The sequence below is a fragment of the Aedes albopictus genome, chromosome 2 (assembly GCF_035046485.1).
Source record: "Aedes albopictus strain Foshan chromosome 2, AalbF5, whole genome shotgun sequence".
NCBI lineage: Eukaryota > Metazoa > Arthropoda > Insecta > Diptera > Culicidae > Aedes > Aedes albopictus.
In genome coordinates this window covers 219,653,198-219,867,565 of record NC_085137.1, presented here as the reverse complement: position 1 = coordinate 219,867,565, position 214,368 = coordinate 219,653,198, and the positions used below count along the sequence as shown (strand labels likewise).

At 40.3% G+C, this 214,368-nt stretch overlaps 5 protein-coding genes and 1 long non-coding RNA gene across 10 annotated transcripts; 3 read left to right on the top strand and 3 right to left on the bottom strand.

The window, feature by feature from the left end:
- Positions 1-26,377: 26,377 nt before the first annotated feature.
- LOC115255510 (uncharacterized) lies at positions 26,378-27,280 on the top strand. The gene is made up of 3 exons (XR_003892206.2): positions 26,378-26,588; positions 26,659-26,865; positions 26,935-27,280. It is a non-coding gene; the product is annotated as an uncharacterized LOC115255510 (long non-coding RNA).
- Positions 27,281-27,720: 440 nt separating this feature from the next.
- Positions 27,721-35,933, top strand: LOC134286363 (uncharacterized protein K02A2.6-like). Its single transcript, XM_062847975.1, has 3 exons — positions 27,721-28,669; positions 28,789-30,202; positions 35,840-35,933. Exons 1-3 carry the CDS (start codon positions 27,721-27,723, stop codon positions 35,931-35,933), a joined length of 2,457 nt encoding a protein of 818 aa, XP_062703959.1.
- A 29,961-nt stretch (positions 35,934-65,894) lies between these two features.
- LOC109411282 (hepatocyte growth factor-regulated tyrosine kinase substrate) lies at positions 65,895-70,260 on the bottom strand. 2 transcript variants are annotated; one of them, XM_019684808.3, is made up of 4 exons: positions 69,785-70,260; positions 69,608-69,692; positions 69,259-69,523; positions 65,895-68,491 (listed from the first exon to the last, which is right to left on the bottom strand). In XM_019684808.3, the coding sequence occupies exons 1-4, from the start codon at positions 69,816-69,818 to the stop codon at positions 66,617-66,619; spliced, it is 2,259 nt and encodes a 752-aa protein (XP_019540353.3). In that variant the 5' UTR covers positions 69,819-70,260; the 3' UTR covers positions 65,895-66,616. The 2 variants fall into 2 exon arrangements, with proteins under 2 accessions (XP_019540353.3, XP_029711576.2); XM_029855716.2 differs by lacking the exons at positions 69,259-69,523; positions 69,608-69,692; positions 69,785-70,260 and adding an exon at positions 69,005-69,193.
- Positions 70,261-76,517: 6,257 nt separating this feature from the next.
- On the bottom strand, positions 76,518-168,658 carry LOC109433032 (guanylate cyclase 32E). 3 transcript variants are annotated; one of them, XM_029855507.2, is made up of 19 exons: positions 163,009-168,658; positions 130,973-131,392; positions 121,659-121,789; positions 121,157-121,268; positions 108,863-109,045; positions 108,680-108,797; positions 108,474-108,620; positions 108,119-108,275; positions 107,905-107,995; positions 94,636-94,788; positions 94,237-94,562; positions 94,054-94,168; positions 93,905-93,974; positions 86,540-86,948; positions 86,299-86,468; positions 86,063-86,240; positions 85,864-86,004; positions 77,064-77,716; positions 76,518-77,004 (listed from the first exon to the last, which is right to left on the bottom strand). In XM_029855507.2, the coding sequence occupies exons 2-19, from the start codon at positions 131,252-131,254 to the stop codon at positions 76,649-76,651; spliced, it is 3,792 nt and encodes a 1,263-aa protein (XP_029711367.2). In that variant the 5' UTR covers positions 131,255-131,392; positions 163,009-168,658; the 3' UTR covers positions 76,518-76,648. The 3 variants fall into 3 exon arrangements, with proteins under 3 accessions (XP_029711367.2, XP_062707144.1, XP_062707143.1); XM_062851160.1 differs by lacking the exons at positions 130,973-131,392; positions 163,009-168,658 and adding an exon at positions 121,375-121,423 and having other exon boundaries at positions 121,659-121,856; XM_062851159.1 differs by lacking the exons at positions 130,973-131,392; positions 163,009-168,658 and having other exon boundaries at positions 121,157-121,423; positions 121,659-121,856.
- On the top strand, positions 133,551-137,052 carry LOC134287025 (uncharacterized). Of its 2 annotated transcripts, none has more exons than XM_062848732.1 (2): positions 133,551-133,987; positions 134,743-137,052. In XM_062848732.1, the coding sequence occupies exon 2, from the start codon at positions 134,752-134,754 to the stop codon at positions 136,834-136,836; it is 2,085 nt and encodes a 694-aa protein (XP_062704716.1). In that variant the 5' UTR covers positions 133,551-133,987; positions 134,743-134,751; the 3' UTR covers positions 136,837-137,052. The 2 variants fall into 2 exon arrangements, with proteins under 2 accessions (XP_062704716.1, XP_062704715.1); XM_062848731.1 differs by having other exon boundaries at positions 133,551-134,127; positions 134,189-137,052.
- A 5,472-nt stretch (positions 168,659-174,130) lies between the features above and the next one.
- Positions 174,131-199,975, bottom strand: LOC109411286 (D-3-phosphoglycerate dehydrogenase). Its single transcript, XM_029855493.2, has 6 exons — positions 199,272-199,975; positions 199,163-199,213; positions 187,627-187,781; positions 174,887-175,239; positions 174,589-174,807; positions 174,131-174,474 (listed from the first exon to the last, which is right to left on the bottom strand). The coding sequence occupies exons 1-6, from the start codon at positions 199,353-199,355 to the stop codon at positions 174,338-174,340; spliced, it is 999 nt and encodes a 332-aa protein (XP_029711353.1). The 5' UTR covers positions 199,356-199,975; the 3' UTR covers positions 174,131-174,337.
- Between the last annotated feature and the right edge of the window lie 14,393 nt (positions 199,976-214,368).

The following is a 214,368-nucleotide window of genomic DNA, read 5'->3' as shown; positions in this document are numbered from 1 at the left end:
ACGATTGATATTATTCAATATCATCAGCGAAACCAACCAGCTGAACGGACTTCGTGAAAATCGTTCCACTCGTGTTTATCCCCGCTCTCCTAATTACACCCTCTAAAGCAATGTTGAACAGCAAGCACGAAAGACCATCACTTTGCCGTAACCCTCTGCAAGATTCGAAGGGACACGAGAGTGTCTCTGATACTCGAACTACGTACATCACTCGATCCATCTTCGCCTTGATCATCAATCGTATCAGTTTATCCGGGAATCCGTATACGTGCATAATCTGCCATAGCTGTTCTCCATCGATTATATCATACGCCGATTTGAAATCGATGAACAAGTGATGTGTGGGCACGTTGTATTCGCGGCATTTCTGCAACACCTGGCGGATGGTGAACATCTGGTCCGTTGTAGCGCGTTCACCCATAAATCCAGCCTGATATTGCCCCACGAACTCTCTTGCAATCGGTGATAAACGGCGGCATAAAATTTGAGAAAGTATCTTGTAGGCAGCGCTCAGTAGTGTGATCGCGCGGTAGTTCCTGTAATCCAACTTGTCGCCCTTTTTGTAGATAGGACACACGATACCTTCCATCCATTCCTCATCCAAAATGTTGGTAATGACCCAGTGAAGAGCTCTCACCAGTGCTTCTCCACCGTATTTTAGATGCTCGCTTGGTAGTTGATCTGCTCCAGCGGCTTTGTTGTTTTTCAATCGGCCAGCCTCCTCCTCAATCTCTTGGAGTTTGGGGGCCGGAAATCTTTCGTCCGGCGCACGTACTCCTGAATCTGTTACCACGCCACCTTCGGTGCTTGCATCGTCACCAATGAGATGCTCATCGTAATGCTGCCGCCACCTCTCAACTACATCACGCTCGCTCGTCAAGATTCCCGTGATTGACTCTGCACATGTCGGCTTGTGGCACAAAGCCTCTGCGCGTGCGGTTCAGCTTCTCGTAGAACTTCCGTGTGTCCTTAGGGCGGTGCAGCTCTTCCATCTTCCTGCTGGCACTTCTTCCTCCGGAAGACTGAGTACTGCCTGTTCCACGTCTGTATAAAGCGTGCCTCATTCGTCCTCGTACGGTGTTGCAGCATTCTCGCCCATGCTGAATTATTCTCGTTTTTCAACTGTTCACATTCGTCGTCATACCAGTCGTTTCTGTGATTCGGAGTCGCGAAGCCTAGTGCTGCAGCCGAAATACTATCTATGGCGGATCGGATGTATCTATCCAGCCATCTTCAAGTTACGCCAAGCTGCTCTTCCATTGGTAGGGCCACTGCTAGCTGCTGCGCGTAGTCTTTAGCCAATTCTTCGTTATGCAGCTGCTGCCACTTCTACGTTATGTTGAGCTGCGGCGTTCGACTTCGACGCGTGATGCTAACTGTCGAAAGTTTTGAGCGCATGCATACAGCGACTAAGTAGTGATCCGAATCTATATTCGCACTACGGTATGTGCGAACACTGGTTATATCCGAGAAAAAATTACCGTCGATTAGAACGTGGTCGATTTGTTTTTTTTTTTTGTATGATGGTCGGGTGATCTCCAGGTGGCTGCCACCCGATCACACGTTGTCGCATCTTGCCCAACACTATAAATGCTGTTCCCAATTCATTGGTGGTGCCACAGCTTTGGTAGAAGGTAGCCGCTCGATGCCCGCTTTTCCACACTTTCTGTCCAGTCCAACAAAGATCCTGCAACGCCACGATGTCGAAGTGGCGAGGAGGTAATTCGTCGTAGATTATCCTGTCACATCCTGCGAAACCAGGTGACTTGTTATTTCATGTTCCAAGTTTTCCAAGTCTTTGGTAATGGTTTCGTAGTCCTTATTACGTCACGTGAGTCTTTGCCGATTGTATCGAGTCGTATTTTCTCCCTATGTTATTCGTAATGGAGATTTTTACGGGTGGCTTATTGGGCCTACGCCAACACTCGTGTCTCGCCGGAGGGCCATCGTGCCAGTTCTGTTTAGCGTCCTAACCAACACTGGGACGACCACGGTGATGGGTCTACCACCTTGGATCTAGCTGGACGTGATGCAGCTGTTTGAGCCACACCTCCTTGGTGAACAGACGCCTGGAACGTAGCTCCTCAATCTAGCTGACGTCAGAAGGACAACAGTGTCCAGGCTGCACTAACAGCTAAGCACACAAGTCTTAGCTGATGGCATGTTGGACGCTCTCTGAATCGACTCACCGTGTTGCAGCAAGTGTTTGCTGTGAATGTAGTCATCATCTACCCCACTTGTTAAGCCAGGACTACAAAAAGTGACGTCGATAAACGACTCCACTCCGTTCCGACTAAAGCAAGGACTAAAGGTACTTTTAGTATTGGCATTAACCAAATCGACACCTAACATGGCCAGTGGCTCAGGCAGGATCTAACCCCGCTGGTTAATAAAGCGGCTTTCCCCATTCTAGGCCCAGGCATTGAAGTCATTTGCTATCACCACCTGCCTTCGTCCTGTCAGCACGGTCTTCATATAGTTTTACCTACACAGCTTGCTGCTGTTGTTAGGGCCTTTACAGCCCATGACTTGTGTTCTGGTTCCAGACAGCTGAAGCAAGCTTCCAGTTTCTCATGCTAGGTCAGTCAGTATACTGCCCAGCCCAGCCTACCTTGAGCTTTCCTACTTCAAAGGACTTGTACAGGTACACTGTACCTGGTACAGGTAGTTGCACCAAGGCTACCTGTGTTCCTACCGGGCCCTTTCCGTAGCTAAACGGAAGCTGCGGAAGCCACCTGAACCCCGCACTGTTGCCCCAGTGTCGTGACGGACTCTTCAGTGTCAGTCATCTCGTCTAAGCTTTACACCTTCTGAGTCGCCTGCGATGTAAGAGCTCTCACCTCGACCTCTTAGCCAAAGACCTCTTCCGACAGACTTGAAGGCGGCGCCTTTGCGAACTTTGTCGCGCTGGAGCTCGAGTATCATTTCATCTGATCTTCAGTCTTGATGACGAGCGCGTCAGCATTCGCGCGATTGGCACCTGCCCTCCTACGTTTGCTAGGCCTGGTGTCCCTACGCTCCTGCGCCTCATGTGGATTCTTCTTTTTCTTCTTCCTCTCAACGATGGTCCAAGAGGCGTCCTCTCCCTGGCGTATCCTAGCTTGTGGTTGCTGAGAACCAACCCCTGTTACGTTCGATCCGAGATAAGCCGACCTTTTAAGGCCTACTTTTCCCCCGGATGCCTACCTAGGGTCCGACTTGTCGGCTTTACTGCCGACCTTCGGAGATAACAGCTGACAAGCCTTGCGGGCGACAACCGCTTCTTACTTGATGATTGCCTCACATGCTTCTGCGAATTCTTATCATATAATTGTATCCACGAGAAAACCATTGCCTCCGTCTGGGTAAACTTCGGAACCTTTGACTTCACGGGTTCTGCCGCAGCCGCAGTTTCCATGAGTTTCTCATGGTCTTGCTTGGCTGCCGCCATCGACTTTCGAAGTCTCAGCAGGGCTTAGGCTAATGGTAGACTTTGAGGACGTAAAGTCAATGAGGGCCTGTCCATAAACTACATAGATTGTTAGGGGGGGCTGGTTCTGGCCAAAGTCTACGCTCCATACAAATTTCGATAATTTTGTATGAACAAAAGTCTACGAGGGGGGAGGGGGGGGGGTTGGTTCTGAGATGGTCGAAAAAAGTCTACGTAATTTATGGACAGTGCCTGATGAAGTCACCTCTATTGCAGAAAGTCCATCTCTATTTTTGTTGATGACCCTCATCAACCACGCCTTCATATACAGTGGGCAGCGCATGTTAGAACAATGTCGGACAACAACCATACAAAACTGGTGTTCGATAATGATCCGGTTGGCACAAGAAGGCATAGAGCGCAGAAAGCACCATGGGCGGAAAAGGACGAGCATTGGGCGTGACTGAGGATGGAGAGCAGAGCGGCAGCCACGAACTGAGTATTGTGGCGTATGATACTATTTTTGATTGTCTAGTCTGAAATATAATCACATTTATGTGATGAGTATAGATAAATGTATGTAGTCGTGGAGGAGTAGACAAAAGCATTCAAATTTAACAGAAGAGTGATCGACACTGATAGGGTTGAAACCACTAAATATTTGCACACGCAAGTCTAGCACCAAATAGAAAAGTAATTAATGATCATAGAAACATTCCCCTCCAGATGTGTAGGCATATGCAGCAATTTCCTCGTTCGATATTGCTGTAAACCTGAAACCAGTTTCTGTCCAAGATCGAGGCTACAGTCTTTCTAATGTCACTCTAATCATATACAGTAGAATCGATCCGCGCAATCCGGTACTGACTTGCGAAATTCTTAGCTGTTACCTGACATAGCAGTTTGCCCTGGTCACAGTTATCGTCAGTGCACGTAATCCGGTCTGGAGTTGAATCAAGTTGTAAATCGCAGTCACCGACAAACACGCGGTCAACGGATTCAATTGAACATTTGATTTTCTTGCATGGTGTGCTGTTTCACGCACGTATCGTATCTACCTGGCAAAGCGATTGATCAAGCCAGTCTCGTGCTCGGAATAATAATGAAACCTGAATGTATCGACCTAAAGCAGCAACAGGACCGGCCTACGGATGCACTCGCTCAATCCTCACAGGTGAACGAACCCATCTGATACAGTTTTGTTGTTTTGTTTTGATTCAGTTTCGTTGCATCCATCGATCGAGCGGTGCCGGGGATAATTATTATCGCATTTACGTGCGATCCATCGTACCTCATGGTATTTATGCTGCAAGATCATCAACCGAAGAAGAAGCGAAAGGAAAGGTAAAGAACCCGACCGGTCGGATCAACGTGTGGAATAGCTGAGGTCGGAAAAAGGAGTAGCAAAAGTGTCAAGGATGCGATGATTATGCAGGCTGGGTTTATGTACCTAGAAGAAACCACTTTCACTTACAAACATTTGACCTTCTTACTTCACATCCGGTCAAGTTCATTGCCAGTTCTTGGGAAATAGAGGGAGATCCCCCAGCGCCGGACATTTATGTGTCGTTTATTTTATTTATACAGACTAGTTTTGCTGAGGGTTTTCAACTAGTGCTAGCAGTGGATAACTGACACTGAGGAAGATTACAAGTGGTAGTCGAAATACGCGTATCTGTCAAAGAATAAGCGTTAGGCAAGGGACGGAATTTTGAAATGTACAAAACTGATTACACTCATTCAAAGAGGGTATTCTGTTTAGTGGGTTCAAAAAGTCGGTGCAATATAGTACTTGAGGTAAGATGCCACAAAAGTTCAGCCTATTGGACGCAGTGGCTTAATTTCCCCAACAGGGGAGGAAAAAAAAAAAAAAAAAAAACATGGCGTTTCAGTACATTTTGAATAACATACCCCTGTTACTTGTTGAGTAACAATTGTTCCGGTGAACCTGCGCCGAAGGAAGAATTTTTCACTACACAAGAAGCCAATCGCATTCAGTCTCAATAAAAGTTAAGTGCTTTTAGGCTCTCCTCAACTTCAAACATCAGCGATCGATTTCGGGGCCTGATTCCATAGTCTCTTGTTTATAACATTTAATGTATTTATTACACTTATTATCCTTTTTCAGCACAGGTGAATTGGCTTGTGAGGTTTTTTCAATTTTTTGCCATTTCCAGAACGGCTTTCTTTCTCAATTCTGTGAAACGTTTTTAAATTTCCTTCTGAAGATCCTGCCAAATAACTTTCAACGCAGGATCTCAAGTTGGGCAGCAAAACGGTGAGTCGATAAGGAGAGCGTTCAACATGCATAGCTCTGGTCCTCACAAGTTCCTACCTCATGCTCCCACGGGTCAAGCGATGACAAAGACCGCAAGCTAAAAGTTGTGTGCTTAGCTAGTAGTGTAGCCTTAGCACTATTGTCCTTCTGACTTCAGCTAGACTGAGGAGGTACGTCTCGAGCGTCTGTTCACCAAGAAGGAGCGGCTCAAACAGCGTCTGTTCTGGCACCCAGCGGCTGAGTAAGAAACGCTGCACCACGTCCAGCTAGATCCAAGATGGTAGCCCCATTAACGTGGTCGTCCCAGTGTTGGTTGGCTTAGCAGAACTGGTTGGCAGAACTGGCACGATGGCCCTCCGGCGAGACAGGAGTGTTAGCGTAGGTCCAATAATCAAACGGCTACTTTCTACCAAAGCTGTGGCACCACCAATGAACAGGATTTATAGTGTTGGGCACGATGCGACAACGTGTGATAGGTGGCAGCCGATCAACGCAATGATGTGTATGTTGAGAGTTAAGGCCCGTTTCTTCAACTGCAGCATCATCAACGTCCACTGCCCACATGAAGGGAGACCCAATGACGAGAAAAAAGCGTTCTACGCGCAGTTAGAGCAAACATACGATGGTGAAAATCGTGACGTGAAAATCGTTTGTCGGCGACATGAACGCGCAGGTAGGAAGGGAGGAAATGTACAGACCGGAAATCGGGCGAAACAGCCTGCACGCCGTATCGAATGATAACGGCCAGCGATGCGTAAACTTTGCAGCCTCCCGTGGTATGGTAGTCCGAAGCACCTTCTTCCCCCGTCCACAAAGCCACCTGGAGATCGCCCGGCCATCAAACAGAAAACCAAATCGACCACGTTCCAATCAACGGTCAATTCTTCTCGGATATAACCATTGTCCGCACATACCGCAGTGCGAATACAGATTCGGATCACTACTTAGTCGCTGTATGCATGCGCTCAATACTTTCGACAGCTATTACCATGCGTCGAAGTCGAACGCCGCGGCTCAACATCGAGCAGCTGCATAACGTAGAAGTGGCAAGACTACGCGCAGCAGTTAGCAGTGGCCCTACCAACGGAAGAGCAGCTTGGCGCAGCTAGGGGAACTGGGGGTAAGACGCCCACGTTAAGGAAGAGTCCAATTTTAACCACGAAACACTTCATAATACATACTTTTTTGGCACGAACATGAAGCACCAACATGTTTCCTTTCAAATAGAAGAAACCATAAACCAGTTTTATGTTTTACTACAGAAAAATTCAAATTTGAAAAAAAGTTTGATTTTCAGATTTTTAGTTTCAATGCGGGGTAAAACGCGCCACTAGCCACAGCTAACGCCAGGATGCCAAATTGTGTACATATACTTGCGCGCCTGGTTTATTGTCAACTGTTATTGTTCGTGAATGGTATACAATCATTGCATAATTATGGATCACCTGTAATTATGGGTCAATTCCATTTAAACGTCATAGTGAGCTGTTTTATCAATAATTACTACAAAATGACACCTGGATGTGTGATTAGTGAACTTATTCATAGTAAAAATGTGCTGTTGCTTGGTTCCAACTTGTGTTCTACATAATTTATGCCAGAATTTGGTTTCAAATAGCTATTTTAATGTAAATAACTAGGGGTGGGCATTTTACCCCACACATGCCTCAGAAGTTTGGACTCTTGTAAAAAAGTTATAAGGGCCAAATTCGATACTTTTTCCGCTTGGTGCACAAACAATGGGAGTGTGCAAAACAGTTTATGGGGATAGCGAGAAAAAAAATCTTTTAAATGATGTAAAAAAGTGCAACAACTTGACATGCGCAAATTACATCAAAAGTAACCAAAATCTTTTTTTGAAGTTTTTGTACAATTTTTTTAGTAAAAATATGTAAACTCAAATATAAAGAAGCGTTTTTATTCTTATTTTAACGATTGCAGTTGAAAATAGTGCCGAAAATAACGTGGTTTGCCTAAAACAAGGGTGGCGCAACTTGCCCCCTATGGGCGTTATGGCCGCAGTTCCCCTACACTTGAAGATGGCTGGAGGGTCATCCGATCCGCCATAGGTGGTACCTCGGCTACAGCACTAAGCTTCGCGACTCCGAATCGCAGAAACGACTGCACAATGGTCCGAGGACCAACATTAAGTGGAAAAAATTAATAACTCAAAAACCATCCAAGATAGAGTCTTCATGTCTTCTAGACATTTGCTCGTGAGTCCAAGCCGCGTTATATGCAAAAGTGTCCTAAACGCCAAATCTTAAAATACTTCATATTTCAGCACCTAACGTTTTATTTCAAAAGATATCGAAATAAAATGTTCTGCAAAGTTGAAGAACCTCATGTTTATTTATTTATTTATTTATTTATGTTGATAATCCATCCGACAAAAGTCTACATGAATAAGTTAGTTGGTAAAAAAAGAAACAATACAATAAAACTTAACGAATTAAAAAAAAAATTACATCTTCATCTTCTTCTTCGGAGAGCATTGCGTAGCTGGTTTGAACTTCTTCCAAACTCAAACACGGATTCTACCTCCAAAAACGCCCTAATCATCGCTGTCAGTGGCGCATGGTAACCATAGGCAGTACGATGGTACCTGATTTGCAGCAACGAAGAATTCCGTAACCACCTTTGAGGAACTCGGAAGTCCAATTGCACAAGTATTTCCGGGCAATCTACTTCACCATTCAGGAGCTTTGCTACAAATGTTGCCTGTTGTATCGTCCTCCTACGCTCCAAAGAATCTAAATCCAATAGTAGGCATCTGTCCAAATATGGTGGCAAGTTTATCGGATCTCGCCAGGGAAGATTTCGCAAAGCCAGCTTTGATGTCTTCTGACGAAATGTGTATTTTGGCAATATGTACAATTGCTCTGAACATAGTAGGCTTGAAAAAATGATAGTTTTTGACATATGACAAAAAAACCGATTCGGACTTTTTATTTCTTTAATAAGTTATATCTCCTCAGATTGAAGAGATAGAAATAACTGCTCTTCGAGAAAGTTGTCGAGGTTCTTCAACTTTGCAGAACATTTTATTTCGACAACTTTCTCGAAGAGCAGTTTTTTCTATCTCTTCAGCGCAACTGATCTGATGAATTAACCCTTATAATCTGAACGTACGATTTGCATATTCAGAATCAGACTGGAAAAATCATAACTTCGTTAATTCTGGACCGATTTTGATCATCGACGCCCCAAAAGAACCGGGTAAATCTCTAGTTTAGATACGTGAACCAAAATTTTAAATTGGCCATCTGGTTCCGGAGTTATTCCGGGACGTACTGGGGTATGTTTTTGGCCAGGCAAAGGGACACTATCGTTGGGTTTCTAAAACTCAGCATGCGACATATCAATCTTCATGATTTTGCAAAACAAGTTCGATGGTGTCATTTTTTGGATTTTTGGACACGTTGGACACGTTCCGGGATGTTCCGGGAACCTGGTTCTTCCGTGAAAATGGCCACTTTCATGTCTCTTCTAAATCCCAGCATGCGACATATCAATATTCATGATTTTGCAAAACAAGATCGAAGGAAGTAATTCTGCGGATTTTTGGCCACTTTGGACACGTTCCGGGGTGTTCCGGGAACCTGGTTCTTCCGTGAAAATGGCCACTTTTATGTCTCTTTTAAGTACTAGCATGCGACATATCAATCTTCATGATTTTGCAAAACAAGATCGAAGGAAGTAATTCTGCGGATTTTTGGCCACTTTGGACACGTTCCGGGGTGTTCCGGGAACCTGGTTCTTCCGTGAAAATGGTCACTTTTATGTCTCTTCTAAGTACTAGCATGCGACATATCAATCTTCATGATTTTGCAAAACAAGATCGAAGGAAGTAATTCTGCGGATTGTTGGCCACTTTGGACACGTTCCGGGGTGTTCCGGGAACCTGGTTCTTCCGTGAAAATGGCCACTTTTATGTCTCTTTTAAGTACTAGCATGCGACATATCAATCTTCATGATTTTGCAAAACAAGATCGAAGGAAGTAATTCTGCGGATTTTTGGCCACTTTGGACACGTTCCGGGGTGTTCCGGGAACCTGGTTCTTCCGTGAAAATGGCCACTTTTATGTCTCTTCTAAGTACTAGCATGCGACATATCAATCTTCATGATTTTGCAAAACAAGATCGAAGGAAGTAATTCTGCGGATTGTTGGCCACTTTGGACACGTTCCGGGGTGTTCCGGGAACCTGGTTCTTCCGTGAAAATGGCCACTTTTATGTCTCTTCTAAGTACTAGCATGCGACATATCAATCTTCATGATTTTGCAAAACAAGATCGAAGGAAGTAATTCTGCGGATTTTTGGCCACTTTGGACACGTTCCGGGGTGTTCCGGGAACCTGGTTCTTCCGTGAAAATGGCCACTTTTATGTCTCTTCTAAGTACTAGCATGCGACATATCAATCTTCATGATTTTGCAAAACAAGATCGAAGGAAGTAATTCTGCGGATTTTTGGCCACTTTGGACACCTCCGGGGATGTTCCGGGAACCTGGTTCTTCCGTGAAAATGGCCACTTTTATGTATCTTCTAAATCCCAGCATGCGACATATCAAACTTCATGATTTTGCAAAACAAGATCGAAAGAAGTCATTTCGCGGAGTTTTGGCCACGTTGGACACGTTCCGGGAGGTTCCGGGAACGTGGTGCTTCCGTGAAAATGGCCACTTTTATGTATGTTCTAAATCCCAGCATTCGACATATTAATCTTCATGATTTTGCAAAACAAGATCGAAGGAAGTCATTTCATGGATTTTTGGCCACGTTGGACACGTTCCGGAATTTTCCGGAACCTGATGCTTCCGTGAAAATGGCCAGAATTTCCTGAAGGAATCTCTGGAGGTATTCCTGGAGAAATTTATGGAGGAATCCCTGAAGGAATTCCTTGAGGATCCAATGGAGGAATCCCTGGAGGAATTCATTGAAGAACCAATGGTGGTTCCTGGAGGTATTCCAGAGGATTTCCAGGATGAATTCCTTGAAGATCCAATGGAGGTTCCTGGAGAATCCCCTGGAGGAATTCCTGGAATAAAATCTGGAGAAATTACTGGTGAATGTTTCTAAAAGAATCTCTGGAAGAATCCTTGTAGAATTTTTGCAAGAGTTCCTCCAGAGATTTTTACAGGAATTACTCCAGGGATTCCTCCAGGAATTTCTCCAAAGATTCCTCCAGAAAATCCTCCAAAGATTGTTCCAAAATTTTCTCTTGGGATTCCTCCAGAGATTCCTCTAGGAACAAGAATCAGGAATTCCCAAGTATCTCCCAAATTGTTAAACCTTATCGTTTGAATTTGGGTGTCCCGATTGTTGATATAAATTGAATTTTGAAGCTTTAAATAGGATCAAGACTCTTTTGCCGACAATTATAGGAAATGATTCCGGATTTTTAAGACTGCCGCTATATAAGAAATTTATGTTTTTGTTCTGAGTTCCATTGCATTTTTTCGACACATCGCTAAATTGATTTGTGAGCTTTTTAGTTAGCTAATTATATTTTATTCTGTATATTCAAGTCGTTATGAAGATTTCCATTGTGATCAGTTTTTATACTGACGATAATTAGCCCTCAACATCCATGTCTTGCTGGACATTAGTGCGTTTACTGCTGTAGCTATAGGGAATGTCAAGTATCATCAACTGAACTCATATTTTTGCCTATATTTTTACAAAGACAATCATCGCGGGAGGAATCCCTGAAGGAATTCCTGGATAAACCCTTGAAAGAATTCCTGGAAGTCAATGGATAAAATGGAATTCCTTGAGGAGTCCCTGGATGCAATCCTCGAGAAATCTCTGGTGAATTTCTGGAGGAATTTCTGGCAGGATTCTTTGAGGAACCATTGGAGAAATTCATGGAGGAATTCCTTGAAGAAATCACTGAAGGAACTCCTGAAGGAATCCCTGAGGAATTCCTGGAGGGATTCCTGGAGGGATTCCTGGAGGAGTTCTTAGAGAAATTCCTGATGGATGTTCCTGGAGGAATCTCTGGAATAATCTCAGCAGGAATTTTCGGGAGAATCTCTGGAAGATTTTCTAAAGGAATCTCTGGTGGTATTCTTGGAGGAATCTCTGGAGGAATTCTTTGAGGAACCAATGAAGGTTCCCTGGGGGAATCTCTGGAGGAATTCCTCCAGGAATTCATTCCTTGAAAAACCAAAGAATGTTCATGGAGAAATCTGTGGAGGAGCTCCTGGAGATATCTCTGGAGGAATTCCTTATGCATGTTCCTGGAGAAATCTGTGGAAGAAACCCATAAAAAAATTATGGAAGAATCTCTGAAGGATTTCCTGAATGAATCTCTGGAGGTATTACTGGAAGAATCTCTGAATCAATTCCTGAAGAAATTCACGAAGAAATTGCTGGAAAAATTCCTGAAAGAATTTGTGGAGAAATCCATCTCTGAAGGAATTCAATGAGGAACCAGGAGGAATCCTTGAGGAACCCTTGAAGGAATTCCTGGAGAAATCTCTGTAGGAACCCCTGATGGATGCTCCTAAAAGAAAGCTTTGGAAGAATCACAGGATGAACTTTTGGAAGAATCTCTGGAGAACTGCCTGCAGGAATCCTTGCAGAAATTCCTGGAGAGACCAACGGGGGCTCTTGGAGAAATCTCAGGAGGAATTCCCGAGGAGTTCCAGGATGAATTCTTTGAAAAACCAATGGAGGTTCCGGGAGAACTCTATGGAGGAATCCCTGAAGAAATTCCTCGAGAAGTCTCTGAAAAATAGTGGTGGATGTTCCTGGAAGAATCTCTGGAAGAATTCCAGGAGAAATTTTCGGAAGCATCTCTAGAGGATTTCTTGAAGGAATCTCTGGAGATATTCTTGGAGGAATCCCTGTAGGAATTCTTTGAGAAACCAATGGAGGTTCTTAAAGATATCTTTGGAGGAACTTCTGGAGAAGTCCCTGAGGAATTTCAGGATGAATTCCTTGAAGAACCAACGGAAGTTGCTTGGGAAATCTCTGGAGCCACTCCTGGAGGAATTCCTGGGAAATTCCTGGAGAACTCCCTGGAAGAAATCCTGGACAAATCTCTGGAGGAATTCATGATGGATGTTCCCTGAGGAATCTCTGAAAAAATCCCAGGAGAAAATTTTGGAAGAATCTCTGGAGGGTTTCCTGAAGGAATCTCTGGAGGTATTCCTGAAGGAACTCCTGGAAGAGTCTCTGGAGGAATTCCTGATACTTGTTCCTAGAGGAATTTCTGGAGGAATCTCTGGAGAAATTTTTGGAAGAATCTCTGGAGGATTTCCTGAAGAAATCTGCTGAAATCTCTGGAGAAATCCCTGTAGGAATTCTTTGAGGAACCAATGGAGGATTCCTGAAAAAAATCTGTGGAGCAACTCCTGGAGAAATCCCTGAGGAATTTCAGGATAAATTCGTTGAAGAACCTATGGAAGTTCCTGGAGAAATCTCTGGAGGAACTCCTGGGGGAATCTCTGCCGAATTCCTGGAGGGATTCCTGAAGGAGTTCTTAGAGAAATCTCTGGAGGAATTCCTGATGGATGTTCCTGAAGGAATCTCTGGAATAATCTCAGGAGGAATTTTCGGGAGAATCTCTGGAGGATTTCCTAAAGGAATCTCTGGAGGTATACTTGGAGGAATCTCTGGAGGAGTTCTTCGAGGAACCCATGAAGGTTCCCTGGAGGAATCTCTGTGGGAATCTCTGGAGGAACTCCTGGAGGAATTTCTGGAGAATTCTAGGATAAATTCTTTGAAAAACCAACCTCCATTGGTTTCTGCAGGAACCCAAGCAACACACATGTCATATAATAGTAACGGTAGCGCAAGTTTTGGTTGTATAGATGTAAATTTTACGTAATTTTAACATAATGTTAAAATAACGTCAAAATAACTTTTATATTACCAAAACTTGCGTAACCTTAATATGACATGTGTGTTGCTTGGGTTCCTGCAGAAATTTCTGGAGCCACTCCTGGAGGAATTCCTGAGAAATTTCCTGGAGGAATCCCTGGAAAAATTCCTGGAGAAATCTCTGGAGGAGTTCCTGATGGATGTTTCTGTCTGAATCTCTGGAAGAAATTCAGGAGAAATTTTAGGAAGAATCTCTGCAGAATTTTCTGAAGAAATCTTTGGAGGTATTCTTCCAGAAAGAAATCCTTGAAAAATTCCTGCAAGAATTCCTGGAAGAATCCATGGAGGAATTCCTTGAGAAATCAAAGAAGGTTCCTGGAGAAATTTCTGGAGGAATCCCTGAGGAATTCCAGGATGACTTTCTTGAGGAACCAATGGAGGTTCCTTGAGAGAACTTCAGGAAGAATCCCTGAGGAATTCCTGGAATAATCTTTGGAGGAACTCCTGGAGGAATCCATGGAGAAATTCTTGGAGAAATTTCTGATACTTGTTCCTAGAGGTATATCTGGAGGAATCCCAGGAGGGATTTTTGGAAAAATCTTTGGAGAATTTTCTGGAGGAATTCCTGGAGGAATCCCTGGAAGAATCCATGGAGCAATTTCTGGAGGAATCCATGGAGGAATTCCTGGAGGAATTCCTTGAGTAACCAATGGAGGTTCCTGGAGGAATCGTTGTAGAATTCCAGGATACATTCCTTTGTGGAGCAGGGAAGCAGGTAAGCATGGTTGAAGGAAGCATTCCTTGAAGAACCAATGGAGGTTCCTGGAGAAATCGCTGGAGCCATTCCTGGAGGAATTCTTCTTGGAGGAATCCCTGGAAGAATTCCTGGAGAAATCTCTGGAGGAATCCCTGATTAATGTTTCTGGAGGAATCTCTGGAAGAATCCCGGGAAAAATTTAAGAAAGATTTCCTGAAGGAATCTCTAGAGGTTTTCCTGGAGGAATTCCTGAAAAAAAATCCTGAAGAAATTCCTTGAGAAATTCCTGCAGGAATCCCTGGAAGAATCCATGGAGGAATTCCTTGAGGAATTACGGAGATTCCTGATGAAATTTCTTGAGGAACCAATGGAGGTGCATGGAGATAACTCCAGGAGGAATCCCTGAGGTATCCCTGGAGGAATTCCTGGAAAAACCTCCTACAAGAATCCCTGGAGGAATTCTTGGAGGAATTCCTAATACTTGTTCCTAGAGGAATCTCTGGAGGAATCCCAGGAGAATTTTTTGGAATAATCTTTGGAGGATTTACTGTAGGAATCTCTGGAGAAATTCCTGGAGGAAACCCTGGAGGAATTCCTGTTAAAATCTCCTGCAAAAATTCGACAGGGATTCTTCCAGAGATTTTTTTAGGAACATCCACCAGTAATTTCTCCAGATATTATTCCAGGAATTCCTCCAGGGATTTCTCCTGGAACCTCCATTGGTTCTTCAAGGAATTCCTTCAGGGATTCCTTCAAAAATTTCTCCAGGTATACCTCCAGAGGTTCCTTCAGGAAATCCTGGTCATTTTCACGGTAGCATCAGGTTCCCGGAACATTCCGGAACGTATCCAGCGTGGCCAAAAATCCGTGAAATGACTTCCTTCGATCTAGTTTTGCAAAATCGTGAAGATTGATATGTCGCATGCTGGAATTTAGAAGAGACATAAAAGTAGCCATTTTCAAGGAAGCGCCAGGTTCTCGGAACATACTAGAACGTGTCCAACGTGGCCAAAACTCCGCGAAATGACTTCTTTCGATCTCGTTTTGCAAAATCATGAAGATTGATATGCCGCATGGTGGGATTCATAAGAGATATAAAAGTGGCCGTTTTCACGGAAGAGCCAGGTTCCCGGAACACCCCGGAACGTGTCCAAAGTGGCCAAAAATCTGCAGAATTACTTCCTTCGCTCTTGTTTTGCAAAATCATGAAGATTGATATGTCGCATGCTGGGATTAGAAGATACATAAAAGTGGCCATTTTCACGGAAGAACCAGGTTCCCGGAACATCCCCGGAGGTGTCCAAAGTGGCCAAAAATCCGCAAAACGACTACTTTCGATCTTGTTTTGCAAAATCATGAAGTTTGATATGTCGCATGCTGGGATTTAGAAGATACATAAAAGTGGCCATTTTCACGGAAGAACCAGGTTCCCGGAACACCCCGGAACGTGTCCAAAGTGGCCAAAAATCCGCAGAATTACTTCCTTCGATCTTGTTTTGCAAAATCATGAAGATTGATATGTCGCATGCTGGGATTTAGAAGAGACATGAAAGTGGCCATTTTCACGGAAGAACCAGGTTCCCGGAACATCCCGGAACGTGTCCAACGTGTCCAAAAATCCAAAAAATGACACCATCGAACTTGTTTTGCAAAACCATGAAGATTGATATGTCGCATGCTGAGTTTTAGAAACCCAACGATAGTGTCCCTTTGCCTGGCCAAAAACATACCCCAGTACGTCCCGGAATAACTCCGGAACCAGATGGCCAATTTAAAATTTTGGTCCACGTATCTAAACTAGAGATTTACCCGGTTCTTTTGGGACGTCGATGATCAAAATCGGTCCAGAATTAACGAAGTTATGATTTTTCCAGTCTGATTCTGAATATGCAAATCGTACGTTCAGATTATAAGGGTTAAGAAATCGAAAAACTATAGGGAATTTGTTTTATATTTTTGCTCACTTACACAAAGGAACAAAACAAAACAAAAAAGACAACATTGGGTTCATCGCTACTCGAATGTTTAAGATAAGTGATCTTGAAACACGAGTAGATGTTGAACTCGGACATTATGGATGTCATTTTTCGTGAATTTGATGCCTAAAATACGGTCATAGTCAAATCACATTTAAAACGCAAAACAAAAAAACACCCTCTCCAAAATTTGTTAAAATGCAGTTTTTGTCATACTAGATCCGGTGGTGGGAGAAAATTAAAGATTCACTTGCGCCTTTTTCAAATGTTACGCTAGAAAAATTAGCCTAAAAAAGTACAAAAATACTTATATCTTTTGATAGAAACATCGTACAGCTTTGATGTCTTCTGACGAAATGTGTATTTTGGCAATATGTACAATTGCTCTGAACATAGTAGGCTTGAAAAAATGATAGTTTTTGACATATGACAAAAAAACCGATTCGGACTTTTTATTTCTTTAATAAGTTATATCTCCTCAGATTGAAGAGATAGAAAAAACTGCTCTTCGAGAAAGTTGTCGAGGTTCTTCAACTTTGCAGAACATTTTATTTCGATATCTTTTGAAATAAAAAAGTTAGGTGCTGAAATATGAAGTATTTTAAGATTTGGCGTTTAGGACACTTTTGCATATAACGCGGCTTGGACTCACGAGCAAATGTCTAGAAGACATGAAGACTCTATCTTGGATGGTTTTTGAGTTATTAATTTTTTCCACTTAATGTTGGTCCTCGGACCATTGTGGACTGGTACGACGGCGAAAATGAATAGTTGAAAAACGAGAAGAATACAGCATGGGCGAGAACACCGTACGGGAGTGAATTAAGCACGTTATGGACAGGCGCGGAACAGGCAGAACTCAGTCTTCCGGATGAAGAAGCGCCAGAAGGAAGAACGAGATCGCAAAACGATGGGAGAGCTGTACCGTGATAAGCACACGAAAGTTCTGCGAGAAGCTGCACCGCTCGGACAGAGGCTATGTGCCACAAGCCGACATGTGCCGAGATAATCACTCGAATATTCTCACGAGCGAGCGTGAGGTGGTTGAGAGGTGACGGCAGTATTACGATGAGCACCTCAATGGTGACGTTGCAAGCACCGAAGGTGGCGTGGTAACAGATCCAGGAGTACGTGCGCAGGACGAAAGATTTCCAGCCCCTAACCTCCAAGAGATTGAGGGAATATTAGCCGGTTGAAAAACAACAAAGCCGCTGGAGCAGATCAACTACTAAGCGAGCTTCTAAAATGCGGTGAGAACACTACACTGGGTCATTACCAAGATTTGGGAGGCGGAAGTACATATTACCGGAGGAGTGGATGGAAGGTATCGTATGTCCCATCTACAGAAAGAGCGACAAGTTGGATTGCGAGAACTATCACACTACTGAGCCAGCGCTACCACAAGATACTCTCTCAAATTTTATGCCGCCTTCTATCACCGATTGCAAGAGAGCTCGTGGAGCAATATCAAGCTGGATTCATGGGTGAACGCGCTACAACGGACCAGATATTCACCTTCCACTAGGCGTTGCAGAAATGCCGCGAATACAACGTACCCACACATCACTTGATCATTAATTTTAAATCAGCATATGATATTGCCGGTTTTCCCCCTTATCGAACGCGACGATTTGAATCCGTCACAAGTCAAACCATCGCCAGCCAATCAGCAGGCGGGAGTCTGACGTTTCTCCGATCTCATTAACACATACAGCAGCAGAGGTGATTCGTTGCGATGATTCAGAAATGCCGATTGGAAGTTGGCAGCGCGTTTTGTTGTGTTGTTATACACGAATACGGATTGCCGGATAAACTGATACGATTAATCAAGGCGATCGAGTGATGTGCGTAGTTCGAGTATCAGGGACACTCTCGAGTCCCTTCGAATCTCGCAGAGGGTTACGGCAAGGTGATGGTCTTGCTGTTCAACATTGCGTTAGAGGGTGTAATAAGGAAAGCGTGGATAAACACGAGAGGGACGATGTTCACGAAGTCCGTCCAGCTGCTTGGTTTCGCTGATGATACCCAGGTAACCACTAAGCACCGTTCTGTGCATTATAACGGCCATTAAACAGCTTTTCAGTGCTAAAGAGCTCTATATAAGCATTCCTAATGCTTATGGGCACTATAACCAGTAAGAACTAAATTAAGCCCTGTGAGCCTATATAAAGCCTACAAGCTGTAAAGAAGTTTGTCAGTGCTGTCACAGGGCTTGGAGCACATGACGTTTATATCAATCAAAATAGATTTCGACCAAAACAGACTCGAGTCGGTCATGATCAATACATTTTAAACACCCATGTCGGACGGGATTGGCGGAACGGGATTTTTGTTGTTGTTGGAATGTTTATCGGAATGGTGTTGTTAAATAGATAATGGAATCTGGTTATGTTAATTATTCCATTTTTTTCAATCAAGACAAACTCCAGCTCGTTTCCCTATTCTTCTGAAACGTTTGCCGAAAATTTATATAAACATTTCTTCTCCTGCATCAATTCCTACGTTCATCAGCACCAAGCTTACCACTGAATCATCCTCATCCCATATCATGTTCAACCTTCGAAATGCCCAAACTATTTTGTTTTTCATGGTTTAAATACTAGTTTGATCACACCATTCCCATGGTGCATTGGTGGAGCAGATGAGAAAGGCAACAGACTTGGACTTGATCAGGAACCCGGAGGACAACAGCTAGAATCTGGATGAAGTAGCAAAAAAGCAACTTCAATGGAAGCGAAGGAAGTTAGAAAAGAACAGGAGATAAACAAAATATTTTTTTTTCTTTTTTCTTTGTCTCACTTTTGACAACTTTCGCTCCAGAGACTTGGTACGATATTTTAAAGTTGGCCGTATATCAGCCGAATAATTCGCCAAAAGTGGCTTTTGAGCAGCTCTATAAGAGGATATAGAGCCAATTAGCTCTGTTAGCCAGGTTCTACATTCGACTATAGAGCCGACTTAATGCCATTTTTACGGCTTAATGGTTACTTGGGTATTGATATTATAGCTTGTAAATTTGAGACGATGGCGGAAACGTACATGCGACTAAAGAGTGAGGCCAGGCGAATCGGGCTAGTCATTAATGTGTCGAAGACAAAGTACATGATGGCAAAGGGCTCCAGGGAGGAGTCACCGCGCAGAGAACCACCAGAAGAGAAATACAAAGACGTATTGTGGCAGGAAATAGAGCATACTTTGGACTCCGCAGAACTCTGCGGTCGAACAAAGTTCGCCGTCACACGAAGTTGACTATCTACAAAACGCTGATTAGACCGGTAGTCCTCTATGGGCACGAAGCATAGACTCTTCGTGCAGAGGACCAACGCGCCCTTGGAGTTTCCGAACGGAAGGTGTTGCGTACCATTTACGGCGGAGTGCAGATAAAATACAGAACTTGGAGAAGGCGAATGAACCACGAGCTACATCAGCTGCTGAGAGAACCAACCATCGTCCATACCGCGAAAATCGGGAGGCTACGGTGGACGGGTCACGTCATCAGGATGTCGGATAGCAACCCGACTAAAATGGTTCTCGAGAGTCATCCGACCGGTACAAGAAGACGTAGTGCGCAGCGAACTAGGTGGGTCGACCAAGGGGAAGACGATCTGCGGACCCTACGCAGAGTGCGGAACTGGAGACACACAGCCATGGACAGAGTGGAATGGAGACGACTACTATGTACAGCAGAGGCCACCCAGGTCTTAGTCTGATCGGTTACCTTACCTTAAGGATCTCAAGTTCGTTGGAATTGTGTTCTCACGTTTGGATCAGAAGTTTCAAATCGTCGTCAATAGTAACTGAATTAAGTTTGACTTCACACTTTCAGTGTTGGTAAAATCACACTCAAAGCACATTCATGAACCGCTCCTGCGTGAGCAAACTCACACGCGATTCTGAATCATTTTCTCACGCGTGAGGTTTTCATGCAGAATCTTGATCTCACGAATCAAGCGCCGAGTTCTCGTTCGCTTGTAAGGGAGCGTCCATAAATTACGTCACGCAAAAATTGCCCATTTTTAACCCCCCCCCCCCCCCCCCCCCCTATGTCACACTTTTCGTATGAGACCTCTGAAATTTTTGTATGGGTTGTCACACTTTGCTGAACCCCCCCTCCCCCCTAAAAGCGTGACGTAATTTATGGACGTTCCCTAAAACGAATCCAAATCAATTTGAACGGCATTCAATGTTGTTGTACGCTAGATTTGCTTTTGTTCTATCACATAATCCTAAAACCTTCGATGTAAATAATAAGCTTATGATTTTCGGCAACGCAGTCTTTATTGTATTAAACGACCCAGGTAACCACTAAGCACTGTTCTGTGCATTATAACGGCCATTAAACAGCTTTTCAGTGCTAAAGAGCTCTATATAAGCATTCCTAATGCTTATGGGCACTATAACCAGTAAGAACTACATTAAGCCCTGTGAGCCTATATAAAGCCTACAAGCTGTAAAGAAGTTTGTCAGTGCTGTCACAGGGCTTGGAGCACATGACGTTTATATCAATCAAAATAGATTTCGACCAAAACAGACTCGAGTCGGTCATGATCAATACATTTTAAACACCCATGTCGGACGGGATTGGCGGAACGGGATTTTTGTTGTTGTTGGAATGTTTATCGGAATGGTGTTGTTAAATAGATAATGGAATCTGGTTATGTTAATTATTCCATTTTTTTCAATCAAGACAAACTCCAGCTCGTTTCCCTATTCTTCTGAAACGTTTGCCGAAAATTTATATAAACATTTCTTCTCCTGCATCAATTCCTACGTTCATCAGCACCAAGCTTACCACTGAATCATCCTCATCCCATATCATGTTCAACCTTCGAAATGCCCAAACTGTTTTGTTTTTCATGGTTTAAATACTAGTTTGATCACACCATTCCCATGGTGCATTGGTGGAGCAGATGAGAAAGGCAACAGACTTGGACTTGATCAGGAACCCGGAGGACAACAGCTAGAATCTGGATGAAGTAGCAAAAAAGCAACTTCAATGGAAGCGAAGGAAGTTAGAAAAGAACAGGAGATAAACAAAATATTTTTTTTTCTTTTTTCTTTGTCTCACTTTTGACAACTTTCGCTCCAGAGACTTGGTACGATATTTTAAAGTTGGCCGTATATCAGCCGAATAATTCGCCAAAAGTGGCTTTTGAGCAGCTCTATAAGAGGATATAGAACCAATTAGCTCTGTTAGCCAGGTTCTACATTCGACTATAGAGCCGACTTAATGCCATTTTTACGGCTTAATGGTTACTTGGGGAAATTTAAGCTATCTGCCCGACGTTTCGACACTTGATTGAAATCGAAACGTCGGGCAGATAGCTTAAATTTCGTTTAATACAATAAAGACTGCGTTGCCTAAAATCATAAGATTAAACCTTACAGTCGTTCGATCACCAGTAAATAATAAGAAAACCAAAAAATAAAGCAATGAGTGAAATCACGAGTCAACTCATCCCAAGTAACCATTAAGCCGTAAAAATGGCATTAAGTCGGCTCTATAGTCGAATGTAGAACCTGGCTAACAGAGCTAATTGGTTCTATATCCTCTTATAGAGCTGCTCAAAAGCCACTTTTGGCGAATTATTCGGCTGATATACGGCCAACTTTAAAATATCGTACCAAGTCTCTGGAGCGAAAGTTGTCAAAAGTGAGACAAAGAAAAAAGAAAAAAAAATATTTTGTTTATCTCCTGTTCTTTTCTAACTTCCTTCGCTTCCATTGAAGTTGCTTTTTTGCTACTTCATCCAGATTCTAGCTGTTGTCCTCCGGGTTCCTGATCAAGTCCAAGTCTGTTGCCTTTCTCATCTGCTCCACCAATGCACCATGGGAATGGTGTGATCAAACTAGTATTTAAACCATGAAAAACAAAATAGTTTGGGCATTTCGAAGGTTGAACATGATATGGGATGAGGATGATTCAGTGGTAAGCTTGGTGCTGATGAACGTAGGAATTGATGCAGGAGAAGAAATGTTTATATAAATTTTCGGCAAACGTTTCAGAAGAATAGGGAAACGAGCTGGAGTTTGTCTTGATTGAAAAAAATGGAATAATTAACATAACCAGATTCCATTATCTATTTAACAACACCATTCCGATAAACATTCCAACAACAACAAAAATCCCGTTCCGCCAATCCCGTCCGACATGGGTGTTTAAAATGTATTGATCATGACCGACTCGAGTCTGTTTTGGTCGAAATCTATTTTGATTGATATAAACGTCATGTGCTCCAAGCCCTGTGACAGCACTGACAAACTTCTTTACAGCTTGTAGGCTTTATATAGGCTCACAGGGCTTAATTTAGTTCTTACTGGTTATAGTGCCCATAAGCATTAGGAATGCTTATATAGAGCTCTTTAGCACTGAAAAGCTGTTTAATGGCCGTTATAATGCACAGAACGGTGCTTAGTGGTTACCTGGGATGCATGATTTTTTCGGCGGTGTGTTTGGCGAGTCAAAAATCGCGTGTAAAACAACTCGACCATGAGATTTGAGAATTTGAGTTTCTACCAACACTGCACGCACACATTGGTATTGACGCGCCTCTAGCTTCGACTATAGTACTGGTCAAAGTTTTGAGAGCATTGCCAATATCGAAATGTGTTTCCAATGAAACATTAACATCTAAATGGCTATCGATGTATGTTTTATAAGTAATCAGCTGTATGATAATTGAATGTAGAGCTGATAGCATCAAAAATCACTTCATGGAAAATTTGGAATGTTACAGGAAGAAGGTCAGAATCGTAGTCAGCATGAGTAACCTACAATACTGACTTTAGTCAGCTAAGACCAAATCAATTGTTGAGGGATTTCTAGCAAAGCAAAGCAAAGATAACCGTACACATCGTAGATGCTAGCTACACACTCTCAATGTGCACAATATTTTAAAGTCAATAACGGTGTCGGCCACGTCCTTAAGGCCATCGGGAAAGGGAAGGAATGGTAGCACTAGTTTACAGCATTTTTGAACTCGGTAAGCTGATGATCGTTTTTGGTGTAGAATCATGCCCTGAGTTCGAAAACGCGAAGGAAAAAAAATACAGTAGAGTGGAAATTTTTTCCATACAAGGTTGATGATTTGAAATCGATTTTTGTTCTATTTTTAAGCAATGTCGCTCACTTCACACATCTCATACTCCGTAACCAATGCTCCGATTAAGCTGATTTTTTTACTGTAACTTGCCTACATATGATATGTCAAATAAACGTTGAGAAAGAATTTTTAAATTGTTTTTCTCTTATTGAAAAAAATACATTTCTTCATATATTTTTGGAAATTTTGCTAAAATTGAAGGAGATCGTCCCCAAAACTCGCCAATATCTTGAATTTCATCAATCTGACGCAAAACCTGCATTCAGATGATCGATTGGTATTATATTCAGCTTTTAATTTATGGAAAAAGATTTAAAATTCGTTGAACAAAACGCAAGACATTTGAATTTTATTAAATTGCATATTTTATAAAGTTGTAAAACTCGATTTTGAGCTAAAACTCAAAAACTGTTCTACTTTAATTTTTTTGAAGCACGGTTTAGAAATCAGCGCTAAATTATGCTTCAAAAATTGTAGTCATTGACAGAAGTTCACGACTTTCGTTTTATTTTGTAAACTAGTGTAGTTTGACAACCGTTGTTACTAGAAACCGTGGAAGAGGATAAGCTTCTTTTAGAGCAATGGTTATGGTATACCACAATGAAGGGTTTTGTAGAAAAATAAAACCATCATGAAACTCTCTTGAAGTGCCAAATGGAAGTGAGTTATCCATAAAATGTGGTCGCAACCAAATTAGTACAGGTTCCCCAGTCGGTTGAGCAGGGATGCCTGAATACACAAAGTTTGCGAAAAAAGCACTCAAATGTGTAATGAAGGTCAAATGGAGGCTTCTCATTTAACATATGCCAATCAGTCAACTCATGACATATTTTGAACAACCTTGTGTAGGTTCTGCTGTTAAAACTCCACTAAAACTTTACCGGGCTCGATAGTTAAATCTTAGTGTGATTTTATTTATTCAGTTTTATACCGGGGCTTTCCTGGGGTCCATTATAGACTTTAGATCATTCTGAGGCTTCGAATTGTATTGGGCAATCCCACTTGAACCAGTCACGAATCTGGTTGTGGCGGATTTCACACCAAAAAAGCTGAATGTATGCTTCACTCGTTAATGCCGCATCGACGACACGCTTCATTCTGGGCAGTGCATTTGAGCACCTTATCCAAAATCGAACGACTGTCACCTGAAGCGACCGCTAGTTATTGAGGAAGTCATAGCCTATCGTGTATAAGATAGGCAGGAAACAGGTTTGCAGCGTGTTAACCGATAGGGCATCTAGAATGTGATTAATTAAAATACATTTAACTAGCAGATTCCCTCAACTTAGACGGATGCTAAAACCGAGCGATTTGTTCAATTGTGTGGATTGTAATTTGATCTGTGAATGACATTAATTGTGTTATGAAGATATGTAGATAAATTTAAAATTGTGTTCGATACAGTGTCCAATTAATAAATGTCGGTTGTTCTGGAAATGACTTAGTGAATATAATTGTGATACAATAACGCATGTGATTGTATGCGATATCAGTAAGCATGGAAACCAGTAATTCGATACAACGCATATTTTTAATATACTGTAAAACGGGGTATCATTGATCAGCGGGGTAACATTGATCGGCTTGACCGACCTCATGAAATGTTCAAACAAGCATTTTACATTGAATCAGTTTCTGCTATCGAATGGTATATCGTTATCTGCTATTATTTAGCTTTTGAATGACGTGCAATTTATGAAAATTGAATTTCATAAACATTGAAATAAATCGATTTTTCCATAACTGTGTTTCGTAACGCAATGAGATACGTTGTCAAACATTCATGCATGACATGAATACTAGATACAGTATAAGGTTCTAAATCACTGTATTACTTCAATATGATATCCTAGAGTTGGAATTAATCACCGAAACTTTCATGAAAGTACTACTTTTCAATAAAATTTACGATTTAATAAAAGTAGGCTATCAATTCCTTAAGCCATTGCCTACCTGTAGGAGTTATTCGTGGTTTAGAGGTTTTTAATCCCAAAATAACTCAAAAAGTACGTAACTTGTACGAATTTGGACAATATATTCGTAATCAGCGACCCCGAATTTAGTAAGTAAGGGTATTTTTAACACAAACGAACATTGATAACTGACATGATCAATGTTACCCCAAATCAACAAAATCAAAATTTAGATTAAAAAGCCTATTGAAACATGTTTTAAAGTTTTACAATACTTTTTCAAGTAGCTTAACACATACTCAGAGGGCCAGTACTTGGTTTAAAAATATAAACCATATGACGTTTGCTTAAACTAGAGAATTATTCAAGAAAAATCGCAAATTCTGATCAATCTTACCCCGGATTACGGTACCTGCTAAACTTATGCTATGTCCACAATAAATTCTGAATAACATGTCGAGAACCCGACTAATTAAGGACAAGGTATTTGGAGTACATAGCTCAAAATTTCTAGAGCACCGTTTTTTAGAACCGTTGAACGGATTTGGATTAAAATTCATCACGCTATTGACAATCACTGAACAATTAGCGTGATGCATTTTCATCCAAATCCGTTCAACGATTTAAAAAAAAACGGTGCTCTAGAAATTTTGAGCTATGTACTCCAAATATCTTGTCCATAAAAGAATGATGTCTTCTGAAAAATTATACAACGTTATACAGAAGGATGACGTCTACCTGTAGGCCTTAGTTCGCAATTCAGCCGCTAGGCGGCGCTAGTGTAAAAAAGCGTCCAAGCTCTTATATCTCGTAAGCTTGATAGAAAAAAGCATGTCGTCTTCGGCAAAGTTTTTCAGTGGATCAAGAGCTAACTGATAAGAAAGAACTTTGATTCGGAACAGCGTACGCAGAATCAAACCAGGCTGAAGAACAAACGCTATGTCCTAAAGCCTGGAACACAGCGTCCGTTCCGTCGAGGTTTGCGTTTTTTTGACAGTTTTCCCATGGGAAATGTGTCAAACTTAAGCGATGCATGTTTGCAACAAAAACGCTTCGGAACCAACACATATCATTTGATGGATGCTGTGGTATCGAGTTTATTATCTGTTCTATTATATCTGTGCCTAGACAACACCTGAATGACGACACCATGAACTATGACTATGACAGGTTGAATGAAGAGTAGAATGTAAACAAGCGTGCGGCTCGTAATCAGTGGTCCGAGTAATTACTACAAATTGACGACGAAAGTTGGGATAAATCCACAAATAAATCTACCTGTTTGATTGTTTTCTTTTACTACTTTGACGAAGCAAACGAGGTAAGTGATTTTTTTGTTTGGAAGGAGGAGAAAACTCCCTAATAAATAATCCTTTAATTCCATGCTTCAGTCCGAAGAAGAAGAATAGGAAGAAGGATTGTATGTGAGTGCAATACTGAAGACTCCGCGACAAGGCAGCGGCGAATTCCGCGACTGATTAGCGGCGCATTCCGTGACACGACAGCGGCGAATTTCGCGACAAGTAAGCGACGAAATCCTCGACACGGTAGAGGCGATATCCGCGCATGAAAGCGGCGTAAACCTCGGCAAGACAGAGGTGAAAGTGTTTCCTAAGGTAAAAGAAAAAGAACAAAAAAACAGAAATATAACCTTTAATGTATTGCAGAATGGATAGCAGCAAACTGATTGCTAACTTGCCTCCGTTTACCGTCGGAGATGTTCCCCTAACGGAGAGAAGGAATAAATGGTACACATGGAAGCGCGGCTTCGAAATTTGTGTCCGTGCTTCAAAGGTCACGAAAGGTACGGAAAAGAAGGACGTGCTGTTAGCTCAAGGTGGGTTTGAGCTACAGGAAATATTTTTCAATATTCCTGGTGCGGATGTCGAGGAAGACGTTGAGGCGGGTGTTGATCCGTACGAAGTGGCGATTGAGAAATTGGATGATTATTTTGCCCCACAACGACACGACGCACACGAGCGATACATTTTCTGGGGGATGAAACCTGAGCCTGGCGAGACCCTCGGAAAATTTTGATGCGAGCACAAGTGCATGCAGCCAAATGCAACTTTGGGAAAACAGCTGCTGAAAGTTCATCGATTGCTGTTGTCGATAAAATTCTTCAGTTCGTACCAGCTGGACTGCGCGAAAGAATGCTGCAAGATTCGGGATTGAATTTGGAAGAGCTTCAAAAGCAGATTAATGCGTATGAGATTTCACGATCTGCGAGTGAACAAATTGGTGGGCAAGTGATCTTGCAATCGAAGAGTTCTAATGCTGAAAGCCTTAATCGTGTGAAAGCTTCCTGTCGATATTGTGGACGTTCACATTCGTTCGAGGATCCATGTCCAGCGAGGAATAAGTCATGTGCAAGTTGTGGAAAGCGCGGACATTTTCGTGCTGTCTGCCGAAATCGTAATGATAATCCAGTGCCATCCACCTCTCGAGCTCCAATGAAGAGACCTTTCGGAGAAGCTTACAGAAGTCATGCGGAACATCCTCAGGGACAACAACGGAAGTTCGTCAAACGGGTGAATGCTATTGACGATGCGACTTCAACCGATAAAGGAAAACCCGACGAACTGGTTGAGATGGTATCTTCTGCGAACGATTTGGATGACATGGTGTGGGTAAAAGTAGGAGGAATTTTGATCGAAATGCAGATTGATTCAGGAGTTCAATCGAATATAATTGACGATTCAACCTGGGAAACTATGTGCAGAGACGGAGTACAAGTTCTCTCCGACTTGATGCCCTCTGATAGAAAGTTCAGAGCGTATGCTCAAAATGACAACTTGATAGTCACTGTCATGTTTGATGCGGAAATTGAAATAGCTGACGGAAACAACAGTCGAGGCGAAGTGGCCCGGTTTTACGTCATCCAAGGGGGACCTCAGCCGCTGTTGGGCAGGCATACAGCCAAGCAGCTGGGAGTGTTAATCGTAGGACTACCAAGTCAGCACGAGTTGGTTCAGCATGTTGAAGTGTCAAAACCATTTCCGAGTTTCCGTGGAGTGGAAATACTTTTACCAGTCGACCGTTCAGTTGAACCAGTTTCGCAGAGATTGAGAAGGTTGCCGTTTGCTACGTTGGAGCGCGTGGAGAATAAGCTTGAGGAGCTGCTCGCCAATGATATCATCGAACCAGTATTCGAACTGAGTCGCTGGGTATCACCGATGGTTGTAGTGGTGAAGGATAGCGGTGACATCCGTTTATGCATTGATATGCGGCAGGTGAACAAGGCTATTTTGCGTGAGACACATCCTCTTCCTACAATCGACGACATTAGATGGAAGTTAAACGGAGCAACTTGTTTTTCGAGATTGGACATCAAAGATGCTTTCCATCAGCTGAAACTGGCAGATGAAAGCAAACCGATGACCACCTTTATAACACATAAAGGTGAGTAAACACACAGCTATTCGTGAAACAGTCTGAAATGTTTCTTTGCGTAGATTTTAAAGATGAAATAAATTTTTCGTGAAATCATAGCTTAAACTTTTTTTTTATAAATGTTATAGGTTTATTCCGTTACAAGCGCTTGATGTTTGGAATCTCATGTGCCCCAGAAGTATTCCAAAAAACTCTCGAGCAGATTCTATCAAGTTGCGACCATTGCATCAATTTCATTGACGACATCATCGTCGCAGGACGTACTGAACAAGAGCACGATGAGGCACTTAAGAAAGTTTTACATAAACTTCGTGAATATGACATTCTGTTAAATCAATCCAAATGTCAATTTAAGTTGTCTGAGATTGAGTTTGTTGGTCATCGATTCGGTGCTTTTGGAATGGCTCCATCACAAAGTAAAATTGAAGCCATCAAGTCATTCAGAGCTCCAAAAACTTCTGAAGAGGTACGGAGTTTCCTCGGTCTCGTGAATTATGTTGGAGCATTTATTCCAGATTTGGCCACGATATCGTTTCCACTCCGGGAGCTCACTAAAGCACAATCTATTTTCAAGTGGGAGCATGAGGAGCAAGAAGCTTTCGACCATCTTGTTTCATTGATTAGTGACGAGAAGAATTTGGCCCATTTCGACCGTAATCTCAAAACAAGAGTAGTTGCCGATGCGTCACCTGTTGGATTGGGTGCAGTCCTTCTTCAATTCTATGAAGGAATTCCCAGAGTTGTATCATATGCAAGTAAGAGTTTGTCAGAAACTGAACGAAGATACGCTCAAACCGAAAAGGAGGCTTTGGCTCTGGTTTGGGCGGTGGAAAGGTTTCAAATTTACTTGTTAGGAATTCGTTTCGAATTGGAGACAGACCACAAACCGCTCGAAGCCATATTTTCCGCCAATTCAACTCCTTGTCTTCGCATTGAACGCTGGGTATTGCGGTTGCAATCATTTACCTATGATGTCATTTACCGGAAAGGGAAATCCAATATAGCAGATCCGCTCTCTCGTCTACCAAGTGCAGGAGAGCTGAAGGAGTTTGATGAAGATTGTGAGGTCTACATTCGCAATGTGATTGAACTGACTGCAATTGACGTGAACGAGCTAGAAAAAGCTTCCGAAGAAGATATTGAGCTACAATCCATTCGTGAATGTTTGGATCACGGGGTGTGGAATTATACATCAGAGGTGATAAAACCGTATCATGCATTCCGAAACGAGCTTGGCAAAGTGGGAAGTTTAATAGTTCGAGGGTCCAGATTGGTTATACCAGGCAGTCTGCGGCAGCGTATGTTACAACTAGCACACGAGGGTCACCCAGGTCGCACGAAAATGCAACAACGGTTGAGGTATTCCTGCTGGTGGCCTGGAATGGATGATATGATCGCCCGTATGGTAGCCACTTGTGAAGGATGTAGGCTTGTTAGCCAACCGGAACGGCCCGAACCTATGCAAAGAAGGAAGCTACCCGAAGCACCATGGATGGATATCGCGATAGAATTTCTCGGACCGTTGCCTTCCGGTGACTATCTGTTAGTCGTAATTGACTATTTCAGTAGATATAAAGAGGTAGAGATAATGCGGAAGATCACGGCTTCAGAAACTGCGGAACGGTTAGAGCAAATTTTCATCAGACTTGGATATCCGCAAACCATAACATTACCCAAGTAACCATTAAGCCGTAAAAATGGCATTAAGTCGGCTCTATAGTCGAATGTAGAACCTGGCTAACAGAGCTAATTGGTTCTATATCCTCTTATAGAGCTGCTCAAAAGCCACTTTTGGCGAATTATTCGGCTGATATACGGCCAACTTTAAAATATCGTACCAAGTCTCTGGAGCGAAAGTTGTCAAAAGTGAGACAAAGAAAAAAGAAAAAAAAATATTTTGTTTATCTCCTGTTCTTTTCTAACTTCCTTCGCTTCCATTGAAGTTGCTTTTTTGCTACTTCATCCAGATTCTAGCTGTTGTCCTCCGGGTTCCTGATCAAGTCCAAGTCTGTTGCCTTTCTCATCTGCTCCACCAATGCACCATGGGAATGGTGTGATCAAACTAGTATTTAAACCATGAAAAACAAAATAGTTTGGGCATTTCGAAGGTTGAACATGATATGGGATGAGGATGATTCAGTGGTAAGCTTGGTGCTGATGAACGTAGGAATTGATGCAGGAGAAGAAATGTTTATATAAATTTTCGGCAAACGTTTCAGAAGAATAGGGAAACGAGCTGGAGTTTGTCTTGATTGAAAAAAATGGAATAATTAACATAACCAGATTCCATTATCTATTTAACAACACCATTCCGATAAACATTCCAACAACAACAAAAATCCCGTTCCGCCAATCCCGTCCGACATGGGTGTTTAAAATGTATTGATCATGACCGACTCGAGTCTGTTTTGGTCGAAATCTATTTTGATTGATATAAACGTCATGTGCTCCAAGCCCTGTGACAGCACTGACAAACTTCTTTACAGCTTGTAGGCTTTATATAGGCTCACAGGGCTTAATTTAGTTCTTACTGGTTATAGTGCCCATAAGCATTAGGAATGCTTATATAGAGCTCTTTAGCACTGAAAAGCTGTTTAATGGCCGTTATAATGCACAGAACGGTGCTTAGTGGTTACCTGGGTAGACAACGGTCGCCAGTTCGTGAATACAGAGTTTGAGCAGTATTGTGCCCGTCGTGGGATCGTTTTGAACAAAACGACTCCGTATTGGCCACAAGAAAATGGTTTGGTGGAACGTCAAAATCGATCATTGGTTAAGAGACTCAAAATTAGTCAGGCTTTGAAGCAGGATTGGAAACGAGATCTGTTAGTATATCTGCAAATGTACTATTCAACTCCTCATAGCACAACTGGTAAAACTCCTAGCGAGCTTATGCTCGGTAGAAACATTCGTACTAAGTTACCATGCTTATCTGATGTTTCTTCAGCTGTAATGTCCCCTTCGGACTTCCGAGACCGCGATCAACAGCTTAAAGATAAAGGGAAAGAGGAGGAAGATCAACGTCGTAAAGCGAAAGCCTCAAGTATCGACATTGGAGATCGGGTGCTTATGAAAAACGTTCTTGGTGGAAACAAACTAACAACGACGTATGGGCCAGCGGTTATGACTGTCGTTTCAAAGCAAGGTCCACGTGTCACCGTTCAAAATAATGAAACAGGCAAGGAGTATGATCGCAATTCAAGTCACCTCAAAAGGATTCCAGTGGAGCCCTCAGCAGTGATTGAGCCCGCGGTGCAAGAATATGCCTCGCCTTGCGTTTCTTCTGCAGAAGATCGAGTTGAAGAGTCTCGGAATCTTTTGGACATTTCTCGGAATATCACCAATGACGAGGATACAGCTGAACATCAATCTAGTGTTGTCCCGGATGCCACCCAAGCAGCGCCAGGTAGACTTAGGCGCAACATAAAGAAACCTGAACGTTACAAGGACTGTGTAATGAAATTTTAAATCTGTAATGTGAACTTTGTTTAAATAAAAAAAGGGAGATGTGGTATCGAGTTTATTATCTGTTCTATTATATCTGTGCCTAGACAACACCTGAATGACGACACCCAGGGGGTCAGCAAAAGGCAAAATCCCCGTAGCTCACAACAAAAACACGTTCAAAATTGTTTGTGCTGAAAACTGATGCGTTACACAATTTCTTACTGATTTATTTGCTATCTTCGCGTTGTCGTGTAATTTCGAACGATTGCACGCCAAAATTTTCGTAACCTTTTGCTAGTTTTACACGTTTTACTTAAGTAATAACTTATGATAATGACTAATTCGCAGATGTCGTGCACTTCCCAGATCTGTCAGAGTGCCCAAAAGTGTCAATTTCCCAAACATGTCAAATTCATGTGGGCTACGGCACATCTATTCGTGGTTGACGTCCGCGCTACCCCGCTGACGACACCATGAACTATGACAGGTTGAATGAAGAGTAGAATGTAAACAAGCGTGCGGCTCGTAATCAGTGGTCCGAGTAATTACTACAGATGCAATAATACAAACGCGTATAGGGTATTGGTTCCCTTATTAAGCATGTGGCTCCCATTTTCATCCTACGAAAAACAAAGGATTGAAGCACTGTTTGTTTTGTTTCTTATTTTTCTATTTTTTGTTAGAAGTGAGCACGCATGAAAACAAAAAGAACGGAATCAATCGGTGCCGTAATCGCTTGTTTTCGAATAGGATGAAATTGGGAGCATGAGATTACTGATGGCACACAAACCCTATATTTTGGACATTTACGGCAAAATCATACGGAAATGTCCAAAATATAAACGCGTAACGTCTGTCCAAATTACCTGAAACACCCTATTAATCAGAACCTTGTAAAGCAAAAAAACAATCTTCATCCTCGGTCACGCCCAATGCTCGTCAAGTCACGCTCCCACTAGTCCACCCAGGGCCGGATTTAAGGGGGGGCAGGGGGGCCATGGCCCCGGGCCCCCACATTTCAGGGGCCCCCACATTTCAGGGGCCCCCACAAAGTGTTACTTCAAATGGTAGTGCTAGAAACATCTTGATTTAATTTTTATCACAAGTACTTCTACTCTCAAGATGTATGTGAAATATTGTGCTTCAAATTAGAAAGAAGCAGAATTGATCACTCTTGTGAATTGCACAAGTTATTTTAACGAAAATACATGAGAATATATTCACCTGAATTTCCACATGAATTACCAAACTTATAAATTATTCAAATCGAACCCCAGAATTGTTGAAGTATTTTTTTTTTTTGAATGAACAAGTAAGAAACATGGGTCGGATTTAGGCGGAGATCTGATCCGATTTTCTTCAATACGATTAAATCCATGACGAATTTTTATTCCTGGCTTGATTGTGTAATTTAAGAAGAACTCTAACCAAATCCATAGGTTCCTTATGAAAATTGCAGTGGATTTTTGTGGAGAAATTATTGAAAGATCCTGAAATATGTAAAGTTTTCCAAACAATTTTGTTTAAATTGACTAAAAATTCGTCCGCCAAAGATTATTATAAAATTTTTCTTATAATTCTATTCATAGTAAAACAGAAATTCCACCAGGAACTCATAATGGAATTCCGATGAAATTTTCTTCAGCAGCTTTTAGTAGAATTCCCGCTAAAAATACCACAATGGATTTTTTGCCTCTTGAAGTTTCACAAGGATTTCTTAACAATTACTCTACGCGTTCACGTCAGCAACTCTATAGATTTCATCAATGATTCCGCAAGAAATTCTATTTGAATGTTTTGCAATAACAGTCCCAAAGTTAGCGCTATAAATTTTATCTTAAATTTATCAAAAATGTCTCCTATAAAATCTATTTTTAAATTTCTTAACGAACTTTCTAATGAATTTCCACCTGATCAATGGAATCTTATATTATGAACACTCTCGAAAAAAGCGTTATTTACTTGATCTTTTTTTTTTACAATCGTCTTTAGACTAGATTTTCATACCTGGATCTCTGTTGTGCTTAGTTCAAATATCGTGGATGCTTTTTTTCTAGTTACGCTTATTAAGCTAGATTAAGGCGGATACAAATTTAATTTTGACTTTTTGTCACCCCCCTTCCTCCCCTCCTTCGAAAATATTTGGCAGTATGTTGCATTCTGAGGGGGCAGTTAGAAAAATATTTATCAAAATATCGGGTCCTGCCAAAAATTGTTTAACAAACCCGATGAGTTTCAAATATTGTTCAAATTAAATACTTAATTATTTTTATCCCCCCCCCCCTCCTTCGACAGCCAAACAGTGAAGGGACAAAAAGTGAAATAAATATTTGTATCGGCCTAATTTCTTCAATAACAACCCTAATTTTTGGAAGATGTTTCCATATTTTCTGGATTTTTCTATAATGATAAAAATATATCCTCTGAAAAGAGGGCCCCCACAACACTGTGGCCCCGGGCTCCCACATTTATAAATCCGGCCCTGAGTCCACCCATCGTGCCTTCTGCGCTTCACGCCTTCCTGTGTCATCCGGATTAGTAGCGAACACCAACTTTGCAGGGTTGTTATCCAGCAGTCTTGCAATATGCCCTGTCCACCATAGCCTTCCGGTTATGGCCAACCTCTAGATGCTGAGGTCGCCGTAAAGTGCAGCGAGCTCGTGGTTTATCCTTCTCCGCCACACACCATTCTCCTGCACACCGCCGAAGATCGTCCTTAGCACGCATCGCTCGATAACTCCAAGTGCTTGCATGTCCTCCTCGAGCATAGTCTAGTGTCGTCTCGTGTCTCGTGTCCGTAGAGGACTACCGGTCTTATTAGCGTTTTGTACATTGTGCATTTGCTGCGTTGGTGAATCTGTTCAGATCACAGTTTCTTCTGGAGCCCATAGTTGGCACGACTTCCACTGAAGATGTTCCTTCGAATTTCACCACAGAGAATAGACATCCAGGCTAGAACAAATATCATTTAGAAAGTTGTGTAAGGATTTGAATCTTCACTTGAGTAAGGTTGCAAACTAATACACGATGAAAACACTAACGCCACCAAACACCATATTGCTACAGTCAGTGGTGAATTGAAAGATTTCAAGTGGTGAATTCAATTAGTATGAGAAATAAACCAATTACAGCGCCACGGTGTTGCCACTTGTGTTGCCGATTTCAAATGGCCGTTAAATTCCTTACACAGTTTCGGAACTGGACTTGGATGTCTGTTCTCTGTGATTTCACGACTGACATTGTTGTCAGCCGACAGTAAAGATCCCAGGTAGATGAATTCTTCCACCACCTCGAAGGTATCCCCGTCTATCGTCCTATTACTACCTATAGACTTGTACATTGTTTTTGATAATTGTCATGTCGTCCAGAAAGTACACACATTGGCCGGATTTTGTGGAAATCGTACCCCGACTGTTGAGCCCGGCTCGTTGCATTACTCCTTTCAGAGCGATGTTGAAGTGTCCCCGGTGAAATTGAAATGAACTGGACCCAAGTAACCAAAAGTTCCGCTTCCCATGACAAAATGCACTTTCTGTTGAATGGTAGGTACATTCTTGGAGGTGCATCACACAGCTCAGTGGAGAGCTAGGTATCAACTGGTAGGTAAATGGAAATACATTGTAAATATGTTATACCTAGATTGAATAAAGGAGAGGCACTGAGCTGGTAGCGATATCAGTCAGTGCCTGGGTTTGGAGAACAAAGCCTCGCCTGTGTTTTTATTTCCAACAGGTTATGGGCCCAGGGACGCCCTGGTGGTGGTTCGGGAAGCGAGGAGACCGAGGTGCGGTATCCAAGATACGATGAGGAGGCCAATACCCGATGAGGTGTCAAGATGCGATGAGGCCTGGTGCCAATATTCGTTGAGACACCAAGATGCGGTGAGGAGACCAACACTCGATGAGGATTGATAGCCGTATGGGACCTGCGCTGGAACCAAGAGGCAGAGGGTGCTGGCTGATCGATGGACGCTGGAGCTGGATGGCAGAAGGTACTTGAGGCGGAAGACGCTTCGAGCCAGGAGGAGCTTGGTAGCCTCTTAGTAGCAGACGTAGCTTGGAGCCAGGGCCTGGTAGCAGAGTCTGCTTGGAGCCAGGAGGAGTCTGGTAGCTCGGTTGCTAAGGAGGAGCTCGGTAGGCTGGAGGAGTACGTGGCCAGGTGAAGCTCGGGACGCGTCGGATCTTTTTTTTTTTTCCTTCTAAACCATAGGGGGATAATCTGCTCAACAGACACCCTAACAGAAGGTTAGGGTAGTGTAGGTCTGACAGGCCGTCTTCTACAACAAAAGTAAAATCCACGACTACTCTCTCCTCGTACCCACTAAACCATTCCTATGGTCGCCAAACCCTACGTCTCTCCGGAACCACCAAGAAGGTATTGCTTCAGAGAGGGGCTAGTGCACATCGCACCCACAAGGTTAGCTGCGTAGCCTGCAGCAACGAACATCGATGACTCGCTTTGGAGAGTCCATCACGGTAGCATGCTGGCGCTTAGCCAGTTTCCCGAGTGGTCCTCGCCACTCCCTTTGTCCTCGGAAGGCGGGCAGGGTCAACCCCGCCCGCGCCCTACTGCTGAGCGGACATCAAGAACTGATGCCCACGTGCAACCCGATCTGACCTGCCCGTAAGGAAGGGTATCACTACCCTTCAGGCCCTATCAGATGCACCCGTAGGTTGCAGACAGCAGGATCTCACCTACCCCGACCCTTGCCGGGGACCCCTTTCCAACCGCGGGCTCGGATCCAACCCAGTAGACCGACGCCACGACAGCACCGCTACCGGGACTTCCTCTCCGCGGCCACTTAATCGTTGTAAGGGTCGATCTCGACCGCAGGGCACCGGTATGACCTACGAAGCCGACTCCGAACCCCTGGACCACCTCTTGTACTGCATCTGGACTAGCCATTCTCCGAGTCCACGCGCCACCTCCTCTGTAGCTCCCAGACGATGTGGGTAATAGCCGTTGAAACGGCGTTCCAGCCAAACTCATCCCTACACATCCTCTGGACCAAGTTGTCCGGAGTTGTGTCCTCCCCGCATGTGGCAAGCATGCGGTCACGCATTGTGCGAAAACGCGGGCACACGAACAAAACGTGTTCCGCCGTTTCCTCTAAACCATTGCACACTGGGCATTCGGGAGAATCCGCATGCCCGAAACGGTGTAGATACTGTCGGAAGCAACCATGACCTGTAAGGACCTGTGTCAGGTGGAATGTGACTTCCCCATGGCGCCTATTAATCCAACTATCTACCCTCGGTATCAACCTATAGGTCCACCTTCCTTTGGTGGAACTGTCCCACGCGCGCTGCCATTTGACCATAGAGGCCATCCTGACAGTCCTGCGTATGCCTCTTGTGCCGCGCATTTCGAAGCACTCCATGTCCTCACTGATAAGAATGCTGATAGGCACCATACCAGTAATGACGCAGAGAGCGTCGTGTGACACGGTACGGTACGCGCTCGCAACCCTCAGGCACATAAGCCTGTAAGTACTTTCCAGCTTCCGTCGGTAGCATTTAGTACTTAGCGCGGTGCCCCACGCCGGGCCGCCATACCTAAGTATGGATGTAGCAACACTAGCCAGAAGCTTGCGCTTACTGGCGTACACCGCAGAGCTATTGGACATCATCCGGGACAGTGCCGCAATAGCTGTGGAGGCTCTTTTACAGGCATAATCGACGTGGCTACCGAAGGTAAGCTTATCGTCGATCATCACGCCCAAGTGTTTGACGGAGCGCTTTGACAGGATAGTACAGTCTCCTACACTGATCTCCGTCTGCTGCTCCGACTTCAGGTTGTTAACAACCGTCACCTCTGTCTTGTGGTGAGCCAGCTCCAGTTTCCTGGACCGCATCCACGCCTCCACAACTTTGATCGAGTGGTTGGTAGTCAACTTTACCTCCTCGATCGTTTCACCGTAAACTTCGAGCGTAATGTCGTCGGCAAATCCGACAATCACCACTCCCACTGGATACTCTAACCTCAACACCTCGTCGTACATGACATTCCATAACACCGGACCCAGGATGGAACCTTGCGGGACTCCTGAGGTTATGTGAAAGCACTTCCGACCCACCTCCGTGTCGTAGACTAGTACACGATTCTGAAAGTAACTTCCGAGAATCTTGTACAGGTACTCCGGTATCCCCAGACGCAAGAGCGCATCGGCAATAGCAGACCAGCTGGCGCTATTAAACGCATTCCTTACATCCAGAGTCACTACCGCGCAAAAGCGAATTCCCCTCCTCTTAGGCTCGAGTGCTTTCTCGGCGGTTTTTGTAACCGACAAGATAGCGTCTACGGTGGACCTACCCTTCCGGAAGCCGTACTGGTTACTCGAAAGACCATTTTCGCCCTCGGTGAACCGCAACATTCTATTGAGGATGATCTTTTCGAGCACCTTCCCCGCCGTGTCAATCAAGCATATTGGTCTATATGCCGACGGGTCTCCGGGTGGTTTCCCCGCCTTTGGCAATAGTACCAGGCTTTGCCTCTTCCAAGCTTCTGGGAAAACTCCCTCGTCCAGGCATTTCTGCATAGCAGACCTGAACATCTCGGGAGCCTCTGCAATAGCTACTTTTAAGGCCAGGTTCGGAACTCCGTCCGGACCTGGGGCCTTACCTACGCTAAGGGACTTAGCTATCCCCGCAAGTTCCACATCGGTGACCCTCTCCTCATCGCCAGCCCCAGTCCCCGGCTGTCCTACGAAAGGAGGCCAAGGACTAGGATCATGACGCGGAAAAAGTCCTCCAATGATCCCCTCCAACATCTCTGGAGATTGCTCTGTAGGAGCCATCACACCTCTCGTCTTGGCCATAACGATCCTGTAGGCGTCACCCCACGGGTTCGTATTGGCACTCTGACAGAGACCCTCAAAGCAGGCCTTTTTGCTTGCTCTTATCTCGGTCTTAAGCGCGTCGAATCTTTTTTTTTTTTTTTTTTTCCTTCTAAACCATAGGGGGATAAATCTGCTCATCAGACACCCTAACAGGAAGGTTAGGGTAGTGTGGGGATGAGGCCGTCTTCTACAATGCCGGTAGAAGCCAGGACTACTCTCTCCTCGACCCACTAAAACACATTCCTATGGTCGCCAAACCCTACATCTCTCCGGAACCACCAAGAAGGTATTGCTTCAGAGAGGGGCTAGTGCATATCGCACCCTCAAGGTTAGCTGCCGTAGCCTAGCAGCAACGAACATCGATGACTCGCACTGGAGAGTCCATCACGATAGCATGCTGGCGCTTAGCCAGTTTCCCGAGTGGTCCTCGCCACTCCCTTTGTCCACGGAAGGCGGGCAGGGTCAACCCCGCCCGCGCCCTACTGCTGAGCGGACATCAAGAACTGATGCCCACATGCAACCCGATCTGACCTGCTGAAGGCAAGGGTATCACTACCCTTCAGGCCTTATCAGCTGCATCCGTAGGTTGCAGACAGCAGGGTCTCACCTACCCCGACCCTTGCCGGGGACCCCTTTCCAACCGCGGGCTCAGATCCAACCCAGTAGACCGACGCCACGACAGCACCGCTACCGGGACTTCCTCTCCGCGGCCACTTAATCGCTGTAAGGGTCGATCTCGACCGCAGGGCACCGGTATGACCTACGAAGCCGACTTCGAACCCCTGGACCACCTCTTGTACTGCATCTGGACTAGCCATTCTCCGAGTCCACGCGCCACCTCCTTTGTAGCTCCCAGACGATATGGGTGATAGCCGTTGAAACGGCATTCCAGCTAATCTCATCCCTACACATTCTCTGGACCAAGTTGTCCGGAGTTGTGTCCTCCCCGCATGTGGCAAGCATGCGGTCACGCATTGTGCGAAAACGCGGGCACACGAACAAAACGTGTTCCGCCGTTTCCTCTAAACCATTGCACACTGGGCATTCGGGAGAATCCGCATGCCCGAAACGGTGTAGATACTGTCGGAAGCAACCATGGCCTGTAAGGACCTGTGTCAGGTGGAATGAAACTTCCCCATGGCGCCTATTAATCCAACTATCTACCCTCGGTATCAACCTATGGGTCCACCTTCCTTTGGTGGAACTGTCCCACGCGCGCTGCCATTTGACCATAGAGGCCATCCTGACAGTCTTGCGTATGCCTCTTGTGCCGCGCATTTCGAAGCACTCCATATCCTCACTGATAAGAATGCTGATGGGCACCATACCAGTAATGACACAGAGAGCGTCGTGTGACACGGTACGGTACGCGCTTGCAACCCTCAGACACATAAGCCTGTAAGTACTTTCCAGCTTCCGTCGGTAGCATTCAGTACTTAGCGCGGTACCCCACGCCGGGCCGCCATACCTAAGTATGGACGTAGCAACACTAGCCAGAAGCTTGCGCTTACTGGCGTACACCGCTGAGCTATTGGACATCATCCGGGACAGTGCCGCAATAGCTGTGGAGGCTCTTTTACAGGCATAATCGACGTGGCTACCGAAGGTAAGCTTATCGTCGATCATCACGCCCAAGTGCTTGACAGAGCGCTTCGACAGGATAGTGCACTCTCCTACACTGATCTCCGTCTGCTGCGCCGACTGCATGTTGTTCACAACCGTCACCTCTGTCTTGTGGTGAGCCAGCTCCAGTTTTCTGGACCGCATCCACGCCTCCACAACCTTGATCGAGTGGTCGGTAGTCAACTTCACCTCCTCGATCGTTTCACCGTAGACTTCGAGCGTAATATCGTCGGCAAATCCGACAATCACCACTCCCACTGGGTACTCTAACCTCAACACCTCGTCGTACATGACATTCCATAACACCGGACCCAGGATGGAACCTTGCGGGACTCCTGAGGTTATGTGAAAGCACTTCCGACCCACCTCCGTGTCGTATACTAGTACGCGATTCTGGAAGTAGCTTCCGAGAATCTTGTACAAGTACTCCGGTATCCCCAGACGCAAGAGCGCATCAGCAATAGCAGCCCAACTGGCGCTATTAAATGCATTCCTTACATCCAGAGTCACTACCCCGCAAAAGCGAATTCCCCTCCTCTTAGGCTCGAGTGCTTTCTCGGCGGTTTTTGTAACCGACAAGATAGCGTCTACGGTGGACCTCCCCTTCCGGAAGCCATACTGGTTGCTCGAGAGACCATTTACGCCCTCAGTGAACTTCAACATTCTATTGAGGATGATCTTTTCGAGCACCTTCCCCGCCGTGTCAATCAAGCATATTGGTCTATATGCCGACGGGTCTCCGGGTGGTTTCCCCGCCTTTGGCAATAGTACCAGGCTCTGCCAGCGCGTCGAATCTGAGAATGTGTGAGTGTTGAATGGTAGGTACATTCTTGGAGGTGCATCACACAGCTCAGTGGAGAGCTAGGTATCAACTGGTAGGTAAATGGAAATACATTGTAAATATGTTATACCTAGATTGAATAAAGGAGAGGCACTGAGCTGGTAGCGATATCAGTCAGTGCCTGGGTTTGGAGAACAAAGCCTCGCCTGTGTTTTTATTTCCAACACTTTCAAGTTCCACGAAGTTCAGATAAAGTTCCGAATGGAACTTTCTGGCTGCTTAAGAGGCTAACGATGAGCCTTGCTGGAACTTCGGTCACAAGTTCCGGCAAGGCTCATTGTTAGTCTCTTAAGCAGCCAGAAAGTTCCATTCGGAACTTTATCTGAACTTCGCTGAACTTTAAAGCTGCTTAAGATGCTACTCGGAACTTTGTCGGAACTTTCAAATTCATAGAAGTTCAGTTCAGTAGCATTGTGTTTCAATGAAGATTAAATTTATTTCTTTTACAGAAAACAACTGTTTAAGCATACACGAATAAAAGACAAATATGAATTTATCCAATCAATGAATACTAGGCTTGAACAAAAAAAATGCCGCCCGTCGGATTCGAACCGATAGTCGCTGCGTGAGAACCCTACGCTCTACCACAGTACTACAGTTGCTATTGAGTGAACAGCAGCTAAAGTCTGACTTGAATCGATTTTCTGTCGGCAGCCAGTTTTGCACATTTGTACAGTAGTGAAATTAGCTTGACTTTGTCAAGTGTCTTCAGCAGCGCAGCGGTAAATCGACATGCTATCACGCAGGAGGATCCAGTTCAAATCTACACAGCAACGACATGTGTGAAAATATAATTATCAGAAGCAATTTCCAGACATGAATCACAAACCCATGAACAGAGTTGTGATTCTGAGAAAACACATTTTTGTTTCTGCTTGAATTTTGTCAAAGTTCTGTCAGAAGCAGGGAATGAAATTATTAGCAAATTGAGACGAAAATTTCGTTTTCCGAGCAACCGAACCATTCAACGATTCTTTTTCCAGCGAGAAATGTTTATCGTTCGCTGCTGTTGTCCACGACCAAAGATAGCCGAAAACTGAAAATCGCTCTTGCCATTTTCGCTATCCAACTTTATCACCTTGCCGGTTATCGCGATAATTATCAGGAGGCAAATAACAAAAATTGTGCCGCCAATGGGATTCGAACCTACACCCTCTACAAAAATGTTTCTTAGCGCGCACCATAACCACGCGACCACACAAGCTGCTCGAAAGGAGGAAGAAATTTGATTCATTAAAGCTACCTTTGGTGGCGACGGCTAGACGGAAAGGCGAACAAAGCGCAGAGAGCAAACCAGTCGGGTTTTCATTGCTGGTGATAATCCATTTTCGGCGCTGCGGGACGAGCGAGAACACGTTCTCGGGAGAAAATCGGGTCTGAATTTATCGCACGTCTTTTTTCGCCGATAATGCGTGCAAGAGAGTTTTCTATGATCGTGATCGTGATCGATAATTTCATTCCCTGGTCAGAAGCTGCTTAGAAGGCTATCCAGCGTGCCTATAAGAACTTTTAAGTTCCAAAATTACTTAAAAATGAACCTGCTTAGAAGGATAATGAGCATTCTCGAACGAGCTGCTTAGCTTATAAAGTACCCTTTTATCTGAACTTTTGATTACTTGGGGATAGTTCACCTGAAACCCATACGCTATTTTGCACACCGTCCATCGTTGCTTTAATCAGTCTAGTCAGCTTCCCAGGAATGTCGTTTTCGTCCAAGATTAGCCATAGCTCTGTGCAGTCGATACTGCCGTCTGCCACCTTGAAGTCGATGAACAGGTGATGCGTTGGGACCTGGTATTCACGGTATTTCTGGAAGATTTGCCGTACGGTGAAGATCTGGTCCTTTGTCGACCGGCCGTCGATGAAGCCATTCACTTAAGGTGACAGACAACAGAAGATGATCTAAGATAGCACTTTGTAGGCACATTGAAAATAGTGATCGCTCTGTAGTTCTCACATTCCAAATGGGCACCTTTCTTGTAAATGAGGAAGATTACCCCTTCCTTCCATTTCTCCGGTAGCTTTTCGGTTTTCCAGATCCTGACTATCAGCCGGCCAACTTGTCTGGGCTCATCTTGATGAGTTCAGCTGCGATACCATCTTTACCAGCAGCTTTTTAGGTTTTGAGCTGGTGAATGGCATCCTTAACTTCCCTCAGCGTGGAAGTTGGTTCACTTCCGTCCTACGCTGCCTGGCGTCGTCGTTTCTTCCATTGCCGTGGTCTCGAAGTGCTGCTTCCATCTTTCAATCATCTCACGTTCGTCAAGAGGCTTCCGTCATTATCCCTGCATATTTCGGCTCGCGGCACGAAGCCGTTGCGGGATGCGTTGAGCTGCTATAGCAGAACTTACGTGTTTCTTGGGAATGTCACAGCAGTTCCATTTCTTCACACTCCGCTTCTTCCAGGCGGCGCTTTTTCTCCCGAAAGAGGTGGGTCTGCTGTTTCCACTTGTATTTGTAACGTTCCACATTCTGTCGGATACCTTGCTGTAGCATTACCGCCCGCGCTGCGTTCTTCTCCTCCAAAACCGTTCTGAACTCTTCGTCGAACCATTTATTCCGTCGATTCCGTTCCACGTACCCGATGGTGCTCTCGGCTTCGTCGTTGATGGCTGCTTTCACTGTACTCCAGCAGTCTTCCAGAGGGGCCTAGAGGGCAACGCGGCCTCGAGATTCTGCGCGTATGCTGAGGCGACATCCGGTTGTTTCAGTCTAGATTGTACCGTGGTGGTCACCGGTACCATACATTGTTAATGACGGAGAGTTTTGGGCGCAGTTTGACCATCCCTAAGCAGTGTTCGGAGGTCCTGACGTCGAGAACGTCGGAGAAGTGCTGTCCGTCAATCAGAACGGGGTCGATTTGCGATTCCGTCTACTGTGGTGATCTCCAGGCCAGGTGTAACGATAAGGGAGGCTGTGTTGGAAAAAGGTGCTACGTTTTTGGAGACGGCGAAATCAATGAGTCGTAGCCCGTTTTCGTTCGTCTGCTGGTTGGCGCTGTACTTTCCAATCGTCGGTCTGAATTCCTCCTCCTGGCCTACATGAGCCAGGCGCGGAACAGGCAGACTCAGTCTTCCGGAGGAAGAAGCGCCAACAGGTAGAACGAGATCGCGGAGCGATGGAAGAGCTACACAGCGCTCAGGACACACGCAAGTTCAACGAGTGGCTGATTGCTCGTGCAGAGGCTTTGTGCCACAAGCCGACATGTACCGTGACAATCACGGAAATCTTCTCACGAGCGAGCGTGAGGTGGTCGAGAGGTGGCGGCAGCATAACGATGAGCACCTCAATGGCGACGTCGCAAATGGCGTGGTAACAGATCTAGGAGTACATGCCCGGGCGAGAGATTTTCAGCCCCTAACATCCAAGAGATTGAGGAGGAGGTTCACCAGTTGAAAAACAACAAAGCCGCTGGAGCAGATCAACTACCAACATTTGGGAAGAGGAAGTCAGAGGAATTGATGGAAGGTATCGTGTGTCCCATCTACAAAAAGGACGACAAGTTGGATTGCGGAAACTACCGCACGATCACACTACTGCGCGCTGCCGGCAAAATACTCTCTCAAATTTTATGCCACCGTTTATCACTTATTGCAAGAGAGTTCGTGGGGCAATGTCAGGCTGGATTCATGGGTGAACGCGCTACAACGAATAAGATGTTCACCATCCACCAAATGTTGCAGAAATGCCGCGAACACAACGTGCTCACACATCACTTGTTCATCTATTTCAAATCAGCGTATGATACAATCGATCGAGAACAGCTATGGCAGATTATGCACGAATACGGATTCCCGGATAAACTGAAACGATTAATCAAGGGGACGACCCAAGTAACCAAAAGTTCAGATAAAAGGGTACTTTATAGGCTAAGCAGCTTGTTCGAGGTCGCTCATTAGCCTTCTAAGCAGCTTCATTTTTAAGTAATTTTGGAACTTGAAAGTTCACATAAGCACGCTGGATAGCCTTCTAAGCAGCTTCTGACAGAACTTTGACAAAATTCAGGCAGAAACAAAAATGAAATTGCTTCTGATAATCATATTTTCACACATGTCGCTGCTATGTAGATTTGAACTGGATCCTCCTGCGTGATAGCCTCCCGACTTACCGCTGCGCTGCTGAAGACGCTTGACAAAGTCAAGCTAACTTCACTACTGTACAAATGTGCAAAACTAGCTGCCGACAGAAAATCGATTCAAGTCAGACTTTATCTGCTGTCCACTCAATCGCAGCTGTAGTACTGTGGTAGAGCGTAGGGTTCTCACGCAGCGACTATCGGTTCGAATCCGATGGGCGGCAATTTTTATTTTGCTCAAGCCTAGTATTCATTGATTTGATAAATTCATATTTGTCTTTTATTCGTTAAGCGTACACGTAACAGTTGTTTTCTGTAAAAGAAATAAATTTAATGTTCATTGAAGCACAATGCTACTGAACTGAACTTCTATGAACTTGAAAGTTCCGACAAAGTTCCGACATAGCATCTTAAGCAGCTTTAAGGTCCGCGAAGTTCAGATAAAGTTCCGAATGGAACTTTCTAGCTGCTTAAGAGGCTAACAATGAGCCTTGCCGGAACTTGTGACCGAAGTTCCAGCAAGGCTCATCGTTAGCCTCTTAAGCAGCCAGAAAGTTCCGTTTGAAACTTTATCTGAACTTCGCGGAACTTGAAAGTGCATTTTGTCATGGGAGGTGGAACTTTTGGTTACTTGGGGATGGATCGAGTGATGTGTATAGTTCGAGTATCAGATATAATATGTAGCTCGCAAATGTGTGACAATAGCGGAAACGTACATCCGACTAAAGAGTGAAGCCAGGCAAATCGGATTAGTCATTAAGGAGAAACTTCAGAGAATACAAAAATGGCTGCCACAATGGCCGACTTGGACCCCTACTCACGTTTTCAAGAGCACCAATCTTAAAAATTCGTAATGGAATGCGCTCGATTTGGAAAAGCTGCCTCTTTTTACAAGTGAGCAAAGCCAGGATAAACAAGTACGACTTGGTTTGATGCTTCGTTCGTTAGATTTGTGCCTCTAAAGTTTGTATGCAAAATTGCAATGGAATTTCTTGATGTTCGAAGACAAAGTACATGAGGGCTCCAGGAAGGGATCACCGTGCCCGCCACACCGAATTTATATCGACAGTGATGAAATCGAGGCAGTTGAAGAATTCGTGTACTTACCCAACCCAAGCAGCACCTGCAACATCATCCAAAATGTTGTTTTCTATGCTTTGGTCTAAAAGAGTTGCAATAAAAGCGCACGCAACTTCCATCTTGTCAGTTGAGTTGCACAGTTGTAACACACATGAAACATCTTACTCTGGTTTGTTTGTTCAGATGTTGCTTGGGAAGCAACACGACTTGTTTCAAAGCCAGTACCAGCAACATCAGTGCAATTTATTCACTGTTCAAATTAAGGACAACAGAACACAATTGCTTCTTCTTTGAAACGCAAAAAGCGCAAATTTTAAATCGTTGTGCAACTTGAGCTAGGAGGAATGATAAAAAAAAAATGAAAAATATATATATTCAGACTCGAACCATGGACACCAGGAGTATTAACCACTCACCTTACACACTACACCAGAAACTCTGTGAAAGATTTGCTGCTCAATGCACCATAAAAGCTACTGAAGTTACACGTTACTTCATTGTACCGTCTTTGCCACAAGTTAGAAAGCTGTCAAAATGAAAAGACGCGCAAGTTTTCCGCAACACATTTGGAACCTAATCTGAAAACAAACAAACCAGAGTAAGATGTTTCATGTGTGTTACATAGCACATTTAATGCAAGCTGACTGTATTGCCACAAGTCCCACAACAAGTTGGTACCAACACCACAAGGCACCGAATACGCTAGCAAGATGCGATTCACCCCCGGATGAGCAGCAGTGAAACCTTTGGCCCAATCCTTACCCTGTCCATCCCTCAAAATGTGACCTTCTAACCTCGAGCTGCCACGAGTACCCTGGCTTCCACCCATTACTAACAGATATCATTAAAAAGTTATTACTCTGTATAATGTATACTATTAAGTACAAAGAAAGATCCTCGGCTCCGTAAAGCGTTATACGCGATTGAGCCCCAAATAAACGAACTAGTTAAAAAAAAAAAAAAAGACTGTATTGCCACTTGTGAGGAATATGTAAGCTCCGCCTCCATAAATCGATGTTAAATACGATGTTATTTGTAATTCCTATGAAACAAAGCTGCAACTTAACGATATTCGGAGTTTAAATGCAACTCAAGTGACAAGATGGAAGTTGCGTGCGCTTTTATCACAGACAAACAGACATATTACTTAGAAGAAATTGCTTCAAAAACAACGTTTGGCATCTCACTAGCACCCTCTATAATGCTCAATCCGAAGCATTCATTTGCAGGTGTTGTTTCCCTCGGCTCGATGTAACAATTTAGCAGGTGACGACTCCCCCGTGGCGTCATCCATTCATAAAACATGAATGAAGGTTCATGATTGAGTCATTTTATGTAAACATTGATCGGCGTCGCGTTCATTTCTCTGCAAAATTGAGGCACAGCAGCATTGGCGTATTTAGGATTTTTTCCCAGGGGGTGCCTAGGGGGTGCCAGTTTCAGTGGCTTCTAGGCTATTTTGTTTTGATTTTTTTTTTGAAGGAAATACCGATCCACCCTCAATTTCTTAGTATAATGATATACTAAGTCGCGGAAAAAAATAGAACGGAAATTTAAACGCGCTATATTTTAAAGAATAACTTATTTTGGAAAATCCAAACTGTTGTACTGATGTGAGGTTTGGAAACTTAATAACTTTATTGCTTATAATACATAGAATTTGTATTTTGGGATTTGTTTTGCAATTTATTTCAATTAAGACTTCTTTTGCAAATATCTCAGTAATTCCTGTGGATTTGGCAAATTTCTTCGGTAATATCTTTTTTTGGACTTTCATTATCTATGCTGTTCGGTATTCCTTCGCCAATTTCTTCGAAAACTTCTTCGGAAATTCTTTTATAAATCGCTTCTATAATTTGAATGAAATTTTTTTAGAAAATTTCTACTAGATTTCTTTTTTTTATCTGTTTAAATGAGATTGTTTAGCCCTAGGCTAGTTTATCTCGGGACCCACGCTTTACTTCTCTTCCGAAGGAAGAACTCACATTTTGCGGCGAGTTTTTCGGGAGAGGGATTCCATCCCAGATCATCAGCATGACAGTCACGTGTTTCAACCACCACACCAGGTCCGCTCCACTTTCTTCAGTAATTATTTAAGGAATTCCTGCAGCACATACTTTTGGAATACCTTCGGCAACTCCGATATTACTTGCATTGAAAATTTATTTGGGAATTTTATCAGCAACTTCCTTGGAAATTTTGGAAACTTCGATTATTACTTTGGGAACTTCTTCGGTAATTCGTTTGGAAATTGATTTGGCAAATTTCTTAAAGATTTCCTTGGAGAATTTATTTGAAAAAAATCTTTGGTGGATCTTTAAAAAAACCTGTCACGGTGATACTACGAAAATTACTTTTGGAATTCTTTCTAAATTTTATTTGGGAATTCCTTTGATGATTTCGAAATTTTTTTTTGAGAATTTCTTCGATTTTTTTTTGTAAATGTTTGTGAAAGTTTTTATAGAATATATTTCGGCAATTTATTTTGAGATAGGATTTAGGCAATTTAAAAAAAAGCCTTATTATTTTCTTCAGGAATTCCATTAGTAATTCTTATATGAATTCCTTTGCAACTACTTTGAAAGTTCTAAGGTAATTTTGATGAAAATTTTTCCAGTAATTTCTTTGGGAATTTGTCGGGAAGTTTTTCGTGAATTTCATAGGATTTTCTTCAAGCAAGCCTAGTTCAGAATTTCTGTATTTCCAGTTCAGCGATTTTCGGAAGCAATCGATATAAATTGAATTAAATCATAAAGAATTGCAAAAGTAATCGCTATAAAATTGCCTGAGAAATTATAAAAACAACTGAAAAAAATGCTAAAATAATTTTAGAAGAGTAGCCATTAAAATTTAAAAAAATCCATGAAAATTAAATAAATTAAATTCCAATGAAACTACCGCAGAAATTGAAAAAACATTCTGAAGGAAAGAAATGACCATACTGCGGCCTGGCGGTGTCTTAAGAAAAATCCCTGGAAGAATCAAAGGAATTTCTGAAAGTATTTAAGGAAAATTTTAAAAACAACTGAAAAAAATTGCTAAAATAATTTTAGAAGAGTAGCCATTGAAATTTAAAAAAAAATCCATGAAAATTAAATAAATTAAATTCCAATGAAACTACCGCAGAAACTGAAAAAAACCTTCTGAAGAAAAGAAATGACCATACTGCGGTCTGGCGAACACGGAGTCGTGGGTTCAAATCTCACCACGGAATCCCAGGAGGAGTTCCTGGATGAAAGTCAAAAGTTCCTGGAGATCCTTGGTTCCTGGAGGAATTCAATGATAAAAATTTGGAGAAATCACAGGAAAAACATTTAGGATTTCCAGGAGGAAACACTGAAGGCAAGGCTCCTATGAAGGTTGCCTTGAATAACCCCAGCAAGTGTTTGGAGGAATCCCTGGAGAAATTCTTAGAAGAATCCCTAGAAGAATTCCGGGAGGTATTTCAGGAAGAGCTTCTGGAGGAGTCCTAGGAGGAATTGCTGGCAGAATCACAGCAGCAATAGCTTGAGAAATCCAGCTGAAATTCCTGGAGGAAGAACATGAGAAGCTTATGAGGAAGGCCAAAAGGAGTTTCTGCGGAAATTTTTGGAGGAATCTTTGGATAAAATCTCTGAACGAATTCCTGGAAGAGTTTTTGGAGAAATCCGTGGTAGAAAAACAAAGAAATTTCTACAAGAATTCCAGGAAGTTTGTATGGAAAGATCCCAAAAAAGACAGGAGAAAGCTGTAGAAGAATCCGTAGCATAATTTCTAAATTTCCACAGTTATCTGGAGAAAATCTTAGAATTCCGGGAGGTTTCATAGAAGAAATTTCTAGAGAAATCCTAGAGTCAGGAATACCGGGGGTATCCTAAAAGTAGTTCCTCTAACAAATGCCTGGAGGAATACCTACAGTTCTCCTTGAAAGAATCGGTAGAAGTATACTGGAGAAATACCTGATGGAATCGCAGGAGGAATTTCTGGAGGAATCTCAGGAGGATTTCCCGACAGTATTGCAGCAACTAAGTATGTCAGGAGAGTTCCCTAGAAATATTTCTGAAGGAGTCCTAATGGGGATTGCTTGAAGAATTCCAGCTGGAATTCATGGAGGATGGTCAATAGATGTTCTTGGAGAAATCCTCTGTGGAATTTCTGGAAGAAACTCTGGAGAAAGTCCTGGATAAATCCTTGAAGAAATCTCTGGGAGAATCACCGAAGGGATTTTTAGAAAAATCCCAGGGAGACTTTCCGAAAGAATTTGTGGAACTTCCCTAGTAGAATACCTGAAGGTATCATAGTGAGAATTTTTGGAGGAGTTCTAAGAGAAATTGCTACGATAATCGCAGCAGGAGTTGCTTCAGGAATCCTAGCCACAATTCCCGGAGGAAGGCCAATATAAGCTCCTAGAGAAATTCCATGAGAAACTTCTGGAAGAATCTCTGAATAAAATCTCTAAAGGAATTCCTGAAAGAATCACCGGAGAAACTTCTGAAAGGATCCCAGGAAGTTTGTCTTGAATTATCCCGCCAGGAAACCCTGAAGGAATCCCAATATAAATTTTTAGAGGAATCCCTAGAAGAATTCCGGGAAGTATCAAAGTAAGAATTTCCAAAGAATGTAGTATGTACGACTCCATCAGGACTGCCTGGAGAGTCCTAAGGGAAGTTTATTGAAAGAAAAATCGGTAGGAATCCATAAGGAAGCCTAGAGAAATCACTGCATGAATAGATAGAGGTATTTCTGGAGAAATACATAGAGAAGTCTGTTGATTGTTCTTTCCAATATCCAAAACGCCAAAACGTACAACAAGTATACAAGTAATTCTGGGAGTGTTTAAGTTTTGTTGAAATGTGCCATTAATAAATATTAGAATTATTGTGTTAAGTTTTAAATTTTAGGTGTCTGACAAGAATAAATTCTAGGGGGTGCCAAATTTGTTCTAGGGGGTGCCAGGCACCCCTGGAACCCCCCCCTAGCTACGCCAATGCACAGCAGCGCCACCATGACACATGTGAGCACAGTCCGAACCACACTATATTTTCGAAATGACCGTTAAATCGTGCGATGATTCCGATTTGAGTAGTATGTCTGTTTGTCTGTGCTTTTATTGCAACTCTTTTAGACCAAAGCATAGAAAACAACATTTTGGATGATGTTGCAGGTGAGGAATTCCACGGAGTCATGTCAGTCGATCCTGAGCGACCATTTCAAAAATATCTGAAACTTTGCACAGTTTTTCAATTTCATCTAAATCGCCATTTTTCGATATCAAACCTTCATATTCACTCACGACTAACTTTTCAAAAGGGTGTATGCGAAAATTGTTAAAAAATATTCTAAAAGCTGTACAGCAAAAACGGATTGTTCGATTTTTATGAATTTTTCATCAAAGTTAGATAACTAAATGATAATTCCTTAAAAAATATACACTGTAAAAAATTTCTTTTTTTACTTTAAAAAAATATGATCTTTGTCACAAATACTCAAATATCTCAAAACCCTATCTTTTTACCAGCGTCAATTTTTTAGGGAAAATGGCCCATTATATCAGCTATCTACCATAAAATTGTGGTGATGGTAAACTGATAAACAAAAAAGTTATGACATTTGAAACATTTCACAATTTTTACATTTAGTAACAAAAAAAATTCTGTGTAAATTCTTTCGAGAATTATATTTTGATGTTGATTTTACTGTAAAGGCTACCGCCTGAATCAAACAAGTTGTTTTCATGATATTTTTGTTTGATTATTCATAATTACTATAGTATCTATTTAAAATTTAGACGCGATCCAGTGTTGTGATCAAAAATATTGAGAGTGTCATACTTTTTATTGTACGTGACTGGTGAAAAAATCCCTTGATAGTGTTGAAAAGCTGTAGATCATAAGAAAAATGGAATTAAACTTATTTTTAAGACGAAAGCTGCATAATGAAAGTTTTATATATACGCGTATACGTCTAGTTGATCTGCAAAAAAAATACCTCTTAGAGAACAGACTTTATGATCGGAAGAATGCGAGTAACTTCAACAACGACAAATGCATGAGAGGTACATACCACAGACAAACAGACGAAACGCCTAGAACAATTTTCGTGAAAATCCATCGCCCAGTTCACACTACCACCACCTGGTATAAATGTTTCACGAAACACTGCGTTGTGCAATATCGTCATCAGAAGGCGCTAGTGTGAAACGTCAAACGCAAAGAAAAACGATTGGCATTCTTCTGGTTATGAAAGCCTGGGCTTCGTGGCCGTGCGGTTAGCGGCGTCAGTCGTTTAGGCGTATTGTGAGTGCCACGGAGTGAGGGTTCGATTCCCGCTCCAGTCGGAGGAAACTTTTCGTCAAACGAAAAATCCTTCACTGGTCCACTGGGTGTTCCGTGTTTTCCGTTGCCTAATGTTAGTGATTGTTCAGTCTGTGCAACCTCTGGTTGAAGACGGTGTAGTGTCTTTAAAAAAAAACCAAGATTCAAAATGATCGTTAAAGGCGTGGTCAATTAAAATTTCGTCAGTGTTACGTAATCAGTTACGTACGTCAGTGTAATTTTTTCTTCAGCCAAGCAAACAACACCAAACTAGTCAGTTAAAACTAAAAAGTGATTTTGTTTATTATAATCTAACGAACAACATGAATAGTCCGCTTTCTCAAAGGTCTTCAACTCAACGCTCTCTTGTAGACCGTTTGATGAAAAAAAATGTTCAAAAGAGTTACGAAATCTCACCGAAAGCACCATAGATAAACTGAAATAGACTGGTTATGCCCAAATTGAACACAAATTTACGCATTTGCACGTCCTGCCGTCTAGACTTTGACAAACGAGCCATCTGTATATCATCGGTAAAGCAGGGCGCAGGAAGTTCGAAAACGACAACAACTGAAAAATTGCCAGAAGTGCTAAGTGCAGAGAGTCATGCCACCATACCATCAGCGACATCTGTTTAAACAATTTAATCACGCCCCTTTTCAAAAATGCTTTGAAATATACTTCAACATCTATACCCATTTCAATATTTTTAACGTTGCAAAACACGCTTTCAACATTCATCTTGAAGAAGAATGTAACAGCAAATTAATGAATAAACGACTAATGCGCGGAGGGCGTGATAAAATCGGAACATTACTGTACATATAATATACATAATATATAATTAAAACAGCTTGTTTTACTCACGCAAGGCCATTAACAATAAAATCAGCATCAAACTGCGATTTCCGGCCGAAATAATTTACACTAAAAAAAAAATTATTACTATATGTGAAAATTGTGAAATGTTTGAATTGTCATAACTTTTTTTGTTTATTAGTTCATCATCACCCAATTTTTATGGTAGATTGCTAATACAATGGACCGTTTTCCCTAAAAAAATACGTTGGTAAAAAGATAGGGTTTTGAGATATTTGAGTTTTTGTGACAAAAATTATATTTTTTAATGTTATTTAAAAAAAGATTTTCTTTCACAGTGTATATTTTATCAGGAATCACCATTTAGTTATCTAACTTTGCTGAACAATAAAATCAGCATCAAACTGCGATTTCACACAGAAAAAAATATTTACCAAATGTTTGAAATGTTATAACTTTTTTGTTTATTAGTTTACCATCACCAAATTTTTATGGTAGATTGCCAATACAATGGACCGTCTTCCCTAAAAAAAATACGTTGGTAAAAAGATAAGGTTTTGAGATATTTGAGTTTTTGTGACAAAAATGATATTTTTTTATGTTAAAAAAGATGTTTTTTCACAGTGTAAATTTTATCAGGAATCACCATTTAGTTATCTAACTTTGCTGAAAAATTCATAGCAATCGAACGAACCATTTTGGCTGTGCAGAATTTTGAATATTTTTTAACCATTTTCACATACACCCTTTTGAAAAGTTAGTCGTGATTCAAAATAAAAATTTGATATCGAAAAATGGCGATTTAGATGGAACTGAAAAACTGTGCAAAGTTTCAGTTCAATAGAAAATCATGAATTAAAAAATTTCCTTAATTTTGATGCTGTTGCTTGGAATCACTCAGGTGCTGCTTGGGTACCCAGGTACCCAGGTAACCACTAAGCACTGTTCTGTGCATTATAACGGCCATTAAACAGCTTTTCAGTGCTAAAGAGCTCTATATAAGCATTCCTAATGCTTATGGGCACTATAACCAGTAAGAACTAAATTAAGCCCTGTAAGCCTATATAAAGCCTACAAGCTGTAAAGAAGTTTGTCAGTGCTGTCACAGGGCTTGGAGCACATGACGTTTATATCAATCAAAATAGATTTCGACCAAAACAGACTCGAGTCGGTCATGATCAATACATTTTAAACACCCATGTCGGACGGGATTGGCGGAACGGGATTTTTGTTGTTGTTGGAATGTTTATCGGAATGGTGTTGTTAAATAGATAATGGAATCTGGTTATGTTAATTATTCCATTTTTTTCAATCAAGACAAACTCCAGCTCGTTTCCCTATTCTTCTGAAACGTTTGCCGAAAATTTATATAAACATTTCTTCTCCTGCATCAATTCCTACGTTCATCAGCACCAAGCTTACCACTGAATCATCCTCATCCCATATCATGTTCAACCTTCGAAATGCCCAAACTATTTTGTTTTTCATGGTTTAAATACTAGTTTGATCACACCATTCCCATGGTGCATTGGTGGAGCAGATGAGAAAGGCAACAGACTTGGACTTGATCAGGAACCCGGAGGACAACAGCTAGAATCTGGATGAAGTAGCAAAAAAGCAACTTCAATGGAAGCGAAGGAAGTTAGAAAAGAACAGGAGATAAACAAAATATTTTTTTTTTCTTTTTTCTTTGTCTCACTTTTGACAACTTTCGCTCCAGAGACTTGGTACGATATTTTAAAGTTGGCCGTATATCAGCCGAATAATTCGCCAAAAGTGGCTTTTGAGCAGCTCTATAAGAGGATATAGAACCAATTAGCTCTATTAGCCAGGTTCTACATTCGACTATAGAGCCGACTTAATGCCATTTTTACGGCTTAATGGTTACTTGAGTAGGCTCACTGGTGACCGCCGACAACGACACCAGCAGAGATATTCAGAGACGCATTGTGGCAGGAAATCGTGCTTACTTTGGACTCTGCAGAATTCATTTCATTTCATTTCATTTCATTTATTAAATCAAAAACTGTAGAATAAGGGCTGCCCCTTTTAAATGACTACATAAGTTGAGACCACTAGAGTTTATCAAGTACTTATAAATCCAAAAATCTCAAATAACTGATCTAGTAATTCTAATTCCTCCTATTAAACCACGCAATACAGTCTCGACGGAAAACATTAACAGAATCAATATTTTTTAATTCGTTTGGTAATTGGTTCCAATAAGCAATTCCTCTTACAAATAAGGTGTTCCCATAGTGAGACGTGTTATAATTCGGTATCACAAAATTTCGAATTCTTGGGCTTTGAAAGCGCTGTAATTTCTCAAATAAGTATGTTGGCGAAGATCTACTTACTATTTTATTCAAAAGCAGACAGGATCGAAGCTTAGCAAACTCGTAAAAAGGACATCCTAGTAGCAGTGGCTGAAGATGAGTCACCCTTGAATATCTGTTTAAGTTAAACACATAGCGTACACAACAATTGAGAGCCACTCTTAAACGATCCAAGGACCTTGCCGATGCATTAAACAGAATTTCAGCCCCATACATAAAATGAGGCAAAATGAGGCTTTTGAAAAGTTGCATTTTCGTTTGATAATTGAGCATGCTCGATGTTAATCTAAGCTGTCGAAGGCCCATGTAAATTTTGTTACATTGAGAATTTACATGTGAATCCCACTCAAGATTCTGTTGTATAACAAAACCAAGAAGTACAGCTTCCGTTACATATTCAATGGTATCTTGCCCTAGGTAGATCCTTGGCAAATCAAAATCAAATCTTGACCTAGATAAAAGCATAACTTTGGTTTTGTCAGCATTTATAGGAAGAAAGTTCTGTTGAGACCAAGACAAAAGACTATTCAGATCCTCATTGATAAGCTGAGCCAATGCATCTATAGAAAGCTCAGTAGAGCCCAAATAAAGTTGAACATCATCTGCAAACATAAGGATGCTACAATGTTTTAATATGGATGGAAGATCATTGATAAACATTGAAAATAAAAGAGGACCTAGAATAGACCCTTGAGGTACACCAGATAGAATAGATATTGGCCGCGAAACAGTATTATTGATATGGACAACTTGAGCTCGACCAGACAAATAAGATCGTATTAGGTTAGACGCATTCTGAGAGAAATAAAACTGAGTGGTTAACTTATTGATAAGTTTTGCATGCGAAACGCGATCAAAAGCTTTCGAAAAATCAATTAGTAATAGGAATGCCATTCCTTTTTTATCAATGGTTTTCAAGATGTCATCAGTAACTTTTAGAATCGCAGTGGTAGTACTGTGAGCTGGTCTAAAGCCAGATTGATTATCGCTAAGCAGATTAAACGACTCTACAAATTGATGAATTTGGCCTTTCAATATTTTTTCAAAAACTTTAGACAGCCCACAGAGAATACTTATAGGTCTAAGATTATTCAAACCGTTGATTCTAGGCTTTTTTTTATAGGGATTATTTTTGCAGCTTTCCAAGATTGCGGATACTTCGAAGAAGTTATAATTAAGTTAAAAACATGACGAATCTCGGAAATTATGAATGGTAACAACAGTTTAATAAAACGTAATGGAATAAGATCCATTCCAACAGCGTTCGATTTGATAGTGTTCATGGCGAAGAAAATATCAGTTTCCCCGATGGTTGAAAAACTGAAATCGCTGTACTGAGAAGGAAAAACAGGTAAATGTCGGTCACAAGCTGTGAAATTTGAACCAAAGAACTCATTTATGTCATCCGCACTATTGGTTACTTCTGCCGCTGAAACAGAACTACTTTTTACGTTCAACTGCTTAAGCTTATGCCACAAATCTTTATTGGAATTTGAAGACGCTATTTGACTAGAAAGATAATTAGATTTGGCAACATTAATCAAATGAGTCACACGATTCCTCAATCGCTTGAAGTTGTCGAAGTCATCCCCATTCTTCGTACGTTTCCACAAACTATAAGAAACATCTCTATCTACCATTGCATTAAGGATTTCGTCATTAAACCATGGATTTTTTTTAGCTTTCAAAGTACGTATCGGAACAAAAGAGCTAAAAAGTGCAAATAAACGGTCATTCAGAAAGTTCAAGGCAAGATCGGGATCGTTTATACTATGAAGTAAATTCCAATTCATCGTTAGAGCTGCACTACTCAAAGCAGACATATCAATATTATAGTAATCCCTAAAAGTACCAATACTAGTATTTTTTCCATTTCGCGAAATATTTAATGATGAAAATATGATATCGTGCTTAGAAAAGGCAGGTGCCGAGACCTGGTTGAAATTAAGCACAAAATCGGAATCGTTAGTTATCATTAAGTCTAAAAGGGAACACGAGTTGGACAGAAAATGAGTAGGCTCTTCATTAACACGGAGAAAGCCGAGACTATCAAAAGCACCTTTTAAATTAACAGTTTTTTCGTTTAATTTCAACATGTTCGTATTAAAATCACCAACTACGATGGTCTTAGGGAAATTACCGGATAAATCAGACAACTTGTTAAACAAAATTTCAGAACAATCATTTCGAGGGGGATTGTATACCACCCCGAGCAAAAACTTTTCATGCTTAAATCGAGTTTCCAAGAATAAATATTCAGTAAGGTTGGTGTGACCCATACCAACATAGAGTTCGGAATTAGAGAGTACCGTACACGAAATTCCATCCCTGTAATATACGCAGACACCACCCCCACGACTATATTGCCGATCATTACGAATCAACTTGAACCCATCAATAGCTATTAAGTCATCATTAATACTGTCGCTAAGCCACGATTCTGTAATGCACACAATATCTAGTTTGCTTTCAGTAATACACAATTTCAATTCGTTAAATTTGCTCATTTGCCGAGCGCAAATACTTTGAATGTTAATATGGCATATATTGAGCTTATCCGAATGCAAAGCACAGTTCATCACAACACGTGGAATACACGAAACACCTACATTTGAAGAGGAATTTACGATATCAACCGACATCGAAAGAAACAAATGTATACGACTCTAAACAAGACAGTGAATGCGTGGTAGTGAAGGAGGAATTAGAATAAAAAAGAAAATGTGAGTGAAACTCCATTACAATAATTTTATCCACAACTCTAAAACTCAATCAAATTGCTAACAATAATCGCTACGTGGCCCAACTTGATAAGAATCAATGATACAGTATTCATTCAAAAACTCATAAAACAAACACCAACACAGTCTCTGAGTACATGGCAGAGTAGTTACGGCAGCCTTGAGCTCGACTACCAGTTCAATGAGCAACATCTCAGCAGCAGCAACCGTCACCAAATGGCCCCAGTCCTCAGGCAGCAGCAACAGCGAAACCATACAGCAGCAGCAACAGCGTAACCACATCAGCAACAGGTTCCAGAATCAGTGCAACAGCATTATTGTGTTTGAACTCCAGCCCGATGAAAAACGTTACTCCAACAATTTAACTTGCAGGAAGGAAGAAAACATGGAAGCTAGTGGATCGGAATCATAGGAAATAATAGTGAAGGAGAAAACAGAAACTAATATGGAAAGGTATGGCATTTGACTTTTAGGAGGGGAAGAAAACATGGAAATTATAGGATCGGAGTCATGGACCATAGAGGCAAGGAAAAGAGCGTGTAAGAGGAAAGGTATGATGCTTATTCCAGGCCGTCCATCGACAGCACCATTTGCGCTTGGTCCTCAGGCTTCCTTTTGATGAAGACGAACCCATCCTTGGTGAAAACGTTGTGCAGCTTGCCAGTTTTCTTCAGCTTGATAGCATGCGCCTTGAGTTGACGAGCAAGAACGGTGAGATTTTCGTTCACGTAGATGCGCTTATTGATGCTGAATCCAAGATGGTTCAGTGACAAACTACGCGAAGAAAGGTACCTTTGATAGAAATCATCACGCACATTCTTGAAAGCGAATTGTAGCACTATAGGCGGAGAAGCTCCAGCTTCAATAGGGAGACGTGCCAACCGTTTGGTGTGAATAAGTGGCAAGTTTTGTTCATTGTAGCCGAGCGCCAATGAAACCTTACTGCTGTAGCCGACCAAGTCCTCATTAGGTTTGTAGGGAACACCAGACAGTAGCAAGTCGTTTGTCCTCATCGAAGCCAGTAATCGTTCCTCATTCATTAGCGCGTTGGAACGGATATCATTGACTGATTCCGTTAATCGTAGCACCTCGTTCGAACAGTCTTGCTTGAACTGCTGCACATCCTCACGCAGATCGGCGATTTCGCTCCTCAAGTCGCACTTACTCTGCTCAATCCTGGAGTTCGTCTCGTTGAACATTTGTTGCATCCGAAAGAGCAGATCGTTCAACGTTTCCACATGATCGTCCGAAGAATCCAGGTCTTCCTTCGACCGCTTACAGGGATTTGATTTTGTTTCGGTCGTCAAAGGAACAAGTGTGTTTGTTTTGGTTTTACCCATTGTATGTCGGTGAACACTTGTTTTGCTTGTCACAGTAGAATGAGCGGAATGAACTTCAGTGAGTGCCTTTTTTAGCTGAACGTTCGATGACGAAACAAACAATGGCGAGCTTGGCAGTGAAAGGCAGAAAAATATGTGGAGAAAAATGTGGAATATCTGCGCAGCCTGCCAATAAATTAGGTAAATTCCATAAATCACTGCATCTGCATCCTCCGATGAGCCGTCGAACAGAGGTTGGTGAACGAAAAATTCACAGCACAGGCGATGAAATCAAATTTAGCCACTACCAACTATCTCACTCACAATTTCCAGCTCATCCCTTCAGAAAACTGATCAGACGCATCGTAGAAAGTTCGCCATCACACAAAGTTAACTATCTACAAAACGCTGATTAGACCGCTAGTCCTCTATGGGCACGAAGCATGGACTCTACGTGAACTCTACGAGGACCAACGCGCCCTTGAAGTTTTCGAGCGGAAGGTGTTGTGTACCATCAACGGCGGAGTGCAGAAGGAAGACGGGAATTGGAGAAGACGAATGAATCGCGAACCGGGTCACGTCATCAGGATGTCGGATAGCAACCCGACTAAAATGGTTCTCGAGAGTCATCCGACCGGTACAAGAAAACGTGGTACGCAGCGAGTTAAGTGGGTCGATCAAGTGGAGGACGATCTGCGGACCCTTCGCAGAGTGCGGAACTGGAGACTCACAGCCATGGACCGAGTAAAATGGAGACGGCTACTATGTGCAAGCAGAGATCACTCAGGCCTTAGTCTGTCCGGTAAGGTAAGGTAAGACCTACATGAGCGTTTAGATCTCCTATGATACATACAATACGAGTATCTACAACAATCATGCCGAACAACAACATACCTCACCTACGACTTGGACATTTGAACGTTAGAGGCCTTGAAAGTCATATCGATGAGATCAAGCTTCTTCTACATAGGGCGGAATATCATTTCTTCGCTGTCACGGAAACTAAGCTGAAACCATCTTCTCCTGTGGGACCGGTGCGCCTGCCGGCGTACAACTTCGTGAAGCATTCCCTACCGTCGACCCGTGGCCGTGGAAGCAAGGCCTGTGGGGGAATTGGGCTCTACGTGTTGAAAGGTTTGAAGGCAATCCCTGTACTCAGATCTGAACATAATTTGGATACTCCGCTCGATCAGAGGTTTGAATATCTAGCAGTACAGGTTAAAATCAACGACCTCAGCATCGGAATCGTTATTGTGTACAATCCAAACGTCTCGAACCCTCACTTTGCTCGTGAGTATGAAAAGCTGCTTTTTGATATGCAGGACTTTGCGTTCGATCGAGTATTCATAGTCGGGGACTTTAATATTAATGTCAGTGCTCCACTACCATCTGGAAATCTAAGGGCACTTTCCCGTATCCATGACGCTTTCCGCCTAACCATCTTGCCGACACCACCGACTAGAATTGCAGACAGTAGTTCAACCACCATTGATCTGCTTATTACTGACTGTCCTGAGTCTATAAGAGCAGCGAAAACGAAATCGTCGAGCATTTCCGATCACGAGATAATTTTCCTTATCTCTGATGTTAAAATCCGAAAAACACCGCCTAAACGCATTACGGTGAGGAACTTCCGTAGCATTGATGCAGTTGCACTTCAGGCAGACTTTCAGACCAAAGATTTTTGAAATGCCCTCAACACAAACGACGTCAATCTTAAAGCAGAACTCATTACAGCTGAACTACAGAATTTAATGGACACGCATGCCCCCGAACGGACTATTATTGTTAGGAATGACCGGACACCGTGGATTACACCGGAAATTGAGAGAGCAATTTCGATTAGAGACTTGGCACATGCACTCTACTCTCGAAATCCTAATAGGAGAAGACACGACAACCAATGGAACGAATATATCCGAAAGCGTAATATAGCTGCAACGTTGATCTCAACAGCGAAGAAACGATACGGAGAAAGGCACTTTGCTCATGACCTCCCAGCAAAAAAGCTTTGGAGCAACCTCCGGCGCGAAGGCGTGCATAACAATACCAAAAAGAACGTTTCCTTTGACCAAGCCGATCCCAACGAGATGAATCGCTTTTTCTGTGAGGGACATCAACGTGTGATCAACGATAGAGAGGAAGAAGAAGAGCCAGAACACCGCACCGCCACAGACCGTGGAGGAGCCAATTTCAACTTCCGACGTACGACGGCCAACGAAATATCCCGAAAAATCATGGAGATCCAGACGAACGCTGCGGGTTCTGTCGGTATTCCTATCTCGTTTATCAAAATGCTGGCACCGTTTGTGCTGCCGGTGCTGGTTCATCTATACAACGCCATAATCGAAGCACGTACGTTCCCTGCTATTTGGAAAAGTGCGCTGATTACACCGATACCCAAGGTAGGTAGTCCAACGGAACCCAAAGATTTTCGGCCAATTAGCGTACTCCCAGCGGTATCTAAGGTACTCGAAAAGATTCTTCTCGACCAAATTGTGGACCACGTGGACAGGAACGGCAATTCTCTTCTTGCAATGAACCAGTCTGGCTATAGACAAGGACATAGCACAACGACCGCCCTGGCAAAGGTAACGCACGACATCTACGACCACTTCGATAACGACCAGTGCACAGTTATGGTTCTTGTCGACTTCTCGTTGGCATTTAACTGTGTCAACCACCGAAAACTACAAAGGAAGCTTCGAGAGGAGTTTCATTTCTCCAACAATGCATGCGACCTCTTACATTCGTTTCTCGAGCATCGGACGCAAGCAGTACGCATAGGAAACTCGACCTCTTCCCAAAGACCACTAGTAGACGGCACACCTCAAGGCTCTTGCTTGAGCGCCTTGCTTTTTAGCCTCTACATCAACAGCCTTCCAATTGGACTCAGATGCAGATATCAACTCTACGCTGACGATCTGCAGATCTACATCTCCGGATCGATACGCGACGTAGACCAGCTCATCTCGACCATTAACAGCGATCTTGAAACGATACAGCATTGGGCCAGGCAGAACTCTCTTTTCCCCAATCCGAAGAAGACGCAGGCTATCATTTTCTGCAAGGAAGGTGCTGTTGTTCCAACAACGAGCATCGTTTTCTGTGGGGAGCGCATCAATCTAGCAGGCAACTTTGTGAATCTTGGAATCAGAATGGACTGTAATCTGAAATGGAATGGACATATCAACGATGTGACAGCTAAGGTTTTCGGAACGTTGCGAACACTCCGAAGATTCGCACCTGTTCTGTCAGTTCAAACTAAGCTGAAACTAGTTCGAGCCGTAATCTTGCCATTTTTTACGTACTGTGATGTCATCTACTATCCCGGACTATCTGCGGCGCTTCGTGATCAACTTAATCGCTGCTTCAAGGCATCAGTTCGCTTCGTTTATAGCCTCAGACGTAGAGAAACCACCGCTGCCGTGAGAAACTTTATTTTGGGCCATGATCTCGAGGCCAACTATAGCCACAGAATCAGCATATTCATGCGGCAAGGATATGCCAGCAACTTCCCGCCTTATCTACAACAGCATTTGTTAAAGGGACGGCAGGAACGTGCTCGTAGCTTCGTGATCCCTCACCATACTACATCGAAGAGGAAAAGTATCATGATTGCAGGAGCAATCAACTGGAACCAACTTCCCTTGGCAACCAGGCAGCTACCAACTATTAATGCGTTTAAGTCAGCTCTTTCAGCACGACGATGATGCATCTTACTGGATAGTCAATCTTGCTTACCTCCTTAGTAATAGAATAGTTATTATTTTTCGAAATGTTTGTAAAATACTAAACAGTAATTTCCTTGACCTGATTAATGGTTATACCGCCAGGCTTACGTTTATGATAATAAATTACAATTACAATTACAATGATGATCTTGACATCGTAGCTTGGGCAGCGGTCGTACTTGCATTCGTGCTGCGCGTAAAATGCGTCCTTGTCATCATCAGTGGTTTCGGAGTGTGTGCTGTGCACGTTTATTATGCTGAAGTTGAAGAATCGGCCCTTGATCCTCAACCTGCACATTTTTTCGTCGATCGGCCACCAACCGATCACGCGCCTCTGCATATCACCAATCACGATGAAAGCTGTTCCCAGCTCGCGTGTGTAGCGGTAGCTCTGGTAGATGGTATGATTATCTCTCAACGTTCTCACCATGGATCCTGTCCAACACACCTCCTGCAGCGCTACGATGCCGAACCCACGGTCCTTCAGTAGATTGGCGAGTATGCGGGTGCTCCCGATGAAATTGAGAAATCAGCAAGTCCCTTTTCGTCGCTGTGGTCGTCGCCATTGGTATCAGTTTTCATCATCAGAGAACCGTTTCAAATAATGAAACAACTATATTTCTACTATATCAAAATGGCTTAAACTTTTGTATACAAGTGTATTCTTTATGTGTTACGGTAAATAAACAAACTCTCGTATGCCGATGATTTGAAGCTGTATTACGTAGTGAGGAACTCACATGATACGTCTTTCCTGCAACAACAGTTGGAAATTTTCGCTCGATGGTGCCGTGTCAACCGAATGTCGCTAAATGTGTCAAAATGCTCGGTAATTTCGTTCGGCCGTAAACGCTCCCTCTTACACTTTGATTATTCCCTCAGCATGCTGGATATCAACATACACTACCGCAATCTTCGCCAAAATGCATTCATCCGTTTTCCCCGCACCAGAACTAATTATGGATTCCATGAACCGATCCGCAGTATGTCCCGTGTTTTCAACAAATGTCATCGTGTATTTAATTTTAATTTGTCCCGGGAAACTAATAAGCTTAATTTTAGAAGAGTTTTATGTTAGTTTTAAGATAAACCATTGTCATTGGGGTGGACATTTCACCTGTTGACGACAATAAACAATTATCAAATGTTGAAATTATTTAATAACTTCTTCATTTAACGAGATAGAATGTCGCAATGTTCAGCAAAATTGTGTATTTTTATATGCTCAACAACTTTACAGAACATGCAAATAATGTAAAAATTATGTATTAAAAGTTATAAATAATAAAAATCAATTTCTGAGTGATTTTTAAATGTTTTTTTTATTATTCGATAAAATAATCATAGCTTTTTACCAAGATTTTGTACAATTTTTATATGTTCTAGAAAATTGTTGAACATACAAGAATACACAATTTTGCTGAACATTGCGACATTCTATCTCTTTAAATTAAGAAGTTATTAAATAATTTCAATATTTGATCATTGTTTGTATATTTACCATGACACATAAAGAATACACTTGCATACAAAAGTTTAAGCCATTTTCATATAGTAGAAATATAGTTGTTTCATTATTCGAAACGGTTCTCTGCGTAATTTTGCGCCGAAAAAAGTAACACGAGTTCAAAGTTACCCTATTAACCAGTAATTTGTAAATAACTTTCTTATTTCAAAAGCTAGCGTTTTTCGATGTTCAGCAAAAACATGTATTTTTACATTCCAAACAACTTTGTAGAAGACGCAAAAAATCTTGAAATTGAAACGTTATTAAAAAAGCGCACGAAATCGGCAAAATAAAACACTGTGCGCAGCGAGCTAGGTGAGGTGACCAAGTGGAGGACGATCTGCGGACCCTACGCAGAGTGCGGAACTGGAGACAAACAGCCATGGACCGAGTGGAATGGAGACGGCTACTATGTACAGCATAGACCATCCCGGCCTTAGCCTGATCGATAAGGTAAGGTAAGTAAGCTAACATTTAGACATTTCAGGAACAACTGCAAGGTTTTGGTTTCAAAATTTCATGCATTCTTGACCAGTCTCATTATACACATTTATACTTTGGAAGAATTTCAACGAAATCGATACATTTTTATATCTTTATTTGTGATTACACGATTACATAATATTCCGTACAGAAGTATGCCAATAATAGAACATGTCAGTATATAGTTTGTTGGTATCAGAAGTTATCTATACATATTCTTTTTTCTTTTTAGTATGTTTATTTCCAGTTGGGAGAAATTAAAACAACTCATTATGTTTGTCTATTGTAGGTAGCGTGCTAGTGCTAATGTTGCTAGGCTAGGGTGTTCCCTGCCATTACTTCAGAGTTCCATTCAGGGCAGAAAATGTGATTTAATACGATTCATTTAGGTATATTCGATCAACAGTGGGATCTACATAAAATTTGTGTTCAAACTCACACCTATAATTTTCAGACTGAAGGTTGTATTAAAAGAAATGTAAGAAGCTGCCTCCCCTCCACTTGCTAAGATTACAGCTAAGATTATTCAAAATAGTCGATAAAAGCGTTTTCCATGACAATTTTGCTGGTGTTACTTGTATGTGGTTTACACCGCTCCACTCATTGCCAAATAGAGTCACATGTTACGTTTTTAAATGTATTCTTCTCATAATGATCGATCCTACAAATGACAAAACTTCTATTCACAGAACATCGAAATACTTCCTACTCACGATAGACGGCCGATAGTTGAAAAAGTTGAAAAACGGTTTACTAATAGAAGATAATGGATAAAAAGCCAAAAACATCTCTTGATGTACCCATAACTACGAAACAATGTTTAATCAAAGCTTATCAATTCGGCCGTGGCCGGTTCGGGCGCTGATGGTGCCGCCGGATTCGATGTCGGAGGTGGACCTGCGGCGACAGGAGCTGTAGTAGCCGGTGCCATTGTAACTGGTACTCCGGCTGGCGGTTGTGGTGCAGGCGGTTGTTGCTGCTGCTGTTGCTGTGGAATCTCTGGCCCAGGGGCAACTACCGGGGGTAGCTGTTGCGACATATGAGCTCCGGGAGGCAATGTTCCCGCTGGGTTCATAGGCATTCCTTGTGGTGGTTGCTGTGGAGGAGCCATCCCCATAGGTGGCACACCGGCTGGAGGCATCTGACCTACTCCGGGCGGAGGCACTTGGCCTGGGATCATGTTCATGCCTGGGGGTGGACCCATTGGAAGAGGGCCTTGTTGTTGTTGCTGCTGTTGAGGGGGTTGTTGATTAGGTGGTGGCTGCTGGGAATGAGTGCCGTTGGCATCCGGGCCTTGCGGCATATTAGGTCCCATAAATTGACCATTTCCGGGCAATGATTGCGGACCGTGCTGCGGAGAGAATAACTGCTGTCCCATCTGAGGAGGCATTCCGGGTGGATTTCCGGAAGGACCATAGGGACCCGCCGGCATTTGCTGATAACCATATCCGGGGTAGTTGGCAACTCCGACGTGAGCCGGTGAACCTTGCGGTTGTCCTTGAGACGGAGGGGACATGAAGGGGAAAGCTGTGCCCATGCGATATTGAGCTTTCTGCTGCTCTTGTCTTAATGCCATTTCTCGTTCCTGCTCCTGGATCCGCTGCAATGCTAGCTGGCGTTGATATTGTAGGTACTCCTGCTTCTTTTTGCGCATGATTTCAAGCTTCTGTGCCATCTGCAGTTGCTTTTGTCGTTCTTGTTCTTCGGCAATCCGGCGAAGCTTTTCCTGGTGTTCCTGGCGAAGAACATCCAAGGCGGCACGAGAGTCCTTGATCTGAGTCAGTTTGTCCTGCAATTGTTCGTACCACATGCGTTTGTCATCCATGTCCTTAAGAAACGTCAAGAGTCGGGCATGCAATGAAGTCATATTCATGAACAGCGTTTGTACAGAGCTATCCGTTGAAAAGCTGCGTCCACGACTTGAATTCGACTTCATCCGGTTAACGAAGATTTCCACCTGAGTCTTCATCGATCTAGCGAAGTCGTCAATTTCGGCATCTTCTGCTCCCATTTTTGGCACCAGTAGAGTCGCCTGGACAGGCATTGGACTGGGCATGGGGCTTGGGGCAGACGGCGAAGCAGGTGAATCCGCAGTTTGACGCTGTTCCCAATAATTCCTGTTCAAGTAGCGTTGCAGTTCCGGATCAGCCGGGGTTTCCTCAACCGGGCTTGGACTGCGCTGAACCTTAACCGGTTCGGGACTCGGTGACTTGTGGAACGTCTTACGAGTTTGGGTCGCTTTTTTCGTTTCCGCTTCGGATTGACTAAGGGCCAAAGCAAGCTGAAGTTCTTCCTCCTCTCTCAACTCCTCGTCTGTTTTACGGGCAGGCGCCTGCGCCTGTTGAGCCAAAGAGCTGCTCAAGTATTCCGCCGGCAAATCTTCCTCCTCCGTAGCTTTCTTCGTCAGGGTCGGCGTCTGCCTATGCAGCTGAGGGTAGCACCCATCGCACACCCGAACCTCCCGTTCAATTCCAAACTTGGGCAGAGTGCTGGTCTTCGCCGAGCACTGCTGGCAGAATACCTGGCCACAGTTGCGACAATGATGCTTGCGTTGGGTGAACGAAAACGTCACCCGACAGCGGTGGCAAACATCACCGTCCGCCCATTCCGGTGCGTTCTCCGACGTAAACATGGCGTCCGCTTCCTTCAACTCGGGGAACTTGTGCCCTTCGCTCTTCAAAATGTTCATCGTGTCCTGGAATGTAAAAACAATGTGAAATATTAGTACAAGTCTCCGTCCCTACTCTCTACTAGGTAGATATTTGTTTGAACTAGAGTTTTGGACAGATTCAGTAACGATCGTAGCGTATTTGGTGAATCGAAGTCCACAATGAAAATTAGAAAACACGACACCTGAAAAAGCCTGATCTGGTACAGCGAATTCTGAAGCACTTGATGATTTTCAGATCAGCTCGACTCAATAAACAGCGAGTACTTCCAACTATGCCTTTGGGCAATGCTTGGGTAAATTCTCGGTCTTGTTCATGATCTAGTATCAAAATGCAACAAAAATCGATTTCAAATCGTCAGGCTTCTATGAATGGGAAATCGAAAAAAAACCTGCTCTACTGCAATACTTTCTTTTGTGTTTTACAAATCAATGGATTCTACACCAAAAATAATCATCATCTCAGCGAGTTCAAAAATACTGTAAACTAGTGCTTTTTAGGGAAATGCTTAATATTAGATACTGCAAAGCATTATTTACCCCCATTATTTGAATTGATGTAACCAAGAATTTCGATTGATGCAAAAGCTCTCGCAAATTAGATTAAAACACTATTTTTCACTTCCAAGCGCTTCACGTCTATACTCTAACGCAGTAAACTCTACCACTTTTCAGACACAACAGAAAACACATTCGCGCTCAACCTTCAAACTGACCGTCATAGTCCAGTCGTTGTTCCCCGCACTCACATAGACGGGTGCTAATCAAATTATCTTCCGCACATACGAACTCACCCGAATGGACCGATACTTGAAGACCGTCCGGAACGCACAAGCCCACGCCTGAATCAGCTCCAGCATTTTCACTCGCACCTCCTCGTGCTGGGTGGTGTTGACCAGATTCTGGAACATCTCGCAGTTGGCCTTGTTGGAGATTTCGTCGTGAATCGGAGCACCACAGTTCTTGACGACGCTCTCCAGCACCAGCAGGGCGTAGTGCGCCGTGTGCGGGTTCGTCGAAAACATCTTTTTCTTCAGCTGCTGCATCACGTACTTGGGCCTGTAAAAAAAAGAGTGAATGCAAGTATGAATCATCCGAAGCTAATGACGATTTTTATCTTCCGGATCGAAAGCAGAAACTTACGTGACGTCACCCTGGCGAATGGAATCGCAAATGACCATCGTCGACTGCCAGTCCGGTTCCAGGATCAGGTTGCTGGTAGCATTTTCTGCAAGTTTAAAGACAATTATGAGACATATACCAAGATTTGTGAAAACAATAATGCATTTTTCCCACAGCCAAAAAGTGTCAATTCATTACCCAGACTTTTGTCGAAGTTCGACGTGCGGAACATGATGATTTCGGGCAAAAACTTATATACGCTGCAATTTAATCACAATCTCCAGGCGACAAACGCGACACTCAATTTGCACAAATTTTCAAAATTGTACAACTTTTCAAAACAATTTCACGTAAAACACAGAAATTTTCTTCTTCTTCTTCTTCTTATTTCTGGCGAGCCGACACCGTTCGGCATCAGCTCTAGTTTAACGTCCGCCTATTTCTGGTACTAAGCCTAAACACGGACGGTCAGGGAGACATCCACACACACCTGACACCCTACATATCGAACCCATCAACACATGGGCCGGGACCTACGGCTTTACTTCCTATCCGAGGGAAGGCGTGATCAGATATTTTTGTCTCAGAAATACCGACGACGTCGACTAGGATTGAACCTAGACCGACTGGGGTGAGAGGCAACCACGCTTACCACTACACCACCGACGCCGCTCAGAAATTTTCACAAGATTGTCAACATTCACCTTCCAGCTGATAACAAATTTGACATTTCGCTTTCGTTGGTGTTTCACTTGTGTGCGTGAGGGCGCAAGCTTGTTTACAGCGCTGTACAGTGGGCCAGAATGTGGATAAATTATTGGTTTGAATGGTTTCACAGCGGCACACGGATGGAGCAAGGCACGGAGTGCAACATGAGCCTCTGCAAGAATCTGGTCTACTGCTCACTCCCACAGAAAGTTTGAAAACAGCGCGCACAGTAAAAGTCAAATTTGACTATTACTGTGCGCGCTGTTTTCAAGTTTTCTGTGGGAGTGAGCAGGACAGGGAAAATTCGTGCAGAGGCTCATATCAGTGTAAAATAGGCTGACCGTGACCATACGTCCCGTATTCAACGGGACAGTCCCGTTTTTATGACCTTCTACACGGAGAAACTGAAAAACTCAAAATTAGGTACTTTTAAACTCAATTTTGAGTTCTTTTTCATCTCCCTTTTCATGCGCTCTTTTTGTTGTTGTCAGAGAGTGAAGAGAGAAACAGCCCAACTTTTGCAGTTCCGTGCGTCAAGCCAAAATTGGCTTCTTTAACGGTGTTGAGATAATTCGATATTCTGAATCGGCATGTCAAACTGAGCCGAAATCCAAATTTTCATGCATTTTGGTGCCCGGGAACCTATTTAAAAATCAATTTGAAGTTTGTATGGGAGCGGTTTGTCGAATCACCCCTCGTCGCAGTTTGTACTGGGCGGAGCTGTCAAACAGTTGCCCAGCTGTCAAAAGGTGTTTTGAAAAGCTCTCTTTGAAATTGATTTTAGCTACCAAAATAAAGTTCTAAAAATCTGAAAAAAATCATAGTGGCTCAGAAAAAGATGCTCTTTCGTATAAAATCAAAAAATCAATACATTTTTCAAAATTTAAAAACCCAATTGAGTTTCTAGCACAGTACTCAAATTTGAGTGAATACAACCTAGTCAAAATTTCGGTTGGGTGGAAAAAACTTAAAATTAGGTATTTTTTTCACATATGGAAGCAAGCGGGAACAACCCAACAAAAACATCGATTCCATCAACTCAAAATTGGCTTGACGCACGCAACCCCGAAGTTGGGTGGAAAGAACTCACTTTTGGGTAGTTTCGTCTCTCCGTGTAGGGTTGTCCCGTCGTATTGTGGAAAACGGTCAAAATGTCCCGTATTTTTCGGAAAACGAGCATCTTAGTGTAAAAAAAGTTAAGTTCAACTTATTAAGATAAAGTATCGACATACTTTTCTATCATTACTCTTTTCAATGAAACAGATATTTCTTGATTAAGAAGTAAAGGTTCATCCTGTTAAAATTTCGAGTTAAATATCAATGATTTGAAATATCAGAAATATTTCCTAAGATCTTACTGAAATTCACAGTTCAATAGGTTTTTCGTGCTTTTATTCAAGTTCTCAACAAGCAAAATGTAGTTTGTGAAGTGTTAAGCTATAATTTTGTAAATATTACAATAGAATATACCCTTTAGATTCTTCAGCAGTTCTACAGGAAATTACTAGAATAAAATGTTAATTTCTCTATTTTTTCTAAGTCGACGAATCATTTTTAATGGAAATTATCAAGTCATGTATGGGCCCATATAGCCGAGACGGTAAACGCACGGGTATTCAGCATGACCATGCTGAGGGTGACGGGTTCGATTCCCGGTCGGTCCAGGATCTTTTCGTAAAGGAAATTTCCTTGACTTCCTTGGGCATAGAGTATCTTCGTGCCTGCCACACGATATACGCATGCAAAATGGTCATTGGCAGAGGAAGCTAATAACTTAACACAGTTAATAACTGTGGAAGTGCTCATAGAACACTAAGCTGAGAGGCTTTGTCCCAATGAGGAAGTTACGCCAAGAAGAGAGAGAGATCAAGTCATGCAGAAAGGAGTTGAAGATTAACAACATAATCATTTTAATAATGTGATTTATCGGAAGCTTTGATGACATCAACACTTTTTACATGACTAGAGATTTCAGATTTAAAATACGAAAAATGAAAATATTTGTTGAAAGAATCTCATACATGTCTCGTAAAATATGAAGAAAAAATAAAAATAGAATAAACTACGACTTTCATAAAATAGTTACATTCAAAAATAAACATACAGAATTTTCAGCATTTTAACCACAAATAATAGAATTAAAAGGCGATGAATAAAATGTGATTTGGACTCTAACTAAGACAACTCTTATTTTCTAATCGGTTATGAATCTTACTGTCTTCAATTGTCTTCAAAATTAAATTTCTTGGAAGTCATTTGGAAAATCATTTTTTAATACTGCGGAAAAACATCTAATTTATTTGTCTTTTCTTTGTTTCATAGTTATTTAACTTTTGCATGCTTTAGATTTTTAATTGTTCGATTGATTCTTTGTCAAGTAACAATAACAGCTTATTCAGCCATTTTTTTTTTAATCAAGTTTAACTGCGGCTTATTCGTCTATTTTACAGCAATAATCTTGAGTTATCTTTTAACATAGTTTCAAAGATAACTTTAGTGATATCAAAACTGTGTTTACACTCGCAGGTTTTTATTCTAATGTATTTTGCTTTTATAAGAGTACACGAATTTGTATATCTGAGAACTTTTGGAACATAATCGTTCCCTAATGTATATGTGAAACAATTTATAATTTTAGCCTTAAACATTTTGTATGTCCCGTTTTTATCTTGTTACTATCTGGTCAGCCTAGTGTAAGATGTCTTTTTTTCGTATCAAAAGTTATCTGCAGCTTTGTAAATTAAGCCACGTTTTCTCCATACATTTCCATGCGCACCGGCAACGGCATCCAGTGTATTCCGCCAATGACAATGTTTGTTTTAAGGGCAGACTGGTTAGTCAAATGGTCAAATTGGTCAAATGGTGACTCATTTAAACCGTTATAACTTGAAAGTTTCTCAAAAAACACCTTAAAGCGAATTCTTGTTGAACAAAGGAAAGATAGAACTACTATTAACAATTATAAAAAATCTGGTCCGCCATATTGATTTTGGCCGCCATCTTGGATTTTTATACCAAAACATTTTGTTCACCATGATGGCAACCACCGATTTGCAAAATGTGTGCATCAATTGAAAGCTGAGACATTTATACATAACATACACTGTGGTGCATAATTGATCGGACAAACGCCGATTTTCATACAAAATGGCCAAGTTTAAGATGCTGTAACTATGGTTTGCTTTGTTGGATTGAGCTCAATTTTTGACACGGAACTACAAATATGCTGAAATTTGTGTATACAAAGTATAAAATGTTTTCGTTCACAGGTCTGGGCGTGGCAAGGCGTTGAAAAAATTGCAAAAGTGATCGGACAGCGGTACCCCTTTGATTTACACGCGTGCCGCTGTCCGATCACTTTTGCAATTTTTTCAACGCTTTGCCACGCCTAGACCTGTGAACGAAAACATTTTATACTTTGTATACACAAAATTCAGCATATTTGTAGTTCCGTGTCATTCCGTGTCAAAAATTGAGCTCAATCCATCAAAGCAAACCATTGTTACAGCATCTCAAATTTGACCATTTTGTATGGAAATCGGCGTTTGTCCGATCAATTATGCACCACAGTGTACCTATCAAAAAATTAGAGATGTCTTTTTCTTCTTTCAAAAATTATCTGCCGTTTTGTAAACCATGCCAATTTTGCGCACTGGGCCCGGTGCCGGCCGTTTACATAAATGCAGCGTTATTTCGCAGTGTTTACGAACACGAATTTAAAATCTAAACCCACTAATGGAAAGCTGAAGGTTTAAGCTTTTCAAAACACTTAAAAAGTTATAAAAGCAATGCCCGCATAATTGAAAAACAGTCAAAAAAACGGAAACGAACCTCCGATGTACCCAAATTTTGCGGCAGGTGCCTTTGTGTATATATGCAGGCGTAAACTCGGATGCTGTTACAACCTAGTTTTAAAATTAAACTACAGCCATATAAATCAAACTAATTGATATGAGAGGAAAAAACCCCACACAAGGCGTTTAAAATGTGCAAAAGTGATCGGACAGCGGTGATTTACAGGCGTGCCGCTGTCCGATCACTTTTGCACATTATAAACAAAAATTGAGCTCAATCCATCAACGCAAACCATAGTTACAAGCATCTCAAACTTGGTAATCTATATATATAAAAATGAGTTTGAAGTCCCTTTGAGGCAACAAAACTCAAGAACGGCTGAACCGATTAGGATGACTCTTGCACGGTCTGGTTCGTATTCGTGGTGGCTGTGTTTATATGTACAAAAAGTTACGAAAATCTGCTAGAAAAGTAACAAAATTGAACTAGCGCTGATTTTCCATGAGCTGGGAAGGAAATCAACATGATCGAAATGAAATCAATCTAGAGTGCGGTGACGTTATGAGCTCAACAGTTGTCAAACCGCCACAGCTTGGCAAGACAACGTTTGCCGGGACAGCTAGTTTAGTATGAAAATCAGCGTTTGTCCTATCAATTATGCACCACAGTGTATGCTAACTTAGAATCTACACTGACTGTGTAACGAACGCGACGCGTGAAGTACATTAGTTTCTAACACCTATAGAGCAAACTAATTCAAATCATTTCCTACATCTAGCATTAAGCAAATCGCTTGTAATAATCTAATACAAAAGCTTGTATAATAATTGTGGAGGTAACGTTTTGTGAATCGTTTTGGTCACATATTCATGAAAACCAGTGTAAATTGCAATATGCAAAATCAGTCAGTTTGCATTGGAAACGAGCCACCTTTCACACAACATTGTCTACGATATGCTTTTGTCTGTGCTACGATAGCGCAACATCGGGGATGGCTGATCCAGAACGGAACAAACCGCGCGTGCGTAGTAATCGATTAGCCCGGAACGCATACTCAAAGCATACATGGAGATGAATCATTCTAATTCATATTAGAAACGATATCATATTCAAGTATGTTCACGGTTCCACAGCGTAAATGCGCAAGCGCAGTATGGAATTTCACCATCGGATTTAATGTTGCGCAATCGGAACTAACTAACCACTTACACATAAGCATGATATATAATTACGCAATATTGTGAAATTCATTGAACTAGAATACAAGCTACGCCATTTGTAATTGTTAGCTCCAGACATGCACCGATAGGATATAAAATTGTAATCAATTATCTATGCTCACAACTAACGTAAAGCCTAGAACACAACCCCAATGTATTGTAATGGTCGAAATACCAGAAAAGGGTTTGATCAGGGATTAATTATTTGTGAGCAAAACTTGTTTGCAAGATTTATTGCAGGATTGTATGTATACAAGTTAGAATTTTGATAAATCATGAGTTAATTAATGATGTAAAGAGGGTGAGCATAGTTTCTGGACGATACACATATAATTAATATGCTTTACGTAAGAATCAGGAAAAAAACATGTAAAAAGAGGGTGCGAATAATGTCTGGACGAGAGTATAAAAGTCGATCGAACAATAAAGACGGTAGCAGTTTTGCCTTGTACGTCACAAGCTACAGAACGCTCATTTACTTGCTACTCGAAATCCTTTACCAAGCACTTTGAGAAGCTTAACCTTTTCTAATCCCTCCTATTACCCAAGCCTTCGAATGCGAAAGGAGTTGGCTGGAGCTTGATTGGAAAAACTTAAGTCTTTGAAAAGAGTTACTTAGTACTTAGAATCGAGGAGTCTAAAATCATACTGAATCGATCAAACTTTTTCCACTCTGGCACACTACGGTTCCGAATGCGAGTAACTTTGGCATGAGTCTAGAAAAATCCGACTAAGTCACGTCTTCGAATGCGAAAGAATTTGACCGGATCTAGGAAGGCCAGTTGATCGCTTCCACATTCGATTTGGACCAATCGATTTTAATTATCTACCACTCAATCCTCCGAGTATCAGTAAGTAGTTTCGGTCGTCTTGCCTTGCCGTAGTCTTGCCTGTTGATCGGCACACACGGAATCGAATACCGTCTTCCTTCGCAACGGTAAGTGCCCCGTCATCAATATATGGTGGCTCCAGAGAGGAAGAGCTGCTTCCAGCTTCCAGCGACAGTGCTTATCTCCAATATCACGTGCCTGATTTCAACAGACTGTATACATTTACCCTATCAGCAGTATGATTTTAGTTAGTATGAGGCTATGATGATACAATCGATTGTATCATTCCGTGTATGATCAAGATGATAGCCCGAAAGCACGTTATATCATATTTTTCTATTAAGGAAATCTTCAAATGTTTCAATAAAACATATGATGTATGATCATTCATAACCGGCAAAACATTTATAAACATTGAATATAAGGTTCATGTGTATACATTGTATAATATTCATTTGGTACATTAGTGAAACCACTTCGTTGCTGAGATCATCATCAGTCTACTTGATTTACTGCATAAAAGTTATATGCGGAGCCGATCTCGGTTCCCGAATTGTTCTGACGGTCATCAGAGTGTCGTTGTAGTAATCGAATAGGCAATGCTGGTGCCGGCAAGTACAGACAGCTTCATCTGCAACAACAGCGCCCGATCCGTTGACTGAGTAGCTCTGGGACGTGGCATGGGGAATCATTGGCATTTTGTAGATTTTCCGCTTGCGACAGATATAGCACCCTAGCGTCCCGGGGATGGTCTCAACCGGTAGCTCCTGATCGCTACAGGTGTGCAGTGGATGCCGTGAAGAATGCTGCAGCTCCGGTTGGGAATGACCCGGAGTGCAAATCAGATCGGGGATGATCGACAAGGCTGAAAAAGTGCGTGTTTTAGAATGGATCTAATAATTAGATTGAAAATTGTAAACTTACACATATTTTTGACAGCTTCATTAGACCCGAACCGATCCATTCTCTTCTGGTCATCTTCTCCAATCAGCCAAAATGTTCTCATATCGCCTTTTCCTTTAACTTTGATGACGCCACGTTCCTCGAACCTGTAGCCGCCGATTTTCTTCAGCAGGTTGTACGTTACCGACGAGATATGTATTTTCATGGCATCGCCTGTGCTTTCCATCCTCGAGGCGGTATTGACCGTATCTCCGAAGAGGCAATATCTGGGCATCTTAAGTCCAACAACCCCCGCAACACATTGTCCCGAATGAATCCCGATCCTGATTTGGATAAATTCCCCTGGTCTATGTCGTATCTCCAAATTCGAAAGCGAATTCAACAGGTGTAGAGCCAACGATGCAATCTCTCCCGCGTGACGGTCTCCGTTCCGTATCGGTAAGCCCGAAACAACCATGTATGCATCTCCTATTGTTTCCACCTTGTACACGTCGTAGCTCGATATGATAAAGTCGCAGCATGTGTACAGATCGTTCAGCATTTCCACCACTTCGAATGGGTTGCTTTGGGCGCACAGCTCCGTAAATCCGACCAGGTCACTGAAGAATATGGTGACACAATCGAAACACTCGGCTTCAACTCGTTCCCCACGCATTAAGGATTCAGCAACACTTCTGCAAAGAAAGATTTGTGATGAGCAATCACGAAACGACAGAATCAAGTTCAGAAGGTTTACGTATTGTCCATTGGCGTAGACAGTATTGTCTTTTTTCTTACTCACTCTCCTAAAAAATCACGAGAAAAAGAAAAATGGAAGAGGAGACACTTACCTTTTCTTTCTTTCTCGGTCTTTCTCGCGTTTATCAAGAAGAATAAGTGAGAAAAAATAGCTGGCTACGCTAATGGTCTTGTCAACTTAGGGAGGCAAGCATGGTTTTGTAACCCCCCCCCCCCCCCAGCCCCTCACAATTAACGATTTTAGGATTTTCCCATACAAAAAATGAGAAAACCCAGGCTTGTAGATGGATCCTGCACCCCGTTGCAGCCATTCCATCCAGCCAAGGATCCCGTGCTGGGATCCCGCGGCTTATACGGCCGTTCCTTCTCCCGGTCGATACGTGTTGTGAAACACGCTCCTGGGCCCATAACCTATTAGAAGCTAGTCCACCATGGCCACGCAGGAAATAGCGAGGCTAGCTCCGTCGATGCCCGTTTCCGGGGAAATTCCGTTGTCCCATCCCAGGATTCCAGAGGACCTGGAGTGACATTAATATTCTTAGCAAAGTCCCTCCCAACGAAGCGTTATATAATTTTCCCTTTTCACAGAACGGTTGGTACGAGATGTCCCCGTTTACTGATTCTAAAAACAATAAAAACGCTGCACAGTAGGCCTGGCCGCTTTAATGCTTGTAATGTATCTCTGATGCACTGCAACCATCAATAATGACAAGAAAAATGATAGGAGTAGTCGATCCTATCATTTTCCAGGATTCTTTCAATGAATGGCTGTGCATGTGTAGACTAGACTAGACTAGATACTTCTGCAAGGATGCATCGACGAATTTCTCCAGGATTTTTTTCCATAGCTTCAGTGATTCCATCATAGATTGCTCCAGAGAATTTTTCAAGAGTTCTTCTATGGGTTACACCAGACACTCCTCCTAATTTAATTAATTCTGGGATATCTATAGAGATTCCCCCAATGATTGTTCTAGTGTTTTTTCGATGATTCCTCCAGGAATTTCTTCAGTGATTATCAAAGGAATGTCAAAAGAAATTCTTTTAGGTATTTCTGCCAGTGTTCCTTCAGAGATTTCATCAAGAATTTCTTCATATATTCCTTCAAGAACTCCACTAGAGATATAATTCAATCTGGAATAATTCAAAATATTTCAGCAGCAATATCTTCCAGAAACTGGAAATTTTATCAGAGATTTGCTAAAAAAATCCTGGAGTTCCTTAAAATATTGTACAAAACATTCTTTTTTGAGTCCATCCAAAAAGGCCAACAATAATTCGACCAAAAGTTATTGTAGATATGCATACCTCCATATATATTTGCTTCCGGGTTTCCTCCTTGGATTTCTTCAAGAGCTTCTGCAGGGATTCCTTCAGGAACTGCTACAGGGATTCCTTAAGGAGTTCCTCCAAAAACTCTTCTTAGAATTCCTTCAGGATTTCTCCAAGGATTCCATCTGCAATTTCTTCAGGAGTTCTTCCTGGGATTCCTACAGAAATTTTTCAAGGGATTCCTCCACGAATTTCTTCAGAGATTTCTCCAGGAATTTTTCACGAGATTCCTTTGGAATTGCTGCAGGGATTCCTCTAAACAATCATCCAGGGGTGCCTTTAGAAATGCTTCTAGAGATTCCTCCAGAAACTCCTCTAGGAGTATTTCCAGAAATTCCTCCGTTAATCCTACAGGCATTTCTCTGGCATATCCTCCAGTAATTCCTCCATGGATTCCTCCAGTAATTCCTCCATGGATTCCTCCAAGCTTTTCTTCAGCGCTTAACTCGGGAATACCTTCTGTGATTCTTTTTGGAACAACTTATTTTAAAAACTTCTACAAAGATTCTCTCAGGAACTCTTTTTAAGATTCCTTCAGAAATTCATCCTTGTATTCTTTAAGGAACTCCTCCTCAGTACTTCCTCCAGGAACTGTTTTGGAATTCCCTTAGGAATTCTTCTTGAAATTTCTTCCGGAGTTCTTCTGGAGATCCTCCAGGGATCCCTTCAAGAATTCCTATAAGATTTTTTTTTTCAGAGATTCCTCCAAAAAATCCTCCAGGTTTTCCTCAATGCATTACTCCAAGCATTCCTCCAGAGATTCCTCTAACAATTGCTTCCGGGATTCTTCCAAGAATTCCTACAGACAATTCGACAATGATTTTTCATAAGGGCCCAACTGACTTGATCGATTTCTCTTCGTCGACTCTCTCTTTCGTTAATAACTTGATCAAAACGAACAAAATCATTATTCTTTTTGTTTCTACAGCAAGATGTAGGGTGCCTGTACCAGTTATCGCACTACCTAAGGAAAACTACTTCTACAAAAATAAGAAGAAGGCCAACGAATGTCTTCGATATGTCAAATGATAGATTTGTTTTCATACTTTACAGGAAAAATATAAAATCTGAGCCAAACCCACTTCTACTATTTATTACGGCGTGTGCCAATGATAGGAACCCTGTACCAGTTATGGACATACTTTTTAATTTCGGTTCCACTTCGCACTATTTACATGCATTCCTTATGGGATTTGCCATAACTGGTACACTATGGCGAAATAGGGTGCAAGGAAGCCGAAATTTTAAGGAAAATGATTTATTTCTATCATAATTTGAGCAAAATGTGAACTTTAAATGAGTGCAATCATCTTTTATGAACGTGATCTATTGTTCACATATTTTTTCTTGATGATTTGCATCGTTAAAGATTGAAAATTGACTATGGCGAATTTGAGGTACTATAGCCATAACTGGTACACTGAGCCTAATCATCTCCTTCGCATTTCAATCAAAACATTTTGTGAAAACTCAATACACATTCTGTAATAACACAAAGAGAGGATCGACGAAGAGAAACCGAAAATGTCAGTTAGGCCCTAATGAAGAATCAGTGTCGAATTATCCAGAAAATCTTCAAGGGATTCTTCTTAGGATTTTTATCCAGAGACTCCTACAGGAATTCACCCAAAGATTTCTGAAGGAATTACTTCAGGGAATCGTCCAAGAATTCCAGTAGGAGTTCTCCTAGGCATTCTTCCAGGAAATTTTCCGGGCATTCCTCCAGAGATTCATCCTTGGATTCTTGCAGAGATTTCTCCAGGATTTTTTTCAGCGATTCCTCTAGCAATTCGACCAGATCTTCCTCCAGGAGTTGCCTAAGGGATTCCTCCAGGAATTCCCCAGGAGTTGTTCCAGGAGTTTCTCCTGGGATTGTTTCAGGAATTCTTCCTGGGATTCCTTCAGAAATCCACGCAGGCATTTCTCCAGTATTTCTTCCATGAATTGCTTCAGGGTCTCCTCTTCAGAATTTCTTCAGGGATTCCTCCAGGAATTTCACCAGGGGATTAATCAAGGAATTCTATCATAAGTTATGTCAGTAATTCATTTAGGAATTTCTCTAGGAAATACCTTCAAGAATTATGAAATACCTTCAATACTTCTACCAGGATTTTCTCTAGAAATACCTTCTAGAATTTTGTTCAGGAATTTCTCTAAGGGTCGATTTCTTCACCTCGGCTTAACCAGTAAGCCAGGCTTACCCATATAGTTAAACCTGGTTTAACGCTTAAGCCAGAGTGAAGAAATTGGGCCTAAGAGTTCTTGTAGATTTACTTACAGGCATGGATTCATCTAGGAATTTCGCTAAAAATTCTTCCAGGAACATCTTCAGGGATTTTTCCACGAATTTCTCCACGAATTTCCCCAAGAAATCCCCCAGGTATTCCTTCAGAAATTCCTTCGAGAATTTGTCCAGGAATTTCTTCAGAAATTTCCCTAAAAATTCCTCCACGAATATCTCATGGGATTTTTTCAGAAATTTCTCCTAGAGTTTGTCTAGAGATTCCCCCAGAAATTCACCCAGCAATTGTTGCGAGAATTTCTCCAAATATTCCTTCAGGAATTTATTCATGGATTACTGCAGAAATTATCAAAGGAAAACCTCCAGAAACTGCTTCAGGCATTCCTTCAGGTTTTAATCCAGGAATATCTCCAGGAACTCTTCCAGGAAATTTTCCAGGAATTACCCCAAGAATTTCTTCAGGAATTCATCATTACTCAAGGAATTGATCCAGGATTTGTCCCATTCAGAAATTATGTCAGCTATATTTCCAGAAACTTTTCCAGAATATCTTCTGGGATTTTTTTCAGAAGTTCTTCCAGCAAATTCTCCAGGAATACCCGTTGGAATTTTTCAGGGATTCCTCCAGGCATTTTTCCAGGAATTGCTTCAGAATTTTAGGAGTTTTTCCACGAACTTCTCCAGGAATTTTCCCAGGGATTCCTCCAGGAAATCCTTCGAAGATTTCTCCAGGAAATTCTCCAGAAGTTCCTCTAAGAATCCTTCCAGCAAATCGTCTTGGGGATTCTTCAGAAATTCTTGCAGGAAATTCTCCAGAAATACTTTCAGTAATTTTTTAGGAATTCCTAAAGGAATTTCTCTAGAGATTCCTCCAGGGTTTTCTTCATAAATTTCTTCAAGGATTCCTTCAGGAATTCCTTGGAGGATTTCTCCAGAAATTCCTCTAGAAATTCCGCCAGAAATTCCTCGAAGATTTTCTCAGGGGATTTTTTTCTGAAATGGAAAAATAATATAAATCTCCCAGAATTCCTCTGGAGATTTCTCTAGAAACTTATCCAGTAATTCTTTCAAGAATTACTCTAGAGATTCTTTCAGGAATTTCGTCATGGAATCCTCCAGCAATTCCCACAGGAATACCTCTAGTAATTCCTCCAGGATTTTATACAGGAATTTCTCCAGGAACTCCTCCAGGAATTCCTCCAGAAATTACCGCAGAACATCCTTCATAAATTTTGTTAGCAATTCCTCCGGGCATTTCTCCAGGAATTTCTCCTGAGATTCGATCAGAATTTGTTTCAGGAATTCCTCCGAAAGATTTTAAGGGTTTCCTCAGAAATTCTGCCAGGAGGAGAACTTCTTGGAAAACCTTCAGGAATTTTTCAGGGATTCCCCCAGGGATTTCTCCACAAATTTCTTCAAGGATCCCCTGAGGATTCCTTCAGAAATTCCATCTAAGATTTTTCCAGGAATTCCTCCAGAAATTCCGCCCCAGGAATTTCTCAAGGGATTTTTCAGATATAGAAATAGAAATTTCCAAGAATTTCTCTGGAGATTCCTCTAGAAATTCATCCAGTAATTTTTCCAAAAATTCCTCCAGCAATTATGACAGGAACACCTCTAGGAATTTCTCCAGGCAATTCTCTAGGATTTTATCCAGGAATTCCTGCAAGAAATACCCCAGGAGTTTCTTCAGAAACTCCTCCAGGAATTGCTCATGGACATCCTTCAGAAACTATGTCAGGAAATCCTCAGAGATTCTTCAGGAATATTTTTTGCAATTTACAAGGGATTCCTCCAGGAGTTCTTTCAGAGATTTATCCAGGAATTGCTTCAGGGGTTTTTGCAGGTAATTCTCCTTAAATTTCTTCAGAGATATTCCCACAGATTCCTACCGGGGAACCTCCAGAAATGTCTCCAAGGGTTCTTCCAGGAAATCCTCCTGGAATTTCTCTAGAGTTTTTTTCAGGAAATTTCTCCAGCAATTCCTCCCAGAATTGCTCTGAAGATTTCTCCAGTATTTTTCCCAGGGATTGCCCAAGAATTCATCCAAGAAGTTTCTCCAGGAAATTCTTCAGGATTTCCTGTTGGGTCTCATCCAATAATTCTTCCAGGAATTTGATTAAAAAGATTCTCCAAGCATTTCTCCAGGATTCTCTCTAGAGATTTTTCCAGGAATTGCTTCAAGAACTCCCTCAGGGATTTTTAAAATTTCTCTAAGATTTCCTCCAGGAATTCCTCAAGAGATTTATTCTGATTTTTTTCTAGGGATTCCTTTCACAATTCCTCCCAGAATTTCTCCAGCATTTCCTCCAAGGAATTCTCCAGAAATTTATCTAGAATTTCATCTAGGATTTCCTCATGAGATCTCTTCAGATATTTCTCACGTTATCCGTCCCATAATTTAAACAGGAATTCCTCCAGGTATACTTTCAGAAATTCTGCCAGGGATTCATCCAGGAATTTCTCCAGGAATTCCTCTGGGAATTAGAAATTCCTCAATCATCTTTGCAGAAAAGTACCCAAAAACTTCTCCGGATTCACCTGATCATACGCGCCAACTTGTGACGTAGTTGGGGGGGGGGCGAGGCCTCTCAAAATCAATCAAATTTGGAAAACCTCGACGCAGTTCACCTAGTTTAGGCACATTTACGTGAAAACTAGTGCATTGAGCTGAAAAAAGTTGAATTTTGTTCAATTTTGGAGAGCTTCGCCCCCCAACTACGTCACAAGTTGGCGCCTATGCACCTGATGATTTAATTTTAATTATTTCAAGAATTTCTGAGGAATTCCTCCAGCGAATAGTATTGAGAGATAATTAAAAAAGGACTCATACAGGCACCAGGAAATTCTAGTCCTAAAAATCCTTAATCTTTCAGAAATTGTTCACCGCTACCAGCACCACCTTGAATCATGTAGATCAGGCGAGTTTTTTTAACGTATTGTACAAAATACAACAGCGTGACTGCTGAAGGGTTAAATAATGCTTTTAAAATACAATGTTATACTTATGACACACATGTGATACAAGAATCACTGTACAATTGCGCTTGAAATGAGTGCCATACTGAAAATTCTCTCAATTCAAGTCAGTCTTGCTAAAATTTTCTTGACACTGCGTACCGTTGTACAGGAATCACACTCGTATCACATGTCTGTCCGAGGTATTATTATATTCAATTTCATCGTATGCGTATAGATAAAGAAGTTAGTAGGCACAAATATTATAAGGATGCTTGCCCACCCCCCCTGACCGAAAATCTGGCTACGCCCTTGAACAGTACGTAGGTGTTTTGTTCTTCCCCGTTCCTTGAATAGGGCACTGCATGCAATTATCTCCTTCTCTTTCACTCTTCCATACATTTTGTAAACAAAGCCACGAAACGTCAAAATCCCTTACAAAATCAAAACAGTGCAGTGCCCTATTTCTTTCTCGTCTCACTGTTGTGGGGTTTCCGCTGTGTTGCAAAATCCAACAATTACAAATCATCTTCCGTCATCGGCAGGGGGATGACGAAGGGCCAGAATCATCTACCCAGCATTCAATTCAACATGGCGTCCAATGTTTTGTTTTGATTTCTTAATTCATGGAAAAAATGCACTGGAAACATCGACGCTGCTTCGCTGCCTCATATAATATCGTGCAATGTGATAAAGAATGAGAAACAATCATCAAAAACAACGATTTCGTTTAAAATATGTAATTTCTGAAATAAGCACTAGCAACACACGAGACACACCCGAAAATCAGGAGCAAGGTAGGGTAAACCGACCAGAAAGTGGGTACCAAAACGCGCCGTACCAAAAATGATGATGGGTGGAGCGGCGATGTACCGAGTTTGACAGCCGTGTCACCCCACTGGTCATCGGTCATCTAAAGAAAATAAGTTCGTGAAAAACTGTCAAGTCTTGAATACCAGGTAAAAATGGAGGTCGGTATTCAAAACTACGTGATGGTTTTGGGTGCGAATATTCTTTCATGCTCTGCAACATCACTTTGGAAAGGTGTAACGCGACAAGTCAATCTCAACAGCCTGTGTGCGAATTTCACAAAGACCGGCCAGTTTATCTGCTTTTTGACATTCTAGCCAAAAGTGCAACGGTCAAAATTACATGCAAAACTTTGGTAGAAATACTCCTGTAGAAAAAGTGACGCAATGGGAATAAAAACGTATAACGAACCAGTGATATTCAGAAGAGATGCGAGCATTTAGGTCGAGGAAATATCCGCCATTGCTCTGTCGCTACTAAGATGGTAATCTCAGATTCTACTTCATATTTTGCAACGAAACCCTATCATTGTGTATGCTCACTTGCAGTGCATATGCCGATTGTTTTTCAACATCTTCAGTGCGATAGAACTCGAGATTACCATCTTCAAAATCGCGAGGCAAATTGTTAGAAAGAGAGGCAATATAGGTAAAATAACACGGCGTCCCGTTTTACCTTAAATAAAATCCGTAGATTTCAGAAGATTCAAAGTCATATGTGAAACCCATTTTATAAATTTACCTAGGTAGCATTCGCAGCAGTAGAGACTCCGTTTTCTTTTTCTCCTCTGTCAGCTGATTAGTTCGCTCCTGAACAATCCCTTCCAGGTTGTACGCATACTTCTCCATGATGGCTAGCATGTTGTCGAAAATGTTCGGCTTCCTGTAACGACAATATTTAGTAAGTAACAAACTCAATAAACATGTTCTCAACATCTTACAATCCGGCCTGCATTGGTTTCAGTTTGACGCGTACTAAACGGATATCTGGACGATCATCAGGTTCCTCTTCCCAGCATGCTTGCAAACATTGGATCACGTAGTCCGAAGCTTCCAGCCCACGTAGAAGTGGCCGAAATATACCGTAGTTTTGCGGAGAGATGACTCTCGCAATGATCTCTAGAAATGGGTAAATGTTAAAAACTCCTCGCTAGTGGCCAATCATTGACAATTTTACCCTGATAGTTGAGGTTGATTTCACCCCAAGGTCCTTTCCGACCTACTATTTCGTACAGAATTATTCCGAACGAGTACACGTCGCCCTTCTGAGTACCCCTGCTAGGAGTGTTTGGATTTCTTAGAATTTCCGGGGCCTTCCATAGACTTCGGCGTAGTTCTTTTTCGAATCTACAAATACAGGGCAAAAAAAAAAGATATTAATGTCACCGAAACTATTGCATTTTCATAGGGATCCATACTTGTTAGGTTCTTCCTGTCCAGATTTGAACTCGTGGAGTCCAAAGTCCGATATCTGCGCCACCCATCGCGAATCGATCAGTATTTTACTCGACCGTAAACTGCCATGAGACCCCACGTCGCTGTCGTGTAGATAGATTAGTCCCTTCACGATGTCGCTCACCAGCGACGATACGAACATGTGATCCAGGCTGAGATCCTCGTTGGCCAAGACATCGGCCAGGCTTCCCCGGGCGCAGTAGCTCGTCAGGATCGCCACAACACCGTGGTCGACTGACGCTCCGACAAAGGTTATGAGGTTTTCATGTCGAAGTTCGCGCATTTGTTTCAGTTCTTTACGAATGGTTCGCGTGATGTCTACCGATCGTTTGTGCAGGTAATTGATGGCAACTATATTGCCTCTGTACAGACCTGGAGTGTGGTAAGTGTTTGAGAAAAACTATATGAGTTAGAGGCGCCAACTTAGGGGGGGTGGGAGGTTGATTGTTAAGAGTTTAATCTTGCCAAGTTTGGGTAGTGGCTACGGTTAGGATAGCTCAGATCAATCTTCAGCATAAAAGAACAGCAACGATCAATCTTTGCAGACTTATGCAAAATGGAAAAGCCCAAGTGGCTTTAGTCCAAGAACCTTACTTTCGTAAGGGGAATTTCTATTTAGGAAACCTTGTGAATCCGGTGTTTGCTACTTTCAGTAAAAATGAAATGGCAAACTCTCGTGTCATGCCTCGAGCATGTGTGCTTGTCAACAACGCAATCGTTGCTACACTCATCTCTGAACTAACCACTAGAGATGTATATGCTATCATAATCGATGTATCTGTTGGAAACCTAAACAGGAAATACGTCTATTGTTCGATTTATTTACCGCATGATGAACCATCCCCTACGGATGCTTTCAAGCAAGTCATCGCATACTGCACTTCAAAAGGCCTTCCGCTAATTGTTGGCAGTGATGCTAATGCTCACCATATAATCTGGGGCAGCTCAGACATTAATTTGAGAGGCTCCAGTTTGATGGAATACTTAAGTAGTACAGACCTTGGATCACTTAACATAGGCAACCGTCCAATCTTTATGGTATCTGCTAGAGAGGAAGTGTTAGACATAACGCTTTGCTCTAGCGGAATTTGTCACGAGCTGACCAATTGGCATGTGTCAGATGAAGAATCTTTATCTGACCATCGCTACATCTTTTTTGAACATGTAAATGTTACTTCGCAAACTTTGCGTTTCAGGAATCCCCGGTCTACCAATTGGGATCTCTTTACCGATTTGGTTGCAGTCAAATTTCATGGATACTCACCATCCATTGACACTCCAAGTGACTTAGATGATGCCGTTGATACTACAACGGCATTCATCATGGAAGCATTTGAAGGAGCTTAATTGCCCTCTGCGGTCTGTGAAGATCACAAGAGGAACCCCTTGGTGGAACTCTGATCTGGCGAAGCTCAGGAAACAATGTAGAAAGAGTTGGAACACACGACGTTCGGCTGGATCGGAGGCATTCAGGTCGGCTCGCAAGGCCTACCAGAAAGCTCTTCGTTCAGATCCGGCTGGAAAAACCTTTGTACAAATGTTTCCAGTTTGAGTGAAGTCAGTCGGTTAAATAAAATCCTTGCAAAATCTAAGGATTTTCAAGTGAACGAACTTCGTTTGCCAAATGGTGATTTCACTTCCTCTGATGAGGAAGTTTTGCAATGTTTGTTTATTCAGTACACACTTCCCCGGATGTGTGGATATTACATCACATCTTCGGAAGAACCTGATGTCTTTTCTTGCAGTTATGATTCTCTGGCTTCGTCTCGGAGTATCATAACTGTAAATAGCTTTGCTCCATTCAAATCTTCTGGGGCAGATGGGATTTATCCTATTTTGCTTCAGAAGGGATTTGATTATTTCAAAAAAATGTTTTGAAAAACTACTTGTTTGCAGTTTTGCTACAGGGTATATTCCCAAATCTTGGCAGGATATTACTATGAAGTTTATTCCGAAAGTGCGTCGTGGGTCGTATGAAGAAGCAAAGAGTTTCAGACCTATCAGTTTGACCACTTTTCTTCTGAAATGCTTAGAACGCATTGTCGATCATCACATCTGTGAAGTTCATCTGGCCAACGTGCCTCTTCATGTGAACCAATATGCTTACCAATCTGGAAAGTCCACTGTGACTCTTTTACACAAAGTTGTTTACGATATCGAGAAGGCATTCGCTCAAAAGCAATCTTGTTTGGGTGTTTTCTTAGATATCGAGGGTGCCTTTTGTAGAATATAGATAATATAGATGTCACAAAAAAAAAGATTTTGTATTCAATGAATCAGATTGTAATGTAAAAAAAATATATTGTAACGATTTGAGAAACACTGAGAAAAAATCGACTCCTTCCAAAACTAAAATGTGAACTTCAATCTAAGGAGAATCTATTTCCCCTCGATTCAGCTTTTCTGATTGGCTGCATCGTGCGTACAAATTTTCTTTCAACTTAAGGAGAATCTATTTCCCCTCCATTCAGCCTTTCGGATTGGTCGCAACGTGCACACATAGGATATAAAAGCAGAGTGTTTGCTGTACCAAGCTCATTCTGAAAACAGATGTCATAAACGACACAGCTTCGAAGTTGGTTGCAGCAGCGGAGACCCGGTTAGCAGCAGTATGGAGCGCCAGCAGCAGCAGCAGCAGCAGCAGCAGCAGAAGTGAAAAAGCCAATAGTGAGGTTTTGAGAGTTTCCTCACTGGGGCTGCAACACACTTCGACTGCAAACTGCTTGGCGATATCCAGGAAGCGGAAATTTCGACACCTTTGACAACGTGCCTTTCGATGCCATATTGGAAGCCGCACGGGGTCTTGGTATATCTCCAATGATTTCCAATTGGATTCACCAAAATTTGGCATTTGGCATTTAATGCTCAAAAACCGACATCTCTTCTCGACATTGCGTCAAGCGGCGATTAGGAAATTGAGTATTTGTGGATGCCCCCAAGGGGGAGTCTTGTCACCACTTTTGTGGAATCTCGTAGCAGATACGCTATTGAGGCAACTCAATAATAGCGGTTGTGCATCAGCACCCTTTTCGACCTGATGCAAAACGCTCTTCAGGTAGTTGAGGGTTGGTGTCGCCAATATGGCCTTTCGGTAAACCCGAGTAAAACATCTATTGTTCTTTTCACGGAAAAGCTAAACCGCAGACAGACGTTCTAGCTCGAACAAATTTATTCAAATTTTCTATGTAATTTTTCACTAGCGACACCTAGGCAACCGATTGCCACAGTGCAGTCGCGTGCAGTTGACAGTTTGAGAAACCACGTGCTTCCAGCCGCTTACTTACCACCCAATTCACCACCCACCGAAAAATAAAATCAAAACAAACACTGTCAAAATCATTCCTACATTTGCGTCACATTCACAAAGATTTCCCAATGCGAGTGAAGTTCATCCAAATGCAGTTTTATTCAAGCAAATCTATGTAAAATAAAAGTAATAATGTGTAAAATATTTTACAAGAGTTCTGCGCTAATTTATGCAAAAGATTTTAGACATTGAATAAAAGTCATTTACTCTGCACAAATTATGTGGAAACATTACTAGCGTGCAACACGTGCGGTCTTTTCCCGCCATCCGGCTGGAAGACGACCGTGGTGACAGTTGTTGGTCGCAACGCACATGTGAGGCAGCGATTGAATATGAACGTCGCTAACGCCATCTGTTCGCTGATTGCCACTTGGCAATTTGTGGCGGCCATGTTTTTCACACAAGCTGCTGAGTCGAACTTGAACGTCTGTCTGCGGCTAAACCGTAATCACATAACATAAGTGGAACTCTGGCTCAAAAAGTTGATGCCTTTCCGAGTTCATCCGCTGGTATACAGGGCATCGAAATGTCAAATGCATTATAACATTATTGCCATACTATTTTTCAGCATGTATACCATTTTTCATTGCTGTGAAGAAAAACAAAGACCTCATAGATCTAGACTGGCAGCAAGTGGAGAACTAGAATAGTACACGGTAAAAAATCTGCACTGTGATATAAACTGATTGGCACTTGAATTCGCACTACTGTTCAATCAGTTTGTTATCAATTACATATCATTTGACAAAGAACATCCACTGCCTCTTCAATTTTAATGTCACTTCACATCAATTCGTTGTTGACAATGTTTTGATTTCAAAACTAAAATTAAAAAAAAAAATGTGTGCAGCCGCACCCAGATTCGACACCAGGACCTTTAGAGTCACGATCAACTATTTTACCACTACACTGTTTCACATCGAAGCGAAGCACTTTCTACCGCCTGTCATCTATATTTACTTTCATGCCCAAAACAGTCATTACCAAATCAACAACTTTTCACTTTGGATCGTATTGCTTTTTACAGTAGTGCAAATCGAAGGGGTTTTCTGTTGATTTCTCTGGTGGGGTTGTTTTGGTCCTCAAATCAACACTGACAGCATTGCGATTTCAAAGGAAAAGCACTTCTGATCATGTTGATTACGACATTGAATAGTTAAGGGATTTTTCCCTTACATCTAGCGTGCAGAATTTTTACCGTGTACACAAATAGTAATAAAACTTTGTAAACTCTAGTCAAAAATACGTTTTATGGCTTTAAATATGAAGGGAGATCGATATGTGAAACGTCAATGTGTTATTTCGAAAATGTCAATGAATTTATGACAAAATGAATTAATCGATTTTCAGCAGCTAGTTTTGCGCATATCTCAGATGCCAATCTTCGTTCCTGTGTTCTTTGCCTAAACTGGAATACTGGTTGGATCAGATGTTTTTTGTTTACCAAAATAAATGACAGTCTGACGCCTTTTATGAAAGATATAACAGTTTCGCGTGCTGGAAAAGGATTCAACTTTTTCCTTCGCTCTGACCATGGAGTTCCACTTATGTTATGTGCACAATGGGTTCAAACAGCGCCCTGAAAAGGACACTGTGATATCGCATATAGAGTAAAGAAAGCCTATAGCTCTTTACCACAGCGGGTCAAGAACAACAGAACGTCCTGAAGATTCAGGTTTCTGAAGTCAGTTTCACTTAATAAGTGTTTACCGAGTACTCGGAAACGCAGTTGCGCAAAAACTGGACAGTTACATATCAAATGATACAAAGTTCCATAATAGGATTCACAACTATCACAGGCAAATGAATCAGCTTGCTGAATATTCGCCATGTGATAGCTGAGTCGGCAGTGGCCAGTCAACGCTTTGACCAGCATGCTGCAATTATGCTTAGATAGATTTGTTAGATACTTCGCCATCCGTAGAGATGGTTCCGTACAGTGCAATTTTGTTTGACGACATGTCTCCAAACTATTTCAGTATTGTTTGTGCTGAGTGGCAGCCCAGGTGTGAATCTGAAGCTTTACCCAACACTTCGATATCGGCATAGCTTGCTCAGGACCAATGAATCATGTGATGCTCCAGTGCGAGATAGCTCATCAGCCAATTTATTTCCAGCGATGGAAGAATGGCCAGGTACCCATACAAGGTGAACAGCGTTTGCTGAATTCAGCTCCTCGATTTGAGTTCGACAAGCGATAACTATCTTCGACCTGGAGTTGGCCGAAGCAAGTGCTTTAATAGCAGCCTGGCAATCTGAACAGAAGTATATTACTTTGCCCATTACGTGCTACTGAAGTGATGATTGCACTCCTCACATAAGAACAAAGATTTCGGCCTGAAAAACGCTGCAGTGTCTACCAAGTGAGTAAGACTGATACAGCTTTAGCTCACGAGAATAAACACCAGCACCTGCTCGACCTTCGAGAAGGGAGCCATCAGTGTAACATAAGATGCCGTCTGAAATACTTCTCTCCAGATATCCAGATTTCCACTCTTCCCGGGTAGGGAATTTTGTGGAAAATGTCCTATATGGAAAATTACAAGCAATTGTAAGATCACTTGGAGCAAGGACAACTTTGTCCCAATTCACCAAAAGTGGAAACAACGAGGTGTGTGTTGAACTGTGGTTCACAGGAGTTTCCGCTAGTAAACCGAGTACCCATAGGCGGTAAGTGCAAGAAAGTGCTTCTTGTTTGAGATGAATGTGTAGTGGGGCAACGTCAAAGAGAACCTCGAGCGCTGCCGTGGGAGTTGAAGAGAACGCTCCAGACATCGCCATTAAGCACATCCTTTGGAGATGGCCTAATTTGGATTGGATTGTTCTCACTTCGCCTTTTTGCCACCACACAAGACATTCATAGGCCAATATTGGACGAACAACAGTTGTGTAAATCCATTTGATTGTACTTGGGTTTTAGACCCCAAGTCGTACCAAAGGTTCGCCGGCATTGCCCGAAGGCCATACAAGCTTTCTTGATTCTGAACTCAATATGAGGTGTCCAGGAAAGCTTGTAATCAAGAATGACTCCAACGTACTTTACCTGTTCAGTCACATCGATTTCAGAATCAAAGAGACGCAAGAGTCGAACACCATTACGGCACATAACATAAGTGGAACTCCATGGTCAGAGCGAAGGAAAAAGTTGAATCCTTTTCCAGCACGCGAAACTGTTATATCTTTCATAAAAGGCGTCAGACTGTCATTTATTTTGGTAAACAAAAAACATCTGATCCAACCAGTATTCCAGTTTAGGCAAAGAACACAGGAACGAAGATTGGCATCTGAGATATGCGCAAAACTAGCTGCTGAAAATCGATTAATTCATTTTGTCATAAATTCATTGACATTTTCGAAATAACACATTGACGTTTCACATATCGATCTCCCTTCATATTTAAAGCCATAAAACGTATTTTTGACTAGAGTTTACAAAGTTTTATTACTATTTGTGTACTATTCTAGTTCTCCACTTGCTGCCAGTCTAGATCTATGAGGTCTTTGTTTTTCTTCACAGCAATGAAAAATGGTATACATGCTGAAAAATAGTATGGCAATAATGTTATAATGCATTTGACATTTCGATGCCCTGTATACCAGCGGACGAACTCGGAAAGGCATCAACTTTTTGAGCCAGAGTTCCACTTATGTTATGTGCATTGTGGTACGCTTATGCGATTACAGTGTCCTTTTCAGGACGCCATGTGAGCCCACGCTAATGCGTGAATGAAGACCCTATTGCTTTACCTGTCCTATTCCCTGTCCCATCCTTTTTTCCTTCCTTTCTCCCTTAGGTAAATGATGAATAGGCTCGTGTTTATGGCGATGGCACAAATTTCCCAAATGGAGGAGAACATGCCTCTGGAGCCGACCTACTGATACCTGATACCTGATAGGGGGGTGGTTTGCGTTATCCATGGTTGTCCCCTCCCCCAATATTTAGGGTTTTTTTCTACACAAAAAAACTCCAGGTTTTGCTCTCGAGTCATCATTATCTATTGGTTAATGAGTTAATACCTACCAATGTTTGTGAAGGCACGTTTGGTGGTGTCTGTTCCATTAGCTAAAATACTTTGTCTGCAAACCTGCGTCTGTAACAGATAGGACAAGCGTGTGAGAGTTGATAGTTAATCTTCGCCAGACCATCTATACGCAATACTCGACCCTTACCAACTTCTTTTTCGAATCGCTACCGTACATCAGATCCGGTGAGCTTATGATAGTGACATCCTTCATCTCCACCTTCCACATAAGGCAGGCTAATGTTTGCTCATATCGATAATGCCTGCAAATGGGAATGCACCTGTAATTAATCAATTTAATCTATCAAAACAATCCCAGCCACATCACTACTTGAATAGAATAACAGCAAATATGGTGATAAACAGCGTGCCCATCATGATTCCGGTGATGTACCGCCAGTCACGCGTTATCGGTCGACACTTCTCGCCATGGAATCCGCACGGGGGCTCAGCCAACGGGGGTCGTCCCTTCACCCACATGATGGGTCGCTGCGAGCTCAAATATTTGAACTCCGGAAGATTGGTACCGTTGCTACTGTACACGAACATGCCCACCGGTTGCATTGACTTGTTGAGGGAATTATTCACCTTCTCGTCTTTCTGCAGGGCGATAACTGTGAAGTTCCCTTCGGCATCACCGTTTTCGTCAATGTAGACCTGCGTTGGCATAGGAAATCACATCGTGAAAAAATGACCCAAAAAAGATGCCGTAGCTCGGTGCTATACTAACGTCGAAGCCCTGTATCGAGTGATACGAGCGGTTTAAAATATGGCGCATAATCAGTCTTCCGTCGTGCAGATTTCCTCCAGCTTGCACGACTTCGGTAGCCGCCCGAGCGTAGATGATCACCGCATCGTAGAGATGAGCAGCGTAAATGGGTACCTATGGGAACGAAAACGGTAGTTCCTGTATTAGAAGTATGAAGGCATTGCACTAATACGCTGCTACTGGGGCACGTAGCAAATCAGGACAAACTGCTGGAACAACAGAAATTAGGGCTAATTAGTTCTTCCGAGCCCTGCACCACACATGGCTGACATATTAGCGGACTATAAATTAGTTGCAAGATTGTTGTTACAACAAACGGCTGGCCACTATTAGTTCTAATTTAAGATTGATGAGAATCAATTACGAAAAATTAAAAAATGAATATTTTGTAATTCCATTTAAACTAATAAATACACATTATAAATGGCCGGAGTTCTGCAAAACCGAACTAAGAGCAAAAATAGTTATTTATGTAACGAGTTGCAAAATGATGATTTTTACAGCACGAGTTGTACATTTATCCAACGAGGCTTGCCGAGTTGGATAAATACGACGAGTGCTGTAAAAAGCGAGTTTTGCAACGAGTTGCATACAATTTTTTTTGCAACGAAAGAAAAACTTTCATTAGATTATGATAGTTTTCATCAATATCATCGTGCTTCGCGGTGGTTGAATGGGACCGACCACGTGCTCTATCGTGCAAGACACAAAAATGTGGATCAAGCAAGCCGTGCTATAAAACCGACACAGTTTTTCAAGCTCTAGCCGTGGAAACTGAGGTTAGACTGAGGTTGTCAATCAAACAATTGCATTATGATTCATAATGCAACCAAAATGAATTGCATTATGAATTATAATGCAATTGTTTGATATCGTGCGGGAAATGGCTAGTATAAAGTAGAATATTATAGTGCCGAGTTGCTAAAAGTTTATTTCGAGATAATCAAGCATGAAATCTAGCCACCCACAAATAAACAACAGCAAAGATTATTTCAAAGTTCTCCGCGCACATGTCACTTGCAGTTCTTTATTAACGATCAGAGATGAAGAAAACATGCAAATTACTTTAGAGACGAATGCCCCTTCTGGGTAAAGTCTTTCTAAACAAAAACAAAGCATTTTAATTCTCGGTACTTTGCACTCAGTTCACTCTTGCTGAACAAAAACATTAGAATATAATTTATAGTTTAGTTTGGTTGAATGTATTTTTTTTTAGATAAAACCAGTCGTAAATTGTGGGAAAAAAAACTCCGGTTTTCATTTGGAATCGATATCACTCGCAATCCCTTAAATGAATTAGAGAGGACGCGTATAGTATGATACCTACCACGAAGGTCTCAAAATACGTCTCAAATTATGAAAGGCGGAAGCCCTCACAGCATACTGCCCATATTCGCATAGTCGATGTAAGCGCCACTGCAACTTTTAACATACTATTGGAGTTTTAACAATGAATAAATATAAAGTTCAAGATTTTTCCGCGTTGACATCTACTTAAGGGTTAGATCTGGTGATCTTTTGAATAAAACTGGTCACAAATATGCACACGCGTTAGATATTAGTCTGCGATATTAGCTTTTGTACGATGGCATTGTCAATGGTGGTTACATCGACTATGCGAATATGGGCAGCATAGCCCATCCCACTCATACTTTTTTCCATAAGCTGTACATGTGCACTGTGCAGGCATAACGAAGCAAGGATGCTTGCCCTGAGATGCAAAAGTGGAGCAATTTGTGTACCTCAAATTTATGCTGGTCGTAGAAAATCATGAAAATGTTCTGCCAAAGTCAACGAAGTACAGAAAAGTTTTCTAAAATATGAATGAGATTCGAACTTGAAAGTTATAAGTTATAACCAAGCGCGTTACCACTAGGTCATTTTACCTAGCTGAATTTCGGTCGTTAAGTGTGAATCAAATTCTAAACATTCTTTTCGAGAATAGTTGTTGTGAAAACGTCATTTTTTTCGATCAGCCAAAGTGAACCAAGTGTTTGAATTTTGTTCAAGCTTTTTTTTTTCTTCTAATTAGCCTTGTTGTTCAATGACGGCTCCTGCGTTAAATTATCAGTATGGCAGATATGCGTATTTCGACTACCACTTGTAATATTCATCAGTGTCAATTATCCATATTACACCACATTTTCCACAAAGGTTTCACTACACTTCAACTTCGTTTTACGTTCACCGTTGGCTAAGCAGAAAAAAAAATCCACAGCTGAGACAATGAGCTACCTCGGCATTTTTATATTTTTGTACAATTCTATTGATTGGAGAGATGCTTCAAAAAATATAACAATTTTAGTATGCTAAGCATACTATGCTTACTGTTTTGGCGGAAGATTTTTTTAAAGTTCGGCCAATGGTGGACGTAAAAAAGGACAAGGTGTATACGCAAATTAAAGAATGTCGAAAAAGCGGAGAGAAAAGCCTGGAGCACATAGCGTCCTTTCCGTTGAGGTTTGCGTTTTTTTTTTTTTACAGTTTTCCCATGGGAAACTGTCATGTCACGCACACGCAAACGTATGCATTGTGTGGGGCACTTAACGTCTCGTGAACAAATTGTTATTATGTTTCCAGTTCAAAACCGAATTAGCGACATTTTTTCTTTTACTTCCGCTGCTTTTGCCTTGCGTTAAACACTATTTCGGAAGTGGGGCGCTCAGGTGTACAATACATTGTGTTTAACGCAAGGCAAAAGCAGCGGAAGTAAAAGAAAAAATATCGCTAATTCGGTTTTGAACTGGAAACATAATATTAAAGATTTATATGGAAGCACGAAGCATTGACTTCCGATCCTTTGTCAAAGGGTCAAATCGGCAAAGCAAGATTTTAGTTTTGCGCTGCATTGCCTATGATATCCATATGCGACTGATAATATTTGCTGGGTTTCGAATTCACCCCATACTGAACTAAATAAAGCATCCCACAATATGAAAAAAAACGCCAAATTTCAAATGCCTAATAGGTATTTATTAAACCACGGGTTCCCAACCGGTGGTCCGCGGCCCCCTGGGGGGCCGTGAAGCCAGTCTAGAGGGGCCGCGATGTTACCAAAAAAACTGTGAAATTTTTATTCTATTTTGTGCAAATTATATCAATTTTTAATTTTGTATCCGCACCATCCCCAAAAGCCACAATTTTAGGAACAAATTTTCAGTATAAAACACCTTCAGAAGAAAAATTTTTTAGCTGCGCCGCTATTTTCCAGCTATTATTCAAATTGAATGTTTATGACATCATTTTTACGAAATGTGAGTGTCATTGATCGTCGAAAATCCCTCCCACAGTAAATTTCTGGCTACGTCACTGTAGTTGTACCCAAAAAACTCGGTTTCGTTCATTTAATTCATATTTTTTTTCTAAAAAATTTTATTGGGCCGCGGATGTTTTGACAACTCTTAAAGGGGGTCGCCACCTCAAAAAGGTTGGGAACCCCTGTATTAAACGAAGAAGTTTGAGAAAACCCTCGAAAACGTCTGAAAGTATGCAACTTCCGTAGAAAAAGCTTTATTTTGTGGGAAACCTAATTAACCCGGTAGACAGTAATAACTTATTGTACGATATTGCAAGGTTCAGCAAAAATTCTCTTGCAAATGAAGTGAAGAATTGTGTCAAATATAAACAAATTATAACATGTTCACAAAAGTTGTGTATTTTGATGTCAGGAACATTTCGTCTGAAGAAAGTATGAGGAAATTTTAAGTAATTTGCAAGATAGCATCGTATAACACAAATTTCATAGCAAAAGCCTTTCCGGTTGCATAAAACAAAATTTTGAAGTGAAACAGCAAAACCTCAAAATTGTTTTGCAAGATTTTACAAGTGTTCTTTCAGAAAATGAGATCGAAATTGAGTATACTTTTTATGACCTTAAAAATGTTGCATAGTGTACACACTTATATTCGATTTCGTTGTTCGGTAATTATTTTGCTGGAAAAAATCGGTAAAAACGTTTGAATCTAATCTATTTGCACATCACAAAACATCTAAAAACGTTATAAATGAATGTCTGAATTTACGTCAACATACATCAGGAAACGTCTGAATCTAATGTTTTTTACATCATCATACATCAGAAAAACGTTTAAATTTAATGTTTTTGTACATCATAAAACATCTGAAAACTATCAGGAAATCTGAAAACGTCAAAATACATCAGGAAACATCTAAATCTAATGTTTTTTACATCAACATACATCAGAAATCCGTTTGAATCTAATGTATTTGCACACCATAAAACATCTGAAAACATCTAAATCTGATGTTGTTGGGGCGTGTAGTACTTTCGGAACTACAATACCATTTTGAGAGCAGCTTCTATTTCGAGCAGCTTCAAAAACTGCAATTTATTTAATTAAAAGATAATTAATTTAACAGTAAATAATTACAATATAAACTTACGTTATAGTATTAGTTCACGTACAAATCTCCCAACAACAGTGCATAATTCATCGTTGTTCTACCTTTCACGAACTAAAGCGCACTGTTCTTTATACGCAAGTTCCAATAGACAACTGCTGTATTGAACATCGCTCTTGCTTCAGGGTTGCCAGTTCCACAAGACCCTAACGTATAGGAACTATTCGCAACAGATGTCTTAATTTACATCAATATACATCAGCAAACGTATGATTCTAATGTTTTTTGCATCTACCTACATAAAAAAAGTTTGAATCTAATGTTTTTGCACATCATAAAACATCTGAAAACGTCCAAATCTATTGTTATTTTACATCAACATACAAAAGAAAAACGTTTGAGTTTTATGTTTTTTGCACATCAAAAAACATTTGAAAACGTCAGATTTTGATGTTTCGGATTATATGCCTGACATAAAAATAACGTTTGATTTCCTGATGTATACATTATGTTACCTTGCATAAACACATCTGAATCGTAATGTTTTCTAATGTTCAACATCAGAAGTACATCAAACCTTGATGTTGATGTATACATCGAAATTTAACGTCAGGCTAATGTAAATTTTTATTCGGGTAACTGTTTTATTGCAGCTCCTCCTGTTGTTACGTGATCCAAGGGATTGAAAATCGCTCCATGGCCATAATATAAATCAAATCCCAGACGATGCTAGGCAAGGTAACATACAGTGTATCAAACAATTGTCCGTACAACATTTTTTTGGCCAAAATAATTTTTCATTCAATTGATCATAACTTTTTTTATACATCAATCAAATACGCTGAAATTTTGATCAATCATGCACCTCATATCGAAGCTCCATTTGTAAAATTTTGAGCGAGACAGAATAAGTTTTCTGAGAGTTATAGAACTTTTAGTAATACTTATAAAGTTTTTGAACACATTTTTAAAACATTATAACTCAATATATACTGGATGAAACTTTCTCATTTTTATTTTGTGATACAGCTTATACCTAAGGCTTTTATATGCAGCTTCGTTTGAGGTTTTATATTCACTACAAAAAATATGAAAAATCTGTATGTGTTCAGAGTGTCATTTGGAAATTTATCATATTTTGATCAATGAAAATGCCAAGAGTTTTCAACGTTTTTAAATTCTCTTAATGTAATATTTTTATACAGGACCTACTAAACTACATATGAAGAGTAGGTCCTATGTATTTTTCGTTCAGTTAATGCATTTTTATTGGTGGAAAACATTTGGCAGATTATATGTGCAAAATATGGTAAATTTTTAAACATCGTCAACTACATAAGCACATTTTTCATATTTTTTGTAGTGAATATAAAACCTCAAAAGCAGCTGCATGTGAAAGCCTTAGGTATCAGCTGTAACACAAAAAAAAATTGAAAAAGTTTCATCGAGTACATACTAAGATATAATGTTTTAAAAATGTGTTCAAAAATTTTATAAGTTTTACTAAAAGTCCTACAACTTTCAGAAAACTGATTCGATCTCGCTCAAAATTTTACCAATGGAGTTTTAATATATGATTCATGATTGGTCAAAATTTCAGCGTTTTTGATTAACGTATACAAAAGTTATGAACTTTTGAATGAAAAATTATTTTGGCCAAAAAACTGCTGTACGGACAATTTTTTGATACACTGTAGTTTACTCATGTAATTATCGCAATTCCTGAAAAAGCTGGTTAATAAATACAACTAAATATTTAGCTGCATCTTTTAATCCTGAAAGTACTGAAAAACTGTAAAACATCCGAAAGAAAACATTGAGTTACCGAAAATCTACGGTAATTCTGTAACGCACATTACCGGAGAAATTCGGTAATTTTTGACAGCCTCTCGAAAATCTTTTTTACCGGATGTTCGGTAACCGTTTCGATTACCGAACGGATGACCAGACGTTCAGCTGTTGAGAATTCGGTAAAAAAATACCGAATACTGTAAAAAAATCTATCGCTCCGGTAATACTTCCTCCTCCCAAATCTTGGCAATGACCCAGTGTAGTGCTCTCACCAGTGCTTCTCCACCGTATTTTAGAAGCTCGCTTGGTAGTTGATCTGCTCCAGCGGCTTTGTTGTTTTTCAACCGGCCAACCTCCTCCTCAATCTCCTGGAGTTCAGGGGCCGGAAGTCTTTCGTCTTGTGCACATACTCCAAGATCTGTTACCACGCCACCTTCGGTACTTGCAACGTCGCCATTGAGGTGCTCATCGTAATGCTGCCGCCACCTCTCGACCACCTCACGCTCGCTCGTGAGAATATTCCCGTGATTATCTCGGCACATGTCGACTTGTGGCACAAAGCCTCTGCGCGAGATTCAAGAGTTATTCCGGGGATTTCCTCAGGAATTCCTCCATGGACTCCTTTTGGAATTTCTGCAAAGATTCCTTCGGTTTTTTCTCATAGATTCTCGGGAAATTAAATCAGGAATTCTTCCAGAGATTCAATCGTGGAATTTCATCAGAGTCACCTTTGTAAATTCCATCATGAATCCATCCATAAATCCATCCTCTAACTTCCTTTGTGATTTTCTCCAAGTATTCCTTCAATGCATACCAATAAGAGTTCATGGGGATATTCCTGGTGAATTCCGTGAAAACATTCCGATTAAAAGGAGGAGTTCCTGTAAAACAGTTGGAATTCTGATAAAAAAAAAGCTTAAAAATTACTCATGATTTTTTCATACTTATTTACATTTCTAGCGGTATGGTCAGGAATATCTCCATAAATCCTGCCTTCTGAAAATTTATTAGGGATCCCTTCACAAATGTGTTCCGAAAATGAACCTAACATCAAAATTACTGACATTTCTCATGTCATTTGACAGATGTAACATGAGCATGAAAGATGGCAACAAGGTCAATAAAGTAGAATATATGATCCGTCTTTTTCGTGCATGTGTGTGGTGTGTCAAAATGACCTGAGAAGTGTCAAACATTTTCATGGCTAGCTTTGTTGGTGCAATGAAGAATAGCCAAGAGTTTAGCCCTATCACGAATGTCAACAAACAAGCGTCAAATAAACATCAATATCAATGCTGACGTGATTAAACTTATTGCGCGCCAAAATATATTGTTCGTGCAGTTGAAAATCGGCATTTTTGACACGCGAAAATCGATTTTTGTCCTAAACCGTATGTCGGACGTACGTCGGGCACAGTACGCTGGATACCCAGCCAACCACATATCGTAAATCATTGTGTGGGAAAAATCGTATATTTTGATATATAGAATCAGAATTGTATAATAATATGTATATTTGTTGACAATGATTGCGTAAAATCGCATTTCATGCCAAATTAAGTTTCAATAGCGATTTTGTTTCATATAGTCGTCTCCGATCATAAAAGGTACGAGATACTATCGGTAGGATCGCACAGAATCGGATAGAATCGTGAAAAAAACATACATTCTTAGTGTCAAGTTGCAAGTTCGCTAGCATCGTATATATGATTTCTTTGAATCGTGGAAATCGTCGCTTCACATCGTATATGAATCTGCTAAATCGAGCTTGCTACCTAAAGGTATGATGAAAATCGGTGAAATCGTATACAACTTTAACAATGTCGTATATTCCCGGATAAAAAAATACCATTCATTACATGGCAAATATTATTAACATATGACTGGTTTTATTGTTCACAATAAAACACATAGTAGATATATTGTTACTTTTTACAATAGAAATCAAGCCCATATAGTTCGTACAATAAGTGAACATTAGCTTTATTAGTGACTAATTGATTCGATTGTTTTTCAATAGTTCTATAATAATTCAAAGTTACTATCAGTAAAAATTAATTTAAGTTGTTTTTATACAGTTGCAAAAGTGCCTGCAAAGTTCTCATGGACTTTGTTTTATTATAAAAGAGTTTATTTCAAAATTACACTTAAAAACAATTCGTAACAAATAAATAACAATAAATATTATTGTTGCTTGGATCATGTTTGTACAACCAAATACAAAATCACTTGACATATTTTTTTTTATAGTTTTCGTTTTAAATTTGAGTACATACAGTAGATGTTTCGGTTATCGAATGTTATTCGCTAAAACTTCAACGACTGACAGACGTCAAGCCGTGTTGGCAGAGGAAGCTCTCAATGAATAACTGATGAAGTACTTATAGAAAACTAGCTGAAAAGCAGGTTTTAGCCAAGTGAGGACGTTACGACAAGAAAAAGATAAACAATGATTTTTCTAATGTTTTCCAATAAATTAAAGGAATCTAGTAAATAGTAAACTACCATTGATAACAATACAAATACAATTAGTTTAATGGGGTCAATTGAACCGATGTTAAAATAAACATGCAATAATATTTGTTGTTATGTAAACAGATTTCGCCTTCGAAAAACCAAAGAATTCATATTTCTCGGTAACATTTTTCTCCAGCATTTACAGATACTAATGGCCACATGAATTGTGAACAATTTATGGTATGGATCATACGACCTGAGACTTGTGATATTTGGCAGTTATTTGAAAATATTGAAGATAGATCTTATCAACAGCTGCCAAGCAATACATACCAGACAGACATCAGAGTGTTTGATTCTTATCATAAAATGTGCATATCATTCTGGCGGACGTTAGTGCTCATAAATGCTGGATATAAATGTGTGCGGGAAATATAAATTCTATGGATTTTCAAAAGCGAAAACTGCTTACAAATAACAACAAATATTATTGCATTTTTATTGTAACAACGACTCATTTGACGCCATTCAATCAATTGTATTTGTATTGTAAGAACAATGAAAAAATATTAAGATATATTGTTATCTTTTGAAAATTGCCCTAAAAATGTCTCATAAAAACACAATACATTCTATTGTTTTTCGCGAAAAAGTGTATGAAAATTTTCTCAAAATTTAATGGTTAAGATACATAACGACCACCATTTTTTATTGTAAAAGTGCCATTTACCATTCGCCGAATGGTATAGAACAATAGGGGTGATGGTGAGTGTGCCGTGTAAATTACAATATGTTTAATGGTGAATATTTTTCGAAAAAATGGTGTTGTAACAATAAAATTTATCGTATTTTTATGATATTTTTTTTATCAGGGTTGATCGTTTGCGTCACATTTGCGTCGTATACGACATGAATGAAATCGTAGAAATCGTATATTCATTTTTACAGTCGCATATGATTGTTACTGCACTTTCAATAGTCGAATCTTAATCTCGGAAATCGTAAATGGTTTTGTTTACATATTTGTATGATGGAAAAAAGAAAAAATGGTATTCATCACAAATTTGTATTTTTGTTGTTGTTGACACATTCCAACCATGGTAGCAATAATTTCAACCAAGTCTCGCACCGTTTCCTGCTAATTTTTATTCGTTTCATGCCATTCACTCTCTATTTTCAACTTGGCAATACAGCCAATAGAGATAACGCGCAGTTCTCAATCAAAGGACCTAAGTTCGACTCCCACTGAATACCATTTGGTTTTTTTTTTATTTGGAAATCTTGAGTCGTATATTGGTACTCTCAATCGTAATAAGATGATGCATAATCGTATATATAGACGGATAAAATCGGTGAAATCGTAGAAATTTTTCGAGAAATCGTAAATTATGTTGGATGGAATCGCAGTAATCGTATATATGTTTCGATATGGCCTCCACTTTAGCATGTATATGCCTGTTTCGTGCATTGAATACGATTTCTTTTGTGCTATATATGTGTGACTATTTCAGTTGCAATTTCGATATAGCAACCAAATTGCTGGCTGGGTAGAGGGTCAGGTCCGCTGTCCAGCGCACTATGTCCGACGTTAGGTTTCACGTATGGATTTTGAGAAAATTCGATTGTCGGGTGTGGGGAAACTTCGGGTTTCAACCGCGACGACAATATTTGGTTTTTGGTATTTGTTTTTTTTTTCAGAATTTTAAAAATTTTGCTTTATGTAGAACTTTGTTGCCAAAGACAAGAATAACGATAAGATTTTAGAAAATATAATGCCGTTTTGGACATTCCTATTTAAAACGTTTATTAGGATGTTCTTCATCAAATCAAAAAATTAAGGTTCTTCGGAATACAAATGTGACTTTTACAGATATTTCATTAAGCTTAATTGAGATATGTTGCTGGGAGAACTTGTAGCAGACAAGTATATCTTCGAATTCATGCCAAAAAAAATTGTGTGCTAAAATATATAATTGTCAAATTTGATGCACCTCTTCATTTCATTAGATTTTGTTGAAATTTTGACCAGTATATTCTTTTCGGATCCCAGACAACCAATTTGCACGTATAATGAAGTTTATGTTCATGTTATATGTGCTTTTATACGGTAAAGTTACATCGCATAAGATGCAGTAAAAGTGCCTTATGCGTACAAAAGTGGAGGCGCTATACGTGCATTGACGGGAAAATAATGACGCTATATGACTTGAAGCGATATCTTATGCGATGTACGGTATGTACTATTGCGACGTAATATAGCACCTAATGCGACTTAAAATATTCGAAATAAAAAAATATGGTCACCTAAGTATTGAACTAATAACCTTTGGCTTATCGAGCAGCACTTCACACTTAGCACCAAACACTACTTATGAAACACACTGATTAAATGTCATGACATTCTAACTCACCACAGTGCTTATTGGAATGCACTTGATTTCCGTGCGCTGTACGTGTTCGGCAGGCTCTTTGGAAATCAAAATGATGTAGCATGATTTCCCGCACAGTTACCACTACTCCTCTCTTGCTAGCACCACCCATTGTTAATTATAAGGTCAACAAAACAAAAATGATGACTTTGTAACTTGTTTTGAAACCATAATGATGACTTTTCACTTTCTTTTAGCTTTTTGGCTCTCCAACAGCACCTCTTTCATTGTTATCACATATCACATCGCAATATGCCAACGTTAACGATTCTAGCTTATGCGAGTTTGTATGTACATTTGAACGAGTTCATTTTCACTTTTATGCGAATTAGTTTGTACACCAATACGAGTTAAACTGACATAATTAGAAAAGCACCAAGCGAAGTCGTATAATCATCGCAGTACGTAATTATGCGAATTCAATTGACATTTTGCGAGTTCACCCGCACGCTTTTGCGAATAAGCAAAGTTCGTCGCAACAAAACATCGGAATATCGTATTCTACGATGTAGCCATGCATTATAAAAGTTAATTTGCACTCTTATATGATTTTACCAGATACATCGCAGTAAGTTCAAAAAATAACATCATATGCGATGAAAATTGTCCCTCAGCCGTACATATATGCGATAGTGACTTAAAATAGTACTTTATACGATGTACAGCATGCATCCTTATGCGATTCCTGGTTGTCTGGGATGTTTATCAAAATGTGGGAGTGGCTTGAGAATCAAAGAACATTTTTGAAAGGTGGACAGGCCTAATGCACATCATCATTACATGGCGGTGAAATTGGGTAATGTGGAATTAATCATCATAAAGCGGCCAATGCGGAACTATGTGATTCTCGGAGTCCTGAACAAATTTGCTATTGATCGTTTCTTCTGGATTCAATTTTGCGATACATCTTGTCAAAGTCGTACCGTAAATAACTATGTACACTTGCGCCGTTGACGGCCCTTGTAGTCACAGCTGTAAAAGCGTATTCAGAATAACAATACTGAGGGTGACGGGTTCGATTTCCGGTTGGTCCAGGAACTGTTCGTACAGGAATTGTCCTTAACTTTCTTGGGCATAGAGTATCTTCGTGCCTGCCACATGATGTACACATCCAAAATGGCCACTGGCAGAGGAAGTTCTTGGTTAATAACTGTAAAAAAAGCTCATTAAAACAAGTTGAGATGCAGACTTTGTCCCAGTTGGGACGTTACATCGAGAATAAGAAGAACTAGCGCCACGTGGCGCTGAAATTCCTATGTTGCTTAAATTTTGTGTTACATATTTTGTGCTAAGTCCATCCGGCAGAAACTATGTACACTAGAGCCAATTCTGAATTATGATCGAGAATCTAGAAATGCTCGTATTTAGTCCAGAAGAACTTTGCTGAATATCGTGACTTCTAACAAAAGTCGTACCTGAAGTAACTAACTGAAACTCGGAACAATGCAATACATCATCTGGAAGTACTCCTAGTCTTGAACAACTTTGCCGAAGATTGCAACCTTCCTATCTGGCTTCAGTCTCACAAAATTCGTACCGGAAGTATTATTATTTATCTAAGTCACTGCGTTTCGGAAGTAATTATGTACACTAGCGCAACGTGGCGTAGTGGTGGTGGTGAAATTCGGAACTATGTGACGCATCAGCTGGAAGTACTCATAGTATTGAACAAGATGTTCAGAACAACTTTGTCATAGATTGTACCTTCCTTTCTTGTTTCAATCTCATGGCGGAGGTAAGGGCTTAATAATAATAATATGTTGTTAAGGGGTTTGATCAGGAGGGTATCTCTCGTTGTGTAATTCTTGATCAAATGCTTTAACAATCTTATTTTCGTCAATTTTGTAACTCGATCCCCACTGATTGAACGCCGACCATTTGTAACTTAAAGAAAGCGTATTGAAATAAACGGTCAAATTTTTTGGCAACATGCTGTTATTGAGGTTTCTGTTTCTAGTTAATCAAGATAAATTGGCAAATGGCAAATGGCTTACTGAAAGTGCAAAGTTTATATTTTCAAAATACAAATCCGTGGGGTCAAATATGATCAAATACATGTGATGCTACAGTACAGAAGGATAAATTATGAAATGCATTTCGCCAGAAAAAAATTTGAATAATCAAATTTTGATTGTATAGAATAACTCATTCATTCACTTATTCATGGACTTATGATTGCGGTCAGTCCTACCTGAATTTCCTGATAAATCTTCGGATTGGTGGGCAACGGCACTCGAAACGGTTCTTGTCTTGAGTATAATTTTATTTGATGGCACAATTTCCTGTGGATAGATAAAAGTAATGCAAATACTTTAAAACCATTTTTATTGCACAAAACATCAATTGAAGCGACCCTTGTGGCCCTGCTTTCCCTGATAATCAAATCGAACATCCCCAACACTCACTTGTACTGAGGATTCATAGGAAAAAGAGGTGAGATGCGTAGCACCGATAGAAACGCTTCCTGCAATCGCTCTTGGATATCCTTAAAGCTGTAGCGCTTGCGGTTGGCGAACGTTTCCTTGGAATTGCGAGCGTATTTTTGATAGAAATCCGAATACTCTGGAAGTAAATTGGCGTTACTGTTTGCTATAGTTGGTGTCCTAGACTGGTTCGAAAATAATATTGATCGTTTTACAACGCTGAAGTACCAATTATTTACAATCATAGTTGATTCAAAATAAAGCAAAATGAACACAAGACTGATAAAAAACGAACTGGTTAGTCTAAACTTGCAAAAGTATGCTCCAAATCAATTACCTTGATAAATATTACGCTTTGTGCTAGGGTCATAGACTTCGTCGTCAATAGATATTACCATGTAGTCGCCACTACTTAGCAGATAGCGATTCTGCAAGCATCGCACAAAATCAACCATTTCGATGTAGTCCCCAACAAAAACGTAAACTATGAAAGAAAATTTGGGCATGAGGCGTTTGATGCCAACAATACTCTCATTCACTTACTTCTTGTGGTGAGATATGTTTCATCGACAATGTTCTGCAGTTTGTAAATTTTCGATGGAATGTAATCAGAATACTCGCGAAAATGATTCACGGTGAGGTTATTCCCTTCGGCTTGTAACTGTAAAAAAATATCAATCAAATTTTAACGGGAAGTCAAGTTCTCAAACCATTCGGCGTTGTTACCTTAATAGCCTGTGCAATTTCCATACTCCACGCGGGATGTTTTCCAGCAACGATGGAAAAACAGTGCCAGTTGTAAGCCGCCAACAGAGACACCACGCTTTTCGAAACCTTCGTAGCCGGTGGCAGTGTTCTGGCGAAACTGCTGTACACTGTTTTGTCGGAAACGGCAGCATCGGCGCATTTCTGAAAGGATAAGGGAGGGACCCCAGAAAACGGGTGCATTAGAATAGTTCGTGATGTAATAGATGATTATTTTATTTCCCGTGAAAGCATGAGGTAGAAACCTGTGAGGACCAGAGCTGTGTTGGACGCTCCTTGTGGACTCCCCAATTTGCAGCTTCTAGCATGTTAGTTTTTGACACAGTGACCTGCAGTCCGACTTTTGCTACATCGCGTTTCAGAAGGGTGTACAGTTCTGTCACATTTCCAAAAGTTCTACAGATAATACCCATGTTTTCAGTGAAATACACAATACCAGGAGTTCGCTGAAGTGCTGCTTTCACCTTTCGATCACATCAATTTGGTCTGTAAAGATGCTATCGTTTTTAACCTTACCCATTTCGACTCAAGACACACCATTGGCGTAACTAAAGGGGGGGGGGGGGGGGGGGGGGTTGGGCTGGCAGGAGAGGCAGGTTGTTTCAAGCTGTTTGAATAACAAAAATCTCACACGGTGTCTTTTTCGTATAACTTTATAAAAAAAAATCGGCATGTCTCAAAATTGGACAGAAGCAAGTTTGGACTTTCCCCTTTCATTTGCGACTATGACCAAAATAAACTGTCGGGGGGTCTAGAGCAACTTTTTTTTTTGAAGTTTTTTTTTCATTCAAATTAACGTTAATTTAGCCGAAAAAACAAAAAAAAAAATGCAGTGTGAATTTCTGAATTTAATTAGGATGTTATATTAGCTATTATAATGGCTAAGCCTTCTTAAGGTGGTAGTAGAACGAAGCCACGAGGAAATTTCATGAGCACAAACCTAGCGAACCGAATGGTCAGTCACGCTGAAAAGTTGATCAATTAGTTTATAAGGTAACACATGATGAATTAGACATTTTTTGAAAATTGATTTTTGAAAATTTTGAACTGGGATTTTGGAACGTCAAAAACGCAGTAGGCTGGATAGAGTTTACCAGGGATAGCTTGCATAATTGATGTCGTTTCGTTGGTTTATATAAACAATCGTCCTATAAATCTGTTGGAAAGCAATTTCTTCGAATCTAACCTATAATCGCGCTGCGTAAAGATGACGCCTCCTAGAACTCACGAGGAAAATCGAAGCAAAGTTTGTGTTTTGTGTCTCAAGAAATCAAATTTAAGACAAATATCCGAAAAAACAGTGCTCTTCGTAAAAAATCGGTTTCTGCCGGACATTGACGTAAGAAGCGGGTATTACCCGAAGCAAATTTGCTGTCGTTGCTCATTTGCTTTAAATGAAAATCAAAACGTGGAAGTCCACAAGTACAAAAACTTTCAGCGTGCATCTACAAGGAGTGGAATGTTGTGTAAATGTGACGTGTGTGTGGCTGCTCGTGTGACCTTGACTCAGTTCGGCGGCTATCAGATCAACAACTCCAAGAAACGTGGGAGGCCTTCGGTGTCAGAGAATTCAAAAAAGGTACGAACAGCAAAACTTTGTACGATTTGTTATTCCGAACTTTCCAAGGGCAAAAGGCATTCGTGTACCCGAGTTGAGAGGCAGCAAAACCTCCTGCAAATGGTAACTGGCGACCGCCCACGGTCCGGCGATTCAGTCGTAGCTGTGTATTTGAAGGAGAATCGTGATTCAGATGGATCTATTGCATTAGCAAACATAAGAGGACGACCGTCGCACTGGGTCACGGGTTCTGCAGTTTCACGCAGTACGAAAGTTTTATCCATGGATGATATGTTTCTTATCAAAAACATATGCGATTTGAGTACCAGAAAAACCTTGCGACTAAGTAGTGCCCTCCGGGGTATGGATATCGAGGTTCCCTCGAATTTACCCCAGCAAATAACAAACGCGAACCAGATGCTTAAAGAGTTTTCTCCATTACTCGCATTTCTTTCGATTTGGAGAAAGAGAAGAAGAATCCGCAAGCATGTGCGTCAACGAAACCGGCAGTTTATTGTAACGATGTCAAGGCGTTAATACAGTTTATTCTGACGGGGCGATCGTTGTCTCTAGCAGACGTATTCTTCAAGATAGGAGCGGATGGTGGTGGAGGATCATTCAAAATCACGTTGTCTATCGTCGAAAAAAATCAAAGAAATGAAAAAGGAGGAAAGGACACAGGAGTCAAGAAATTGTTACTGCTCGCTGTTGTACCAGGCATAACGGAAAAATACACCAATATTGCGAAGGTTTGGTCAACACTACTCAAATTGAACGAATTGGAGGCAGTAGTGGCAGGGGACCTTAAAATTGTCAATCTTTTGCTGGGTCTCATGGGACACAGCTCTTCTCATCCTTGTCCATATTGCTGCACAAGTAAATCGAAGTTATCCCAAGAGTGCATGATTCCAAGAACGCTTGGGTTAATCAGAACCAATTACGAAAAATGGGAAGATGATGGTGCCGACGACAAACGAGCAAAGAATTTTTACAATTGTGTTCAATACCCTTTGCTATGTGGGTCACCCGATCGAACAACAGTGATGCTGTGTCAACCTCCCGTGCTCCATATCGTTCTTGGGATAATAAATGCAGTCTATAAGGCGGTTGAGACTGCCGATCCAGCAACTGCTGAGCAGTGGGTAAAAGTCAGTTCTTGTCAACGACACAGCAAATATGGATTCACTGGCAGACATTGCCACAAACTACTGGACAAAAGAACCATGTTGGAATTTAATGGGCCGCTCGGAATGTTTCGATCTGTAAGAATGTATTAAAATTTATCATACTAACTGTAACTAATTATATATTTTGTATAGGTACTCGACAGTTTCGCTGCTGTTTTCAAGGCTTGCCTTCAAGAAACACTTGAAGTTGGCTACCAAGACTCCCTTGAAGAATTTACAGCACACTGGATCGAGGCGAAACTTCCGAACAGTTCCAAGTTCCACATCCTGCGATTCCATGTTCCAGAATTTTGTAATTCCGTTGGATCAGGATTAGGACGATATGGCGAACAGGCTAGTGAGACCGTCCATTTTGATTTTGGTCTAACTTGGGACAAGTTGAAAGTTCCAGAGTCATCAGAGCACTACGACGATCACTTGCTTCGTTCAGTTGTTTTGTATAACAGTAACCATTTGTAAACCATTTCTTTAACATATCCGTTTGAATTTTAATAGCAATAAATATTTATGCGTTATATCATACCTTTTATCTTAGTATCACTACTCTTCTTTATGTACCAAATCTGTAATTCGTTTTAAAAAGTATAGTGGGCGTTGATACATGTTTAAAGGATTTTTTACAAGAAACAAGACTTTCCAAGACTACGAAGCGTAATGATGCTGGTTAAAAAAGGTATTGACATTAAACCGATTGAATATTATAATTGGCTTGTTATACTGAACATTTCGTCATTTATTCGTTCGGATATAGCTTAATAACTTTTTCCACAAACTTATTATGGTATTTCAGAGGTCTAATTTTTAGCGAAATTTTATATGAGAATTCATCAGCGTTTTGATTTGAGGGTATACTGGATGCCCTCCAGCAGCTTTTCTTCAAAAAAGTCCCATAGAAAATTCTATGTAAACTTTGATCGGCGAAAATGCAGTTTCTCAAATCAAGCTGATTTTTAGCACAGTTGATATGGGACCTGAATGAAATTAAAAAAGTAGGTTGTGCAGATAGTGAGACTTAACATTTTTCATATAATTGTGTCCTCGCTAATGTGCATCATATGACACATTCCTTCAAATTTCGACTACACGCCAAGAAATTTGCTACTTTCTGTAGGCAGTTTTCAAAGTTTCGAATATTATTAGAAGGATATAAGTAAATATCTTCATTTTGGTGCAAAAAGAATCAAAATCGATAGCAGGAGCCCGGAAATATCGTTCGATGAAGTTCAAAAACCGCGGTGTAGAAGTGCGTGAAATGTGTCATATACAGAAAATTTTTGAAAAAAAAATTACTCCAGACCCCTCGACAGTTTATTTCGGGGTTGATCGTAAATAAAAGGAGGAAGTCTCAGCTTAATTGTGTCAAATTTTCAGACATGCCGATTTTTTTGTTTTGAATTTGTTCTACGCAACACACCGTGCTCAAGTTTTAGCTGTTAGTTGATCAACTAGTCGATTTTTAATGGCTAAAATCAGGGCTGTTTCACATAAATGTATAACTTCTAGTATATTCCCAGCTATTCCATAGAAAATCGATACATACTTAGTGTGTCTCCGAATAGCATGATACACGGTGTGTTGCGTAGAACAAATTCAAAACAAAAAAATCGGCATGTCTGAAAATTTGACACAATTAAGCTGAGACTTCCTCCTTTCATTTACGATCAACCCCGAAATAAACTGTCGAGGGGTCTGGAGTAATTTTTTTTTCAAAAATTTTCTGTATATGACACATTTCACGCACTTCTACACCGCGGTTTTTGAACTTCATCGAACGATATTTCCGGGCTCCTGCTATCGATTTTGATTCTTTTTGCACCAAAATGAAGATATTTACTTATATCCTTCTAATAATATTCGAAACTTTGAAAACTGCCTACAGAAAGTAGCAAATTTCTTGGCGTGTAGTCGAAATTTGAAGGAATGTGTCATATGATGCACATTAGCGAGGACACAATTATATGAAAAATGTTAAGTCTCACTATCTGCACAACCTACTTTTTTAATTTCATTTAGGTCCCATATCAACTGTGCTAAAAATCAGCTTGATTTGAGAAACTGCATTTTCGCCGATCAAAGTTTACATAGAATTTTCTATGGGACTTTTTTGAAGAAAAGCTGCTGGAGGGCATCCAGTATACCCTCAAATCAAAACGCTGATGAATTCTCATATAAAATTTCGCTAAAAATTAGACCTCTGAAATACCATAATAAGTTTGTGGAAAAAGTTATTAAGCTATATCCGAACGAATAAATGACGAAATGTTCAGTATAACAAGCCAATTATAATATTCAATCGGTTTAATGTCAATACCTTTTTTAACCAGCATCATTACGCTTCGTAGTCTTGGAAAGTCTTGTTTCTTGTAAAAAATCCTTTAAACATGTATCAACGCCCACTATACTTTTTAAAACGAATTACAGATTTGGTACATAAAGAAGAGTAGTGATACTAAGATAAAAGGTATGATATAACGCATAAATATTTATTGCTATTAAAATTCAAACGGATATGTTAAAGAAATGGTTTACAAATGGTTACTGTTATACAAAACAACTGAACGAAGCAAGTGATCGTCGTAGTGCTCTGATGACTCTGGAACTTTCAACTTGTCCCAAGTTAGACCAAAATCAAAATGGACGGTCTCACTAGCCTGTTCGCCATATCGTCCTAATCCTGATCCAACGGAATTACAAAATTCTGGAACATGGAATCGCAGGATGTGGAACTTGGAACTGTTCGGAAGTTTCGCCTCGATCCAGTGTGCTGTAAATTCTTCAAGGGAGTCTTGGTAGCCAACTTCAAGTGTTTCTTGAAGGCAAGCCTTGAAAACAGCAGCGAAACTGTCGAGTACCTATACAAAATATATAATTAGTTATAGTTAGTATGATAAATTTTAATACATTCTTACAGATCGAAACATTCCGAGCGGCCCATTAAATTCCAACATGGTTCTTTTGTCCAGTAGTTTGTGGCAATGTCTGCCAGTGAATCCATATTTGCTGTGTTGTTGACAAGAACTGACTTTTACCCACTGCTCAGCAGTTGCTGGATCGGCAGTCTCAACCGCCTTATAGACTGCATTTATTATCCCAAGAACGATATGGAGCACGGGAGGTTGACACAGCATCACTGTTGTTCGATCGGGTGACCCACATAGCAAAGGGTATTGAACACAATTGTAAAAATTCTTTGCTCGTTTGTCGTCGGCACCATCATCTTCCCATTTTTCGTAATTGGTTCTGATTAACCCAAGCGTTCTTGGAATCATGCACTCTTGGGATAACTTCGATTTACTTGTGCAGCAATATGGACAAGGATGAGAAGAGCTGTGTCCCATGAGACCCAGCAAAAGATTGACAATTTTAAGGTCCCCTGCCACTACTGCCTCCAATTCGTTCAATTTGAGTAGTGTTGACCAAACCTTCGCAATATTGGTGTATTTTTCCGTTATGCCTGGTACAACAGCGAGCAGTAACAATTTCTTGACTCCTGTGTCCTTTCCTCCTTTTTCATTTCTTTGATTTTTTTCGACGATAGACAACGTGATTTTGAATGATCCTCCACCACCATCCGCTCCTATCTTGAAGAATACGTCTGCTAGAGACAACGATCGCCCCGTCAGAATAAACTGTATTAACGCCTTGACATCGTTACAATAAACTGCCGGTTTCGTTGACGCACATGCTTGCGGATTCTTCTTCTCTTTCTCCAAATCGAAAGAAATGCGAGTAATGGAGAAAAACTCTTTAAGCATCTGGTTCGCGTTTGTTATTTGCTGGGGTAAATTCGAGGGAACCTCGATATCCATACCCCGGAGGGCACTACTTAGTCGCAAGGTTTTTCTGGTACTCAAATCGCATATGTTTTTGATAAGAAACATATCATCCATGGATAAAACTTTCGTACTGCGTGAAACTGCAGAACCCGTGACCCAGTGCGACGGTCGTCCTCTTATGTTTGCTAATGCAATAGATCCATCTGAATCACGATTCTCCTTCAAATACACAGCTACGACTGAATCGCCGGACCGTGGGCGGTCGCCAGTTACCATTTGCAGGAGGTTTTGCTGCCTCTCAACTCGGGTACACGAATGCCTTTTGCCCTTGGAAAGTTCGGAATAACAAATCGTACAAAGTTTTGCTGTTCGTACCTTTTTTGAATTCTCTGACACCGAAGGCCTCCCACGTTTCTTGGAGTTGTTGATCTGATAGCCGCCGAACTGAGTCAAGGTCACACGAGCAGCCACACACACGTCACATTTACACAACATTCCACTCCTTGTAGATGCACGCTGAAAGTTTTTGTACTTGTGGACTTCCACGTTTTGATTTTCATTTAAAGCAAATGAGCAACGACAGCAAATTTGCTTCGGGTAATACCCGCTTCTTACGTCAATGTCCGGCAGAAACCGATTTTTTACGAAGAGCACTGTTTTTTCGGATATTTGTCTTAAATTTGATTTCTTGAGACACAAAACACAAACTTTGCTTCGATTTTCCTCGTGAGTTCTAGGAGGCGTCATCTTTACGCAGCGCGATTATAGGTTAGATTCGAAGAAATTGCTTTCCAACAGATTTATAGGACGATTGTTTATATAAACCAACGAAACGACATCAATTATGCAAGCTATCCCTGGTAAACTCTATCCAGCCTACTGCGTTTTTGACGTTCCAAAATCCCAGTTCAAAATTTTCAAAAATCAATTTTCAAAAAATGTCTAATTCATCATGTGTTACCTTATAAACTAATTGATCAACTTTTCAGCGTGACTGACCATTCGGTTCGCTAGGTTTGTGCTCATGAAATTTCCTCGTGGCTTCGTTCTACTACCACCTTAAGAAGGCTTAGCCATTATAATAGCTAATATAACATCCTAATTAAATTCAGAAATTCACACTGCATTTTTTTTTTTGTTTTTTCGGCTAAATTAACGTTAATTTGAATGAAAAAAAAACTTCAAAAAAAAAAGTTGCTCTAGACCCCCCGACAGTTTATTTTGGTCATAGTCGCAAATGAAAGGGGAAAGTCCAAACTTGCTTCTGTCCAATTTTGAGACATGAAGTTATACGAAAAAGACACCGTGGATACATTATGGATTGTAGTTTATCGAACATAATCAGACCCGTATTTTTTAATTTGTTATTAGGGTGACCAATTTTATGATAGAGTGGCCCAAAAAAATCAATAATTTTCAAAACTACAAATTTTCAGAAAAATACAACTTTTAAACAAGTTGATCGATTTTAAAATTCTTTTTTATTTTTTTTTTTTGTTTGAAAACTGTTGAATTCTGGTTTCCAGGAAAAACAACTGCAGAAATTCAAAAGTTCAGAATTCGATTAGAAATTCCTCCAGGGATTTATTTGGACAATCTTCCACAGACTCATTTAGGAATTCTTCCAAAGTTTTGTCCAGAGATTCTTTGAAAAGTTTTCCTAGAGATTTCTTCAGCAATTCTTCATGAGATACATACATTCATTCATTTGTCCAAGGATTCCTTCAAGAAATCGTCTTTGGTTGCTTTTAGAATTGCTCCATGGATTTTTCTAAAAGGTTTCCTTTAGAAATTCCCTTGAGAACCCAGAAATATATCCAGGAATTCTTTAATGTAGGTGTCCATGAGTTCCTCCTGAAACTCCACCAGGGATTACTACAGAAATTTTTTAAGGAATTCGTTTGGCAAACCCGTCTTAGATTTCTCCAGGGATTACTTCACAAACTTCACAGGGATTCGAAAATGATTTCAAAAATTCTTTCACAAACTCGACTCGTGGTTTCATCGAAAAATCTGCCAGAGAAATTTGTACAGGTATAGCTCAACCAACCGAAGTTTTTTCATGAATTGCTCCTAGAATTCTATTGAAATTTTCCACCAGAATGTGTCCAGGAACTTCCACAGGAATTCATCCAGAAATTCCGCTAGGAGATCACACAGAGATTCTTTCAGCATTTTTTTCCAGATATTTATCCATATATTCCCCAGAAGTTTCTCCGGCATTTTTAAGGCGAATGTGGATCCATTTGAACATTTTTTGATTTTGGATTTTTATTAAATTATGCAGCAATATTATCAAATCGGCTTTCTTACACATTTAGTGGAAGAATTAAGAACTCTCCTATTTTTTTTTGCGAGCGTTTTTTAATAATGGGTTTTGTAAAACCGAAAAGCATTGTCCACCAGGAAAAAAATCAGGAGGTTCTTGATTCTTCCACTAAATGTGCGAGATAACCGATCCATTTCTTTAGAAAAATCTCTTTCAGAAATTTCTGCAAGGATTAATTCTGATTCCGCCTGCGATTCTTTCAAAAATATCTTTAAGCAGAGTTTTACAGAAGTTCATCGAAAAAATCTTTAGAAAATTCCTACAGACAAGCTTGCTATTTGGTGAAAACATTCGCGAAATGATGCGATTCGCTTTTGACAACGAATACGTTTTCACCCTACCGCGCTTTAGCAAACCAACCTCCTGTACGAATAGCACACGAACAGAATCGACGCTGATCAGCATTGTTGGCTGCTCCTTTTCGCCGTTGAGCTGTTGCGTTCCAGCCAAGCCTGTCTTTTCATCGCTTTCGATGCTTTTCGATCACCTTTTCACGAAGCATCGATGGCTGGGAACGTTATTAGTGTGGTGTCGGTACATGCGAATGTTGCTTCTGTGTGGGTGTCGAGCGTTCGTGCCGTAGCTTCTAAAACCAACCCATTCGGTGTTGTTCGGCTGTTCGGATGAGCATGTGGCGGCACTGACAGAAGTGTGCAAAATCGTTCGTGAGTTACATCATGTTCGTTTTGCCACCTCTTCGCCTCTGGTCATCGCTGAGCAGTGTACAGTTCAATCGCAAGCGATAAAAATACAATTGATAAGTTGATTGAGCATTCATGAGGTGATATTTTGCATCATTGCCTACAGAGATTCTTTCGGAAGTTCATCTGAGGGTTTCTCCAAGAATTCCATGAGAATTTCCTCTTGGGTTTCCTACAGAAACTTCCAAACGACCTATTTTTTTAGAAATTTGATACTCTTTTAAGGAAATTTAAAAAAATCCATGGATAGTCAGAAGGCATCCATATTTAAAAAAAAACTCCTTGTTATAAGTTTCCAAGAAGATATTATTGAAATTTTTCTGGAGCGTTTCCGGGACAAAAGTATCTGAAGAAACTCCTTAAGATATCCCTTTCAATAAATTAAATTAAAAGTAGTTTCAAGGAAAACAAAATGCTTAACTTATTTCTGGAAAGAGTCTTGCAGATATCCGTAGATTAATTTCTGAAGGAATCTTTTAAGTCTGTCTGCCAAAATTTCTGCAGATACTGCAAACAAAGATCCTGGTGGAGTTCTTGTATAAATACATCAATAAATTTCTGAAGGATCCCTGGAGGATTTTCTGAAGGAATCTTTAGAGGAACTCATGGAGATATCTCTGAAGGAATTTATAGAATAATTTCTTGCAAAATTTCTTCTGGGCTAGTTACTTAAAAATCCCGAAGGAGAAACTTCTGAAGCAAATCTTGCAGAAAAAAATATCAAGAAGAACAGGAAAACCCTTTGCAGCTATTTATGGAAAGATTTCTTGATACATTCTTTTAAAAATGCCAAGCAATGGATTCTAGAGTAATTTATACAGGAATTGCTGGGTTAATCCATGGAGAAATTTCTGAAGTATAACCGAAAAAAATATGAAAGAATCCCTGAAGTGTGATCGGAATAATATCTAAGCAATCTCTGGATGAATAGTTAAGGAAACTTCTGGAGAAACCTCTGGTAGAACTTTCAGAATCTCTTGAGAGTTTTCTAGAGAAAAATCTTAATAAATTCCTGAGGGATTTTTGAATGAATCTCTGAAATAATCTCCGAATCTCTGTCAATTTCATTCTTTTTAAGATTTTTTTTTGGAAGAACACCTTGACGAATCCTCGGAGAAATTCCAAGCAGAATTCTGATAATACTTCTAGGGCAATTTTTCACAGAAATCTGAATAGAAATTCTTTCATGAACTTCCGTAGCAATCCTTTAAGATGTTTCCTAAATAGTCGCTGAAGGAATCACAGGCGATTTTTTTGTCTTGATTTAAGAGATTTTCAGCCCTAAACTGGTTCATCTCCGTGCTAAGTGCCCAAGTGGAATTTCCGAAAAAATTTCTGAAGAAACTCGTGGATTAGTTTTAAGATGATTCTTTTGTGAAATTTCTTGACAAATTTCGGTCCCAAGGAAAATTCTTGGAGGAGTTTCGGAAATAATCTCTGAAGGAATCCCAGGAGTAATTTGAAAGAAATACGTGGGCAGGAGTGTATCTTATAGGGATACTGGAGCAATCTTTGGGGAAATTCTTGCTTGAATCTTTCTAGGAAATCCCATGATAATCCGGAACATTTGGGAAAAAAATCTTGAAAGACTTCTCATAGGAATTTCTGGCAGTGTCTGGAGAAAACTCTTGAGCAGCATATGTGGAGTAATAAATTCTCAAAAAAAAAATTTGGGATTTATCTTTAGAATTCTTTTGCAGAACTCATAGAAGGAATACCTGCAAGAATGCCCCGTCCGCAATACACGGTTGAAACTGGAATGAATCACACTCTATTGGCACCGTCGTCGGTGGAGAGCCCGACTTACATGTGTATTGTGTAGCGGCAAGCGAAAGGGTATTGCCTCAATGAGAGTCTAATAGAGGTGTGGAAGAAGATACCTCGTGTGCGTGAGATCCGTGTCTGGTGCAAAACATGTCACTACTACAAACAAAGCGAGCTCCCATAAGAACGCGTGTCAAATAGTGACGTCACTATTTGTGTTTACATTTTTCTCTCCTTACTAATACATAGCCATCTCTTCTTCTTCCTCACCTGTAATATACTCTCATTGGTATTGCCTGATGATATGAGCCTCTGCACGAATTTGCCCTGTCCTGCTCACTCCCACAGAACATTTGAAAACAGCGCGCACAGTAAAAGTCAAATTTGACTTTTACTGTGCGCGCTGTTTTCATGTTTTCTGTGGGAGTGAACAGTAGGCCAGAATCGTGCAAAGGCTCATGGCTCAGGTTTGAACTCGATGGGAGTCGGTGATTGCTATATCCCGACAGGGAATATTGGGTTTCTAATTAATGTTTAGCCTACTGTGATAATTTGAGAATCCAGCCACTGAACCAAAATTTCCCAGCGAAATTTCACACTAATCAAACTTGTTTTGTTTACCTGCTGTGCATTCGACGCCCCTGTCATGAACTCAACCGAACTTGTGTATGCCAGCCGCTGAGAAGTCGTGTGCGAAATTTGTCTGAGATGATAATGAATTTCGGCCGAGTCTAAATGGGTGCAAATGTCGCACTACAATGCTGTTTTTTTTTACAACTGTAGGTATAAACTTTAATTTAAATTGGATTACTACCCAGCAATGGATGCTTTCAACAGAACTCGTCATTAAGATTTGTCTACTTTGCAATGAACCAGTCTAAAGTGCATCCACAGACAATATAACTACTATACTGTAAACAATATTATTTGGTATACTTACATACGAAATCATCGGAATATTCCAAGCGGAAGCCACCAAAGCTTCTGTGGTGCACGTTTCATCAGGACCAATAAATGCCGCAATCCCTTCGTCGCGCATCTCGGTCATTTTCCTTGAAATGGAAATGTGGTGCCATTGCGAAATGATTGAACAATAGAACTGATTAGATAATAAGCGGATTGAAGTAAACACGAAGGGTTGCAACATCGAAAACTTACTCAACATAAGATTCTAAATTTCGCGGTCTTCGAAACTGAAAACTACCAACTGAAAATAAATGAAAATAACACAAATTAGCTACATAATATTGAATCACAGAACAAAAATCAAACAAACAATTCAAAAACATACATACTATTAAATAAACATTAAAACACACGCTTCCCATCCTCTTCTGTTTTTCTAGTCGTACGCATCTCATCAAGCATCACATCAAGCATGCAATTAAACTTTGCATAAACAAATTTGCAAAAATCGATCTAATCCTCCTCTCAAAACATACCTTATCGGGAAGGCCTTGAGAGATTTTTGCGCTCCAATGTCCACCGGCTTCAGTTTGATTTTCTTTCCCGGAAGCAACGTGGTATCGTTATTGATGTTTTCGATGGCCAGTAACAGGGCTCCGAGAATCACCTGAAATAAAAGTTGTGCCAGTTTGTAGTGCATCTTTGGTGCTAGCATTCACTCTAGCCAAAAGTAACGAGCGCTCAATGTGTAACAGAGGAAAAAAACTGCGCTCGTGGCAATGAACTTCAAATGTATTTTTTATGTCCATCAGTAAAACACTGTGCAAGTTTGGGCATCAAAGGAAAATGTGTCACTTACAGGTGTGTTTTCTACCCTATTAGCCCGTCGAAGGTCACTACAGTATAATAGAGTACCGCTACCAACTGGTCACCGTTCAAACCGATTTTTGCTCAAGCCTAAGGGCAAAAGGAGAATCTGACCCCACTGGACGGCTTCGCCATTGCACAGCCCGGGCTTTATCACTCGCTATGTATTACCAATGTCTTATGGGCTGTAAAACGGTAAGTCGATAAGGAGAGTGTCCAACATACAGTGTATCAAACAATTGTCCGTATAGCAATTTTTTCGTCAAAATAATTTTTCATTCAAATGTTCTTAACTTTTTTATACGTCAATTTTATTTTGAACTATCATACACCATATATTGAAACTCCATTGGTAAAATTTTGAGCGAGATTGAATAAGTTTTCTGAAAGTTATAGATCTTTTTGTAAAGCTTGATGGTTTATTAACAAAACTTCAATACTCTATATCTCAAAGAATATTGTATGAAATATTTTCAAACTTTTTTGAGGGAACACTGACACACGAATATTTAATAAGCAATCTTGTTAATTTATTCATTACAAAAAATATGAAATATCTGTTTATGTAGTTGGCGTTGTTTATAAATTTACCATATTTTACACATATGATCTGCCAAACGTTTTCCATTAATAAAAGTGCATTAATTGAACGAAAAATACATAGGACATACTCTGCATATAGGTCCTGTATAAAAATATTACATTAAGAAAGTTTTAAGAAGGTTATAAAAATTGGCAATTTTATTGATCAAAATATGATAAATTTCCAAATGATACTCTGAACATATTCGAATTATTCATATTTTTTGTAGCAAATATAAAGCTTCAAACAAAGCTGCATATGAAAGCCTTACATATAAGCAAAAAATGGAAAAGTTTCATAAAGTACGTATTGGTCACAATATCAGCGTTAATGATTGACGTATGAAAAAAGTTATGAACATTTGAATGAAAAATTCGTCCAAATAAACGAAAATATTGCTGTACGGACAATTGTTCGATACACTGTAGCTTAGGTCCTCACAAGTTCCTACCTCATGCTTTCACGAGTCAAGCGATGGCAAAAACAGTCTGCAAAAAATTGTGTGTGCTTAGCTGGTACTGTAGCCTCGGCACTGTTGTCCTTCTGACTTCAGCTATATTGAAGAGGTATGACCCAAGCGTCTGTTCACCAAGGAGGTGCGGCTCAAATAACGTCTGTTTTGTTCTGTTCTGTTCTGTAACAGCCTGCACGTCGAACGGCCAGCGATGCGTAAACTTTGCAGCCTCCCGTGGTATGGTAGACCGAAGCACTTTATTACCCCGCAAAGATATCCACAAAGCCACCTGAAGATCACCCCACCATCAAACGGAAAACCAAATCGACCACGTTCTAATCGACGGTAAATTCTTCTCGGATATAACCAATATCCGCACATACCGCAGTGCGAATATAGAATCGGATCACTACCTAGTCGCTGTATGCATGCGCTCAAAACTTTCGACAGTTTGTAATTGCCGACTAGCTCAAGAGGGGAGCCTTCCTGAGACTCCCTGATACAACACCTCAGTGTCGGCATGCTTCTCGACAAGTTATTCGCGGCAGGGAATCTTGGCTCTGTCGTACATATAAACTCATGTCACTTCACATTTATACACATTTATTCCCGGACTTTTCCGGCCTTTTACTCTACTTACACTTCCCACATTCTTAAACCTGTTCTAACCTGTCTGTCCTTTACTTTTCTTTTCGAGCCCCCTTCTACCTTCCACCTTTTACCTCCAGCTTCCACCAGATCCTGTACGCTGGCGGCATTACGTAGTAGCCTTCGGGGTAACGATAGCAGCTACCGCGGATCCACCCGGTCGTCAGGCTGCCGAGTGTGTTGACGGACTCGATTGACGTCGGGGCATGATGAAACCGCCTAACGTAAGGGGGGGGGGCTACTGGTACACCCACAGAACCGAAGATCTGTCCAAAAATAGCGGAGTTAACCGAAGTACGGCTTTAGCACATTAGTCGTCTACGAAGGCATAGTCAGTTTACCTGATTTCCTTTTACACTTCAATCTCTTTTACTGCTATATCTTTCACACTTTCTATGCGGGCATAACCATCCGCACGATTTATAACTACGACCTTTTGGGTTGGCGGTCCTTTTGCAATTCTCAAGAATTATGTAGTCCAAATGGGTCAATGTCCTTCATACTCGGTCAGCGACCTAGACCATTCGTGTCCCTGTCTCATGCTCGTGCCCGTCAACCCGTCCTATTTTGTTTTTTCATCACCATTCCTTCCAGGCTACCAACAGGATCTGCTTGCCCCTCTGGTCGTAGGTTTTGGAAACTGGTGGCGTAGTATGGTAAACTGTTCAACTACGGTCTAGCAGACATATAACTAACGGAGAAAACTACACAACAGATACGAACACTTCCTGTACTTTTTTTATACAATATACGATTCCAATTCATACACAATCTCAAAAACACTCCACACTGAACTGCGAACACTTACAAGTTATTACCACGCGTCAAAGACGAACGCCGCGGCTCAACATCGAGCAACTTCGTAACGAAGACGTGGCTCAAGACTTCATGCAGCAGTTAGCAGTGACCCTATCAACGGAAGAGCAGCTTAGTGCAGCTACACTTGAAGATGGCTGGAGGGACATCCGATCCGCCATAGGTAGTACCTCGGCTACAGCACTAGGCTTCGCGACTCCGAATCACAGAAACGACTGGTACGACAGCGAATATGAACAGTTGAAAAACGAGAAGAATGCAGCATGGACGAGAATGCTGCAACACCGTAGGCGCGGAGCAGACAGAACTCAGTCCTCCGAAAGAAGAAGCACCAGCAGGAAGAACGAGATCGCGAAGCGAAGGAAGAGCTGTATCGCGCTAAGGACATAGGGAAGTTCTACGAGAAACTGAATCGCTCGCGCAGAGGCTTCGTGCCGATATGTGCCGAAACGTGTGGGAGACCTCTCACGAGCGAGCGAGAGATGGTCGAGAAAAGACGGCAGCATTACGATGAGAACCTTAATGGCGACGTTGCAAGCACCGGCGTGGTAACAGATCTAGGAGAACGTGCGCAGAACTAAAATACGATGGATAAAGTATTACCGGAGGAATGGATGGAAGGTATCGTGTGTCCCATCCCTACAAAAAGGGCCACAAGATAGATTACGGGAACTATCGCGCGATTACACTACTGTGCGCTACCTACAAGATACTCTCTCAAATTTTATGCCGCCGTCTATCACCGATTGCAAGAGAGTTCGTGGGGATACATGAGTGAACGCGCTACAACGGACAAAATGTTCGCGATGCCGCGAATACAACTTGACACACACATCACTTGTTCATCGATTTTATTTAAATCGGCGCATGATATAATCGATCGAGACCAGAGTTATACACGAATACGGATTCCCGGATAAACTGATTCGATTGATCAAAGCGACGATGGATCGAGTAAGTGCGTACTTTGAGTATCAAGGACAATGATGATGCATTGAGTTGATAAGGGGAGCGTCCAACATATGTGCTCATTCTGCGAATAGAGTGACGTGACAAAAGCCGTAATCGTATCGAGGTGAGAAATCTCGACCCGAATGATGTGACTCTCCAATTGATTTACACGGTTAGTGACTTCTTTTGAGTCGAGATTTCGCACCTCGATATACGACTCCGACTTTTATCACGTCACTCTATTCGCAGAAAGAGCCCAATAGTTCTGGACCTCACAAGTTCCTACCTCATGGTTCCACGGGTCAAGCGATGACAAATACCGCTAGCTAAAGAGTGTGCTTAGCTGGTAGTGTAGCCTGGGCACTGTTGTCCTTCTGACTTAAGCTAGATTGAGGAGGTACGTCCCGAGCGTCTGCTCACCAAGGCTCAAACAAGTATGTTCTGGAATCCAGCGGCTGAGTATGAAATGGTCTTCCTCCGGCTGCTATACGTAAGGTGTCTGCCCCACCGTGGTGGATAGGGGACCTTAGGCCAATACTGTTCTCGCCTACTGTCACGCCCACGCTGCGCTCATGAAGTGGGAACCTATTAATGAGAGGATGATTGTGGCCAGATTCAGAACACTGGTTCATCTCCTAATCGGCGTGATTCGGCTGCGAATTGCGAGAATCCATCAACAGGTGGAGAAAATCGGGCGTCGATTCAACACACGCAGACTAGAAGACGCTGCGTTAAAGCGGTTCTTCGTCGAGGAACTGGAGAACCGTGCTGCGGATATTCCGGAAGGTGGAAGCGTAGAAGAAGATACGCCTTCATCGCCACCGGCGAGAATAATTTGGGTGAGCTACGCACCCGGAGAAAGCAGTGGATCACAGATGACACGTGGAGGAAGATAGAGGAGCGAAAACACGAGGAGCCAAAGCCGTAGCCCGTCAGCGCCTCGGTTAGCGCTATTCAGCTCTCGAGAAGGAAGTGAAGCGCTCATGTAGACGGGACAAAAGAGCGTGGGCAGACACCCGAGCCGACAAGGCGAGAAAACCGCAAATACCGGCGACAATCGTCTCCTCTACGATGTCTCACGTCGCCTTAAGGACAAACGTCTTGAAATCTCGCTGCAACAGTGCATCAGAACTTCAGACGCATCGATCGTTTCACCGTAGACTTCGAGCGTAATGTCGTCGGCAAATCCGACAATCACCACTCCCACTGGGTACTCTAACCTCAACACCTCGTCGTACATGACATTCCATAACACCGGACCCAGGATGGAACCTTGCGAGACTCCTGAGGTTATGTGAAAGCACTTCCGACCCACCCCCGTGTCGTAAGGTACACCGGGGCAAGTTGAAACGGGTGGGGCAAGATGAAACGCGAAGTTTTGAAATAGATTTCAATACAATTTGGAAATGTATCCTTCGTTAAAAGATTCTTTGAATCCGAAAGTATGTGTTATGCCAATCAAATTGTTTATCATCATTGGATAACATTATGTTAATCCGCTGTTTCATCTTGCCCCACCCGTTTCAACTTGCCCCGGTGTACCTTAGACTAGTACACGATTCTGAAAGTAACTTCCGAGAATCTTGTACAGGTACTCCGGTATCCCCTCCGCAAGAGCGCATCGGCAATAGCAGACCAGCTGGCGCTATTAAGGCGAAACTGGAAGCATTTCCTCACTTTTTGGTTTTTGATTTTTTTTAAATAACGAAGCAATATTTTCAAAATCGGTTTTCGTGCACATGTAGAGTATGGATCAAGGTATCTTCTGATTTTTTTTTTTTTTGTAGTGGAAAATATTTTTCGTTTTTGCAGAAACCATTTTTGAACAAAATTGTACAAAAAAATGGTTTCTGCAAAAATGGAAAACATTTTCCACCTCAAAAAAATTCAGAAGATATCTTAACCCAAACCGAAGACGGCTAATAACAAGACAGACATCTACCCTCTTGCTCCATATACTTTGGGAGCTACAAGCACACTAGCGCCGCGAACGACTTCAGGGAACAACATCATGAATGAGTGTGCGTGCGATGCTACAATTTTCGTGTACGTATTATCATGCACACGCACACAATCATGTTTTAATGTTCCTGTGAATCGTTGAGGGCGTTTCAACCATGTCGCCTGCGACAGGGTGAGAGCTGTCTGTCTTGTTATTAGCCGTCTTCGCCCAAACTCTACATGTGCACGAAAACCGATTTTGAAAATATTGCTTCGTTATTTAATAAAACATCAAAAACCGAAAAAAATGAGAAAATGCTTCCAGTTTCGCCTTAAACGCATTCCTTACATCCATAGTCACTACCGCGCAAAAGCGAATTCCCCTCCTCTTAGGCTCGAGTGCTTTCTCGGCGGTTTTTGTAACCGACAATATAGCGTCTACGGTGGACCTCCCCTTCCGGAAGCCGTACTGGTTACTCGAAAGACCATTTTCGCCCTCGGTGAACCTCAACATTCTATTGAGGATGATCTTTTCAAGCACCTTCCCCGCCGTGTCAATCAAGCATATTGGTCTATATGCCAACGGGTCTCCGGGTGGTTTCCCCGCCTTTGGCAATAGTACCTGGCTCTGCCTCTTTCAAGCTTCTGGGAAAACTCCCTCGTCCAGGCATTTCTGCATAGCAGACCTGAACATCTCGGGAGCTTCTGCAATAGCTACTTTTAAGGCCAGGTTCGGAACTCCGTCCGGACCTGGGGCCTTACCTACGCTAAGGGACTTAGCTATCCCTGTAAGTTCCACATCGGTGACCCTCTCCTCATCGCCAGCCCCAGTCCCCGGCTGTCCTACGAAAGGAGGCCAAGGACTAGGATCATGACGCGGAAAAAGTCCTCCAGTGATCCCCTCCAACAACTCTGGAGATTGCTTTGTAGGAGCCATCACACCTCTCGTCTTGGCCATAACGATCCTGTAGGCGTCACCCCACGGGTTCGTATTGGCACTCTGACAGAGACCCTCAAAGCAGGCCTTTTTGCTTGCTCTTATCTCGGTCTTAAGCGCGGCTTTTGCAGCGGCGATCACCACCCGCCGTTCGTTTCGCTCTTCCTGCTTACGAACGTCTGAATAATGAAAACATCTAGCGAGTGTGGTCCTCAGGCGCAAGGATGCCCCAGACAAAATCATCGGCCTCCTTAAAGCACAGTACAGGGAATTTTCGTGCAGGGTGCTGCACAACGGTGTCTTGTCCGATCCCATCCGAGTCGTAGCTGGAGTGAGGCAAGGATGTTTCTTATCATCGCTACTGTTCCTCATAGAAATCGATGAGATTCTGGTAGGTGCGATTGATCGTGGACCAAGGTCTCACCATCAACGTCAACAAGACCAAATGACAACACGATCTACGTTTACCAAAAAAAAAACACATTAGTCCAAATTTTCAACTCGAACGTGAAATCTGTGCTGCTGTACGCCAGTGAAACTCGGTGTGTATCAGTGGAGAACTTTCAACGGCTGCAGGTCTTCATCATTTGAATTGGAGCTCGATCGTGATGTTTTGAAGTCAGCCAATAGCAACAGAAATTCGGGAGCAAAAGTGGAGATGGGTCGGCCACACTCTACGCAGGGGTTGGAACGAAATCTGCAAGCAAGTGTTAGATTGGAACCCAGCAAAGGCAGGCCAGAGGTCCATGGCATTGGCAAAGAAATAAAGGAAGTCGACAGAAATTTGACCTGGTCACAGGTCAAGGCGATGGCTGGCAATCGCCCAAGATAGAGATCTTTCAATTCGGCCCTCTGCACCAACCATGGGTGCTCAAGATTGTAAGTAGAGAGAAGAAGATAACAATGTTCACGAAATTTTTGGTACACTCAAACCTCCATTTAGGTTGGATCCAATTAGGTAAAATCTATTTAGGTCCCTCCATTTAGGTAACGTTACCTAAATAGAATTCCATCATTAAATTGATATCAGCTCCAGCATTGATGACGTCAAACCCGACATCAACCTATCATCCACCTGTTTCAATTTTGGCCACCAAACCCAACATAAACCCAACAGTTGTTCGATGTTGGTCCAACAATGGTCCAACATATGATAAAAATTGACCCGACATTCAATAATTTTTCAGTCTTGCGGAATTTTGCAGGGTTTTTCGTGTTTCGTGTCCAGCTAGTCATTTGAATGACAATTCTGATCTAAGACCCTCCAAAACCCGCGAAAACGTTCCTGTAGCCCCTCCCCTCCTGAAACCCATCCTCTCTTGAAACTCCTTGAAAGCCATCTGAAACTCCGCATGACCTCCTTTAAATCTCCTAGTAACTCTCCCTTCTTAAACTTCTTTTCACCCTTGTACTCCGTTTAGGTAATAAACTGAATCCATTTAGGTAAAAATTCTATTTAGGCAGTCCCGACTCGTTACCTAAAAGTGGTTTTGGTGTACACTCCCCGTAGGTTTTGTCGAGACATACATGATACGCGTCCTTTATGAGATCGGGACTTGGATCGGGATATTCGTTCTTCGGAGCATAGTGTAACATGTGCATGTCCCATAAAATTAAAAATAAATTTATAAATTATGTAAATTGTTTTGTGTTAGGAGGTAGGTCTAAAATTGCACACCGTCGTTGCATCACTCCCCCCAATCGCGCCCATAAAGTGCAAGAAAAAGGAGATTTAAATTAGGAAAAGAGGGATAAAATTAGACGAGTTGGAGCGAGCCCCATCCGGGACGGATCCCCGAGCGAAAAACCGGCTCTCTTTGGTTTGAGCTTGGGAAGTGAACAGGTGTGTGCTCGAGTGCTCCTGAAGTTAATATCGCGAACCGAAAAAAAAGAGTCCCTGATTTCGGATGTGCTACAGATCGGCCGTCGTGGCCTTGTGAACCCGTGATCCTCTGCAATAAGTGGCCGCGGTAATTGCCCGTTGTAACAAAAAAAAAAAAGGGAAAGTGAGCCGTGAAATCGAAGTGATCTCTAGTCCCGACTCCGGTAATCCCACGTGGGTGTGTTCAGGCCCGGATTGTGGTTAGGCCTAGAGAACGAAGAAGGCCAGCAATCGGTAAATCGTGGATAGAGCCTGTAGTAGAAATCTCGGAAGAAACGTTCTACCGTCTATCCGTCGCGAGTGTGCGAAAAAAACCCCAAATCAAACGCCTATCCGAACCTCCGAAGAGAAGAAGTGATTCCCCGTCTCCAACCGGACAGATACGTCCGTGCGCGTAGTGGGTGCGATCCGGCCAGCGAAGCGACGACCAACGACCAACGACGGTGTGGGCTAGGTGCCCCTGGGATGAGACTCAGGTAAGTCACATGCTCCATATCTACTATTAAAGGCCAATAGCCTACTTACAATAGATGTTGAGTCAACACGTGAGAGCCCTCCATCAATATTCAAACTTGTGTAAACATCGTTTCCGGATGTATATTTGCATCTAGTGTTCGTAATTTGACGAAACTATTGTGAATCGTAGATAAAGATCTGAATCGATGAATGAGTAGACGCAATTGATGTGCATGGTTTAAAGCATCATTTAAACTAAGATATCGCAGTCTTAATGTTTTTTATCGTTTTTTTTATCAATTTACCAGAACTTACCTTCGAGTGAACGTATCCGGCGAGAAATCCAATTGGCACTTCATTGTGCGACGAGGAAAAATCGAGCGCCTTCCGTCTGCCATTAGCAGCACCAGGAATGGGCCAGCTTCCGGTGAAATTGTTATTATTATTGTCACTAATTCGGACACAGTCGCAACTAGCAGCGTGTGGTTGCCGCAGGAGGCTAAACGTCGCCCCGATGGACATCTGCAGGCAGCACAGCTTGGCCGCCATAAACAACAGCACTGAGAGGTGATGGAACTTTTGATTGCTCTGCTCCATCCCCACCACACTACCGTTCCACTGCTGAGAGGCGAAGGCGACTAGCAACTAGTAACTCCGAGTGCGGTGCAGTTACGCACAGATGGCCGCTTTAATGGCACAGTGTGGGCTGGGGGTTGATTGATTAGCGGCGGTGTCCTGAAGGAAAAAAAAAAACTTTCAGCCTAAATCTGTGGACTCACAAGGATCGTCAAGCCTACAAGAATTTTTCAATACATCTGTTTTCTGATATTTCACTGTTTTGCAAGGCATTTAACTGAAGTGGGATGATTTAAATGGAATTAGAGGGAATCAGTGTAAAATGTCTATTTGGTATTTAAATATTAACTACAACGTCCTAGATATCGAGTAAAATTTACTCATGAAATATCATCATTCTAACATATTTGGCTTTTGATCTAACCAATATTGACGAGCTTTCCATTTAATTGTGAATTACTTTTGTTTGGGTAAATATTGGTGGATCCTTCTCCTTCTTCTTCTTAATATTTTCCTTCTTCTTTTTCTCTTTCTTCTTTGTTTTCTTCTTCTTTTTCCTTTTTTTCTTCTTTTTTTCTCCTATCTTTTTTTTTCTTTTCACGCTTTTGGCGCAGACGCTTTTGGTCCATAACAATTTCTTCTACTTTTTCTCAGCTAAGAATTACCTCAACTACAGCTTGGCTTTAAGAACGAATTTTGTGCCCACATATACTCGGGGTAAGAATGCTCCCCAGTAATCGTTTAAATTTGAAACAACTAGTCTGAAATCTCTTTCAACAACTTTTCATTCAACCCCATTTGATAGCTTGATTCATGACATCAACTCACACTTTGCTTCCTCTGCCAAACAAAAGTGTTAATACCCGAAAGATTCGCTAAACTGACATCAATCAAGCTGATCTAATAAACGAACAATTTGCCCACCATCCACCAGCAAGTTTACTCCCACTACACTCGTTGATTCCAGTATAGTGCCTAATCTCCCGTTCTTCTGGTGGCACATCGCAATTCACACCCTCAGCAGACAGTAGGTACAGGACACTAACTGACACGTGCTTTTCGGCTCGACTGTTGTTTCGGAAATTTATTACTTGAAAAGCTTACCGGAATCTACGTGGGTTACAAAGGGCGGTAACATTTTATTATAGTCTGAAATTATGGTGTTAACCAGCAGTGGTTTGCAAACGAGAGAAACTGGCTTTATGGAAAAAATATCTTCTGTCGAATAACACTAGTTTACAGCTTTACCAAATTGAAGTCGTGACAAATCGAGGTACAGGGAATAGTCAAAATAATTGGGGCAGATAACATTTTTACTTTAAAAAAATGTTCTACTAACTGTGGATTTTTGAAAAGGGCACCAAATATTCTGATTTTTTTTTACTCTAAGTTCATCAACTAATTGTGTATCAGTGGTCCAAATTTGGAAAAGATCGGGCTATTCATCACGATTCTAGAAAAAGGAATAATTTTTCTATAGCCAACTTTGAGATGTTATATCTTCGGATTCAATGAACCGAATGCAATGAAATTTTTATCATTTATGACTAATATAATGAACTTTAAAAAACGTTTGACTGGAAACCTACCTTTCCAGAGATCGGAGATGTCTCACACCAGGCTTGTCCGCACTGAGTGCATGAAAATTCTGCTCTTTTGATTTACACCACCAAAACCATCGTATTTTTGGAATCTTCCTATCTCACCTGATAGAAGGATGTCTGAATATCCTAAATGTCATTTTGAACAGTCAAAAAATTGCACCGTAGTGTCACACTGTGCGCGCAAAGAGAATTTCACCCGGGTGAATTCACCCCAGTGAATTTCTCTTTGCACGCTCAGTGCGGCACTGCGGTGCGATTTTTTGACAATTCGAAATGACATTTAGGATATTCAGACATCCTTCTATCAGGTAAGATAGGAAAATTGCATAAATATGATGGTTTTGGTGGTGTAAATCGAAAGAGCAGAATTTTCATGCGCTCAGTGCGGACAAGCCTGTCTCGCACTATGCTAAGAATCTTCCCCGGCCCCAAAACTGTCCACACACAAAATTTCACGCCGATCGGTTCAGTAGTTTCCGAATCCATAAGGGTCAGACAGACAGCCATTCCATAGAAAAAACGATATAGTGAAACTCCGATTGTCGTGAAACTTGGTGGGTTCGTAGTTCATCGAAAATAATTAGACCCGCGTTTTTTTATATTCGTCAATAGGGTGACCAATTTTCAAATACAAATCAAAAAATCATATCTCAAAAACTGAAAAACAAACATTTCTGATTTTTTGATATGTTACGCCAAATTTGCCTCAGTGAGAAACTTTCAAAAATTCTCAACAAACACAACATTACACTAGCACATAAACCACGTGACAAAATCAAAAACACTGTATTCAGTCGGTTGAAAGACCCAATTCCAAAATTGAAAACTAAGAACGTTGTGTATGCCGTACCATGCGGCACCGAAGACGGGAAGGTGTATGTAGGACAAACCGGACGAATGCTGAAAACAAGGATCAACGAACACCAGAACAACATAAGAAAAAAGGAGTCAAAAACAGGTCTAACCCAACACCACCTAGATGAAGGACACAACTTCGATTTCGCAAACACGGAAATTCTGGAAAGGATCGACAACCAGGCAAGCAGAACCATTGCGGAGGCCTTCCACATTAAGCTGCTCGGTGACGACAAAATTGTTAACATGCAGCGCGAATGTGGAGGGATCGACTCAGCGTACAACGGTCTAGTGGGTAAAATACGAACACTCTCAACACATACGAGCAGACCGAACCGAGTGACGCAACCGAACCAACACGAAGATGGATAGATGTGTGAAAAGGGGGGTTTAGTAGTAAAGCCACACTGGTGGCAAGAACATCGATTTATACAAGTGGGTGAAGAAAATTGTAAGATGAATTTTAAGATTGTAACTATTTGAAAATATATTTTAGATCTGATGATGGCTGAAAGTCAGTAGGCCGAAACGTTATAAATCGTGTTTTAGTGTGTTGCAATCACCGAACAAAATCAACAATCCCTAAATATACAACTCAACGGTGACCAAAACCCTTAAGAATAAAATCGTTTGATAAAGGAAGGGAAGATGCATTTAGAGCGAGAAATTGCAGAGAAGTATGGCAGCCATGTGAGAGAACTGCTGCGACAGTACCAGAAAACGGCCATGGTACTAGCGAGAACGAGCAACCAGATAAAGTTCTTGCTGAATTGTAGAAAGTGCAAGGTGCTACCGATATGCTTAAACTACAAGGTACATGTCAACTTAAGGAACGAGAAGTCACACCGGCAATTAGAAAAGGTGCTGTTCAGACAAAAAATCCGAGTGTTGAGTATAATGGTAGCGGATGGCAAGAGAACATCGACATGGACAAAGAAGACGAAAGCCGACTTGAGGAACAAGTTGGAGCGAGTGTTAGAAAGAGAGGACTTCGAAAGGACAACGAAAATGGTGGAAAGCAGAACTGCGAGAGTATATATGACCACGAAGGAGAAAGAAATGAAGAAAATGGAGATGCTGAAAAAGAAGAGAATCGCCGAGTTGAGCCACGAAGCGACTTGGGTGGAGAACACTACCAACACGCCATTGCCGGACTACCTAGAACGAACGTTGATGCTGGGCCCGAACTACAACGTCCCAAATCGTGAGAAATTTCCCTACATCGAGACGGTTGCAGAAATTGAGAAAGCAATAAAACCTAAGGAGAATGTTGACGAGATTCGAGCCGAGGTGACAACAGCGATGTCCAATTTCATCAACTACAACAACCAGCCTCGCCACCACCAACAAGAATGGATCGCCAAGGATGTAGGAAGAAGCAGAAAGTTCCTCAAGGAGAACCCGACCATTCTAATAACCAAAGCAGACAAGGGTAACAAGACTGTAATCTTGTCGGCGGAGGAGTATGAAACAAAGATGGAGGAAATGCTTCAAGATGCTACCACGTATCAGAAAATCAACTACGACCCAACGGCGAGAGTGTCCCGGAAAATCAAATCAATCCTGGACGGGTGGAAAGATAGTAAGTACATCGACGCCAAAACCCACCGGAAACTGAACATTTCGGATTGCAATCCACCGCGGATATATGGACTTCCGAAAACCCACAAACAGGGAAGACCATTACGTCCGGTAGTATCGACCATCGGGTCCACAACGTACAGGTTAGCGCAGTTCCTCTCTAACATCCTTGGGAAAATCGTCGGAAAAACGGAAAACCACGTAGTCAACAGCTTCACCTTTGCAACAGAGGTAACAGGAGTACAGACCGACGAAGATGAGGTGATGTTTTCGCTTGACGTCACATCGCTGTACACGAACGTACCGGTAGAATACGCTTTAGAGTGTATAAACCGACGTTGGAACGAGCTCGAAGACCACACACCGATAGACAAAAACAGCTTCACTGCTGCCGTCAAGCTAGTGTTGGGATCCACGTTCTTCGCCTACAAAGGAACCTTCTACAAGCAAACCTTTGGGGTACCGATGGGTTCCCCTCTATCGCCCGTCGTCGCGAACCTCGTCATGGAACGACTGGAACAGGAAAGCATGAGAACGTTGGAGGAAAAGCAAATATCGTTGAAAGTGTACCGCCGCTACGTAGATGACTGTTTCTGTATTGCGAAGGAGGCTCACATAAACATGATTGTAGATGTCTTCAATGAGTTTCACGACAAGTTGAAATTCACGGTTGAACGAGAGGATAACGATAAACTCAAGTTCCTGGATATGACTCTACAAAGGACAAATGGTAAGATCACAAAGATATGGACACCCAAACAAACGAATGGAAGATATTTGGATTTTCATTCGGAGAGCCCCTTCCAACACAAGAAAAACACGGCGATCGCACTCATAGACCGTGCGATCAAGCTAACAGATGCCTCCGAAAGACCAAAAACAATAACAACAGTCAAACAAATTCTACTAAAAAACCATTACCCAAAATGGTTTATCACCAAATTGTTGAAAAACAGGACCCATCAACACTACAACACCATACAGTGGGAGGAAACCGGAAGAAAGGAAATGAAGTTCGTGTCTACACCCTACATACCATGCCTCAGTGAGAAACTTTCAAAAATTCTCAACAAACACAACATTACACTAGCACATAAACCACGTGACAAAATCAAAAACACTGTATTCAGTCGGTTGAAAGACCCAATTCCAAAATTGAAAACTAAGAACGTTGTGTATGCCGTACCATGCGGCACCGAAGACGGGAAGGTGTATGTAGGACAAACCGGACGAATGCTGAAAACAAGGATCAACGAACACCAGAACAACATAAGAAAAAAGGAGTCAAAAACAGGTCTAACCCAACACCACCTAGATGAAGGACACAACTTCGATTTCGCAAACACGGAAATTCTGGAAAGGATCGACAACCAGGCAAGCAGAACCATTGCGGAGGCCTTCCACATTAAGCTGCTCGGTGACGACAAAATTGTTAACATGCAGCGCGAATGTGGAGGGATCGACTCAGCGTACAACGGTCTAGTGGGTAAAATACGAACACTCTCAACACATACGAGCAGACCGAACCGAGTGACGCAACCGAACCAACACGAAGATGGATAGATGTGTGAAAAGGGGGGTTTAGTAGTAAAGCCACACTGGTGGCAAGAACATCGATTTATACAAGTGGGTGAAGAAAATTGTAAGATGAATTTTAAGATTGTAACTATTTGAAAATATATTTTAGATCTGATGATGGCTGAAAGTCAGTAGGCCGAAACGTTATAAATCGTGTTTTAGTGTGTTGCAATCACCGAACAAAATCAACAATCCCTAAATATAAAAAAAAAAGAAGTTTTAAATCCGGCAACTGGTTCAAAAGTTATGATTTTTTGAAAATTTCTAGTTTTTGAAAACCTTGATTTTTAGGACCACCCTATCTGAAAATTGGTCACCCTAATGACGAAATAAAAAAATCGGGTCTAATTATTTTCGATGTACTACAAACCCACCAAGTTTCGCGACAATCGGAGTTGCACTGTATCGTTTTTCTATGGAATGACTGTACAGTGATAGACATTCGTTTAGCCGAGGCCAAAAATTTTTCAAAAAAGTGTCAGGAAACTCATACAAAAGATTCTATGATTAAACTTTTTTATCGTAGTGATAGTATATCTAGTACTGTTTTATAAAAATGTGATACATCACACTTACATATACACTTAAACAAAAACGAAGGTAAAATCCCTTCAAATGCCATTTTTGGCCTAGACATTCGTTTAGCCGAATTGTACAATTTTTAGAATTCCATAACAAGAAACTAACAAATTTCGGAAAATGTCCAACAAAATCATTTTGTATGGTGACCTGCGTTATAGATCGACTTGTAAATCATGAATTAGATTGTTTTTTGGAAGTGTTGCCATATTAATTTTGCATGCATCACATATAAATATGTCATAATATTGTAAATGTTTCCAAATAGAGATGTAGTTATTTTTATCGGAAGTGTTTCAAAAGAATCTAATGAAGGTTTCATGACCAAAGCAGGTTGAAAATTTACAAAAATCGATGTTTTTAACAGAAAAAAATAACGCAAACCATGTGTTCCGTCGTGGAACGGGGATTTTGCGGGGTGAACGGATTCGGGACCGGTAGTTCGACTAGAGTGTGGACTGTATAATTTCGGCTTCCACTGGCACAAGAAAAAGACGGTTGTTTCACTAAAACTTAAATAAAGAATTGTATTTCGTATTCGTTTGAAATTGTCGGGGTCGAATCTAAGGCTGTGACCATAGTGGGTAAGGTGAGATGCGATCGGATGCGATAAGTTATGAGATGAGAAGAGGGAAGTTTGATAGGCCATAGTGCATGAGGTTTTCAATGAGGGTGCGCATGTTGTTTTCACATTCTTTTTCGCCTATTTCGTGCGCATCAACGACTCGCGTGATTTGATCGATGAAGTCGCTTGTATGTTGAAGCGCTTCTTTGGATGTGGGCAGTGAAATGATCGTTTCATCTGTAAGAGCGGAAAGATAAAATGCACCTGCTTTGGGCTTGTTCACAAATGTCATAACGCTGGAGGGGGTGGGTGGGTGTCCTTCATGGTGTTACAGCCCGAACGAATAAAATTTTTCCCCATATAAATAGTGTTACGATGGGGTGGGTGGGTGCCAGGAAAGGCCAATTTCCTTATGAAATTTGTGAATGAACCCTTTTTGTTTTGTGCGGGCCGTTTTTTTTTTGCTATAACTTAGTCAGTTTTGATCCTGTTGCAATAGCAAAAACCGACCAGTTTAAAAAAACAAATCTGGTGTAACTGTACAAGATTGAGATTATTGAATTAATTATTTGATAAAAGAATGTATAAAATGTAATTAAATCCGCGTGAGGGATGTCTTACACATACACATATTTTTACTTTCCGGACTGAGGTATCTGAGTGTTGATTTCAATTTAAATCAATATGAGACTGTTATACTGATTTTCGGCAATAAAACATTATTTTATTGTGCTGATCTCGGCAAAAAGAAACAAAAAATCGGCAAGTATGTATTATTTAAGGGTATAGATTTTTTTATTACAAAATTTTCGGCGACATCTACGAGAAAAGATGTCTCTACAGGGTGTCTACTACCTGGAAAAACCTGGAAAACCCTTAATCCTCAGGGAATTTTATTTAACTGGGAAAAACCTGGAATACTCTGGGAATTTCTTGAGTACTCAGGGAAATTTTACTCCGAAAAAAAAAGTCATTGGGTCGTATGAACCTGGTAGTAAAAATCCATATAGAAATTTCGCTACAAGGATTTTTTTCCAGAAATTCCGTCAGAATTTCTTTCTGGAACTTCTTTAACAATATCTCCTGGAATGTCTCCCAGGATTTGTTATAAAATTCCATTCCGCATTTTTGACGCTAGTTTTCTTGGTATTCCTTTTTGATTTTTTTCCGGAAAGGTATACTTCCGGATTCCTTCCAGGATTCCTAAATTCCAACCGATTTCTCCTGGAGTTTTTCACGGGGATGCTATTTCTTCTCAGAGTTCCTCCAGTGTTTTGCTCAAACAAATCTTCTACCAGAATTTATTCCGAATACTCTATAAGAATGTCTGTCGGGATAAATCGTGGAATTTCTTTCGACACTCCTCACGAAAATTCTACCTGATTCCTTCCGGTGTTCCTCTTGGGACTTCCCCCGAAGATCTGCACAGAATGTTTTTCAGAGTTGCTAAAGAAGTTATTCCTGGGGTTCCTACTAAAGTTTCTCCAAGGATTTCTGAAGGAGTTTTCACGAATTTACTGCAAGAGTTCCTCAAGAGATTTCTTTTATTTTTTCCTGTGATATCTTCAACCCATTGCTTTGGGCTTTCTTCGAGATGTTCTTCCTGGTCTCCTACAGGAATTTGTTAAAAGTTTTTGCGATGTTTATTTTGAAGTTTTACCTGAGATTTTTCTCGGAGTATCTCCTGGAACTTCTCTCAGAAGATTCCTTCCGATGTTGGTCATGAGATGTCTCTCAGAGATACCCTGGATTTTCCTCTAAGGTTTTTTTCCAGAGTGCCTCCTGGGATTTCTACAGGAGTTATTGCTGATATTTCTCATTGAATTCTTCTCTTGCATATTTTCAGAGCCAGGCTGTTTCTTGTAGTTGTACCGGATTTCTTATAGTGATCCACCTGAGAGTTTTTACAGATATTCTGTGCATTATTCCCAAAATTCTTCCCGGAATCTTTACCAGAAATTGTCCCGAGATTCTGGATATTCCTTCAGGAATTTCTCCCAAAGTAATTGCAGGGATTCTTCTACGGGTTTTCCTCAGAATGTCTCCTGAGATAACTTACGAAATACCTTATAGGAAATTCATGAAGAAATATTCGAGGGAATTCAAATAAAATCTTGCGAGAAACTCCGCAAAGTGTAATTGAAGAAATCTCGACAGGATCTTCAGGAAAAACCTGAGAAAAAATGAGACACCTCGAAAAAAGTTCGAGATAATAGTAATCCCGAGAAAAAATATTAAGGACATCCAAGGAGGAATTCTGAAAACCATATGGAATCTTGAAAGCAGCTGCGGACGAAGTTCCGCGAGGAAAACAAGAGGAATATCGGAAAACTATCGGTAAAAATCCAATAGTTTATGGATTGCTGTCCCGGAAAACCGTTAAAAAAGGCATGGACACTGGCTTCAGCCGGCGGCTGTACCGATTGAATGAAACTTACAACGGAGTGGCTACGGATAAGAAGCTATTCTCGTGAAAATTTTCATCGGTCGGAGCGGGAATCGAACCCTCATCCACCCGGACTCTAATTGCATGGCTACGACATTCTTGAAGAAACTTTGAATAGTTTTGGATGGATCTTCAGGAAGAATCCAGCGAGAATCTCTAGTATATCGGAAAACCTTTGCAAGAAATATCGGGACGTACTCAAACAGATATCTCGTGTGAAAGAATCTTGCGGAAAGCCAGGAAGATACTTTGGAAGAAATTCCAGGAATAATGCTCAGAAATATTGAAAGAATTTTTGAAGAGTAGGGGAACTTACGTATTTTCGGCAATTTTGTTCTCTTCGTCATGGCGGGTTTTTTGAAACCTGTTGAACTCAGAGTTGGCATCAAATTCTTCCCAACCAAATTGAATATAATCAAGTTTTAGGCAATTTGACCGGCATAAATCCCTCATGACGAAGAGAACAAACCTGGCGATGATACCCTAAGTCACCCTTTATAGTTTTTAGAAAATTTGGGTTATTTTTTAAATTATAAACTTTTAAAATTTCATCTGGAAAAACCTGGAAAACTCAGGGAATTTTATTTTGAGTTATGAGTAGACACCCAAGTACACAATATTCATCATATATTAGGTAAAAGAGTATCAATCGAAATCGATGTCACACTCTTTTCTAGTTTTGCCTGACAAAGAAGAAAGCAGAACCTTTCAATCAGCAATTAAGTTCAATACCATAAAACCTTAAACATTCTAACTTGCACATGATAACATGCACTGGACAAACGACCATATCAAACATTAATCACTTGATTGAAATCCCGAACAGAGAAAATAAAATGTTTTCTTATATAATAACAAAATTATGCTGTAAAAAACTTACACGACTTGATGGAATACTATTTTATATGCAATGAAATATGTTATTTTACATAATGATCGTTAGACAATATGATAAATTTTTATTACGTCCGGTCCATCAAAATGCATGTCGTGTGAAAAGGCATTGAGTTATGTTTAAAAACAACAACATATTAACGCATTTTATATTACCTACTAGCATTCCCAACACATTAAATCCGCATTGCTTTACATACACAACGAGCGCAATCATAAAATCCATACCCGACCAGCATTCTCTTGCGTTCTCTTGCGATCACATGCGTCGAATCAGCTCCATCGCATCTCCGCACTCATCGCAACTCATCTACTATGTGCGGCTCATGCGTTCTGCATATAGTTTCCACAGAGTGTGCTTCGACGCTTATCCGATCTCTTATCTCTTTGCATCGCACCTCAGCCACTATGTGCTCAACGTAAACTGTTTCGGTGCGTACACGTCGGCGGTTGAATGTTGACTCTTGTGCGGTGGCGGCGTCGAGCGCACTCAACGTACTGAGATGAATGGAAAAGGATGTATGACGAAGACGGTCTTGATGATGGAGGAAAATTCCTTGAACAGAAGAAGCTGATTGGTTCGGGCGTTGATGATGATGGTTACTGCTGGAACATGAGGACGATTGATGGTTTCGGCATAATCGGCGGTTGGCACATAAGGATCACGCTGTACATGAATGGGCGATTGTTCGGTCGATTGTTGCGTGCATGATTGATCATGTGATCGCTCGGTCGGTTGGAAGGGCAGCCGAACGGCGTGGAATAAAGTGGGGAAATTGATGGCAGAAACATTCGTACTATTTCTTCGCGTTGGCGCGAACATACTCCCCGGCCAGGAAATGAGGAACTATCGTGAACTGTAGTGCTTGATCGTCTCTGATTGGACTGTTGGGTGGACGCGTTTGGGACACGCACTCCACGATGGCTTCGCTGGGTCAAGTTTGTTTCGGAGGTTCGTCAGGTGGTTTCCTCGGCCGCATGCCGGAATGGAGCTGTTCAAAAGCACCAGTCGTGATGACAGGCGGCGGATCCAGTAGTGGTTGATTGAACTTCAGGGCCACCACGATCCACTGCTTCCTCGTTGAAGTCTTCGTGATCGGACGGATTCCAAAGGGAATGAGGGCACAACTTGTTGCAGGGCGGATTTCTGTTGTCTTCGGGGTTTGCACTTGATGTGTCCTGCTCTGGACTCGATTGCGTGCCGGACGAATTCCGGCTGTCGGTGATGTTCTATTCGTTTTGCTAATCCGTTTTGTTGGGACCGGCGGGTACACTGCAACAGTACTGGATGACATCGGGTTTGACTGGTTCACCGAACGGAGATCGGTGGGTTTCGGGGATGGCTTGGCTACCGGACATAAACCGGCTGAATCGTCGAAGGGTTTTGCTTCCGGATTGGCTTCGGTGGGTATCACGGTCGGCTTCACCACTGGACTCGTTCCAGTGGACTTTTGGCTTAGCGGGTTGGCTTCGATATGCGTCAAGGTCGGTTTGGCTGCTGGAAAGGGACCGACAGACATCGGGACGGAATCGACCATCGGATGAGCACCGGTGGACGTCAGGGTCGGCATGACCATCGGGCTGGAACCGACGGGCATCTTGGCGTAGTTGAACACCGAACGGGTATCGGTGGACCTCAGGGCGTAGTTTCCCACTGAATCGTTTCCAGTGGACATCGGGATCGGCTCGACCACCGGACTAACACCGGTGGACCTCTGGACGAAATTGCCCACTGGACTGTTTCCAGCAGACATCGGGGTCGGCTTGACCATCGGACGAGAACCGACGGCCGTCGGGGCGGAACTACCCACTGGACTGGCTCCAGTGGACGGCGAGATCATCTTGGCCACCGGAGGGGAACCGGCGGACACGTGGGCGTAATTGATCACCGAACTGGCATCGGTGAACCTCAGGGCGGAACTGCCCACTGAACTGGTTTCAGTGGACATCGGGATCGGGGTCGGCTTGACCATCGGACGAGAACCGACGGTCATCGGGGCGGAGTTGCCCACTGGACTGGCTCCAGTGGACGGCGAGATCGCCTTGACCACCGGAGGGGAACCGGCGGACATCGTGGTCGGCTTGGTCGTCGATCGGGCGTCGAAAGACGTAGTGGTTGACTTCTTCACCGGGCTGGCACCGATGGGCATCAGGGCCGGCGTGATCACCGGTGAAACTTCGACTGTCGACAGAGATGGCTTCAACGCCGGAGGAATTCCGGCTACATCGGGTCGCTTCGGATTTGGTTCGTCAGCACACGGGTACTGCTCTTGCACCGGACGTAATCCGGTCATCGGGGTTGGAAGCTTCGACGTCGGAAAGAATTCGGTCACATGCGGGATCTGGGACACCGGACAAGATCCGGTCACGCATCGGGATTGCTGCGATGTCGGAAGAGAGTCGGTCTTGCATTGGAGCGGATGAAATACTGGTAGGGAACCGGTCGTGGGTCGAAGCGGCTGGGATACCGGTTGAGAACCGGTCGTACTCTGGAGCGGCTGTGGTACCGGAGAGGCACCGGTCGGGCACTGGGACACCGGAGGCATTCCGGTTGGCATCGGGTTCCGCTTAGGCGTCGGATGGAATCCAGGAGGTGGGCGAAACGGCATCAGTACCGGACCGAGTCCGGTTGGCATCGGGATCGTCATGGTCTTCGAGATTTCGGTCTTGCTGTTGACAAACTCGATCGGCTCGTTGCCGACACGTGAATCCTTCTGGCTCGTCGGAGGATTCATGTCCTTCGTGGAATCTTCATCGTGTAGCGGCTTCTCGTACTGGAATGAATCGGCAACAATCGTACTCACCTTGATTCTGTTTGGAAATGATGTGCGTGGCGTTTCGGTCTCAGCGAGAATCGGAACGGGGTGTTCCGTCGTTGAATTCTTTGATCGGCTTCGGATCGGAGGGGTACTGCAGCGTGGCGCAGTCGTCGCAGTGAAGCAGCTGGATGACGTTCTGTCGTTTTGATGCATGTCACCGGTAGACGGGAAGGAATAAAACAACTTTTCCACCAGTACCCATGCATCCCTGTAAATCTCCTCAAAATGCGAGGCATCCTTGTCGAGCTCATCGTGCCTCTCGGGTGGAAGTGTTGACAACAGCTCGAAACACACTCGTCGATACTCTTTGTAGTGGCACTGGAGTTCTCCTTCGTACAGCATTCTTCGTGCCAAACTCGGCTGAAGAACACCATCTACACAAATGTTCTTCTTCACTTTTCTCACTTCGTCCTCAACGTGGCCAAGTTGGACAAGCAGTCGTGCAATATCGGCCATTTTCGGAGCGGAAACTAATTCACACGCGCGTTACTCAGCCTTCCGGATGCGAATTCGTTTCGAACACACTTCTCACATTTCGGAAAAAACATCACTTTCTCTTTGCCAATGCAGGCCACGGAAAAGTCGGTTTGTCTGTGATCTCGGGATCGAACTACTGGGGCGGGAACAACTGAATCATCGGCGACAGCAATCGGACGGCATTATCCCGTCGATCGATGGACAACACAGCTGCGGCTGCAGCTTCTCGCGACACTGATTCGATCCGGCTCGTTTGGACCATATGTTCCGTCGTGGAACGGGGATTTTGCGGGGTGAACGGATTCGGGACCGGTAGTTCGACTAGAGTGTGGACTGTATAATTTCGGCTTCCACTGGCACAAGAAAAAGACGGTTGTTTCACTAAAACTTAACTAAAGAATTGTATTTCGTATTCGTTTGAAATTGTCGGGGTCGAATCTAAACTGTTTCGGTGCGTACACGTCGGCGGTTGAATGTTGACTCTTGTGCGGTGGCGGCGTCGAGCGCACTCAACGTACTGGGATGAATGGAAAAGGATGTATGACGAAGACGGTCTTGATGATGGAGGAAAATTCCTTGAACAGAAGAAGCTGATTGGTTCGGGCGTTGATGATGATGGTTACTGCTGGAACATGAGGACGATTGATGGTTTCGGCATAATCGGCGGTTGGCACATAAGGATCACGCTGTACATGAATGGGCGATTGTTCGGTCGATTGTTGCGTGCATGATTGATCATGTGATCGCTCGGTCGGTTGGAAGGGCAGCCGAACGGCGTGGAATAAAGTGGGGAAATTGATGGCAGAAACATTCGTACTATTTCTTCGCGTTGGCGCGAACACCATGAAAAAATCACGTATTTAAGTAATGTTTTGATGAAATATGATGGTTTCACTTGCATAAATCACAGCGTTTACTACTATTACGTCTTCTAATAGCTCTCAATATCTTCTAGACTGTATGCTGGCTGAAATAACATACATTGGACGGCTCACATTTCGAGAAATGGCTCCGAAAGTATTCAAATTTCTAGCATGAACTACTTGTTTCATAATTTAGACATTCTTTTCAAATAAATCATGCTAAAAATGAATGTGGTTCACAACTAAGACTCATTTATAATATATTTCTTCAGATTGAATGAAATAAGTCAATTGTTTGACCATATCTTGCATTTTTGTATGAGCATTTGCTTTAAAATAAACAGGGTTCGAAAATTCCAACTCTTCTTGCAGTTCTTTCGTTTGACAGTCTTCTAATTCATTTATTAATGCTAGTTTTATACAGTTATACTTCAGAGGCTTCAGGATACGTCGTTATTACTACACAGAACTTTTCAATTTAGCTTTTATCAATCCCATTTTGATGTTTAACCAGCCGAAAACATATATGCTTTATATTCTCACGACACTTTATGCAATAATTTAAACATTTCCAACAATAATTCTGTGCCATATTTTAAAAACAACTGATCTAGCTTACATTAGAGTGTTTACAGAAAGCATTTTCCTTAAATAAATAAATTTATCATAGTTTCTCCTCATCGGGACAAATTTTTGTAACATTTCTTTGAATTGCACAAATAAATAAACTTTTCAGGTCAGTTATCTTGATAACACGTCATAAGCCTTGTGGTATATCCTCGAAATACACTCACGAAATTACAAAAACCTATTGAAAACCAATTTTTCATTTACCTCGGCTAAACGAATGTCTAGGCAAAAAATGACATTTGAAGTGTTTTTACCCTCGTTTTTGTTTCAGTGTATATGTAAGTGTGATGTATCACATTTTTATAAAACAGTACTAGATATACTATCACTACGATAAAAAAGTGTTATCATAAAATCTTTTGTATGAGTTTCTTGACACTTTTTTTGGTCTCGGCTAAACGAATGTCTATCACTGTATATATAACTATATAATATGGAGTTGTCTGTCCTTCCGTCTCACTTTGAAATGTTTCACACAATATGACAGCTATACAATGCATTACATCGAGGGTTCTCACTAAACAGATTTAATTGATGCGTAAGCCATGATTTTCTGCTTATTTGAAATGTTTCATGATTTTGCGAATAAAAAAAATCAAAGATTGCCTTGGTGATCGTTACGTTTAATCAGTTTACGCTGTTAAGTGAATCCCCCTGTTGTTTCATTGTTGCATTGTCACATTGATGCATCGTAACGTTGATGCATCGCTTAAGTGTTTTGCTGTATCGCTGCATTGGCGCATCATTGCATTGTTGCATCGTTGCATTGGTGTATTGCTGTATCGTTGCATCGTTGCAATGATGCATCTTAGCGTTGTTGCACCGTTGCATTGGTGCATTGCTGCATCGTTGCGATGTTGCATCGTTGCATTGGTGCACTGCTATGGCTATATCGTTGCATCATTCACGCAGAAAAATAAATTGTAAACACGATTAAATTCTAGTTCAAATCAACCGATTTTTCAGTTTACTATAGCGTCAAACTGATTTCTAGTTTAAACTGAACTGTTCCATTTGTTTAATAATACAAATATTTTCATTTGTCGAAATTTTTGACAGTTTGTTAAAACAAACAGAGATATGGTTTTTTCAACATGAAATAATTGATTGATTCAAACGACTGCACTTTTGCCACTAACAAACCCGGAATGTGATTGTTTTGGTGACGGCAGCAACTGCGGCAGCTCGGAAATCTATTTTTAGATCGTCGGTAAGCGGATGGCGAGGAGAACGACTAGAAAAAGAAAAAAAAGGCGAAACCGATCAACTTTTTGTGGATGCTGTCGTGAGTACCTGCGCGTTATCCATCACGGCCAAAGCTGCACTTGGAAGTTGGCGTGACGGATTTGCTGCACCTTCTTCGCTGTGGCGATGTTGGGGTAAGCATTTTATAGATGTGTGAGTGCTTTCGGGCCATGTTTATGGTTTTTATTTTGTTGAAACAAATGAAATTTTTCACATTATATGAAATGATATGTAATCGGTTGTTTTTATCAATAAACTCTGAATGAAAACAATTAAATATAACATTGGAATAAGTAAATTCTCAGTTTGAAAATCAACCATGCGTTTTATTGTTTTAAAGAAGCGCCATTTTTCTGCGTGTTGCATTGGTTGTATCATCGTATCAGTTGCAAAAAATTCGTAAAGCAATGCATTTCTATATCAATCCTGTGGAAAGTTCTAAATGTTTCTTTCATCCTACGAATGAGAACCCTACAACAGTCGTTTATGAAGCAAGATTGGTGACATAGTATACCTTCTGGCGCTTCTCAACGAGATGCCCAATGCTGAGTGAAATGTGTCACATATGAATTGATTCTAAAGCCTCAGAGAAAACTTCAAGAAATTATCCTTCCTGAAGATTCTAGGATCTTCTTGATTGGATGAAAAAACCAATATAATTTGAATAGTCTTAAAACTTAAAAAAAAAAAACAGTTTGGTAATCTCTGATTTGGTCTGTAACAAGCTCCAGCATGATTTATGAAGTGCCGGTGTGGCTCGCCAACGATGTGCAAAGGTTCAACAGTTAATGCCGGTAATTCAGAGTAATCGGCAACAGCTTCCAATACCAACGGCGGCGGATGTTTGTGACGAGCAGTGTGACGACGCGACAGTTTAACGTTCATCGCTCTCGAGAATCAATGGAAATTCTCCCACCACTCTGGAAACGGAGCTGATATTTTTATTCTGGGGTTTTCCCTTCGCTTTGCTGGGGATGACCGTCCATTAGTGGGAGCAGATGGATGCTGAATTGCAAATTCTCAAAACAAAATGTACTGTCATTCATCATCTTTTTTTATGGGAGGCCGTAGGACACACTTAACAAATAGAAATGATGGATTTGTTTTCAATAAACTGTGTAGTTCAAGGTAGCCCAACATTTGAGTTCCTTAATCAATTCAAAACGATTTTTTAGGTTGTACAAACTCATTTGAGAATAACTTTTGAAACAAAAGAATGATTAACGAATGGGAAAAATGAAGGAAATTTGTGAGTTAAAATTGTGAATTTAGATAAAACGACCCTTTCATTTTTTTTTCATGTGTTATGGCCCTTAAACAAAAAAAACTAAACTTTTAAATACTAGTTTACAAAATTGCTTGAAAGTCATGATCATCTATCAATGACCAAAAATTTCCATGCATAATAATGTACTGGCTTTGGAAGCGTGCTTCAAATAAAAAGTAGAACTATTTTTGAGTTTTAGGTCCAGCACACTACACTGCTGTTCTACGCAAAATTGTCCCAAGTGCATGGGGATTCCCATAGAACGAGAGTACTGATTATAAAAAATATGGAGTTTACTTATACTGAAATATCTTGCATTGCAGCCAAACAATTTCGAATCTTTTACATGAATAAACTCTAAATTCAGTACATTTTTAACATATGAACACAGTTATTGGGTTAGATTAATAAAAGTCAATGGCGTGCTTATGGGTCGATCTACTTTTTTTTGTAATTTCTTTTGTTTTTTTTCTTTCGACGAGAAAAAAATCAAAAATTATGTCCCAACCTACATTTAAACAACAAAACTAAACTCTGTGTTTAAACTATTCTGCCTATGATCGCATAACTGTCCCATATGAATAGGAAACCCAGCAAATATAGGAATGGTATGTGATCATAGGCAGTATTAGTATTAGCGAGTTAGCAAATAAAGCATTCCATTTCAATCAGAACATTTCACATTGGGCAAAATCTATCCAAACTTTTAACTTTTTAAATACAATACTCTATATGACTCATTCGAAAGCAAATTTTCTCAATACATAATTGGTTGGTGATTGATTCAGGTACGGAAAACTGCTCTGAAGTTATCTATAGAGCCCGTTTTACCCCTATTCCCCCTAAAATTTCAGTTTTTCCGTTATTTTTTCCTCTGTCACGCTTTTTCGTAGAATCTATGGCAAAAGGTTGAAAGACAAGGTCTAATGGACAAAAGGTCGAATAGACAAAAGGTCGAATGGGAAAAAAGGTGCAGTGGAAAACAATATTCCTTGAAAGCCTATGGGTTGAAGAAAGAGGAATCATAGATCGGAATATTGTCATTTGAAACTTCAATCGTTACAGTCTTTAAACCAAACAGTCTATAAACTAGAAAAGGACAAATCTCTGAGTATTATAGGGCTGATCCAAGAAGTATGTCTCGATTCAAGGGAGGAGGGGGTTTGAAAAAGTGTAAAAGTAATATATTTAGTATAGGACAGGGGGAGGGATCGAAAATTCTCAATTTTTTGCGTAACGCTTCACACTGGGGCAGAACGCTGTTTTGGACAGACAAAACCTCTAGTGCTGTGGATATCCATCCTAGAGGTTTGGTGTCTTCAGAGAAGTGTCTTGTAAGAGTTTGCACTAAAATCTGGTTACATGATATTTGATCTAGACAAGTTGCAACTGATCTAGATCAGTTTTTACTTTTTATAGAAGCGTCATAGAAGAAAACTTTCTTCTGCAAAGTTGTTTATTCTGCTATTTCTGGCTTTTCTTCCGAACACACTTATACTATACAATGCACACAAAAGGCACAGTGGGCAACTTTACTAAAAAAGTCGAAAAAATCAATATTGATCAATATTTCCAAGTAAAAAAAAAATGAATAAAAATCGAACGTTAGGTTAGTAAAAAATAAACAAGAAAAAGATTGTTTCATAACAAAAATCTAAATAATCATCAAAATTAGAGGTTTTTCTTATTAAAATAACTAAAGAAGGTGATCTATCATCAGTCTAAATTATCAGTATATAATATATTTTACGATAATTTCAAACTACAAACTGTAGCAAAAAATCTCGATATGTCCCATTGTTCTCTCGTAGCGTTTATCAGACACATGTCCTTAGATTGACGAACACTTCGTCGAACAAAATAAAAAAATCGGGAAATTGTTTCACATCTTGTTTGGAGTTCAAAAAATTGGCCTAAATTGCAAATTTTCATTTATTTTCGAGATGATTTCATACTAGTGTATAACAAAAGCCCTGAGTTGCCACAGTTTTCTTTCTCCATAATATCGATGCTAGTGGTATTTACATGTTTTGGCCAAAAAATTAGCTGTATTCACCTGATGCTTCATGAGTTATCAAATAAATTGTAGATCATTTTCTTTAGTTTTTTTTTATAACAAAAACCTCCAATTTCCATGATTATTTAGATTTTTGTTATGAAACAATCTTTTTCTTATTTATTTTTGCTAACCTAACGTTCGAAATTTTTCTCGACTTTTTTAGTAAAGTGACCCACTGTGCCTTTTTTGTGCATTTTACAGTATAAGTGTCTTCGGAAGAAATGTCAAAAATAGCAGAATGAACAACTTTGCGGAAGAAAGTTTTCTTCTATGACTCTTCTATAAAAAGCTAAAACTGATCTAGATCAGTTGCAACTTGTTTAGATCAAAAATCATGTGACCAGATTTTAGTGCAAACTCTTACAAGACACTTCTCTAAAGACACCAAACCTCTAGATTGGATATCTTGAGCACTAGAGGTTTTGTCTGTCCATAACAGCATTCTGCCCCAGTGTGCGAATGTACACCGTGTCCAATAAGTTCTCAACTTCTCATACAAAATCAAATGCAATTCATTTCACATCTGTAATTAGGATTTTCAAATTTAATTTATTTATTGAAAGGCTAACTAACATACAACAAATACAGCATATGTTTCGGAACTAACTGTCCTTTATCCTTCTCGGCTGATCGCTTATGTGTCGTAAGTCCATTTCAGCTGGCACGCACGCCATTTCATTGGTATATCGTCGTATTTTAACGAGTAATGGTTTTAAGTTGAAACAAATTAGGTTTCTGTCCTCCCCATTGCTAATAGCAACTATGACCAGAAGAGAAAAAATATGAAATCCTAAATTGGTAAAGTACGGAGCCGTTTTATTTTGTACAAAATAAAACTTAAATTGAACTAAAATGTCCATTTACCTGTTTCAATGAGATTTGTTGTGTTAAAAAAGCATGGGTGCATCTTATCTGTTTGATTCACACCATTCTCACCTATAAAACATGCTTGTATTTCTATTGTGGTAAATTTTGTCCAATGTTTATCTTTGAAACAACGGTTATTTTCATGAAAATCAGCCCAAGTTGAGCTTACTTGCAAATTTCTTACCATATCGTCACTAAAACTGTATTGTTTTAGCCTTAGTATATCCATTTGGTATATAACTTGGGATACAAACTCAAAATTTATCCTTATGGACTCTATTTCTCTATACCGTAGAATGATAACTTTTCGGATATTTTTCTTGCGTGCCGGAGAAAACGGATTTCAGAAAACGGAAGTGTACTGCTAGGTTTAAAAAAGCAAATAGAAATTAAAGTTATTCTAAACCATATGCTTTATTCAATCAGTATTATGTGGCCTTTCATTACATGTATTCATTTTGAAAATATGAATCACATATTTGAAATAAAATGCTATTTTCTAAATTTGCATTATGTATGAGAACTTATTGCACACGGTGTATGAGCAAACAAAATAAAATTGTTTACTTATGGACTTATCCGCCGTCTTTTTTTTCCTCTGAGTTGATTCTTCTTTTCTTCTGCAAATGCGGGCACTGTTTACATAAAATGACACAATCATGAACATCCAGTGACCGAAAGTTCACTGGATGTTCACCGGATGCAAGATAAGAGCAGTGATTTTTGACAGCACGGCCCGCAGTTAACATCTTGCTGTTCGTTGGCGTGTGACGTCATCGTGGCCAAGTTCATACAGTATAATTATTAGGATCTACCTATCAATCCAAGAGGGGATGATCACTAAGCACAAGTAGTCAATGAATATTTCTGCAGTACACTTAGAAAGAACAGCTGTTGGAAAGAAAAAGCCAAAATTTCTGATTGAAAAATAAGTCCCTAAAGAGTCAATAATTATTTCAGTAACAAAAGTTAAAAGAACAGCCTCTAAATTTAAGAAGGAAACATTCCAGAACAAAAAATCAAACTAAATTTCCATTAAATAAATACTACATTAACACAACTTGAAAGAACAGCCTATAAACAAAGGAAGGAAAAATTTCCTATAGCAATGTTAGTGGCTGAAATTCATATGATTTCTATAACAGTACTGCAACGTTTCTCGCAATGAGCGGCAATAAAGACTTCTCAAAAAAATTTGCGAGACATACCAGCTGGTAAATTAGTCTACTAATTTTTTTATTCATTCGACCTTTTGTCCCATTTGAACTTTTGTCCATTCGACCTTTTGTCCCTTCGATCTTCTGTCCCAATGCCTTTTTCGTATACTCATTACGTGGAGTGTCACACTTTTACAGACCCGCTCCCCTTTAACGACGTTCGTTATATTTGAATGACCCTTAACATGGATAGCGTAGGCATCAACAACCATGCGCCTCCATATGTTTCTCAATCTTCTTGGAAACACTTGGCTGCTAATAAAATCACAAGAAAACCATAATTGCAAGCGAGAAAAACCGGCAGTTGCCTATTTTCATTGGTAAATCAAAAGATTGTTTGTGGGCTTGCCGGCCTGGCTTCTAGAAGGATCTTGGTACAATGCCAGCATGCCAGTAGGTTCTAAACAGCAAACACGACCATCTCCGGACCATCGTCTGCAGATGTAAATAGGGACATAAACATAGGATACTGACTCTGTAGTCATCACACGTGTTTCTTCATCCAGCCCTAGTCAATCTCAGCAACAACGCAACGCAAATCAGAGCAACGATGGCATTTCAAATGATGAGCTGCTATGATGATACAGCTTTTTATTACTTTACATATTTAATTACCATTCTGCACAACAAAAAATATGAGGGCCCTGTTCCAGCCTTATGATACAAATTATACAAATGCAAATCTAACTTGAATCCAATTAATCATCGTCAGGATCAAGGGCAAAGTTTGACTATGAGCTACAGCTACACTTATGGGAATGCTTTTTTATATAGGCAAATAGGAGTTTTGAAATGTTCAGCATTCAAGTCAAACTAACACGTCAAGTAACGCCAAGCCTATCATAAAATAATGCGACGAGAAAGGTCACATCTTCGTTCATCGACTGGCACAAGATTGGTAGACGGACACCAATTTATTGGAAGTCATTAATTTTTCATTTGTCTAATGCTATTGATTCTGGGAATCACGTGAAGTGTTTACCATAGAGGCTTTTTGAACTTCTGCAGGACTCGCTGATTACTGAGATATGTTTTTTTTCTAATAATTGTTTACCATAACGGAAACAACTTCACAATTGAATCAGAGACGATTAATTTTGCCTCAATTGTTTCCTTGAATGGGTCAAGAAAAAGGTGATAGGAGAAGTACTGGTAATGTGAATAGAGTTTGAAAAATAACTTGATATTATTCATAATCTAGTTATTACCAGTATCGTTCTAAACAATGACCTATGCAAAGTAACGACCTTGGTGAAGACCTAGGTACTTTGGAACATTTTCAAATAAATCCTTGGAGAAATCACTGGACGAAATTCTATATAAATACTGGAGCAATCTCAGCAGTCGGGGCCCGTGGAGCAGTGGTCTACACGTTCGCTTCATAAGCGGATGGTCATGGGTTTAGACCCAGCCCCGGCACTTGCAATTTTTCGTCAGTTGCTCTTCCCCCCGAGAGCAGCTGGCACCTGACCCTCTTTGGAGCATATAGCTCTAACGGACTCGGAATTTGGATATCAGCGAACCGCAACTCATAATGGACCCCCAATCGGACTGTAAAAGGAACAGCAGCCACACATCAGCATCATCGTGCTCATCATTCTACCATGGATATTGGACACACACCTAGAAAAAATCATGTAATTTTAAGTGTGCTGAACCTGACATATACGAGCATCTTAAAAAACACAAATTTAGAGCACAGAGAACAGACATCCAAGTCCAGTTCCGAAACTGTGTAAAGAATTTAACGGCCATTTGAAATCGGCAACTCAAGTGGCAATAGCGTGGCGCTGCAATCGATTAATTTCCCATACTAATTTAATTCACCACTTGAAATGTTTCAATTCACCACTGACTGTGGCAATATGGTGTTTGGTGGCGTTAGTGTTGTCATCGTGTATTGGTTTGCAACCTTACTCAAGTAAAGATTCAAATCCTTTCCGAATGAAATTTGTTCTAGCCTGGATGTCTGTTCTCTGTGTTTAGAGGTTATAACATGTAAATTTACGTCTTTCAAGACACCCCAAAATAAAACTTATTTTTTCTTAGCGTCTAGCAATCGCTAGAATCTATTTGACAGATAAAACATAGGAAAGTAAAATATTGTCATGCATGGGAATCGAACACCGGTTCCGCTGATCGTGAGCTACATCTCTTACCTGTCGGTTATTTCACCGAGTTAGAGGGTGACTGATAAACGTGATACTGGTTCTACGTTTCTGGTGAAGCGGATTTGTTGACAGCTAACGCAATCAACCAGCACTTACAATATGCGCGTAAAATTGAGTCCAATTTGTGATTTAGTCTTGAAAACGTTTACATTTTTTGGTGATTCCGTTTCGTGTAAATTTCAGAACTTCTAAGTGTGCAGGGTAGAAGAGTGAAAGAAGCACAAAGGTAACCCAGTTCAGTAAAAGTGGAATAGAATAGAATACATTTAGGCGCTGTACAAACGGGAGGTGCAGCGTCCAATTGGAATCGCTCACGTAGTACCCTAATGTACAAAAGAGCTGTAAATTAGGTTAAGTGATTAAGAATAAAAAAAATCTCAGTAATAATTTCCCTTCGAGCAATCGTGGAGGAATTCCTAGAGGATTTTTCCAAACATTCCTGCATGAATCCCTCCAAGAGAACTTCTTGGCATTTCTTCGCGGATTTCTCCAAGAGCTCATTCAGGACATTCTCTACACTGAGGATACTGTTCGTATGCTTTTCATAGTTTGCATCTTATGAATCAGTAATTTTTATTTTTTTCATCATTTCATAGTTCTCGTATGCTTTTCATACATTGAAAAGCGAAATCCATAAGACTTGTCGTATGAAAAATCTCATAAGAAGCATCGTATGAAAATCATAAGATGTATTATGAAACACCATTGCTAAAAAACAACAAAACCTTTTATTGGCTTCTAACCACTTCAACTTCCGAAGCGTCGATGGGCGAATGAGTAAAGCACGCACTCGCCAACCTTGACGTTTCTGGTTCGATTCCAGGTTGCAATTGTTTTTAATTTGTGCAAAATATTTCATAAGAGTATGTATGATAGTCATACGACATAATTTCAGATTTTATACGTTATCGGTATGGTTTTCATACGTGAGTATTATGAAATTTATACAGTAACAGTATGACAATAATAGTTGGCGCTTTGAATTCAAAATCATACTTCGTAACTATGATTTTCACAAGAAATTCTTGTGGCAAAAAATCATAGTTGATTCGTATGATTTTCGGAGTTGCAGTATCCTCAGTGTAGGTAATCCTCTAGGAATGCCCACTGGGATAGCTGCAGAAGTTCCTTCTGTGCCTACAATATTTTTATTCAACAAATGTCTCCACAAATTCATCTTGGAAATTACCCAAGAATGCCTACAGGGTTTCCTTAAAAAAAAATCGGAGGTTTTTTCTCAAGGATTGCTCCAGGAATTCCTTTTGGAATTTATTCAAGAATTTCTCTGGGATTATCTCCAGAAATTCTACTGGGATTTCTACAATTATTTTTGATGGAACTTATCCAGCAATCCCTGCTGTAACTTCTCCATGGGTTCCTTCAGAAATTCAATCGGAGAATTTCTCTTCGTATTCTTGCCGAAAATTATCTTCATATTCCTTTGAGAATTTCTATTGGAATTACATCTGGAATGCTGCTGGGATTTCTCCAAGCATTCGTAGTGGGAAGGGAATCCCTTATAAATCCTGCTGGGATTTCAAGCGATTTCCTGTTGGAAAGAGCGGCAACTGCTGAAATACAATCTGGAAATGCTTGAGAAAGCACAGCAAGACCAAGAATGCTTGGAGAAAACTCAACAGAAATTTATGAAGAAATACCAGCAAGAATCTCTGGAGGAAACTTTATTTTAGTCATGTAAACTTAGTGTTATGATAGTTTACATGATAAATCATGTAAATTTGTGTTATTTGCTCGTGTAATCATGTAAATTTGTCTTATTTGCTGTCATAATTACATGACGTATAATGGAAGCTTACATGATATTTCATGACTTTTACATGATATGTCATGTAAACTTCTATGATATCCCACGCTCCAATTATGTGCATCATATGTCACAGAATTTTATACACTTTTTTCGATCTGTGCAGTAGAAATTTCTAGCAGAAACCCATCCGTCATTCTAGGAGGATTTTCAAGAGCATTTCCAAAATAACTCTAGCAATTCCTCTAGGGTTCCTCCGAAAATTCCACCTAGGATTCCCCCATGAGATTCCTCAAGGGAGTCCTGTTGACGTTCTTCCAGGAATTCCTTCTGTGATTTTTGCACATATTTTTTTTTAGGATTTTTCCAGAAATTGCTCTTAGTATTCTGGTAATTACAGTTGGGATTCCTTCAGGAAACCCTACTTGCATTTCTTCGGGAATTCCTGTGCGATTTCTCAAGGATTTTCGACAGGAATACCTTACCTTACCGGTCAGGCTAAGGCCGGGGTGGCCTCTGCTGTACATAGTAGCCGCCTCCATTCCACTCGGTCCATGGCTGTTTGTCTCCAGTTCCGCACTCTGCGTAGGGTCCGCAGATCGTCCTCCACTTGGTCGACCCACCTAGCTCGCTGCGCTCCACGTCTTCTTGTACCGGTCGGATGATTCTCGAGAACCATTTTAGTCGGGTTGCTATCCGACATCCTAATGACGTGACCCGCCCACCGTAGCCTCCCGATTTTCGCGGTATGGACGATGGTTGGTTCTCCCAGCAGCTGATGCAGCTCGTGGTTCATTCGCCTTCTCCAAGTCCCGTCTTCCATCTGCACTCCACCGTAGATGGTACGCAACACCTTCCGTTCGAAAACTCCAAGGGCGCGTTGGTCCTCTGCACGTAGGGTCCATGTTTCGTGCCCATAGAGGACGACCGGTCTAATCAGCGTTTTGTAGATAGTTTACTTCGTGTTACGGCGAACTTTGTTCGATCGTAGAGTTCTGCGGAGTCCAAAGTAAGCACGATTTCCTGCCACAATGCGCCTCTGAATTTCTCTGCTGGTGTCGTTGTCGTCGGTCACCAGTGAGCCCAAGTACACGAATTCTTCAACCGCCTCGATTTCATCACCGTCGATATGAATTCGGGGGGGAGGGCGCGGTGATTCCTCCCTGGAGCCCTTTGCCATCATGTACTTTGTCTTCGACACATTAATGACTAATCCGATTCGCCTGGCTTTACTCTTTAGTCGGATGTACGCTTCCGCCATCGTCTCAAATTTACGAGCAATAATATCAATATCATCGGCGAAACCAAGCAGCTGAACGGACTTCGTGAAAATCGTCCCACTCGTGTTTATCCCCGCTCTTCTTATTACACTCTCCAAAGCAATGTTGAACAGCAAGCACGAAAGACCATCACCTTGCCGTAACCCTCTGCGAGATTCGAAGGGACTCGAGAGTGTCCCTGATACTCGAACTTCGCACATCACTCGATCCATCGTCGCCTTGATCAACCGTATCAGTTTATCCGGGAATCCGTATTCGTGCATACTCTGCCATAGCTGTTCTCGATCGATTGTATCATACGCCGATTTGAAATCGATGAACAAGTGATGTGTGGGCACGTTGTATTCGCGGCATTTCTGCAACACCTGGCGGATGGCGAACATCTGGTCCGTTGTAGCGCGTTCACCCATAAATCCAGCCTGATATTGCCCCACGAACTCTCTTGCAATCGGTGATAGACGGCGGCATAAAATTTGAGAGAGTATCTTGTAGGCAGCGCTCAGTAGTGTGATCGCGCGGTAGTTCCCGCAATCCAATTTGTCGCCCTTTTTGTAGATGGGACACACGATACCTTCCATCCATTCCTCCGGTAATACTTCCTCCTCCCAAATCTTGGTAATGACCCAGTGTAGTGCTCTCACCAGTGCTTCTCCACCGTATTTTAGAAGCTCGCTTGGTAGTTGATCTGCTCCAGCGGCCTTGTTGTTTTTCAACCGGCCAACCTCCTCCTCAATCTCTTGGAGGTCAGGGGCCGGAAGTCTTTCGTCCTGTGCACATACTCCAAGATCTGTTACCACGCCACCTTCGGTACTTGCAACGTCGCCATTGAGGTGCTCATCGTAATGCTGCCGCCACCTCTCGACCACCTCACGCTCGCTCGTGAGAATATTCCCGTGATTATCTCGGCACATGTCGGCTTGTGGCACAAAGCCTCTGCGCGAGCGGTTCAGCTTCTCGTAGAACTTTCGTGTGTCCTTAGCGCGGTACAGCTCTTCCATCGCTTCGCGATCTCGTTCTTCCTGCTGGCGCTTCTTCATCCGGAAGACTGAGTTCTGCCTGTTCCGCGCCTGCAGCATTCTCGCCCATGCTGCATTCTTCTCGTTTTTCAACTGTTCACATTCGAAGTCGTACCAGTCGTTTCTGTGATTCGGAGTCGCGAAGCCTAGTGCTGTAGCCGAGGAACTACCTATGGCAAATCGGATGTCCCTCCAGCCATCTTCAAGTGTAGCTGCGCCAAGCTGCTCTTCCGTTGGTAGGGCCACTGCTAACTGCTGCGCGTAGTCTTGAGCCACTTCTACGTTACGAAGTTGCTCGATATTGAGCCGCGGCGTTCGACTTCGACGCGTGGTGATAACTGTCGAAAGTTTTGAGCGCATGCATACAGCGACTAAGTAGTGATCCGAATCTATATTCGCACTGCGGTATGTGCGGACGTTGGTTATATCTGAGAAGAATTTACCGTCGATTAGAACGTGGTCGATTTGGTTTTCTGTTTGTTGGTCGGGTGATCTCCAGGTGGCTTTGTGGATATCTTTGCGGGGGAAGAAGGTGCTTCGGACTACCATACCACGGGAGGCTGCAAAGTTTACGCATCGCTGGCCGTTATCATTCGATACGGCGTGCAGGCTGTTTCGCCCGATTACCGGTCTGTACATTTCCTCCCTTCCTACCTTCGCGTTCATGTCGCCGACAACGATTTTCATCGTATGTTTGCTCTAACTGCGCGTAGAACGCTTCTTTCTCGTCATCGGGTCTCCCTTCGTGTGGGCAGTGCACGTTGATGATGCTGTAGTTGAAGAAACGGCCCTTAACTCTCAACATGCACATCCTTGCGTTAATCGGCTGCCACCCGATCACACGTTGTCGCATCTTGCCCAACACTATAAATCCTGTTTCCAGTTAATTGGTGGTGCCACAGCTTTGATAGAAGGTATCCGCTCGATGCCCGCTTTTCCACACTTTCTGTCCAGTCCAACAAAGCTCCTGCAACGCCACGATGTCGAAGTTGCGGGGATGTAGTTCGTCGTAGATTATCCTGTCACATCCTGCGAAATCTAGTGACTTGCAATTCCATGTTCCAAGTTTCCGATCGTAGTCCTTATTTCGTCGCGTGGGTCTTTGCCGATTGTATCGAGTCGTATTTTCTCCTATGTTATTCGCAATGGGGATTTTTACGGGTGGCTTATTGGGCCTACGCCAACACTCCTGTCTCGCCGGAGGGCCATCGTGCCAGTTCTGTTTAACGTCCCAACCAACACTGGGACGACCACGCTGATGGGGCTACCACCTTGGATCTAGCTGGGCGTGGTGCAGCGTTTCTTACTCAGCCGCTGGATGCCAGAACAGACGCTGTTTGAGCCGCACCTCCTTGGTGAACAGACACTCGGATCGTACCTCCTCAATCAAGTCAGAAGGACAACAGTGCCCAGGCTGCACTATCAGCTAAGCACACAACTATTAGCTGGCGGTCTTTGTCATCGCTTGACCCGTGGAAGCATGAGGTAGGAACTTGTGAGCACCAGAGCTACCGTCAAGGCGCCATTCACCGTGGGGGCTCCATTCACCGTGTGCCTTCGAATATTTTTTCATTATTTCCATATTATGATTGAATGATATGACAATTTCCCTTCAATTTCAACAATACAACACTAATGTATTGTTACCATGTCAAAACGCTCATTAGAAACATTTAAAAGTATCATTTTGACACTAAAGTGTGTTTACATGAAGCGGGTTTCTGCTCGTTCACTGCATTCATAGTGAAAAAACGAAAACTGCGCTAAGGTGATTTAAGCGATAAACTAAATGTAGTAACGTTTTTATTCCACCAAGAAGCAATCAAATTCACATATCAGGTATGTATTTTATATTACCGAAGTAAGTTTAACAAGAAAGTACGATTACTCGTACTTTTTAATTGAAACAAAAAGGCACGGTAAATGGGTACCCTAAAAATCAATGGTCTCCATTCACCGTGCCCCATATTGTCCCATATATCTAGAAAAAATCGAAAATTTGAACAATCGTTTTTCTAATAAAATCTTGCAAGTTATTACTTGAAATGAATTTAAACGAAGAAAATTCCCTTGGCTGGGTTGTTTTGATCATTTTTAAACAAAGTAGAATAAAATTTTTCATACACGGTGAATGGGTCCCTACTACCACCGTGAATGGTGACCTACCACGGAATTAGGCGACACTACTACCTTTTATTAATTGTACTATATCACCAAATTTTGTGAAAAATTTTCTACTTCTGTGGATATTGCTTTAATTTTAACCTATAATGAAGGCAATTAAAAGCAGCACCAACAATGTTTATAAGACTAGTGTCAAATGACAGCCCTTATTTGCCCCGAATCGTCTTAGATCCACGGTGAATGGTGCCTTGACGGTATATTGGACGCTCTCCTTATCGACTCATCGTTTTGCAGCCCAGTTTTTTAACAGGGAATTGCATAACCTATATTTTGTTGAATTTTCAAGGTGTGGGTTTTCTCCGTTCCTGAGCTATGACCATTTTTTGGAAGTTGTCCAGATGTTGGTTGATGTTCGACAGTCTCTATTATTAATTTGCACAGGTCATAACTGAGGAACGGAGAAAAAACACTTCTTGAAAATTTCACAGAATACAGCATATGTAATTCCCTTCCAAAAATATTTTTTATAAGATTTTTTCCGGGCTTCGAAAACAGTTTTTCCGACTTTCCCAACCGATTCTCCTCAATTTTTGTTTTTTATTTTTTTTAATTGCAGAGAAAATTCGCTTATGATTTCATAAAAAATGTGTGTACGATGCTTCGTTTTAGAGTTATGATTTTTCAAAATAGGTGGTGTCCGTGGAGTTTTCCGGAAAATCAGGAGACTCGGATTTTTTTTTCAAAATTTGCTCACGATTTCACCAAAAAAACATTGTGTCTACGATGCTTCGTTCTTAAGTTATGATTTTTCGGCTCATAACAGCTCATATAGCACATCTAGACAATTTCCACAAAATTAGTCATAGCTCAGGAACGGAGAAAAACCACATCTTGAAAAACTTACAGAATATAGCGTATAAAATATCCTTTAATTTTTTTTTTTTTTGGAATTGTTCAAGACTTCGAAGATATTTTTTTCGACTTTTCCAACCGATTTTCTCCAACAGTGGAAAAATTTTAGGAAAACAATTTTTATTTTGTAATTTTAAATTGCTGAGAAAATTTGCTTATGATTTCGTTCTTGAGTTTTTAAAGTAGGTGGTGTCTGTGAAAAATGTTTGTTTTCCACTGGAGTTTTCCGAAAAATTAGGCGACCCTGATTTTTTTTTCAATTTAGAATTTGTTTATTATATGTAAACCCTACCTATGAAAAAAAATCATCAAATTCTGAGAACCTTCGTATCAATTTCTATCGTATGCAAATTCCAATATTTATTGCAATATTTCACTTTATATCATTGCTTTCTCATAATATAGATTTTCAACACTACCACTTATACGTATAGTTTAGTGAAATACTAAACGAAATGAATGAATAATCATGGACGATTTAGCACGTTCTCATTTTCCCATTAACACACAAATCCCGAATTAATTAGCTCCGTCTTCAGAGCACATATTTTTCGCATAATAGACCGTCGTTTCATTCTTATTTTACTACACACAACGCTAATCCAGTTTCGTCACTGCTGCTGCACACAAAATCTTTTCCTGCACGTATTGCGATTGTGGGGATATCCTTCCGTCTGTTATCTCCACCATCCAACGGCAACTGATTCCCTCACTTACTCTTAATTAAACTTCGCACAAATGTACTGTTCACCGTCACTATCTTTTTCTTTTCTATTGGTTCCGACGGGACAAGTATCCAATTGCCCGCTAGTCGATGTCATTAATCAAACATAATTGAAAAATTATTGGAAACTCTAAACTATGCCAACAGGGCGCCGCAATTTCACTTTCGTTTACGTCAACGCGGAGTTTTTTTTTCCTTCCATTCAGAACACCACTCACTATAGGTAGTAGTAGGTACCTGCACTCAGCCTAGCACATGTCACTAGTGGTAAACCGTTGTTGGTAATAGCCAAACCACTTCCGCCACTTTAGCTCACACGTTCGCTCGAACCCGGTTCGCTTCCGTAGGAAGACTGACAGGATTGCATCCGATACTTGTTGCTTTATATAGTTTTCCACGCTGGCTGGCGGTAAGCGTGTTCTTCCAGTTGCACAGTGGTACCGCCATAGGCCAAAAATCGAAAAATTGATTGTCAAATTTATGAGTTTGTATATTTTTTATAAATCAATAATGTTCCCAAGAATGCAGAAAATCCATTTTTATGTAAATTTCTGTTGCATATTTTGCATGAGAGCGTGGGTACTGTTATGCAATTTTATATTCTTTCAATTTGTCGAAAAACTACATGAATTTTGAGTTGTACTCCTTGTCTTCGTATAACAAAAGCAAGTAGATTTTCAATTGGTTTTCAAAGCAGAGAATCAGAATAGATGTTTATCTTCCAATTCGAAGCGGATAAAAACCGGATCTGGATATTTTTGGACCAATGGGGATGTGAGTAATAGGCACATAATTTTACCAATAGAATATATACATAATAAAACTTCATGTAACATTTCAAACATGTTCTAAACCACATTTAATCAATCGTCCGCCAGCAAATGATCAGATTTGAGTAGGAGAATCAATCTGTGAAGGTTGTAACTGCAAATATCTGCATACAAGCTTGCAGGATGTATTGGAAGTTACCCGTTATTTTTATAAAAAATATGTATTCAAATAACTACAAAATTATATATATACTAGTTTTTCTGTAATTGTCTGAAATGTGTACCAAATGACTGAAATTTTTACAGGAGATATTTCAAAGCTTTTAACAATAATTGAGGGATATTTTTTTTGAAAACAATCTTTGAAAATATTTTTTAATTATGAAAAAAAAATACACTTCTGGAGGAATTGAGGAATTAATACCTCAATAGTTGCATAACAACCATTCTTATTTGGCCTCGTCAAAACTTACCTCTGTAATTGTCGAATTTGATAAGAAGTTTTCGCATTTGCTGCCAACATTTTAAAAATTTCCTCAAAATCCATTCAGTACCTAATACTGTAGTGCAGGAAGAAAATGGAGTAAATACGCTCTTTTAGTAATATTTACTAAAAGAGCGTATTTACTCCTTTTATTCCCTTCCCAAATCGGAATATTTGATAAATCCATTAACGTTAAATCTTAGTGTACAAATTGATTTCTTTTAAAATAGCAGGCGCTGATTAAATTGCAGTGACGAAGGGTATTTGTATATATTTTGATTGGGTTAGAGCTATACATGATTAAAATTCCATGTACTATATTACTGGATATCAGTTGCAATGCAATTGTAAAAAACAAATACGACTGGACAGATACTTGAATCTTTTTTATTGTGCAAAACGCAGGCCTATGCATTATATGACATATAACTGTGTAAAGCAATATTTGTATGGTTGAAAAATTTCCTTTTACGTACGTTTTGTGAATTAATTTTGAATATTTGTTTGAAATAATTTCAGAAGTAATTGTTTCTGTAATTGCACTATTTTTACTATTGTTTCAGAATTATCGCTTTTGGGCATTAGGTACTGTAGTTATACATACTTATTCGATGTGTGATGATTTTTTCTGTGTTTCGACAATGCAAACTACCTTATTTCTGAAAAAAATATTCAGTTTCATATATTTATTTTATTGCAGTAGAAATAGAACCTACTAATAAAATCACAATTATAATGCTAATACTGATTCTATTCACAAGAATCTATAATGATACAGTCGTGCTATACATGTTTTAACGTGCAATACTTAGCAGAAATTCCTCAGAATTCGACCCACTCTTCATAATAATTAAAAATATTTGATTACTGATTTCTGTGCAAAATAAAGGTTTTTAATGATATTTTCATTTATCATAAATAAAAATGTTCAAAGTTCATATTTTTCAAGTGATGATCATGAAAATGAACTGGAATATCCTTTTTTAGTCATAACATGCTATTTCTGGTCACTTATAATGATTCTGCCCTTCAAAAAACGAAGAAAATGATTTATGACCGCTTCCCCGAACAAATGGAACCACTGTGGGTTGATGTGAAATGCTACACAGAAGACGTAACCGAACGTAGTATCCTTGCCTATCCTGGCGAATGGTGAAATAAGCAGTCTTGCACATATTCTCTCAGTATCTGCAGATAGGATAGTCGGTCGTCTCTCCGCCGGATCGGCTCTCTTGCGTACGACGCGTCGCCGACAATTGGCCGAAGTAGCACGTGGCTATAATTTATTTACTCATGCGAAATCTTGTTTACAAACAGTTGGAGTCGCACGCGCTTCCTAACCGTGTTATCGGTTCTTTTGAATAGTGGAAACATATATTCTTGGAATAACGGAAAATTGCATGAAATTATCCAATACTTTCAGCAGACATGCTCATTAGGGTGGCCCACACTTAGTCTAATCTAGTCAACACAAACGCAGCCATTCATTGAAGCCTTGCCTTTCAGTCCTGGGCACACACGGCGATGCATAGGGGCGAATTGAAAGATTGCCAGTCATGTCCTTGACCTGTGGCCAGGTTAAATTTCTGTCGACTTGCTTGATTTCGTTGTTGAGGCTGCGCACAGTGGGACGAATGACCCAAAACGTGAACTTTTTTCAGTAGCGTCTTTAAACGTGATTTTATCGGCATGGTGTCTTCTGATGAAATTTTTATAAAAATAAGGCGCGTCGAATGGCGTTTAGTTTTAGTTCGCAACTTTGCCACAGGCGGCGCTGTAAAATCCAACTTTTTTGTTTTACGTTTTTTCAATACGGTGTCTTCGGCAAAGTTGTAGATATGCTCAATACAAATATCTTTGCCGAAGACACCAACCCTCTATCTCTACATTGCTTCAAGATACAGACGTATTTTATGAATGACCCCCCAAAAATCGTTTTATTCATATATTTCGAAAACGCGCAGTTTTAGAAAGATGCAATGTTCTACAAAGTTGTGTAAAATGTCAAAAGAAACAACATTGTAGAAGTGAATAGGGTTCTAAAATGGCAATAGGGTTAGTTATGGCTATTTTTAAGTTAAAAATAGCCGTTTTTCAAGGCTCAATAACTATCTTGGATGCAAATGGATGCAAATCAAACCCCACTAGGTTCAATATGTATTACTATTAGTTGAATATCCTGATGTTTTCGGTTGTATCCTCGAGTATCCTTAGCAGGGGTTCTTAATCTTACTAGAGCCTATTTTTGACGCTAAAACAATAATATCAGTTTTTGTATGTCATTTAGAACCCCATTATCTTCTGTGAAGTGATAAATATTAACTATTCGCATAATTGTATGCTTTATTGCGCCTACAAAAATCAATTATTATCGAGTTATTATCATATTATTCAAAAAAAAAACACTGAATAGAAGTGAGCTAAACCAGACGGTCATATGTATCCAAGTGATCTCACCAGCAAGCAAATTTTATTCGTGTGTTCAAAACATAAATGTAAATCTGGCTTTCGATTTGAATAGGTCGAATCAGGGTAGGAACCACAGTTAACATACGACCTATTCAAAACGAACGCCAGATATATACAAATTCTTTTACAGCACGTATAGTAACCGAAAAAACAGCAAGTCTATAAAACCTGAAATCATTTGCGTATCCATTTTCACAACTTTCAAACATAGCTACAAATTGATTTGTGGAAATGAAAAGGAGCATTTTCAGCTATCGGAAACAACATGAATTTGACAGGTGCCGAACAAGCGGGAGAGTGTGTGTATTTATACGGGAAGGTCAATGAACACATGGCACAAGTAACTCTCGATTAAGCCAGTAAAAGGGTAAAATAGCTTCTCTAAATTAGTTCTAATATTCCAACACATACCCAAAACAACTTTTATGATTTTTGATTAGAGGAACCTTTACTTTTCATCAGAGATGTTGTGCATATCCACAACTTTTTTGATAACTAGAAATCATTAAAACATTTTGTATACAAAAGCTTATTTGCATTAATGCAGGATTTATTTAGATCATTCTCACAGCGATCGAAAAATCTCATGCCTGTTGACGCCTTTAAGTGAATTAGAAAATTAGTAATTGGGTATTCGACATAAGAAACGTAGTGATTTTATATGAGTTGACTTTCTGCTTGTTCGTGTGCTGAAAATAATATGTGTATTTGCTTGCTGGTGAGATCACTTGGATACTACATATGACCGACTGGTTTAGCTCACTTCTATGCAGTGTTTTTAAAATAATAAGATAATAATTCCATAATAATTGATTTTTATAGGTGCAATAAAGCATACAATTATGCGAATAGTTAATATTTATCACTTCACAGAAGATAATGGGGTTCTAAATGACATACAAAAACTGATATTATTGTTTTAGCGTCAAAAATAGGCTCTAGTAAGATTAAGAACCCCTGCTAAGGATACTCGAGGATACAACCGAAAACATCAGGATATTCAACTAATAGTAATACATATTGAACCTAGTGGGGATTGATTTGCATCCATTTGCATCCAAGATAGTTATTGAGCCTTGAAAAACGGCTATTTTTAACTTAAAAATAGCCATAACTAACCCTATTGCCATTTTAGAACCCTATTCACTTCTACAATGTTGTTTCTTTTGACATTTTACACAACTTTGTAGAACATTGCATCTTTCTAAAACTGCGCGTTTTCAAAATATATGAATAAAACGATTTTTGGGGGGTCATTCATAAAATACGTCTTTATCTTGAAGCAATGTAGAGATAGAGGGTTGGTGTCTTCGGCAAAGATATTTGTATTGAGCATATCTACAACTTTGCCGAAGACACCGTATTGAAAAAACGTAAAACAAAAAAGTTGGATTTTACAGCGCCGCCTGTGGCAAAGTTGCGAACTAAAACTAAACGCCATTCTACGCGCCCTATTTTTATAAAATTTTCATCCGAAGACACCATGCCGATAAAATCACGTTTAAAGACGCTACTGAAAAAAGTTCACGTTTTTGGCCATTCGTCCCACCGTGCTGCGCCGCCACGACCCTCTAGGTCTGCCTCTGCTGCGATATCCTGCTGGGTTCCAGTCTAACGCTTGCTTTCAGATTTTGTTTCCGCCCCTGCGTAGAGTGTGGCCGACTCACCTCCACTTTCGCTCTCGAATTTCTGTCACTATCGGCTCTTGATGACATCGACGATGGAGCTCCACGTTGGAGATCCAAGTGTGAGGCCACCATGCACGAATTATATACCACAGGCATCTATTGATGAAGACCTGTAGCCGTTGAGTGTTCTCCACTGATACACACCAGGTTTCACTGACGTATAGCAGCACAGACTTATGTTCGAGTAAAAAAAATCGGATTTTGGTGCGTCGACTAATCTGGTTGTTTTTCATACATTTCTTAAAATCACAAAAGCAGCCCTCGCCTTCTTGATCCGTGCACCTATGTCGATCTTGGTGCCACCATCGGCCGCCTTTTGGCTACCAGGATATTGGAAGCTTCCAACAATCTCCACTGTTTGTCCAGCTAAGGACTGTATCGGAAATTAACTATACACGTTCAAAATGCTCTATCTAAATGCTATCTAAGAAATTTGGAAAATGTTTAGTATTATTGAAAATATGGTTCTATAAGTATACCACACAAAATAACAATCTGTACAAACTGCATTTTTTTTTTAATTTGTTTTAATGTTTCAATAATTTGTGGCGGAAAAAAATTGTACTGGAAAAAATCTAGAAAATAATGATTATTACTAGCAGTTATGTACACATAACACTCAATACCGACTTAAAAAATTCTTATTTTGGATAGAAAAACCTCCAACGTTTAGAATATGGTCTATCCCAAAAAACACCTACTTTTTGGTCGAACTTTGACGCTCTGTTTTAAATATCTTCAGAGGTTATAAAATTCCGTTCTCTGGTAAAACTACTTCTTCAATTGATTTAAATACATACCCAATTGAAAAAAAAAATGCAAATTTTCAACTTCATGTATTTTTTATTTCCGCAATCGTTCTTTGAAGACGCATAAAAAATTAGTTTCTTGAAAAATGGCCTTTTTTCATTTTTTAAGAATTGCCCTAAACTGAGGAGGGAATTGTTCTTGATGAAAAAAAATTCCTATACATATCGTGAGCATTCTGGAAAAGAATATATTTGCGCAAAAGTAAGAAAAAATCGAATATTTTCCCACAGTTTTCACAATTTCAAATTTTTTGAAGGTGTCCAAAATTTTAAAAACATATGTGCATTCTTTGAGATAATTATTTTTTGAAAATCAGAACTGCCATTATTTATTTAAAATATTTTAAAATTATCTCCAAAAATAAATTTATGTTTATTTCGAACAGTTTCCCGATTTCCGATACAGCTGGAAGGATTGACCGTGTTTACACCCAACGGTTTGGTCTTGTTGACTTTGATGGTAAGACCATTACGATCATACTGGAACTTTGCATGTCCCCAACTTTGATATTTCGTAAGCAGAGTGAATTTTAATATGGATAAGTAGCATTTACCTTCATTTTTAAATGGCAATATAAGCCTTTCCCCCATGAATAGACAACCTTTGTGAACTGAGGTTTTTTTCTCGTCAAACTTTAGGGTTTCCTCTATTCATACAAATTACATGTAAATTCTCATCATATGTCGCATTTCTCGAATGCTTGCAAGAATAAATAAAAATCCCATCGGGGATGATGACGAATGTTTGAATTTAGTGATAAGCCGTTCGAAGTAGGTATCACATTAAAATTGCAAAAAAAACGTTAATATTCATTCAAAGTTTTTACTAAATGCTCACCGAATTGCTGGGTACATAAAATATCTTAATTGTTACTTTAATAGCATTTATTTATCGATTGATTATATGTTTAAAACTTAGTGTCAGCATGTCTGCGCAAAATTAGGACCATCATTTAATACCTGTTCCTAATTCTGCGCACTTAAGAAAAACAAGAACATAAAGAAAAGAAGAAGAAAACTCAAATGTATTTTACCAATTCTGATTTCTCGAAGACAGTAGCACAGGATGCTTATTGAAAATGCTTCAGCTGATGAGGCAACTTCTTAGCAGTTTTGCTAACGGACACAGATTTCAGGCAATTTTCAGTACTTTCACAATCATTTTATTTTTTTACAAAATAATGGTCGGTAATTTGAAACATTTTTCTTTACACACTTTTTGATAACTATTGAAACAATATTTAAAAACTACATTTGAAGCTAATATTGAATTACCATTCATGATTTTCAAGTATATTCGTGAAAGTGCGCCGAATTAGGGACCGCGCAGAATTAGGGCCGGTCAGGGTACTTCTATTTTGATCAACGAGAGGCATAGTGATATAAACAATAACGTTATCTGATAGAAACTTTGTGACATTATCCCAATATATCGTAAAACTACTTCAGTGCTTACGGTTTTCCGTGCCTACAAGCTTTTGAAAACCTTGTGTAGAGCTTATTACTTACCACTGAGAAGCTGTTAAATGGCCTTTTTGGTGCTTACAACAGTGCTTAGTGGTTACCTGGGAATGTGATGATTGGATGTTAGAGTGTGATGGCTGTTGTTACTAAAGACCAAGAGCACTCCCCACAACCCGCATGGACTGGGGTATTTTGTTAGATGGAAAGGATGGAAGATCTGAGAGTCAACGTTGGTGATACGATTCATGGATAGAAGCTATTAAATATTTTATTATTATTATTATTATTATTATTATTATTATTATTATTATTATTATTATTATTATTATTATTATTATTATTATTATTATTATTATTATTATTATTATTATTATTATTATTATTATTATTATTATTATTATTATTATTATTATTATTATTATTATTATTATTATTATTATTATTATTATTATTATTATTATTATTATTATTATTATTATTATTATTATTATTATTATTATTATTATTATTATTATTATTATTATTATTATTATTATTATTATTATTATTATTATTATTATTATTATTATTATTATTATTATTATTATTATTATTATTATTATTAATATTAAAATGTTATAGTGATAGATTGTGTGGTGATTACTATAGAGGTCACGCGGCAGAGTTCGCTTTAGTTGCATAACTTGTAGGCGTTATATACACTGTGCTGTGGAAGTTCGAAGGAAGCGAAACGACTTTTTCAATTCGTTTCTGGTTCTAGCGATGGCTATGAACATAAGGACTGTTCAATTTATAAAACGGACAACTTGCTTGTGCGATATCTTTTTTATTTTTCAATACAATCATTATCAGTTTTTTGCATATCTTTCTATAGCTATTCTCAAATGTAGGAAAAATATAGCATTAAGCCAAATATTATTTATTGTGTAACTGAAGCGGTTTTCGTAAAACATCAATAAAACCCATTTCTCAAAATTGAAAATAGTTGAAATAGTGAATTGCCTTGTTTTCATAGAAATTACTAAAAAATGTTCATTTCAGTCCTGTGTTGCAATAGCATCACGGATTCGACTAAAAATCCAGAGTATTAGAATATTGCTCTCTGAATGATACAGAAGAAAAAAATACTTTTAATTGCATTTTTTAAAAATGCAAAATCATAAAAAAAAATCACACTTTATGCTCCATTGGTGCAGATTTTCGACTCTAGCAAATCTTATTATTATTTATTTTCAAAAAAGTTGGTCCTATGTTATTGTACACCTTATTTAATAATAATCGGATGCAAAGTTTTTATTTCCAACATCATTGTTATGCAAAATTTGCATTGGGTTGCATTATTATTTGGAGACCTTCAAAAAACGAAACTGTTTTTATTACTGTGTCTGTAATGGCGCACAGTAACCAAACCAGCAATGCTATTAAGAAGCAATTTTCTGCATTTAAAACCACATTTCTCCCACTTTCGACTAGATGCATAAAACATTGATTATTTAATATTTTCATGCCCTTTTGCTTTACAATTGCATTTTATTCAAAAAATCGAATCTCACTTGAGACTTTAATATCTCAACACTTAATTTTCCAATTGTGTTTAAATTTTGCCAGAATGTTTATTACTCACGCTGCTGCAGCATGGCACATACTTTTCTGGTAATATGTAAAAACGATATACCATATGTGAACAGTAATTTTATTTATATTTTCAATTTTCAGAAATCGAAAAATTCCCCTCATTTAACACCTGGCCGATTAGCATTAGCATTAACCCTCTAATACCCAACCCCGCCTTTAGACGGGGTATAGTATGAGCATTTTTGTAATTTTTGTTTCGAGGAAAATCAAAATTTTTATATTTTTGGCTGATTTTTAGGACTGTTCTGTATATCTCAAAATGGTTTTTGGTGTATTGTAAAGCGTATTTATATTTTTCCAAAATCATTGAAAAATTGATGTTATGGTCACCTTTTAGAAGTCATTGTTTATTTTGTATTGAATCGCTACAATTAACATATTTTAAATTTTTCCCAAACCATTCTATCCTTGTTTAATAGTTTAAGGGAATCGAATACAATCTAAAATTATTTTCCTTAAAATTACACGGAAAATAAAAATTTATATGAAAAAAATTTAAAATAAAAATGTTTCAACAATAACCATAAAATCTCAAAATGTTTTCATCCCAAAAAATCCGTACCCCAAATAGGCTTCCAGGAAAAATATAAAAGTGTGGGGATGCTCAAAAATAAAAATTAGAAAAATCAAAAACTGAAATTCACGAAATCGAGAATTGAAAAGAATCATCTTCCAAAACATGTTTAAATCGATTTTAGATGACGAAAAATGATATTTAGATCAAAATCAAAAATTTGGGTATTAGAGGGTTAAGCGAGTCGCACAAATTCGTAGGTGGTACAGTCCTATACCGCTGTTATGAGGGTTGCCTCCTTCCTGTCCGAACCAAAGCACAAAGATTTGGGACTAATCTCTGACTCTTAGACAAGACTGACGCAATCCTCCAATGGTCGAGCACTGTCCTGGCCACGTCCTTGCGACTGCTGAGGAATGGGAAAGGATGGTTAGTTTTGGACACCTATGAAAAATGTAGACAACTCTACGATCTCTCAGGCCTAGGTGTCACGGGAATTTGGGTGTTGTTAGTGGAAGGGTAAACTCCAGATGATACGCTTGGTCAACGTTCAGGCACACCATTGTTAGTCTTCTTCGAATCCGTTGTCTGCCCGATTCATCCTGGATTCCTCGTCTTCTTGATGGCATTCGGTTGAATTACCAGATTCTTCGGCTGATAATCTGAACTGAAATATAAAATAATATTAACATCGTACGTCAAATAAGCTACATATTAGTGATACGTTCGCCACAGTTACATATTTTTAAAATATTATTTATATCGTACGATACATTTACCTGAATCCTACTGAAATAAAATATTAATTAGCAGTACATTGAAACACAAATACTACAAAACACAAAAAAACAGCATCAAACTTTGATCTTGGTATATTCAAAAATACGGTAAATATCAAGATCAAAATTTGATTTGGTAGATCTTACACCGCAACGCACCATTCTAAGGTGATCTACCCACGTTACGGGTGACCATTTAACACCTGGCCGATTTTCTATAAAATAAAACTATTTTCATTCGATTCAAAAATGATTACTATAATCAAAGACGATGTGCTGAACAACGAAGCAAGGGTGGTTAACTTTGAACTACGCGTCTTCTTTTTATAGCCTTGTAAAGTTGTCCGTTTCTATAAATTGAACAGTCCTTATATACATGAGTTGCACAAACAACTCAGAAGAGATAGAGAGAAAGTAGATAGATATATACAAAGCATTAGAAAAGGGACGGGCCAGGGATTGAACCCAGGACCTTCGGCATACGAATCAGAAGTAGTAGCCACTACACCACCAATCCCGTTCATGAACTTTTCTAAGATTATTTTTACGATGATTAAAAAAATTACAATAAATCGGAGACAATTTATTAAAAACTTGAAACCTCATTTACTCGAAAGTGAGTTTTTGTTACTTACTTCTAACCCCCTTAATTATGCCGTATCTTAAATGTGATGATGAACAAATATATTTATGTGTGTAGCATAGATTAGCTTTCTCATGTTTTCTATTAACAAAAAACTTAATGCATCAGTATGGAAACAAAGAAAAGTTCATATGAATTTGTTTATTATTGAATTTAATTGAAGGAAATTGTCATTTTTGTGCAATTAATCTCCATAATGTTTATTTAATACTACACTAATAGGATCCACCATCAAGCAAAATAGGGAAAACAAACACTTCTTATCCAATGATTGCATTATCTACGCTAAAAATAGTCACTCATAATCCAATTCAAAAGACATTCTTCAAAACCTCTCGATTAACGACTCCGGCGTACTGGGTGTAAACAGTCGATTTCCCCGTCAGTGCGATGAACTGCTCAGCCACTTCAACGGCTACTCGCACCTGAGCCTCTGACGTACTAGCTCCTGTTGATTGGAAGATACAACAAAAAAAAAATAACAATATGCAGAACAGGGAGAAAAAGCCATCAATGCCAAACGTGACAGCCCAGTAACAGAATATACGAAATTCTAACATACCTAGATGGGGCGTTGCAACGACCTTCGAATGATTGATGAGTTTTTTGCTAGCTTCCGATTTCGGTGGCTCCTCCGGATAGACATCGAGAGCCGCTCCGCCGCATTGTCCACTTTCCAGCGCGTCAAAAAGAGCTGCCTCGTCAATAATACCGCCACGTGCCACGTTTACAACGCGTACCCCTTTCTTACATTTCGCCAAAGTGGCAGCCGAAATAAGATCTAAAAATATCGTCTTGTTTGTACGGGCGGCGGTGATGCAAAAACTATATCAAGATTATCGCTTAGAATAGATACGCACTTCTTGTCGCCGGAATCAACGGTGTGTGCACGGTAATGTAATCCGCCAGAGGCCAGATCTGCTCCAGTTCCATTTTCTCGATGCCAGCCGCGCGGGCTTCCTCGGCCGTCGTAATCGGATCAAACCCGATTACCCGCATACCGAACGCATTCATACGAATGCCGACCTCGCGCCCGATCCGACCCAATCCAAGGATTGCTAGCGTCTTGCCGTACAGTTCGCTGCCGGAGTACAACTTGCGGTCCCAGCGCCCCTCCTTCATGCTGCTTGCCGCTGGGCAAAACGGCCGCGCCAGGGCTCCAATCAGGAAGCACGTCAGCTCGCACGCCGAGATGGAATTTCCACCGGGAGCGCTACACAGTGCGATAGATGGGAATGATGATGGTCAAAACCGGTTACAGGCATACTAGTGGACAGGTGTCCTTGGATTGTGATATGTATGGCGAGTTATCAAGGATTATCAAAGAATACAAATATGGCTGTTTCAATGGTCGACTTGGTATCCTAAGTATTCGCGTTCTTGAAAATCTTGAAAATTCGTAAGCAAATGCTTTCGATTTGGAAAAGATGCCTCTTTTGCAAGTGAGCAAATCCAGGATAAACTAGTGTGACTTGATTCGATGCTTCGTTCGTCAGATTTGTGCCTCTAAAGTTAGTAACGCAAAGTTGCAATGGGATTGCTTGATTTTTCACCTTAAGAATAAAGCGTTGCATTCAATCCTGAAGCCCATAGCCGACGCTCATATGTAGAAAACTAAGCTGGGCACTTGCCGCTATAACTAAGCCAATTTCAAACGGATTGATTTGAATTTTTACAGCATCTGACTCTTAGCTTAGCTTAGCTTAGCTTAGACTGACTGCACACATCTATGGTTGCTATTCCGTGATTGACCCGAATCAATGACAGTTGCACAATGAATCAACTGAATAATTGACTGGGAGTGGTCAATATGCTCACTGTGCACGCTTCAGAGACTCTCTTTAACGGTACAATAACGGCGCCGGCCACGTCCTTGCAGTCAGGTTGGAAGAGGGAAGGAATATTAGTAACAACCTTTGTTAAGTGAAGGCCCGCGTTTACCGCTGCAGGAAGGAGTGTTTGTTAGTAGGAAAGGTATCGTTGGGTCTGGATTCACTTTGATAAGTAATATGACCTTCGTGTCATGCTGGTTGCCGCGCTATTGTTTGCTTTACGCGGAAAGCAAACAATCGACCACCCGCATCAGGTGGTCGCTTAATATGCAATCTAACACGCTATTATTCGCTTCACTCGGAAAGCAAACAATCGATCACCCACGTCAGGTGATCGTTCAGTGTTGCTACAAAAGACGCGACACAACGAAATGCTCATTCCCGAATAGGGAAAAAGAAAAATCGAATGACCGAAGCAAAAGCGCGCGACACCGGCACCCGGACGAAATCCCATCACACACTGATGCACGCTGGGCCCGCCGCCGTCGAAATGCACACTACCGAATAGAAAACTAAATAGAAAAAGAATCAAACCACCGAAGCAAAAGCGCGCGACACCAGCACCCGGACGAAATCCCAATACACTCTGATGCACGCTGGGCCCGCCGCCGTCGAAATGCACACCGAATTTTTACAGCATCTGACTCTATACAAAAACTCAAATCAATTGGTTTGAAATTGACTTAGTTATAGCGGCAAGTGCCCAAAATAGGTACACCTGCCCAAATGGTACAAGACCCTATGTATTGCATTAATAAGCTGGCTCAAATTTCAATACTTGTCCGGAACAAATCTCGTTTTTTTCCTTTGTCACAGTGCTCGCTGAATCGCCAAGGGAAAGGATGATAAATAATAAATAAGACATAAGCGAAAATCGAAATTTGTGTCAGCCTTATCTCACGTTAATTATGTTTAAATTGGAATAGATTTTCTTTTTATAACGATAAATATCAAATCTTGAGTAAAATTATAGATACAGATGTTGAAAAGTATATTACTAACAAATGTATAGGCTGTGAGCTACAAAGCATGTGGTTCCTCAAATAAATGAACAATGTATGCTTTATTTCAAAACATAAGGCTAATAAGAGGAGTCTAGATACGGAGGATAGACAAAATGGTCGGGACAGGAAAAATTTTCGCTTTTCAAAAAATGGTCTACTATTGAGCTGTAACTTTTCGAAAAGTGCATCAAATATTCTCAAATTTTTACTGCAAGTTGTTCAACTAGTTGTCTTTAAATGGCTCACATTTAGGGAAAATCGGACATTTCATGTAGGATGGAACTATTCTAAAAAATCCTAATTGATCCACCTAACGGTGATGGTGCCTATCTCGTGCCTTGGAAAACTTATTTCAACAAAACTCAAGCAACATGTTCATGAATATCGCACTTTCATACGTTTAACAGAAATCTATTTCATGACACCAGAAATCATATCGGTAATCTAAATTTTGATGTTTGAGCCTCAAACGCATAAGAAAAAGTCGATATCTTGAATTTTGAGCTGCCATTTTGGATTTAAGTCCACCATCTTGGATATTCTGGTCGCCATTTTTGCACTTCAGACATCTTCCGCATCCCAGTCAACCAAATATCGTATAAGATGTTGAATAAGATGTTAAAGTGGAGGCGATATACATACATTTTACATGCGCCTGAATGGAGGCATGTACGCATATGGCCTCCACTTTATCATCTTATGCAACATCTTATACGATTACTGGTTGTTTGGGATACCAAATATACCCATATTGCATGGTTTTATAGCCTAAGATTCCATTAAACAGCCGCTATCTCGAATTTGGAGCCGCCATCTTGGATTTCAGACCGCCTTCTTGGATATTCTGGTCGCCATTTTTGAAGTCCAGATATCTTCAACATATCTAATATGTATACCCATATTGTATGGTTTTAGAACCTAAAACACTATTGAACATCTTGAATTTTGATGGGCCATCTTGAATTATAGGCCGCCGTCTTGGAATTTATGGTCGCCATTTTGGACACCGAACATCTTTCCCATACCAAATATATATTGCATGCTTTTACAGCCTGAAACTCCATTAAGCAGCCGCCGTCTTGAATTTGGAGCCGCCATCTTGGATTTTCTGGTCGCTATTTTTAAACTCCGGATATATTTCGGATATTGCATGATTTTAGAGCCTAAAACACCATTGACAGCCGCAATCTTGAATTTTGAGCCGCCATTTTGGATGTTAGGCCGCCATCTTGGATATTCTGGTGGCCGTTTTTGGACGGCGAATATCTTCCCCATACCAAATATATCCATATTGCATGGTTTTACGTGGGTCTCGCAGACTGACTCAACATGCTCTCTCAGCCGTAGCCAGAATCGGAAGCCAAACATTGAAGATTGAGGTTATGCTCAACCCACGGTTCCACCTGTGTAATCAATGAGGAAGTATTACAATACATTGGAATTGAAAAAAAAAATCAATTTTAATTTCAATTTTTTAACAGACTGCAGTCTGTACAGTCGACTGTACCTCACATATGATCAAAAATTTTCCATCTCTCATTTCGATTAAAGACGTAAAACAATAAAACACTAACGACCTATCCGACGGCCGATTCACCTCATTGCAATCCACGTCCACAGATTCTAACAAAACAAATCGAATCCGATAGAACCGACACCGTACGGTACTGAAGCGGTGGAATATGTGATTAGTAGTTGTAGCAAACACCTGAATTCCGGCAAATTTTATATTCGCGAACAGTCTGATGGTCGAATATAAACAAACTTTGTGAAAGTCATGTGTGCCGATTCAAGCTCGAACACGGTTTTCCTCTTTTGTGACGGAGGAAAGAGAAGCACGAATGACAGATTTGTTCAAAGCAATTTAACACATGGATCGTGTTCCAAAATTTGCTTGAAAATAGTAAGGAGTTGAATCCGCGTTACTCAGGGTTTTAGGGCCTAAAACTCCATTAAATAGCCGCCATCTCGGGTTTTAGGCCGCCATCTTGGATATTCTGGTCGCATTTTTGGACTCCAGACATCTTCCTCATACTAAATATACCCATATTGCATGGTTTTGGAGCCTAAAACTGCACTAAACAGTCACCATCTTGAATTTGGAGCCACTATCTTGGATTTTAGGCCGCCATCTTAGAAATTTTGGTCGTCAGTTCGAGAGTCCAGACAACCTCCCCAAACCAAATATACACATATTCCATGCTTTTAGAGACTAATGTCGTTTTCGTTTTTGATTCAGTTCCAATCTGGGTTGGAACTGGATCAGATCACAGTTTCAACCCCAACCCGACTTCGGTTTCGCTTGTACTAAAGTTTGTTTGACGTTGTTTGTTTACACATTTTCCGCCGATCCAGTTCCAACCCAGGTTCAAAAACGAATTCGACATAAAACTCCGTTAAACAGCCGCCAGCTTGGATTTTAGGCCGCCATCTTCGAAATTCTGTTCGCCATTTTTGGAGTTCGGACATTTTCCGTCATACCCATATTGATGGTTTTAGGGCTAAAAGTCCATTAAACAGCCGCAATCTTGAATTTGGAGCCGCCATCTTGGATTTTAGGCCACTATCTTGGATATTCTGGTCGCCATTTTTGGACTCCGGAAAAGTGTTTCCTCATATCAAATATACTCATATTGCATGGTTTTAGGGCTAAAACTCCATTAAACAGCCGCCATCTTGAATGTTGAGCGGCCATGTTGAATATTAGGCTGCCATCTTGAATTTAGGGTCGACATCGTGGGATTTCTGGTCTCCCGTGTTGATTTCCGCACAAAATTCGTCAACCATGCTAAAGGTTACAAAAACCGCGCCGCAGTTTGATGTGTCGCATGATTAGACTTGGTTCAGTTTTATATACGACCAGTTCTACCGGTGCTGGTCCGGATCACTGAAATGGTCATAATTCCGGAACGCCTTGTCCGATCCCAATGCCAGTGGGAAGTGCCTCAAAAGTGAGTGACCTTTTCTGTACACAACACATACATATACACACAGACATCATCTGAATTCGTCGAACTGAGTTGATTGGTATATGTGATTTGACCATCGGAGCCTTCTATCGAAAATTCGTTTTTTGAGTGAACATATAGCCTTTCAGTTCACTTTGGTGAACGAGAAAGACTAAAAGGCATAATTATCCGATAGAATTGTTTGGACTTTTATATCTCCGAATTAAATTAACCGAATATGATGAAATTTTAAGCGTTTATGACTTATATAATGCTCTTCGAAAAACTGTTGACTTTAACATAAAAAAATTACACGAAAAAAAAATATAGTGATGATAATTATTTTTTTAATAAAACACCAAACAAAACATCAACATCGCCTCAAAATTCAAGATAGTAAGGGACTGTTCATAAACCACGTAGACCAAAATTTCTCAGTCTCAGACCCCCCCCCCCCTTCACCCCTCGTAGACTTTTGTCCATACAAAAATTTCGAAACTTGTATGGAGCGTAGACTTTGGCCAGATCCCCCCTCCCCCCAAAAAGTCTACGTGGTTTACTTAAATTCACTCTAATTGACATGAATATAAATATGTTGTGTACGCTTTTCGATGCCTGCTTTTTGGGCCCGTATGAAGTTATGATAAGTATGTATAATCATCAATATTAACTAGTAAGTAAGTATGATCATCAATATTAACTTCTTTTCCCGATCAGCCTAGATAGCTGTGTAGTGTCGGTAGCGGTTGGTTCAACTGGCTAAAAATAGCACACGGACCGCCTGTTTCAGTGGTAAGAGTCCACTAATCAGGTGACCCCTAATTCAAGGTGTTATGCGGTTTTATGCTTTCCGTGCCTAGGAATGAATGGTTAGGTGAGTCTTATAAAAACCTAATCGCAAACGGAGCCTGTGGAGTACCAGGGCACCCTCCACAGTATTTTGCCCTTACTGCGCTAACCGGAGCAATAGCGCGGTGGACCTTGCGTTTCTCCGAGACAATCTTCAATCTCATACTTGAGGCTGAATAAGGGCGGGATTATGAAGATGCCTTTAGTTTAAATTTTCACATATACGGTTTCGCTTTATGCGTTATACACAGTGTATTCTGTGCATCCTCGCCTTTGGCGCATTCAAATCGATACCAATCTGGCTTTATTGTTGCTGTTCTTTTTTGTGCTGTGATTGTTAAGATTTTAATCTTGCCTAGTTTAGGTAGTGGCTACGGTTAGGATAGCTCAGGTCAATCTTCAGCACAAAAGAACAGCAACAATCAATCTTTGCAGACTTATGCAAAATGGTACAGCCCAAGTGGCGTTAGTCCAAGAACCTTACTTTCGTGTGGAAATTTTCTATCTAGGAAACCTTGTGAACCCGGTGTTTGCTACTTTTAGTAAAAATTAAATAGCAAACTCGCATGCTATGCCTCGATCACGTGTGCTTGTCAACAACGCAAGCGTTGCTACACTCATCTCTGAGCTAACCACTAGAAATGTATGTGCTATCACAATCGATGTGTCTGTTGGAAACCTCAACAGGAAATACGTTTATTGTTTGGTTTATTTACCGCATGATGAACCATCCCCTACGGATGCTTTCAAGTAAGTCATTGCATAATGCACTTCAAAAGCCCTTCCGCTGATTGTTGGCAGTGATGCTAATGCTCACCATATAATCTGGGGCAGCTCAGACATCAATTTGAGAGGCTCCAGTTTGATGGAATATTTAAGTAGTACAGATCATGGATTTCTTAAGGCTCAATTGAGAATGGCAAATGCTTCAGAACTAAAAAAGCACTTTTTCCCAAAATGATCCACAAATCGAAGAAAATAAGAATGTCCGATTGTTTGTTTAGTCAATTATGACAATCGGACACGCTGGTTTTGTTCGCTTTTGCGTCATTCTGAAGAAAAGTGCTTTTTCAGTTTTGCATAATATGCGATTCTCATTTGAGCCTTAACATAGGCAAGTGTTAGACATAACGCTTTGCTCTAGCAGAGTTAGTCACGAGCAGACCAATTGGCATGTGTCACATGAAAAATCTTTATCTGACCATCGCTATATCTTTTTTGAACATGTGAATGTTACTTCACAAACTTTGCGTTACCGATTTGGCCATGCAGCCAAATTTCATGGATACTTACCACCCATTGACACTCCAAGTGTTTTAGATGATGCCGTTAATACTACAACAATCTTCATCATGGAACCTTTTGAAGAAGCTTGCCTTCTGCGGTTTGTGAAGACCACAAGAGGAACCCCTTGGTGGAATTCTGATCTGGCGAAGCTCAGGAAACAATATAGAAAGAGTCGGAACAGACAACGTTCGGCTGGATCGGAGGCTTTCAGGTCGGCTTGCAAGGCCTACCAAAAAGCTCCTCGGTCTGCTGAACGATCCAGCTGAAAAAAAAACCTTTGTACAAATGTTTCTAGTTTGAGTGAAGCCAGTCGGTTAAACAAATTTTTTGCAAAATCTAAAGATTTTCTAGTGAACGAACTTCGTTTGCCAAATGGTGATTTCACTTCCTCTGATGAGGAAGTTGTGGAATGTTATTCCGTACACACTTCCCCAGATGTGTGGACATTACATCTTCAGATTAACCTTATTTTTTGTAGTTATGATTCTTTAGCTTTGGCTCGGAGTATCATAACTTTAGAATCGATTGAATGGGCACTAAATAGCTTTGCTCCTTTCAAATCTCCTGAGGCAGATGGGATTTATCCTATTTAGCTTCAGAAGGGATTTGATTATTTCAAACATGTTTTGAAAAAAACTACTTGTTTGCAGTTTTGCTTCAGGGTATATTTCCAAATCCTGGCAGGATATTACTGCAAAGTTTATTCCGAAAGTGGGTCGTGCGTCGTACACAGTGGTACATAATTGATCGGACAAACGCCGATTTTCATACAAAATGGCCAAGTTTGAGATGCTGTAACTATGGTTTGCTTTGATGGATTGAGCTCAATTTTTGACACGGAACTACAAATATGCTGAATTTTGTGTATACAAAGTATAAAATGTTTTCGTTCACAGGTCTGGGCGTGGCAAGGCGTTGAAAAAATTGCAAAAGTGATCGGACAGCGGTACCCCTTTGATTTACATGCGTGCCGCTGTCCGATCACTTTTGCAATTTTTTCAACGCCTTGCCACGCCCAGACCTGTGAACGAAAACATTTTATACTTTGTATACACAAAATTCAGCATATTTGTAGTTCCGTGTCAAAAATTGAGCTCAATCCATCAAAGCAAACCATAGTTACAGCATCTCAAACTTGACCATTTTGTATGAAAATCGGCGTTTGTCCGATCAATTATGCACCACAGTGTATGAAGAAGCAAAGAGTTTCAGACCTATCAGTTTGACATCTTTTCTTCTGAAATGCTTAGAATGTCGATCATCACATCCGTGATGTTCATCTGGCCAATGTGTCTCTTCATGTGAACCAACATGCTTACCAATTTGGAAAGTCCACTGTGACTCTTTCACACAAAGTTGTTTACGATATCGAGAAGGCATTCGCTCAAAAGCAATCCTGCTCGGGTGTATTCTTAGATATCGAGGGTGCATTTGACAACGTGCCTTTCGATGCCATATTGGAAGCCGCACGGGGTCATGGTATATCTCCAATGATTTCTAATTGGATTCACCAAACGCTCGAAAATCGACATCTCTTCTCGACATTGCGTCAAGCGGCGATTGAGAAATTGAGTGTTTGTAGATGTCCCCAAGGGGGAGTCTTATCACCACTTTTGTGGAATCTCGTAGCATATACGTTAATGAGGCAACTCAATAATAGTGGTTTTCCTACTTATGGTTTTGCCCACCTAACGTTGGTAGTCCGTATGTGCATGCATCCTTTTCGACCTGATGCAAAACGCTCTTCAGGTGGTTGAGGGTTGGTGTCGTTAATATGGCCTTACGGTAAATCCGAGTAAAACATCTATTATTCTTTTCACGGAAAAGCGAAACCGTAAAGGTGTTCGACCTTTGCGTCTCTTTGATTCTGAAATCAATGTCACTGAACAGGTAAAGCATGATGCAGTCATTCTTGATTCAAAGTTTTCCTGGACATCTCATAATGAGTTCAGAATCAAGAAAGCTTGTATGGCCTTCGGGCAATGCCGGCGAACCTTTGGTAAAATGGGGTGTAAAACCCAAGTATATCAAATGGATTTACACAACTGTTGTTCGTCCAATATTGGCCTATGAATGTCTTGTGTGGTGGCAAAAGGGCGAAGTGAGAACAATCCAATCAAAATTAGGCCATCTCCAAAGGATGTACTTAAGGCGAAACTGGAAGCATTTTCTCATTTTTTCGGTTGTCGATTTTTTATTAAATAACGAAGCAATATTTCCAAAATTGGTTTTCGTGCACATGTAGAGTATGGATCAAGGTATCTTCTGAATTTTTTTGAGGTGGAAAATGTTTTCCATTTTTGCAGAAACCATTTTTTAGGGGAATTTTGTTCAAAAATGGTTTTTGCAAAAACGAAAAACATTTTCCACTACAAAAAAAATCAGAAGATATTTTGATCCATACTCAACATGTGCACGAAAACCGATTTTGAAAATATTGCTTCGTTATTTAATAAAAAATCAAAAACCAAAAAGTGAGGAAATGCTTCCAGTTTCGCCTTAATGGTGATGTCTGGAACGTTCTCTTCAACTCCCACGGCGGCGCTCGAAGTTCTCTTTGACGTTGCCCCACTACACATTCATCTCAAACAAGAAGCACTTTCTTGGGTACTCGGTTTACTAGAGGAAACTCCTGTGAACCGCAGTTCAACACACACCTCGTTGTTTCCACTTCTGATGAATTAGGACAAAGTTGTCCTTGCTCCAAGGGATCTTACAATTGCTTGTATTTTTCCATATAGGACATTTTCCACGAAATTCCCTTCCCGGGAAGAGTGGACATCTCGATATCTGGAGAGAAGAGGCATCGTATGTTACACTGACGACTCCCTTCTCGAAGGTCGAGTAGGTGCTGGTGTTCATTCTCGTGAGCTAAGGCTGCATCAGTCTTATTCACCGTTTTTCAGACCGAAATCTTTGCTCTTATGTGCGGAGTGCAATCAGCACTTCAGCAGCACGTAATGGGCATAGTTAGATACTTCTGTTCAGATAGCCAGGCTGCAATTAAAGCACTTGCTTCGGCAACTACAGGTCGAAGATAGTTATCGCTTGTCGAACTCAAATCGAGGAGCTGAATTCAGCAAACGCTGTTCACCTTGTATGGGTAACTGGCCATTTTTCCATTGCTGGGAATGAATTGGCTGATGAGTTAGCTTGCACTGTAGCATTACATGACTTCATTGGCCCTGAGCCAGCTATTTCGGTATCCACTCGGTGAACACTTATTAAGTGACGTTCTGTTGTTCTTCACCCGCTGTGGTAAAGAACTATAGGCTCTCTTGACGCTTTATGCGTTATCTCAGTGCTCTTTTCAGGACGCTATGTGAACCCATTGTGGTACGCTCATGCATGTATGACGATCCTATTCCCTTACCTGTTCTTTCCCCCGTCCCATCCTTTTTTCCTTCCCTTCTCCCTCAGGTAAATGATGAATAGGTGCTCGTGTTCATGGCCATGGCACAAATTTTCCAAATGGAGGAAAACGTGCCTCTGGAGCCGACCTACTGATACCTGATAACACGGAAAAAAGTTATAGTGATTACATTTTCTTTAATAAAACACCAAATTAGCAAAAACATCAACATCACCTCAAATATCAAGATAGTAATTATAGTTCACTTAAATTCCCTCTAATTGACTTGAATATAAATATGTTTTGAAAGAAAGTAACAAAATATCCGACAATATTTTTATTTAAAAAAAAGTTATGGGATGCATGTTAAAAATATACCAATTTACCAAATATATATAATAAATTTAATCGCTATAACAATTTTATGTTATGTCAAACGTTTTTGAAAGCTCATTATATAAGTCATAACTGTTCAAAATTTCATTGCATTCGGTTCATGAAATCTGGAGATACACCAGCTCAAAGCTGGCTATCGGCTAATTATGTCTTTTACTATAATCTTTCTAACTTCATGCAGAATAGCCCGATCTTTCCCAAATTTGGACCATTGATAGACTACTACTTGACAACTACTTACAGCGGAAACACAGACAAACAGACGAAACACTTCGACCATTTTTCGAATCAAATAGTCATCATAGTCATAGTCACGGAAACATGTTCGCCAATGCTAAAAGGACTGAGTTTGGCCGACCACCAACTACAGTATGCGGTAGGAAAAAATGCGAAAGTGTTTTTCAATTTCAAACCTCGTTTTCGTCCATTTGACGTTAACCAATTTATGTTTCAACGTTCCATGATCTCTAATAGGCTAGTTTTCTGAAAAGTTAATCAAAAAAAGTATCCAATTTTGGTTAGGTTACTAACCTTTACCTTCAAACCGCAGAAAATTACACAGGTCGCTAAATTTCGTATCTGATAAAACAAAATTTTTAATTTTCTCTATAATATCATCAAATATATGTACTTATTTCATCTAGGGTAAGAAATCAAATTTTGAACTAGTCAAAATGTAATCTTAATTTGAATTATTTTGAAATTAATTGAAATGACGAATTTTTTGGGCAAATATTGTCCCGAAAAAGATGTTAAACAGTTTTCCGTAATATAATCTGATAGCATAATCTTTAAAAGCATTGAAAAAAGCGTTTTTGCCATCGAAAATAAGCAATTGAAAAATCACTGTGATTTCACCTATTTCCCCCCAGAGAAAGCCCATTTTCGGTGCTTCCATACAGCTCATGCATTGCACCACACGCAATAAGTGAATACGTCAAATGAAAGCTTATTTATCGTAGAATCGACCAACCGAATAATATTCCGCATTATTTGTCATAAAGTTATCAAATTTAAGTGATTCTTACCTGCAGAATGTTATCTTAATTTGAACCATTTGTAATCTAAATTTGAACTAGTAAACGGGGGTGAGCTTCTAGTGTTGGCCTGTAGATTGCGCTAGTGGTTGCTTTGTTTACTCTTGGGGGATGAAAAATTCCAAATTTAGTTTCCAAATTCCTAAAGAATTTCGAACATTCTGAGTTGAGATTCCATTGCCTAATGAAAAATAGGTATGAGAATTAGCAGATTCATGTGATTTTTAATTGTTTAGCATGGAATTGGCTGTTTTGTGAGTTGCTCGAGCTGCTGCCGCCAGTAGTTCAAATTAAGATTAAAATTGGTTCAAATTATGATTACGATGGTTCAAATTAAGATTAAAATCATTGTTGATGAAAAATCGAATATTTCAATGAAATTCGGTGCAAATACAAACTTTTTACCATTTCACAGAAAGCTTATACCCGTGGCTTTCATGTACATACGATTTTGCCGTAGTTAATTATTTCAATGTGGGAGAAAAAATCACTTAAAATTTGCACTGCTTCAGAAAGCCGCAATTTGGTTCAAAATTTGATTACCTACCCTACTATGTGAAACTACATGGCTCTGGTTCAGTGTGATCTGGTTGTTCATCGAATTTAAGCTAATTTTTTTACTGTTATAGTCATTTTGTTTAATGGCGGAAATTTGAGAATTTTTGATGTACTTTTTGAAAATTTACAGCCAATAGAATTTTTTTTAAACTGAAAATTTTGTCTGTCCCGATTATTTTGTCTATCCCCTGTATCTTTCTATCTGTTTTCGGTTATTTTTGTCATATTTAAAGTAGTCAATGCCAATGTCATTTTGATATATGTACTTCCATATCAGAGCAATTCCCTCCTCCACTCACTATCATCAAACGCGTTATAAGCGCCTATTAATACTCACTTCAGGACGACGACATTATTTCTGGTAGCGGCGACAATGTCAATATTATCCACACCAGCTCCAGCCCGTCCAACGGCTTTCAGCTTTCCGGAACCGGCGTCCAGTATTTCCGCCGTAATTTTTGTATCGGAACGTACGATGACGGCGTCATAGCCCTGCGGGAAAACAAATAGCAATCAATACAAATGCAGCCCGGTCTGTGAACTATATTGGAATTAATGGCACTCGGGCTGGGATGATGGAATGGAATCAGAAGCTTTCACCCCGCACATTGCTACGTCGTTAATCCGGCTTCGGGAAGATACTGTCTTCTAGATCTTCAGTATGATTTTTTTCCAAGAAGTGAGATTATTTCTAATCGATAAATGACGGATTTAATTTGTGCTTTCAAAGAACCTGCAATGTTACAATGTCACTCTAGCTTGATAAACTCCGTCATACACTACGAGCATAATTGAATTTGTATTTATTATTTATATTATTATCGATTTTCAAAATAAATAAAATGAAGGAATTTTAATGTGCGTAAAAATATTATTTACCGTCGTGCAGGGCTTCTTTATACATTTTTTCATGGTTTTTCAACTTTATGACATTATAACTCCCAGAGTAGTGAATGGATTTCCAAAATTTTTAGACATAATAATTGTGAGTATGTATGTAGGTTGTATGCAAAATTTGAACTGAATCCATCAATAAACAAAAAAGTTGTTCATACACCAATCGGACACATGTCATATAGAACCGGATGGGGGCTACTTTGGACATTGTTATCTATAACAATACTGCATTTCAAATTCTAGGGTTATTTAGAAAACCACTTTGTACCAATACTGTAGTATACTGTATCTTACATAATTTCAATAAAAATATGCGTTTTAAGAAGGTTCTGTGCTACCTTTGGTATTATGAGCAGCGTGATATTGCTATATAGATAGCCTGAAAAAAGGGACCATCAATCCTTTATTTAGGTGAAACGGTCTTTTACAATGTATACCGATACAAATATTCGATTGTATATGCTACGTTGATACATTTTGAATGAATTGATCAACCCTTTAAAATTTATGAACTGTATAAACAATGCTTACAGACCAAATGTTCTGATACGTTATGTATATTTCATTGGTTTATTCGATGTTTTTTCGCGTCCTGACAAGCAATAAACGGTCTGTTTGAAAAATAATTTCAACCAAATGAAGCAAAAACTATTGTTTCACAATAGTCCCAAAGACATCAAACAGATTTGAACCATATTTTGAATTAAAAAAATCCATATTCAAAAGTGTCCAAAGTAGCCCCGCATTTCAAAAGTAGCCCCGCACGACGGTACGTAAAATTTATTTCGAAAGACACGTCTTGGAGGAATTCTTGGAGGATTTCCCGAAAAATTCCTGGAGGGATTCTTGTAGGATGTTTTGACAGAAGTACTGGAGAAATTCTTGGAGGAATTCTTAAAGGAATACTTGGAAGAAGTATCGATTCTGCAGATCCTGAAGAAATTCTCGGAGGAATCCCTATAGTTGCCCTAGGAGTATTTTCTTGAGGAATTTCTGGAGGATTTTTTGGATGTATTCAAGAAGGATTTTTTGAATATCTGGAAGTATTTTTGACAAAATTATTAAAGGGATTCTTGGCAGAAGTCTTTGAGAGACCCCTGGTAAAATTCTTGGGGAAATTTCAGTAGGATTTTTTGGAGGAATTCCTGGAGGGATTCCTGTAGGAATTCTAGGTAGATCTATTAAAGGAATTCCTGGATGATTTCTTGGAGAAATTCCTGGAAGAATTCTTTGTGGAATTCCTGGATGAATTTTTGGAGAAATTTCTTGAGAAATTCTTGATGGAATTCCTGAAGATATAAGAGAAATATCTGGAGGACTTTCTGAAGGAACTTTCGGAGTAATTTCTTGGGCAATTTCTGGAGGATTTTTTTTTTTGGTATAATTGCAAGAAGAATTTATTAAGGAACTCATGGAGTAATTCCTCAAGGAGTTTCTGGAGTAACAATCTCCCAACAATCCCTTCTAGAATTCCCTTTCAAAAATTTCTTCAGGAATTCCTCCAAGAATTCCACCAAAAATCTCTCTAGGAATTTCTCCAGGAATTTCTTGAAGAATTCTTTCAGGAATGTGTCCTAAGAATTCCTGCAAGAATACATCTAGGAATTTCTTCAAGAATTTCTTGAAGAAATTTCTTTAGGGAATCGTGAAGGATTTCCTGGAGTTTTTTCTGGAAGAAATCATGTAGTAATTTGTGAAGGATGTTTTAAAGAATTTCCTGGTGAATTTCTGAAAATAATTTCTGGATTAAGAACTCATAGAATAATTCTTGGAGAAATTCCGGTAGGAATTCTCAAAGTATTTCCCGGAGCAATTCCTGGAATATTTGGAATATTTCTTGTAGGAATTCCTGATTTATTTCCAGGAACAGTTTCAAGAGGAATTTCTGTAATAGGAATTATTGCAGGATGAATACGTAGTGTATTTCCTGGAGTAATTCTTGAAGGAGTTCCTGGAGTATTCGCTGGATGAATTTCTGGAATACATCCTGGATATCCTGGAGGAATTCCTAGGGGAATCACTGGAGAAATTTCTGGAGAAAACTTTGAAGAAATTCAGGGAGGAACGCTTGCAGGAATTTCCGGAGGAATCCCCTGATGAATTGCTGGAGAAATCCTAGGAGGAATTATTTGTGGAATCCCTATACCATTCCGGGATGAACCCCTGCAGGATATCATGTAGACATCCCGGGATAAATTCCAAGGATTCTTCCTGGAATCCAGGGATGAATTCTTGGTTGAATCCTGGAGGAATTTTTGGCGTAATTCCTTAAGAAATTTTTGGAGGATTTCCTGAGGACGATTTCTTAAAGTAATCCCAGGAGTATTTATTGAAGGTTTCCTGAGGGATCCCTGTGGTATTCATAGAGGAGTTTCTGGAAGAATTCTTGAAAAAAAAATGTTTGAAAACTCCTGGGAAAATTCCTGAAAGTTCCTTCGAAGAATTCCTTGAAAAGTTCCAGGAGGAACTCCTGAAGTAATTTCTATAGGAATTCCTTGAAAATTTTCTTGGTAAATTCATGGAGGAATTTCTGAAGAAATGCCTGAAAGAAATCTCTGCGAAATTTTTGAAAGATTCTCTGGAGGATTTCCTGAAAGTTTCTTTGGGAATTCTTCGAGGAATTTCTGGATTTTTTTAAAGGGATTCGTGGTGGCACTTCTTGAGGAATCCTTGGAGGAACTCCTGGAGAAATTCTTGTGGAAATTCCTGCAGGAATGCAATGCTTGGAGAATGTCTTGGCAGACGTCTTGGAGGACTTCCTGGAGAAATTCTTGTGGAGGAATACCTAGAGGGATTCTTTAAGAAATTCATGGCAGAAGTTTTAGAGAAATATCTGGAGAATTTCTTGGAGAAATTCCAAGTCGGATTCTTAAAGTAATTCCTGGAGAAGTTCCTGGAGGGATTCTTGTAGGATTTTTTTGGTAGAATTCTTGGAGAAATTCCCGGAAGAATTATCGAGCAATTTCTTGAGAAATTCCTGGAGGGAATCTACGAGAATCCTTGACGAAAATCTTGGGGGAATTTCTGAAGGATTTTATTTTTAAAGTTACTGTTGGTGGAATTTTCTTTAAAAATATCCTAAAAAATCCCTGGAGAAATTCTCGTAGCAATCCAGAGATCAATTTTGGAGTAATGAAAGAACTTTTAAAGAATCTTCGGAGGAATTTTTTGAGTAATGCCAGAAATAATTTCCGTTGCAACATCACATCAATAGTTTGGATGACCTAGATCACCACGTGGATATAACAAAGTTATGATAATTGCAATCGTAGGCTCTTGTTATTATAATTGCGTAGAATATATTCGACGAGCATTAGCATTTCTCCAATCCCTAAAGCAACTCCTTGAGGAATCGCTGGGGGAAATCCTGGAGGGACTTCTGGACAAATTCTTGACGGAATCCCTGGAGGAATTCCTGTTAAGTATACCTGGAGGAGCTCCTGGAGAAATCGCTAGAGGAATTCTGAAACAATATTTTGAGGATTTCCGGGAGGCATCCTTGGAGAAATTCCTGAACGAATTCCTGGAGCATCCCTGTATAAATTCTGGGATTTATTCATAGTGGAAACTCTAGAAGAATTCTGGGAGGGACCTCTGCTAGAATTCCGAAGCAATCCCTAGATGAATCCCTAGAGAAATCACTGTAGGAATTCCTAGATAAATTCATAGAGAAATTCCTAATAGAATTTCTGGAGGAATTTCTGAAGGAAACCCTGGAGGAATTCCAGGAGGAATTCCAGGAGAAATTCCTGGAGTACTCCCTGAAGAAATTCTTGGATGAATTCCTGTAGCAAACCCTGGAAGAAATCCTGAAGGAATCCGTGGATGAATTCCTGGAGGATTCCTTAGAAAAAATCTAGGAGGAATCCCTGGAAAGGTTTCTGAAAAAACCTCTAGAGGAATTCCTGGAGGAATCTTTAGAGAATTTTTTGAAGAAATTTTTGGAAGAATTCCTGGGAGAATTCTTGGAAAAATGCCTGAGGAATCCCTTGAAGAATTCCTGGAGGAATCCTTAGAGAAATTTCTGGAGAAACTCCTGGAAGAATTCATGGAGGTAGTCCTGAAGGAAGCTCTGAAGCAATTTATGGTGGAATCTCAGGAGAAATTTATGATGAAATCTCAGGAGGAATTCCTAGAGAAATTCTTTGAAAATCTTTGAAGCAGCTCCTAGCGAAATCGCTGGAGGAACTTCTTGACAAGTTCTTGGCAGAATCCCTGGAGGAATTTCTGAAAGTAAACCTGGAGGAATTCCTGGAGAAATTGCTAGAGGAGTTCTTGGAGGAATCCCTGGAGGAATTTCTGAAGGAATAATTTGGAGAAGAAATAATCCTTGAAGAAATTTCTGGTCGACTGCCTAGAGCAATCCCTGGATAAATTCCTAAATGAATTCCAGGTAGAATCTCTAGAGGAACTCTGAAAAGGACCTCTGGTAGCATTCCTGGAGCAATCCCTAGACGAATTCCTAGATGAATTTCTGTAGCAAACCATGGAAGAAATGCTGAAGGAATCCCTCGATGAATTCCTGGAGGATTCTCTAGAGGAAATCTGGGAGGAATCCCTGGAATAATTTCTGAAGAAACCTCTTGAGGGATTCCTGGAGGAATTCTTAGAGAAATTTCTGAAGAAGCTCTTGGAAGAATTCCTTGGGAAATTCTAGGAAAACCCCTTGGAGGAATCCCTGAAGGAATCTCGGGAGGAATGCCTGGAGAAATTATCCTGGCGGAATCCTAGGAGGAAATCTTGGATAAATTCCTGGATGAAATCATAGAGGAATGCCTTGAGGTATACCTGGAATAAATCCTGGATAAATTCCTGGGGGATTTTCTGAAGGAATCCCTGAAGGATTTCTTGAAGGATTTCCTGGAGGATTCCTGAAGAAATCCTTGTGGGAATTCCTAGAGGAATCTCGAGAGGAATTAATGCAGGAATCCCTGAAGGAATTCTTGGAATAATTCTTGGATAAATTCCGGGAGAAATTTCTAAAGGAATCCCTAGATGATTTCCTGGAGAAACTGTTGTAGTAATTTCTGAAGGAATTCCTAGAGGAATTCCTGGAAGAATATCTGAAGGAATGCCTGGGGTAATTCCTGGTGGAATTCTTGAAGATATTCCTGGAGGAGCCCCTGAATGAAATCCTACAGAAATTCCTGGAGGAACTCTTGGAAGAATGCCTAGAGAAATTCCTGGAGTCATACCAGTAGGAATCCCTGGAGGAATTTCTAGAGAATTTCCTTGAGAAATCTCTAGAGGAATCCCTGTTTAAATTCCATGAGGAATCCCTAGAAAAGTGCCTGAAGGAGTTCCTAGAGAATTTTCTTGTAGAACCAATGGTGCACTTTCAGGAGGATCCCCTTGTGGAATTCCTGAATGAATTCCTGGAGAAATTCTTGGAGGAATCCCTGGAGGAATCTCTGGAGGAATTCCTTGGGGCAAGGTTGTGACCATTCATTTGCAAAGATTTACATTCATTTGCTATTATCTCAGTTCAGAAGCATGCTATCGAAAAACAATATATGGATGAATTTAATCTTGTAATTTTATCTGAAAGTTTGCCGAATAACATTGGGGTCGCAAACGTATACCAAAGTCGTGAGCGAGATGTGAAGGCAACTCTCCACGCGGTGAATGTAAATGTAGAAAGTTGCCTTCACAGCTCGCTTACGACTTTGGTATGCGTGCCCGAGCAGGAGAAAATAGCTGAAGAATACCAAACTCAGGTATGGAAAACCGAATACTTACAACCTAAATAAGGTATTAAGTAGCCCTGCATAATAGGTAAAATACCTAAAATAATAACTGGTGTATATTCTGTGCACACGTGAAAAATGACATTAGGTATGACAATACCTTAATAATAATCGACGATTATTCCATACAAATAGCGATTCTTCAATAATTGCATAATACCTGAAGCAGTCCTCAACACCAAATCAATAACTCGTTGAGGTATTTTACCAATACCTACAAAATACCAAAATAAGTTATTTTCAATACATGGATAACCAACTAATACCTTGTCTTGGTATGATACCTGACTTTGGTATGCTGCAGTTATTTGTCAGTTATTCATTCCTGCTCGGGTGTTATTCTTTTTTTTTTGGTTTCCATTTCTCTGTATTTTAACTAAAGCTAATTCTACACTTTCGGGTGTTATTAGGCAAACTTCCAGATAAAACTACAAGGTTAAATTCATCCATACATTGTTTTTCGATAGCATGCTTCTGAACTGAGATAATAGCAAATGAATGTAAATCTTTGCAAATGAATGGTCACAACCTTGCCTTGAGGTATCTCTTGAGGAATTTCTAGAGGAATTTCTGGACGAATCGCTGAAAAAGTTCCAGGAATCCCATGAAGAATTCCTGAAGAAATTCAAGGATCAACTTCTGATGCAATTCTAGGAGGAGATTCTGAAGAAACCCCACGAGGAAGTACTGAAGAAATCAAAACTGTGAAGAAACCGTTGAAATTCCTGAGGAAATCCTGAAGGAATCCTAAAAAGAGTACGTATAGGAACTCTTGGAGGAATCTCTGTAGCAATTCCTGAAGGAATTCCTGAAAGAGCTCCTGAAAAAATCCCAGGAGGAATCTTGGAAGCAATTTCAAGATGAATTCTTAACCCTCTAATACCCAATCCCGCCTTTAGACGGGGTATAGTTTGAGAGTTTTTGTAATTTTTGCTTCGTGGAATTTTTTTTTATATTTTTGGCTGATATTTAGGATCTGTTTTGTATATCTTAAAATGGTTTTTGGTGTATTTTAATGCGTATTTACATTTTTTTTTAAATCATTGAAAAAAATATGTTTCAGCCACTTTTTAGAAGTCATTGTTTATTTTGTACTGAATCGCAACAATTAACATATTTTATTTTTTCCCAAATCATTCTATCCTAGTTCAATAGTTTAAGGGAATCGAATACACTCTAAAATTATTTTCCTTAAAATTACGCGGAAAATAAAATTTCCTATGAAAAAAAATAAAAATAAAAATATTTCAACAATAATCATAAAATCTCAAAATGTTTTCATCTCAAAAAATCCGTGCCCTAAATAGGCTTCCAGGAAAAATATAAAAGTGTGGGGATGTTCAAAAATAAAAATTAGAAAAATCAAAAACTGAAATTCATGAAATCGAGAATTAAAAAGAATCATCTTCCAAAACACGTTTGAATCGATTTTAGATGACGAAAAATGATATTTAGATCAAAATCAAAAATTTGGGTATTAGAGGGTTAAAGGAATCTCAAAACAGTTCCTGGAAGCAGTCTTGGATTGATTCTTGGAGAAGTTTCTAAAAGAATTCCAGGAAGAATCCCTGAAGGAATCCCAAGAAGAGTTTTTGAAGGCATTTTAAAAATAATCCTGGAAGTTGTTTCTGCAAGAATCACAGAAGGAATTCCTGGATAAATCCCTGGAGGTATTCTTGGAGGAATTTGTGAAGAAACCCCTTGATGAATCCCGGCAGCAATCCCAAGAGGAATTCCCTAGGGAAGCTCAGGAGAGATTTCCGAACGATTTCCTGGAAGAATTTCTGTAGGAATCCCTAGATAAAAAAAAAACTGAAGAAATCCATGTCTGCAGTAATTTGTGGACGAATTATTGAAGGAATACTATAGGATGGACTCCTATAGGTTTATTGTACATTTTTTAAAGGGATTTCTGGAATATTTTTTGAAATGAACAATCTCTAGTAAATTTTTCAGAAAGAATTTCTGGAAGACATTCCTGCAGAAATACTTCAAATAATTCCAGATGGACCTTTTTGAGCAATATCTAGCGGAATTCTGGAAAAAATATATAGAGAAATCCGTATAGAAATCTCTGAAGGAATACCTGCAGCCATACCTTAAAGGATCTCTGTATAAATTCCTGAAGGATTTCTCGAAAACAGCATGTGAACAATCACTGGAGTAACCTATGAAGAACTCCCAGGACAAATCCCCGAATGGACGGATGCACCGATGAACTGAGTTCATCGCGGTCCGAAAATTTTGACACTAGAGCGGGGCCGCTTTCAATCAGAACTGAACGATTTCCAATCAGAATTGAAGCCCCGCTCTAGTGTCAAAATTCTCGGACCGCGATGAATTCATCAATTCATCGGTGCACTCGTCTATAAATGTGTGGGTGAATCCCAAGATAAATTCTTGAAGGAATCTCTGAAAGAATTCATGATATGGAATCACTGCAGCAAGGTATGGAAAAAAATCATGGAGGAATTGTTCATACTCTTATATGTAGTTAACGAAACGAGAAACAAATCTAAACCAGTCATTTTGATTCCTCAAAACTGCAATGCCGATTTGCATATTCATATATCAGGCGCCCATGCCGCTTAAAAGTCATCTCAAGTCAGGCCCCCCCCTTGGGCCCCTCCAGAAAAATCCTAGCTACGCCAACGATTAAAACCACACACAAATTGTTATATAAAATACGTCAGTTGAAATTGAAAAGTATTACATTACGTTATTCATTAATCCTATACGCTGAAACAACGTGACTGAAGCAATTCCCGAAGAGTGAATCCTGCTAATTCCAGACCAGTCTGTTAAAGTAACTAGTTATTGCACAGGTTTTAAATAGCATTCATGTATACCGAATTCATAGAACTGAAAACATCTTGTCGTAATAAAAGAACCAAGCGCAGGTAAGCGCAAAAACATTTTTACAAAAACTTGAAAAAAATAGACGATCACTATGATCTACAGTATCGGACAATAAAAATGCACCAAAGCCGTTTTCCCATACAAACTAGTCAACTGTAGATTGCCATATCTCAGTTATTTCTCTACCGATTGTTTTCATTTTTCTGTGACGAACTACAAAACACTTCAATTTTTTAAAACTATTGAAAAAGTTCGGGAACAACTACTAATACAAAAGCTACAGATAGGTTGAATTTTAACAATAAAAATGCACCAAGACAAAAAACTATAAGGTACCCCGGGGCAAGTGGGACCTAAAAAAATGCTAGTTTGGTTTTGTCAAGCCAAAAAATTCTAAACATAAATAATTTTATAATTCCAATGGTTCTAACAGATATTGTTGGTATATTTCTTCTTATTACCGGACATTAAAACTGTTTCAAAATTTTTAAATTCTGTGTATTATGCACAAAATGAAAAGTGGAGCAGATCTTCATTTACAGCGTCTCACGGGGCAAGTGGGACCTATTCGGATTTTTTGTAGAAATGGCTTAATACTGTTGCTGCATATATGTAAGGTAGCATAAATTATACATATCCTATGCGAATAAATATGTTTAGCGATTTATGTTAGAAAAAAATTGTGGTATCGTGCATAAATTACGTAACACACATAATAACGAATCACTGAGAAAAAAAAATAATTCAACTCTAGCAGCTGGTCCAAAACAAACTGATTTTATTTATACAAAAAGCGCCCTAAGGTTGAATTCCGACAGATTTCCAAACTTACTTTTAATATTACGTAGTTGATAAGTCTCGCCAAAAGATTTTTCAAGATTTACAGATGTTATGTTTTCCCTTATATAATTTAACGATCAATAAATAAAGATTTTCAAATCGTGAACTTCGAATAATTCGTTTTCAAAATTGTTCATACTTTATGGCCGGTTCCTTAACATTCAGAACCTAATTATGCAGCGAAAAACGAAAAAATAATAGAATTTACTTGAACGAAAATATGAAAAAAAGATTATTTCGAAAAAATATGTTCTACCAAAACCTTTACCATTTTAAACAATAGTTTCATCATCAGAATGAGAATAGAAGTAATTAATTATAATTCAACGATTGATTACTTAAGGCGCCGAATTTCACTTCACTTTTGTGTAAATTTCGACTTAGGCTGAAGAAAGCGAGATCAAACTATGAAATTGTGTTTGTTTACTCTTATAGGTCTCACTTGCCCCAGATGCTGAAATGCACCAGCGCAAGTGAGAGCAGTTAACAAAAGGTAATAAATAAAAATAAATTACAGCTTTTTCGCTTAAAATAATTTGCAAGCACCCCAAATATTATCCCGAAACCGAAAAAGTTTTACTTTATTTGTTATTCTATTTTTAAACGACCAATGTAGTACAGTACGTTAATCTCACTTAGTGAATTGAAAATTACATATGAACAACAATAACATATATGGTCTCGTTATGGTGAGAACAATAACATTTTTTGAATTCAATGTATCCGTTGGTGTGATACCTATGTTTTATATGAAGAATGTTTGCCTTAAAACTAACAAATAAAAAAAATATAGCTGTAGGTCTCACTTGCCCCGGGGTACCTTATAGCAAAAAATGGTTACGCCATATCATCATGGTGTCTTCGGCAAATATGTTTCCTGTGTGATGACGAATAATTTTGCCCAAGATTCCAACATGATTTGACTTCAGCATTTTTGCTATATATATATATTTTTGGCTTGGGTCTCCAGTTAGCCTAGTGGTTAAGGCTATGGATCGCCAATCCGGAGACGGCGGGTTCGATTCCCGTTCCGGTCGGGAAAATTTTCTCGACTTCCTGGGCATAGTGTATCATTGTACTTGCCTCACAATATACAATTTCATGCAATGGCAGGCAAAGAAAGCCCTTCAATTAATAACTGTGGAAGTGCTCAAAGAACACTAAGTTGAAGCGAGGCAGGCCAAGTCCCAGTTGGGACGTAGAGCCATAAAGAAGAAGAAGAAGAAGATATTTTTGGCTTGGTGCATTTTTATTGTCAAAATTCAACCTATCTGTAACTTTTGTATCAGTAGTTGTTCCCGAACTTTTTCAATAGTTTTTAAAAATTGAAGTGTTTTGTAGTTCGTCACAGAAACATGAAAACAATCGGTAGAGAAATAACTGAGATATGGCAATCTAAAATTGACTAGTTTGTATCGGAAAACGGCTTTGGTGCATTTTTAATGTCCGATACTGTATACTGCAATAAATCGTATTGCAGTAGTCTAACTGTGCCATTTTACTCTACAATTACATAGGTATTTATATTACCTTAACTTCTTTGACTAGTTGATCCTTAGATAACTTCAGTTTATAATCCACCTAGAACGAACACGTAATATTAGCTCACCATTCGCAGCGCTAATTGAGTTCAACTAACTTTAATTCCATGATCTTGTAACAGTTTAACGCACGAATTGTCAACTGCATCACACACGAGCACGCTTTTAATTTCCAGAGGCATTGTGTATCGTTGGTTGCTACCTCACTACTCTAGTGCCTACCAGCAGTTTTATTACCAAGTCACTTCAATTGAGATCAATGCACGCCAAGTTCACTATAAGCAACTATCCTGTTGCGCTGACGATTTGAGACTGACCACTTGCTAGTGCCTCTTTGACTAACAGACACTATACACTAGCTACATATATCAACTAGATTGGAGATGCGTTGGCCTATTACAACTAGGTAGTGGGCTGGATTCGTCCCTTCGTCGTCACTCTATACTGGCCTCATCAGTAAACACACTGCCGATGCTTGAAACCGGTCACACTTGTAGATGCAGCAAAACCGCACTTGTCGCTCGCTCCCATGTGCTCCCGATACTCCAGAGACAGGATTGCACTGCACTGTTGCACTCTCTATGCATGTAATAATATGTAGTAGGAATAATGATCAGCACTGCTCAGCACCACTATCACATTGAACGGTTAGGTCTGTCGCGAAGACGTGAACTTCTGGTCTGATCAATAAACTCTGCTGCTACAAGTCTTAATACGTATTTGCTGCGGTATTCATGTGCGCAGCATTCTAACTCACTTTTCCTGTTTACTGCTTCCAAGTTGTTTATTACAAATTCTCGCCCCCCGAGACACTCCTGGTGTTCCTGGCGCGGCGGAGTGGTAAATAGTTTCCAAGGGCTGATCGTTGTTGCATTATCAGTGCAAAGCTGCGGCGACGCGACTCTTGTTTTCGTATTGACTACCGACGGTCAGTCGTTATCTATATTTTGCTCATGCGTATGTAATAAGCATTACATACTTTCAGATCGTGCCGTCATAACAATATCTCTGATAGAACTGTACTAATAATACCTAGTTATCTACTAAAATATCATAATCCTTACATGTGTAGCGAAGTGACATAATGTTTAAACGAATTAATGCATAAATAAGCATTCTAATTACCTACTCAAATTTAATTTAAATTTACACTGTTAAACTTAAAATCTACATATATGAAATGCAGTCTAACTTTGAAAATAGTCTCGAATTTCAAGGTTCGATTTGACCTTTACATTTGTTTCCTGTAATATTTGTAGTACCGTAAAACGGGGTAACTTTGATAGCTTTCAGCAAATTTTCCCAATATTTTTCCATGTAACAGTATTTTTCCTAGTTTTAAATTTTAAAAACAATTACTGGGTACTCAGTTATCAATTGCAATTGAAAGATCCGATAATTTCAAATACTTTCTGGATGACTTTTAATTTTTCATATGAGCGAGAATCACATTTTCATTTTGGGGTAACTTTGATAGTGCCCTGAGAAACAATCAAATTTCTAGAAATATTCACAGATTTAAATCTTAGGAGTATGAGCATGATGAGAGAAGCCTTGTAAAATGTATCAGATTCAATTTTTAAGTTAAAGCATGGATTTTTCACAAAATTCGACACATAAAAATGAGTTTGTGGGGTACAGTAGACGTTCGATAACTGCAACATATTTACGTTTCACCTACCGAATGAAATTCGTTAACTGCAACGACTGACAGACGTCAACGACTTGTCAGTTGGTCTGAAAGTGATCTAAAATGCATTCGAAAGTGCATCGCTATGCAGCTGTCGTCTGCTTTGACAGAAATTTGACGGATAGCGGTGCGACAACTGCAAAACTGTTGCACTTATCGGACTTGCAGTTAAAGCGTTTGCACCGAGCGAACGTCTACTGTGCTTAGTGAAAAACACAGCTGTCACAAGATAATGATTATTTATCTTTGTATAAAATGCTACATCAACATAAGATTACATGCTATTCAGGGTGAGATATCATTTTTTGGGTTATGTATTTTTGAATGTTTTATACACAACATACTTAGGGTCTCAAGTTAGCATAGTGGTTAAGGCTATGGATCGCCAACCCGGAGACGACGGGTTCGATTCCCGTTCTGGTCGAGAAAATTTTCTCGACTCCCTGGGCATAGTGTATCATTGTACTTGCCTCACAAATTCATGCAATGGCAGGCAAAGAAAGCCCTTCAATTAATAACTGTGGATGTGCTCAAAGAGCACTAAGTTGAAGCGAGGCAGGCCAAGTCCCAGTGGGGACGTAGAGCCATAAAGAAGAAGAACACTTATAAAAAAATCACCGACTTCGGTAATGTTTTACCGAAATCTCAACCGTTAAGTTTGTTTTACAGGAAAAAAATCGGTAAAACTTGCAATTTTTACCGAACTTCGTTAGAGTTTGACAGATAAACGATAAGATTTCAACGAAATTTTGAATTTTTTTTACCCGTTACCGAACGCTTAGCAATTGAGATTTCGGTAAAAATTACCGAATGCGATTAGCTGTAAAATTTTGAACACAACAGATTTAACTACATGAAATTACAAGGGCATTGCATACTTTTAGGCATTTATCGGTGTATGGAGATTCATTTATCGTAAAAAAAAACACATAGTTAAGATATTCAAGGTTAGATTTGGAATCTACTACACAATTAGAAAAAATCACCGACTTCGATAATGTTTTACCGAAATCTCAACCGTTAAGTTTGTTTTACAGGAAAAATTGGGTAAAGGTAGCAACTTTTACCGAAATTCGTTAGAATCTGACAGATAAACGATAACATTTTACCGATTTTTTGTATCTTTTTACAGAATTTCGTTAAAAAACCATTAGGGTAATTGATCCGATCATGGAGGAGTTAAGCGCTGGGTTCATGTTTAAACCACAATTGTATCGCCCCAAGCAAACTTTTTACATGGATTGAATTGAAAATAATAAAATCATCTCCTTAATCTACGGGAAAATAACGAAATATTGCCACTTTGATGTTGTTATGAGCATTTTATTCGTTTTTATCTGAAAGATCATTGTGTTCCTAATGTTGCGGTATGTGTTCCTAATGTTGCGGTATTTTGTTCCTATTGTTGCGGTATCCCATTGAAATCATATGGGATACCGCAACATTAGGAACACTACCGCAACAATAGGAACACAGCAGCAAACACATTTATGAAAATATTTTTTTAAAATAGGTTTTTGGGCAAATCTTAAGCAAACAAATGGTGCAATCTCATAATTTAAGCACCATACATCTATTAAAAATACCTTTTGGTAACATTTCAGTCGAAAAAGTGCTCAATTGCCATTACCGCAACAATAGGTACTACCGCAACGATGGGAACAATTACCCTACCGAACGCTCAGCGGTTGAGATATCGGTAAAAATTACCGAACGCGATTAGCTGTAAAAATGTTTTACCGAAATCTTAACCGTTAAATTTGTTTTACACCGTGTCCAATAAGTTCTCATACAAAATACAAATTTAGAAAATATAATTTTATTTCACATCTCTGATTTTTATTTTCAAAATAAATGCATGTATTGAAGGGCCACATAATACTGAATAAATAAAGGATACGGTTGAGAATAACCTTATTTTCTATTTGTTTTTAGGAACCTAGCAATACACTTCTGTTTTCTGAAATCCGTTTGCTCCGGCACGCAAGGAAAATGTTAGACAAGTTTTTGATTCTACGGTAGCTAAATAAAGTCCATAAGGTAAAATTTTGAGTTTTTATTCCAAGTAGTGTACCAAGTGGATATACTAAGGCTGAAACAATACAATTTTAGTAATGATATGGTAAGAAATTTGTAAGTAAGCGCAATTTGGGCAAATTTCTTTGAAAATGATCGTTATATTTAAATATAAACATCATAGAACGTAATTTCTGCCCAAAATTTACCACAGTAGGAATATAGCATGTCTTAGAAGTGAGAATAGTATGAATCAACAAGATAAGATGCAGCCAGCCTTCTTTAACTCAACAAAACTCATTGAAACAGGTAAATGGACATTTTTGTTTAATTTACGTTTTATTTTGACCAAAATAAAACGGCTTCGTACTTTACCATAACAGAATCTTATATTTTTTCTCTTCTGCTCGTAGTTGCTACTAGCAATGTAGATGACAGGAACCTAATTTGTTTTAGCTTAATACCATTACTCATTGAAATGAGACGAAATTTCCATGAAATGGCGTGCGTGCCAGCTGAAATGGACTTACGACACATAAGCGATCAGCAGAGAAGAATAAAGGACAATTAGTTCCAAAACATATGCTGCATTTGATCAGTATTAGACGGCCTTTCAATAAATACATTTATTTTGAAAATCCTAAATACAGATGGGAAATGAATTCAGTTTGATTTTGTATGAGAACTTATTGGACACGGTGTACAGGAAAAAATCGGTAAAACTTGCAATTTTTACCGAACTTCGTTAGAGTTTGACAGATAAACGATAAGATTTCACCGAAATTTTGATTTTTTTACAGAATTTCGTTAAAAAACCCGTTACCGAACGCTCAGCAGTTGAAATTTCGGTAAAAATTACCGAACGCGATTAGCTGTGTACACTAGTTTACAGCATTTTTGAACTCGGTAAAATTACAGTAGAGCGGATTTTTTTTTTTCGACTTTCCATACAAGAGTGTCGATTTGAAAGCGATTTTCGTTCTATTTTTAAGCAAAGTTGCTCCCTTCATACATCTCTAATCCCGTAACCAATGCTCCAATTGAGCTGAAATTTTGACTGTAACTGGCTAATACCTAATGTTTCAAATATACGTTGAAAAATATTTTTTTAATTATTTTTTTCCTAGTGAAAAAAAAATACAAATCTTCATTTTTTTTAAATTTTGCTTAAATTTTAAGGAAATTGCTCTATATAAACATAAATATCTCGAATCCCATAAATTTGACGCAAAAATTATGTTCAGATGATCGAAACATATTATATTGGGTTTCTCATTAATGTTTAGACTACTGTGATAATTTGAGAATCCACTGAATCATCATTTCCCACCGAAATTTCACACTAATCAAACTCATTTTGTTTACCTGTCGTGCATCCGACGCCCCTGTCATGAACTCAACCGAACTTGCGTATGCGTGTGCGAAATTCGACTGTGATGATAATGAATTTCGGCCGAGTCTAAATGGGTGCAAATGTCGCAATATTTAGCTTTCTATTCATGCAAAAAGATTGAAAATTCGTTGACTGCAACGCAAAATATTTAAATTTTAGTAAATCCCATATTTTTAAAAACTGTAGAGCTCGATTTTCAGGAAAAACTCAAAAACTGTTCTACTTTATTTTTTTGAAGCACGATCTTGATATTAGTACATAATTATGCATCATAAATTTCGGTCGTTAATAGAAGTTTATGACTTTCGTTTTTTTTGTAAACTAGTGTCATTAAAGTTACCCCGTTTTACGGTACATCCCAAGTAACAATTATACTTTTGTGGCAATCCTGAAGTAATTTCTAAGATAGAATAATAAAACTTAGCAATAAAGCTCTTTTTTTCTGCAAATCCGAGATAAAATAGGCATAAAACATCCATAAGACTAATCTGGCCCACTCTTCAGGAGATCTTCAAAGCTGCTTTTGAAGACTGCTTTGAAACTAGTTGTATTTATGTTCTTGCACTGATGATTGATTATAAGAACTTCATGAAACTTTAACAAGAATAGCTTGAAGCATGTTGATCTTATAACTGTCTTTCTCAAAAGTGTCAACAGTGCATAATAAATGAAATCTTTTACCTAAGCATTATGCAGATGCAAACAAATTTTGTTTCATGGATGAAATGTTAATTGAACTGCAAAATGAAATTTTCATCAAATTGAAATGGCTAAATCATTAAAATTGTCTGACAGATCATTGATGACAGGGAATCAAAATTTTCCATGCCATACCCACTTTTTCGTTGATATGCCGCCCAAAACATACGGAAATAACAAAGCGCCCCGAAAATAATATCAATTATTAATATACGAAGACATAAATGTCCTATAAAAACAAAAGGCTACGCCACTTTTTCGATTCTATCTAAACATTGCATTGCTGCCGTTCCAAGCGAACAAAACTCATGCATCCGCCATCAATTGTTATTACCTTTCATCCAAACCCCCTCAAAACAATGATGGAACCAAGTCACCTTGCATGAAATCAGGGTGGCCACACAAAATCAAAATTGAAATTCCCGCATTTTTCCCGACTTTTTCCCGCATTGATTTTAAATGTTCCCGACTTTTTTATATTACCTGTGAAACATGTAAAACATCCAAGAATCCAAACTTTTAAGTGGATCTGTAAAACTTACTGAAAGATTTACAGTGTCATTGTGATACTGTGACAATTTTACAATATATTGGAGATGTTACATCAAAAGAAATTTACATGTAACATATGCTTCAAATTTTTTTCTTATTCTGGATGTCGTTCGTATTCTGGATTTTACGTTACAACTATACTTGAACATATTTGTGTCGGAATTCTCAAAAGATCTAGCTGAATTTGTAGAGGAGTTCTCAAACTCTGAAAAACATAATTTTGACATTTCTGAATTAATGTGTAAGGTTTTTTTTAATATTTTAGATAAAATCGATATTCTGGGCTATTAAGTAAATTAAGATATTAAGTAAAAAAATCCCATTTTGGAAGAACTCATTCAGAAGCTTGTGAATAATGTTTGATGGAAACTGATGCGTAGAGTGTACATTAAAAAAAAGTTGTTCAATTTTAGTCGAATTTCTCTAGGAGTTTGAAGTGAATTTAGTACAGCCGGTTTTGAGTAGCATTCAAACCTTTGGGTTAACCTAGGGTAACGCAAAAAAAAAATCATCAGACATACCTACAAGATGGGCTTAAAATTATTTCCGTATTAGAAATGTTCTTCATTCTTTTGAAAGACATAAATCAATTCTTCAGATTTGCATTAGGAATTAAGGTTAAAAACTTCTTTACAATGTTCATATGTCTGTCCTAAGGAATTCAGGCTAGAAGCTGTTCATGTTTAACATTGGATACACCAGGAATACCTTCAGAAGACAAGCCATACATTAAAAGATTTAATAAAAAAAATCTAGAGGATCTTGTCTTCCGGTTTTCAATTTGCAATTTTGCTTCCGTTTTAATGTCAAAGATTCTAGGTATTTATAAGTGAATTTATCCAGTAGGTAATTCTACAAAAACTTACACAGAAAACACTTCAACATAATTCTATAAAAAATCTTCCAGAAACTCTTCCGAGACGACTGAATTATTGATGCTTTTAGTAATTATTCCAAAAATATTTGAAATGTCACTATGAACTCCTTCTGAAATTTCTAGAAATACCGTTAAAAACTCCTTCAAAGCAAAAATTTCTGGAAGTCCTTGACTAGCAAATTTAAGAATTATTTCAAAAAGTTTCAATAAAAACTTTAATTCTGACGTTCGATTTGAATAGGAATCACAGTAAGCTTACGACCTATTTAAATCGAACGCCTGAATTGAAACTTGACCCAAAGCTCAGCCAGATATTTCGGCAAAAAATCCTAACTACTACAAGGAACTATGTACTGCAGAAATAATCTGGGTAAAATCTCTAAAATTATGACACTACCCAGGTAACCAATAAGCAGTTAAAATGGCATTAATTCGGCACTATATGCGCCTTTACGGCAGGTCATTAAATGCTAATTTGCCCCATATGCGCCATAAGTGCTACTTAAATGCAGGTTTTGGCCCAATATACGGCTGATTTAATGCTTAAATTTCCTACCCCCCAGATTGTCAAAAATAAAAACAAAAAATTTTCCCTGCCCATTTTACGGCCTCTCTTTCTCTTCTATTTTTATCTTCACTCTCCTGAGCAACTTTTGAGGCTTGGGACACGTTTTGAAATTCTGTTCTCGTTATTTTTTTTGCTGATTTCGGCGAAATTGGGATTTGATCCCTCGATCCTCGGGTTGACGATGGTGCTGAACCTCGCTACGATGTAAGCTATAGATGATTAGATAATGTGCGTTGGTTTTTTGATCAATTTAAAGCTTGAATACTACACCGGCAGTAGCTTCGTCAGATATGCTGTGTGCCCAGCATGTGCTGATAATTAAATCGAGCATTGGAAAGTAGCCAAAACCATGGAATTTATTTCCCAAAGCATGTTTTTTTAGTTGCTACTCTATAAATGACAGGACAAGCGAATGATAATGGCATCTACATCCGGGGCACGTAAATTAAAAAGTGAAAATGTGTTGTGGGTTCAGCATCACTCCTCCCACTTAGCAGTTTTATGGCACTAATGTAGCAGTTATGCTGCTTGTTGACCAAAACATACCGTGTATCTCAAATGCTACATAACTGCTGTCAGATTTTAAGTAGCATTTCAATTGCTAATATAGGGCAGTTTAGCCGTCGAACTGCTATCATACGGCAGTAAGCAGGTCAAATGCAGATATAAAACAGAAATACGGCTTATTCAAATGCTTATTGGTTACCTGGGTAATTTCTCCATGGTCTTAGTCAGAAAATCCTTTTCAAAGTTCGTCAACACACAAAATTTCATTGACAAGAATTCTCGGATTACCGCACCAGAATTCCAGGGGTTTTCAGCTAAAATCAATTTCTTGGGAGTAGACAGTCGAAACTCTGCAAACTATCTGATTCCTCGATTAAATGTACTCGAAATGGATTTCTCGACAAATAGCTTTGGGAGATATTCTGTGGAAAATCTTTGGAAGAATTTCCTATGGAACTCATACTATTTTAATCAAAATTATTTTTTGCGAATTATTTTGTTGATTTCTGGTTAACTTCATTATTATGCTATGATTAACCATGTATTAGTAGGTTTGCTTCAGAGGCACGTTCTCCTCCATTCAGGAAATTTTTACCATGTAATAAGTTAAATATTTTCTAAGAAAATGTTGTAGAATTATATTATATAAAACCGTTCAAAATTTGGAAACTAAAATTATGTTTTGCGATATTTGTTTCACGTTTTTAGATTAGGTTTTTTAGTCGTTAAAAACTTCACTTTTGAAAATTGTGATTTAAAATATGTTTGTTCATAAATTTAAGGTCTAATCGTTGACTTGAGCATCCGGACAATAAAACCCAGTCACCCGGATGTCGCGACCGACATCTGACGAGTCCATTCTGATCGTTTGCCCAGCTATCTACTGGGTCGGATGACTGTCGCAAGAAAACTCACGAATCGAGGAAATGGCGCTCTGGGTGTGAGCCTCGGCCCGGCGGGGTGGGAAGTAACAGCGAAAGAATTTTCAAAGCCTCGCTGCTACCGTCAGCTTGATCCAACTCTTAGTGTGTTGCACGCTCCGTGTCCGATGGAAGAATGAATGAGAAGCGCTTCGCGCAGTTCGTTTTATTCAATCCAATGCCCGCACAGGCGCACGCTCAGTGGGCGCTCGGATTGAGCCTCGGCCCGGCGGGGTGGGAAGTAACAGCGAGAGAATTTTCAAAGCCTCGCTGCTACCGTCAGCTTGATCCAACTCTTAGTGTGTTGCACGCTCCGTGTCCGATGGAAGAATGAATGAAATGCGCTTCGCGCAGTTCGTTTTATTCAGTCCAATGTCCAGACTAGTACACAGTGGGTGGGCGCTCGAAGTGAGTCTCGGCCCGGCGGGGTGGGAAGCAAAAGCAGACGGTGAAGTTTTTTTTTTTTACTTCATTTACCGATGGGCGGAGCACAAACAACAGACATTATCCCGATGGCTTTCTTTCAGACAGTTTGTGATAGGTTTTCATTCTGTGAATTCCACAACAGTTGTTTTTAATGCTTTACATTTTATTTGTACATTTTTTTACAATTGTCAATCTCATATACTACAATCCCCTCCTCCTCTACTCTCATGAAATGATGAATTATGTGTTTTATTTTATTATTTTATTACTTTTTTTTTATATACATGGTTTTCTTTATTACCGATGAACTAATTGTTAATAAATCATTCTTATTTCTTTGTTGATGTAATGACTTACATTAAGTTAAAATAATAGCTATGACATCAATCAACAATTTAATTTATTATTTGATATTGATTTTTCCTCGTTCCGCTTATTTTAGTCATATATGTTGTACAACACCATGTCTTTTAGCTTGCTTGGCAGCCGCTTCTCTCGTTGCGGTCGTGGCATTGGCACTACGGCGCTGCCTCCCTTGGATTGACCTCCAGTTACATCAACATTCGACGATCCATCTGTAGAAAGTAAAACTCAGTAGATTTATTCTTAGTTATTTGTTTTAACTTACCAATGTTTCTATCTTTATCGATATTTGGATAGGTTTGCTGAAGATCCATATTTTGAGCTACTTCGAATCTTTTGTCCACGCTCTCAGAGTGTTTCGAAATGTTACCACCTTGAAAATTAGATAATAAGCTGAATCCTTGAATAATAAAATTAAGAAAATATTTCACCTCTTTCTGACACTGCATCATTACTGGGAATGCCAGCAAAACTTTGAAAGTTATCAGAATTTTCCTGACAGTGGTCTTCGCAATCTTGGATGGCCCTCTTAGCATCCCCTACGTTCCTTGAATAAATCACTCCTCGGCTGCTTTTTACTACAAGTTTGGCTCCATCTCGTGCTATAACCGTGAACTTTTCAGGATTGAAATTTGAATCTGACTTATTTCGCTTGGTTTGCGTTAAGATGACTTTATCTCCAACTGCGAGGTCCGAATCTTTGGCATTTCTTCGAAAATCTGCATTCTTCTTGCTTTCGAGCTTCGAATACGCATCCTTCTCTCTGATATCTTCACGGTCCAGTTCTGGCGATGCTTGAGTCTTCCATAATCCAGGGAATGTTCCTCGGAATTTCCAGCCAACTAACAGCTCGAATGGCGTTACTCCCAGACGAGTGAGTGGCCGTACTTTATTGTGCATGTGCACGTATTTGTTCAGGGCTTGTCTCCAATTTACTCCATCCAATTTAGAGGCTGACAATGCTCGCTTTATCCCTTCGTTTTGCCTTTCAACGGCTCCGTTGGATTGTGGGCAAAGAGGAATCGATTTGCGGATCTTGATCCCTTTATTTTCCCAGGTCTGTACGAATTTATCGCTTTGAAAAGGGGGGCCATTATCACTTTGCAGCACCAAAGGATAACCCCAGTCGGCGAAGATTTTGTGCAGAGCCGTGATTGTGGAATCTGCATCCATGTGCTTCATCTCTATGACGTGCAAATAACGCGAGTATGTGTCGACGATCACGAGAAATTCTCCAAATCCAAACTCTTTGTCAGTGAAGAAGTCAATCTGTAAAATTTCCCACGGACCATAGGGAAGTTCTCTGTTGGTCAACGGAATTGGTGGGTTCTTCTTTGATAGCAGTAGACACGTTTCACAGCGCTTTATGAATGATTCAACCTCCGAACTCATTCCAGGCCACCAGAAATGGTCACGTAGGATTCTTTTGGTGGAACCGATTCCCATATGACCCTGATGAGCCGACTCAATAGCTTTTGTTCGTAATTCTTCTGGAAGAACTATCTTGTCGCTTCTGAAAACCGAACTTCAAAAAACACTAAGCTCCTTGGCCTGTGATTCATATCTGCGCAAACCAGCTCTTACTTTCTCCAACTCTGTATCCTTTTCCGAATGTTTCTCAATATCGTCCCAGGAAATTTCCATTGCTCCTGCATCGATAAAGTACAGCAAATGATTGGTGGCGGCTTCCTCATCAAACGATTTGATTGGCTGACTTTGTTCGACCAATCTGGACAGTGCATCTGCCACATTCATTTCTCCAGGTATCCTTTTGACATTGAAATTGTAGGGCTGCAGTCGCAATGCCCATGACTCTGCTCTCGTCACTGCTCTTTTCCCAATTCTGTGCTGGCCACCAAAAATAAACTCATTCGATTCTGCATCAGTTCGTATTGTAAAGAACATACTCGTGAGGTACACAGAAAGTCTTTCAACAGCCCAAACCATTGCCAAGGCTTCTTTTTGTGTCTGGGGATACTTCTGCTCTGTAACAGATAGCGCCTTTGAAACACACGCTATTACCCTCGGGTTAGATTCCTGGTCGAATTGGACTAATACCGCCCCCAAGCCAAACGGTGAAGCATCGACGAATAGTTCTGTGCGGTCGTCTCTGTTGAAATATCCAAGCGTAATGGTGTCCCACGCCTCATTTTTTAGGAGCTCAAATTCGTCCTCGAGTTCCTGATTCCAGAAGAATCGATCAGCTCTTGCTAACTCTCGAAGCCTTATTGTTTTGTCTGCTCTGTTTGGGATAAATTTTCCGATAAAGTTGACCAATCCTAAAAAACTCTTCACCTCTGCAATCGACTCTGGATGCCTGAAGTTTCGCAAGGCTGAAATCTTCTCTTCTTCGATCTTCCATCCTTCAGCTGACACTACGAAGCCCAGAAATTCAACCGACTGCTTTCCGAAAGCGCATTTTTCTTCATTTATTTTGACATTATGGTTTTCCAAGCACTTCATCACCTGTTCCAAGTTTTCGTCGTGTTCTTTCTTAGTACGCCCGAAGATCAATACGTCATCCAAGTAATTAATCTGACCTTCACATCCAGCAAGTACAACGGTTTGCAGAGTCTCCTGAAATATATCGGGAGCATTCGTCAGTCCGAACGGGAGTCTGCGATAACGGTAGAGCCCATCTCCGGCGAAAAAGTTCGTTAAATGTCGTGAGCCTTCGTCCAACTCAATATGGAAAAATGCGTTCGTCAAATCAATGGTGGAGAACCACTGGGCACCATGAAGTTCCATCAGTATCGACTCAAGTGTGGGCATTTTGAAGGGAGTTCTATAGATACATCGATTGGGTCCCCGCAAATCGATGACGAGTCGAATGTCATTCTTTCCTTTGGGTACCACCAATAGGGAAGAACAGAATGAACGATCCATGTCCATAGTGACCTCTTCAATGATCCCGCTTGATAGAAGATAGTCAATCTTCTGTTTCGTAAGTTCCTTGAATGCTTTTGGAATGTGAGTGTACACATTACGAGCGGGCGGCATATTAGCATTATACTTCAACGACACTGGAGGAATGTTGAATTTTGGAAACTCTCTGGTTGAAACGGTTTGAATATAGCGTCCATTGGGCTGAAACTGGTGCCGTTTCTGCTGTCGTATAGGCACATTTAAACCAACGTCAAGGACTGAGTATCTGATCGCCGTGTTAAGCCCCAAAAGTGCTTTGAACTCATCCACCACGTAGAATTTTTCTACTGTTACTGGTCTATCGTGCGAAATGAACAACTCAGCGGAAAAATTGGCGACAACTTTGATTGGTTCAGGCATTGCATACGCTTTCAATGGTGTGTCAGAAGAGGATTTCAGACCAATTATTTGAGACTTAGCGTTCTGATCGGTTAAAATCAGGTCGAAAGATGCCTTTGTAATGGTGTTCACCTGCGCACCAGAATCAATTAGAAATTTAACTCCAATCCCGGCAACTTTTGCTTCAATCGTTGCATTTGGAATTCTATGGCCACAAGTGGCCTGCATGTTGTTCACCTCTAGTGTATCAGATTCGGCGACTTGTGAATCGGTTTTAGCCTGTAAAATGATACGCAAACATTTAAATCAATATTTTATGTTCTTTTATTTCAATTAGTTTATTTCAAATAAAACTTTTCTTTCAAGTTGTAATCCATTTAAGATTGTTTCAATAAAACATGTTACTCCAAATTATCAATGTTTTGTACCTTTGGGTCTGGATCAGCTTCCGTTTTCGCACATTCGATGGCGGCAATCTTCCGTTCTACGGTAGTCTCCTCTTCCTCTGCGTGGCGTTTTAATGGTCTTCTCTGCTCCAATGGGCTGGACTGATTCGATGGACAGCAACGAGCAATATGGCCATACTGTCGGCAAATTCGACAGTCCTTCTTGATCGCAAAGCATTCGGATGATCGGTGATAAACGCTTCCGCACCTCCAACAGTTGGATTGTGAACGATTGTTGCCTCTCGAAAATCCTCGTCCTCCTCTTCCACCACCACGGTTCGGGAATCCTCTGCCTCTTCCGTACGAACTGAAAGCTGTTCGTTGGTTACGATATTCCTCATTGCTGTGAGACACCGCCGCAACCAATGGCGAATCTCTCAGCCTTTGCCTCCTTAGAAACTCTTCTTCGCTTGATTTTTCAATCTCATGGTCCTGGATCAGATCGATGAGGTCCTTCATGGTACCTTGCTTCAGCCAATTCCGATTGGCCAGTGTCCGAACTCTAGCATCGTTAGCCCTTTGTGTGATAACTCTCACTACCGCCTCCATCTCTTCATCCGGTCCATAACCACACAGCTTCGCAGCACAGGTCACGCGCCGCACAAATGCAATGCTGTTTTCCGTAGCTCCTTGCAGCATCATCATAAGCTTTCCTCGTTGCGTTAGTGTGTATGCCCTGGATCCATAGTATCCGTCAAGTCGAGCCAATGCGTTCGAGAATGGGGAAGTTTGCTCATCCGGCATCTCTGGTGTAGAAGATGTCGTGCTCAAGATTTCCCGGAGCTTGGGGCCAGACTTGATCTTGAACACTCCGTATTTCATCCTTTCATCTGTAGCGTTGGCCAGCTGAAGCGACGAAACAAGCATGTCCTTCCAGTATTCGAATGCTTGTTTGTCAATTTCAGTTTGCCCTTCCGATGGTACGCATTCCGGTATGTTCAGTGTACCAAGTGACCAACTGTTCATCGCCGAAAGAAGTGGTCCATCAGAGTGGCCCGTGCTAGACGACGCCGGAATCCAGTCACTGCCATAGCCTGACAAACTTGCCACTTGCTCGCGGAGTGCGTTGTTCTTTTTGAGAACCTCGCTCAGTTCCTTTAGAAGGGACTTTTTCGAGGGCGTTCTGTAACGAATCACAAAATATTTGGATTAGCTCAATTTCCGAAGCAATTTTCTAATACACTCCGTCTTTTTCCACCGGAGGCATATTCGAAACTCGTCTATGTCCACCGAGTTCGATTCTTCTTTTTTTTTTTAACTAGACCTCCGTCTATTTCCACCGGAGTCTATGCAAACTTACTTTGTGGGAGCCAGCGGTCCGTTGAACGTTGCGCCACTGTCGCGACCGACATCTGACGAGTCCATTCTGATCGTTTGCCCAGCTATCTACTGGGTCGGATGACTGTCGCAAGAAAACTCACGAATCGAGGAAATGGCGCTCTGGGTGTGAGCCTCGGCCCGGCGGGGTGGGAAG

Coding starts and splice junctions, on each gene's coding strand:
- LOC134287025 (XM_062848731.1), top strand. CDS start 134,341: ATGCATTTAGAGCGAGAAATTGCAGAGAAGTATGGCAGCCATGTGAGA.
- LOC109411286 (XM_029855493.2), bottom strand. CDS start 199,355: ATGCCTCTGGAAATTAAAAGCGTGCTCGTGTGTGATGCAGTTGACAAT. Junction 199,214..199,271: donor TACAAGATCATGGAATTAAA/GTTAGTTGAACT, acceptor TGTTCGTTCTAG/GTGGATTATAAACTGAAGTT. Junction 187,782..199,162: donor AACTAGTCAAAGAAGTTAAG/GTAATATAAATA, acceptor GTTTTCCCGCAG/GGCTATGACGCCGTCATCGT.
- LOC134286363 (XM_062847975.1), top strand. CDS start 27,721: ATGAAGAGACCTTTCGGAGAAGCTTACAGAAGTCATGCGGAACATCCT. Junction 28,670..28,788: donor CACCTTTATAACACATAAAG/GTGAGTAAACAC, acceptor TAAATGTTATAG/GTTTATTCCGTTACAAGCGC. Junction 30,203..35,839: donor TTGCCTTCCGGTGACTATCT/GTTAGTCGTAAT, acceptor TATTTCCAACAG/GTTATGGGCCCAGGGACGCC.
- LOC109411282 (XM_019684808.3), bottom strand. CDS start 69,818: ATGTTCCGCACGTCGAACTTCGACAAAAGTCTGG. Junction 69,693..69,784: donor GAACTTCGACAAAAGTCTGG/GTAATGAATTGA, acceptor TTAAACTTGCAG/AAAATGCTACCAGCAACCTG. Junction 69,524..69,607: donor ATTCGCCAGGGTGACGTCAC/GTAAGTTTCTGC, acceptor TTTTTTTTACAG/GCCCAAGTACGTGATGCAGC.
- LOC109433032 (XM_029855507.2), bottom strand. CDS start 131,254: ATGGAGCAGAGCAATCAAAAGTTCCATCACCTCTCAGTGCTGTTGTTT. Junction 94,169..94,236: donor TTTGCTGTTATTCTATTCAA/GTAGTGATGTGG, acceptor TCCCATTTGCAG/GCATTATCGATATGAGCAAA. Junction 86,241..86,298: donor AATCAACCTCAACTATCAGG/GTAAAATTGTCA, acceptor ACCCATTTCTAG/AGATCATTGCGAGAGTCATC.